Source organism: Thermobia domestica, chromosome 2 (assembly GCF_964235325.1).
Source record: "Thermobia domestica chromosome 2, izTheDome1.hap1.1, whole genome shotgun sequence".
NCBI classification, from domain to species: domain Eukaryota; kingdom Metazoa; phylum Arthropoda; class Insecta; order Zygentoma; family Lepismatidae; genus Thermobia; species Thermobia domestica.
Genome location: NC_137455.1, coordinates 330,955,357 through 331,243,714, shown reverse-complemented (window position 1 = coordinate 331,243,714; position 288,358 = coordinate 330,955,357). Strand labels below are relative to the sequence as shown.

General features: G+C 35.9%; 4 protein-coding genes across 10 annotated transcripts in view; 3 read left to right on the top strand and 1 right to left on the bottom strand.

The window, feature by feature from the left end:
* The first annotated feature begins 126,190 nt into the window (after positions 1-126,190).
* LOC145679526 (uncharacterized) lies at positions 126,191-131,404 on the top strand. The gene has a single exon (XM_081750104.1). The coding sequence runs from the start codon at positions 126,191-126,193 to the stop codon at positions 131,402-131,404; it is 5,214 nt and encodes a 1,737-aa protein (XP_081606230.1).
* A 6,538-nt stretch (positions 131,405-137,942) lies between these two features.
* On the top strand, positions 137,943-239,828 carry LOC145678698 (PHD finger protein 14). Of its 5 annotated transcripts, none has more exons than XM_081749111.1 (17): positions 137,943-138,055; positions 149,210-149,368; positions 162,826-162,974; positions 185,362-185,476; positions 186,774-186,902; positions 194,774-195,011; positions 196,650-196,754; positions 199,743-199,912; positions 206,314-206,485; positions 208,570-208,702; positions 211,070-211,310; positions 213,076-213,232; positions 214,642-214,798; positions 223,719-223,898; positions 225,710-225,891; positions 232,151-232,259; positions 238,585-239,828. In XM_081749111.1, exons 1-17 carry the CDS (start codon positions 138,004-138,006, stop codon positions 238,606-238,608), a joined length of 2,472 nt encoding a protein of 823 aa, XP_081605237.1. In that variant the 5' UTR covers positions 137,943-138,003; the 3' UTR covers positions 238,609-239,828. The 5 variants fall into 5 exon arrangements, with proteins under 5 accessions (XP_081605237.1, XP_081605238.1, XP_081605236.1 ...); XM_081749112.1 differs by having other exon boundaries at positions 213,073-213,232; positions 214,642-214,765; XM_081749110.1 differs by having other exon boundaries at positions 213,073-213,232.
* LOC145678929 (uncharacterized) lies at positions 167,872-183,766 on the bottom strand. Its single transcript, XM_081749536.1, has 5 exons — positions 183,448-183,766; positions 179,336-179,508; positions 176,910-177,322; positions 172,462-172,636; positions 167,872-169,177 (listed from the first exon to the last, which is right to left on the bottom strand). The coding sequence occupies exons 1-5, from the start codon at positions 183,691-183,693 to the stop codon at positions 167,872-167,874; spliced, it is 2,313 nt and encodes a 770-aa protein (XP_081605662.1). The 5' UTR covers positions 183,694-183,766.
* Positions 239,829-274,019: 34,191 nt separating the features above from the next.
* Gpdh1 (Glycerol-3-phosphate dehydrogenase 1) overlaps positions 274,020-288,358 on the top strand; it is a 168,748-nt gene continuing 154,409 nt past the window's right edge. For 2 of the 3 annotated variants that reach the window (XM_081749107.1, XM_081749108.1), the window contains exon 1: positions 274,020-274,278. In XM_081749107.1, the coding sequence (XP_081605233.1) occupies positions 274,235-274,278 (44 nt within the window). In that variant the 5' untranslated portion in view covers positions 274,020-274,234. The remainder of the gene's footprint in view (positions 274,279-288,358) is intronic. The other variant, XM_081749109.1, reaches the window with a different exon arrangement.

Genomic DNA, 288,358 nt, shown 5'->3' with positions numbered 1-288,358 from the left:
GTGATTTTAATGAAAACTAAAGCCTTTATGAAATGTTCTGTAAGAAGAAGAAGAAAAGTAGTAGATACAGATGTGCTAAAAAAAAAAAAAAAAGAAGATTGATGTATTAAGTTCCTGTCAGGAAAATTGTTATGAGTATTCGTCAAGAACACAATAGAGCGTCATGCTCTTCAATTATTTCAATTTAATTTTTAACAACAATTTCAATTTTGGACATAATTTAGTGTATTACAATTTTTATAGTGTTATACATAATTTTTTGTATGTTCTACGCTTCTGTCTTCCTTTTTAATTCACAAACTAGTGTGGAAACAGAACTATTTGAAACAGGCCAATTCGTCCATTTTGGAACGGGCCATCTTCTACAATTATATTAACAACAAAAAGATTTAAAACAATTCTAGTGAAGCAGTCAACTTGGCCTTAGTGCTGTGACTTTTTAATTATAAAATCTCCCGCGAGGGAGATGAATAGAATAGAAATAGAATAGAAAATTGTTATTGACGCTTTATAATTGAAACAAGGTGAAAATAATACTTTGCCAAATACATAAGATTATTACAGAAATAGCGTTAATTAATTTGGTGCATCTGTACTGTGAAATTTTATATAATAATATTTATATTTTACTGAAGGTGATATAAATATGATAAACATGTATGAGTAAATAGTTAGGATCCCTGACAATATTTCATCACCTGAATACGTCGGACTTCTTTCGTTTATTTACGTATTTCCAGATGAGTAATAAGCAGATGAAAATAGTTGTTCTTGGCAGATAATATATAGTGATGAAGCGTACTGATGATGGATGTGGCCGGGTACCATAGTAATACAACATTAGTCGCTAATGCATGTTCGTCAGGAAACTGTAATGATCACGGTGAAGCTAAATACTTGTGGCAATGCTGCAATATATAAATGCATGGTGCCAATAGAGCCCTGTCTAGTTTGCATGTAGTGTATTGCCCTCTTTGAAGACTTCACGTCTGTGGTATTTAAATATGTTTACAGACTGATTGAGACATGTAACATTAAGCGGCGTTATAGTGAAATGTACGTACTTCCTTCCCATACCATCATCTGGTGTTTTCCTTCCTACAAGTTACACTGATAAATCTGTTAACTGCCAATCCAGCTATATTTAATAATTATCATTATGCCACGAAGACCATCTGGAGATTCCCAATCCCGACCACATTGCTACGCACCACGACCAGGGGACTTGGCAGCGTACCTATCGATATCCAGGCCAACATAAATTCTAAATCTATTTGGAACCGTCTCGTGTTGCCTTGGTGATGTTAATAGTCGTGACCCGGCAATGTGAAGGGGCGGCTACAGTAGAAAATGGCGACCCAGCCAGGATGTCGCTAGAGGGCGTTAGTGTCTCGGTTTGGCATCCTAGTTGTGATTGCGAGAGCCTGTGGAGGTGTTTTGTGGAGAGAAGTTATCTAATATCAATCGACGAAGGTGTAGAAATTGTTGGGGATCCAGTATATGAAGAAATGACGAAATCGAAGTGCAAAAGAAATGTTACGGGAAATAAAGACTCCCAAGTGAAATATGGATGTGGTTGTGAGCCAAAGGAGGGTGAAAGTGAACCCACAGTGCAATGCGAAGAGTGTGAGACCGTGTTCCACGTTGAGTGTTTGGACCTTGAACCGGAACAATATGAAGCGATTTGTAGTCCTGAAAATAAGTGGAAATGTAAGAAATGTTTAGAAAAAGAGACTGAAGTAGAAATGAATGGTTTTGGAACATCATCGACTCTGGACTGTGCCGGAAGTGTCGACAGTCGAAATGAAGTGCCTCAAATGTCTCCGGAAATGCAATTTATGCTGAGAGAGTTTCGTGAGCTCAGTAGTAGATTGGAGGAAAAGTTCACTTCAGCGTTGCAACAGGGAGAGGAAAAGTTCACTTCAGCGTTGCAACAGGACAAAGAGGATAGGAAGAAGGAAATAACAGATCTCAAGGCGACCATGATTCTTTTAAATAGCGAGTTGAGAAAGGAGGTGTATGACGACCTAACTCAAATGAAGACGGCAATAGCGGAAATCCAAGTGACGGAGACCAAACAGAAGGATGAAATTCTGCAAATGCAAGAGAAAATCGTATCAGAGGAGGAAAACTTGAAAACTCTGAAAGCTACAGTGGACTGTCATAGTAAATTACTTTCGGAGTTGAGTACTCAGGTAGAAAGACAAAAGAATAATTATGAATTATTGTCTCATCGAATCACAGGTAAAACTAACCATAACAATTCTGATATTTCAAGTGTTAAAGTTGATAATCCTGTTACAATTCATGATTCTGTTTCAGGTATGAATGTATCTTCCGAAATACCCGTGATTGCGACATCTGTTTCTTTAAGTACCGCCACGGTAACAACAGTTACTAGTCAATTGGGATATGAATGCTGTAAATGTATTAGACATGTAAATTCGGGAACATCACAGACGAACACGAACCCTACCATGTTGAATGTAGGACGTCCAATACCATCACATCGCGAGGATAATTCGAGTGAGGAGTGGAAAAAATATTTACTTCCATATCGATATTCTACAGATAGAAAGTGTTCCGACTATTCTGATCGTGAAAACGCTATATCCTTAGCAGAGTTGCGGAAAGGTTTACCTATTGATGATGAATATCGAGATAGTACTTGTTGTATGAAACCTTATCGAGATAATACTTGTTGTATGAAACCTGGTGATTTAAGAGATATTCCTAAATATGGGGGTCAAGTTACACCAGGGGCGGCTCGGATGTTCCTTGATGAGTTCGAACAATATGCTGCGATGTTCAAAATAACTGGGAATGACAAATTGTTATTATTAACGCGCTGTTTAGTCAAGTCTGCGGGCGCCTGGTTACGAAACGTATCTAGTTCCATTTATAGCTATGATGATTTCTTGTATATGTTCAGAAAACATTATTTGTCTCCTAATATGGAGAGATCTCAGAAGCGTCAACTACTGCAGGAACGGTATGACAAGTCTCGTCACGCGTCGCTGGTGGAGTTTGCGTGGGGATTGGTGGACAAATACAGAATGATTGTTGAAGAGTATGATGAGGATGAAGCCATTGATATTGTTCTATCTTGTCTTCCTCCAGATGATTCAAGATTGTTACGCGCTGCTCCCTGTCGTTCAGTAGAGGATCTATTATTCCGTCTGGCGGATATACAGAGATGTCCTAATTATCCCCCGAGACAAATGCCTGTCGTAAGAACTGTTTTTAACAGAACTTCGCAGAACAAACAAATGGCAAATTCAGCGGTACAAACAAGTTCTATGGAATTTAATACAGGACAAGGTCGATTTCAACGTTATCGGAACTATAATAGTAGTCGCTTCCGTAGAAGAAATTGTAACTATGCAAATGACCATAACGAAAGGCAGAGATGTTGTTGTCACACCAGTTGTCCTGTCCATAATAATGTAGTTAATAATCCAGAAATGGAAGATAATTGCGTGGGATCTAACTTTAACGAAACAAACACTACCATTAATGCAATTACGAGTCAGGAAAACTAAGTGTGCACTCTGTGTTAACAGAAAAAGAACAATCCTTATTGTTTTATTAATTATTTGTGTTTAGTTATTGTAGTTGTTATTTTAAACATTTTTGTAATGTTAACCCTTTGATGCTATGTTAACCCTTTGTTGCCCAACGTTGATGGAGGTTACGATATTTTGTGAAAAATTTTAAAACTAGCATTTTAAAATTTTTCTTTGATGGGCCGGCAAAACTGTAACGGACCATTTTGGTACATAGTCCTTACAGTATATTTATGCTTTAATGTAAATACAGTTTGTCAACTCTTGCATTAGCTGTTTATCTGAAAATTTGAAATAGTTTGTTTATTTAATCGATTTTTATCATTGAGCCAAAGATTATTTATGTCTAGATGTTTAATATGTTAGTAAGCTTTTAGATTCGGAATAATGAACTATGTAATAAAATTTAAATTTTCTGTTTAAATATTGATCGAAATTATATAACAAAATAATTATCTATTTTAATATTTTATCTATGGTCAATGCAATATACAAAACATGTGATTTTAATGAAAACTAAAGCCTTTATGAAATGTTCTGTAAGAAGAAGAAGAAAAGTAGTAGATACAGATGTGCTAAAAAAAAAAAAAAAAAGAAGATTGATGTATTAAGTTCCTGTCAGGAAAATTGTTATTGACGCTTTATAATTGAAACAAGGTGAAAATAATACTTTGCCAAATACATAAGATTATTACAGAAATAGCGTTAATTAATTTGGTGCATCTGTACTGTGAAATTTTATATAATAATATTTATATTTTACTGAAGGTGATATAAATATGATAAACATGTATGAGTAAATAGTTAGGATCCCTGACAATATTTCATCACCTGAATACGTCGGACTTCTTTCGTTTATTTACGTATTTCCAGATGAGTAATAAGCAGATGAAAATAGTTGTTCTTGGCAGATAATATATAGTGATGAAGCGTACTGATGATGGATGTGGCCGGGTACCATAGTAATACAACATTAGTCGCTAATGCATGTTCGTCAGGAAACTGTAATGATCACGGTGAAGCTAAATACTTGTGGCAATGCTGCAATATATAAATGCATGGTGCCAATAGAGCCCTGTCTAGTTTGCATGTAGTGTATTGCCCTCTTTGAAGACTTCACGTCTGTGGTATTTAAATATGTTTACAGACTGATTGAGACATGTAACATTAAGCGGCGTTATAGTGAAATGTACGTACTTCCTTCCCATACCATCATCTGGTGTTTTCCTTCCTACAAGTTACACTGATAAATCTGTTAACTGCCAATCCAGCTATATTTAATAATTATCATTATGCCACGAAGACCATCTGGAGATTCCCAATCCCGACCACATTGCTACGCACCACGACCAGGGGACTTGGCAGCGTACCTATCGATATCCAGGCCAACATAAATTCTAAATCTATTTGGAACCGTCTCGTGTTGCCTTGGTGATGTTAATAGTCGTGACCCGGCAATGTGAAGGGGCGGCTACAAGTTTTCATGAAATACCTGCAAAATTGTGAGATGGATTAACGGTGTTAATCGCCTGCACCACTTTTTTTTCACTGATTTATATTATTACTATTTTTTTTTCTCGAAATGAACTGGAATTTTAATACTTTAATTATACTCAATTCTTCAAATCAACTTAACTAAGTCAATGTCCTTATTTTGTGACAATTAAATTTTGTTACATTTAATTGTAACATTTAATAATCAAATTTAAGAAATGTTAAATTTATACGAAGAAGTCAGTAAAATTAAACCAGTAACATACCTGTTCATTTCATAGCAAACAAAAAAATAAGTCTCCATATTGTGATTCTAGTTTTTCACTCATCAATATAGTAAAGTTTACAGTTATTTTGTTGATTCTTTCACTTGTCTGTCTCCAGATCTGGTGCGATATAGCAGATGATGATTTGCAAGTTTGAGTTGTGGTGCAGTCTGGTGTGTACAAAGGAAAATGTAAAACTATAAAATCGTGCAGTAATGTTTGTGACTGTGAAGAGAACCGAAAGGCCATACAAAGACATATAGAAGATGTCATTATTTTATTTTTGGTCTGGTGTGTGCAAATGAAAATGAAAAAATGTAAAATAGTGTAGTAATGTTTGTGACTGTGAAGAGAACCGAAAGGCCATACAAAGACATATAGAAGGTTCAAAATTTGAAATACATAAAATAAAGAAATAAAATACTGTTATCTATAATTGATCAATCTATAATTTTGTATTTCACTATATGATAATTTTAAAACATATTACATGTTAATTTATATAGTTTACCAAACATTGTTAGTCATCAAATCTAGGGGGCTCAGGTAGGCCGTCCATGTAGTCAGGATGGAAGAAAGTAGAAACGCTTTCCAAGTCTTAACTGGACGAGTAATCGGAAAACGACCATTAGGAAGATCTACGCGCAGATGGGAAGACAATATTAAGATGAATCTCGTAGAAATAAGAATACAAAGTATAAACTGGATCCAGTTAGCTAAAGATAGGAGTCAGTGGAGAGCTTTTGTGAACGCGGCATTGAACCTCCGGATTCCATGTGCCATAGAGTTATTTATTTATTTATTTTGAAGTACTCAAAACAAATATGTGAGAAGGACTCGGGAAATTTTTCTTCGCAACGAGCTACGAGCAATTGAATAAGAATACGTCACTCTAGATTGTGCAAGAGAGAGTAGTTGACATGTCAGAACGTTTGTTTACCATGTTTCAACATCTAAGAGTTCTTTTAAGTGAACTATGAAGTATTAAAGAAAAATAATTACTACTGCCAGTTTCTAGTGATATAAAAATATTTTTTATTAATTAGATAATATTAGGCTTTCACATAAACTATCTGTGTTCCGTCGTTCTCACGCGTCGCTTATAAATAGTGGTCAAAGACTAAACTTGAAAATAATATTTAAAAATAATGTAAAAGTGTTCTATGTCTCTATAGAGTAAATATACAATTTAATTAAATGATTTGTATAATATGCTTCTAGTAAGTACTTAGTAATAAGGCATATTGAGGTAAGATTGTGCAATATTAGACCCCTACATTGCTCAATCGTGTCTAGGATTACATAGTGGTAACATGTGGAGCATTAAAAGTTTTATATATATATATATATATATATATATATATATATATATATATATATATATATATATATATATATATATATATATATATATATATATATATAGAGAGAGAGAGAGAGAGAGAGAGAGAGAGAGAGAGAGAGTTTATGCTGTGCACTTCAGTACATGTAAAAGTCGACACTACTTTTTATAACAGTTACTCACAATGTCTGGACATGGTTCTTTTTAAGCTCTGAAAGGAGCTTCAGATAGAGATCTTAAACATGAAATATGTCAAAAATGACCAAAGATGGGCTTGATTCCATTGTGCACTGAACATACCATATTTGGGACAATTACCCGCTGCATGTGCCAAATTAATCCATCCTCATATTTTTCCATCTAACACTCCATAGTAATAAAAGCCCACAATTGGATACTCTCTTCTGCAAACTCATTTCCCTTAGAATTTCACATATTAGTATTTTCCCATCTCGTTTCTAGGCCTGCCCAAAAGCCTTTTATCAATCGGATTTACAAATTAATTAATAGCTATTAAAATAAACTTTTAAATTAGATTTTAAATTCCCCCCCCCCCAAAAAAAAGCGAGGAGTTTAGAATGATATATAAGATTTTCCTTCTTTTTTATTCTCGTAAACCGGAGAAATAAAAAGAAGGATAAACGGAAAAGTGTGAGAGAGAGAAGAAGGATTTTGTCGTGTCATGGTTGACTCCGGAATTCGTTCCGGGTGGCAGAGAAGGAGCTCTTTTCATATATTAATTTGCAGTCTGTCGTCATTGGATTTCTGCCAAGAAACGGGACGGGTTTCAGAAATCTCTTTTACTTTTCCAACTTTTTGTTCATTTCCGTTTCTTTCCCCCCCTTTACTCTTCTTTTTAACATAAAAATGCACCATTATTTATCTTTAAGAATTATTATGCTTTCCTTCCTATTTCTTTGGCTTCTTCATCATTTGTTTTTCAGTGTATTTTGAACTGGTATTTACCTTACACTTACTACGACATTCTAAAATTAAGTTCATAGTAATTTCATAGTAGATCTATACATTTCAGTAGAGATGCCAGATTTTGTAAACGAAAAACTGGGACACAAATCTCAGGTTATACATAAGGTCAGAGTTCCTACTAATTTGGTCAGAATCAATTAATTACCTGTCTTTTCGAGGTTACTACTCACAATTTTTCAGTTCATTCTATACAGAATTAGCACAAATGAAGCCCCACAAGGGATGTAAGAACCGCGGACAAAATATTACGAAGTGTGGTCATTCTAGGGACCTTCAATAAAGTAGTTTGGCATAGCAATATGCTTGTAGATACTGCAAATGTGAGTATTGTATGCGGTGACAGTTGCGGCTGATAAGACGTGGATGTTGTTGCGGTATCAATTCATTATAGATTGAATCATGGGGTGAAGAAGGAATGTGACCGAGTGACAAAAGGGAACTATTATTTTTGAGCGTGAACATGGGTATACTCTGCGCGAGGTGGCAAAGTTTGATGGCATGTCCGAATCCACAGTCAATACTGTCCATGCAGAGTGGACAACGGCTGTCAGAAATCAATCTTCTCGGAGTAACAGTGGCAAGAAACCTATCATGTCCGAGCACGACCGTGGATGTCTGGAAAGATTAGCGACCTCTAAACGGCTCTAAATCCAGTAGGACCTGCTGTAGAAGCATAATACAGGACCCAGTCGTCAAATCTCTAAGCGAACTTTGGGATAAGAACTGCATGGTGTAGGCACATGCGGTCGCATTCCAGGGTATGCTCAAGGTTGAATGTCATACAGAAGAAAAATCACCTGTCGTGAGCGAGGAATCACCGCCACTGGACTAGAGACTAGTGGCGACGAATCTTCTGATCAGACGAATCCTGCCTCTATTCCAATGACGACCGCTCTAGGGCAATGAGGTGAGCCGAAGAAGCCTACAGAGCTGTGTGTGTGCAAAGGGCTGTACAGAAATGGGGTGGTAGTGTAATGCTGTGGAGTGTATTTCGAATGCTGGCCCATTTTGGATAATGAGATGTCATTTGTCCAGTTTCTGCTAGATGGTCACATTCAGAGTCCCAGTATCAAGACGACAACTGCACCGTTCACAGAGCCAGGATTGTGTGCGAATGGTTTATTGAACATGAGGTGGATATCCCAAATCTCACCTGGCCCGCGACTTTGCCTGATCTCAACGTCATCGAGAAAATTTGGGACATGTTGGAAAGAGCCATGAAGAGGAGACATCAACATCCCGTCACATTGGTCGTCTGTGGGACCAGTTGTTCAAGAAATAAGCCAAATTGGACTTGAACATCATCCTCAGTGGCATATTTACGATTTTGTTCCGGGGGATTGCTACCTTTATTCTTGGAAATGTGAAAATTCTGCAAGATATTTCATTTACTTTAAAATAGTAATAATAATAATAATAATAATAATAATAATAATAATAATAATAATAATAATAATAATAATAATAATGAAATCTTTGAGTTTAATATTCACGATTATGCACTTTTGGCTAAGGGAGACGAATTAAAACAAGGGAAGATGATGGAAGAATTGGTGGAATGAAAAAGTGGGAGGAAAGCGATGATGACCACTACAAACTTGCTTGGTAGGGGATCGAACCACGGACCCTACGCACCAGAGGTAAGCGCTCTACCACTAAGCCACCGTGCTCCCTATTATTATTATTATTATTATTATTATTATTAGTAGTAGTAGTAGTAGTAGTAGTAGTAGTAGTAGTAGTAGTAGTAGTAGTAGTAGTAGTAGTAGTAGTAGTAGTTATTATTATTATTATTATTATTATTATTATTATTATTATTATTATTATTATTATTATTATTATTATTATTATTATTGTAATAGTACTTAAGAAGTAATAATTGAGAAATCATATTAAAACAATCTTAATAACTGGGATACTGAAAAATAAATTTTATTGTGCTAAATAAATCAAATAGATTCTTTTTGCAGTATTTATTTCTGATCTTGGCTATTGAGTTAGGTATAATCGCAATTGATAAGTATGAAGAACCAAAAAAAAAAAAAAAAAAAAAAAAGAACAGTGCTGAAATAGGTGACCAGAAAGTCAATGAACGTTGCACAGACTTTAGGGACTCAGGATTTACTGCTCAAGACAAAGCGGTCAATTAAAGAAAATCAATGAAATTCTATTAGAAAGAGTCTTTCAACGAAGAATTCCAAGCAACCGAAAGAGTAAAAGAAAGTTGTTGGAAAACACAATTGGATAAATGGAAAAGAGAAAAAGAAGAACAGTAGTGAGTAAGTCTAAAAATTACATTTTCAGATTTGAAATACTGATTTTAGTTTTTATGTGCTGATGCTTTTAAAATTAGTGATCTCTTGTTTAAATATTCAAACAAATTATATTTGAATATCGTTTGAACAGTTTATTAGAATAAAAATAATATTATTCGAACAATTTATTGAAAAGAAGGTACAGTTATCCGAATAATTTTAATAGTTTATTTTTTTAACCTTGCTTGAGGGGGAAATTCTGATTACATTTTTAAATTCAGAATGAAAAAGACACTTAGATTTCATAACTTGAGTTCTTGTGAAAAAACAATAACATTTTTTTTTTTTTTTGACGTGTTATTGATTTGGAAAGGCCTACGACTCTGTTAGGTGGGTAACATTGTATAAGATTCTTACCGAAATGGGAATACCGAATTCGAAAGTAATGTCCGAATAGAAAAATACTTGTCCACAAGCTTTCACATCGAGAATGGTCTGAAGTGTTATCTCCATTATTATTTAATTTGGAACTAGAATACGCTATAAGGAACATCAAAGATAGGAACCAAGTTCTACAACTGAATGGCATTCACCATGTTCTGGCTGGTGATGATATAAATCTGATAGAGTGACAATAGAAAGAAATGTAAAGGTTTTATTAAATACTTGTAGAGACATGGGCTTAGAAATAAATGCAGAGAACATCAAGTTTAGGGATGCGCACGAGTCGAGTCGAGTCGAGATTTAAGCCTGTCTCGACTCGTCTCGAGAAAATGTTGTCTCGACTCGACGGAGTCTGTCTCGACTCGACTCGAATTCGAGTCGAGACGTCTCGAAATTCGAGTCGAGACAAAATACACGAGTTAAAATATACGCACACATGAGCCAGAACATTATGACTACCTACCTAATTGTCAGTATGTCTACCTTTGGCACGGATAACAACGGTGAATGCTCTTGGCATGGACGCAATGATCCTTTGTAAGTCGCTGGAGAGAGTTGGCACCACATATGCACACACAGGTCACCTAATTCCTGTAAATTTCGGGGAAGAAGGCGATGCGCTCTGACGTCACGTTCAATCATATCCCAATATGTTCGATTGGGTTCAAATCCGGCGAGTTGGGGGGGCCAACACATTACTTGAAACTCGCCTCTGTGTTCCTCGAACCACTCCATCACACTCCTGGCCTTGTGACATGGTGCATTATCTTGTCGAAAAATGCCACTACCGTTGGGAAACATGGTCGTCATGAAGGAGTGTACGTAGTCTGCAAGCAGTGTGCGATACGCCTCGGCCGTCATGGTGCTTTACTCGAGCTCCACTAGACACATGGATGCATAAGCGTAACCTTGGCCCATATGGTCGGGGGGCAAAACATTCGTGCGCATACACACACACACACACACACACACACACATACACACACACACACACACACACACACACACATATATATATATATATATATATATATATATATATATATATATATATATATATAATTCTCAACCTTTGTTGACCCACTGCTGGATGAAGGTCTCTCCAATTCTTTTTCACATGTATCTATATTCGGCAGTTCGTTTCCATGTTACTCCACACTGCTTCCTAATTTCGTCACACCGTATTGTATTACAACGTTTTCGTTCCCTTAGGATCCAGTCAAGGATTTCTTTTGTCCACCTATCGTCAGTTCTTCTTGCAATATGACCAGCTCTCTGATACTTGAGTCCTTTTATTTTCGCGATGATATCGGTCACTCCTTTCATCTTCCTTATCCATGTATTTCTTTTTCTACCTCCCCGGGCTATTGCAAGCATACATCTCTCCATGCTTTTTTGAGTTGTGTATGCTCTCTCCCTATGGAAGTTTAAGAAAGAGCATTATACATTAACAACTGATCACAGAAAGTTGCGAATTCAACCAGGGGTAGATTTTAATTCCACTTTAGATTGGAAGCAGCAACATATTTCAAATTATTGCCTTTGGTATAAAAATCGATTATAAAGTTTGAATTTGCGGTGGCAGCTACATGGCATGAGCGTGAACTGCGATTCTTCTTTTCTTTCATTACTAAGAGACAACAAGTTTTATTTATTGACTGTAAGATTCACAAGCTGTAATTAGAAGTATATAATATACATTGCTCACTTGTGCGCGTGTAAACTTTCTTTGTTTCGACAAAAATATATTCACAAATTTCCACTTGGTAGGTAGTCTTCGACCTTAAATTGTCAGTTTTTGAAACCAACCATACATTTGCTTCTAATGTTTTAACCAAATATTTAGCATCGTAGTTTCGAGAAACCCTCTCTGATTTTGGATCATCATTGTGTAGTTGGAGTGTGGGAATGATATAAATACTACTCTGGCAGATATCCAGCCTAACTTTACGTCAGTTTTTGCGGATGAGACCTAAAATTAAACCTTTGCCTTTGTGCTAAATTTTTTTTTAGTCAATAGCCGGAACGCTTTTCCCTAAAATTATTTCGCGGAACACAATGACGCAGAACGAAAAGCTCTAGATTAGTTCTTTATCGTGCTTTAATAGGATATTAATCTGCGTAAAATATGACAATAATAAACTGAAAAGATACAAATTTGGAGCGAGACAAGTACAGCACAGGAAATGAATTCGGACACCACACTGACTTACTGGAACGCAGAACTTGTGCGTTCCGGCCCATTTTAAGCCCCACTTAGTCAATGTTCCTCTGATCTTTGCCCAAACCGTCATATTGACCTGAGCCTTAAATGTTGTTAAGGAATTGCCTTTATTTTCACTTACGTTATTTTCCCTATGGCCTCTAAGAGGAACACATACAAATACTATCTAGAAGTGCTTCAAATACATTCTATTGCCGTTAACTAATTGTTTCGTCTAATTTACGAGCAACTGATCCCTGCAATAGTGCATTTCAGAATTCCGCAGGCTTAGAAATACAAGTCTTATGAGTGTTACTTGCCTCATGAGTACCGAATTTATCTACGACCTTCTTCCAGTTACGGAAACTCTCCTTAGTAAAGGTGTCTTCAGATTTCGGAATATTTTCGGAGAATGCGCGACAATAAAAGCGAAAAGCACTATCTCGAGAAATGCTATATTCTAACCAACTAAGTTGCCTATACCACTCAGATCGGAACCGGCGGCTATTTTTATTGGGGTATGTTTTCAATTGCGGTTGAAAGGGACCTAGACCGACTGCAAGAAATGTCTTAGCCTTTTCACAACCTTTGACTGGATCACGATCTTCTGAAATTTCATCTTGTGACACTGTTTCAACAGTAGTACCGGCATTTGAATTCTTATCTTCTGACATTGTTTTATACTAGCACTTGAATTTTTATCTTCTGAAACGCAAGAAGTAGATTGTTTAGTCAATATTTCATTATCTCCGCTGGCACTGTCAATATTGCTAAGTTTCGGCTTCTTACTAAAATATTCCGGTTTTTTTTTTTTTTTTTTTTTTTTTTTTTAGCACTGCATATTAGTCACAATTTCCTGTGAAACTTGAGAAATGTTCAGGTACCACAGATAAAATATAAAAAAATGTAACCACTGTACACCGATACACGTGAAGGATATATATATATATATATATATATATATATATATATATATTGGGGGGGAGCATTCAGATGTGGTTTTGTATATTTATAAAAAATACATATAATAATACAAAATACATATAAAACATACATATTCAGAAAAATACATAGGGGTCCCCCATATGAGCTTTGGGGGGCCCGGATCCCACCGGCCCCCCTGGATCGGCGACCTTGCTCACTGCAAACAAACTTCAGAATAAATCACGTGTATCATTTTTGGTTTGGGTGCCAGGGTGGCTATTAGTAAAAATAACTCGTTGTTTTAACCTTACAATTCTCCCTTTCCACTTTACAACAATACCAGATGTTGCTATTTTTGTGACTTAAAGGGAAAGCAATAAAATATCTTTTGTATTTAGGACCACAAGATTTCCGACAAAGATCCGAGTTCTGTATGTCCCTGCTTATCCTTATAAAACACACCTAGTATCCAAGACAACAGACCGACCTGTACTTCCTTTGACCATCAATGTACACTGCAACCCCTTTCTCCAGCACACTCCAAGTTCACTGACCTTTATTAAGATGAATGTAGCAAAACATTTATTGCAAGACATTACCAAATATGGTTAAAATCAGAGTTCCATTCGCGTTGTTATTATAGAACTTTTTTCAGACTTAAAGTCAGTTTACAGTCGAACATTTTTATAATAATATCAGCATAGATAAGAAATTTTTTAATAACTGTTCATTGCGTAAGAAACAGCCAGAATCAGTAAGGGAGAAGGTATATGAACATCTCTGAACATTAGCAATTTTTTTTAAAGATATAGTTCAATCACAATTTTACACTGCCTCTGTGATCCTCCCCCTTCCCAAAGAAAAACATGTTCAGAATAAGTCCTATCTTTATTCAAATAACAAGCATTTCTGATATAACAGAAAAATAAAGAAATCCTGAATTTGACGATATAGTTTATAAATTATTATTACCGTCGTAAAGCGTCAAAGTGTCTAAAAACGAAAAAAGCAATAAAGTGAGGTGTGAAGCAATTCAGATCACATGCATCGAAAGTGAGTTACAATTACCCAGCTAGTAGTAGAGAGGCAATGTCAGGGCTTAAAGTGAGCCGCAACGCGCCGGCGCTGCATTCCGACAAATCAGCCTGCTGTCAGAATTTAGTTCGAGTGCATTTTTCACTTTACAAACATAGTGCATTAATTTTTAATTAATATTTTGGTTCCGTCTATGAAACGACTATTAATGATTTATCAAACCACATCCGGAACATGGATCAGGGATTATTTACTTTAATTGTTGACTGTGTTCTCGCAAATCACTGTGGATAAGCATACTGGCGAGGTGGTTATTCAATGAAGCCACTTTAAGCCCTGGGCAGTGTGTATGCCTAACGAGCAGTATTTTAAAGGTGGAGCATCGAACCCTGTTCCGACCGGCCATCCTGACTGAAGTTTTACCTGATACGTTTTGTTAGACCAGGGTCGCTGTCTTTTCACTACCTTGTCCTGCCTTTCTCTTGGCCTGGTTAGCGCCTAAAGACCTTATTACTGTGAAACAAAATCATAAACTTAAGCAAAACGGTGTTGTACTCGCTTCAGCTCAGTTCATAGATAACACTGAATGACTATCCTAATAAACCTCAGAAATGTGTGTGTGTGTGGGAGGGGGGGGGAAGTTGCTCCCCGTAAGTTACGTCTATGCATGGATGCTCACTTGAATTGGTTTCAAGGCTGTTTCTGAGTAAATACTTTCTTCAAAATAATATTAAAAATTATAGAAAGATTTTCGAGACATTCGAGTCGAGTCGAGATTTTTACGAGCCGTCTCGACTCGACTCGTGTCTCGACTCGAATTTTCGAGTCGAGAAATATGTTGGTCTCGACTCGTCTCGAATTTTACAAGGTGCGTCTCGACTCGAATTCGAGTCGAGTCGAGTCGAGATTCGAGACTTGTCTCGACTCGAGCGCATCCCTAATCAAATTAATGGAAGTTCACCGTGACTGTTATACTGGAAATTATGAATACGTTAAAATATCAAATAATACTTTCGACAAAGTAGATACTTTCGAATATCTAGGATCAACATTAACAGATCAAAACTATATAGACGAAGAAATTAAGTGACTGAAAGCAGGGAATTCGCCCATAATCCCTATTCGCCCAGGGTCAATATTCAGTCCAAACTCTTTTGTCTTTGCAAATCCTGTCGAAGAACTTGAAGCTTAAAATATACAAAACGATAATTATGCCTCTTGTACTATACGATTGTGAAATATATAGTTGCTTACTTTAAAGGAAGAACGCAGACTGATTGTTTTTGGAAACAAAACCCTAAGGCGAATATTCGGTTCCAAGAGGAACGGAACTGAAAAATGGCGGAAATTTCATAACGAGGAACTGCGTAATTTATACGGTTTACCAAACATTGTTAAAGCCATTAAGCCTAGGAGGCTCAGGTGGACAAGTCATGACAATAGTCAAAATAAAAGAAAGTAGAAATGCTTTCAAAATTTTAACTGAAAAACTACTTGGAAAAAGACCATTAGGAAGATCAAGCCAGATGGAAAGACAATGTTAAGATGAATGTTGCAGAAATAGGAATACAAAGTAGAAAGTGGATCCAGTAGGCTTAGGACAGAATTCAGTGTAGAGCTTTAGTGAATGCGGCATTGAACCTCCATGTTCCATAGGCCACAGAGTTTGTCAATCAGTACTAGAGAATTATTTCTTTCCGTAAGTGCTGGATCTGGAGGTGGAGAGACAATTTTAACAACTGGTTTTAAGAACCTGGGAAATTTTAGCAACCGGTTCAAACGAGCCAGTGCAAACCGACTGAACGATACGGTTCGTATCTTAAAATAAATAGCCAGGTAAGTTGGTTTTGCTGAGTGTATCTGAAAGTTTGTTAAGTAAATAAATAAATAGAAATGGAATTGGGATCTTTCCGAGTTAAAAAAAAAAAATCTACCATGTTGAAGGAAAATAAGGAAGGTGTCCCTGAAGAATCAAAATTCGGAAGAAATGAACCAGATATCAAGTTATGTGACTGCGAAAAAGGTCCAGTTGGCCAGTGGCCATCGGTTACCATTTGATACCTAACTGTTCAACATCCTCTTAGGTATCCATCAACACCAATATCATCTCTCTATGACTTACGGTTCACGAGATATGTCTCCTTAAATCTTACGAAATCGGAGCTTTCTTTTGGCCAATATCTCGGGAACGGTAAGAGTGACACGAAATGTTCCATCACTTTCTCAGAAAGTTTTTGATGCTCGATCGAATGGAGGGCTCAAAATTGAAAAATTCGCAAATAACAGACAGACAGACACACAGATATAGAAAATTCAGTAACGTACTTTTTTTAAGTTCGTTGAAAAAAAAATGGAATTCTACAACTAAGAAATAAGAAAAAAGAAGCTTCTATTATAGAAGACAAGTTTTACAAATGACCCTCCTAGTTATAACATTATCTATTTATAGCAACTACAACTAAGAAACAAATAATCAGCTATCAACATTTGAAAATGTAGAAGAAAGCTTACAAATTGTAGTTAGAACCACCAATAATGTAAAATAATTTTTGAGTAATAATAATTGAACCATATGTTACCTATTGGACATTCTGTTATTTAATGATCAATGGATCAACAAGGATAATAGCTACTGCAATAAAAGAACAATACATAGTAAGACTATTCATGGCTTTGGATTGATTGTTTTAACAAAAGCGACACTGACCAAAGCTTAAAACCCACTTTATTTTAAATTATAATTTGTAACTGTTTCGGATATCTAGCATATCCTTCTTCAGACACTATCGATAAATAAATTTTCGATAGTGTCTGAAGAAGGATATGCTAGATATCCGAAACAGTTACAAATTATAATTTAAAATAAAGTGGGTTTTAAACTTTGGTCAGTCTCTCTTTTGTTAGGACAATACTGGTACAATGTAAATTGATTTAATTAAAACACTTTTGTAGTCAACATGAATTTATATCCGGGACTTTTAAATAGCATCTTTATAGGTGTTATACTGGAACTGGAACTTGAAAAATAGAACTTTTCAATTCAACTTTTATTGTATGATAGTCAATTTAGACTTCCCTTCAAGAAAAAATTAATTATGAATGAAGAAGTATAATCATTTCTAAAGGGCATAATATAAATAAAATAATTTGTAGCTATCTAAATTAATGATTGTTTGTTACATCATACGAAATATAATAGTTTCATTAGTTGAAAATGAAATGAAATCTTTCAATTTAACGTCCCACGATTATGTCCTTTAAGCTAAGAGACGCGGATGATTAAAGCAAGTGAATAAAGGAATAATTGATGGAATAAAATGTGGGAAGAAACGGAAGTACCCCGAGAAATCCCACGGAGATCATGGTGTTCACCACAAACTTACTTCGCCGGGGATCGAAACAGGGACGTCACGCACCAGAGATAAACGCTCTACTACTGAGCCACCGTGCTCCTCCCAGTTCCAGTTAGTTGTGACATGTGTGTAAATGTGATTCTTATGTAACTAGTACAATATTTGATCACATTATATTTAATTGTGAAATTTTCAGAAAGGCAGAGAATATTTACAAGGGAAGAGAGGAAGATTATATATCAAAGTGGAAGATGGTTTATGTACCGATCGAAAGCACTAATAACGCCTATTACGAAACTGTAATAAAAATTTTCCGAATGCATATATCGTTGGAGTTATATGAATATACAGGGTGTCCAGAAAATCCATTGCCACCCCTAGAAATCGCAAACGATTAGACAGATGCCAAAACAGGAAAACGTGTTTGATCATTTTAAAAGTACAACGTATCAAAGCAAAAAGTGTTGTCCCAGGGCCACTCGTAGGGTACCAAGCGGGGTCCAACTCAAAAATTGCAAAAGATAAGAGGGGTCAAGTAGCATATCGTTGGAAACCTGTTAGGAAATAAAAGAAGACGGAACAAGTCTCGACTCTCTAAAATTACCCTGTGCAAAATGGCCTCCGTTCAAAATGTCAGCAAAAACGTCATTGTAAAGTCTATGGCCACCCCCAAAAAACCTGAAACATTGAGACAGATGTCAAAACAGGAAAACATGTGTGTCATCTTTTAAAAATACAATGATTGAAAGTAAAAATATTTGTCCCAGGATCCTCCACAGTGATATATATATCAGTGATTCAAAAATATTTTTGCAGCAGTTAGCCCCTCTAAAAATTCACAAGCTGTGTGTCTCGAAAGCCAAGTAGTAGTATAAGTCCTATTGCTATTATTACAATTACAAATATCAATATCCAAAAGTGCCTGAAGTTCTTTTTTCACTTAAATATACTCATCTCAGGTAAGTAGACAGAAACAAATGGAAAAGGAAGGGATATCGATGCCTTGAAAGTAAAACGTAGACAAATTCACCAGTGTTAAGAAGATACTGTCTACACTGCAGTGAGCAGAGTGAGTTGGTAGGTCAGAGTAAGTCGGTGGGTCGCAGCGGGTCATGATAGGTGGTGGGTCGCAGTGGGTCATGGTGGGTGGTGGGTCGCAGTGGGTCACGGTGGGTGGTGGATCGCAGTTGGTCACATGATGTTGACCCACGATCCACTGACCCACTCAGAAAACTTGACCCACTGACCCATCTCTGATTATATTACAAAATATAACAGGACAAATAATAAAATGTTAAAGATTTAATCGGAAATAAAGGGTTTGCGAATATTTTTATTTTATATAGTTTAAATTTTAATCATCCAGCGCCAACATCAACATGTATTTTACATCAATTTTAATGATTTATGTTACTTACTCTGCTTCGGCCATGCCATTTTGGTTGCAGTGAATATCGCAACTAGTGACAACGTTTAATTATTTAAAATGGAAATTATATACAGAACAATTGTATTGATACAGTCGAGAAGGATTTATGTCTGCTACTTAGACCAAGGAAACACGACAAATGTATTGGAGAAGAAAGAAGATTTAACACGCAACAGTAGAAAAAGTAAATCACAAAACACTTTTCTGTTTTTCTAAACTTTCTCCGTGATACATTGGATTTGAAGTAGTGAAATTTGGAGCTGGAGCCGGAACAGGAACCGGAACAAAAATGGTAAGGTGTTTCAGCTACTTTAATGGAGTCATATGCCTTAATTTAGGTGCAGATGGACGATCTGTTGGCATGGAAATGGCAATTTTAGGGTAAGATCGGCACATGAAAGAGGAATATGTAAGTTAAATTGTATTGATGGAAGGGAGATACATTTTGTACTTACAATATTAAGGGTACAAGTGAATCCATTACTAGTGCCTTAGGAGGTATTACTCAGGAGATTTTTACAAAAAAAAAAAAAGTCATATAAAAGTAAATAAAAATGTAAAATAAAAATGTAAAAAAAATAAAAATGTAAATAAATAAAATAAAATAATGATGATGATACTGATATTGTGTTTCTGTATGACGTTCACTTTCCTTAAGACTATGATTGCGTGAATGTGTCACTGATTGCTGAACGCGAACCCACCGGGCCCAGACGGGCAAGCTGTCAACACTCACTGACCCATCCACTACACCAATCATCTCCGGAAAGTAGAACTCAAATCGTCCCAAAATGTGAAGATTTCTAAGCCTCCCTCATTCTCACTCGCAGTCCAGCATCCCGATCCGCAGGTCATAGCCTGCATCCCATCAAGAGATAAGATTACAAACCACAACCCGACAGAACAAGACACTGACCCAAGAGTGAAACTGACGGTGAATGCTTCGAAAATCTAAATGTTTGTGTTTACTAACCCAGATAAAAAAAAAATTCTCGAATCAAATCTAAATCGCGCAACGGGATGGAATTTCGGAAAAAAAAACTGAATGCCAAAGTGAATTTAGCTGATCTTATTAACGAAGTGAAATTTTCTGGCAGGTCTGTGATTCCAACCCCGGTCACACTAAGTGAAATCGATTCTGTGAGTTTTCAAGACGCTATATTTACTTTCGTTACGTACTGCTTTAAACACTTCACTTTCTGAGTACCAACAATACTATTGAAGTTACTATACTACATCGTTTTTTTAAAATAATTAGCTCTGCACTGGACAATGAAAGATTTTGTTTCGACTCGCACGCTTTATTTACACTAACTTTCTGTATGATAAGAGATAACAGGAGAATACATTTAAAAAAAAAAATGTCGTAAAGGTTGGAAATTGAGGAAAATTCTAGACATAGCTGAATGGGTAAGTCCATCATTGCATTACATACTCTCTGCACATATCATGAACAATTCTACATACGTTTAGTTTAGTCAAAAACAATTTGAAAATAAAGACATTTACTACTATAACCACATGAGCCTTGTACTACACAGGTATCACTTATTACGGCTGTGTGCTACATGCTTTACTTTCTTTTCTTAGTATTCTCTCTTCAGATACCGTTGTGGAGGTGGGGTCAGCGCGGAGGATTTATACCGACAAGGTGACCTCCCTTGTATGAGCTCAGACCTAATCCACTTTGATTCCCACAACAAAAACATTTTCCTTTGAGATAACACATACACTAGATACATCTACATGAAAAGAAAGTACACTTAACCTAGTCCCTAGCCTAACTATCTAACTAACTTAAACTAAAACATATAACATCACTTTATTCAACAGATTAATAATATAGCACACACCCTGCTTCTTACCGAGGACGTATGGGACGTCGACCATTCAGCTCTACTTTTGTATGTTGTTAAAACAAAAAAAAAAAAGTCTTAAACTATGTGCTTAAAAATTCGAATTTCTGGTTTCTGGTGAAAGGAATTTAAAATACATAACGAACGTGTTGTCACTGACGAGTATCTCCCATTACCAATAGCTACGCAAGCACCCTTATTATCAATGTGAGCCGAAACTTTGTATACATTTTGTCTCATCGTATTCAAACTACAGTGAAGGTAAGCACAAACCAGAGAATGGATTAATTTTGTAATATAGCAGTACGGAAAATAATAAATAACAGAAAAAAGAATATACGAAATTACATATCCAAAACATAATTTTGGGGTGAAATGTATATACTCGAAAGTATACACATTTCATGGACTGTTGGTAACAAACATCCACACTGAAACTCCAAAAGAACAATCCTCCCCCCCTCCATTGAACGAGTGATTTATGTTACATCGCAGAGTCTGTATATTGTACAACTTAGGGAAAACTACGCAGCGTTTAGCACATAATATAAAACATCACAACACTAAAAGAATAAGCCATGACGAAATCCGATAATATAGAAATTTTGCAGGTTAGTACGTCCGAAAACAACTACTTGGATTTTCTGCTTACACACTTATTGGTCAGTTCCCTCCATGGAAAATAGAATACTAGTTCCTCTCCTACCTGATTAGTCCGGTTTTGGTAATTTTGAAGAAATAAATTACACCACCGCTATAACTGAGCGGTTTCTCGGTGTTCAAAAAAGTATGGGAATCCTCCTTCGAATCCGGGCGACTGAGCTGCACCACCAAGATGGCTTACGTCAACCACTCACACCCTGACGTATGAATTTTGCTCTCACAACTGTAGCTTCATCGTCCATTGAGCACAGCAAAACACTCTCTGTATACACAGACTGCCCAAAGACATCAAAGGTATCAATTATTTTGTGTCGTAACCTTTAAATACTTCTGTTTTCACGTTTTTTTATGGACGGAGATTATCGTACGTCCATAACTTAACACTGCTTCCGGTAAAAGACAATGACAATGGGAAGAAGATCCCTAATTGGAGGTTCATTGTGACGTAACTATACGATGATAGGTGTATCTATCAAGATCAAAGAAGCCGAAAAATCTCAACCACACCTGTGATTGCGGAAGATCCAATCACAGATAATTTAGATTAAACAAAGGGATGCTCCAAGAAGCTACTATGGCTGACTTTACAAATATAAAATTTTAAAGAAGATTTTTGAAATAAAAATTTTGAATTCTTTCGAAGATCCCCAAAGCCAAAAATATGAAAGAAAATTGACTGGAAAGGATTAAAAACGACCAGAAATTACCTTATTTCCTAAAATAATATTATATTTTAGCTAAATATACAAATAATTATTCAATGTAAAGATATTACTATATATTTCCCTCTAAATATACTAAAATCATTAGTTCAAGGAACTTAACGCAAATTTTGCGGTCTACTTCAAATCAAGTCATTGGTTAATTATATATTAAAAATAAAATTGTAATAAATATTAAATTCATATATACACTGGTTGCCCAAAACTTCCGGGCCATGTTACATTATACGATGTATAAGGTAACATCCTCCGGGAGCTTCGGAAAAAAAAAAATCTAACTTAGAAGTCCTAAGTTAAGCTCCTTTTTTTTTTCTTCTCTCTAACCTAACATTTTATTCATAAAATACACTAATGCAATGCAATCAATATAGGAAATGTTTTGAAAATTTTTCAGAGACCTTAATCCTAACAAAGAATTTATAACTACATTAAGCGAACGAAAAGAAAATTGGACACAAAAATAGACTCAAAACAAACAAAAATTACCTTAATCAAAATTTAACCTACGATTCTCTTTCTTTTTTTTTCTCGACTATGTCTTGTTTCTGTTCAACCTCCCAACAGCTCTCTCCTCTTTTCTTCAGAGCATCGAAATAATTTGAGATTATCGAAACTCTGAGTACCAATATTCTCTCCTTTTAAACTTTGTAATCTCGCTGAATTTCTAGTTATAGCGGAAACAATGTATGGTCCCACATAGGTATCCATAAACTTGGCAAATATTTTCTTTGGTATCGATGACACGTGATGTGTTTTAACCATTACCAATGAGCCTTCAGTAATGGTATCCTGATGTTTCTGCTGTTTACGTTCTTTCTTGGGCACCGTCGCTGGACTAGATATGACGAGTTTCTTGTCTTCACTGACAGGAAGTGACTCTTTTGGCCAGATAAAATTCTCCTTGAAGCTCTTGGACGCAGAGTAGCATAGGAAACGCTCTGCCGGTGTGCATCCAAGTGCATCACACCAGGAATGGTTACACAAATCTTGGGCGGCTTTTAGAAAGGTACTCCATTTGGATTGATTCTCGCTACAATAGAGGCGGAGAATGCGGTGGAGGTCACGATGTCTGCGTTCGATAATGCCATGGGAGGAAGGATGGTATGGCGTGGTAAGTATGTGTTTGATTCGGTGTTTTTGACAAAACTCTCGCCAGACGCGCGACAAGAATTGCGGACCTTGGTCACTCACCAAATACTTAGGATAAGGTAGTTGATAGTAATATCTTTTCTCGAGGACAGCCACAATCTCCCTCGTGTGAGCCGTCCTAAGGGGGAAGAAACACACGAAGCGACTGTAGACGTCCAGGATAGACAAGATATACTTATAACCCTGACTCCTAGGAAGGGGCCCGACCAGGTCGAGGCATTGTTTCTCGAAGGAAGCAGAGGCCTCAACATGGCAGGGTTCCTTTCTGATCACCCTGTACGAGTACTTAGTTCGTGCACAAGGAAGGCATTCTTGAATATACTTCGTAAAAGTCGCACGCATACTTTTCCAGTGAAACATGGCCTTAGCGAACGACAAACATCGCTTCACACCAAAATGGCCTTTGTTGTGAATCGCCGAAACAATATTTTCCACCAAGCTGGCAGGAATGACCAGCAGCCAGACAGAATTTTGAGAATTTCTAATATAAACTAAATGTTTCTCCACACGTATCCTGTCATTGTCTCGAGAATCCTTCCAAATGGCGTGTAGCTTTCTACAATACGGATCTTTCCGCTGTTCTCGCCTCAGTTCCGTGACATCCAAGAGGTCAGCGTCCTCCGCGGTCAAGAAATTTATAAAATGATCCTCTTCTGCCTCAGGAATTTCTGGAGGATAACGGCTCAATAGGTCAGCGATTTCATTGTCAGAGCCTTTGATGTGAACAAATTGTAAATCGAAACGTTGCAGCTTGAGCAAAAGACGAGTAGTTCGAGCATCAAGATTTCTCAAACTGAAAGCATATGTGACTGCAGCATTGTCACAGTGGACCGTAGTCCGTCGACCCAAAATGAAGTAGGAGAACTTCTCGCAGAGGAAAAGAACAGCTGCCAACTCTAACTGGAAAACTGACAAGGAGGCCTCATGCGGTTTTATTCGCCGACTCGCGTACGCAATAACCTCCGGGTCATCCTGTCCCGGGGGAAATTGAGCCACGTAGCCAGCCAATGACTCCGCAGAGGCATCACTGAACAAATGAAAATCCAAATTGAAATCAGGTTGAGCAAGAGCAGGAGGACTACTTAGAAGTTCTTTTAGATGATCGAACTTTTCTAATAACTCCGAAGAGTATTCTATCTTCCGGTCCTTCTTAAGAAGATCGTAAAATGGAGCAGTTAAACCTGCGAAGTTTTGAAAATGTCGCTTTCGCCATCCCACGAGGCCAAGAAATCTCCGTAGAGCCTTCTTAGTTCGTGGAAGGGGAAAGTGACGGATGGCCTCATTACTTTTAGGATTTATTTTTACAGAAGATCCTGAAACAAGATGACCAAGAAAAGGAATTTCGAATTTGAAGAAGTTGCATTTCCGAAAATTGAGAGAAAGATTAGCCGAACGAAGAGTGTTGAAGACCTTTTCTAAATGCTGGAAATGTTCGTCTATGGAAGATGAAAAACAAAGTACGTCGTCCAGGTAAACTATAAGAAAATTTTTGAAGGTTTCTAATCCAAAAAAGGTGTGCATGACAGACTGGAAAACCGCTGGTGATGATTTCAAACCCATTGTTAAACGAGTCATTTGATACTGACGTCCTTTGTAAACAAAACTAACATATTTGTAAGAGTCTGGATGGATCGGGACACTATGATATGACTGCGTACAGTCCAACGAGGTGAAAATGGTTGCACCACTGACTCGCGCGATTAGATCGGAGATCGGCTCGACCTGAATCTTTGGTGCAATCACACGCTCATTGATACCACGCAAATCAATCACGGGCCTTAGCTCTCCAGACGCCTTACGCACAATATGTACAGGGCATCTGTATGGTGAAGGACCTTCAACGATAATCCCAAGTTTTACCCACTTATCTAAGACTTCCTCAAACTCTTTTTGAAGATGAATGGGTACAGGATACAACTTTCCTACCACCGGGAGGTCGTCGGAAAGCTGTATTCTATACGGCTCGACCTTTATGATACGGGGATTCTCTGTGAAGAGACACCTGAATCGAAATAATAAAGAAAATAACCTCTCCTGAGAATCCGAATCGAGATCGGTTCTCTGAGAAACAAAGTTCCGAAGTTCCTCCTTCGTGACCGATGGCTGAAACAAAGAGTCGTCCTCCTTATCTGAAGTTAATTCGGCGACAGTAACCTGGCAACAATGCTGCTGTTCCATGTCAATAGAGATGGTCTGTCCCGAGTCTGACTGAAGCAAAATTTCTTTAGACTTGCAATTTAGAGAAAGGTTATACCGAACGAAAAATGGGAATCCTAAAATACAGTGTGCTTTTAATTTCTGGACAACATAGACTGGGACTTCAAACACACAACCTTGGATAGTGAAGTTTAAGATCTGGAAACCTTTAACTTGGAATGATTCGTCTCCTGCAAAACCTTTTAAGGAGATATTAGTTTTCGGTCGAAGTTTGGCAGAAGGATAGATCTCTTTTATTCGCCTCCAAGCATCTCCCGAGAGCAAATTCGTATCCGCTCCAGAATCTAGGATACAAACCAAAGATAACTCTCCTACCGAACAAGTTAGAGTGGGTGAGGGATAGGATAAAAGAACACCTTTTTCCGCACTGGAGTCACACTCCCTCTCGTCTATCACGAAACGAACCGAGAACAGAGGCGTGCTCGATTTGTTTCCCCGAATTCCGGAAGTTACCAAAACATCTAATTTTGAATTTTGAGGTTCGAAATTAACTTCTGGACAGGTTGATGCCAAACAAAAATTTTGATGTTCCGTTATCGGACTTTCTACTTTTTGGGGAGTCGAGGAACTCATATCGCAGTCCACAGTCTCCCCTAATGAGGGCTGCGACATGCATTTCCCGAACTATTCCCATTCGCTTCAGATGACTGCGCCATCGGCGGCATGAACGACGTATACGGCGGAGGCCAACCAGTGGACATAGCCATGTTCACCGCTGGGGAAGGAGCGGATGTGGGAGTTGCCACTCCTCCTCCAGGAGGCAAATTCGGCATGTATCCCGGATAGGCTTGCGCTCCCGGTATGTGGTTCGAACTCGGCGCGCACTGTTGGGATGCACCTCGATGACATCCAAAGTTCATTGCTCCCGATTGGTAGTTAGGGTTGGAAACATATGGAGCATTCTGGTTTCCGTTCCCCCAGTTTTGCCTTCGGTTGTTGAACCAGGGTCTTCTGGCCTGAAAATTTCTTCTTCGACCTCGGTTCCCCAAGAATTGATTGCCATTTCCATTTCCCTTGGCATCACCATTCTTCTTTCCTTCGTCCTCCTCCGTCTGCGACGAAGTGTCTTTTGTCTGTTGAGACTTTCCGTTCTTTTCGGTGTTTTTTCCTATCTTCGCCTGCCGAATGTGCAGACGCTTTAATTTCTTATCTGTTACTGGTTCCATAGGTTCCGGATGACCTTCTATTTCGGCTATCTTAACAATCAGATGCTGAATATTCTTGGGCTCCACGGCTCGCAACAATTTTGCATCTCCAGCTGGCAGACAATCTAGGACTATTTCAATGAGTTCTGTCTCATCTGGATGTTGTGCCACAGCATAGTATTCGGCTATGACCTTCCAGGCAAAGTCAGTTAGCCGGTTATACTTGGACCGGTCAAATTTCATTCCTTGGATAAATTTCTTCTGCAGGCGTTCCATCCTGGCCGAGAAATAGTGCTCCTTAAATAGACGCACAAAGTCCGCATAACTGCTGATGTCTTTGCAGACCGTTTGGTACCAAGTCTTGGCCCCAGCCGACAAACAACACGGTACCAAAACCATGCGTTCGTATTCCGACGCAGAGATTATCTTAAACGCCTGTTCTAAACTTTCAAGAAAAGACCTGGCCAAACCATATTCTCCAGTGAAGTTTGGTAAGTGATTTAGTTCCGACAGCCTTAAATTTAACGCTCTATTTCCAGAACATCCCTCATATCTGCTGGGATTCGGGGGAGAGTTGCAGCCAATCACAGGGCTCTTTGCATTATTATGATTTTGTCCAAAATTCGAATAAGAGGTATAATTTGGGCCAAAAGGTAAGTTGCCTGGCATCGATACCACTGTGTGACTACATACTCCCTCCGGAATTCCAACAAACGAAGGAGTCCTGTCTGCGGCACTACTGGACACTACATGACTTAAGCTACATACATTGGAAGTCGAGACCGAAGCCTGAGACCACGTCAATAATGGGTTTAAAGTCCTAGAGGCAACCTGACCACTCATGATATCCCCACAGGTGGGACTGGAATTGTTCGTGACCAACGAATGCGAATTTAAGTCAAACGGCCAGACATTCTTAGTGTGAACTCTGGTCGGCTGACAGACAGAGACTGTCACCGTTGGGACCGTACGAGTCTCCCCAACCGAAGAGACTGGTACATCCACTCGGGTGTCAGAGTCTGTTCCGTCAGAGTCAACCCCCTCACAACCAACAAAGTCACGTGACCGCTTGCGACCGACACGACCTGGTTTACTTTGCTCCTGATCCTTCACCAAAGTTTGGATCTTAGCCTCGAGTACGTCATAAGATTTCTGGGTGCTCGACTCGAGATGCGATAGTTCTTTTGCGAGCTGATCACATCTGCGATTTTGCTTTTCTACTGACAACCGGAGATTCTCCTCAACGGTGTCTACCCGCGTTGTTATCGTATCCTGAAATTCCCCCACCGAAGTGTATAAATCGCGAACTTCGTTACGGAGGTCCGATACGTCCTTGTTTACATTATCGACTTTTTCGTTTACAATTTGCATCATTTCCGACTTTAACAAATCAAATTTTTGATTCATCGCGTACAAATTATTATCTACCTTTTCAAATCTTTGGTTCATAATACTGTCAACCTTTTCAAATTTTTGGTCCATAATACTGTCAACCTTTTCAAATTTTTGGTCCAAAGTTAAAGTTAAAGTTTGACTAAAACGTTCTAACATTTTTGCAAGGTCTGTCACGGATGCAGGGGAACCTGCAGTTCCGACACTCTCTCCACCGTTGTGTAAGAGTTTCTCTCCCGTGTCGTGCGTCGCGGTGTTCCGTTCACTTCCACTTTCCTGTGACTTGGAAAGCGATTGCACAGTCAGCTGTTTGGCCACACATGTTTTACAAAACCAGGGCTCACTACACTTATTCAATTCTTCTACCTGCTCGTCGGTTATACCATAGCACTGTGCATGCACCCATCCAGAGCAACCGTCACAATAAACACTAAAGCCCTGTATTTCTTCACTACAACATACATATTCATCCGGACTACGGGATTCAGTACTCGACCTGCTACCAGCAGACATCTCCATTTCATATAAATTGTTTTCCCCAAGTTACACATATACAAACTCAAGAGTGACTACACATCGTTCAAGGAGTCGTTTGTCACAACAGTCCCCATTACATTACACTGGTCTTTCAATACGATTCACTTAGCACTCGCGAAAGATTGAAATAACAGATCCTGGCTGTGGAACGCCAATTTTACAAAAAAAAAAAAAGTCATATAAAAGTAAATAAAAATGTAAAATAAAAATGTAAAAAAAATAAAAATGTAAATAAATAAAATAAAATAATGATGATGATACTGATATTGTGTTTCTGTATGACGTTCACTTTCCTTAAGACTATGATTGCGTGAATGTGTCACTGATTGCTGAACGCGAACCCACCGGGCCCAGACGGGCAAGCTGTCAACACTCACTGACCCATCCACTACACCAATCATCTCCGGAAAGTAGAACTCAAATCGTCCCAAAATGTGAAGATTTCTAAGCCTCCCTCATTCTCACTCGCAGTCCAGCATCCCGATCCGCAGGTCATAGCCTGCATCCCATCAAGAGATAAGATTACAAACCACAACCCGACAGAACAAGACACTGACCCAAGAGTGAAACTGACGGTGAATGCTTCGAAAATCTAAATGTTTGTGTTTACTAACCCAGATAAAAAAAAAATTCTCGAATCAAATCTAAATCGCGCAACGGGATGGAATTTCGGAAAAAAAAACTGAATGCCAAAGTGAATTTAGCTGATCTTATTAACGAAGTGAAATTTTCTGGCAGGTCTGTGATTCCAACCCCGGTCACACTAAGTGAAATCGATTCTGTGAGTTTTCAAGACGCTATATTTACTTTCGTTACGTACTGCTTTAAACACTTCACTTTCTGAGTACCAACAATACTATTGAAGTTACTATACTACATCGTTTTTTTAAAATAATTAGCTCTGCACTGGACAATGAAAGATTTTGTTTCGACTCGCACGCTTTATTTACACTAACTTTCTGTATGATAAGAGATAACAGGAGAATACATTTAAAAAAAAAAATGTCGTAAAGGTTGGAAATTGAGGAAAATTCTAGACATAGCTGAATGGGTAAGTCCATCATTGCATTACATACTCTCTGCACATATCATGAACAATTCTACATACGTTTAGTTTAGTCAAAAACAATTTGAAAATAAAGACATTTACTACTATAACCACATGAGCCTTGTACTACACAGGTATCACTTATTACGGCTGTGTGCTACATGCTTTACTTTCTTTTCTTAGTATTCTCTCTTCAGATACCGTTGTGGAGGTGGGGTCAGCGCGGAGGATTTATACCGACAAGGTGACCTCCCTTGTATGAGCTCAGACCTAATCCACTTTGATTCCCACAACAAAAACATTTTCCTTTGAGATAACACATACACTAGATACATCTACATGAAAAGAAAGTACACTTAACCTAGTCCCTAGCCTAACTATCTAACTAACTTAAACTAAAACATATAACATCACTTTATTCAACAGATTAATAATATAGCACACACCCTGCTTCTTACCGAGGACGTATGGGACGTCGACCATTCAGCTCTACTTTTGTATGTTGTTAAAACAAAAAAAAAAAAGTCTTAAACTATGTGCTTAAAAATTCGAATTTCTGGTTTCTGGTGAAAGGAATTTAAAATACATAACGAACGTGTTGTCACTGACGAGTATCTCCCATTACCAATAGCTACGCAAGCACCCTTATTATCAATGTGAGCCGAAACTTTGTATACATTTTGTCTCATCGTATTCAAACTACAGTGAAGGTAAGCACAAACCAGAGAATGGATTAATTTTGTAATATAGCAGTACGGAAAATAATAAATAACAGAAAAAAGAATATACGAAATTACATATCCAAAACATAATTTTGGGGTGAAATGTATATACTCGAAAGTATACACATTTCATGGACTGTTGGTAACAAACATCCACACTGAAACTCCAAAAGAACAATCCTCCCCCCCTCCATTGAACGAGTGATTTATGTTACATCGCAGAGTCTGTATATTGTACAACTTAGGGAAAACTACGCAGCGTTTAGCACATAATATAAAACATCACAACACTAAAAGAATAAGCCATGACGAAATCCGATAATATAGAAATTTTGCAGGTTAGTACGTCCGAAAACAACTACTTGGATTTTCTGCTTACACACTTATTGGTCAGTTCCCTCCATGGAAAATAGAATACTAGTTCCTCTCCTACCTGATTAGTCCGGTTTTGGTAATTTTGAAGAAATAAATTACACCACCGCTATAACTGAGCGGTTTCTCGGTGTTCAAAAAAGTATGGGAATCCTCCTTCGAATCCGGGCGACTGAGCTGCACCACCAAGATGGCTTACGTCAACCACTCACACCCTGACGTATGAATTTTGCTCTCACAACTGTAGCTTCATCGTCCATTGAGCACAGCAAAACACTCTCTGTATACACAGACTGCCCAAAGACATCAAAGGTATCAATTATTTTGTGTCGTAACCTTTAAATACTTCTGTTTTCACGTTTTTTTATGGACGGAGATTATCGTACGTCCATAACTTAACACTGCTTCCGGTAAAAGACAATGACAATGGGAAGAAGATCCCTAATTGGAGGTTCATTGTGACGTAACTATACGATGATAGGTGTATCTATCAAGATCAAAGAAGCCGAAAAATCTCAACCACACCTGTGATTGCGGAAGATCCAATCACAGATAATTTAGATTAAACAAAGGGATGCTCCAAGAAGCTACTATGGCTGACTTTACAAATATAAAATTTTAAAGAAGATTTTTGAAATAAAAATTTTGAATTCTTTCGAAGATCCCCAAAGCCAAAAATATGAAAGAAAATTGACTGGAAAGGATTAAAAACGACCAGAAATTACCTTATTTCCTAAAATAATATTATATTTTAGCTAAATATACAAATAATTATTCAATGTAAAGATATTACTATATATTTCCCTCTAAATATACTAAAATCATTAGTTCAAGGAACTTAACGCAAATTTTGCGGTCTACTTCAAATCAAGTCATTGGTTAATTATATATTAAAAATAAAATTGTAATAAATATTAAATTCATATATACACTGGTTGCCCAAAACTTCCGGGCCATGTTACATTATACGATGTATAAGGTAACAAGATGCAAGAGTACTTACCTTGTATTGTGCTACAGAAACTTTTTTTCTTCTTTGTTTTTTCGTGAGGATGAACGCGTCAGGAAAGTGGTTTTGTATCTTTGATAAACAAACAGAGAAAAAATAATTAATACAACGTTAAACCACTATCTAACTTAAAGGCAAGATAGTGCGATTAGAAACAGGCTATCAACTGTGAGGATTGATCTCCGATTGTGGTATATGCACTCCCCAACTATAACAGACTCAAGCTCACCTCAAGTTCTTTCGTGATTCAGAGCCCACATGTTAGTATATCCTGTTCATAAGCCAAGTGTTGCACAAGGACGGAAAATACAAAACATCAAACAAAGTGGGCGTATAACGATAGGCCTACAGTTTAAGAATATGGGGACACTTTTTGGGAAATTTACAGGTAAAATGTGTTGATTCACAAAGGTAGAATTATATTTATGGAACTTATTTATGTAGGCGACCAATCTGTAACTCATATACTAACCATGTATTTTATGTTTACAAGTATAGCGTTATTAGTGTGAAACCATTAGGGTATACAAGTTCTATACGAACTCGTATCACTGCCAACTTACAGTATATTAAGATACTTGTCAATACAACATACAAAAACAGATCTGACCGAACCACCCTACTGTCTTAACCGAACTTAACCTTACCTACTCTACTTCTCTAACTTAATTTACTCTACTCTACTAACCTGCCGTACTCTTCTGTATTTTATCTTAAACTAGCTTTAACATTCTATATTAATTGTAATATTTTATTCTTCCTGATGTTTCTTCCACTATAGTCTCTACTCTCTACTTCATAATCACAATACAATATATATATGACATTTCTAATTATATAAGCTCCTCCTTTTTCATCAACATACAAATTTCTTAGAACTAATATTTTTCGTCGCCATTTTGTAATATAGACGTTTCTGGACCTTATAATACAATACTCAACATTCATGAAGGTGTTTTCTCCCTTTTTCTAAATTCTTCATTTAGTAACCTACGTAATATTTTTCCTTCTCACATAATATTTTTATTATTTAAAAATTGATAAAGATGTGATTTTTTAAATCACCATCTCTTCCTTCTTAAATGTTTTCATCGTGCTTTCATTTTCCAACCATCGTCCATTGCATTCGTCGTCTTAGTATTCATTTTAATCTCATATTCTTTTCACAGCTTTTCGTCGTATTTTCTGACATTATGCTAATTTTTTATTCAGACTCTGTAATAACAGCCATGTCATTTGTAAAGAGAATACATTAACTTTAGTACCTTGTAACGAAACAATTTCCTTCCTTACTATACTCCAGTGGTAGCCGATGGATTGTGGTTTCGGGTGTTGCAGTACGAACGATCGGAGATAGAAGACAGAAACTGGACTCATGTGATTTTTTAAAAAATTTGTTCACGATTCTTTACCACCAAACAATAGACACAGAAAGCAAAATGGCGTATTCCAGTGTTCGAATTGGAAAAAAAAAAAAAGTAGAGACGGTAGGTTTTATTATGATTTTGACTCGACATACCGGCTATCTAAATGTTGAACTACAGTGGAGGTATGTTGAGCTACAGTGGAGGTATGTTGCCTAAAAGATTATATTTCTATTTACATAATGATTGAAAACCATAGGAGAGCTTCTCTGTAGTTTCGAGGGAGAGGGAACAGGGGAGACTTTGATTTCCCACAAACAATTTTTTTGAAAAATAAAATAAAAGTATACGCCCTTATGGTGTATTACAGAGAATTATACACGAAAATGCTCAAAACCCGAGTTTTATATTAACAATTTCCTGTGGGAAACTTCCGGATCCCTCATTCGACTGAGGGGTAATTAAACTCCCGGAAACACGACTCCCACAGCAGACCACCTCTAAATCCGCCCATACTCAAAACACGATATTTATATGCATTAAGGCAAGACGACACATATACATAAGAAAGGAAATTAAATATGGCACATCAAAATATAAACTTCACCTCATTTTAAAAACAAAGGTAGGAAAATAATAACTAAAGTGTCTGGGATGTCAATACGCCACTGCCTGTATCATTATATTATTTATTTGGTATTTCTGCTTAACAATGGAGATGTCTAGGTCTTATGTTTCTCTTGCTTTGACTGAACCACATTTTCTATTAATAGTAAGTTGTCATAGTGAAAATTGATTTATTATCTTCTTCTCTCCGTTTCTCCATCCTAAATCATATTTATCTATTTATACTAGCCAGTGGCGGATCCAGGGGAACGATAGGGGCGATTGCCCCCCAGAAGAGGAAACTTTCTTATTTTATATATATATAAATAAAACCCATCCCAGAGTTTGGAGCTCTTAAAAGTAGCTCTAAGTAGCAGTATTACAACCCACCGCCTCCCCCCCAAGAAGTACGTCCTGGATCCGCCCCTGATACTAGCAAGTCACCACGTGTTACTGATGGCATATTTTGCATTCCTTCTTCTTCTGCTTCTTTCATTATAATTCCTCTGAACTTGAAGTCTCACAGGAAATTCGAGCATCTCGTATTGTATATGCAGTGATCCACCCCATCCTTTTTCTTTCCTTCTGAGTCAAATGCCAAAAAACCGCAGAAATACTTATTTTATTATTTTAAAAGAGAAATCCAACTACCAAATTTTAACTCTCAATCCTTAAGAGATTCCGAAATGTGGACATCTTATTACAATAATCGCAAGTCCACTTTTTATCTTCCTTTGTAGATTAAATATTTAAAAAAAAAAAAATGCTGAACTGCATGTTTAATTGTTTTAAACGAAAAGTCTAAATACCAAATAGCATTCCTTTAATCTTAAGGGATTCCGATGACATTATAATAATTGCTATCCCTAATTTCCTCTCCCACCCTTTCTCGTTGAATTTCCAAAATTCAATTGTTAGTAGTACCTACGTATTGGTCAAATTTCAAGTTTCTTGCTTAAGTAATTTGGCCTACTGGTTGCTTAGTCTGTCAGTCAATCAGAACTTTTTATATATGGAAAGATTAGCTCTCTGCCATCAAAATAATTCACATAATCTTGTACGACTCTTTTTCTATCTACAGTTTGTACGCTTCTATTTTCTCATAATTTTCTTCCCCCACCGACTAAATTATTTCTTAGTTCCAGGATGTTAGAAATTAAATAGATCAAGTTTGAAAGTGCTTTATAACGACTCTATAGAAAAGCGTCGTCAACCTGGTCCGTCTTGTAATATATAAGTTACGAAGCGATAATTACTTTTCTTTATGCAAGAATCAACTCAGATATTCAAAGTTCATTAGTCTCACCTTTATTGCTTGATATGTCTTAAATATTCCTTTTTAAAACCGTGAAATACATAAATTCACTTGACTAGGTCAACACATAACATGTACATAGCCACAACTATCCCATAATAATCTCTTACATATATTAAAAACATTCTTCTTTTCTGTTAATTTAAAATGAACATTCTACTAAGTATATTACATATTTATGAGCACTTTTTGCCCACGGTACAGGTAAATATTATACAAACTAAAGTATTTCGTTATAGAAAATGTCGCCCGACAAAGGGACTGAATATAAAAGTCATGAGTAGGCTTGGCTTTTATATTCAAGAACCACTGGTCTGATTAGATTAATGTTCGTACATTACATATGTTCTTTATATTTTGATCACACCTCGTATATATCTTCATTACTTTTTGGTTAACCCTCATATATATAAAATATTTATTATCATTCACATAAATACATTTACAATAAATCTTTGATTTCATTAATATTTCTCTTTTATTACATTATTATTTATTCTTTATCATTAAAAACATCGTCGCTTAGAAATATAATTAACGAGGGTGAAACACAAATTATCAAGATTACTAGTTTCGATCATTATTACAAACGATGATGTGACAAATAATATTTGTTCTTTTCGGGCGCATTGTATAACAAATAAGTTAGATGTTGCAATTGTAATGTATACATAGTAGCACTAAGATGTCCAAAATAAAGAAGAATTTCACTCAAGGTAGTCATTGAATAATTGATTTTATAGAATGGATCTTATTCTTAACATAATCTTTGATAATTAAACACAAATCAATCTGATATAAAATAATTTTTGCCTTTAACTAATTATAAATTGAATTATGATTCTTCACATTAATAAGAAAGAATAAAAATTAAACATAACCTACGTTTGAATAATCAAATGGAAGTAAATAAATTTATTTTACAGAAACAAAAGACACCTTTTTGTTATTAAATAAACACATTTTTCATTATTATTGTTATTTTTCATTCTTATTTATTTGATCAAGAATGTTGGGTGCTACTAACTCTTTAACTAGATGCATTTCAAATATTTATAACCATCGTTTTCATTATTAATATTAACACAAACTTTAAAACGAAAATTCACAAGAATCTATAACCAACATGGGTTTAACCTAATTTCGTTAACGGTAATCATGTTACATTCGCACTGGCATATGAATCTAATAAAGTGCATTGTACCGCACAATCGTGGTTAGGTTCTACATTAGGTTGTACATGTCTTTCATCGTGATTTGAATTTGGATACGAAGTACCATCTCGTGAACAATGATTATGTCTATACATAGGATTGGTAGCATCTCTAGGATTTCGACATGTATTTCTATTATTTTTGTGTCTACTTCGGTTGATTAGGTTAGGCGGATTCCCTACATAACCTTGTCTATTTTGTTCATTTTGATTGCTAGAGTATACTCGTCTTAGGTTCGGTTCATTATTATTCACACTTCGGATATTCAAATTCCGAACAGGGACCAAATGATCTGAATTATTCTTATTCTTACCCATTCCTGATTGTGTTAGATTCATAGCATGGTATTGAGTTTCGTAGCATTGTACAAGCATTAATAAATGACTGAAACTCATACACTGTGTGGAAAATAAGATCTGCTGTAATTTAAATGGAAGCAAATTGCGAATCGATGCAATTATTCTTGATTCCGATTGCAAGGGATTAACAACCTTTAATTCATTATAGACATTTACAACAAACTCTACAATAGATTTGTGCAATCGAGGATTGAAATGTTGATTTCTAAGAGTGGCATCTCTGTTTGCCAGCAAAAAGTCATTTTCGTAATTCGCGATCAATGCCGCTTTAAATTCCTCATATGTACTAATGTGATCACGTATTGCCTTAAACCATAAGGAACAAGGTGGGAGTAATACATGGGGTATTAATTTCATGTATTGTGATCGGTCGATAGACATTATATTGCATTCATCTTGGAATTTCTCTAAGAAAGAACTAGCATTTTCATTGCACTTACCACTAAATTTACTCATGGCTTTGATTTCGCTCATCTTGACACTTAACTTTACCTTTCTTTTCTCACTCCTTGTTCTTGTGGTGTGATTGTTCCGGTCCGTAGCGTGCTGTGTCATGATACCATTTATATTTCGTTCATCAGTGATCTTCGGACAATTTTCCTCTAATATAATATCCTCCTCAGATTCCGGCGAAGGCGTATTTATATCCGGTGATTGGGGAAACTCGAAGCGATCACTGCCCAGATTATTGCGATAAATGGTGTCTCTAGCCTGTAACGTTTTAATTTCTTCCTGCATAGTAGCCAACTGGATCTTTTGATGTTTAACGGAAGATTCTATTAACGTTAAATCCTTTTTTACAGCACAGATTTCATGATTTTGATGATCGTGCTTTTCTTGACACTCATCGGCTATCCTTTTTAACTTCTCTTCAAACTGCGAGGATATGTCGTTCATCACCTGGACGATTGTTTGTTTCGTATCGTCTGATTTCAGTTCTATCCGTTCTATTCGTTTACTTAATTCTTCATACTGCTTGCTAGCTTCGTTGAATTTCAATTCTATCTTCTGTTCCATGGTCTGGTTAGCTTCATAGAACTTCTGTTCCATGGTCTTGTTAGCTTCGTTGAATTTCAATTCTATCTTCTGTTCCATGGTCTGGTTAGCTTCATAGAACTTCTGTTCCATGTTTGTGTTAGATTCATTGAGCTTCTGTTCCATGGTTTGTTTTATCTCAGTCGTCATTTGCATAATTTGTCGCTGCACAGCTAACAAAAGTCGATCCTCAGATGACAAACTTGGTGTTGCACTAATTTCACCTGGATTACTGGTATTAGATTCCTGTTGCCCTATTTCACTATCCATTTTTCTTTTGATGACCTTACCGCTTCGTAATACGGTTAAGTCCGTATTCATAAATGGTAATATCCAAGTAAATTCAGCCCTACTTTCCTTCTTCGGGAACTGAATTTTCAAAAGTCCCGGGTTTGGTAAACCAAATTTTTATAACGACTCTATAGAAAAGCGTCGTCAACCTGGTCCGTCTTGTAATATATAAGTTACGAAGCGATAATTACTTTTCTTTATGCAAGAATCAACTCAGATATTCAAAGTTCATTAGTCTCACCTTTATTGCTTGATATGTCTTAAATATTCCTTTTTAAAACCGTGAAATACATAAATTCACTTGACTAGGTCAACACATAACATGTACATAGCCACAACTATCCCATAATAATCTCTTACATATATTAAAAACATTCTTCTTTTCTGTTAATTTAAAATGAACATTCTACTAAGTATATTACATATTTATGAGCACTTTTTGCCCACGGTACAGGTAAATATTATACAAACTAAAGTATTTCGTTATAGCTTCCATAGGCAGTGGTGGATTGAGGTTTGATGTGGCCCTAAGCTATTGAAAGGGGCCCTGTATGCTTTCTCTTTCAGCGACAAAATGTCGCCGTATTTTAAGTTTGAATATATGCTATATGCTAATTTATGGACCTAATGGATATCTAAATAAAAACAAGGGCCCATTACAAGCAGGGCTGGGTGTACTACAATCCTCCGCGCAACGTTGACATTTCATTTTCTTCCAGTTTACCTGTCCATAGCGTGGACTTAAGGTGAAACTAATCTAATTTGGCCCAGTGTTCTTAGTCGCCACCGCAGCAATCGCTACGGAAAATTAAAAATATGTTGTCCGGGAACGTAGTCGCGAAGATAAATGCCGACAGTGAACATATTTGGATTACTTTATACAGATAAACTTATCATCTGTTATTTATTAGCTAATTAATTCAAAAGTAAACAGAAACATACAATTACTATTAAAATAATATATGACTGTGAATTTTATGAAATTTTATATTGCTTTCGATTATTCATGAACATACTAAAACATGAAACACACAAGATTAATATCATATCTAACGAAGTAAGTATTGCAGTAAGTAGCAGGTAATTGACAACAGTAATTTATATATATAAATATGGCTAAATAGGACAGATTGTGGGCTTATTGCACGCAGTAGCATTTTTCTTTATTTAATGTGCTTAGATTTAGGTATAGTATGTTAACGCATATTTGCACAGTAGCGTAGGATATTAAGTATATAGTAATGCTAGATGCTTCACGTAGTTTATGTACAATTAGTAGTAAATATAGTATCTTCTGTCGAATATTATATATTTGTAACCACATTTGTTATGTCTCATCTTCGTTTCAGGTATCCCATCCTCAACATCCTATGCTGTTTAACCACGACTTGTAAGTATTCTTTTTATTTATTTACCATTTATATCCTTTCTTTTATTTATATTCTATTTTACTTTTATCAACTCATTTATTATTATCAATTGTATTTTATATATCTTCGCCGTACTTAATTACATATATGTATATATTCCTTTATTTATTTATTTATTTATATCTCGCCGTATCCTTTTATTAATTGAATTTCTTAATGTCGTGTTACAGGTTAACGCAGCTAACTCAGGTGATATGCTGAAGTAAGAATGATGTAACTACAGAAGACAGAAGTAAGAAGTCGACAGAAATGTACATAAGAAGCAGATATATTGATTATTATCGCTCTAATGCGTATTTAGATTGCAATTGCTATGTGCATATTATAGTAATCAAACAACAGAAATTAGCTAAATTTGTATGCCACAATCTTTGTCAGTGCCATCATTTTTTAACTGCAGATTATACTAAACAGTAAGAATCAAATAAATGTGAATAAGTAACAGGATTGAACGAGGTATTCAGTCACAGCAAATTTAGTTGATCTGTTGATCGAGATAAGTATATAATTTACCTCATTTTACGAGTGGATAGCAGATAAGAGGAGGGAATGAAGATTCCACTCCCCGAACCGGTGACTTCTTCAATGATACATAATTTTTGTTATCATCATCTCAGTAAATATATGAATAACAATGAGTAACATTGAATATACCTTGAAGTTGATTTTACTTTCAACAGCTGTCTAAACATTATATAAATAAAGGAATATATACATATATGTAATTAAGTACGGCGAAGATATATAAAATACAATTGATAATAATAAATGAGTTGATAAAAGTAAAATAATAGAATATAAATAAAAGAAAGGATATAAATGGTAAATAAATAAAAAGAATACTTACAAGTCGTGGTTAAACAGCATAGGATGTTGAGGATGGGATACCTGAAACGAAGATGAGACATAACAAATGTGGTTACAAATATATAATATTCGACAGAAGATACTATATTTACTACTAATTGTACATAAACTACGTGAAGCATCTAGCATTACTATATACTTAATATCCTACGCTACTGTGCAAATATGCGTTAACATACTATACCTAAATCTAAGCACATTAAATAAAGAAAAATGCTACTGCGTGCAATAAGCCCACAATCTGTCCTATTTAGCCATATTTATATATATAAATTACTGTTGTCAATTACCTGCTACTTACTGCAATACTTACTTCGTTAGATATGATATTAATCTTGTGTGTTTCATGTTTTAGTATGTTCATGAATAATCGAAAGCAATATAAAATTTCATAAAATTCACAGTCATATATTATTTTAATAGTAATTGTATGTTTCTGTTTACTTTTGAATTAATTAGCTAATAAATAACAGATGATAAGTTTATCTGTATAAAGTAATCCAAATATGTTCACTGTCGGCATTTATCTTCGCGACTACGTTCCCGGACAACATATTTTTAATTTTCCGTAGCGATTGCTGCGGTGGCGACTAAGAACACTGGGCCAAATTAGATTAGTTTCACCTTAAGTCCACGCTATGGACAGGTAAACTGGAAGACAATGAAATGTCAACGTTGCGCGGAGGATTGTAGTACAAAATGGCGACGACCAGCCAGGATACAGGTTGAAGCCAATTGGGAAATAATACTTCGAAATTATTATAGGGTGTCAAGTTTAAGTTCCGCTATTTTGTTTAGAAGAAAACCGAATGGTAAAATCAAGAGAAAATAGGAATAAAGAAACCAAATAAGGAAAACACGACGACGCGATTTCCGAAATTCTAAATTTTCATAGAAATTGTATTTATGAGAATACGGGTTCACACGTTCCTGACCGCACCGGATTAAACTTAAAAGATAGAAATCGCAATTTCTGTATATCTTTTAGCTGTTTAGAGTTACGAAAGAGATAAAGTACATGAACAAGAATAGAATGACACTCTGTAAGTAAGAAATTTCGAAGAAACACCATGGCTGCCGAAGATTATATGTGGATTGTGAATGTAGGATAACATATTATGTTATTGTGTTGGGAGCGAATAAAATAATAGTAAATTTAACTTGTGTTAATAAACTAAATATCAACCTTTGTTTTATTTATATTATTGTGTACGTCGAGTGGTAGGCATTGAGGACGAAGGAAGATGAAACTCCCCGGATCAATTTAATGAAAATATAATGTCCAGAACTGAAGTACATACATTTAAGTGTAAGTGCTGTAATGAAAGTGTTGTGCTGACTGAGAAAGCGGCCAAACGAAAGACTGAAATAAGTGAGAAAATAATTGCTTGTGACGTGTGCAACGGATGGTTCCATTTCAGGTGTATGGGACTAGAAGACGAACAGTACGCGTACTTGAGTGGGAAGAATGTAAGATGGCTGTGTCCGAAATGTGAAGAGAAAGATTTTCCAAGCCCAAGTGACACTCAAAACGTGACAGAGGATGAAGAAGGAGAAGTGTATGTCGACATTGAAGATGGAGACGAAAGTAAATTGAACAAAGTGCCTGAAACTCCGGCACAGGTGACGGAAACAGAACCTAAGCAGATGATGGAAGTAGAACCTCATGGTAATGGAAAGCAAGTGGAAGAAGCATTGGAAACTGAAAATGAGACGGATCGACGGAATCCTGAAGAGGATATTAGTATATTAATGGAGAGTGTGACCAATGAAGGGACCCAGAGTGAAATAGGTGGACATATCGGTAATATTGGAAATAATAAGAATGCCGAATTAACAAACGCAAGTGAAAATACTGAGACGGCAACTAACAGTAAAAATGGCTCCTAAAAAGAAATGGCTGGTAACAATGGAGGAATATCAAATGATATGATCCAGATGCTAGTAAAGCAAATAGCTCAACTAGAGTTAAACATGAATAAAAACATGGATAACATGAATCAAGACCTGAAAAGAATTTCCAGTGATATGGCGACGTTATCAAATAATATGACTCGAGAAATGGAAACGCTAAAACAAGAAGTGAAGAAAGACGTAAAATCGGTTACAGATAGATTGGACAAAGAGATTGAAGAACTGAAGTCGAAGGAAGCTCAAACTGAGAGAAGACTGGAAACTATGGGAGATGCCGTGGAATACTTAATGAAAACTCAGAATGAAACCCAGATTAGTATAGGAATAATTAAAAGTGAACAAGAGGAAAGTAGGAATGAGATAAAGAAGGATCGGAACCGAGTGGAGAAACTAGAAGAAAATTTTAGCCGACGCATAGAAAAATTGGAGAAACAAGTAGTTGATATTCAAACGAATAATCGGACCGTGGATTCAGTAACATCACAAGAAAGATTGACACCTGAAATACCAGTCGTACCAACCGTTTTAAGTTCGTCGACGATATGTAGTACTACGATAACGACAATTAATAGTAATCCGAGGAATGCGACTACGGTCACGACTACAGGATTCCCCATGTTGAAGGAACCAACATTGGAAATGGAAAGTAGACCTCGTTCATCTAATGTGTATGATAATTATGAGCGATTGGGTCCAAGTAGAGAAAATATTAGTCTTGGAGATGTCACCCCACGGGAACCATTGTGTATGAGGGATACCCAGCGATGTGAGTTTTCACCAACTGTAGGACTTATCACTCAACATACAAATCCGAGATACGATAATGAAGGAAGTAACATCAAACCACGAGATCTGAAGGATTTTCCAAAATTCAGTGGAAAACTTAACGGATCGGCAAAAGCATTTTTGGATGAATTAACTCAAACTACAGAACTTTTTAATTTAAGTGAAAAGGGTAAACTTGTCATCGCGCAACGATGTCTGCTCAAGGGAGCTGGAGCATGGTTTAGGAATATCCAGTCCGAACTTAAAACATATGACGATTTTGTGCGCGGTTTTAAACGACAGTACCTCTCACCGAGGTTAGAGAGGGCGCAAAAGCGTCAACTTCAGTATGTGAAGTATGACAAGTTCAAACACGGAAATCTATCTGATTTTGCTTGGGATTTAGTGGACATGTACCAAGAAATTGCAAGTAATTTTGACCAGGATGAACTGATTGATTTAATTCTTAATAGTATACCTCCTGAAGATACTAAAATCTTACGCGCTACACCGAGCAAGAACGTAGATGATCTTCTGCTGCGTTTGGCTGATATTCAGGACTACAGTCAAAATTCGGTTTTAAACAGTGTTGACGCGAAAAATAATCGGAGAGTTTTTTTTACAGAGCTCCCCGTGTGAACTATGTAAAGAGAATGAAAACAGACTCAGCTGCTCAGACAGATGTCGAAGTGAACCAACAAGTTACAACGCCTTCAGCGTCAACGAATATGAGCACGGCACCGAAAAATAATAGTTTTTCTGGACCAAACTATCACCCAGGATTCCAGGAAAGACGATGGGGATTCCGAAACAAACGAAGGTTGCCGCCGTGGTCTCGCAATCGAGGATATTATTACCAACGAGAAGGGAATCTAACTGCAGTACCTACCAATACAGCGGTAGAACCTCCAAACAACAGAGAGAGTGCTGGGACCGAACCGCCGCCTGGTAAGCAGACTCCGGTTCCAGATCAACGACCTCAATCGGGAAACTGAGGCCGCAGCCTACGGACGCAGGGGTAGGAGGCTGCGAAACCATGAATTCCCCTGTCCCAGTTGTGGAGACGTTAGAAAATAGTACACATGATGCGTTTCATTACTTTGGTAATTTTATTTTTAAAGAAGACCCCAATTTATTTAATTTTGAAGAACTAAAAAAAGCACAAGAAAGTGACGCATATTGTCAGAGTTTGAAGAATAAATTGATAAAGAATTTACCTAATTCGCGATATATAAAGAGACATAATTCGGTAATATTTGTTCAGAATGTAAAACGAGTAAGCTGGCTGTTAGTTGTTCCCCAAGTAATGGCAAATGAATTAGTTCAAAGAATTCATCGAAAGGGACACCTTGGCCAGAAGAAATGTTTAGCATTCTGTAGATCTGTATTTTATTGGAGAACTATGAAAAGGGACATGATACGTTGTATCCGAAACTGTTTGGATTGCGCAATGAACAAATTTCCAAATAGACAAATTCACCGAGAAACTTATCATTTAACAGCTAACTTCCCACATGATAAATTTTGTATGGATATTGAGGGAAAACTGCCTCAAAGTAATGGTTTCTATTACATTCTTTCTATTGTTGATGTATATTCCAGATTTGTGTGTTTCTTTCCCTTGCGTAAGGCTACGGCTGGAGAAATAATCAGGACTTAAGAAAAATTTTACTTTTACTTATTTCCTTATCCAAATACCATTGTTACTGATCAGGGATCACAATTTCTTTCTAATGACTGGAAAAAGTACTGTCACAGCCGGAAGATCAAACATTGCCTTACCACACCCTATAATCCCCGAGGAAATGGAATCATAGAGCGAAAACATAGAGAGCTGAATAGAATTATACGAACATATTGCGCCGAGAATCAGAACAAGTGGAGTCGTATGCTAAAAATGGTTCAGGATATCCTAAACCATTCAGTCAACACTACAACACAGTCAACCCCAGCCGAACTATTCTTGTCACAGTCAGTTGTGGACAATTTCAAACGCGCCTATTGCTGGCCGGAAGAACTGTTCCCTGTAGATATTCACGACAGAATTTTAGCTCTACAAAATCCTGTCTTACCGAGATCGAAATCCAATGGATTAGATACTAAGAAAACCGATGTGGACCTAAAGCCAGGTGACTTAGTGATGAGAAAGACACATCATTTATCATCGACTATTAAAAGTGAAACAGCCAAATACTTGCCGTGTTATGTTGGACCGTATCTAGTTGAGAAAATATTACGAAACTGTGCTGTTTTAACCACCTTGGATAATCGACCAATTGGTACACAGAATTTTCGGAATCTCAAACTTTTCAACTGCTCACCTGAGGAAAAGCTGAGGCTTCTGAACAAGTATCAACCAGAGAAGCAGACAACGGAATGCAGCACAGGTGAGGCTGTCGATTGCATATTTAAAAGTATCACCACTCCAGAAAACTTTGGTATACGAAGGGATTCTACGTCAACATTGAACGATTTACAATACCAAGTATCTTTTGTCATATAGGAAGACAATGATAAGGGAAGTAATGAGTTATCAGTGGAATCTTATTGTTACCCGCCCCCTACGATTCAAGGTAGTATTGGTGGTATTTCCCTGACTTGTGTATTAGACACCGGAGCGGAAGTAAACGTATTGAGTGAAAGAATTTGGCGTAAAAATACTAGCAAAATTTCCAACTGCTAAATTACGACCGTACTCACATATGACTTTAGGAACATTTGCAGGTGCTGAACATTTTCATGTAAAAGGCCTACAAGTCGTAAACTTAAGAATACAAGAGAATTTGTTCGAAACTCCCTTGTTTGTGGTAAAGAACGCTAAACCTGACTTATTATTGGGGAGCCCGTTCCTCAATAAATTCCAATGCGTTATTAATAGTGAAAAACGAGAACTCAGCTTGAAGAACAATAATGAAGAACGTATCACCATCGATATATCTAAGCCAAATTTTTTACAGGTTTCATTGCCAAATATTGACCTTGCTGAGGTGGAAACATATTTTATCTGCTCCCTGAAAGAAGACAAACCGCCTAAAGAAGTGAAGGATCCAGAGCCTAATGTTACTGAAACGGAAATTGAGACGATTATAAATAATCGAGATCTAGATGAAACGACAAAAGGACGAGTGATATCTCTTTTAAAACGACACCGGCTAATGTTTACTGAATACCCTCGAAGAATTAGGACCAAACCTTATCGTATCCAACTTACGGATGAAGAACCTATCGTTGGAAAACTTTATAGCGTACCTCATGCAATGAGATCTGAGTTCGAAGCTGAATTGGCAAAATGGGTACAACATGGAATAGCGGAAGAAATCTCCTCACCATACCGTAGTCCCATGCATTGCGTAAGAAAGTCTTCGGGTGGAGTTAGGCCGGTATTGGATTTACGTGACCTGAACAAGAAAGTAATAGCACCAAAAGTACAAGTAGAACCCATATTTGAAATTCTAGCGAGACTTAGTGGAGCGAAATATTTTTCATCATTCGACTGTACTGCTGGATATTATGAGCTCGCATTACATCCGGATTCCTATAAATATAGCAGTTTTGTCTACCTGGGAAGACAATACTGTCTTAAAGTATTGCCCATGGGTCTACGATCTTCTCCCGCTGTTTTCCAAAATATGATGAACAAATTCTTCAATATGTCAACTAGAGCATTTGTTACAGTATATCTAGACGATGTTGTATGTTTCTCACCGGATCTAGAAACACACCTACGCCATCTTGAGGAAGTATTACATATTTTTGATTCTACTCACTTCTCTTTAAATTTCAAGAAATGTGAATTCCTTTTAACAGAAATTAAGTTTCTAGGTCATATTGTCAGTGGAACTCAAGTGAAAGTTGATCCCAAAATGACCGACGCTATACGTTGCTTCCCAATTCCTAAAAGTAGGAAACAATTGAAGTCGTTCTTAGGCATACTAGGATGGATTCACCGTCACATCCCTAATTGTGCTGAATTAACCGTACCTTTCTACAAATTACTTAAGAAGGATGCACCGTTCAAATTCACAGATGAATTATTAAATCAATTCGATTTATTAAGAAAGCTAGCTACTACTCCTCCGGCATTGGGACAACCAAATTTTTCTTTGCCTTTCCATATATTCAGTGACGCCTGCAAGGAGAATCTCGCTGGTTATCTATGTCAATATCCTGAAGGAGAAGATGAAATATCAGTACTGGCATATGCCAGCAGGCGATTAAAGCTGCACGAATTTTCAATGTCTATATTCCAGCTTGAACTACTGTCGATATTATTCCTGTGCGAACGATTTTCGCCTTATATTTTGGGAAGAACTACTATTATTCATTGTGATAATCATGCTGTGACTGACGCGTTCTTGTTAAAGAATCTTGATTCCCGAACCACAAGAATGGTACTTAAGTTACAGAGGTATGATTTAAAATTTGAACATGTGTCGGGAAAGGAAAAGTTTGTCGCTGATACACTTAGTCGTTATCCTCCTAAATCTGAGGATATATCTTCGCAGCATCTTATTATTAATGAAGTGAACAATCTTTTTAATGAAGTACCAAATACTGAGACTGATGATGATATGGACTTATAAATACTTACCGTTATATATTCAGTGATAAAATTTTATTGCAAATAAAATTTTATTTGCGACGGCGGGCAAAGTTGTAGTGATCCGTCATTGCCTACACTACAACTAAAATTTTCTACAATATAATGTATCTTACTAAAATGTTAATTCTTTATTTTTATTCAATTTATTCAATGTTTATATGTTATTATTTCAATATTCTTTTCATTATTTATTAAGATTTCATGAACTAAAAGCGAATGGCGCTATGGAAATAAATTGCGACACAAGAAGAAGAAGAAAAATAATATAGCATCGAAAATACAAACCATCTTGATATTGAATTTTAAATTCAATATCAAGATGGTTTATATTTTCGATGCTATATTATTTTTCTTCTTCTTCTTGTGTCGCAATTTATTTCCATAGCGCCATTCGCTTTTAGTTCATGAAATCTTAATAAATAATGAAAAGAATATTGAAATAATAACATATAAACATTGAATAAATTGAATAAAAATAAAGAATTAACATTTTAGTAAGATACATTATATTGTAGAAAATTTTAGTTGTAGTGTAGGCAATGACGGATCACTACATGGGAAACGGGGGCTCCATTATAATCGGGGCTGGATAACAGCGGCTTCATTACAAATGGGGCTGAGAAATAGAGCCCTATTACAAGCTTCATAAAAGCCTAATACATAACAACACAAAACGCCATTGTTGTATTGCGTTTTATCTTATTTGCTTTTTCTTGTTATTTGAAAATTACATTAAAATCAGTTTTTGCTTTAAATTTTTTAAGCCCCCAAGCGAGCGGGGCCCTAAGCTTATAACTTGTTTAGCTTATACGTGAATCTGGCATTGTCCATAGGATAAGTGAGTATGTAGGTTGGAAGAATACAAGTATTAGGGAAGACCTTTATTATATCACTTTATTAAGTAATATATATGTTGCGTTATACATTTCAGTTACATATTTCAAAGATATTAAGGATAAAATAATAATGTCATCTCTCTAAAGAATAAAGAAAACGGAATAGAGTTCTGAATTTATTTAAACCATATAAACTTTCATGTAGCTACGTTGCTCAATTCAACAATTGCTGCTTAACAATATATGCTACATTCATTTATTCTTTCTATTTCTCTACTTTTATATAAATAGTATCCACTTAATCTATTTCATCTCCTGTACGAGATTTGGGAAGGATACGTCTCCCGTGCCCATCCACCAGGGACGCCCTTGTAGAAAAGATAACATCTAAAGAAAAAAATGAAATCTTTGAGTTTTACGTCCCACAATTATACCGGCTAGGCTATAGGAGACGGTGATGAAATGATGAATTAAGTTTTGTTGGTTGAGAGTATTTTGCTTACTTTCTTGCGCCAGAAAACAGTATATTCATCCCATTTTAACGAAAATCGTTAGGAGATCGTTTCCAAATGTACAGTACTTGCATTATTATGCAAGTAGTGTTCTCCACGAGTCGCTAGTCGGGATGAAAACGCTTTTTGTAAATTGGAGACGAAACAAGAAACATGACAATCTTCGTGTCGTTTTCGAGACGAGTCGAAATGTATTATGAAACACTCTCGTCTCGATTCCCAAAAATATTTAAGCTCATTTTTTAAAATAAAAAACTGCTCTGTAGACTAGATATAACCAGTGGTGCTATTCAGCCGGTTCGCGAGAACTGGTTGTTAAAATATTACGAGTTCGCAGAACCGTTTGTTATACAGACAATTTTACCCAGTTATACCCAAGAACAAGTAAATTTTAGTTTGACTATCTTTGTTTATAGAAATTCTCTTTGTTTACAGCCACAGGGTTAAACTCTCAGAACAAGACACAAGCGTTTAGTTCTTAATCTGAAATGCTCAGATATCAAGAATGAGAACTGAGATCACATGAGTGTAGTGGTGAGGGTTGTTTATATATAAAACGTATACATACCATTATCAACAATTGTCGATCCATTGCTGGATTAAGGTCTTTCCAATACTTTTTGACAAGAATCAATCTTGGATAATTCGTTTCCAAGATATTCGCAGTGCTACTTAATTTCGTCTCTCCACCTTGTATTTGTGATGACTGCATTTGTGCATACTGTGTAGATCCCTACTTGTCACTTCACGTGTGGTATCCAGTAAATAATTTACTTTTGTCTACTTTGTAAGTTTTTTTTCTAAGAGAGTTATATCTATCTACCTATCCGTATACTACCCCCTCTCTCTCCATATATATATATATATATATATATATATATATATATATATATATATATATATATATATATATATATATATATATATATATATATATATATATATAAAATACAGAATAGCCCACTGGATATAACGCGCAAATGTTACTTTGTATTTCGAAGCTCATCGAATATCCAAGGAATAGAAGAAAAAATAGGTAATTGTTTTGTTTATTTCTGAGTTTCTTTCTACCACTTAGTATGATGGAATATTCTACTTAATCTGCAGCTTACTGATAATCTGCAATTTATTTAGTTCATATCTTTATGAAATTTAATTATTGAATTTTATGTTGTTACATACAGTAATATGTGTTTTCAACAATATATCTAGCAAAACATGGTAGACCCAACAAAGGAAGCGGCAGGATAGGCAACTGCCATTATAACCCTTACAAATAGAATCAAAATTGCGATTGGAAATTTAAGGTAATACTGTTGGATAAATGAGGGCACATTGATTGTTGGCCAATTTACGCTCTTTAAATTACACTGGGCCAACATATTTTTGATCTTTTTTTTAATTACCAATTCGTAACTTCTGGTCTTTAATCTATGTAGTGGGTACTAAACAGTGGCGGCGATTGGACGTTAAAAGTGGGGGGGGGCAAGACATGATCTGAATATTTGTATTAATGTTAATATACAAATTTCCCTGGTTGAAACTATATACATTAATAGGCCATTTCAGAAAAGTGGGGGGGGCAACTGCCCCCCTTTGCCCCTCCTGATCGCCGCCCATGGTACTAAACGTGCTGCTAGAGAAACAAAATAATTGAAAAGTGCATGCATTATCTTCAGTATTAAGAGGCGAATCAAGAAGGTAAAAACTGGCGGGGCAGCCAGCCCGTAGGGTATGATAGGTTCAAAAATATATAAATAATAGCTTAAATTATTTTTGTCACTCAAAAAACTGGGGGGGATAGGCCACCCCGGCTCCAGGCTAGATCTATCACTGTCAGTAATTTTCTCTTTCGGTAAAACTTGATCGTTGTTGGATTTTACTGAGTGACACTGAACTTACTAGCAATTCGTGTGAATTGAAGAAACGTGCTGCCGTTTTATTATTCAATGACCTTTCTTTACACTCACGTAATGTATTTCGCTAGAAATCACATCTGATATCATAAAAATTAAACATACTGTATATGAGTTACTTGATCACTGAGGAGGAGCATGGAATTGCTGATTTTACGAAGTGAGGGTCCATACAAAAAAAGAAAAAAATGGAATCTGTGCTTTTAAAGGAGTGTTTTTATCAATTTTGAAGAAGGAGTGTTAAATGAATGAATATTAGTAAAATAATAATAATAATAATAATAATAATAATAATAATAATAATAATAATAATAATAATAATAATAATAAACACTTCCGTGAAATCCAACATAATCACTTAATTTTCACTTAAAAACCGGAATTTGGTGGAATGGAACTAAATGTAGATACCATTACATTTAGAAATATAGTACGTTCTAAATGATCGGAACCGTCCTAAGAATCACGATTCCGTTGGTCTCAATTATCGCTTTTTGGATGCTCTTTTTCCTTGAGAATGAATACGGAAGAAAATCCATTCCAGACAAAGAAAATAAGGGCTGAGTTATTGTTTCTAAGATCAGCATCATTGCGGAGTCAGATGGTTTTAAAAGTGGAATTATTTAAAATGAGGTGATATTCAACTGAGATTACGAAGTTGACTTCTTTTTATTAAGAAAGAAAAGAAAGAATAAAAAGGACTGTGAGAGCTATGCTAGACGAAGATACGATAAATCAATAAAGAAGTCGCCGGGAGTAGACCAACAAACTAACGCACACTGAGCCACAAGCGGAACTTAATGAATGGAGCGGGAACAATGTAGGTCAAATATTGGGGTTAGCTTTGAACTTTGTGGATTAGTTTCAAAGTAAAGAAACTGTTTGCTTGTCCTCAATGCACTTTAGATATGGAATAAATCTCCACAATAAGGCATGGCTTAATTTTAGCGCTCTTTTGTGTAAAATTGAGGATTTAAATTAAGCTATCTCACGCTCGATAGAATACGGTATGTTATTTCTTATATCGCCTGTTTAAAAGTTCTCATACAACTCCCTACCCAGCAGAAACTAAAGAATAAGATATATTTAAAAACAATCTACGTAATTTCCTAACAAGCACAAAATATATAGCTACTATTCAATTATTATTGATTATTGATTTGAAGACGTATTGTTGAACAATGGTGAACATAGATATCAATAACTCAAACTATTTCTATTATTTTCTAAATAGAAAGTAGTACATATGTATTTGATGAGTTACTGTTTCTTTCTTTTTTTTATGTAGATTCGTTCTTCTTGTGTTTAGAGGAACTAATGAAGTTATGCCACTCGTAGATTTAACCAAGATTCTTATGTCAAAATACCAGGTCGTAGATGTGTGTAAGTTATGCTAGATTTAGCACCAAAATCGTAGATAAGACGTGACGGACTCCCCATGTATAATGCGCTCAGCATAGAGCGAGATATCTCAACCTGGAAGACGCGACCCCTAGAGGTTCCTTGTACTTTGAGGTCGCGAAGGGAAGGAAACAGATAAGTGTAATTAGATGAGGGCGTAACGTCATGTCCTTAAAAAAAATAGATATGAGGCTTATAAAATGCCCAAAAAACATGGAAAAATAGCTTAAAAATTATGAAAAATGTGGACTAAATTTGTGATTGTAAGGAAACACACCAAATAATGGGGATCGGGTCCGTTATACCATTTCATTGACTTCTGTCCTTACTTATAAAATATTAATGTAACAAATAAATGCAATTCACGTTGACTATTAAGAAAATTACAGCTACAAATTATTATCAATGACAACATAGGAACAAAGACTAATATCTGTAGTTCATATTCACTTTCTCGAGTAAAGTATCACTATGAGATAAGGTGTTTACTTCTTTATAAAGTCTTGAGGATATATAATTGAATGAATGAAAAAATATACGGTAATGAAAAGTTATCGAACCTTGCAAAAAATGGCGAAAACAATCATTCGAGTATTGATGGGCATTGCGTCCGTCATACCAGAAAAAAATATGACATTTCATCAACTTCTACCCTAATAATTACAAAGGTAACCAAGAAAGCTCTGTCGCTTTTTGCGGACGTCTGTATTAATTATGCCCTCACACCCTGAGTTGAATATGAATGGAGATAAGGCGAAGGTCAGTTGTTGGTGTGCGTGTATCCAACGTACTACCTGGTTGTGGAAGTTCAATTACACCGTGAACTTGCGTAAGGACAGAGTGAACATGGGACCTCCACAGAGCGTCATAAGGGCGTGTGTGCTATATCAGTTCAAACTGGGGTCAAACGCCGCTGCAACGGGGTGGAAGATATGCAGGCATTTGATGAGGGTGTCGTGATTACGCGGACAGTGCAGTGGTGGTTTAACAAGTTTAAGGACGGTGACGAAACACTTGAAGTCGCACCACGTGACGGAAGACCAACACATACACAATGAAGATCTTCAGGTACACAGGTGAACGGTGGGCAGACATGTGAGAAACTGGGACTACAATTCAGTGTGAGTGGAGAAACTATTCGGCAGAACATCCATCAACTTGGGAAGCAATCGATGGGGCCCACATGATTCGACTCCGGGTCAGAAGGCAACGCGAACAGATACCTGTGTTTCTTTGCTGTCTCGTCTGAGGAAGGAGCCATTTCTGAACAGGATGTTGACATGTGATGAGAAATGGGTCCTGTACGAAGCTCCACAGCGCCGTCATCATTAGCATCCCATGCATCAATGCAACTGTGTACTATCAGCAGTTGAGCTGTGTCCAAGAAAAACTCAAAACTGGAGCCAGTACTTCTGAATCGCAAAGGAGTCCCCCCTGTTACAAGACAACGCGAAGCCTCATGTGGCTAGGATGACCAGGACATCATTCTACGCCTTGGATCGGAAACACTAATGCATCTGCCATACTCCCCGAACATTGCATCGTCCGATTATCGCCTGTTCCATTCCTTGGACAATCACCTTAGAGGACGCCAGTTCAAATCCTTAATAGAGGTTCAAAATACACTTGATACCTTCTTCGCTTCACGACTCACCAAGATCTTCCTCGATTGAATCTATGGCCTTCCAGAAAGTTGGCAGAAGGTCGTCGATGCTGATGGGGACTTTTTGATCTTTCAGGTACGTCTTAGGTGACATTTCGATGTTCGATGGTGGTATGTGAAAAAGCGACAGAACTTTCTTGATTACTTTTATAGTATTTAATAGCGAAATAATATATAATTTGAAGATTATTTTGAATTTCTTACTCTGAACGAGGGTCAGGTCTACCATATGTGCAACACGTGCATTTGTACGGGGCGGCAAAATCTGTCGTATTTAAAATAAATATTTCTTGTAGGAAACAGACTTCAGGTTGATGATAGTTAAATTTACTAAGCTGACCTTCTATTTGAATAGTACATTCATAAATCATATTCAGATCACATTAGTTTAAGATCACGGTGCTAAAGCAAATGATCGAACAAATCCCAGCATGAATTTCTTGATTGTTGTCAAGTATAAGAACTCAATTTTCGAACAGCAGTGAACACTTGTTTCATTTAGTTAGTTATCATAGTTTTGATATGAAAACTAGTCGCCTTTGTTCCTTATCATTGAAGGTGTTAACAAGTTTCTTTTTTTTTTAATTAAGAGATGTAGAAAAAAGTACGGAAATTAAGATAAAAGAAGTAATTAAACTGGAATTTCCAATTCATGTATTGAAATTGAAGCTCGATATTGAATTCTATAAAAAGGATTATCATGTTTCCCCTGCAAGTGTGTTTGCTTTATATTTCATTAACAATTTAACATAATAGATTATTAATTAAAGAAAAAATGACACAACGAGAGTGTGTTTAGGCCTTTCTGAGTGCGAGTGTGTTTTCCCTCCCCTTCGTTGTTCCTGGCATAGGCGGAACTAGAGGGGGGCCAGGGGGCCGGTCACCCCCAGAAGCAAAGCTGGCCCTCCTCAGAATTTTTCTGCTGGACAAAAATAATGTTATTAATTTACCTCAATTTACGCATAACAATTTTAGTGACGCTTCCATTCGACATATTTAATAGTGATTATACTTGTCCTTTAATCGATTTTTTTTTTAAATATGGTCTGGTGTTTAGATGTAATAAAATTCCTGGACCAAGGTAATAGCAGGTAGTATAGGGGGGTCTGACTTCATCGAGGGAGCCGAGGGACTCGAGGGAATCGAGGCATTAAAAGTAATGACTCGAAGGAGTCGATGGTCTAAAAATAAATCACTCGTGGGAGTCGAGGGAGTAAAAATAATCACTCGAGGGAGTCCACGGAGTAAACATAATAACTAGAGGGAGTTGAGGGAGTAAAAATATTCACTCGAGGGACTCGAGGGACTAAAATATTCACCAGAGGGAGTCAAAATATTCACTCGAGGGAGTCGAGGGACTAAAATATTCACCAGAGGGAGTAAAAATAATGGCTCGAGGGAGTCGAGGGAGTAAAAATATTCACATTTTCTCAAAATTTACTCTAATAAATTTATTCAAATTTACTGAAAAGTATACAAATTTTGAATATTTTTACTCCCACGACTTCCTCGAGTGAATATTTTTACTCCCTCAACTCCCTCGGGTGATTACTTTTACTCCCTCGGCTCCCTCCAGTGAATATTTTACTTCGTCGACTCCCTGGAGTGAATATTTTTGCTTTCTCGACTCCCTCGAGTGAATATTTTTGCTTTCTCGACTCCCTCGAGTGGAAATTTTTAGTCCCTCGACTCCCTGGAGTAAATATTTTTACTCCCTGGACTCCCTCGAATGAATATTTTTACTCCCTCGACTGAATATTTTTAGTCCCTCGACTCCCTCGAGTGAATATTGTTAGTCCATCGACTCCCTCCAGTGAATATTTTTACTCCCTGGACTCCCTCGAGTCATTATTTTTACTTCCTCGAATCCATCGAGTGGTTATTTTTAGTCCCTCGACTCCCTCGAGTAAATATTTTTTACTCTCTCGACTCCCTTGAGTGGATATTTTTACTCCATCTATTGAATAATTTTACTTCCTCGACTTCCTCGAATTATTATTTTTACTTCAAGTCCCTTGCGTCCATAGACTCCCTCGAGTCATTTTTTTACTCCCTTGACTCCCTCGAGTCATTATTTTTACTCAATTGAGTAAATATTTTTACTACCTCGACTTCCTCGAGTGAATATTTTTACTCTCTCCAGTGAATATTTTTACTCCCTTGAGTTATTATTTTTGCTCCCTCTAGTCCTTCTAGTCCCTCGAGTCATTATTTTTACTCAATTGAGTAAATATTTTTACTACCTTGACTCCCTCGAGTGAATATTTTTACTCTCTCGAGTCATTACTTTTACTCCCTCGACTCCCTCGATGAAGTCATACCGAGTATAGGGACCTCTTAACTTGCGCTATTGAAGTCTTTTTTTAAATCTATTTGATATCTTCATTAATATAAATTATTTTTGCATTGTTTCAAGTAATTAATATTATTGACGTAGTAAGTTTTTCCTCTTCATGTATGTATGCTAAACCAGTCTTATTGTTATTATTTTATTTATAGCATAGCAATGTTTGAATATTTGATTCTCAGAAAAAATTATAAAGGTATACTAAACAACAGACAGGGAAGAAAGACGCCGAATTCTTGAACTGCTAAGTTTAAACCCTTAAGTACTCGCGCGGGGTGTTCACAGACCCTCAACCAGGTAACTTTTGTGTTTCTAGCCAGAAGTCCTGATAAAAAAAATGTTTAAAAAAATGTCTCAAAACGAGTTCAAAAAATCTGATTGCAGCAAATACTTTTAAAAACATGTCTAGAGTTACGCTACATTATCTTAATTATTAAAAAATATATTTTTATTGCAATAAAACAAATATCAATTTGGGGTCTACTGGACCCCTGCGCGAGTACTAGTGTCACAAAAAGGGCGCGAGTACTTACGGATAAGGGATTGTTGATTTCTACACACATGCATGTAATACCCATTCAAAAGACATTATTCAATATCGTTTGTTGCTTTTCCTTATTATTATTATTATTATTATTATTATTATTATTATTATTATTATTATTATTATTATTATTATTATTATTATTATTATTATTATTATTATTTATGAACTGAAGTTTGTGGTTAGAGTCTTAAGGTATAAACTGTAACCAGGTGCGCACCCAAAAATATTTGTGCAGGGTATCGAAAGTTGGGAGGGGTACAATATTGCAAGACACAGACACGACGTTATTCTGCACCCGAGTAAACGATAACTAATTTCCAATAGCGGAAGTCGTGCACCCCAGGAGCACTTTTTATATTTTGCTTTTGAAAAGTGAGTATATTTTGTGCTGTGCTAAAGAAAGAAAAACATATTCCTGATAACTTGATATTTTAGTTTCATACTGTATAAGTTACATGGGTATCGCAGCAATAACAAGAGCCAGAGCAATTTTACCCAGCAAGTCATGTTGTCTCTTGGTACGGGGGGGGGGAGCATGGAGTATGTACCAAGGGACTTAAATTATTGTACCTAGGAACAACCATAACTCTGATGGTAATTGATTATCGCCAACTAATTTGTTAAATAATAAGTACAATATAGAAACCATAGCTTGCTTCCTTATTTTCAATACAATGGGAATTTTTGCGTTGTAATTTTGTAAATACAAGATATATAATGTTATATAAAACAAATAATATTTATATAAAACAAATAATATTGCAGTTTTATCACATTATTTGCTGAAATAACATGCAATGAGTATGGAACTAGGCATATTGGTTAAAAAAAATACAAATTCATAAGGTTATTAGGGCTTCATAAAATAGCCATCGTTATATGCAAAGTATTGTCCCTTGATACTTGGATCGCCTTATTTATAAATAAAAGTAAATTTAACGAAAGAAGTGCATAATAAATTAAAGTCATCAGAATGTAGAAGCAATAGATAGGTATCTTAAATATGCTGGAGCATTTACTTGCTACTTCCACTTATGCGCAGCAAGAAATACTCTCCAAATGTCAGGGGGGGGGGGGAAATACTTTGGTATACGAAAAACATATATTGCCTTCCAGTTCACTTGTTTCTCTCTATATGCAATTACTTTATGTTGCCCAAATGAAGTATAGAAAACTGAATTCAGTGATTGGAATGCAAATTAGTACGAAATTCAGGAAGGCCGGAGGTGCCATGTCCCCTGGTACATTGTTCCCTGGAATACACGACTTCACGAATATTCACAGGAAAAAAATAAAGAACTAGATTGTTTTTATAAGGAAGGAAAGAATACAGATATAGTGTAAGATGAAATCTTTAAGCCACATTAATAATTTCTCTGTTAAAGTAAGTATAGTTTTATTAAGAAAATGCACAAATGTCTGTCAAGTTACTAAGATTGATTGCGGTCCAAATCGAATGGACTTTCCATAAGTGCTCTCTGGTACAGACAAAACACATTTATTAAAATAATAATAATAATAATAATAATAATAATAATAATAATAATAATAATAATAATAATTTTTGAGATTCCGGATTCGGTGGACCCTTCCATGGGTGTCCCTGGCTGTAACTATATTTCCCGACGGTTGATACTAACGAATCAACCACAACAGTACGCTAAGAAGCTCATATGTAAATCAGAAATATTACAAGAGTTGACTTATACATGCTGCAAAACGGTGAATATATTGCTGATAAAATCTGATTTAATGATTTAAAATAAATGTCCTTTTATAACATTTAATTCGTTTTTTTTTCTCTGTTAAAATATTGCGATCAACATTATTATCAATCAATTTTACTGGTTAAATCTTTGTTTCATTAAATCAATTTTACAATCACTTCTGCTTGTTCATCAGGGTCATTTATCATAGGTTCTCCCGAAAATTTTAAATAGTAAGGTGTGTAATTTAATATTTCATTGAAAAGATGATGGAAAACTAACATCTTTTATAGGAAAACGAGTCAGTCAAGTCCGTATACAAGTCTTATCCACCCGTATTCTCTTCTAATTGCATTTTTTTTTTTTTTTTTAGTATTTAAGTTACACGGGTAGTTAACCAACTTTTCCCGATTCGGTAGTTTTACAACGACCCGCTCGGGAGAGTAATACTCAAGTACGTTTTTTCGCGCGCTACTCTAGCCAGCTGTTTTACGCGCTATCCTAGTCAGTTGTTTTAAGTTGGTCACAAAATCTATATCATTTAGTACAAGGGGAACAAAACGAGCCTTATATCATGGAGCACAAGGGCAACAAAACGAGCCCTGCGGGGCTTCTAACCCGTTCCTACTACTACTACTACTACTTATCTGCACAAAAGTAAGTAAATCACATTTTTGAGTATTATTTTCGTATTAGTTTAATTTAAAAAGTGTTATAAAAATGTAAAAAAAAGTGTAAAAAGAACTTTCCTCAGGCCGGGTTTGAACTCACGCCAAAAGGGTTTTTTGTTACTAGTATACAGCGCTAGCTCACTCGGCCACGAGGACCGACAACAGCAATTGTCTGAATTCTGCTATTTGAATGCAACCTGGCAAGACATAGATAACGCCAACCAATCAGAACTGTGTTTTTCGTTCCTACTTCCGGGAGCATTACTCTCCTGAGCTAGTCCTGTTTTACATACAATTAGTTTTTTATTATTATTAAAAATGTTTTGTGTATAGAAAATGATTGTGGCTTTTTGTTCGCAAGGGTTTGTGTAATTAAACTGCAACACTAGTAAACGACAACGATTTATTGTAAAACTTAAAATGAAAAGATTTTACACTTTAAATACAGAAATGAATCAATATTAGCCCATTCCTGATTTATAAAAAGTTATAATTTTAAATGAATTAATGTAATAGATTTCCACTGAACTGTTACATGACAGTGTCATGTTAGGAGAACTAAATAACTTGAAGAGATGATAATGAGTGCGGGGCAAGGGGAACACAAAAAATAATATATATATATATATATATATATATATATATATATATATATATATATATATATATATATATATATATATATATATATAAGAAACGTTATATGGTCTTCTAAAAGATTCTTCCAATTTTCAGAACTAAGGGGCCATGCGCCCCAGGAAAATATCCTAGTTACCCCAAGGGTTCATGCTAGGGTAGCATACTAAAAATCGTGGCTCAAAAAAAAAAAAAAAATCTCAGCTTATTGAGATTATACTCAACTTTATGCATACAAAAAGTTAGAAATCACAGTTTGATTCGTAAGTTCCGAGTATTTACTCAGGTACCTGAGATTTAACTCAAATGACGTCACGTTGTCTTGCTTTTTATGCATAAAACTTTGGGATTGATCTCAAAATCGTGAGCAAAGAGGAAGATCTCACTTTTATTCATTTCACCCATTGACATAGGTTGAGAAAGCCTGGAATAAAGAATTCACGCTGTGCATTCACTATTAAGAGTCTTCATCCCGGCGAAATTAAAATACCGCTAATTTTACAGTAACTATGTGATATCTTCAAATAGATAAAAGATAATCGAAATGTGGAATAAGAGCGCCCTAGACAATATTATTTTACATGAGAAGCCGCTATCACGACTCACTTATCTGCTTTCGATTTCGAGCCATTTTGAAATCGGCATTTATTTTCGTGTTTCTAAACAGCTGAAAACGGAAAGCCGCTAGGTGACTTGTGATAACGGTACCTCACGCAAAATAATATTGTCTAGGGCGCTCTTGTTCTATATTTCAATTATCTTTTATCTATTTGAAGATATGATATACCGGTAATTACTGTAAAATTAGCGGTATTTTAATTTCGCCGGGGTGAAGACTCTTAACAAAGAACTGTGCTACCACTACAGAGATATCTCTCGACGAAAGTAAATATAAACTCAGTTTGATTTTGCAACTGAGCGCTAAGCGAAAGAATTGATTGATTTATACAACTCATTAAAAGAAAAGTCAATAGTTTTGGTCTGTAGTTTCAACAGAAAACAAATTTAATAATGGTACCACACAATGCATATATAATTCAGAAAAGTAAATAAGTAGATATATCCAGATAATTAAAGAGTTTAACCTCCTCCTTTCGTACTTCCTTGTTTATTCTTCCTTTTAAAACATATGAATGAAATCCGTGATGTATTTACTAACAGAGAAATGTGTATGAATTCATAATATTTATTTACTTTTCCCCAACTTTGTCTATGATTTTGTGGTTTAATGTAAACTTTCACAATCCAAATAAAAGAAAATGCAAACAGTTAAAAAAAAAAGAAAGAGAGAATTGTTAAACAAATAGAAATAACGAGTATTTTTTCATTCATGAAAAAAAAGAAAGGAAATTACGCGTCAGTATGTAAAACTTAAATGTCCTATCCCATTTTAACAGTTTAAATCTAACATTAACCTTGGTGAAAAAAGAAGGGAATTGTTAAATGATTACATTTGCGCGTTTTGATTTTGTTAAAGTAAAATACAGTGTGTTACAAAACAAAACCGGCAACGTTTGGGAGATGATTCCTGACACCAAGATAAGACAAAGTGTATAGACAACCTGGGTGCACTAATGCTTCCTTTCGGAGTTAAAAGATGCCGAAAACATGAAAAAACGAACTTTAAAGGTCCATCGCTAAGAAACTATGTTACCTACTGTAGTCGGGTCAAGACTTCACTTAGGAACTAATAATGTGCGCAATCCAAAAATACATGTTTTAGAATCCTAAGGTCTTTACGCAACAATTTTTTTATAGAGAGAGTTTGGCTACGGGCATATAATTTGAAGTACTCATTAACTACCTCTATAAAAATTGTTGTGGAAGTACCGCAGGATTCTGAAGCTTGGATATTTGGATAGGACACATACTACAGTTCCTAAGTGAAGTCTTGACCTGACAACGGTAGGTCCCATAGTTTTGGAGCTATAGACCTTTAAAGTTAATTTTTCATGTTTTCGTCACCCTATAACTCCGAAAAAAAAAAATGTGCACCTAGATGTCTTGTCTTCCTCCCAAATGTTGTTGATGTTGGTTTGAAACATCTTGTGTATATTTTATAAATAAATAATAATACATACAAATATTTAAAGGAATAATATTTAGAATGGCAACAAGCGAAAGCAAATAGAAAATGCCCATTTCCTTGAATGTTTCCTGTGTATCTTCCTATATAATTAGGGATATCGTATTTTCCGCCTTTTCTTTATGAATAAAAATGAACGTGTGTAAGTGTGTGTATACGTATGTATGTTTCAGCATAACTCTGGAACACCTGGAGCAATTTTAACCAAGATTGGTACACATATTACTTATAATCTGTAAAAGAGTACTCTCGGAGTAAGATCCCCTTAGCACACCTAGAGGGAGTGGGAGTGGGAGAATTAAAAATGATCGAAAATGACTTATATTAGTGTCGAATCCGTAGTTTTCGAAGTCCATGAGCGCCCTTTAAGTCCAAGTTCAGCTAATCTAGTGAGAGCAAGACCCCCTATCTGACCTAGGGGGAGTACGAAGGGTGGGATATAAAAATGATCGAAAACACCCAATATTAGTCTCGAATCCGTAGTTAGTAGAGTCACAGAGATGAACAGTGACACTTCCAATACAGTTTAAATACAGGTTCAGCCCCCATTAGTATTTCTAAGAGGGAAAATTGTAAGGTAAAAATAATTGAATATTACCGTTATCATAGTCGAATCCACAATTTTTGGGGTTCTTAAATTTGTTGGTGCAACGCCGTAACTTTTAGATTTTTTTTTTTTTTTTTTTTTTTTTGCAGGGCAAACATTAATATGCGTATTTAGGCCCCCTAGAAGAGTTGTTTTCCTAATTCTTGGGCCCCCTCTTTCCACCTTTCTCTTACTCTTTATGAGACCCCCGGAGCCTGTGGGCCCCCCCGGTATGTGGGGCCATTAGTTACGCTCCTGGGCCCGTTCCATACATGACAAATTAAATTGGCAAATCTCAAAACCATACGAATAAATATTATTTCTAGGGCCCCTAATATTAGACTTTTTTTACTGAGATGGGCCCACGACGACGCCGGTAGCCAGCCCAAAAATGAAGGGGGCGACTGAAGTTAGGGGGTCCATCCAACCATATTATAGTTCATCGCCATATTATAGTTCATTTGTAAGCCTGCCGTGAAAATTTTAGGGGCCAGCAAAAATTTAGGGGGGCTGACCCCTCTAGACCCCCTCTGGATACGGGCCTGTCCACGACTCATGTTTGTTTTATTTACTTTTTGTGTGCTGTTTTATTTATGTAATGTAGTGAGTGCTGCTTCATTTATAATTTCATTTCTAATCGTCTATGGAGTAAGAATATTTTGTTTTAAAATGGGCCCCCTTAAACAGCGGGGAGCTTCTCTTGGGGGTAGTTGCCCCTGCTGCCCCTCATAAGTTACGGCCCTGGGTTAGTGACAGTTTTGATGCCCTTTAAATCCTAGGTCAGCTCAGAGTTGGGGAGAGACGGGAGACACATATGAAATGATCGAAAACGATTATATTAGTGTCAAATCCATAGTTTTCGGGGTAGCTTAGATAAATACTAACACTCTCGATGGCTTTTAAGTTCGGTTTAAGCTCTCATTAGCACCGGAGATTTGCAACATTGAGCACTTCACGCAGAGATTTGAAACATACATTTTTCAAACCAGCAGGTATGATTTCGATTGTCATGTTCTAAACCGCACTCTCTACGTTGTGTTGTTTTTGAATTACAGAACTTTTTTGCTGGTTTCAGTGTCGGGAATCAGCTCCCGAAGTTTGTTAAAATAGTTTCTTACCACCCTGTATATATCACTGTAAGTTTGGCTGATCCTGCTTACCCTCTTTTGTGTGTAAAAAAATCGTCAAATATTAGAATTGCTACGTGTTCGGTTATTAACCTAATTTATCCTCTATTATACTTTGTTACATAATATGATTATATGGGTGCATTTAGGGACAGGATATATGTATGGTAGACTCTTCTTAAACTTCGAGAGGGGAACAGGACCACCCTTAAAAATGCGTATTATAAAAATAAAAATTGGTAAAGGTTCTTAAGGACATAGATTAAAATTAGTCATCTGTAAGATTAGTTAGTTTAATTTGTTTGCTTTCATTGGTTAAAAAAACTCCAAAACATATACGTAGACAATACATGATATTATTATGCAGGAAAGTTTGAATTAATCACGTTTCCTGTTAAGTGAGAATTTTAAATGTATCTTAAGATTCATGACCAGGGTCATGCTTTATTAAAACTCATTATCTAAAATTGGTAATATTCAAATTTGCATAAAATTGTGGTGACATAATGCACACCTCTTAATGTTTAGGAAGGCTCATCTTTAAATCTGATGAACGTTCTATATTTGTATGGTTACTCACATAGTTTTAATATCGATATTATACTTGTGAATTGAAGTTAAATAAAAACATATAGATAAACATAAATTATTTTATTCATTTTTATTTCTTATTATGTTTTGGTACACTTCGCGGCATAGAAATCATTACAATAATTCTAAGTCCAAATTAATAACAAACTCTTGCCCCGTTTACTTATGCATTCAGAAACACACGTTTCGATCGACTACTTCCTTCCGGTATTCAATACAACTCAACACCTGCTCCTCCTGTCCTTCCGTAAAGCAGTGTGTGAATTAATATACTCTTTCCATTCAGAAAAGAAAAAAACAGGAACCAGATTTACAAGATTTATAGCTCTGAATCCGTCTCTTCCGTTAATTTATTCTGAAATGCCTTATTAGAACCTGATTTTTTTTAAATGTCACAAAATGTTTCCATAGGTTCATAAACGCCTTTAATTGCATTCTTCCCCTTCTTCAAGGATTGCAAGCTAGGAAGATGCTAATTGTGAAATCTATGGAAATTGTCAATCACGGCAGTAGGTTTTGTGCTTCCCAAAGTCTGCAATGCGGCTGCAGAGCTCTTAAAAATTGCTGAAATAAATTAGTGCTATTCAATGATTAATTTCATTTCTTTTCAGTAATTGCGCGCAAATATTCCAAGGGCGTCAAATGACCAGGACAGAAGGTTATAATTCCCCTCTCCCTTGAGTTTCATATACACATATTGTTTGATCAATTGTATAATAATACAATATAAAAAGTGAAACTCTTATGTCGGCGGAGAATCCCCCGGGGAAAATATAAACTGAGACTGCTTTCAGAAACAAACTTATAGAGTTAGGATAGCACATTACCAGAGCATTTGCATTTGGTTTCAAGGGTCGAAGGTTTGATCTCAAGCCATGCGCTTTCATAGTGAACGACATTGAGAAAGAGATTCAAATATGGAGAGAGAGGGGGATAATTTACATGTGCAAGTATAGAATTGAAAAAAAAATTATCGGACAGCATCCATATTATGACGAAAATTGTGATTTTCTGAAACAGAAGAAGAAAAGTTTCCGAATTACGAGCTTCACATCAGACAGTTGAATTAAGGTGGAGAACGTTTTTTAGAGCCTCAGATGATTACAAAGGGAGAGAAAGATCTTAAAATCCGGGAAATTAAGATTTTTAAAATCTTCAGGTTCTGAGATGGTTTTCGAACCACGAACCTTCTAGCTAGCGAACCACGACTTTATCCATTTAACCACAGAGAACTCTACGCAACTATTCGTATACCGGTACTCTATCTTTAGCTACGTTGAGAAACTAATAGAATGGAATTTTCCGAAAGTTGACTCGATGAATGCGCATTTACGCATAGCATAGTTTCAGGATGCATAATGAATTTCCCCTTCTTTAGGAACACTTTTTAAGGCAGTAAAAGTTTGTTACTACTATGTGTTTATTGAGTTATATTTGATAGAACCATCTATTAAAGTAGTGCCATAATCGGACTAAGCCTAAATCTCCTTTTGCGAAGCTCCAGTGTAAAATGAAACAAATAATTGTAAACATCTTAGACTTTTGAAAAGAAAATTTTAAAAGAAAGCAATAGAAATGCATAAGAGTTTCATTTGGATTCGAACTTATTAACTTTAAAAAAATAGCACGTTTTGGTAATTATATCGTATGTGAATGGTTAGTATAAATGAATTGTACGTGGATGGCCGTAGGTTCGGATCTCGACCGTTTTTATTGTTTATTCTTTTACCTACGCTCATTCCAAAAGTTCGAGGTGCAGCTAGTTTATGCCGAAATTATTTTCAGATATGAGATTTGTTATTACATGCTTTTCTTTAACTTGTGACGTTTTTGTAACGATTTCTATGCCGCGAACTGTACACTAAGATGTTGACATAGTTTCATAGTTATTGTAGATGTCGTTTATTCACACACATTTTGTTTTTAAAGTTTATATTGCATCAATGATACATGTTTCTTGTTTAGATTTCTATTTCTTGATTGTGAAGATTTGTTCTATGTGATATAGCATGATAGTGGTTTTGGAAAGCTTCATATAGTGAGTTCTATAAAGAGAACGAAAAACCGATTTTGTTATAGAAATTGTATATGATTGATGTTGACGATAACAAAACAAAAATTTTGTGGAAATAAATATTATAAATTTATGTGGAAGGTATATAGTAGAAAAAATGAAATGAAATCTTTGAGGTTTATGCCGGTTAGGCTAAAGAAGACGGTGATGATGAGTATTGAATGAAATGGTGGAATGAAGAAAGTGGGAGGAAACGGAAGAACCCCGAGGAAACCCACGCACACGGTGTTTATCCACCACAAAGTTCACTTGGTGGGTGCTGGGATTGAACCCGGGACCCCAAGCACCAGAGGTGAACGCTCTACCACTGAGCCACCGCGGCCCCAAGGTATACTGTAGAACCCTACAATGATAGAGAGAGAGAGAGAGAGAGAGTACCGTCATGAACATGTACTGAAATTCACGGAGGAATTTTCCTTGAGTTTTGCAGCATAGATAATAGTCAGCACAATAGTGACATACTAATTATCCTAGACTCTGCATTGATTTGAATATTGTTATATTTATAATAAATGCAATAAAGATTTAAGAATGCAACATTTGTAGTACGTGAAGTGGAAGACTGTAGCTGTCAAAATATTGCAAAATTACCATGATAAGGTAGTAGGTAGAGCAGTTTAGGAGACGAGATTCGGTTTTGTTCAACAACCTTTTATTATAAAATTCCTGTTATATACAACACAAAGTCACTACAAGTGTGGTCCTAAGATCAATGCAAGGTTCAACAAGTAGTTTGGATAAAATAGGTGTTCCTACGCCCAGACAGTAAAGAAAAGGATTCCAATAATGCCCCAGGAAAACTGAGTGGAGGAATTCTTAATCTTCCAGGCAAGCAAAGAGAGGTTAGAGTCCCGCAAAGCTACAGACAAGCTAGAGGTTCCGGTTTAGGATTCTCTCAGAGCTCCAAATAAGCTAAGAGAGTGATTGAGTTCCCACAAAGCTCCATTCAAGCTAGGTGGGCAGGAAGTCTCAGAGCTCCATGCAAGCTAGGGGCTGGGTTAGGTTAGATCTTTCAGAACTCCAAGTAAGCTAAGAGGGAGAAATTGATCAGCCGAAACTGATATCGATGGAGACCTTACATAGAGTATTATACCTTGTTCTGGGTAGCGATGGCACTGGTGTTCCTTTTCTGTCACATGACCAGATTATTCCTGTCGTGTGCTTATGTAGTAATTGTAGTAGAAGAACACGTGGTTTTGTTTATAAATATGAAGTATGTGTTGATGCTTATAAATATGAAGCACGTGTAGGATATAACAATGTTCTCCACAACTTGGGTTATCAATTAAAATGGCAATCCAATTTCATCCTAATTTTGTTGATGGATCTGTATTCACAATGATTCCCATAGGGAGAAAAATGCGTAGGAGCAATTCATTGGTGACAAACACTCCTGTAAAATGATTTCTGAATATTGAACTTCCGTTTAATGCACTAGTTAGTTGTAGTGTGTTTAACATCATGCATTAAAGTAATAAATAACATATACGTACCTTGATTTTTAAAAATCCAGAATAGCGTTGCGCTGGTGGTTGATTTCTAGGAGTGATGAAAATTTCTCTCACACATAATACAGTTTTCTGATGCTGCTAACTTCTCTTGGAAATATACTTTTAAACGTATGGTTCTTTGTCGTTGTAAATCCCAAAAATGACAATCTCCAGCAGAAGAATCCGGAGTTAGGTCGAACACAAGCAATTCATATCCATTCTTTTAATCTTTCTTTGAAATTGAATCGTTGAGTTAGAAAATCGGCCATCTCCATCGAAGCTAATTTGAGAGGAATGACAAACAAAAATTAATTAATCAATATATATGTGACATTTCATTTTTGGAAAGTATACAAATGTCAGTTCTACGGTGCAAAAATGAAAACAGCCCTATATGTCAGATGCATATTTACTAATTTAGTTTTGTTTGTCTCTACTCTCAAATTAGCTTCGATGGAGATGACCGGTTTTCGAACTCAACGATTCAATTGTATTTTTAGGGTTGGTAAAATGTATTCCTGACCCTGAGAAAAAAGTGAAGTATGATGAAATGTACAGATTCTCTTGAAAACTGGATTGCAATGGTTTTGAAGGTTAACTTTTCCATCCACGTACAATATCAAGAAATTAATGTTCACATATTGAAATTCAAACAGATTGCTTGCAATGGTTCCACTAAATACGTCATTCTATGTAAGTCCTACAATAATACGATTTGTCAATGTTCCTATTAACAGGTTTCAATAATTTTGTATTGTATATCTTTCGGCATGTTAAAAGATTTCACTTCAACTCTTGTCAGAGGATACTTTGCAGGTATAGATTGTAAAGTTTTATTGTGTACCAACTTGATACTAGGACTAATGCTGACTTTTTTTTTTTACTTGTAACGGTGGATTTGGGATATTTGTTTCGGCACTGACACCACTTTCAGTGGCCATGATACAAAAATTTGGTTTTACAGGGATAAGTTTCGCTCGTAATTCCACTCCGTGAATTAAAAACTTATCCTGGTTAAAAATATCACAATAAAGATGTCCAATCATATCGAATTTCATACTCTGTTTTCTCAGTTCATAACGTTGTTGAAATCTTTTGTTCTTGCTGGTGGATGAGTTCATATGATTGACAGTGTCTTGAAACCATATTGCTGTTTATAAATGTGTATTTTAGCTCCTTCAACCATAATTTCATAGTTCTCCCAGAACTAACGATGCAGATGATTGTGATGGAAATGAAATCAGTTGGTTGTTCAGGTACATTTGCACTTCATTAAATCAGCGTTAATTTCAATACATGTTTACAACGGTGCCCTCTGTCAACATGAGCGCCCGAATGGGGTGCAGGGGACCCGCCCTCCTCCCTGGCTAATAAATGTATACGTAATATAGCAAACCATGTATATTAAATACCAGAAATACCAGACGAAATATAGCAACCATGGAGATGCCCTCCCTCCCCCAGAAAATTTTCTTCAGGTGTCGCTGTCTATCAATGATCGTAGACTGCTGCAATACACCTTCCAGGTAATTTTATATTTATCAATAAATGGGAGAGCATTTTTACATGTTTTTTTTTTTATCATCATCACTTATATACAATTTCTATAATATTTTTTTCTCATTCTCTTTACAGAACTCACAATACGAAGCTTGCTATGCTACATGACATGAAAACAAATTACCACAAACAAGAAGAGAAGATCTAAGCAAGAAACATGCACTTTAAAACGACATCTGCAATAACTACAAACATTGTCAATACCTTAGTGTAACAAGCAGAAGGAACAAGAAAAATTAATAAAATACAATTTATGTTTATCTATGTGTTTTTATTTTCATTTCAATTCAAAGGAATCAATATAGTACACGAGACAAGATCGTAATATAAATTCTCAGAATTAAGGTATTGTCTTTCTTAAGAAGTGTGCAATATGAGACGAGACCCTGATGATCAATCTTAAGGTACAACGTTCAAAATTTCCACCTGACAAATAACAAATGTCCTAGAGAACATTGACCAACTATTGTTTTTCGACAATTACTAATTTTTTACAGGGGTGGTTCTAGGCACTCCTCCTAAAGATGCGTATCAATGTACCCATGACTTGGTTCCAATCCTCAAATTTATAATAAGATCAATATCCTACCACGTAATATAACATATTGGGTACGTTTTAGTAATTTTTATCCATAGAAATAAAATAAACAAGATCAATCAAAATTTACAATGGGTCCTAGAGAACATTTACCAATTATTAATTTATGATCATTCCCAAATTGAAGGGGTGATCCGAGATACCCCTCCCAAAATTTACAATTACATAAGGTACGCAGGTCGTATAAAAGGGAATGGACACCATACTCGTCCGTATAATCATAGAAGGAAATAAAGACTCATCGAAGAAAATAAGTTAGAACTATCACCGATCAGGTGACCGTATTAATATTTGACAATTTCATGTCCCTAAAACACAAGATGGACCTCCAAAATTTACAATGAGTCCTATAGAGAATATTTACCAAGTCTTGTTTTTCGACTATTCCCAAATTGAAAGAGTGGTCTTAGGTACCCCTCTCAAATTATAAGAGGTGATCAATGTACCTATGCCTTATGAAAGGAAATGTACCCCTGTGTACAACTATATAACCATATAAAATAATAAAACCTCATCAAAGATCATAAATTAGGTCAAAACCTATGAAATTTTAATTTTTGCAATTTTTTACCCATGAAAGAGAACGAGATGGACGATCCAAACTTACAGAGGTATATACCCTGGTCATATAGTACTATACCAAATTTTAAAATTTGGAAATTTTCAAAATTTAATGTGGTGGTCCTAGGTGCCCCTCCCAAAATTTAGTGTTGAGGTAAGATACCCATATCTTATGAAAGTGAATGGACCCATGCAGGGCCGGATCCAGGATTCTCTGGGGGGGGGGAGTGCACCAATAACTACCAATACATTTGAATTAAGTTTGAGGTTTTGAAATGCTTTTAGGCATCTGTGATGTGAATGAGGATTTCCTTTAGAAATGCTGTGTGTCTGCTCTCGGTGAATTCTTTCCCTTTCAGAAAATTGACTTAAACTATTGATTTTGCAAAACTCACTGCTAGCTTCACTTTAGGTAGTGTATATTTACTAAATCCGGCCCTGGACCCATGTATTCATTCATATAACCATATAAGGTATAGTCGGCATCAGAGAAGAAAACAAGTGAGAGGTGAGGTACAGAGGGTGTAGTTGTTGCCATTTCAAAACCGTCAGGATAGTTTATGGGTCTCAAAAGACACACATTTTTTCAGAGTTGCCAGGTATATGGTGAATGCCATGTTTGTGTGGAAATCCAAAGAATCCCCCTTCCGATCATTTGGGGGAGTGAAACCTGACACATGGATGGCTACCTAGTAGTTAAACGAAAAAAAAAAGCGTTTGAAAAACTCATCAATGAATTTATTGTATTTGAGAGTAAATATGTTACACATTTCGCTCTATTTTAATTACTAGACTAGACGGAGAATCTGAAGAGATTGTTTTAAAAAATAATTAAAAATTATTTGACATTTCTTCCAGTCTCGATACTTTAATATCTAGCCAGAAAATAAAATTTTAAATCAATTTACCTCGCATCACCATACTGAAAGTATACTTCTCACATCCAGCATTCATTATCGACTCAAACAACTTTTATTATTATTATTATTATTATTATTATTATTATTATTATTATTATTATTATTATTATTATTATTATTATTATTATTATTATTATTTTGGCTTTAACTAAATCAGGTGAATACTGAAATTAGCGCCTTGACATAAAGACCTAACATACTTCCTTCTAAAACAACTTTTCTTGTTTTATTACAGTGTAAATAACTTCACAGCTATATTTGAAGCTTTATTAATGAATAGTAAGTAAATATGCCAATGTATCTGCAAAGGATTAAAAAATATTTATTCTTGAAAATTATCATCATCGGTGAATTAGTCATTTAGTAGTTTAATCTTGTACTGAATCGTACCTGAGCGAGAAGTTAGAATTCATATTGTTTGTGTTTTGACAGATTATGTAGCACCGATGAAACTTCTTAATAGCATTTTGTTTGTTTATTTGGTTTTAGTGTTCCTTTTCAGTAGTGGAAGGGTGGCACATTGGCTCAGTGGCAGAGCCTCTGGTGCATGGGGTCCCTGGTTCGATCCCCGAATAAGTAAGCTTATGGTGGACAAATCATGTCCATGGGTTTTTCATGGGATACTCCCGTTTCTCCCACATTATCATTCCACCAATTATTCAATCATTCATTTGCCTTAATCATCCGTCTCCCTTAGCATAATGGGCATAACGTAGGACGTTAAACTGAAATATTTTCCTTTTACTACCGGGACCATAAAAGCATAGACCAACAGTTTAAACTGGAATCCAAACAAGCGAAGTGCGTTTAAATTTCAATGCTCTCCTTCAGGAAATCGAACTCAGGACCACGCACACCACAGGCCATTGCTAGCTATTAGACCAGAGGGAAAGGCTAAAAGATGTTTCTTATTACTAGGTTGTTCCCCGAAGCCTTCGGTTCACTGTACACTACATGTTAAAATTGCTTAACTGTATGTTCTAATTGTTTTGACTTTCATTACGATATACGTAGTCAACGCGTCTACTAGTCGACTGGCAAGTCGTGAGGTAGCAAATGGTAATTGATCTGTGTATCGATCACTGTCAATGTTTTGTGAATTCTTCTAGCGGTCTACTAGTTGACTGATACATCGTGAGTGGTAACCCTCAGTAGTCTGTATAGTACTGTCTGTATCGATCATTGTATGTCATTGGCTCATGATTCCCTCAAGCGAGCTATTGAACAGATAAGTAGATTGCTAATGATTTCTGAAATGAAAAGTAGTTCTTAAGTCTAAAAAGATTGGCCAACCTCCCAATACAATATGTCTGGGGAGGAGGGAAATTGCGGAGGACGAAGTCACCGGGAATCCCGCACACCTTCTAGCGTTGTCACTGTGTGATACCATTCAATCATACAGATATTTGGAGGTCTTCAGAGCATAGAACGAATAGTATAAATACTGTATATGTATAGACTAGATTCTAGTTAATTATTAGAGCAACCCACATTATGCTTTATTTTGTTTAATTATGCTTTATATTTTTCTAAATTATGCTTTATTATGCTTTATTGTTAATTTCAATCATTGTTTTTACATTAATCGTGTATAATGTATAATATTTAATATATATTAAATATTCTAAATATCTTGATATATTTATTAATATTTTATGCAACCAGTTTCCTTCATATTTCATGAACTTTCTACTTAATGCACTGTAAAGAGATACTGTAAGCTTTTAAAGAGTTACTCGAGTCATTTTTTTTTTATCACCTGTGTGCGCCTTAGAGGTTCATATATACAGAAAGGGAAAGTAAAATATGCCACCATAAAAATACAGAAAGTGCTCAAGCTCAAGAGGTACACTTAACAATATAATGTGAAGTTCTTGTTAAGCACTTTTTGTACATTTCGAATCATCATTCATACCTGCGCATACTTAGAAGAAAACTATTGTTTATTCATTATTGGCGGGAAGTTTTCTTCTTTTCATTTTTTTCTTTTCTCCATTTCAAAGGATTACACCGAAAAGTTTACAGAAATAAAAATAAGCTTTTCATTGTTGCATTATTCTTATGTTCTCAATGATTTTGCATTGTAAATATTGGTTTTAAAAAATATTAATAGAATATTTTAAACTTTGCAATTAAACAGAATTTTCCAAGAACTGTGCTATATGCTTTATTTTCTAAGATTATGCTTTTAAAATTAGTATCTTCTGGACCCTTAGACAACCACAACCACGTTCAAGGTACCAACCATACGTATGTGTAAAAGGCCATTAAGCTTTTTATGCTTTTGGGTTGCCCTATTAATTATTTTGTACAGTGCGATATAAGAATATGAAATAAGACAAATAAGGTTCCCTGACATTGAAAGTATGTTTACGTACAACACTACCTGTATATTTCTACGAGAGGGGAGCAGGATAAATTTATTTTTCCTCAATCCCTTTATTAATTTGAACTTTCTATGGAACCCAAAGATTCCAACCAAAACGTGTTATTCTATTGATTTTTAGTTGGAGGAAGAAAAGGTGACCATACTCCCTGATTAATCAGGATTGACCCGTTTTAAGAATACAAAATAGGCCTATAGCCTCCATTAAAGAGAATAACCTGATACATACACCCTGTTTCAAAAAGAATATACGTATTTCGAATGCATATATTTATTAAACTTTAAGACATACGAATATGAAATTTTACACACATATTTACGAACCTCTCAAGTTCAAATTCCAGTTCAAAGTTCAAATTACAGATGTTCAATATGTCCTCCATCAGCGACATGAACAATATCACATCGATACTCAAATTCCTCCCACAGCTTCTTCGTGGCTAAGCGGTTAGTGTACGCGCCTTTAGCGTGGGAGACCCGGGTTCGATTCCCGGCGGGAGCTCATGTGGTTCAGATTCCACGTTAATCAGTAGGTCCACGTCTCAAATAGCCTCGCTGCTGAACGGGACGTTAAACTCAAAATCAACTCAACTCAAATTCCTCCCATACTCGGGCAAGCATGTCTTGCGTCACTGATGTTATTTATGGCAGTACGGATCCGGTTCTTCATCTCTTCCAGGTTCTGTGGGAGTGGTGGTACATAAACGTTGTCTTTAACGAAACCCCACAGGAAGAAGTCACAGGATGGCAAATCCGGTGACCGTAGAGGCCAGCTGAGATGCTAAGTCGCCAGCTCCTTGACGACCAATCCAACGGTTCGGTAGAGTTTCATTCAGATATTCACGCACTTGGCGACTACAGTGAGGGGGTGCCCCGTCTTGTTGAAAAATGAAATTGTCCTCGTGCAGCCTCGGAAACAACCAGTTTTGTAACATATCGAGATACTGCTGTCCGTTAACCGTGTTTCCATTAAAGAAGAATGGGCCGTAAACAGATGATCGGGATATTGCACAAAACACATTGACTTTGGGCGAATCTCGTACATGTTCAGTGACTGCATGTGGGTTCTGTAGACCCCAAATTCGAACATTTTGTTTGTTTACCTGACCACTAACACGGAAAGTCGCTTCATCACTGAACACGATGCGTTGTGCAAAAGTGTTATCATTGTCAATAGCATCCAGAATCTCGTTACAAAATGCCACACGTTTGAGTTTGTCGTCAGGACGTAGAGCTTGTAACAGCTGTAACTTGTACGGCTTCATAACCAACCGACGTCTCAAAACACGCCAAATTGTTGTTGTCGGCACTTATAACTCCTGACTGGCACGACGAGTTGATTTTGAAGGACTACGTTGGAAAGAAGTTCGAATGCGTGCAACATTTTCTTCAGGAACACGAGGGCAGCCAGGACTCTTTCCTTTACATACACATCCTGTATCTACAAACTGTCGACACCATCTGCGAATGTTCTACCCATTCGGAGGATCGATTTGGGTAGAAACGCCTTTGCACTGTAATCACGGAATAGCACTTCGCAAACTCGAGAGCACAAAATGATTTCTGCTGCCGAGTAGCCATTTTAAACATATGATGATAACCAAGCAAAACAGAAGACAACTGACATCTAGCGGCTATTAATATAAACTAGACTATGTATTCGTTTCTCCAATAGCCGAGCCGAGGCGCAGAGATCGATAGCCTGGACAAAATAATTCTTCGTAATATGTATATTCTTTTTGAAACAGGGTGTATTTTATGTCACTACAAAATATCATTTTTTTTTATTATAATACAAGTTGAAATACCCGTTCTTCGTACGGGGAAATAGTAAAACATCATATATTTGAACCCTTTTCTCCTTTTAGGATACACATGTGGGACAAATTTGAATTTAAACGGCATCGGTGGTGTCACTATTCATCTCATGGATTGGACACAAATATCGAATACTTTCTATTATTTTTACATGTCATCCTTTTCCCGCCCCAAACACATCGATGAGACTGAACTTAAACTTCAGAGACGTCTAGACTGTTACTATTAATCTCAGCAATCTATCAAACTATGGATTGGATCGATATCGATCGATCGATTTAAATTATTTTTACATGTCGCCCTCTCATGCCTTCTCTCCTTGCCGAATATGTATTAAATCTAAGTTAAGCCAGGGCCTACTCATGTACAGTCAGCGACAGTAGAAACTGGAGGTTGGATACATAAGAAATGATAGCTTTTTCCAGTAGCAGAATAGTTTCACTCGATGTCTGAGAGTTGGACAACCAACACGACAGCAAATACGTGCCCGAAAACATAACATGCCAGGATATTCCTCCATTTGGAGGAAAAAGTACTACTATCTCAGAGCATCACTTAGAGAAACAACCACGAGATAAATCTGCAGAAAATCCATTCACTTTAAGATCAAAGAGATAGGAATTAATGCAAAGGAAACGAAAACAATAATACGCATCATGCAGAGACCGAAAAAGTATGGAAAGCTAAACAAAATGAGAAAAGAAGGAAAGAGGGAAAGGAAAGAGCAAAAGACATGGGAATAAATTAAATTTTAACACTTAAGGATAAACAGTGTCCGTCTTTCCCCCTGACCCCATCGTGGGTTTTCTCCCTTCATAGGATAAATCTCTTTCAGTATCAAACGCGAACATCATTTATAGTGTTGAAAAAAAAATTAACTCAGTCTAGGCCGAGACTCGAACCCCACACCCTTAGAATGACAGTCTCACGCGGTATCCACTTACCTACACAGGCTCTATCTATAAACCAGCTATTACCCGCGCTGTTATCAAACGTGTTAAATCAGCCATTGTCGGTGAGCCACCCCAGTTCCATTTGAAGTTTAAAATTTATTTACCTCACTTAGCCATCTATGGGTGGCAGTCCCCTTGCTTTCATAAAAAACATTTGTTCTGTAGATTAAAATCAAGAATGAATTAATCTGTACTCTTGGGAGCTTACTGGTGCACCAACATATCTATCTATCTATATGTTTATCTATCTATCTATCTATCTATCTATCTATCTATCTATATATATATATATATATATATATATATATATATATATATATATATATATATATATATATATATATATATATATATATATATGTGTGTGTGTGTGTGTGTGTGTGTCGAATTGATTTTGGATTAAAAGAGCGACTTCGTAAATTTACGAAACGCGTGTTAACACGACAGTAAGGACATCTCGTAACGTTGTTAGGTAACACACGCAGTGTAAATAAAGTTTAAAAACCACAAGTCGGAAGATATGCCGTGGGTAAGTCGGTAAGACGTCTGCTTGCTGAGTGGAGAAATCCGGGTTCAAATCTTGGTTATTACGTTTTTTTTTTGTTCCGTTGAAAATACATTTCTATATTTTTGCGTTTGAAATTGCTTTCTTTCATTTTTTTGTAGATTATCTTAAATTAGTGAAGGCCAAGTAAGGTCAGATTACATATATGTCTGCTTTATCTGTGTGTACAGTCCAGAGATGGAGTGAGTCAATTGGGTCAAGATTTGTGAGTAGGTCAGTGGATCGTGGGTCAACAGGACGTGACTAACTGTGACACACCAACCCCCGTGACCTCTCTGACTCACACTGACCCTACGTTGTAAATTTTAAGGTCTCCTTCTTTATTCGGCCTCCCTCCTTATTATTAAATTCAATGTATAGATAATTATTGAGTTGAGTTGATTTTGAGTTTAGCGGCCTTTTCAGCAGCGAGGCTATATGAGACGGGACCTACTGATTAACATAGAAACCGAAAAACGTGAGCCCCCGTTGGGAATCAAACCAGGGTCTTCCACGCCACAGGTATATAATAGTGAGTAGTATTGATTTAGTGTGGTATCCATAAAAGAGATGCGACAGTTGATAAGAGATAGTTTATCGCTTGTTTAATTAAGGATAAGGGGAGTATCGAAGGAGGTGATGAAATAGGGTCAGTTTTTTTTTTCCTGGAGATAGATGACGAAAGGAAAGGTTGAATGACCACTACGAAGGTCACATTGGATGGTCCCTGGAAATGGTCCCTGTGCAGGACCACAATGGATGACCCCTGAAGACTGCCCCCAGGACCCATAGCCCCTATGCAGGACCCATGGCCCCTACGCTTCAATAGAAGCTACCTATTAAAAAAGATGTGAGAATGTTTTGGATAGCAAGCCATACTCATTGCTAAAAAGGTGGGAGCAGATAAAAGGAAATGGTTCCTTTCCCTGCCTTGCAGGGCCCCTGGAAATGACTCCCAGGACCCATTGCCCCTATGCAGGACCTATACGAACAGTATGTGAGCATATATAATTGATTAGAAGCTACCTATTAAAAAAGATGTGAGAATGTTTTGGATAGCAAGCCATACTCATTGCTAAAAAGGTGGGAGCAGATAAAAGGAAATGGTTCCCTTCCCTGCCTTGCAGGGCCCCTGGAAATGACTCCCAGGACCCATTGCCCCTATGCAGGACCTATACGAACAGTATGTGAGCATATATAATTGATTAGAAGCTACCTATTAAAAAAGATGTGAGAATGTTTTGGATAGCAAGCCATACTCATTGCTAAAAAGGTGGGAGCAGATAAAAGGAAATGGTTCCCTTCCCTGCCTTGCAGGGCCCCTGGAAATGACTCCCAGGACCCATTGCCCCTATGCAGGACCTATACGAACAGTATGTGAGCATATATAATTGATTAGAAGCTACCTGTTAAAAAGATGTGAGCATCCCTCGACTTGAACAAAGTGAAAAGTTAAAAATAAGCCCCTCCCCCTCCTACAAGTATACTATGAAAAGGGTAATATTTATTAAAATTATTTTTTTTTCTTACTTGTGAGCTGAAGAGTAACATGCATGGACATCCTTCCTTGAGAGCCGTTGAAATTGAAATGAACGAGTGAAAAGCCGTTTGGCTTGGCTTTAGTGACGTCAAGATTAACTTTGTACCGTATCAGAATGATAAAAGTGATTATAGACTTTACTTATTTACACGAATCACAGATTACTGGCAATCATCTACAAACATTTGTATGATTTGAACTTAATGAGAACTCTGAATAACAATCACGTGTAAGGTTAAAAACCTTTATTATTGACAACCATGAGTGATATCTAACAGAGTTAATCACAGATGGATCACGAGTTTATGTGTACAAGTTTAATTGATACTGATGATAGAAAAAAATAAACCGATAATCACGAGAACTGATGGGTTATTGAACGCTTGCTTGCAATCATCTACAAACATTTGTATGATTTGAACTTAATCAGAACTTTGAATAACAATCACGTGCAAGGTTAAAAACCTTTATTATCGACAAGCATGAGTGATATCTAACAGAGTTAATCACAGATGGATCACGAGTTTATGTGTCTAAGTTTAAATGATATTGACGATAGAAAAAAATAAACCGATAATCACGAGAACTGATGGGTTATTGAACGCTTGCCCTATTACAACTGACGTATATAGTTTGAATCATGAGAAACTCATTTGATTATATGCAATTTAATTGGAAATTGAGGAAAGAAAAAAAAGCCAGTATTTAGCTGAAATATACATGTACTTTTCCTCCATTTTTACCCTAAGGTTAACGAAATTTTGTATTTTATATGTGGATTAATTGCTTGATTGTACCGTTAGCAGCAAAGCTATTTGAAATGAAATGAAATCTTTGAGTCCCACGGTTATGCCGGTTAGGCTAAAGGATATGGTGATTATTTTATTCGATCGTTTGTTTTTACAAACTCTGAACAATCTAAGATGTTTGAACTAAATATGGGAGCTAAAATAAGCTCTTAAAAGTATATAGAAAGTAGGAGAAAACCCACGCACACTGTGCTTGTTCACCACAATTTATAAAAAAATAAATTCAAAGTGAATGTTTGTCATGAAAATGTTAAAATAATTGGTGCGAACCAAGGACTCCATGCACCAGAGGTGAACACTGTATTATAATGGGATTGAACCCGGGACCCTTAACACAATAGGTGAACACTGTATTATATTGAGAATGAGCCTGGGATTCCCAAGCACCAGAGGTGAACGTAGGTCTACCACTGAGCCACCGCGCCCCCACCCCAAAGCTATTTGAAACGTGGACCTACGTGAAATTAAACCCGGACCTTTTATGCCAAAAGGTGTGTGCGCTATTCACTTAAGCACAGAGGAGCTCTTATATGTAAAACTATGAGAAATTATGCGCTTAACAAAATATTTCCTAAGCACCTTAACTGTAATAAACTAGTTAAAAAATTTGGATTATTTTATACATATCTACATATTTTACTGTATAATAAACGTTTTATTATTTTTAGTACCATTATACTGTTTTGCAAGACTTGCAACTTGAAAAAAAACGATAGTTATCGAACTAAATGCATGACATATTCACTAATTTTTAAATTGGACTGTTTTTTATTGTATATGATTTTAATACATTAGTCGGAGCAAGTTATTTTACGGATTGATTGCTAAGGAAGCTCAGAACACTAACTGTGTTAACCTACAAATATTTAAAAAAAAATTCCATAGACTTGTTGCAGAATTGTAATGATAAAAGAGGAACCTCCTGTGGTATAGTTTCTATGCAAGATCCGAATATTTCTTATAGTAAAGCCCGTTTGCATGACCCATACGCTTCATTAGAAGCTACCTGTTAAAAAGATGTGATGATATATAATTGATTACAAGCTAACTGTTAAAAAGATGTGACCATATATATAATTCAATAGAAGCTACCTGTTAAAAAGATGTGAGCATATATTTATTGTTTCGTATGGCAATCCATACTCCATGTTAAAAAAGGTAGGAGCAGATAAAAGGAAATGGTTCCCTTCCCTGCCTTGCACGGCCCCTGGAAATGACTCCCAGGACCCATTGCCCCTATGCAGGACCTATACGAACAGTATGTGAGCATATATAATTGATTAGAAGCTACCTGTTAAAAAGATGTGAGCATATTTTAATACCTCAACTCGAACAAGGTGTGAGAAGTTAAAAAGCTTTTTTTTGTTAAAATATAACCCTTATGCAGAACCCCTAGCCTTACGAATAAAATATTTATGATTATATTAAAATTTTGCTTGAATGAAATTATATCTATATGAAGCCTTTAATAGGAAACAACTTTATTTTAAAGCTGGAACGTTGTTTGGAGCACTGGCTGTAGTGATCTTTTCTTGACATGCTTTGAAACGAGACTGACTTTTGCGATAGAGATGCTGACTGGCGATATTATGACGTCATATGAACATTGTTTTGCCCGATTGCCATGACAGAGTTAATCATAGAATGATCACGAGGTGTACGTACATGAACCAAAGTTGAAATTAAGTTTAGAGATTATTTAGACAGATAAGCTAATGTTTCATAGTGAACGAACTCATGTGTTGTTACCCTCCTACCCTGTGATATTAGCTTAACTTATGATGACCTTGTTTAGCAACAAGAATTTTAATTGCCGTATATAGCTTGACTTATGAGAAACTCATCTGATTCAATGCAACTTAACTGGGAAATGAAGAAAGAAAAAATTCAATATTTACCCGCAATATACATGGACTTTTCCGGCTTCCCCCCCCCCCATGTTTGAGAAAATATGTGCTTAATGACTTTATTTGTAATAAACTATTGTACAAACTAGCCAAAGTTAAAATTTGAACACACTATCTGTATTTAAATGCTCCCCATACGTCATTGATTTAATGTGATATTTTCTAACCAATTGAAGCTCAATAAACTTTTAAACTTAACCCAAAGTTATAATTGTCCTATAATGTATGTATAAAGTAACTCCACCCCCTCCATTAATCAAATGCTTATATATAATTCTTTGTACAACAATTGCTCTATTATTTTTACTTTTAGTTGCATTATATTGATTTATGTGCTACATCCATTGATTGCTGATTGACCTGGTTCTTGGAAAAAAGCGTAAGTTTTCCAACTAATTGCATAGTTAACTTAACGGATTTTACACAATAAAAATGTATAATAATATATTTACTGTGTTTTGAACAGTAAGGCTATGTGAACCTACAGCTGAATCTAAATTTTACACCACTGCACAAGAAAGATTTGTATAATAATACCATATTTACAGCGTCTTTTAACAGTAAGGCTATGTGAAACGTAAACTTATAGTTGGTGGTTGGGATTTAATTCACACGAGTTTATTAGGGGAACGGGAACTATAATAAAATTTATGAGGAACGTTAACATAGGTTGAACATTTTATACTTTTATAATAAATTAGACGGAACAACTTACGCGGAAATAATTTTTTGTTTTGTTTTGCAAAAGACCCATGTACCCTTAGTTACTGACGCGCCCAGTTAACATAGGTTTGTTTACGGTTGAACATTTTATACCCTTATAATAAATTATTCGGAGCAACTTACGCGGAAATATTTTTTGTTTTGCAAAAGACCGGTGTACCCTTAGTTACTGACGCGCCCAGTTAACATAGGTTGTTTATAATTAAACATTTTATACTTTTTAATAAATTAGTGGGAGCAACTTATTTTACGGATTGATTGTTAAGCAAGCACAAAACACATACAGTGTGAACCTACATGAGTTTTACGCTTAGAATTGAGCCCTAACGTTAAAGCTGTGTACGTTATTTGCTTAGCCATAAATGAGCTGTAGTTATTTTTTGATTAACATGGATTTACATTGATTTTTTAGTATTATGAGTGTTATATCTTTGAAAAGGTTTTTTTTGTAATATAGAAATGGATATTCCAATTATATGAATTGTCGTTAAAAGAAAATTATTTTAAGAAAGAAACATGTTAGTTACCCCTAGATTTGCATTAGTCCCTAGATAATTTACGCAAAGCGAACGGTTTCACTAACATAGGAAATTATTATTATTATTAGTATTCTTAGGTAGTACACGTATACTTTTTCCATTAATGAAGATTATTTTAATTCAAAGCAGTTATTTAACCCATACTCGTTTTACTTAGAACATACGAGCCTATTAAAATGTTTTAATATTATAGGAACAACAGAGAAAATTTGACATGTGTACCCCTTTAATTATTAACTAATGGTTAAAGGAAATATAACATTTATTGAAATAAATAATAGTATACATTACCTTAAAATTAAAGAGAGATTGCTTATTATTATTGTAGAACAGTTTGTTGTGTACTAAATCCTATTTCAGAATTTTTACCTAAAGGTTTCACGACTAGCACCAATTTATTATAGTAATACTATTAAAATAATAAGTATTTCTTGAAAGAAATAGATGTATGTATTATTGCATTATATATATATATATATATATATATATATATATATATATATATATATTGTGTTTGTTCAGTTGAGGGTGGAATTAAAATTGAAGTATAGAGCGTAAACATATGAAGCGAATGCGTTTTTTTAATAATTGATTTTGTGTAAATAGTGTTAGGAAAATAATTTGAGTTGTTTGACTTTTGGAATAGTATTGAAAATTGTTTAACGGATTATTTTTGAGGGGTGAGAAGGAAGCGGTTGTATCCTATAGTATTTTATAAGAAAAAACAATTATACTGTGAATTTTAGTTTATTTACACGGACGTTAGATAGTAAAACACGTAATGTGACATTATAGTCTTACCCGGAGTGTTTATTTATGCTAAGCTTTAGCTATTATTAAAAGCGATGTGAGCGCTAGTTTATGTATTGCAAATTGAATTTGCGCGTGCTTGCACAGGCTTTAATGAATACGTTATGTGTAAGCAATTGGGAATTGAAGTATAATACCGTTTACAGCAAATGAAAAAAAAACATGACATACGAGTTGTGGGCAATAAATAATTGTTGTTGTATTACACTATAAACTACCATTGGATGAAAAATAAAATAATGTTTTACTTATTAGGAATTAAATTAATACTTTTAATGTACTTTTTGATCGTAAATGCAAGCGTTACGAATTAGACTCGCGTTTGCTGCTACCGCGCACGGCTGCGCTGGGAATTAAACCCTCGGATGTTAGGAATTAGATTTGCGTTTGCTGCTACCGCGCACGGCTGCGCTGGGAATTAAACCCGCGGACGTTAGGAATTAGATTTGCGTTTGCTGCTACCGCGCACGGCTGCGCTGGGAATTAAACCCGCGGACGTTAGAAATTACATTCGCGTTTGCTGCTACCGCGCACGGCTGCGCTGGGAATTAAACCCGCGGGCGTTTGATTGTATTAGTTTGCGTTTGGAAATTAAAAGCGTGAATTAACATACCATTTATTAGCGTGGTTATTATTTTAAAATAGTTAATGATGCATAATTGATATAAATAAATAAATACAGTGTGTGTTCAAAAGAATTTGAGATAAAAGAAAGAAAAAAACTACATAAAAAATTTAGAATTTTCCGCTAAATAGGAACGTTTGGAGGTTATTTTATCCTACTTTTTTTTGGAGGTAGTAAAGTTTAACATAGTCCTCATACTGATTTTACTAGTTATAATCCATTTTTATTGACCATAAGAAGATATATGCCTATATAGATTTTTTCTGGTTAAGGATTTCCAAAGACGGATTTACTTTTGAGGTTTAGAAGTGTTTTAAAATCTTGAAATTGAGCTTAAGCAAGTTTTTTAGTGTTAATTATTCGTATTTCCTTAAGTTTGTTTTGTTGGAGTTTGTTTATTAAAATATTTCTAAAATCAACTTGGAACCGTTGCACTAAAGGCGTGTATGTTAGGTAAAAGCATTAGAAATTGAGCCCAAGATGAAGGGTACGTTAGGAGAATTTTCTAGGAATATAACAATAGTTGAGAGCCTTAATGACTATTTTAGGGGAACAAATTCACTAGAGGGTTTGCTTGCATTAATTATGGAAATATGATTGATTGACTTTTATACGTGAGAATAAATATTACAGATTTTTTTATTTAAAAGCATGGAAGCTTAATTTAAGCATGCGTTTAGAATATTTATTTATTTTTGTGAGAAATTACATGTATGCTTATCGGCAAGTAATTTCCGAAGTGTTTCACGAAAAAAAAAACAAAAAAATTTTTGTACAATGTTAGCTTCGTTCAGCACCGTGGGTATACGTAACTATTAGTTTACCATAACCGAAACTTGAACATTGGGGAATGCTAGCACCAAACATTAAAATATTAGCGCCTGAATCTTTTTACGTGGTAGATGTTAGTTACAAACATATTACTGACAGCTTAATTTTAGTTAACCAACCGTTTAGTAGCAATCCTATATGAGACATGAACCGGCACAAAGTTTAACTTTATGAGAGTTTAGATAGACATATGAAAAATTTTAGGTACAATAAATTAACTTAGATTTGATAGTACAAGGTAGAAATATATACATATTTCGTATATTAAGAAAAAATAATTATAATTGATACTAATTACAGTTTTTATTTTTTATTTTAGAAAAATGGAACCTCAACCAAGCACTTCGACATCCCTTACCATATCCCAACTGGAGTGCTTTGACAAAATTGATAATTTATTAAATGCGGCAGAAGAGAAGAGGGGTAGAGAAGAAGATGTGGAAAATAAGTTAAGAAAAAATAAACGAAAATGCTACTTTCCAGTAGTAAAAGTAAAAGCAAAACCATCGGTGAAAAAAGAAGTAATCCCAGTGCTAGCGGTGGTGGAAAAACAAATAAATCCAGTGTTGCCAGTGGTGAACAATATACAACTCATGCCAATACATGCACCAGTGGTGGAAGGTGATGCCAGTGGGGGTAATACTAATAATGATGACATATCTTTGTTATATGATGGGGAGGACTATGTTTTAACAGAAGCATACGAAAAATATGAAAGACTTGAAAAAATTAAAAAAAATTAAAGAAAAACTGCGGGAAAACATCTCAAAATATTTGAAATAAAAATGTAAATATTGTGAAATAAATGTCTATTTTGGGTAAAATGGGAAAATTTGAGTTTTCTTTCCTTTGAATTTTTTAAACCTACCTAACAAAGGTTATAAATGACTAATTTTTTTGTTTCCTGGTTATATTGAACTTATATTGCAATATATTGTCTAATGATCCATATAAATATCTTATTAAGAGCAACGTTTTAAAAAAACGCTTTTCAATGTTTATGGTTTTCAGCACGATACACTATTTAGTTAACCCCCAGCAATAAAATTTTTTTTTTAAAATTTTAATGCAATGTCTACCACAACTAATATGGTTTCCCTCTAGTTTTTTAAATTACACTTGAGTTTTGATGATATTTACGTTGTTTTCTTCTTATTTTGGACCAATATACATAGTTGTAGGGTAAAAGAAACTCATTGAAATAATTGCTTGTTCGCATACATAAAAATTAGAACAAGGTTGTCGTTTACTATTTAGTCTGTTCTTAAAAAAAATGACCGAACCTAAGAATTTCAAGAAATTTTATGCAGCAAAGTTAAAAGAATTTCAAAACTTTTTTTTCTGTTAATAGTAAAATTTACTTGTAGCAGGGAACACGCATTGAATGTCTTGAATAATTAACTAGGTATTTCTTTTGGGCCAAGCTATTTCATATGAAAACACGAAATTATCCAGCTATTTAAGGTAAAAATGACAAAGTATAACCTGTATATTAATTCAGATACCATTTACCCACTTTGAATTCAAGAAAAATGATATGGAGATTCACTACAGTTAGGATACAATAAATTAGTATATAGCTTTTATAAAAAACTCTTTAAAATTTATAGAAAGCAGCCCTGAAAAACACAGCCACCACAAAATCCATAACTTAATGATTGTCATAAAATGTTCAAATAATTAGAGTAGAGGTGCCCAGACACAATTGCCAAAAAAACTTCAGTTCACTTGAAATACTTATTGCTGCCGTAGCAGTTTTAAACTCTTAATATTTGTGAAGATTAAATAAAATAATATTTTAGCATTAATGCTACGCGTTTGTTAAAAATGCTATTCATGTTGTGCGCTTACACAAAGATTAATTTTTTAATTATAGCAAGCATTTACGGAAATAATTTTAAAATGCAATTTCCCCCTAACATATGTTGGTTACGCCTTTGTTATAATTACACTTACGCGAAAGCGAAATAAAAATCAGTGTGTTCACCTAACACATGTTGGTTGTACTTTTTAAAATTGCACTAACGCGAAAGTAAAATAAAAATTACTGTGTTCACCTAACACATATTGGTTGTACTTTTTAAAATTGCACGTACGCAAACATAAAATAAAAATTACTGTGTGCACCTAGCACATATTGGTTGCACTTTTTACAATTGCACGTACGCGAAAGCGAAATAAAAATTAATGTGTTCACCTAGCACATATTGGTTGTACTTTTTAAAATTGTATGTACGGCCACCAACTTACATTTAAGAACGCATTATAAAATAGTTTGTGTTATATAACTTTCGCGGACAAATTAGTTGCCTGGCACAAAAATTAAATTGCCTATTCATTATTAAACTAAGCTAAAATGTCTATACTTGCTAATGTGCATTAGTGGAAAACCACATGGTTTTTACTAAGGTAACCTAAGATGTTTATATTTGCTAATGCGCCTTTACTTAAAAAACACATGTTTTTTTTACTAAGCTATTGTAACGTAACCGTCGCTAACGCGCCTTTACCGTATAACCTAACTTAACGCAGCATTATTCACCTTTGATAATAATGTATAAAATAATTATTATTTTGTTTTAACTTGTTGCTACGCGTTTGCTAATACTGAATAATTGCTTGGAAATGCACACCGACTTTGCCCTACCCTGAACCACTTGTTTGCGCGTATGTTTTGCCCTGCCCCGCCCTGCACACTTGTTGCCGCGGATGTTTTTTTTTGTTATATAAAAGGACATTGACTGCCACGGCTTTAAAAAACTAATTAATGTAATTATTGTACGCATGCTTCCGTATAAATGCAGGCACGTTTTTTCACGAATGGACACCGACTGCTACGGCTTGAACTATTTATTGTACGCATGCTTCCGTATAAATGCACGCACGTTTTTTTTTACGAATGGACTTTTACTGCTACACGTTTAAAACTAATAAATGTAATTAATGCATGCATGCTTCCGTATAAATGCAGGAACGTTTTTTACATGGAGATTGACTGCTACGGCGAGAAATGAATAAATATAAACATGCTTCCGTATAAATGCACGCACGCATGGGAACCAATTGCCACGCTTTTAAAATTAATCACTGCTATATTTTTATGCACCTACATTAATAAATACTAAATATAATTGATTTTAAAACACGGAAAACAAGAAAATTAACCTGCATTTGGCTAACATTCACATGTGGGAAATAAATTTAAATAGTGTAGGCCAGCATCATTTGCTTAATGAACATAGCAATGATTATATTTTAATAATAATAAATTAAGCAATAATAAAACATAAACATATGTACAAAAAAAGGTTACCTTTTACTAAATAATTTAATCTTTTTACGATGTGGAACCATCTCCCATGTGACAGCATCATTCAAACAAGATAGTGGATGTTTATAATTACACCCACTAGGAGGCACCACTAATGACGCGTTGCGATACCGTATCTATCTTTTTGCGATTTGCAAGTGTCCTTAGTATTTGAAATAACTTATTAATAATTGAAATAACTTATTAATAATTGTGTTTTTACTAAGAAATGGTAATTTTTATATTATAATTTTAGTATATGTAGGAAAAAAGTATATGTCTTGCCTAGTTTTTAAAATAAAAATAACTGAAAATATTGCGTTAACGCAAACCAAAATGGAAAGTGCAATACTGCATTGTGAATAATTATTGCGTTTAAAATTGCGAATGGACCCTTTCAGTTAACTTTATAGATTATTACAATACTTATTTTATACACAAAATAGAAGACCACGGCTGTTATTATGCACCATTTGCCTTCGTGTCTACCATTTTATGGCCCCTTATGATTTTATGTACAATGTATTGCAATTCTTATAATATTTATTCAAACAGTATGTAAGACACATTGTGTTAGTAACAGACAACTTACTAAGACACATTGTATTAGTCAAAGACTATGTAGTAAGACACAATGTGTTAGTAACAGAAAAAAGGGGGCAAACTAAGAATAGTTAAGGTCTATTTAGGTGGTAATCAGGGGTTAGTTACGGAATACTAAAGATAGGCAGGGAATAATTAGAGTATACTAAAGATAGTCAAGGGGGTAGTTACGGAATACTAAAGATAATCAATGGGTAGCTACGGAATACTAAAGATAGGCAGGGGCTAAGTAGGGTATACTAAAGATAATCAAGGGGTAGTTACGGAATACTAAATATGGTCAGCGACTATTTAGGGGATAATCAAAGGCTAGTTAGCCCATAGTAAGGTTAATCAAGGAATAATCAGGGGATATTAAGAATGCTTAAAGGGTAGGTAGCCCATAGTAAGAATATTAAAGGAATAATCAGGGGATATCAAGAATAATTAAAGGGTAGTTAGCCCTTACTAAAAATATTCAAGGACTATTAGGGGATACTTAAAGGGTAGCTAGCCCATACTAAGGATATTTAAGGACTATTAGGGGATACTAAAGGTAGTCAAGGGGGTATATTAAGGATATTTAAGGACTATTAGGGAATCATTAAAGGGTAGTTATTCCAAACTAAGGATATTTAAGGACTATTAGGGTATATTTAAAGGGTAGTTATCCCATAGTAAGGATAATTAATCAGTATTTAGGGGATATTAAAAATGCTTAAAGGGTAGCTAGCCCATACTAAGAATATTCACGGACTATTTAGGGGGAAGCTTAATTATAAAGTGCAGAATGAGGGTCATTTGTTTTGCGATACTTAGTTTCAGAATAAATTTTGCGGTGGTTCGTTGTACAGAATGAGGGCCTTTTCTTTTGCTATACTTAGTTTAAGTATAAATTTTACGGTGGGCCGCAGTACAGAATGAGGGCCTTTTTTTGGTATATTTAGTTTAAAAATGAATATTGCGGTGGACAAAATATGCGTTCAGCTATTTTACAATTGCAATAAGGACACATACATGTGTACTGTTAACGTAAATGCCTATAAAATGGGTTTTAGGGTATTTTACAATTGGAATAAGGGTACATAGATGTATACTGTTAATGGAAACGTGTATAGAATGTACCTTATGATATTTGAAAATTGGAATAAGGCTACATAAATGTATACTGTAAACGCAAATACGTATAGCATGGACTTTAGGATATTTCAGAATTGGAATAAGGCTACATAGATATGTACTGTTAATGCAAACGTATATAGAATGGGTCTTAGGATATTTTGCAATTGGAACAATACCACATAGATATGTACTGTTAATGCAAACGTATATAGAATGGGTCTTAGGATATTTTGCAATTGGAATAAGGTTACATACATGTGTACTGTTATTGGAAATACGTATAGCATGGGTCTTAGGATATTTCAGAATTTTGGAATAAGGCTACATAGATATGTACTGTTAATGCAAACGTATATAGAATGGGTCTTAGGATATTTTGCAATTGGAACAATACCACATAGATATGTACTGTTAATGCAAACGTATATAGAATGGGTTTTAGGATATTTTGCAATTGGAATAAGGTTACATACATGTGTACTGTTATTGGAAATACGTATAGCATGGGTCTTAGGATATTTCAGAATTTTGGAATAAGGCTACATAGATATGTACTGTTAATGCAAACGTATATAGAATGGGGTTTAGGATATTTTGCAATTGGAACAATACCACATAGATATGTACTGTTAATGCAAATGCATATAGAATGGGAATTGGAAAAAAAATGCACAGAGACGTGTTGTTTTATGAACCCGTTTGCAGACGACTTAATACTATACTGAATGCTTTTGAATAAGGCCGCTAAGTGGCATTACTTACCACATAATTGCGTCAAAACATTCGTAAACTTGTTTAATGTAATGACATATATAATAATATAATATTTCGTTTTAATATCATTTTATTGTACTCGTCCTTGACGTAATTTAAAATAAATATTACTAGTGCTAATAGTAGTACTGAATTGAAAATATAACATTTAGTGAAAAATATTATTACTGTTTTACAGTGTGCAGTTGCAAAATAAACATTAGCGAGGGCATTTTTAACAAAAACAAATAAGAATTAGAAGGTGAGTGTATTTCATAATTATTATTAATATATTTAATGAACATTTCTTTAGCTGAGCTTGTTTTTTTAACCAATAATTAATAAACAAGTTTTTTTTATAGTTTTCAAAGCAGGTTATTGATTATTGCCTGTTTTGATAGATTTTTTTTATTACATAGAACTCAAAATTTTTCTTTTTCTTTTGTTTTAGATGAATTTCCTGTGTTCAACTGGTGAGTTCAATATGATTGATGAACTTTTCTTGCACGAAGTTTTGTGCGGTTTTCAGTACGTGGAAGGCAATATTAAAGTTACAAAGAATAGGACATTGAGCCAGTTAGTAATAGTGTAAACTACATAGAATAAAGTTTTTGTAAACTAATACTGCAGAAAGCATAAACAAGAATGAAAATGATTGGTTGCTTAAATTTAAGTGGGCGTTTCCACTAAGATTGCTCAATGACATTACAGCAATATATATAAATACAGCGTTAAAATGAAGAAATCTACTCAATACCTTAGTTTTGGGTATATATGTAAAAGACTTATTTGAAAATTTTGTTTCTAAGTACTGCTAAATCATGGCGGATACCATGTGCCAATGCATAAATAATGAAATTAACATTCAATGTTTAATAAAAACCTTTCAATTGTGGGAGCCCAAGAAAAGAAGTTTGCTAGTGTGTGTTCTGTGTTCAGACAAATATAAGCAAAGTATTAACCGTGAATGTCTGGTCATACACAAGGATATTTTAAAAACAAGTGTCTTATGTTTAATTACTAATATGGACATCCAAGATGAGATTTTACTACAGTTTCAGAAATCCCATGGAAAAACATTTACAACATTACAACAATTTTTTAATATATATGAAAATGCAATTGAAAATGAAGAATTTATTAATGAACTAATAAAAATATTCCTAGAAAAGGACTTTAAAAGGCATATACTTGAAAATGTTGTATGTATGTAATTAAAACTTGAAATAATGTGAAACTGTTATCAATGAATCACAAAAAATGTAATGTGCACTGCTGTGAACTATTATTAAACAATTTTTTTCAGTATGCATACGTTTCAAAAAAGTGACTTTTTTATAGTGCTAATAATAACAAGTAATTCTCTGCAAATGTTAACAGTTTTCTTAAAATACAAAATAATTGGAAAAGTATATTCTTCCAACTATTTTACATGACATTAACTTTGTATAAGAAATATATAAAAATAGTATTCATTGTCATGTGTTACTTAAACTATGTATTAATAAATAGTATAATTATAGTAAACAGTAAGCGTTAATAAATATACTTGTTTATAATAATTATTATTATTATTTTTAACATCCCAAAAATAGTGTTCCACGGTGTTGTTTACCCAGTTTTAGTACTACATCAATTGTACAGTCAATACTAATAATATAATTTCGTGACAAATACCTTTAAGTTTAATTCTTAAATAAAAAATGAATCTTTAAATATTGCTGTGTTTATGCTTTTAATAGTTGTAGTAGTAGTAGTAGTCACCATGTACATATTTAAACTTGTACATGATATTTATGCACTAGTGTCTTACAAAAACATACTTATATAAATTTTATAATTTAACTAATACTTTCGCTAAAACTTTTATCATATACTTCAATTGTTTTGTTATACTTTTTTACAACTATATGTCTTTATTCTTTTACTTAAAAATTTTTTTTCTTTTGTTTCACTCCTTTGCATGTACTAAAATATAAAAAAATGTTCAAAATTAATTTTCCCCTGATTTTGTATACATAATTTAGTTTTCACCCTTCCAAAACTTTATTGCTTAGCTCTCCCAGGTAGGAACCCAACGTAAGCTTAGGTTATTCATTGCGCCGCTAAACATAATACTATCGGTGTCACAGTTGTCAACAAATCGTAAAGCTTTACCCGCGCCCATAATGTAATGAACGCAGCAAGTACAACGTTTGAAAACTTTAACGGCTTATTTTCATTTTCAACATTTTTATATGTAATAACAGCATGTTTTTCACCAATGAATAGTACGCTTTGTACTTTGTACTGCGGTGCCCATAGGTAGCCGTAAAGCTTTTCTAACGTGCTAACAACCACTAATTGCAACAAAACCATTCTTTGTCCCCATTTGCCTTAAAACAAATTGATGAATAGCTTGGTTATGTACCTTAAGCCAGGGTTTAATCCAATATTTTTCTCATCTAACTGTATGCCTTCGTGGACATAACATTCTGCAATATATTTATTTTTATCTAATTTGCTTGCACATAAAATAAAAATGTTTCATTTAAAGAAATCTGCAATAAACTATATAATCCTTTTACACTTCTTTTATTTTAATTATATTTAATGTATAGCCTTATGCACTGCAAAACGCTCAATATTAGTTTTAACCTTTAAATGTATGAACATATTCCTATACATTGTATCCTTTACCTTGTCTTTAAACGTTTAGTAATATTTGGTTTAATGTTTTTTAAGTACAATAATTATATATCATGTAATTTATTATAAAATGTCTATTTTCACATATAAAACAAAATCCATTGTATGTAAAAATTAAATATGTTAATGCGCAATCTTCTGCGCAGGTTTGTGATTATAAATGAGGTCATGGTTCATACTGATATAAAGCGGATTCTACCGTGATAAGATGTACAATCAAAGGCCGTCTGTTTCCGCTAGTGCAAAACGAAAAAGAAATACATCACTACATATAAAACCATTTTCAACTTCTCATAATAAAAAACAAAAAGGTGAAATTCAAACTAATCTTTTATCCAAAAGTAATACTGTAGACTCTAAGTATATTTCACCACGTGAAAAACAGTTTCAACTTGAAAAACAAAAGAAAATTATACTTGTTAATCCAAATGATTCTGAAATTCCTGAAGAAGATGATACATGTCGCATAATATTTCCAACACAGGAGCCAATACCCGAACAAGTGTATAGAAGAAGTTTTAGAGAATCAAGTGAAATACCATTTCAAGAGAAAGTAACAAGTCAAGATATAATTTCTAATGATAATCTTATATTCAATGAAGTAAAGTGTAATTGTACTCCTAATAACGTAAGTGAAATTTGTGTAAAACAATTACTAGAAAATTATAAACTTTCTGAACCTTTACTTTGTGAAGGTTGTGCAAATCGTAGTGAAAATAAAACTGTGCATAAATGTTTAACGGAAACCGATGAGGAATTAAATACTGTTGTGTGGAATTTCCTAATTAAAAAATCAACACGTGATCAAATATTAAAACAATATTTGAAAATTCATGTAAAATATATAAATACCAACAATATTCTAAATCTTATAAACAAATTTAACTATTCATATCAAGAAATTACATTAAATGATTATCATATTTTTGATTTAAGAGAAGCATATCTGGAAAAGGACAAAAATGTGTTTCAAAAATCGTTATTGTAAACATCGTTGTATTTTCCTAAATAGATACGAGGAATGCGAATATCATTGTTCTTCTTTTTCTATAAAAGAACACTGTGTGTTAATGTGTATTGCCCGTTGGAAACCACATCGAGAACTTTTATGTTACGGATGTTTTCAAAACAGAAGCAAAATAGAAGAACACGATTGTATTACTTCGGACTATAATATGTTATGCTATAATGCATGGCGTACAATGGTAAGCGCACAAACTTTTGATGAGTTATATGAACAATTTGCAACAGTGCATTCTGATACTGAAATTGATGATTGGGAATTTACATGGACATTATATAACATTTTATTAAACAAAGAGAACATTGAATTAATTACCAAATTATTTTTACAAAAAGATTTACTATATAATCCGCATTTTAAAAAGTTGTAATGGAAACTCTTCTGTTAATCAATTACAAATAATAAAACAATGTGTATAAATTAGTGAAAACTGACCAATATGTAAATGTGCATATACTAATATAAATCTTAAATGTATTAAACACTATATCAAAGAATGTTAACATTATTAAAAATACAAATGTATCTGTGTGTATATCTTATTGTGAATAAAATTTTATCAGTGTATATTACTTGTTTTCATTTTTTTATTATTATTTCCTTAAATGTGTTTTTGTTTTGTGTAAATGCGTTTTACAATATTATTATACTTAAAGTATTCTGTGAAAATTAATTCATGCAAGTAAAAAAAACTTTAACATGTGCATATAACAAGACAAAATTCACATGTCATAAAATTTACTTGTGCATTTTATAATGCATGCAAGTAAAAAACTTTTTTCGTTTGCGTTTTTTTTTGCATTTAGTTTTTTTAAACTTGTATTTTTATTTTCATTTTGTTTTAAACTTGTTTTGAAATTTTTATACCATATGTATATGAACAAGTTTTTAGTTTTCATATTGCATTTCTAATTAACGTATAACTTTTTATAATTTACAAGTTGTGTATTTGAAAAATAAGTTTCTTCGGATTAAAGCTCATTGTAAATACCAATTCTTATATCCAATAATAGTATATTACCTATTTTTATTATTATTCAGGAAAAGTTTTTAATAATAAATAAAAATCAAAAATAAAATTTTGGTTAAATATTTATTTCACTAACAGAAAAATATATACAAGCAAAATAATAATAATAATACAAAGAAATAATATATGTACAAAACAAAATATGAATACAAAAATCATGCTTTAAATGTTACATTTCTATCTTTTTCCAATAGTATATTGGGTAATTCCTCAATATATTTCGGATTTTGTAATAATTCATTATATTGTTTGTTAAACAATTGTTCATTAACATACCTATTAGCATGTGAAATCAAATAAATAATATAAACGTCGTTTCTTACATTTTCCCTTGACATAATAAGCCATGCTTCCGCCTCTAATGACAGTTGGTTAGCCAGCAAACAATGATATCCAAGCTGATTGTAATAATTAAAGTTGCAGCCTTGACACAATAACACATTTTCAGGTTTCCAATTTAAAATACTTTTATGTACACAGTTTTTGTCCACAATATCAAAACCGCACTCACACTTTTCTTTTCGTCGCACTGATAAATCCATTGGTTCTTTTTGTGGTGATGGTGTATCAGGTTTACATTCGTCCAATTCCTCAAATAAACGAAGAATTTCCTCTTCTTCCACCTCACTAAATAAGTCTGGCGATGGGGACCTTTCTTCTTCTTCCTCCTCTTCAATGAATAAACTTGTCAATGGTGGTCTTGCTTCCTCCGCATCCACATATAATGATGGAACCCTTGCTTCTTCATCCTCTTCAATAAATAAATCTGGCGATGGGGGTCTTGCTTCCTCATCCTCCACATATATCAATGGTGGTTGTGCTGGTGTTGCTTCTTCCTCATTCACAAATATCAATGGTAGTTGTGCTGGTGTTCTTCCTTCTTCCTCCTCCTCCTCCACATATATCAATGGTGGTTGTGCTGGTGTTCTTCCTTCTTCCTCCTCCTCCTCCACATATATCAATGGTGGTTGTGCTGCTGTTCTTCCTTCTTCCTCCTCCTCCTCCACATATATCAATGGTGGTTGTGCTGCTGTTCTTCCTTCTTCCTCCTCCTCCTCCACATATATCAATGGTGGTTGTGCTGCTGTTCTTCCTTCTTCCTCCTCTTCAATAAATAAATCCGGCGATGGGGGTCTTGCTTCCTCATCCTCCACATATATCGCTGATGGTGGTGATTGTCTTGCTTCTTCTTCTTTCTCAACATCCAGCGTCCATTTCATTGCTGGTACTTTTAATGTTGTACCAAACAATGATCCAGTATATGATGCTCTCAATAATGAAGGTGATCCCACTGGTGATGTTGGAATTAAAACCGGTTCATGTCTAAGATGAATAATCTCATCCTCAATAATTATTTCTGGAGATTCCGGAGCGTCTAAAGACTTAAACTTCTTCATTGCCGGTTCAATATTAGAATCCATCTCAAATCTGCCTCTCTACTTAACTTTTAATCGACTCTACAGCGTTGATGCCTCTATGAACAACTTCTCTTCAAACCCCCAGTATATAAGGAAACATTTTATCACCAACGTCATATCACATGATCATTATATTTTTTCAAATATAATTTCAAAAACAACCCGTCATCATAAGCACATGATATACAAAAACACGTAAACAATATGCTATCATGTTGTAGTCAAACCACATGATATTTTAAACCGACCTATTAAAACAAATATTATTTCGAAAACAACAAGTTTTCAAAGTTCAAAACATCTATAATGTTAAATTCAGTTTTATTTATCATTGGTAATCTCTCGCTTGTGTATTCAACGCTCTGGCAATCAATTAGTAACAAGAATCTTTAATCATATAAGTTCAATACCCTATCTATCTTATTTCGTAGTACGTCAACAGTTTCTTTTATAATATCTTATCATAGCGTTCCCATCACATGTTCACAATACGTAAAATCAACATTACTTGTGGCAGTGTCATATATTGTTTATTCATCTGTTGGTGAACATCCCATCACGTGTTCACCTTATGCATAATCAAACGTGGTTAGTTATCAATCACATGTTACTTAATCATACGGTTGTAGCCCCAAATTACTTATCACATAATGTTTAGTCATACGTCAATGACCCCAATTACTTATCACATGATGTTTAATCATGTATCAAGGGTCAAAATTACTCATAGTCACATGATGTTTAGTCATGTATCAACGGTCAAAATTACTCATCATCACATGATGTTTCGTCGTTCAACAAGTTTATCTAATCGTACAAAGGTCAATTCATCCGGTTTTTCAAAGCGCGCAAAACCTCAGTTCATGTCTTAAGTTCTTCGGTGATGGATGTGCAAGAACAAGACTCCGTCTTTAGTACTGTAATCAAATATGGCTGAATAATGCAATAAAATAAAATAAAGTTATTTCCTATTTTCCCAAGTTCAATTCCTGTGTGCACATAAATATAATTTCATATTTTTAAAAAAAATCATTAAACAGGGGGAGGGTGTCCCTAAAAACCGTGGTCCCTATACAGGGGTCAATCTTGGGTCCTGGGGGCCATTTCCAGGGGTCATCCACTGTGACCTTCGTAGTGGTCATTCAACCTTTCCTTTCGTCATCTATCATTGTGAAACACATCACGTGTTCTTTATCAATCAATTGACCTTTCCCCCTTTCCTAATCCTATTGCATCACATCCTTCGATACTCCCCCTTATCCTTAATTAAACAAGCGATAAACTATCTCTTATCAACTGTCGCATCTCTTTTATGGATACCACACTAAATCAATACTACTATAGTGTCTTATATAGCAGTTAATATTCTTGCTATAAAGTATCAAATAACTAAACATTTGATGTAAATAAATGAGAAACCTAAAATATTGCAGATTACTGCAATTGCGATTTAATTCAATTTTAAGCATTATACATCCATATGATTGTTAAAGTTGCTTTATAAAGATGCAGATTATGAATTATAGTAATTTTTTCAATGAAATGAAATTAAATTAAGTTTGACGTCCCATGCTTATGTCGGCTAGGTAAAGGAGACGGTGATGATGAGAAGTGAACGAAAATTGTGCAACGATGTAGGTAGGTGGAAACAGGAGAATCCTGAAGAAACGAACGCACACGGTGTTTCTTCACCACAAATCTGACTTTGTGCAAGCTGGGATCGAACCAAGGACCCCATGCACCAGAGGTGAACGCTCTACCACTAAGCCACTTTGGCCCTATGAAAAAATACAACCATATTTATTCTCTCTCTCTCTCTCTCTCCATTTTTATATAGGTATCAGAAGCATGAATAATTTTCATTTTGGGGGGTGCGGTGGCTCAGTGGTACAGCGTTCACCTCCGGTGCTTCGGGTCCCTAATTCGATCCCAGCTCGCGCCGTTTGGACTTTGTGGTGGACAAACGCCGTGCTGGTGGGTTTTCTCGGGGTTCTCCCGTTTCCTCCCACTTTCTTCATTCCACCATTTCACTCCTTTCTCATTATCACCGTCTCCTTTAGCCTAACCGGCATAACAATGGGACGTTAAACATAAAGATTTCATTTTATTTCAATTTTTGTTTTGAACGTATGGTTTCAAGTTGGTATTAAACTCAGAACTCTGGTCTTAATGAGTTGAGTTGATTTGGAGTTTAACGTCTCTTTCAACAGCAAGACCATATATGACGTGGACATATTGATTAACGTAAAACCCGAACCATGTAAACTCCCGCCGTGTGGTGGTGATTGTGATTTTGAGTTTAACTGCCCGGTCAGCAGCGTGGCTATAGGAGACGTGGACCTACTGATTAACATGGAATACGAAACACATGAGCTCCCACCGGGAATCGAACCCGGGTCTCCCACGATAAAGTCGTGCGTACGCTAACTCCCACCGGGAATTGAAATCTGTTCTCATTGTAAGAATGTTAACGTTCCTTATTTTACCGGTTTTTGTATAACTTCATGGACCAAATTTCACAGAAGTAAATCCCCACGGTAAGCAGGTTTGCATATCCAGACTCCTAAGTATGAAAACATTTACGCTCACTTCAACCTCAAAGAATTCATGAATTGAAGAATAAAGGATAATATTCCCGATAAAGTATATGGTTTGAAAAATACCATATAGGAGAGGGACATATCAGTCCTTTCTGCTCATGGAGTTATTAAAACAGGATCATCGGGCAGTGGTCTTTACCATTGAAAGATATTGCTTCTAAAATATTTCCAAGTAACTTCCAATTTTCCATCTATGGGTAGCAGTCCCCTTGCTTTCATAACAAACATTTGTTCTGTAGATTAAAATCAAGAATGAATTAATCTGTACTCTTGGGTGCTCACTGGTGCACCAACATATCTATCTATCTATCTATCTATATCTATATATCTATATCTATATCTATATCTATATCTATCTATCTATCTATATATATATATATATATATATATATATATATATATATATATATATATATATATATATATATGTGTGTGTGTGTGTGTGTGTGTGTGTGTATGTGTGTGTGTGTCGAATTGATTTTGGATTAAAAGAGTGACTTCGTAAATTTACGGAACGCGTGTTAACACGACAGTAAGGACATCTCGTAACGTTGTTAGGTAACACACGCAGTGTAAATAAAGTTTCAAAACCAGAAGTCGGAAGATATGCCGTGGGTAAGTCGGTAAGACGTCTGTTTGTTGAGTGGAGAAATCCGGGTTCAAATCTTGGTTGTTACGTTTTTTTTTTCTTTTTTTTTGTTCCGTTGAAAATACATTTCTATATTTTTGCGTTTGAAATTGCTTTCTTTCATTTTTTGTAGATTATCTTAAATTAGTGAAGGCCAAGTAAGGTCAGATTACATATATGTCTGCTTTATCTGTGTGTACAGTCCAGAGATGGAGTGAGTCAATTGGGTCAAGATTTGTGAGTAGGTCAGTGGATCGTGGGTCAACAGGACGTGACTCACTGTGACACACCACCCCCCCTGTCCTCTCTGACTCACGCTGACCCTACGTTTTAAATTTTTAGGTCTCCCTCTGTATTCGGCCTCCCTCCTTCAAGGTCTCCCTCCTTATTATTAAATTCAATGTATAGATAATTATTAAGTTGAGTTGATTTTGAGTTTAGCGCCCTTTTCAGCAGCGAGGCTATATGAGACGGGACCTACTGATTAACATGTAATCCGAAACACATGAGCTCCCGTTGGAATCAAACCAGGGTCTCCCACGCCACAGGTATATAATTGTGTTTTATATAGCAGTTAATATTCTTGCTATAAAGTATAAAGAAAACTTGTAGCTTCAGGAAAGGCATTTGTTGGTCCTTCAAGGTCAACACAAGAACAAAAATGAAAAACTAATACTAGGTGTGCCTTTACAAGTGACTACTATGATAACAACAGAATGCTGCCTACGTTTAACATATTATGCCTCCGGGGGTTAGTAAAACGCTTAACTGTGTGAAAATCGCTGCACACAACAGGTCTTAGGAACACTCACAAATACGTAAAATTGAAAGAACAGAAAATAGTGCATTTTTGAAATGAGCATACAATTCACACTTCACGCAAAGTTCCAATATGGGAAATCAGTCAATATCTTCAGTTGGAATTACTGAAAAAGACAGAAACTGGCTATTTAAAATTCCAAGTGTAAACCTGCGCTTGGAGCGATTCTATTAGCTATATCACAACGCATTTTCGTGAGTTGCCTCTGTGGTCAAGCGTGCTTAATAGCGCTGTTAAAGTTCTAAAACCGGAGGGCGGCGGTTCGAACCTGAGTACAGTATTTTTTTTTTTCAAAATAGGGATGGCTTTTTAAAAGTATATATAAAGTTGTGTTTTGAAGTGATTGTAAAACAAATTCAGATGAACTTTCACATTTCCAAGCTCACTCGTATTTATTCGCCATGTCCCAAATTTCACAGAAATAAATCCCTACGTTAAGCGGGTTTACATATCCAGACTCCTAACTTGTAAGTATGAAAACATTTACGCTCACTCCAACCTCAATCATTTCATGAATTCAACCTGATTTACATACGTTATTAGGACGTAAAATTGAATGTGATTTATTCTACAAACACTTTTATACATTGCAAGAGCTGTGACGTCTAAATATTCACTGAGAACTCATAGTCGTATCGCAATAAACAAAAGCGAGTATGGAACAGTAAACTGCTTTCACAAAGGTTAAAAGAAAGCCTGCAAAAGCATGCAAAATGGTCGAGTGGTTTAGGTCGATACTCTATCAATCATATGTTTGTGTGTTAAAACCCGATAATAAGTTTTTCTAAGTGTCTTCCTATTTTCATTTGGAGGCGGAAAACATTTCTTTGAATAACTCATTGGAAACTTCTTTTGTTTCAAATTCGGCTAAGACGGAACAATATATCAATTGCAAATCTAAAATCCATAGCTGAAAACAAAATATAAAGTATGTTTTCCCATTATTATCCTCCGATTTGTAACGAGATCCGGGTTCGATTCCCGGAGGGAGTTCATGTGGTTCGGATTCCACCTTAATCAGTAGGTCCACGTCTCATATAGCCTCGCTGCTGAACGGGACGTAAAACTCAAAAACAATCAATCAATCTCCAAGAGAGAGAAATAAAAAAAGTTTTTTTTGGTAAATTCTAGTTCAAAGTTCGAAGCACTTGCTTTTGCACGTGATTTTTTGTTTCTTTTTTCAGAGAACAGAAAAGTTCTGGCGCCTAAGAAATTATACCATATAATATTGCAAATTTGCAAGTGGATGTATTTACATTGCAATTTATGGTAATAAAGATATTATGATTAGAAAACAATATTGTAATAAGTAAGTTTAATTTCTTCATCCATCGCCAGTCTTAGGGGCCCCTTATACCTCGCCGCCCCCCGAATATCGATATCGAAAATTTCGAATGATATATTTATGTCCATATATTCGCGATATCGAATGTTGATATATGATTATATATATATATATATATATATATATATATATATATATATATCGACGATAGCGATTTATCGACATATCACAGGCCCAGGTCCGAGAAGTGATGCTTGAAATATACTGAAATCAACAATCAAATTCTAAATAAGTTCTCCATTTCCGTATTCAATGTTGAGGGGGAAGAGTGTGAACCCGAATAGAAATTTTAAGAAAAACAAATGTTAAGATAAAAGTAGGTTTTCCGTCTCCCCTTGAATATAAAAATTAACAGAAAACTATTACTGCAATTTACCTTTTACTTCTGTTTCTGATTGTTATCACAAATCAGCGACAGTACACATACTTTACATAGTATACCAATACCAATACACTCTATAACTTTTCACAACCAAGCAAGCCGGAAGATGAATTTCCTGTAATATTAAAGTGGAATATTCTACAAAATAGTCATAATTCATTGGCCATATTTCTATTAGTACTTTGGTACGGACTAAGAGCTACAAGACTAACAGAACTAGAAATTAAAGATTTCATTCCTTTTTTCTCTCAGACTAAAAGACTTCTGCATTTTCCTAAGATTTTCATTTTCTTAATATAAGTCCCCTATCCTGGGCTAATTCTGGCTACCGCGGTTTCGAGGTAATCGGTAAACGAAAGAGCAAAGTTTGTCGACTCTCAACTCTCGACAGTTTGTAAGAAGATATTTCACAGTTCATGTTGTTATTTCTTCGTTACAAAAACACTTCTAGTTGACTCTATTCATGGTGAATTACTGAACTTATAAACATTGACAATTATTGAAAAATGAATAATTATTTTTAAACATAAAAGGCATTACAGTTCACTAGAATGCAGTAGTAGAATGCAGAAGTGAAAGAAAATATTGTTTATTTGTTGAGATGCGCAAACTGAATGTGAATAATAAGTGTTTCCCATTCCCTTGTCCAGAGGTGGATCTACGATGGACTTCTGGGGGCTCGGTGGTTGGTAATACTCCTATTTAGAGCTACTTTTAAGAGCTCCAAACTCTGGAATGTTTTTTATTTCTATATAAAAACACAAATATTCCCTTTCTGGGAGGCTATCGCCATGATCGCCCACTGGATCCGTCCCCGCTCTTGTGTAGCAGACTTTGAAGATATTTAGCTCCTGCGATGGTGATTAAGGATTGTAACATCTGGATAATTTTTATACTGATATCGGATAGAAACTTATCCGGATTTGCAATATCCGGTTGACGGACAACAAAACGGATGACGGATAACGGATAATATCAGGATAATGGATGACTGATAATATCCGGATAGCGAATGACGGATAATATAGAGGTAACGGATACTATCCGCATGATGGATAACGGATGACGGATAAGATCCGGATAACGGATGTTATCCGGATGTCGGATAATATCCGGATAATTTATAAAATTAAGATAACGGATAATATCTGAATAATAGAACATTCGGATAACTGATTACATCCGGATGACGAATAAAGGATAATATCCGGATAAAGTATGTGGTTTGAAAAAGACAATATAGGAGAGAGACTTATCAATGCTTTCTCCTCATGGAGTTATTAAAAGACGATCATCGGGCAGTGGTCTTTACCATTGAAAGATATTGCTTCTTAAAATGTTTCCTAGTAACTTCCAATTTTCTTGTTCTTGTTGGGCGATGTGGCTAATGGTAGACCGCTTACTTTGGCGCGTGGGGTCCTTATTGTTTCGATCCCCGGCCAAATAAGTTTGCAGTGGATAAGATCGTATCCGTAGCTTCTGTCAGGGTACTCCCGCTTCTTGCCACTTTTCACTCCATCAATTCTACTATTATCATTGACTTGCTTTAATCATTCGGCACGGCAGCTCAGTGGTAGAGCGCTTCCTCTTTTGCGTGGGGTCCTATTGTTTTGATCACCACCCAAGGAAATTTGTAGTGGACAATATCATATCCGTGGTTTTTCTCAGGGTACTCCTACTTCTTCACACTTTCCATTCCACCAACTTCTCTATTAGCATTGACGCTTTAATCGTTGGGCGCGATAGCGCAGTGGTAGAGCTCTATCTCTGGTGCATGGGGTCCTTATTGTTTCGATTCCCGGCGTAGTAAGTTTGTGGTGGACAAGGTCGTATTCGTGGGTCTTCCCAGGTACTCTCGCTTCCTCCCACATTTGATTCAACCAATTCTTCTATCATCATTGACTTGCTTTAATCATTGGAGATGCCTTGGTCCCTTGAGCATTGCGGTGATGTAAGAAATCAGATTCGGTCCCAAGCATTTGGGTTGTGATGTAAACCTTTGCTGTGGTTCAGTCTCAGTATTTTATTACGCGAGATAAAGCCATCCATACAGCTATAAATGTTGTTCTATCTTGCGCAAGCAGGTATTGATTTTGAGTCAATTCGGAACCACATTTTTGGCGCTTTGAGGCCAGAAACCGATTTCGAACATTACGCTGTCCTCAAACTACTAGGATCTTTTCAATGTTAACATCCGCGTCCAACAACCCCATGTTTAAAAGGGAAATAGAAAGGACTCGTGTCTAAAACTTCCGGACCCAGTTTCTTGAGGTTCAAGAGTAGGGATCGATTTCTGATATCACCATTGTGCTCAACGGATCAAAACCTTTGAAATGTCGCCAACGCCGTCCAATAACTTCATCTTTAACAGGTGAATAGAAGGGACCTGAGCCCATAACGTCAGGACCCCATTCCTTGAGCTTCGTGGTCTGAGCCTGATTTCTGACATTACTACTGCACTCAGGGGCAGTGGTTAGGGATGGGCACGAGCGAGTTCGAGTGTTTTTTTTTAAACTTGATTCGACTCGAAACAGACATCTTTTAGCTCGACTCGGGAACTCGACTCGAAAAATTTCTTCTGACTCGACTCGAAACTCGACTCGAATTTGGATCGAGTTTCGAGTCGAGTCGAGCCAAATCGAGCCAAATCTTGTGTGTAGTTTCAAGTTCCTTTTTCACTTATTCTGCATAAACAATATAATTATTATCAATGTTGCTACTTCCACTACAGCTTATTATTATTATTATATTATTATTATTATTATTATTATTATTATTATTATTATTATTATTATTATTATTATTATTATTATTATTATTATTATTATTATTATTATTATTAATTCTGTAATTAAGCTTGAAAGATAGGCGGTTTCCATCTGAATACTAAAAACTAGTTAACTGCCGATTTCGTGAAATCGTGAAATCTAGGACACAAAGACATCGTTCACGAGGTTCTGGATTTGAGTTCCGGAGGATCAAGTATTCGTGCTTGGGCCAAAATTTGTTAAAAGTTATAGCGTGCCAGGAAAACATGTTTAAAACTGTTCTGCCTGGGTCTACGGTTGTCAACGACTTGTGCGGCTTGGCTCACAGCTTATTCAATATCGAACCGAACCGAGAACCGAACCGGATGTGCACGAGTCGAGACACAATTTGTAAAATTCGAGTCGAATCGAGACTGCTCGTAAAAATCTTGATTCGACTCGAATGTCTCAAAACTCTTCACATATTTTTAAAAATAGTTTTGAAGAAACTAATCACTCAGAAACAGTTATATATATATCTATCTATCTATCTATATATATATATATATATATATATATATATATATATATATTATACAGGTGCGGATCCAAGGGGAGCTACAGCCCTCTTGACACTCAGGTATACACTGGATAAAATAGGCTTCAATCCTGCTTTACACTGGATAAAGCGGCAAACAGTGATTTAGTCGCTCCCTTGATCATATCCTGAATCCGGGGCTTTAAGGGTTCATAGCTGTAAAACTATGGGACCTATCGTTAGGGATGCGCACGAGACGAGTCGAGACACAGCTCTTGCAATAAAAAAGAATACATTTTTCGAGTCGAGACATCACTTTTACAGCACATTTTCGAGACGAGAAAGCCTCAAATCTTGTCTCGTGCGCATCCCTACCTATCGTAGTCGGGTTAAGACTTCACTTAGAAACTAATATGTGCGCTATCCAAAAATACAATGTTTCAGAATCTAGAGTACACATGCGACAATTTTTAGAGAGGAACTTTGGTTATGTGCATATAATTTGAAGTACTCACCAAATACCTGTATAAAAATTGTTGCAGAAGTATGTTAGAATTCTGAAACATGGATATTTGGACAGCGCACGTACTAGCTCCTAAATAAGGTCTTGACCGTACTACGGTAGGTCGTCTAGTTTTGGAGCTATGGACCTTTAAAGTTCATTTCTTCATGTTTTTGGCAGCCTATAACTCCGAAATTAAGCATTTGTGCGCCCAGGTTTGTTATTACCTTTTGTCTTATCTTGGTGTCAGGAACAGTATTTCTTCCAGATATGTTTTTGGGGCACTGCCCCCCTCCCGGAGCTCTGAGAGTGCCCCCCGGAGGAGACCAAAATATTACGTCTATAATACAATAATAAATAGAATAGTACCAGCAGTGCTCCCCTCACCCTGAACATTTTTTCTGAAAGAACAACTGGTCAGGAATCTCCTTGCATTTTTTTTAAATGGAGTATCGCATCGCAGTTTGCAGTGCAAATGGGAATGCAATGCAGCGCAAACATGGAAATGCAACATTGCATTTACATGTTTGCACTGCAAATTGAAAAATGTATTGCAAATTGCGATACATCTTTGTGTCTTAAATTACTACATAAGCTAAAATAAGGAGCAAGTTAAAAATATATTACTATTATTTCAAGAAACTTCCCCCGACTTGAAGGGTCGGTTATTGCAAGAAAAAATGCCTCGACTTTGGATTACAATAGTTTTCCACTTTTGTATTTCCTTCCCTTTGTCAGTTTATTGTTACTAGGTCATTCTCCAGATCTTCTCAGGTTTCGGGTGATTATATCCTTGTTTCTGAGCGTGTAATAATAAAAAAAATGTTCCTTGAAGAAAAGGCGCATTGGCAGCAGATTGGACCTAGCCGATATATGGTATATATAGCATGATTGTGGGTTGGTTAGTAAAACGCAGAAGTGCGTACAGTAGATCAATAAAACAGTAACGGTATTCTTCAATGCCAAAAATACAGTATAGGAAATTACACATCTTTATCTCTCTTTTCTTTTTGCTTTCCATTTGAAGTACTGATATACCTGATACCCATTTACGTTCCTTGTTAAAAACAACATATGTTTTAGCAAGATTTCTTCTTGGGAGACGCCGCGAACCTCAAAAAACATCCCAAACAAATGGACTCTCTCTTTCTGTGTGTGTTTGAACCAATGAGTTGTTTTTCCTAAACCTAATTGTTGAATTTGCCGCTGTGGTAAAATTATTTCGCTAAATTTGACAAATAATATAATAAAATATAATACTTATCCAGCAATGAGCGTGGATTGCAAGGAAAAGCAGTGAACTCTAAATACCCCTGTAGCAGGGGCGGATCCAGAACGGACTTCTGGGGGGGGCGTGGATTGTAATACTGCTACTTAGCGAGTTTTAAGAGCTCCAAATTTTGGGATGGGTTTTATTTATATATAAAATAAGAAAGCTTCCTCTTCCGTGGGAGGGGGGCGATTGCCCCGATCGCTCCCTGGATCCGTGTCTGCCCTATAGCCTCTCCTCGAAATTAAATGCATTGATCTATTATTTCCAATTCGAAGTCATTTTCGCTTCCATGTTAATGGTGACGGAGTTCTTGTTCTTTGTATCTCTGTACTCAAGAAAATAATAATAATAATAATAATAATAATAATAATAATAATAATAATAATAATAATAATAATAATAATAATAATAATAATAATAATAATAATAATAATAATAAAGCATCTGAATAATAACGATATTTTTAACCCCCCTTCTTTAAACTTTCTGTGTATTTCTCTGAATCTGGATATGTTGTTTTATAGTGTATAATACAAAAAGGCTTCAAACAGCAATCAGGCAAAAATTATTTGTGTAAAAGACACAAACGCCTTATCAGTGGCTCTGCAAAGAAGTACTAAACAACTGACGTTGTTTCTGCTTGCCTTTAAACATAATGTTACGATTTACAAGGCACAGACAAAAGTAGAGAGCAACGTGAAATTTCGCCTAAGGGCACCTTCGTTGCTAAACTGAAGACTAGCACTCTGTCAACATATTGCATAGCTATCAATAAGTCACACTCAAAGGTTCTTTCCAAACGTTTTGGTATAACAGGTTAATCAAACTACGCTGTTGTAGGTAAGGGATGAGACTCTGAATGACCGATAAGTGTTGGAGTTCAGAGCCGTAGCTAGAAATTTCGTTGCCCGGGGCGAAGTAGAATTCGGCGTCCCCCGACACTCACCTTACCAAACTTTGACTTTTTCTTTCTGTGCTTTTATTTTTAACATATAAGAGAAACACCTTTTTGTTGTTATGCTACGCTGTTTTTTCTTTTTTATCAAGCCGCTTAGACAGACCATTGCAACAACCAAAAGCGATCGTTATGTATTCTTTAACAAATAAGAGCCACTCTCAAGAGGCTTATTTTAGACCTGCTGCTAAACTTGCCAAACTACCTTGTATACAAATCCATTTGGAGAATAATTATGAAAAAAGCATGGAGTCGATTCTCCTACGTCAGGACGACCATGTTAGACATGGAGTTGCTGGACGCGAGTGGTAGCGTTGGAAAGGTCCGGGTCCCCTGAGTGCAGTAGTAATGTCAGAAGTCTGGCCTAGGCCACGCAACTCAAGGAATGGGGTCCTGACGTTATGGATTCGGGTCCCTTCTATTCACCTATTAAAGATGAAGTTGTTGGACGGCGTTGGCGGCATTTGAAAGGTTTTGATCCGTTGAGCACAATTGTGATGTCAGAAGTCGATCCCTAAACTTGAACGTCAAGAAACTGGGTCCAGAAGTTTTAGACACGGGCTCTTTCTATTCCCCTTTTAAACATGGGGTTGTTGGACGCGGATGGTAACATTGGAAAGATCCTAGTCGTTTGAAAACAGCGTAATGTCCGAAGTCAGTTCCTGGCCTCAAAGCGTCAAAAATGAGGTTCCGCATTGGCTCAATATCAATACCTGGTTGCGTAAGATAGAACAACATTTATAGCTGTATGGATGGTTTTACCTCGCGTAATAAAATACTGAGACTGAACCACAGCAAAGGTTTACATCACAACCCAAATGCTTGGGACCGAATCTGATTTCTTACATCACCGCAATGCTCAAGGGACCAAGACCTCTCCATGTTTAAAGCAAGTCAATGATGATAGAAGAATTGGTTGAATGAAAAGTGGCAAAAAGCGGGAGTACCCTGAGAAAACCTACGGATACGATCTTGTCCAACGCAAACTTACTTGGCCAGGGATCGAAACAATAAAGACCACACGCACCAGAGTAAGCGGTTTACCATTGAGCCCCACAACAAGAACAAGAAAATTGGAAGTTACTTGGAAATATTTTAGAAGCAATATCTTTCAATGGTAAAGACCACTGCCCGATGATCCTGTTTTAATAACTCCATGAGCAGAAAGGACTGATATGTCCCTCTCCTATATGGTATTTTTCAAACCATATACTTTATCGGGAATATTATCCTTTATTCTTCAATTCATGAATTCTTTGAGGTTGAAGTGAGCGTAAATGTTTTCATACTTAGGAGTCTGGATATGCAAACCTGCTTACCGTGGGGATTTACTTCTGTGAAATTTGGTCCATGAAGTTATACAAAAACCGGTAAAATAAGGAACGTTAACATTCTTACAATGAGAACAGATTTCAATTCCCGGTGGGAGTTAGCGTACGCACGACTTTATCGTGGGAGACCCGGGTTCGATTCTCGGTGGGAGCTCATGTGTTTCGTATTCCATGTTAATCAGTAGGTCCACGTCTCCTATAGCCACGCTGCTGACCGGGCAGTTAAACTCAAAATCACAATCACCACCACACGGCGGGAGTTTACATGGTTCGGGTTTTACGTTAATCAATATGTCCACGTCATATATGGTCTTGCTGTTGAAAGAGACGTTAAACTCCAAATCAACTCAACTCATTAAGATCAGAGTTCTGAGTTTAATACCAACTTGAAACCATACGTTCAAAACAAAAATTGAAATAAAATGAAATCTTTATGTTTAACTTCCCATGGTTATGCCGGTTAGGCTAAAGGAGACGGTGATAATGAGAAAGGAGTGAAATGGTGGAATGAAGAAAGTGGGAGGAAACGGGAGAACCCGAGAAAACCCACCAGCACGGCGTTTGTCCACCACAAAGTCCAAACGGCGCGAGCTGGGATTGAATTAGGGATCCGAAGCACCGGAGGTGAACGCTCTACCACTAAGCAACCGCACCCCCCAAAATGAAAATTATTCATGCTTCTGATACCTATATAAAAATGGAGAGAGAGAGAGAGAGAGAATAAATATGGTTGTATTTTTCATAGGGCCAAAGTGGCTTAGTAGTAGAGCGTTCACCTCTGGTGCATGGGGTCCTTGGTTCGATCCCAGCTTGCACAAAGTCAGATTTGTGGTGAAGAAACACCGTGTGCGTTCGTTTCTTCAGGATTCTCCTGTTTCCTCCTACCTACATCGTTGCACAATTTTCGTTCACTTCTCATCATCACCGTCTCCTTTACCTAGCCGACATAAGCATGGGACGTCAAACTTAATTTAATTTCATTTCATTGAAAAAATTACTATAATTCATAATCTGCATCTTTATAAAGCAACTTTAACAATCATATGGATGTATAATGCTTAAAATTGAATTAAATCGCAATTGCAGTAATCTGCAATATTTTAGGTTTCTCATTTATTTACATCAAATGTTTAGTTATTTGATACTTTATAGCAAGAATATTAACTGCTATATAAGACACTATTATATACCTGTGGCGTGGAAGACCCTGGTTTGATTCCCAACGGGAGCTCACGTTTTTCGGTTTCTATGTTAATCAGTAGGTCCCGTCTCATATAGCCTCGCTGCTGAAAAGGCCGCTAAACTCAAAATCAACTCAACTCAATAATTATCTATACATTGAATTTAATAATAAGGAGGGAGGCCGAATAAAGAGGGAGACCTTAAAATTTAAAACGTAGGGTCAGCGTGAGTCAGAGAGGTCACGGGGGGTGGTGTGTCACAGTGAGTCACGTCCTGTTGACCCACGATCCACTGACCTACTCACAAATCTTGACCCAATTGACTCACTCCATTTCTGGACTGTACACACAGATAAAGCAGACATATGTAATCTGACCTTACTTGGCCTTCACTAATTTAATCTACAAAAAATGAAAGAAAGCAATTTCAAACGCAAAAATATAGAAATGTATTTTCAACGGAACAAAAAAAAACGTAACAGCCAAGATTTGAACCCGAATTTCTCCACTCAGCAAGCAGACGTCTTACCGACTTACCCACGGCATATCTTCCGACTTCTGGTCTTGAAACTTTATTGACACTGCGTGTGTTACCTAACAACGTTACGAGATGTCCTTACTGTCGTGTTAACACGCGTTCCGTAAATTTACGAAGTCGCTCTTTTAATCCAAAATCAATTCGACACACACACACATTATATATATATATATATATATATATATATATATATATATATATATATATATATATAGATATAGATATAGATATATATATAGATATAGATATAGATATATATAGATATAGATATAGATAGATAGATATAGATAGATACATATGTTGGTGCACCAGTAAGCTCCCAAGAGTACAGATTAATTCATTCTTGATTTTAATCTACAGAACAAATGTTTTTTATGAAAGCAAGGGGACTGCTACCCATAGATGGCTAAGTGAGGTAAATAAATTTTAAACTTCAAATGGAACTGGGGTGGCTCACCGACAATGGCTGATTTAACACGTTAACAGCGCGGGTAATAGCTGGTTTATAGATAGAGCCTGTGTAGGTAAGTGGATACCGCGTGAGACTATCATTCTAAGGGTGTGGGGTTCGAGTCTCGGCCTAGACTGAGTTATTTTTTTTTCAACACTATAAATGATGTTCGCGTTTGATACTGAAAGAGATTTATCCTATGAAGGGAGAAAACCCACGATTGGGTCAGGGGGAAAGACGGACACTGTTTATCCTTAAGTGTTAAAATTTAATTTATTCCCATGTCTTTTGCTCTTTCCTTTCCCTCTTTCCTTCTTTTCTCATTTTGTTTAGCTTTCCATACTTTTTCGTTCTCTGCATGATGCGTATTATTGTTTTCGTTTCCTTTGCATTAATTCCTATCTCTTTGATCTTAAAGTAAATAGAATTTCTGTAGATTTATCTCGTGGTTGTTTCTCTAAGTGATGCTCTCAGACAGTAATACTTTTTCCTCCAAATGGAGGAATATCCTGGCATGTTATGTTTTCGGGCATGTATTTGCTGTCATGTTGGTTGTCCAACTATCAGACATCGAGTGAAACTATTCTGCTACTGGAAAAAGCTATCATTTCTTATGTATCCAACCTCCATTTTCTACTGTCGCTGACTGTACCAAAAATAATCACAATCGACAGCTAGGAGTGGCTCGCGGACAAACTTCGTTACATTAATTTTATACACGTAGAAGATCTCTCTCCTTAAAAGAAAAATTTTCAAAAAAATATTGGAACACGGGCTTTATTATTTTAAATGAAAAATGTGTGTACTAACAAGGGAAGGTCCCACAAGTTGTCGCTCAAATATGATATCTACATAGCACATCTGATAGAGTATTATGAAAAATGAAAAGGGGCAAAATTTAAGTGCTATGGACCAGAAGATTAGGACCACTTGTATATCAAAAAAATTATATCATGTGAAAATCATTAAAGCAATCCAAACAAAAGGTACATGATATAATGAGAACAAAATGCCGTATCGAAAACCACAAACAGTGTTTCCACAGATGAAGCAGTGTTGATAACTCAGTATAAAAGTACTTTGTTTGAAATAGTATCATATACAAATGTGCACAGATTTAAAATGCACTATTATCACTAAACATAAAAGTGAGTGCAGTAGTACAGTATTGCACACTGTTGAAGCTACGTGTGCTGAAAATATACAATAGAGAAGTTTGATATGTAGCAACAGAGGGTAATAAAGAAATCTGAGTCTTATATTATGAATTAAGTTCAAATGTAGAATAACATCAATAGTAAAACATAGCAAAATGCCAGCAGTTTCATAAATGATTGATGCATTTGAAAAACGAAATTGAGTGATGCCATTTTTACGTTCTGTGTCAGCACCGAATCTATGTAGGATGGGACCTACAGCATAAAGTGGGATCAGAACCACTATGAAAGACGAAAAATGACAATGAAATGCAAGGTGAAAAGTACAACAAAAACCTCCATGTCCGAGGCGGAGGACCTGCTATTCCTAATAAGTCGGAGACTTAGCCTTCTAGGCCACACGGCTATCCGGGTCGACTAAAAATGAAATGAAGTAGTAACAAAATAATTATATTTTGAATGTGAATATGGTGAGGTTACAGTGTACAGTACCATAATCATATATGATGTGTAAGAGAGGAAATCAAAGAATATGTCACTTAACACGAAAGACATAAACCACGAAAGTATTCTACCAAATCTGGTTAACGAGGGAACCTATCTAAGTGTAACTGACTTCGAGTCGAGACTATGGCCGTTGGATACCTTGTCCCAAAAGAATAACACGAAAAGGGATACATCCTCGATCGCAACCGTTGCGGAGATATAAGCGTGAAAAGTTAGAAATTGAGCTCCATACTATACATTACAAAGTCAGATTCCGGGTCAGATTTTTCAGAAACGGTCAGGTAAGGAAACTCAGCGAATACATATCAAATTAGTATGGGGAGCACAGCACCTTTCGAATGAAAAATTTGTGTCCCTGGGGCACTCGCAGGGTCCCAGGCGGGGTCCAACTCAAAATTTGCAAATGGAACCGGGGGTCAAGTAGCATATTGCATGAAAGATAGTTAAATAAAAAAAGATACAACAAATCTCAACTCTCTACGATAACCCTGTGTAAACGGGCAACTGGTCAAACTGTCAATACAACCTTCATCAGAAAATCTATGGCACGCTTCTAAATCCGTTAAGTTGCGACAATAACAAAACAGAAAAACACGTTTGAAAGTGCAAAGTATTGAAGTAAAGCAAATTGCTGCAAAGTCTCTCACAGAGTCGCACAACGGATTATCCAAGCATAAATGTGACTTCGAATGACCAATGGACCATAGAATAACCATGATTTCGTGTCATAGAAGAGAAAGGATACATTGTCAATCGCAATCGTCGTAGAGGGTGAGAAGGTCAAAAGGCAACCGTATATGCTTCGCGCATCGGGACCACAAATTCAAAGAATGCACTGTGAAATTTCTATTGGAGGATTTGCTGAACGAGAAACATGATGGTAAAGACTAAAAGGAGTAACCTTGAAACTATGAGGCAACTTGGAGAGGAGTGGGATTGGAGAAAACTGGAATAATGGTGCAGAAATAAAATATATTGGAGGGTGCTTTTGAGAGAGAGACTGCAGCAATTTACTTTACTTCAATATCTTGCACTTTCAAACGTGTTTTTCTGTTTTGTTGTTGTCGCAACTTAACGGATTTAGATGCGTGACCATAAATTTTCTGATGTAGGTTGCAGAGATGGAGTGGGTCAGTGGGTCAAGTGGGTCAAGTTTTCTGAGTGGATCAGTGGGTCGTGGGTCAACAGCATGTGACCACTGTGACCCACCACCCACCGTAACCCACTATGACCCACCACCCACCATGACCCACTGTTACCCACCGTGACCCACTGCGACCCACCACCCACCATGACCCACTGCGACCCACCGACTCAGTATGATATACCGACCCTCTCTGCTCACTGCATTGTAGACAGTATCTTCTGAAGACTGGTAAATTTGTCTCTGTTTTACTTTCAAGACCTTCATTTCCCTTCCTTTTCCACTTGTTTCTGTCTACTTACCTGAGGTGAGTATATCTAACCAAGTGAAAAAGGAACTTCAGGCACTTTTGGACATTGATATTTTTAATTGTAATAATAGCAATAGGACTTACACTACAACTTGGCTTTCGAGACCTGTGGGTTTTTAGAGCTAACTACTGGAAAAAATACATTTTTGAATCACTGTAATATATAAATTATTTATAAAAAATTGAATGTAACTATGTGTACCTGATCATCATAGTCAAATTACAAAGTCAAATGAAATTATTTTTGGTATATAGTTAGGCCTTAATCCAAATTGAGATGTTATATTGCTTTTATTATAATGCATAATAGGTGAGGATCCGAATTTTTGCGAAAAAAAAAATGAGTATCTCGCAAGCCGTTAAACTTACGGAGCTGAAATTCAGTGTATTAACTCTTTATTGAAAATAAACAGAATGTGTCCTAGCATTTTTAAAAATTCTCCTTTATGTGGGGGGAGGGGCACTTTCTGTATATGGAAAATTGGTAGTGAGTTGGTTTGTAAAAATGATCGAAAACGATCGATGGTATTTAAGAAAAAAATCAGAAACAAAAAATACAGTGCTTGGCTCCATATATCCATTGCTTTCTGCTATAATAATCGCTGAAGCTTATGTTTATTATATGGAGCGCTCACAGCACAGGGCAATCAACCCATAAAGTTGTGAGAAAAATAGGCATAAACTTTGTACTGTAAGCTTAATTACACGGAAATTTGAAGTTTGGATTGTACGCATAATTGTATGGAAAATTTTAAACTTTTTTCCCTTTCCGTTGGTCTACTTACTTTGATTTGGAACTTTGAAATTTCATCCTTTTTTCCACTGAAAAGTATTGACAATTCAACAAGGAAATAATTATACTATGATAATTTAATTGAAATTCATCGTAATTTGGCACATGGCAAACAGCAGTGTGGTAATTGAAGTTGAAGAAGGAGGGAAATTCCCATTCACCTCTGAATACTTTCCAGAAAGCTCGTTCGCTTTCGCTTTCTAGACGGGGGAGGGAACTTGGTAATGGTATCAAACCTTCGTGTGTAATTACAAAAATTAAATTTATAAACAAATAAGAAATCATCAGTTTATCAGGCTTTAATTGATAATTTATTCACAAGATTCCCTATCAAAGGCGTGGTAGATGAAGTTTCTGTTCTATATGGGTCGACATTGCCAAATGGTCGATATGGAAAAGATGTTGTATGGTGATAGAGAGATGATCCTTCTTGCTGAGTATTTCAAAACTGACCAAGAAAAATCGTTATCAGACTTAAGTCTAACAAGTAGATTGTCGATTAGAAGTTGCAGAAATCGGGTAGAAATATTATCAATTTCCACGACAGAGTACGAACGGGGATTTCCTCTAATGAATTTACAGATGACTGATATTAAAAATAGACTAAGTGCTCAAACATTGTCTGATTTGTTGTTCATCAATGTTAATGGCCCAACGCTAGACAAGCTAAAAGTAGACGAGCTAGTTAGTTCTTGGCTGGAGGATGGACATCATTCCACTGCGGATGGTTTACCGCCAAAAAGTTACCAACAGGAAATAAATCCGATTTCAGATTTGTTTTAAGGTGGAAAATTACGAGTTACGGAAAGTGTATACTTGTATTACTAATGGCTTATTTGTGTTATTCAACTTTGTACCTACTTTTTAGTAAGTCTCTTCTTTGCTTTAGGTAAACTACTTTTGAATAAATATTCATAATAATTGCAATTATGCATATTTGTAACTTAAATTTAACGTGCTGTTTTAGTGATTACACAAATTACAATTATGAGCATACTTTATGGAGATGCTCTCACATAGAGTACCCGAGCACCTTTATACCCTATGAACAACTGATTTTTCAAGTCTTTTGTGAGAAAAATACTGTGAACTGAAAAACCATAACCTTTTCCATATTGTACAGGGGTATTTTCCTGCGAATAGAAGTTTATTGTGGAATGCGTTTAGAAATTAACACTTGCAAGAATACTCTCTAAGTACAAGTATATTTTAGACACACACTAATTTCCCCCCCCACCTCGAACTGTTTCAATTTCCTCACTGACAAACACTTTACCATTTTATATCGTAAAGGTCAGATCCACCGTTATTGTAACAGAGTGGTGCTTGAGCGATTGACTAGAAATTCAAACTCCGATTAGTGACAATTTCACAGTCTTGTTTTATTACAAGTGTAAACTCTTTAGTCAGTTCAGAAGAGGCCGTGGATCGTGTTCAGAGTTGATGATGATGGATTTTGGTGAGTCAGAGTAGGTCAAAGTGGATGAGAGTGGTTCATGGTGGGTGGTGGGTCACGGTGGGTGGTGGGTCAGAGTAGGTCAAAGTGGATGAGAGTGGTTCATGGTGGGTGGTGGGTCATGGTGGGTGGTGGGTCAGAGTGGGTCGCCGTGGGTTGTGGGTCAGAGTGGGTCACCGTGGATGGTGGGTCATGGTGAATCACAGTGGGTCATGGTGGGTGGTGGATCAGTGGGTCGTGGGTCAAGTTTTCATTGACCCACGCCAACTCTGGAGGTTGTATTGAAATTTTGACCAGTTGCCCGTTTACACAGGGTTATCGTAGAGAGTTGAGATTTGTACTATCTTCTTTTATTTAACAATAGCTTTCATACAATATGCTACTTCATCCCTGGTTCCATTTGCAAATTTTGAGTTGGACCCCGCCTGGGACCCTGCGAGTGCTCCGAGGACACAAATTTTTCATTCGAAAGGTGCTGTGCTCCCCATACTAATTTGATATGTATTCGCTGAGTTTTCTTACCTGACCGTTTCCGAAAAATCTGACCCGGAAGCTGACTTTGTAAGGTATAGTATGGACAGGGGTGTAGCCAGCAGGTTTGTGTAGGGGGGGGCGTCGTTTTTGAGGGGGGGCAAGCTACAATGTACAAAGCCAAAAAAAATGTGTTGCTGCTAGTCTGCAAAACTAAAAACACTATTTTAGCATCTTCTTCTTCTTCTTCTTCTTCTTATTATTATTATTATTATTATTATTATTATTATTATTATTATTATTATTATTATTATTATTATTATTATTATTATTATTATACATAAATTATATTCAAGATAGTTTTTATTATGTTTAATCAAGAACTACTGCCCGGGACCAAACGCTATACTTTTGTGCATAACTATAAAGGTAACCAAGAAAGTTCTGTCCCTTTTTGTGGAGGTCTGTGTTCAATTGGACCTCACATCGTGAGTTGAATGCGAGTGGAGATAAGGCGAACATCAGTTGTTGTTGTGGGTATATCCAACATACTACCTGGTTGTGGCAATTCAGACACACCGTGAACTTGCGTAAAGACAGAGGGAACATGGGACTTCCACAGAGCGTCATAGGAACATGTATGCTGAACGAGTTCAAATGGAGGTCAAACGCTGCTTTAGCGGGAGAGAAGATATGCCAGGCCTTTGGTGAGGGTGTCGTGATGACGCGGACATTGCAGCGATGGTTTAACAAGTTTAAGGACGATGACGAAACACCCGAAAACACCACATGCCAGAAGACCAACACATGTACAAAGAGGAACTGGGACTACAATTCAGTGTGTGGAGAAACCATTCGGCAGCACATCCATCAACTTGTGAAGCACTACAAGTTGGGTCGATGGGTCTCTCATATTTTGACTCCGGGCCAGAAGGCAACGCGGCAGTCGCCTATGTTTATTTACTGTTTCGGAGCCATTTCTGGACAGGGCGTTGACATGTGATAAAAAATGTGTCCTATACGAAGCTCCACGGCGTCGTCATCATTGGTTAGTATCCCATGAACCGATTTCAAAACAGCCGAAACCAGCACTGTACCAGAAGAAGGTCCTTCTGTGTGTTTGGTGCATCGTGCATCGGGAACTGCTACCAGCTGGTCAGAGTATCAATGCAACTGTGTAATGTCAGCAGTTGAGCTGTGCTCAACAAAAACTCAAAACTCTGGAGCTATCACTTCTGAATTGCAAATGGATCCTCGTTTACGGGACAACGCTAAGTCCCACGTGGCTAGGATGACTCAGGACACCATTTTTCGCCTTGGATGGTAAACAATATTGCAACCACTATATTCCCCGGGTATTGCACCGTCCGATTATCATCTGTTCCATTCTTTGGACAATCACATTAGAGGACGCCAGTTCAAATCCCTAGTAAAAGTCCAAAATGCACCTGATACTTTCTTCGTTTCACGGCCCACCACGTTCTACCGCGATGGATTCCATGGCCTTCCAGAACGTTTTCAGAAGGTCGTCGATGCTGATGGGGACTATTTTTGATCTTCCAGGTTAGGTGACATATCGATGTTCGAAGGTGGTGGGTGAAAAAGCAACAAAACCTTTCTTGGTTACCTTTATATTTAAATTTAAGACCTTGTATACAGAACCTATCTACACAAGATTGATTTTCTTTGAAATTTCACTTAATTGCTTTACGGTTTCCTGACAAATATATTTATTTATTATTCGTGACTAAAAAAACATAATTATTTTATTACACTGGGTAGAAATAAGAGAGAGAGCGAATGAAATCCAAATTGAATAAAAGCATTATTTCTCACCAAATTTTCCATCCTCTATGTCTTTAAAACACTTGTTAAAGTATATAAAAATATACTGTAGTTTACAAATCAGTTTAGTACTTTGTTTTATGGCTGTATTTGTAGTACCTTGTTAAAACGTTTGTTTTCAAACTGTCAAATATAAATCGCAGTAAATTGTGTAATCTGCTGTCACAAAAAGTATCATATTTTTCGATCGGTATAAAGAGATACTATACTATTTTTCGATCGGTATGGAAAAACAATATTTCTCTATACTAGTTTACCATAAATTATTAATTGTCAATAAACTTTGTTACTTTTAAATGAATGAAGCGAGATAATTTTACTATAAAGTTTTAAAAGTTGGTTATTTGGGGGGGCCAGGAACCCATTTGGGGGGTCCGGCCCCGATGCCCCCCCCCTTGGCTACACCCCTGAGTATGGAGCTCAATTTCTAACTTTTCACGCTTATATCTCCGCAACGGTTGCGATCGAGGATGTATTCCTTTTCGTGTTATGTTCTTTTGGGACAAGGTATTCAAAACGGCCGTAGTCTCGACTCGAAGTCAGAGTTACACTTGGATAGGTTCCCTCGTAAGATAATCTGGAAAAACAGTTTACGGAATTAGAAAACATGGGTTTCTTTCCTCGCGTACAACATTTTGTTTTCGCGAGTTGTCTGCTTATTCAGCGGGGTTACGAAAGTGTAATGCATATCCCTCGCTTTTTTCTAATGCATTCTTTTATTACCCTCTGTTGCCACGTATCAGGTTTCTCCATTTTACATTTTCAGCACACGTAGTTCCAACAGTGTGCAACACTGTACTACTACACTTCACTGTTATGTTTAGTAATAATAGTGCATTTTAAATCTTGTACATTTGTATATGATGCTATTTCAAGCAAAATACTTTTATGCTGAGTTATCAACACTGCTTCATCTATGGAAACGCTGTTTGTGGTTTTCGATACGTGATTTTGTTCTAATTATATTGTGCTCCTTTTTTTTATTATTGCTTTAACAGTTTTCAAGATATTTACTTTAAACATACATAATTCCATAATATAATTTTTGTATATTCAAATGGTCCTATCCTTCTGGTCCATAGCACCTTAAATGTTCTCATTTTCATTTATCACGATGCTCCATCAGATGTGCTATGTGGAAATCATATTTGAGCGACAACTTGTGTGACCGTCCCTCGTAAGTTTCTTTTTCCTAAGTTGAGAGTCTTGTGAGATAGGCTACTCCATTTTTGGGATAAATGTTAAACCTTCCGTGCCCCCTTAGAATATATACTTTAATCAAAATAATATGATAAAAACACAAGTTAACCCGTACCAAAAATTATTAAAGTTGGTGCAGCGGTCTAGGAGAAGTTCGCGTACAAACATCGTTGAATTAATTTTACATGCATAGATGTTCGCTTTTCCCCTTCAAACAGGAATTCTCGAATATACTGGGACATTGGTCTTATTATTTTAACCCTTAAACACATGACATGAATTGTACCTTAGTTTCCATAACATGGGTCTTTATGATGGGTCCATGGGTCCATAACATGGTCCATAAGATTAGTCTGTTCAGAGTATATATTTCTAAAAAAAATCCAATTCAAAGTACAAGACTAGTAGTAATAATACTACTACAAATATAATAACATTTTAGTAAAACAAATACTAATTTGTTATAGTAAAGAACTAATCTAATACTACTATAAAGATTAGTATTAGTATTATATACTAATACTAATATATAATAGTAATCAAATACTAAAATATACCGCGGGTCAGAAATGACCCATGTTATGTATACTACGTATAGAAATATATAGCTATAATAAAATGTAAAAAATAAATACAAAACCAAAAACTTAAATACATTATTTTATGTAGTAAACAAACCAATAGAAGATGTCACGGAGAAAAACTACTGTGCAACAAATATTGCAGACAAAAATCTATACATAAATTACTGCTGGGTCATTTTTGACCCATGTTCTGCGTTCTAGGGTTAAATGAATAATTTATATACCAAGTTTCATCTTCCTAAGTTAAGAGGATCATAATATAGGCATGCTCACCTAAAATTTTCTGGGGGGGGGGGGACAGTACCCTTCACGCAACATTGTGGGCCAAATTTAAAGAAAGGCTGATGTCATTGCACCCCCCCCCCCCTTAATTTTCAAAATGTCACATAACATGAATTAAAGTGCTGCAATTTAGGATAGATAAATCCTATCAATGGCGATAACAGGTTCTATTCCAGCGACACAAACAATCCTATTTATGGTACTGTTGACAATATTTATTAAAATTAATGGGATTTCCAGGGCGATTATGTTAATTTGTAGGTTTCATAACAGTACAATGAGCTTATGATCAGTGACTAAGTATATTATTCAAGTTTATGTTTTCATTTATGATTTTGTATTGTTTCCCATTTTGACACTGAAATTGGGTCTTTAAGTGTCCTGTTAAAAAGCTTCAACCTCTGATAATATCCCTAGCCATATGAGCCCAAGAAACGTAGATCCTTCTTCAAAAGCCGCAAAAGCCCAGCAGCTGATCCTGAAGATGTGTTGACAATTCCGTCAGTCTTCATCTTTTCCAATGTAGAGAGAATTCCTTCATAATGTTAAACAACTCCAATTATTTGACTAAGTCTACAAATTCACCTAATGGGACACAAGGATTTAAAGTTTACAATGTTTAAGACAAGACCACCGACATTAGCCTCGATTAGAGCAGAAAATCGTTACCTCACTGAAAGTGCCTGCGAAAACAGGACTCATAGTTCGTGTACCCACTGCAAAGAGTTTCTCACTACTTGTGATGCACTACAGACACCCTTAATCACAAGATTAGTACTGTGAGCTCCACAATGTACGTACAAAGCAAGAAGTTGATGTTTACATATAATAGGTGGGACACTAATTCCAGAGCCATCACTCGTATTTTCAGAACCATCATAAACTTGTCCACTGAGTTGAGCAATTGAAAGCTGGAGTCTCACCATCTCATCCAGAATAACTGAAGCTATAAACTCACCAGTAGTTTTTTGATATACAATAGAACACAAGAAAACTTTCATGAGAACAGATATCTTCATCAACTTACCTGTTACAAACACTTAATTGTTCTTCGCCATCCACATCACAGGAACCATCAGACACGATAGAGAACAGAGGAGGGTTTTGAGATTTGATTTTGTTACATATATGAAAAGCAATTTCTTGGCTTATGGTTTCGAGATTTCATTCTGGATTTTAACATCCATGAAATTACATCTCTTCATGGTTCCCTTTATCCGGCTCTTCAATTGTGGAAAATCTTCAGAGCAAAGGCCCATCAACTGAAATAAATTCCTGAACCGGGAGTCATGTTCTCTAAATGCGAGACCTTGTCTTGCAAGATAACGTATACTTGAGATTATATTTTTTCCAGGAATTTCCTGGCTTTCAGTTGTTCATCTAAAATTTGTCTGTTTAATTGGTTTTCTATTGGATTTTTTTTCTCTGCGTGTAGCGTAGTACAGCCAGTTTATGGCATTCTAAAATGTTGTGTATACTTAATTTCTCTTTAGCCTTCTTCCAATTGCAAAATCCTACAGTAGAGAAATCGCCTTCCATGGTTTTAGCAAGAACTTTTTTTTTTTTTTTTTAATATTTTTCAAGATGTCCGTACAGTAAACACAGAAAATGACGTTAATTTTGTTTGGATAGGCATGCAGCCACGGAAGTAACCAAGTTGGCACAAATTTCAATGTTCGACCTTTCAGAAACTGTTGTGGAAAATTTGTAGGTAACACTAAAGTCTAATTGGGCTTTGAAAAGTTCGAAGGGTGGGGAAAATCTGAACCACTTGCTAGACGTGGAGATTGAGAGTTTTTTTCTATAGACACTAATGGTGATGGTGACCAATACACGATTTGAATTTCCATTGTCAGTTTCAGGTTGTTATCCATCAGCTGAACTATCATTTGAATGAATTTTTATCTTCTTTTCTTCAACAATGCCACTGCTTTGGCCCAGTGTTGGTAAGTTACTTGTAAGAATGTAACGCGTTACAAGTTACTTTACTTTCTCTTAAGATGTAACGCGTTACTTGCAACAAAAAAGTAACTGTTACTTTATTTCGAAAGTAACGCGTTACTTTTAGGTCCGAAACTTTAAAATTGTTGACGAGCCAAAAAATTATGACTTTAATTTTTCGTACTACTATTTCTACCGCTAAAACTAACTAACTCTATGGCCTATGGAACCCGGAGGTTCAATGCCGCGTTCACAAAAGCTCTCCACTGACTTCTATCCTTAGCTAACTGCACCCAGTTTCTACTTTGTATTCCAATCTCTGCGAGATCCATCTTAATATTGTCCTCCCATCTACGCCTAGGTCTTCCTAATGGTCATTTTCCGATTGGTCTTCCAGTCAAGATTTTGAAAGCGTTTCTACTTTCTTCCATTCTAGCTACATGACCCGCCCACGTACGCCTCCTAGACTTGACGACCCTAACAATGTTGGGTAAACCATATAAGGTATGTAGTTCCTCGTTATGAAGTTTCCGCCATTCCCCATTCCCGTTCCTCTTGGATCCGAATATTCGTCTCAGGATCTTGTTTTCAAATACTTTCAGTCTATGTTTTTCCCTCAGAGTAAGTGACTATGTTTCGCAGCCATACAGAACGACAGGCATGATTATCGTTTTGTATATTTTAAGCTTCAAATTCCTAGACAGAATTCGCGACGACAAGAGATTTTGAACCGAATAGTAACACGAATTCCCTGCTTTTAGTCGACATTTAATTTCTCCGTGAATATGATTTTCCTCTGTTAATATTGATCCTAGATATTTGAAATTATCCACTTTATCAAAAGTATTATTTAATATTTTAACGCATTCATAATTTGCTGCATTACGGTCCCGACGCACTTCCATGTATTTAGTTTTCTCTGCATTTATCCATGTCCCTGCAAGCGTTTAATAAGATCTCTGCATTTCTTTCTATTGTTCTCCTATCATTCCCTATTAAATTTACATCATCAGCATATGCCATAACTTGGGGAATACCGTTCAACTCTAGGCCCTGGTTGCTATCTTTGATTTTCCTTATAGCGTATTCCAGAACGAAGTTAAATAATAATGGCGACAACGCATCTCCTTGTTTCAGACCATTTTCGACGTGAAAGCTCGTGGACAAAAATTTTCCTACCCGGACTTTGCTTTGGGATTCATTTAAACATATCTTAATTAATCTAATTAGCTTTCTCGGTATTTCAAGTTATGTAAGAACGTTGTATAACGTTTCTCTCCTAACCGAGTCGTACGCCTTTCTAAAGTCAATAAATAGTTGATGTACCGGGGTATTGTATTCCCACTTTTTTTTTTTTTTCGAATTTGGCGAATGGTAAATATTTGGTCGATAGTTGATCGATTTCGTCTAAATCCGCACTGATAATCTCCAATAATTTCATCTGCGTATGGGGTCAGTCTTGCTAATACAATATTTGAAAGGATTTTATAGGATGTTAACAGAAGAGAAATACCTCGATAATTATTACAGTCAGTTTTGTCGCCTTTCTTGTGAATTGGAACAATGATTGATTCTTTCCACTTGTTCAGAACTAGCGTTCTTCTCAATAAAAACTAACGCCAGTAAGTAAACGAAGAGGCAGCAACATAAAAACTAATACTTTTTCTCCCCAGCAGGGGTGAGAGTGTGTGTGTAAAAACGTGACACCAAGAAAGCAACGGTAGCTACGTGTATTGTGTTAATATCGCATTAATCTACATATAATAATGTTCATCTAGCAACTTTGTTTGTATTTTTTGAATTCATATAATCTTGTGTGTTATGAAATACAGATATATTGAACAGTCTCAAAGCAACGTCGAAGAATTATTAAGAAACCAGCGCCTACACAAGGATTACATCAACCAAATGGTCCTCCGGGCCGGATCAGGATTCTACAGTGCAGTTAACAAGGTAGGTAGTGAGTGCATATTTCAATATAATATTATCCTTGTATCACTTATACAAAATAAGCCTGTAATAGCAAAGCCTCATTTAGAACGTAAGTGTTAAAAGTGTATTTAATTTGAGTGAAGCATGACGGACAGAATGAAAGAATTAGTTTTCAAGAGAGGTCAAATTAAGGCCAAACTCACTCGTTTTAAACCTTTTGTAGATAGTTTTACAGAAGATCAGAATATTACGCAGTTAGTGTTACGTTACGAGAAAATAAAACAGTGCTATGATGAATTTGATGCAATACAATCCGAAATAGAAATGTTACAGGGTTCATCAGAAATTGATCAGGAAACGCAAGAAAGAGAGCAATTCGAGAGTACTTATTTTGATTTAGCAGCTAAGGCGGAAGTGTTCATAAATCAACACAGCTCCAGTGCAAAGAAAAATGAAAACAATGAATCAAGCAATTCTAATCCATCAGTTAGGTTGCCGGTGATAAACCTTCCGACCTTTTCTGGAAGCTACGATGAGTGGTTGTCGTTCTATGACACGTTTCAGGCATTAATACATAACAATAGCACATTGCAGCCAGTCCAAAGGTTTCATTATTTGCGTTCTCCTCTACGTGGGGAGGCTCTTGAAGTAATACAAGCCTTGGAAATTTCTTCTGAAAACTATGACGTAGCATGGACTTTACTCAAAGAACGTTTTGAAAACAAAAAGTATATTCTTAACAAACACGTCAAAGCTTTATTTGAAATGCCAATGGTGGAACGTGAGTCGGCTGTTTCGCTTAAATCTCTTTTAGACAGCACAGTAAAACATTTGAGGGCTTTAAAATCATTAGGTCAACCGACAGAAAGCTGGGATGCATTACTTATTTATTTGATTGCGACCAAACTAGACAATACAACACATAAGGAGTGGGAGAAAACACAATCAACGAATGAATTACCGAGCATGTCACAGCTGACACAATTTTTACAACAGCGTTGCCAAGTTTTAGACGCAGTTGACAATAAGCGTAGACCTAAAGATACACCCTCAGTTCCAAGTAACAAATATCAACAAACAAATAAGGCAGGCAAAAAGAGTTCTTACTCAACGACAGCACACGTAACGTATTCCGACAACAATGTATGTCCCAGCTGTAAAGGCTCACACAAATTATTTCAATGCCAATCATTGTTGAAAAAATCTATAGGAGATAGAATTAAAGAAGTTAAACGTCTTTCTTTGTGTATACATTGTCTCAAACGAGCGCATAAGGCAAGTGAGTGCTTATCAGGTAATTGTAAAATATGCAATAAAAAGCATAACACATTACTGCACTACTCGCGTTGTCCATCGCCCACTAGAGCGAATGAACCACAAGATGAAAGGGAAATAGGTCAAGGTCAAAACACGCTCGCTGCGACCACATCACTCGGGCAGGAATGTGAAGATAAGAATATTCGTTCTACAAACAGTGTACCGCAGAATCTTAGGAGACCACCAAGCGTTATGCTATCCACAGCTGTAGTATATGTTAAAGATAAACAGGGTAATTTTCAAATGTGTCGAACACTTCTCGATTGTGCTTCTCAGTCCAATTTTCTAACGAACAGAATGGTTCAATTATTGGGACTAACAAAGAGTAATAGCGTTGTACACATAAATGGTATAGGTAATGCTAATACAAGGTCATGCCATACCGTTCAGGCTACAATTAAGTCAAGATATAACAATTATTCAGCCACATTAGACTTCATCATATTGCCGCAAATATCACAAGACTTGCCTATGGTTCGTGTAGACACGTCATCGTGGGAAATACCTTCCAACATTGAATTAGCAGATCCTAGCTTCAACATACCACAGCGTATTGACATGTTATTGGGGGCGGAAGTATTCTTTGATCTACTTTGTGAAGGACAAATAAAACTCAAGGCAGGGTATCCAACCTTGTACAAAACATTGTTTGGCTGGATTGTAGCTGGAAAAATAGACAATCAACCACACATTTCGACAAATGTGTGTCACCTCTCCACAACAGAAAAAATACACGAGCAATTACAAAAATTCTGGACGATAGAAGAATGTTCAACAAAACATCCATTAAGTCAAGAGCAGACAGAATGTGAAAGACACTTCAAAGAAACACACCGGAGAGACGAGACTGGGAGATTCATCGTTAGACTTCCCTTTAAAGAAAATGTGGGGAATCTTGGTAAATCCAAGGAGATTGCAACGAGAAGACTTTATTCAATGGAAAAAAGGCTTATGAAGGATCCTGAGAAGAAAAGGGCATACATAGCGTTCATGAAAGAGTACGAAGATTTGGGCCATATGGAAGAAATAACTAGAGCAGAGAGCGATACAATGATGCCAGACTACTATCTTCCCCATCATTGCGTAATGAAGGAGAACAGTACTACTACCAAACTCAGGGTTGTATTTGATGCATCGTACAAAACAACTTCTGGACTTTCATTAAATGACACGATGAGAGTCGGGCCTACAATCCAAGAAGAATTATTTTCCATAACAGCAAGATTCAGGCAACATCAATACGTCATGACAGCTGATATAGAGAAGATGTATCGCAACATTAGGGTATATGATTCAGATGCAAACTACCAGAAAATACTGTGGAGAGAAAACCCTCAAGAAGCAATAAAGATATATCGACTCAAAACTGTAACATATGGTACTGCAGCAGCTCCTTTCCTAGCCACTAGATGTCTTCAGCAACTAGCCATAGAAGAGAAGAAGAATTTCCCTAAGGCAGCAGAAGTTGTAATGAGGGATTTCTATATTGATGATCTTCAAACAGGGACAAACACGAAGAAGGAACTACATGAATTACAGGGTCAACTCACAACTCTTCTGCAAAGGGGTGGTTTTTGTTTGAGAAAATGGTGTAGCAACGACACTTCACTGCTTTCAAAAATACCCAGTGAACTTCAAGAATCAAATTTCACCATTCAACCAAATGATGATTGCATCACAAGAAGTTTAGGATTGTTGTGGAATCCCATTAAAGACACATTTTCTTTCTCTGTCAAACCAAGAAACAACCCTCAACAAATCACGAAGAGGACTATTCTTGCTACAGTAGCGAGCATATTTGATCCCTTAGGATTAATAGGACCAGTTATTCTTAAGGCAAAAATATTTCTGCAACGTTTGTGGGAATTAAAATTGAATTGGGATGAAAAGGTTCCAGCCCCATTGCATTCAGAGTGGGAAACTTTTGAGCAGCAACTTCAAGAGTTGGAATCACTATATGTTCAGCGGAAGGTTATTCAAGAAACACAATCGCAGGTAGAAATTCACGGATTTTGCGACGGATCTCAGAATGGATATGGAGCTTGTATATATGTAACATCTAGTACAAAAAATGGAAAATTCACAGCAAACTTACTATGTTCAAAATCTCGAGTAGCACCTTTGAAGAAGACAACTATTCCTCGCCTAGAACTTTGTGCAGCTTTGTTACTTGCACAGCTAACTCAGAAAGTAATACAAGCATTACATTGCAAGATCGATAAGGTTGTTTTATGGTCAGATTCCACCATTGTATTAGCATGGATAAGAGGACCTTGTTCTCAATGGAAGACGTATGTTGCAAATCGTGTAGCGGAAATTCAACAATTAACTTGTAACTATGAATGGAGACACATCAGAACAGAGGAGAATCCAGCAGATCATATATCGAGAGGATTAACACCGTCAGAGATTCTTGATAATGAATTATGGTGGCATGGGCCTTCCTGGCTATCTGAGAAATTAGACTCACAGACGAGGGAAGATGTTTGTGACCTAAGCGATGTTCCCGAGCGACGACAAAATACAGCAGTAATGGTTTCTGCAACACCGTGTCAACTCCTAGACAGATATTCATCATTAAGAAGATTGCAACGTGTAATTGCTTATTGCCTACGATTTGCGCACAACATGAGAAGATCTAATTCTGACAGACAGCATGGACATCTTACAGTAAGTGAATTACATGAAGCACTCAAATGTCTTATTAAACTATCACAACAACAAGCATTTCACAAGGAATTAAATGCATTGAGATCAGGAAAAGAAGTCGACAACCAAGGTCAACTGAGAAATTTGAACCCATACTTGGATGAGAGGCAAATCATCAGAGTCGGAGGAAGATTAAATGCAGCAGATCTTACTGAAGGACAGAAACATCCTATTGTACTTCCAGCTAACTGCAACTTGACAAAGTTAATCGCTCAAGAAGAACATAAGAAGCTATTGCATGCCGGGCCTCAATTATTGTTATCATCCTTGCGACAATCATATTGGCCAATACGTGGACGAAACTTGGTTCGTCAAGTTGTGCATCAGTGTGTCACATGTTTCAGAAACAATCCTAAAGATGGTAAACAGATGATGGGAGATCTACCAGCTGACAGAGTTCAACCAACAAGACCATTTCTTCACAGCGGCGTTGACTACTGTGGGCCCATTTACCTTAAATCGAGTAACCGAAGGGGAGCCAAACTCCATAAGGCATATATAGCACTTTTCGTGTGTTTTGCGACTAAGGCGGTTCACATTGAACTTGTTAGTGATCTAACTACAGAGGCGTTTATTGGAGCATTAAAGCGATTCATGGCTCGTCGAGGAAAATGCGCTAAACTGTATTCTGACAATGCAAGTAACTTCGTTGGTGCAAAAAGGGAACTACAAGAATTGAAGACATTATTTGAATCAGAACACCATAAAGAAAAATTACATAATTTTCTAGCAGCTGATAACATCACGTGGGTTTTTATTCCAGCCAGATCACCAAACTTCGGAGGCTTATGGGAATCATCAATTAAATCTCTCAAATATCATTTAAAGAGAGTCGTGGGAAATGCTTCACTCACCTACGAAGAGATGAACACTATTTTGACACTGATTGAGGCTTGCTTAAACTCTAGACCCTTAACACCATTATCAAATGATCCAAACGACCTACATCCTTTAACACCTGGTCATTTCCTAATAGGCGACGCACTCACTACCATATCAGAACCTAACTTGAAAAATATTCCTGTCAACAGACTTTCGAGATGGCAATACATACAGCAACTTCATCAGAAATTTTGGACCAGATGGTCAAAGGAGTATCTATCAAGTCTTCTAGAACGATCCAAGTGGAGAAGAAAATTCCCCAACCTTCTGGAAGGTGATTTGGTGCTCATCAAAGAAGATAACATTCCACCTCTAAAATGGAAAACTGGACGTATTGTGCAATTGTTTCCTGGGAAGGACGGAATAGTACGAGTGGCGACAGTGAAAACTACCAGAGGTACAACAACAAGATCTATTCGTCAATTGTGCCCGCTTCCTAAGGAGAGTTAATGTGTTGGTGTTATTCATAGTGTGTACATTGTGTGATTCATAGTGTTGTGTTGTGTGTGCATTATTCTGTTTATGTTTATATCATTCATTCATAACTTGTGTTATCTATTGTTGTGTATATTAAGTTCATGAACCAAATTAATCATTCATAGATTTGTTGAAGGAATTCCTTCAAGGCGGGCGGTATGTTCAGAACTAGCGTTCTTCTCAATAAAAACTAACGCCAGTAAGTAAACGAAGAGGCAGCAACATAAAAACTAATACTTTTTCTCCCCAGCAGGGGTGAGAGTGTGTGTGTAAAAACGTGACACCAAGAAAGCAACGGTAGCTACGTGTATTGTGTTAATATCGCATTAATCTACATATAATAATGTTCATCTAGCAACTTTGTTTGTATTTTTTGAATTCATATAATCTTGTGTGTTATGAAATACAGATATATTGAACAGTCTCAAAGCAACGTCGAAGAATTATTAAGAAACCAGCGCCTACACAAGGATTACATCAACCACCACTCTTGTGGCAATTTTTCCTTGTTCCAGATAAGGAGAATGAGTTTGTGTATCTTGTTCCACAATTTTTCGCCTCCAGCTAAAATTAACTCAGCCAGAATTTCATCTACACCCAGAGATTTGTGTTTCTTTAATTTCTTTATAGCGGTTTCTACTTCTATTCGGTTGGGTTCTGGAATATACGGTTCTGCGGTGTGTATCTCCTTTTCTCCAAGCACACTAGTTTTTGGTTGCGTGTTAAGCAAATCGTCAAAGAAATCTTTCCATCTATTTAAGGTGCTATCCGTGTCAGTGAGAACTGTACCGTCAGATTTCTTTAATATATAAGCACGAGGTTGATAGCCTTTCTTAAATTCGTTGATTCCCTTATACATCTCCCGGATGTTTTTATTTTTACTATTATCTTCAAGTTCCTTAATTTTAGCTTTCAGAAAATCGCGTTTCTTTGTTCTAAAAGTTTTGGAAGTTTCCCGCCTGATATCTGCGAAATTTTGTGTAGTTATTTCATTCGGATTTTGTAGCCAGCGTAATTTTGCCTGTTTTCTCTTCTCTGCTAGTTTAATGCATTCCTGGTCGAACCATGGTTTGTTCCTACGTATTTCCGCGTGTCCCAATTTTTCTTTTGCTGAAATTTTAATGCTATCTCTAATTTCAATCCAGGTATCCTCAACACTAGTGCACGCCGAATCTTCTAAAGTCGAGAATCTATTCGAAACTTCAATCTGGTATTTCTCTCTTACCTGACTCTCTTCTAATTTCTTTAAATTGAAACTCTTCGTTTTCGGACAATGAATATTACCTTTGGTAATAATTTCTACCGCTATTATTATTATTATTATTATTATTATTATTATTATTATTATTATTATTATTATTATTATTATTATTATTATTATTATTATTATTATTATTGCACGTTCTGAATCACCTTATGTAAATGCAAGGACAAATTTTTACTTGATATATGAACATTTTCATATAATGTAACATTGATAAAATGCCATACCGTACTGCGTTACTCGTAGAGATGGACACGAGCGAGTTCGAGCGAGTTTTCTTTGAAACTCGATTCGACTAAGAACAGACATCTTTGAGCTCGAACCGGGAACTACGCTCGAAAAATTTCCTCCAACTCGACTCGAGTTGGGGCCGGGTTTCGAGTCGAGTCGAGCCAAATCCGGTGTGTAGTTTCGAGTACATTCTTCAAGTATATTACATAGACAGTATAATTATTATCAATGACACTACTACTACTACAACTTTTATTATTATTATTAATATTATTATTATTATTATTATTATTATTATTATTATTATTATTATTATTATTATTATTATTATTATTATTATTATTATTAATTATAACAACACTGTATATAAGCATGAAAGATAGGCGGTTTGTATTCGAATACTAAAAAACTAGTTGATTGCCAACCTCGGTAGTTGTGAAGTCTAGGAGTCAAGGATATTGTTCACTAGCTTCTGAATTTGGGTTGAGGGTCTAGGTTGAGTATTCGGGCTCGAGCCAAACACTATTAAAAGTTATAGGGCACTGGCCAAATATCTTCAAAACTGCTCGGCCCGGGTTTAGAATTGTCAACGACTCGAGCAGCTCGGCTCACAGCTCATCCACTATCGATCCGAACCGAGAAGTGAGCCGAGCCAACAGGTCACCCAACCTACTCGGCTAGAGCCCTCGGCTCAGTTGAGCCGAACCGAGCAGATGGCTCATCCCTACCAACCCAACTCGAGCTGATGGTTCACTCCAAGTGAGCCGGCTCGAGCCATCTTCTCAGTTGAGCCGAGCCAAGCTGAGCTTTTATAAAAAATCTCTTGTGGTCTTGCTATCAAGACGAGACGAGATGCGAGCAGTGTCCCCTCTCGTAAGCAACACTAAAAGTATTCCATATTACTATTTAGCTTACATTTCTCATGGCTTTCGTTTTCTAGTGTAATCAGGCCATGATTTCAAGACGAGTTAAAACGAACGAGCCATTTATCAAACTCGACTGGACTCGAAACTCGACTTGAATTCGAGTCGAGTCGAGTTTTAGCTTGACTCGTGCACATCCCTATGCGTTATCAAAAATGGTTGCTTATTATTATTCTGCTAAACTAATTATATAATAACAACAATTTTGTTATGTAAAATTAAAAATACAGAATATAGAGAAACATTACACTTCAACTAATAAAATGAGAACACATGAACTGGGAGTGAATCAAAACTTGCCAGTAACTCTGAAATCGATACATGCTTTTTAAGCTAGTTTCAAACTCTATAATCAACGGGGCTCTAGGATAAGCAAACTGATCTGAAAGAACTCCAATATTACATGCCATCAGCTAACTATTTTCTAGTAATAAAGTAGGCCTGCTCATCAGAACACAGTTTATTCATATTAGCCCCTTACTGTAAATCGTTAATTATGGCACCCTAGTTTTTGATAAATATTTTCCGCCGGGGCACTTCAGGCACTTTACTTTTAAATTCTGTCCACCATCATCCTCAGTTCTTAAGAAAAAAGTATTCTTTCAAATGTTCGAAAAGTAAAATATTTTCGTTCTCCATCTTTATAAAAAACACCAACCAAAGGAAACTAGACTACCATTGCACTCTTAGTTCACTCACTGAATGTATTGATTGGAGCTGTCAAAATCTACGACAAAATCTTCCAGGTGTTTGCAATCAGTACACGTGATTTCCTTAAGACTGTCCTCATATTCCAAAAACGGCACTACGAGCAAGTGGCATTACGAACTTATCTGTTTCTCTGTGTGTCTGTGATTGTCGGTCACTGACATACGTAGTTCATGCTCGATTGTTTCCTTCTGAGAAATTCACTTACAGAAAAGAAACATTTGTTTCCGAAAAGACTATATACATATATTGTAGTTACTCATCCGAAATGTAACGCGAAAAAAGTAACGCAAACTAGGTACGTTACTTAAAAATTTGTAACGCGTTACCGTTACAGTTACTTTGGAAAAAATGTAACGCGTTACTAAAAAACGTTACTTAAAAGGTAGCGCGTTACAAGTAACGCGTTACTTGCGTTACGCTACTTCCCAAGACTGCTTTGGCCCACGTGCTGTCTTCTTTGCTTTTTTCTTATGACAAATTGATCCATTTCAAATAATAAAACAACACTAAACATAAACAAGAGATGAAAAACTTCATATCAACATTATATTCACAGTAACACATCAAAACAGCTGTCTAAATAACGTTACTGTTGGAGAAAACACGCTGCAAAACATGTCCTTTCAAAAACAGTGGTGCACTTGCGCACAGCCCAGTTGACCAAGTTCAACAATACATTAGAAAGAACACGCAAAGAGACCTACCTTACCCGCACACGAAGAAAAATATCTTTTTAGGCAGGTTTTGAGTTATATTTCCGAAGCTAAACAGTGTTGTAAGTCTTCCATCGATTGTCGAGGTTGGCACAATAATGGTGGTATTTTTACACGAAGCCGATACAGCAAGAGTCGGTATATTAAATAAAAAAAGATCATTCCACATTTTCTCTTTCCTCTTTGTAATGCTGTAAGTGTAGAGGAAAAGGAATCTTTTTAGATACTTAGAAAGCAACATTTTTTTTCTTGCCGCTACCGCTTTCTTGGAAGACTAAAGATGAAATCTCAAGGCAGAAATATTTGAAACTGAGCATGAAACTTTTAATAAGTACTAAGTCAAATTCGAAATATTTTTGCCTTGGAACCAAGTTGTAAATATTTCACAAAGCTGTAGCTGTTCAAAATGAAAAGACACACTAAGAATTGCGTACTTTCAATTAGAACCTACTATTTTCATAAAGATATTAGCTCACACACACAATTAATTATAATGTCAGTGATAGGCTATATGGTGTTCATTGGGCCAAACACTCCAAACAATAAAGATTCATCTTACACTGGAGAAATAGTTATGCTTCGTTTTTCATTATCATTTGACCATAAAACAAATGCCGGAGAGATATACTAACCGCGTATACAAATGTGCGGTGTTTAGATGTATAATTCGTTGAGATATGATGCTTTACTTTTTAAATTTTCAATATTTCGGCGTACTCCTAAAAAATGTAATAAAGAAATAACGTCCATTTTAAAAAAATCAAATATAACTCAACAATCTTCACAAAATTTGCAATCGATCAGTGAAAACGGCATCTTTCCAGAGCTTGTAGTTTCCGAGATATTGTTAAAAGAATTTGCCACAAACATATAAACGTTTCTTGACTACAGACATATAAACGTAGAATTTTAATATATAGATTTTTCAAAATTTTACTTTTGCCGCAAATGAATGTGTGCACGCGTTGTGGTAGTTTTCGATACAGTAATAGTGTCGCTAATAATCGAGCTGACACAGTGTCGCTACTTTCTATACTTCATTTATATTCCCTGGTAATTGTTACAGAGTTTTCTTCAATGAAACTGTAATTCCTTTCAATTCAAGAAATTATTCATTGACAATCGACGTTTCTATTCCAGTATTTCATAATTTTTGCCGAGTTATTTGGGAAATAATTCCTGCTATACAATTTTCTGGCGGGGACAAGCCCCTCCTGGAAAATTTCTGGGAGGACGCGTCCCTCTCATCCCCCCGGCTGGCACGCCCATGATCATAAGATATTCAATGTTCGCATACATTTTGACCTCCCTCTCAGTTATCCCTTAGGACACATTTATTCCTTAGGACAGTGGTTCTCAAACTAATTCCTTTCACGACCCACATTTTATCACACCCTCTTGCCAGCAACTTCATTATAATTTCTAGTTTGTAATAAGCGTGTGTGGGGATTTTAATATACCTATTGCTGAGATCTCACGATATACATCTATTTCCATAATAATAGAATCCATTTCTTAGTGGGTACAGTAACTTCCCCAAAAGCGACCGAATGGATTAAAGCAAAATTTGGTCAGTTCATTCATCTTCCGCCTATGATCGCGAACTCCAGGTTGAGAAACCCTGCCTTAGGATATGTATTTTAATCAAAGTTACAGGGTAAAAACCTAAGTTTCGCCATAATTCTATCATGCACCAAAATAATCAAAATCTAGTAGGAGTTCGCGAACAAACATAGTTTCATTCATTTTTATATATAGAAGCTGCCCCCTTATTCCCTTAAAACGGAAATTTTTAAAAACGCTGGGTTCACTTATTTTAAATGAAGAATTGATATACCAAGTCTCATATTTATAAGTGGTGAAGATCCTGAGATACTTCCTTTTTCGCATGAATTTTGAATCTCCCGCTCTCCCCTTAGGAAAATACTCATTTCAATCAAACTAGCATGATGGAAAACCTAAACTAGACAATGGTTAAGTCAGATGCCAAAAATCATCGAAATCGATACAGTGATCTAAGAGGAGTTGAGGAACAAACATCGTTACACTCATTTATATAAATAAGCATATAGCTAATTATATGTTCGTAGATATGCCATACTGCTTTATTATGTTTCAAGCTTCATAATAAACACTATCTTGTTTCACATTTTCATTTTGTACACTGTTTTACTATAGATTAAGGAACTATCTTAATTTATGGTAATTAGTTCCTTAATCTATAGTTTTACTACGGATTTAATTTATTCTACAATAAGGTTTTGTTGGATTTTCTCATTCTTTGGTGTCACCACGGTGTCACTACTTGGAGACTCGTAATCTCAACTGAAGTTCGTATTTGCTTTTCTAAACCCTCTTTAATATCTTAGGGCGATTCTTTAAAAGAAAAATCTTAAAATGCTAGCAAAGGACCAACATTTTGAAGAAAATGTCTTTTGTGGCTTACCCATCATTTGTAAAGAGGCGTACTTGGAGAGCTTGGGTTCATTATTATTTTTTTTTAATGCTGTGGGTTTCATAGACATGGTATAATAACATATAATTTTGTATGCATTTTTATGGAAGTCAATACTAACTTTTGCGTACATGTATATTTGTTTATTTATTTTTGTTTTCATACGATTTTCATGATTTTTGTAATTTAAGATTTTTGAGATAAAAATACTAATATAACATCTCTCGTTGATCAGAGTAGTCGTTTTCGCCCTAGGCTATAGGAGAGCTGCGAAAATGACGGACGAGAAGCATATTGATAATGTGGGATTTCTCTATAAAACTATGGGTTTGTTAGCTTTATTTCTTCATGTAGTATAACTTATTTTTATAGTGTAATAACGAAAATATAAAAAATATTGTTTTCGTAATTTTATTTTGTAATTATTTGTGTAAGTGTGTAGCTATATGATTCAATCGTATCGCGTCGGTGTATGTTTGGGAGAACAAATGACTAACGAGCAGCGATATATTTTTTTTTTCAAGCTCATCACACCTAAGTGCAATTAAGTGCTACTGATTCTGAGACGAAGCAAATTGTGTAGAAAAGAAGAAACAGTTCACAATGCTATGATAGTTTAAATTCTGTGACTGTTTATGTGTTCAGAATGTCGTCGTGTAAGTCACTGTGAATTGTCCTGCAGATTTTCAGAAATATTAGCAGTGTTGCTCATTATAGTTACCGGTTTCCTTGAGCAAATGAAGTGTGTTTGTATAGTAATCTCATGAATGGTCCATATGCAATTACACAAAACATCTGGGTTGATATGAATTTTTGATTATCATGGTATTACATATGATCTCTTGATGTTTAGTAAGATACATGCGATCCAAAAGAGGTAATATAGGTAGAACAGTATTTAATACATTCCTTATTAAGTTCTCAGCATTCAGTATCAAAATTTCGGTGCAGATTTATTGTACGGATCCATACATAAATTCATTGTATATATAGGCCTAGTTCTTTTCCAGTAAAGCTATTCTCTGTAGCTACCTTAATCATTATTAGGGCGTGCCTTCAGTGTACGTATGTCATAAAAAAATTATTGTGCAAAACGCACTAACCAACGTTTGTTAGGTTACGGCAGGGTTTTAGAACACTGGTCCCTATCTCCACTGAGTTGTAATGAAGATAACAAAACAACGTGCCCTGCAGGGCTTCTAACCCACCTACACTCGCTGTTGCTCGCTTGTCAATACTGTGTGAATTAAGTATTGAGCTATGGTGCAGAAAGGTACCAACCTGGTTACTAACCTATATGGAAGACCTGTATTCTAGTACCTACCCTTAGGTTGCCACTAAGAAAAACACGAAGGCTATCTAATCGAATCCTAGCAGGAGCGTCAGCGACGGTGGGTATACAGATAACTAGGATACCCAAAAACATTTTATATGATGTAAAGATACGTACTTTACGTGTTGTACGTTATTATGGTCGTTAGATGTAACATCACGATATGTTTTCATTAGTGGCCCTTAGTGTTAAAAAAAATAACATGACATAACACTTAACACAAATATCTTTCAAATAATTCTATCTTCACGCATTATGAGTTTGCACACTGCATTCAGATACTTTGGTATACTGTGGTTAATGGCTAGCTTATGGACGAATTCCTAGTTAGCAGTTTACACTTTGATTAATGCACGCATTCCCCAGGTTAAAACATAACATAGCTATTTCGATTATTTAGATAGTGGTGTACTAAAATAATATTATAGATTTAGGCTGATATTTAGTATCTCCCCCAATCTTGTACATATATAAGATTTACAGTGTGTTACTTACTTTACAAAGTTTAGCTGAGCTAGGGACAGCTAGCGAAGGGAGTTAGAAGCCCCCAGGGCCCTTGTACTTCTACTTTTATCATAGTTTAGACAGAAACTAGGTACTCGATTCTGGAACCATGAAACGAGTTGGGGGAGATACTAAATGCCATCCCAGATTTATTCTGTAAATTTTACAATATGTGGATCCGGGATAAATTTCGCAATGCCAGCTCCAGCTGGTATCCTTGCGTAGATCCAAGAAATTACACTCGATTGATTTTTAACAAAATGGTCCAAACTTACCTAACCTCAAGCTAACTACCTATTCCTACCCTACTCTACTATACTTTTTTAAAGCGGTCCTATTTATCGATATGCAACTGCCAGCTGGAGCATGTATTATAAAGTTTACTTCAGATTAATTATAGGAGTATGCCTAGCGTTGCCATGTTTTTCTACTGTAAATACAGGTCACGCCTTGACATAAAGACAGATTTATAAATATATAGGTATATGCAATGCACAGATTATTAAAGCATTTAAAACGTATGAACTTCCTTATTTTAATTATTTATCATTTTGATTATTAGGTAATTCATGAACTTCATAAGGCTCTTTCTAATACCAGTTGATATTTAACACCGGTCTTCCACAAAAGTAGCGTAACAACAACAAAAATAATATATATATATATATATATATATATATATATATATATAATAGTATAGCCATCTAATATTAAAACAGTGTCTAAGTAGAGACTTATATAACGCATGAAATTATGGCTTCTCCAGTGTTGCCACAATCCTCGCTCTGGAGTGGGCTGAAAAATAGTACCAAATTGAGACAAAAAGGGCTGAATTCATTATTTTGTATCAGTGTAATAGATGGTTCTATAACACGAAACTAAAAGAGGTAAAGTTCTAGAACACACACCCCATCTGCAAAGTCCAAATCAAGAAAGTGATCTTTTTAAAAATTATTTTTTAAAAACATCCAAATAGCAGGACCCTAAGCAAAATACCTAGTGGCGCCCCCTCACCCATTTAATAGACCAATGTATGACCATCTGTAACTTGGGATGTGTACGCACTCCACACAAAAACGATTTAGAATCTGACTCTACTTCATCACAACGGCCCTTTACTTTATCGTTGCAAGTAGTTATAAAGCGTTTAGCTTTCCAAGCCCCGCCCAAGAAAATCCAATCGAAACAGCCAAAGAAAAAGAAATCACGCGACTACAGATTAGAAAGTTAATCCGAAGAGTCAGTGAGTGCCTTGAACGAAGACAGTAACAGTTTAAGTGATCCTACTGATGATGACGATCAGGAATGTGGACTTTGTGGTAAATTGTGGTCGCTTAATGCAGGGGAGGGGGATTGGTTAAAATTTCGAGTTTGTAAAAGATGGTCCCACGAAAGGTGGAGAAAAATATATTTGTGTTGTGAGCATTGTTTTGCAAAATAAAACTGGAATCAAAATTTGGACGACTTAAGGCACTGCCAATCCAGTATATTTGAACTTTTTCTTTTATATAGGGTATTTTTTACTTTATTTGTCGCACGTAGTTTGATTCCCCGAATATTTCGTTTTATCATTTTTATAATTGCTTGTATCTAGTAAACTTGTTTATTCCATGGTAAAAGATATTATTGCTACTCCAAAAGTTAAAATAAGTAGCTAGTACAGCCTATTACAGCAATTTACAAACAGGCTGTACTAATAATGAATAAGTTCAGTCATGTTCGATAATTATCTTTGTACGACGTGTAAAATTGTGGTATTTCTGTTGTTTTATGTTTCAATTAGCCTAAAAATGTTATGTATTTTTTGTTTACTTGTCTTATAGACCTACCATATATGACATATAGGCCACAATTCCTACAACGCGAAATTTGGATAATTCGAGCATGGGCATGATCCCTGCTCAGACCGCCCATCCTGAATGATGTTTTCCGTGGTTTTCCTCAGTCCTATCAGGCGTGTGCCGGGATGATATTTGCACTTCTAATAGGCTTATCTTATAAATTACTTCTTGTGGGAGTAATTGTATTCCTGGATGCAGATTCACTTTAGGAGTGCTTGACTGTGATAGTTATAAATATTAGCGTCCGACATATGCCATAAAAACTACAGTGCAAAAAACAAACCAACCGTTGCAAGGTTTCTACTAAAAAGCACGAATGCTACCGAACTGACGCAGCGCAAAGGGCGGAGCAGGAGGGGCCCGCTTGGGGTGCGTCCGTAGGGAGCAGGCGCATCAGCGACGGTGGAATACATGTAAACGAAGATGTGACAAAAAATGTTTACATATTCGGTATTTTCTAAAAGCCTACTGTCTCACATAAGAAAAAATTAAGAAGTTAATTTGCGCTGGAACATTGCCTTTACATAACACAAGTTTATCATGGTTTCCTTATGAAGAATTACGTGATTACATTTTGAATTATTCTATGGAACGTTATTACGCATATCATAGGTTAAGATTCCCATATATTTTGATTACTTATACATTGGTCTTGGGAAAATACATCACATATGTCTTCCGTAAATCTTACAAATTTGTGTATATCTAACTAGGATAGAACCAACACGAAATTGTAGGGTGCCATCCTAGTTTACACAACCATAGATTTGTAGTTTACGGAATCAAAGTATATGGGGATCTTATTTCTGATATCTCAAATAATGTTGAAAAAGGTTATCCAAATTGTAGGCTTGTAAGCACGCAATAGTCTATAAGGAATCCATTATAAACTAAATTCATATGTCAGATCAGTGTGCAAGTAGTGTTCCATAACGATAAAGTTCTCCGATACGTAAGGCTTCTAGTAATATGTGGAACACAGTGTTTCCGCTATTCTTGCTGATGCGCCTGGTCCTTTCGGACACATCTCGTACGGGCCTACCAGCTTCACTCTACCGTTAGACCCGGAAAGAGAAATTTTTTTGCAGGTAAAAGCACCTGTGCCAGTCGCCGTGCGCTTCCTGGAAGGCGACGATGCCAATCCCATTCGCGCACATCGTCACGGCTTTTTGACGGTGAAGCCCCATTTTATTCTTGGGAACAATAAGAAGTCCGGTGTTGCCAAATCGGGACTGTAGGGTGGCTGGAGCAGCGTTACTACCTTCTGCTTGGCCAGGTACTGGGTCACGATGGAGGCATTGTGGGATGGCGCGGTGTCGTAATTCGGTCCCTATTATCTTCTTTCTGACGCGACTTGTACTCTTTTCCGAGGACTTCCACGTAAAACGTACTGTTCACTGTCTGTCCGTGCGGCACAAACTCTTTATAGATAACCCTTTTTGAGTCGAGAAAGATTGTGAGCATCAATTTCACGCGAAACTTGCTCATTCTTGCGTATTTCGGGCGCAGGGAACCCTTCGTGTGCCACGTTGCACTTCGTCTTTTTGACTCGGATACGCGAGGTCATGTCCCGTTACCAGTAACCACGTAATCTAAGAAAAGCGGGCCACTTTCACAGCGATCCCAGCAGTTCACGCGAGATTGTCTCAGAGTAATCTTCAGATGTTCCGACACTATCTTGAGGACATCTTGTCACACATCTTTCTCATGGCTAAATCTGTAAGAATGCAATGTAAGAATACACTTTTCTGCTAACAGTCTGACACTCAATTGGTTGATTTCGGAATTGATTTTGTTTCTCACTTTTTCCACATTTTGTTCGCACTGTGTCGTTAACGAACGTCCAGGGCGTTCGGCGTCGTTAACCTGCTCTCTGCCCTCCTAGCACATCTTGTCCCAACGAAAAACCATTCTTTGAGGCATTGCTTCATCCCCGTCAGCATTTTTAAAGAAGCAGTTCGAGTTAAAAACAAGTTTGGTGCAATGAAAAAGCAACAAAAAATAAGAGACCCGTATATTTTTATATCTTGATAGGCCGTCTCGTTCAGCTTCTACAGGTATTTATTTTTGATGAATCGTAAATGGGTGGGATACGCGAGAAACTCAATGTGAGTCAGCAACCACTCCCTTGTACGCAGCTGATAGACCTTTAATAGTGCATTGGATATAATAGATTGTGTTTTGGATTTGTTAGCAGTCTTGCTCTGTGTTGAATTCTTGAGGGACGTTTTTGTTAGTTGTTTTTCCTACAGCATTAGTATAAAAAAGAGTAGAGAGAGAGAGCAGTAATTACGTTTGTTGTGCGAAACAGTGTTTCTTCTAGACATGTTTTTAGGGTGGCACTGTCTCCCGGAGCTCTGAGAGATTCCCCCGGAGGAGACCAAAATAATACGTCTATAATGTAATAAATATAATAGTACTGTGTAAAAATAATGTGCCTCTTCGAATACTAAGTGTCCCCCCCCCCCCCGATTTTTTCTGAAAGAAACACTAGTGTGAAGTAGAAAACACGTGTTAGTACAGCGCGTGCTGTTCTGTGAAGTGAAGTAGAAATGCCTAACACCTGCTGTGTTTTCGGTTGTAATTCGTGTGCAATTGAAGCTGAGGACGTAAAGTATATTTTCTTACGTTTCTAAGTCGTGAGAAATCACCAGATCGATATAAATTATGGCCCAAGAAAATCAATGGGAAAAAATGTACCAAATAAAATCACTCGTGTTCCAAACATCTTGAAGAGCCTACCTTCGAGAAGTCAAGTTTACTGAAAGAAAAGTTAATGCCAGTGGCGGATCTAGGCTGGGGCCGGGGGCCTAGGCCCCCCAGTTTTTGAGAGACAAAATTGATTTAAGCTATTATTTAGATATTTTTGAAAGTTTTTAGTAAACATGATATACATATAGTCTGGGTTCTGACTCCCCCCCCCCCCTGAGTTTTTACCGTCTAGATCTACTTCTGGCTAATGCCAGGAGAATTATTTACACTCAAACTGAGAAAGAATGCTGTTCCAAGTATATTATTGAAAGGTTTAAAATCCGAGCATTGAACAAGCACCGATCTATGTCCAGTTACCAACGTACAAATATCGTATAAGACGCAATTGACGGTTGTAGTCAAGACGAGGCATTATAGGGTAATAGACACGATGTCACTCATGATTCTGAAGATACTGCTTTAGAAATAAGCTATACAATGTGAATTAGGGAGTGAAATATACCGGCTTGTAGAAGGAATCAGTGACGATGACTGTTCCTCAAGACATTGATCCATCGTTTAATTTCTCTGTATCATGTGACAGTGATGATGAAACGGATGATGAGAGTTGTTCCGTGGACAGCTATGAGAATAAAAGAAATTTAACCGGTGAAGTGTTTTTCGTATTCTGGCAAACTTTACAGATGTTATTTCATTTTTGCCTCATATGTTGCGCTCCTGTACATATCTTGAAGCACAAAATTATAGGGTCAGCGTTAAAAATTGCAACAAATCGTGAAAATGAACATACTTATGTTTGGGAATCGGAAGAATGATTAAAGAAAAGGTACTTAGGTGTTGCAGCAATCTCGTCCGCCATCTATTTACATATTGGTTTCGATTTTTTTTTTTTTTTTTTTTTTTTTTGAAACGCTGAACTCATGCTTTATATGATACGTTTTATAATATTATAAAAACGTTTGTACAGCCCACCATCAGATATCATTTTCTACATGCAGATGATATTTGTAAGCCTTTGCAATCAGTTCTGGAAAAGGAAACCGCACTTAGAACATGCCACCGCACCTCTCACAAACGAAATGCTTGGCATTGTGTAGTATGTAAGCCTGCTCTCGCTCCTTGACCAGCTATGACGTCATCACAAAATCTTTCTTCCTCTGTTACTCGCTAAGGACTGAACGTATCGCGATCAAACAAACACCATTCATTTTAGAATTTTCAACTCTACAAATGGAAATAAATTGTAAAAAATGCATTTCTAAGTCGAACTGCTCCTTTAATCATGGTCAAGGTCTCCGAACTAGATTTTCCGAGCCTAACATAATTTGATCCCATATCATTTCTCCATTGAACGTGGGATCACGAAGTCTAACAGGGGTTTAGTCTAGGAACGATCCGCACATTATAATGGCGCGCAGACAACTGACATGGCTCGCATTGATTTCCCAAGACCCGCCACAAATCGTCCCACTCGTGCCGTCCGCGTCGGCGGGACATATTCTACTTGTTTTGTGGACAGACTCTGTATGTTAAAATAGTGATTGAAATGACTACTGACAGCTAATAAACTCAGAAATGCGTGTAAATATTTAGTAATGCCGAAATTTTCAATGGAAACGCGTACCTTCGACAGCAGTTTATTAGGCATAGTTACATAACCGCACACTGCTGATTCAGTTACGTCTGATGGTTTCCATAATCTCATTTTAGATACTATAAGCCTTACCTCAAAGATTCTAAAAACAAAATAAATAGACCATACCATGACGGATAATTTACAGCAAATATAATAGCTTCAATTATACTTTCTTACATGATCAATGTACCACTGTCATTGGTAACTTAAAGTAACAGGTGTGACTTTTGATAGAATGTTCACTTATGACTCGTGGGGTCCTGGTTCGATCTCAGCTCTCACCAAATAGGCTTAGTAATAGACATTGCACGTACAGTCAACCTGGTAAGCACTTAATACTGTTAGTCGATCGACGAAATAATTCTTGTAGCCTTACAACATTTTTTTCTATAGTTCTTGGTGATTTGACAGAGACATTGAAAATAGATAGTGTGGCTACTTTTTGAAAGTGTGATACCTTGCGAAAGTGGTAAAAATAAATAAATTAAAATTTAAAGAATCCGTTGATTAGACGTGGTGTTTCTGGATTGATTGCATGAAATGTTTTGTTTCTTGGTAAGATATTCCCATCGTAACCATTTGTCTTATCTAGGTTGATAATTATTGTAGATTGTTTTTCCAGTTACTGTTCTGAAGGTGCAAAGAAAGAAGTTCTAACGTATCATTCGTCGTAAATTTCGACATTTTGAAGTATTTAGATGCGTTCAGTTTGTGAGTTCATTGTAGTAATGGTTGAAATATGCTTGTTTGTTTTATTTCTTAGGATCTTTCGTACTACGGGTATTTCATTCATGTTTGTAGGGGCACGTTAGAAATTTTGTTTTAAATGATAGCACTATCCTCAACTAAAAATAGTTGTATATTATTGGCCTTGTTGATCAGTTCATTAATCACTTTTTTGTAGTTTCTCTCGTACTACTGTCCGATACCTAGTTTAAATCACAATTTTGCACCTTTTCTAAACAATAACTGCTTGCCCGAGCGTTTAGTTTCAAATAACTTATAATATGCTTTTATAAATTCTGTCTCCCGTTTGTTTCAATTTGTTTCAAATACGTATGCTGCCTGTTCATACTTACATTCCATACTATTTGGGGTTAACCTTTAAATTTTCCAAATTGTAGTGTTAAACTACTCCAGGTTTATGTGGCTTTTGTAGTAATGTAATATATACACAACGCTATTAACAATTGTGTAAGTGGCGTATATTCCATTGCCCTTGTCCGGGCTAGTTCAAAAAATTAACACCGCACACAGTGATGACAAAACAGGCCCTACCCACTCTCCCGAAAACTGACAATCAAGCTCTAATCAAATGGATTTTCATAACGTGGGGAGGCGTCTAAAGCTGGGACCTCTCCTCCGCTATTGCCGCCACTGTCCACATCTCTCAGAAAATATATCTGTAATCCTAAATATAATGCAGCAAACATCTGTGTAGATTCAATTGTTTGGAGCCATAGTATGTATCAAAATGTGAATATGAAAACTGTTTCTAAAAGGGAGTGTGTATTAGTTTTAAGAGATTTGTTGGTAACAGTATGGCTTTATTGTGTAAAGATGGTTACAAACTGATCATCTAAAATATTGTTCATCGATAATATTTCCCCGTAATACGTGGATTCCACGTCGAAAGAACGACACATCTCTAGATGCTATCCACGAATCAACCCTTTTTTTTTTTTTTTTTTTTTTTATTTATTATCCTTATAAGGAATGAAGCGCTGCTCGGAGGAGTCATAAGTCTTCGATCAAAGTAGGTGGTGATCAGGAGCAATATCTGGCAAATACAGTGGGGTTGGTAGGACATCCCAGTTAAGCGATTTTGAAGTTTCCTTGACTGGTTGTTGTGCTGGATGACCACTTTGTCTTGTCTTTTCACGTGATCTGATTGTTTTTACTTTTATGGTAGGCTCAGTTACATCAATTGTTGTTGATAGCGTTCTCCAGTGACAGTTCCATTGAGATAGAGCAGCTCATAATATACAGCACCCAGCTGATCCCACCAAATACAGACCATTACCTTGGTGCCATGAGCCGTGGATGTTGATGGTTCGCCTGGCCTGCATCATAATATTTGCGCTTCAGATTATGGTGTATCCATTTTTCATCATCCGTTACGATATGATGCAAAGAAACTCTTACTTTCGTGTCTTTGAAGCAGCACTTCACAGGACGTTTTGCGCCTTTCAAAGTTCTTCAGCTTCAACTCGTATGGCACCCAATTTCCGTATTTGGATCATTCCAATGGCCTTTAAACTTCTGGAAATCTTTTGTTAATGATGCTACAAGTTATTCTTGCATATGAGTCGAATTTTCATCAAGAAAAGCTTCCAGTTTCTTATCCTTAAACTCTTTCGGCTGATCTAGACTTTCCTTATCTTCCTTGTAAAAATAACTTTTTTTTTTTTCATTTTTTTCTTTCCATTTTTCTTCAAATGGAAGGAAAAAGCAAAGTTTCCTGCAAATTGCGTTTTGTAGGCACAAAAGTTGGCACCTTGAACGCTCAAGAAAATTATGTCCTTTATACATTCGCAAACTAATACATCTGACAACCAACTCCTCGTGTTGATGTTTCGGCATGAAGTTAGCAACATTATGGTCCGATGTGATGTAGGACTAATTATGCCATCTCTAGGAAATCCCTTAAAATTAAGGCGCACACCCAATATAATGTGGTTATATAGTAAGATCAATGAATAACCTTATGTGATTTTGTTTTCTTGGTATCTTTTATTAGAATGTTCCAAGTATTTACGAACAGAACGTAAGGAACATTTATTTAAATTAATTACTCACTTTCAGTGCGTTACTTTTCAGTGAAAAACTTGTCATGATCGATGTATTTAATAAACAGGTATTCTCTGTGGACCGACAACAAAAATTAATAAGTTAAGCCGGAGTATATTATAGGTACACCTATTTAGCTTTTGTGTGTTAGATTATCGTTTTCTTCGTTTTAATTAGTGTTTACGTGTACGACATCGAAAAAACGTACACATTAAAATCTTTTATTATTAGTACTTAATTGATGACGCAACTCTACCTGAAGTTGAAACAACAGAAATGTAACTTATTTCGTTTACATTATGAAATAAAATAGCATTGTTTTACTGAGGAAGAATTACCCAGAAGCCACCCGAAATATGTAGAGGAAATAAGCTGCTTAGCTGTTGCAGGGTACATGAAGGTGAACAAGTTAATTTAATATTAGAAGTGTTCATGTAGCCGAATGATTAGTATGTATAGTTCCCATGTGGTACATCGAGTTTTCGGGGAGCAATTTGAATTCAAAAGCAGTTTTGAAAGCAGGAAGCGAACATTTTCTCGTAACCAAAGATGTACAAGTTGGACTTGATCTTTAAAATGAGTACAGTAAATTTAGCACATCACAATCACTAAGTGTATTATTTTAAAATATTAATATTTTATATTATCCTTTCCTTTATTTCTAGTTGAGAGGGATCCGAAAAAGAGAAGGGTGAAGCCTGTTCAACAGTCTCTGTTGGATTTTGATTTGGGAGAGAGTTCAGACGACAGTGATTTCCGAATTGAAGACCATGAGGAAACAGATGATGATTCTTTAGATTCTGATGAAGATGGATATGCTCAGGGTATGTTTCATTATTATGTGTGGGATTAATATAATTAGCTTTAAGATTGAATTTTGTCTTCATATTGCCATTTTACCTTCAGTTTCATGGGACTCATCAGGTAAGGTTTTTCACTGTAATTATAAATGCGCCATCGGCAGTTCTTCCTATCGACGAGAACTTGTATTGGTAGTGACGTTGTTTCCCAATGCTTACCTTCCGTTGAAACAGAAGCATTTGTTTCAAAGAACGGACTATAGTTTTGATTTGAGAGTTGCTAGTTAAGACACGCCCTCTTGTTACATTTTTTTTTATCTCATTCTCCTTCGTTTATTCAAACAATTTTTCTACCACCTCTAAAAATTTAGTGCGGTATAACCCCTATTTAATGATTTTTTTTTTTTTTTTTTTTTTTTTTAAAGAATTATTACTAAATAGAGGTTCGGTATGAAATAAGTGCACATCATAACAAAGTAGCGCCTTCGATTCACATGATCCCGGGTTCGATTTCCGGTAGGATAGCACCAGTGGCAGCGATTGGACGTTAAAAGTGGGGGGGGGGGAGACATGATCTTAATATTTGTATATCAATGTTAGTTTCCCTGGTTGTTTCTAACACTTTGACGAAAGGGTGTATAATTAATAGGATACTGTTTTTTTCAGTTAAAATAGCGTACATCGTATTTCATATTTTATTAAGTAAATTGACAAGAGCAACGCAAGTAGGTACTAGCCCTACGAGAGTGTAAGGAGAGATTTGATTCCTTGCTCAAGAACATCTTAAAATTCTGCGTGGAAAATTGTATGATCAGATTATTTAATAACAAATTTGTAAAATAGATAAATAGAAAGGATAATATTCATCATAGTAATGCATAATGAGACTTGTTTTGCAAAAGTTATATTGAAACTGGAGATTAATGAACAACTTACATTTTTATTTCCACACATGTCATTAAATGTACGTTGTTACTCTTAGAAGGACAGTAAATACTACAAGCATATGCTACGACATTTAAAGAAATATTTACTTTTGCAGCTTCCCGAAACATGTTCGTTGTTATTAGGCACAGTTTTCACTTTCTTGGAACACATCAAAACACAGCAATACTTAGAATCACTCCACACTCCAGTTATACAAAATAATCCTAAAACCTAGAATTATGTTGAATTCACTAAATTTAATTGTATACACACTCGTACACCCATAAATATACAACTTACTCGTATATTACACTGCAAAACAATGGAAAAGGTAGTTGTCTTTTATTACTCTCTTTTTAATCAATATTCCTTATTATTAGAAAGAAGAAAAGACATTTTAGCAACCGTCGACTTCTGTACAATTAAAGAATAACTTGTTAAAGGTTATTTTTTTTTCCTTCTAAATGTTCTCTCAGTAGTTTTAAAGCGGTTGACTAATATATCGAGCCGCCCTTGTAAGAAGAAATGAAAGTACGCTGAAAATGTTGCACTCCAATTGGTTAATTTTGGGGCAATTTTGCGTGGCATTTAAAACCCAATTCTTGTAGCTTTCTTAACTTCACAAGAAGACAACCAATAGGGAAATATTATACAGCACCATTTTTTCTATGAACCAGTTATAAGATACAAAAACTACGTTTCTAAATGAAACTATATACATTAATTGGTCACTTCGAAAAAGTGGAGGGCAACTGCCCCCTTCCCCCCCGAATCGCCGTTCATGGATAGCACTAAAATAGTACTTTCACAACCATTCACTTTCAATAATCACCTGTCTTCTTGAGTCTAAAGGGCATAACTATGGGGCGTTAAACTCCTTTTTAAGAGTTATCCCATTTAAAATAGTGCAAAATCAGCATATTTAAATAAAAATATAGAAATTCTTGAATATTGTTGAATGAATGAGAAACTACTGAATTTAACATTTTTTAAAAATCTGTGCACTATCAGTGTTTCGCCTTCCTAATATTGAAAAATACCGTTCTAAGTTCTAGAGCAAAAAATGATTAAACATATCAAAGTAAAAATTAACAAAGAACTTGAGAAAGAGAGTTGCTAACATTAACATTTTTGAACACAGAAGAATGATACAAATATGAATCAACTCACCTACGGGAATCTTAGGAACATGTTCAATTAGTATAACATTTAGACATTGGTATTAAAAGAAACACAAGCACAAAGAAGACAATTTTTCCATAAACAAAACACTCAACACCTGTCTTCAAACTTCTTCTTATTTTTTTTTTTAATTTTATTTTTTTAGGCTTACTGATTCTACTAAATTTAGCGTCCCGTGATCGTTACCTAGTCACCTCAAAAGCTCCGTCACGAGTTGATTTTCACCAATCAGTGACCAAACAAACTTCGCGTATGTGATCAAGTACCACTGATAAATTAAAGAGGGGGAAACATCTAAATGAAGAAGAAGAAAAAATGTCAGTATACTGTGAGGTGACGTCATGAAACAGTCCACAAACATTAATGGAGTCATTGCGCTACATAAATGCTGTCACTCAGCAAGCACAATATTCATGCTGCTGAAAGCACTTAAATATCATCTTGAGGTTTACTTGTCGAATCATTTAGCGGTATTGCGAACTTTATACTGTTGATGACAAAGAAAAATCTGGTCGACCTCATACAGTTCATACCGCGCAGTGATCAAAAGACTGCGAGAATGAAGTCGCAGAAATGGTGCCCGGAAACAAAAAGGTTCTGGCATATCAGATGAAAATCTCCAAAAGAAGTGTGTCTAAGTTTCTTAATGCAGGCCACAAGGACCTTGGGCCTATCATCGGAGAACTGGAGGGGTGAAGACAATTATGCTGGAAAGAGCGGAGAACCTCCTCCGTTGGCACAATCATAATGGACACAAGTACATTCTCTTCACAGATGAAAAAGCTTTTACGATTGGAGAGAAACTAAAAAGATGATGATAGGATGTGCGCAATTGTTCGTCGTGTTCAGAGAGGACATCATTCCTCATCTGTCATGGTGCTATGGTTGAGTGTATCGTTCCGTGATGCAAGAGAAGCACACTTTTGTAGTAATGATGAAATGTACAAAAATACAGTCTTAACAATAGATTGTAAAGCCCCTTAACCAGACCATGTTCCGAAATGAACATAGAGTTTTTCAGTAAAACTCTGCACCTACACATCAGGCAAAGTGATTTAAGGAATATCGTTCCCGAGTTCATTGAATACAAAGACTGTCAGTCCTAAAGTTCTGATTTGAATCCACTTTATTACAAACTGAGATATTTTGGAAACCTGCTCTTCGATAACCGAAACTTGGACATCTTAAAACATGCAGTGAACAACAGCATGCAGTCATACGTGCTGCAATTGATGAATGGTCACGCCATTTGAAGATACGTATAAAACCCAGAGATCACTTTGAATTACTATTAGTGTAGTGTGTTCTTAAAATCTTAGGCAATTAATAGGTTTTTTTTTTGTTTGTTTTGTTTGTTTGTTTGTAAAAATGTATTCCTGTTTTTCTTTCTGCTATACTCATCTAATGTTGTACTGACTTACGAGTTGACTAGGTATGTCAATACTAGTTATAGTACTAATGATGTTTGTTCATTTTTTTCGTAAAATGTGTAAAATGGTTGTCGTTAGATGCGAAAACGTTAAATTGATCTTACACTGTATTATGATGTAGAACGATGTTGTAAATCAAATTGCAAGCTTCTTGTGCAAGTCGCAACATTTGTTTATCACGGGTTTGAGTTCCACTTAGGGCATAGGTGTTACGCGTTGTCCTTTCTCTGTTCAATTCTTTCTCTGTTCAATAATTTTACATTACCTCCTTTAGCCTAAAGGGCAGAGCTGTGGGACGTAAACCTAACAAATACAATTCAGCACAATTCTTATTGCAGTCAGTGGTAGATGGTAAGGCAACACCGTTTATACAAGCATGGCAACATCGCATTACTTAAATTTATTTGCTACAGAATAGAAGTAACAAGTTATAAAATATTAACTTTTATTGGTTCTTTTTTCTCTAGTGCGAGCACGTGAGATTTAAAACCTCAGATTATACTATAAATCGCATATATAGCTTCGGTAGTGAAATGAAGTTAATATTCTCATGACTGTCGAATTTTCGATGTTAATTTACATTCCATATTGTTTCCGATTGTCAACTATTCTGTTCATTATCTCCTGTAGTCCTCCTTCGGCTCTAGCTGTAATAAGTGTGTTGTTCGCCTTAATGATCTGTCCCCGAATTTTGAAATCTCCAATTTCCGTTAACGCTTCCTTCATTATGCATAGTAAACTCATTCTCCTCAAGAACTTAAAAAAAAAAAGTAGTATGTTAGACTGGAAACTCCGTTAAGAAACATATCGGCGTTAACGGGGGGGGGGGGGGGGGGGTAACAAAAAATTCCCTGTTTTCGCGATTTTCCCGCCTCAGATATACGATGGAAACATGTGAATGGTACCGTTTGAAAGGCTGTTCTATTCTAAAGAGAACGAGGTACAAAACATGAGATCAGGGTCTTTTACGGTAATCTGGAGCATTGTGAGGATCATTTTAACCACATTTCCCGAGGTATGAACCATGATCATACGATAAATAGGGATGATGCTGTAGCCGCTTGACTGAAAGTCTATAATTTACCTAAAAAAAGGCTAGGACCTAAAAGGGATAATTCTACTTTTGAACCATGTGTAATGAAGAAAACTTCTGTGTGATATTTTTTGAAGATGTTTGACCGTTTTCTGTGTTTCTGATAACAGTCGTGTAGCAATGAATCATACGTTGTTAGAATGTTTATTGAAAATATTTTCCCAAGGAATAACATGTTAATAATACGATTTTGCTTATGTGATGCGAGCATCAGAATTCACGAGAAACAAAGGGAATCTGGTGACACTACTAACTTTAATTTCGCATGTATATATGTAATTTCTGGTGTAATAAAATAAAATTTAAAAAAAAAAAAAAAAAAAACCCAGTGTAACAGTAAAATACTATGATTTGATATATATATATATATATATATATATATCCCTCGGGGTCAAATGTGTTTCAACAGTAACCACATACATCGAAAAATTTTCCATGACAGAAAGCAGTAACTGATAATGTTTGATTATTTGAAGTTTTATATATACCTTTTCACACGGAATTTTACTAAAATTCCATCGGTATGATAATTTAGGACTTCTTAAAGTCGTTAAATAAATGGCAAAAATTTTGTAATATATTCGTAATAATTAAAACTGTCTCGTCTGTGTGTCGAAATATAGGTCCTAATAATAATATTTCAGAAATACTTGACATATTTTTTAATTGTAATTGAAAATACTAACAGGTTGAATATCGTGCATGTTTTTGGTGGAAACCTAGATGTGTGGATTCCACATCGAACAATAGGTCTAAGTCTCGTGTGGCTGAGTTCTTTAGTTTTACGTCCCACAGTTGCACCTGATAGGCAAAATAAGACTGACGACTAATGAAAGATTGTCCATCAAAAACTTACATGGCAAGGATCGAACCAGTGAAACCTCGCAATAGAGTAGACACTGAGCTACATTGCCTTCTCGGTACGGAAAATGAACAACCATGAGTGATATCAAATTCTACTCTGACTATCCAGATTGAGGGTTTTGCATCACGCGAGTGTCTGGAAGTTCGATAAATGTACTTATACTACGCGACAAAACATAACCAATTTTTTCCTCGAAGGTCAAGATCTAACGGTTTACTTGTCCCTACCATAAATTCTTCATTGTAACTAGATTCCGGCATTGCCGCTTCAACTCAGATAGAACTGTATAAAGCTCTCAGTATGGCTAACCCTATTACGGTTATCATAGTTGCATCGTACAGCGTTTGTTCCGTCTAGCATCTGTAGCTTTTACAGCGCGACTGAAGAACGTATATTTCGGTAGCTTGGCTTTGCAATCAGCCCACATCATGTGACAATATATGAAAGCTGTTTTATTCTACTTTGTTCAGCTTAAAGCACAAATTACTTTGATGTTAATTATGTCGGGAAGTATGTAAATGTTATCGAATAGAGCAAATCTTCTCTACTCCCGATCCAAGCCTTTGCATTATGTTATTTCCATAAATGACGTAAAGACAATGCTCTATGTTTTTGATGGAGTATGCAGGGTATACTGCCTTAGATCTTCCACTTCGAGCACTGCGTAAAGGAATAGTAACACAGTTTAAAAACCATGATCTTCCTATCTCGAATATTTTCAGTGCGTAGCTGATGCTTGTTGTATTGCGACATTCGGCAGGCACAGCCCCTTATGGACTGTAGCTCCAAGGAGTCAGTTTAGTACTTATCTATATTTCCTAGCGAATTTCCTCACTATTTCAATATGCATGTATTATTTTATTACCAACATCATATAACTCTCCATGAGATCAGCGAAGTCAAGCAGTCCTGAGTCTGGTGAAAGGAAAGATAGGTGTGACTATTCGTACTCAACAGACGGTGTTGGCGCTACAGCGTCCACCCAGGGTCGTGAGGACAATTGGAAGCTACTTGAAAGAAAAAAGTAGCGAACTGCAGTCCACGAAACCAGCATTAACGGCGAGGGTAGCCGATCTGCTGACAACACTTTTAGAGGCCTGCACGGGCCGGAATTTTTCGCCCGACCCGGCCCGTGAATTTATAATGTGAGGCCCGACTCGAGTCCAAAATATGTTTTAACATGTAGGCCCAAGCTCATGCCATAATCAAATAAGCCCGAATTACAGACACTTAATAATGAACACAAAATTGCATTTTATTTACAGCAGTTGGAGGTTTACTTTTGAAGTTGTGCTTTAAAAGTTCTCCAGAAGCAACGGTTGAAAAAATATCGTTGTATAGTATATTTACAAAATTAGGCCCGAAAAGGCCCGAGAAATATGGTTGTATATTTTAAAACTTACGGCCCAAGTCCGGCCCGCCGAGTCGAGCTTGAGCCCGTGCAGACCTCTAAACACATCACCCCACATGAATGAGTGCCATAAGTCCAGGCCTTCTAAGAGTTGTTGCGCCAGGAATTTAGTTATTATTATTGCTAATAATAATAATATTAATAATAGTCTTAAAAATTCTGCCTGTTTGTCTTCTCTGCTCGTAAGTATATTATTTCTAACTTTATAATATAGTTAGACAGGTCAATAACTGATCAGTTTCTTTCTATGTGATTCGTCACGTGTATAAAAACTGGACAAACTATAAATTAGGATACTACACACAGGAAATTAATAATGGTAGCTTTATTACTCAGATATTAACCTGCATACATCTATAAATATGAGGATCTAGGCACTTAATTGAATACTTTTTAATCATTTCTTTTTTAAAGAAAAAAGTTTTAAATTGTCATTATAGACAGATGGCCTGTCGAATAATAATAATAATAATAATAATAATAATAATAATAATGTTTTCCCAGGACATTGAACAAAGTTATTGTGTCTTGCAAAATGTTTTTGATGGAGACAAGGATCATGTTGTCATCGAGATTGATCAATCGTCCTCAGAAAGTGAGGAAAACGAAAACGAGGACATGTTTTAAACTCTTGAAGTGTGAAGTTCCAGTTGTTGATTTTATATATTTATGTGAGAATTTTCAAAATAATGTTCAATCAAGTCTGATATAGTGCTTTATGTGAGATTGATTCTAAGTTGCATGAAGGGCATAATAATAATAATAATAATAATAATAATAATAATGCTATTTATAAAAGACTAACATTAGTGCATCACGCTGACTCCTAATAGTAAATCACGTTCATGCTCATTGCAATAATATAATGCAATAATTTAGATTTGAGCATTTATATTTATGTATCCGCAAGTTCGTTGGTCGGCTAACTTAAAAAAAAAAAAAAAAAAAAAAAAAAAAAAAAAAAAAAAAAAAAAAGTGAATGCAAACATTTAGCGCTCTTAAGTATGATTTTAACCTATAATTAGTGCTTGAACTTTTCGGGTAAACAGTACCCTCTCAATTCTCATTGCGTTTGGTTTACTCGATCCTTAGACCTGATAAACCCGCGTTTGGACCGTTTGACCAGATAGACTCGTTATGAGTTCGTACATGATAATTAGAACAATTTGTGTTACGATAATAAAGTGAAAAACTCATAATTTACAATAATGATAGACTTAAGCTTGTTTTCATAAAAACGGGGTTATCAGGTCAACCCTATTGAATGACCTGTACGTGTTTTATTCCTATTTTAAATGTTTATTCTTGTTTTATGTATCTGTTTATTGGTTTGCAACACTCAAAAAGGAGATTAGTTCGAGACTTCATTGTTTACCTTGGCGACGGAGATTGGCTAAGCTTTTGTAATACCGGCAACATCCAACTGGTTGACAAACCGCACGTGGCCGCTAACAACCGAATGACAGTTTTACTGCTTATAAGAAAAGTTGATTTAGTTTTGAAAAGCACTATAATTCTTGTTTCGTAAGAGTATTTGTTTCATCTTTCAAAAGAAACTTATCATCAGCTACACATATAAATATAAATGCAATGTAGGAAAAAAGTATGGTTGAAGCGCTAGCTCTTAATTCAGGTGGTTCAGGGTTCGATTTTCGTTTAAATAACGTAAATAAAACAAAAAAAAAAAAAAAAAAAAAAAAATGTGCGTACAGTTGTGAAATACTTTCAAATTATGATGTTGCTGTTGAAAACCAAGAAAATATGGGTATAAAATAAAATTTCCTGTTCCTGAAATGTAATATAGTTGGTAGTGCTTTGCATGTAGCAATTCACTAATGAGTTATTGATTGATTAACTGCAAAGAACTAGGTGTTTTTTGTGAGCAATAGATGGCGACTTCACTATATATATATATATATATATATATATATATATATATATATATATATATATATATATATATATATATATATATATATATATATATATATATAACTACATGCATGTTAAAATGATTATTGTGCTTCATTTGTCAACAAGATTCATATAGTTCGTTGTATTAATAAAGAATATGTTTAGTTGTCTTTCAAGTTCGATCCATAAAACAGGCGACGAGGCAAACGGTGTCTGGTGTGTGATATTACGTTAAAAATCAATGTGACTGCTTGCTTTCTGCCAGTATCGGTTGCCCAACAGGTGGTGATAGGCAGCTGTTCTTTCTCTAATAGTGGTTATTTGAACAATCTGAGTGACGCGTAGGTGCTGTGAATAGTGTTGATAGAGATTACTTTGTTAAATTTATGAAGTTGAAAATATAAAATGAAATCCTTTTCATTAATGTAGAGAATTTATATGAATAGTAGTTACTTTCAAAAATAATATAATTTTATTTTTAAGAGCAATAGTGAGTAATGAAATGAAAACTGGAAATGTTTTTTTCACAGATCGCCTATTTAGCATTCACATGAGAGACGCAAGTTCATTGGTAAAATTCTCACTTCTGGTGCTAAAATTTCATGTTCAGTCTCATTCTAGATGAGTTTGTGGTAAGTGGCCCCGCGTAGCGTAGTCGCAAACGCTCTCACCTGCGGTGCGAGTGGTCCCGGGTTCGATTCCCGATGGGGTCACGGTCGAAAAAGTGTAATACGTTTTTTCAGGCCAGCCACCTTGAATGAGGTTTTCCTGGGTTTTCCTCATTCACACCAGGCAAATGCCGGGGTGGTACCTAACTTATAGGTCCTAGGCCGCTTCGTTCCTTCCCCAATTCTTTCTTCCTTTCCTTTTCCCGGATTGTGTGCTCGCCGAGGGACGTCATCCCTCAAAACGGGAAGGGCTAAATGGCCTAGATGCCGAAAACCCAGAAATATTAATCCTTAATGAGTTTGTGATTTTTTTTTCTTTTTAAAGTTTTCACGTTTTCTTCTACTTTCTCGTTTCTCCAGTTCTTCATATCGTTTACTTGTAATTATTAGCCGTCTCCTGTTACTTCCGGAATAAAACTGTAGGAGATTCAAGTAAAGATTTTTGTCTTTTTCTTCTAATGTGAATGTACTTGAAACACTTGTTTGTTGCTTTCTTTTTTGGTAAAATCATAGTATTTATATTTGAAGTTAAATTTATTCCCAAATAGGGTAGTGTATTCTTGAGCCAGTAAAATAAATTTGTGCTCTAAATCTAGTGAATATGGCAAAATATTTCTCAAATTAAATGCAATCTCTAGTTTTATAGCCTTCCGTTCACGGTGATGCCCTTTAGGTTGAAGAAGACGGATGAGTAATGAAAGTGCACAATTATGAAATAATTGATCTAATAAGAATGTGGAAGGAAATGGGAAAATCCCGATAAAATCCACGGACATAATGTGTGTTCACCACAAACTCGCGCCCAGAGACTCTACCACGGAGCCCCTTTCCCAAGCATGCGTGTAGACATATTGATGACATGTAAACACAACAAATTGATTTGCTTTAGAATTATCAACACCCGTCTCCTATTAAAAAAGTGTTCAAAGTGCTCAATATAGTGTTCGTTTCTTTGTACTTCTTGTGTGGCTGTTACGAGGGTTATTACATGAGTTCTAAACCTACTTATGAACGGAGCAGCAGAGAGTTTATGCATGGTGTTACTTTTCAGCATAGTCCCTTGAAGCCCATTGATGCTTCAAGTACGTTAATGTCGCTGGTTTAAAAAAAAAATGAAGGCGTGTAAAATTTCATCTACGTCTTGTATAACGTCGTCATCAGTGTCAAAATAAGTACATTCCAATTTCTTTTTCAGCTTTGGAAAGTTACTAAAGTCAGGTGCCAAATCAAACGAATAAGGTGGATGGAGAACCAATCCATAGTCGCAGTCGTGAATTGCTGCCATTATGATGACTTGACTTCTGACTAGGTCTTGATGGAGAAGCACAATGATGTCAGTTTCCCACGACGCTTCTGTCGAATATTATGACGCAGCTATCGTGAAAGACCTTCATAGTGCTCCCTAGTCACTGCTCGCCCCTTTGGAAGATAATCCATCATCACTGTCCCTTCCGAATCCCAGAAAACTAGCCATCACTTTCCCAGCTGATGGCACTGACTTGGCCTTGGCCGTGTAACTTTTCCAAAATAATAATAATAATCCTTGCAGTTTTCTGACGTCTTCTTCCTTTCACTGGCCTTCGGAGGGAAATGAGGTGATGAGAGGTGTTTCCACTGCTTGAAACTTTATTTGGACTCTGGTTGGTTATGGTGGACCCAGGTCTTATCTACTAGTATGAATCGAGTGCGAAAGGCATCTGAATTTGTCCGGAAGAGATAAAGATTGCCCCTTGAAATATTGCGTCTGGTGAGCTTTTCATCGTGTCAAACGTTCTGGCACCCATCTCACGGAAACCTTGCTCATTCCCAGATGCTGGGTAATAATTCGGCTAACGCTTGCAGTAGATAAGTCTACTTTCTCAGGAATCTGCCTAATGGTCATTCGTCGATCATCGATGATAATTTCATGCACTTTGTCAATGTTCCCCTGATATAGTGCTTCCACGGGCATTGCTGATCGAGTGTCATCTTCAATGGATAAATTCGGCTGCCCATTTCTTCACTATGGCATATAAAGAAGCACCATCACCTAAATTAGCAGCCTTGTCGGCGTGGAATACTTTCTTGCAGAGATATCAGTAACAGCGCTCGCCTTCAGTTTCTCCATTTCATCACCCTTTGCTCACTCTTGTGTCTTTTTGGACGTGTTAAAAGTAGATATTAATACCAAATTTGGCATGACTTAATGGATTTCCAAACTTCGTTAAAATAATAGTAATAATCAGGTTTGGCTGGTTTAAACCAGATGTTTAAAAAAAAATGTTCGTATAAGTGTTAGTGTTCGTAAAATGTTGATGAACACATATTTGTGGATTATCACGTTTCACTCCCGTATATTATTCGTATTATATTCAGACCTAAATATCCCATTCAATACTCAGAGATTATACTACAAAAGCAACTTTTTTTTTTTTTTTAAATAAGTTTATGAATGTTTCTTGTGTGATATTTTATATAGTTTGTTATTATGGTTATGCAATTGCAATCAAAGAAAAATTCTAAATATTGTTTCGTTTTATTAATGTTTACTATTCGAAATGCCGTAAGGTTTTTTTTTTTGGGGGGGGGGGAATACAAACCCCACGAGAGGCATTTATTGAAATCAGAAGTATCTGGTATTTATTTATATATAAATGGGTCAGAGCCGAAGTGAACTCAAATAATTCGTATCTTTATTCACTTTTCTTAGTGATATGCAAATTAAGTCGTCGTATTCCTTTAACTTGGACTAATAAATGTCGTAGTGAACTAACTTGGACTAAATTAGTTCTTCTGTACTCTGCAACATTTTGAAACTGCCCTATGTAATTCTATATGGACTGTCCATATGTAATCGTTTCATTTGTGCAGCTGTTTATCTTTTTGTCGTTCTGAAATGACTCGACAATTATATTAACAAGTATGTAAAGATCAGTACAACGTATTTTTATCAGGAGTCCTTTGTGAGTGAGTCGGCAGACTTATCGCATTTGTGGCCAATTAGTCCCGGTTTCGAGTTCAAATGGAGGTCAATTCCTCTCGGATATAAGCCGAGAAGCGGTTTGGATTCCGCTTCAAGCTTATGTGACCCCTTCCAGCATAACCCAGTTGTTGCATAATAACACCAAGGCGAAACAAACTTATTTCTGTCCATATGTGATATAAATACAAGAGCAAATTATTTAAACAAAAAAAAAAAAAAAAAAAAAAAAAAAAAAAAAAAAAACTGGTTTAAACAAACAAACAAAAAGGTTTATACCAAAAACGTTTTTTTTTTTTTTTTCTCTCAATAAAAACCATGGTTTTTTCAGCCCTGGTAGTTTGCTGACGTTTTGTTTCTGTCATTGGCAAAGGGGCTTTCATTATTGGGACCATGTTTCTGAAAATTAAACTTAAATGCCCTCAACAATAAATAAACAGCCTAATTAAAAATTGCATGAATTGTACTCTGTACATATTCATGAGTTTCATGGTATTCTTTCATGAATATTCATGTCTAGAATTTGATGGAATTACTGTGATTATTATCGCTCCTTACAAAGTACATTAGTAAGGTAGGGGAAGTGTGCTGCATCTGTTGGCGATAGTCGAGTCTTTATACTTATTTTAATGTAATGTACTAAGGCTTTTCCATAAACTCACTTCTTGCATGTTCTATTTGGTGCAGGATTTAAGCGGCAGTTATTTTTAACGCTGTAATATGTATAATCAATTGACTGCATAGCTCAATAATATTCAGGAGCTCCTTCGTGGCTAAGCAGTTAGCGTATGCATTTGGCGTGGGAGCTCATGTGGTTCGGAATCCACTTTAATCAGTAGGTCCATGTCTCATATAGCCTTGCTGCTAAACGAAACGTTAATCTCAAAATCAGCTCAACTCAATAATATTCAGTGATACGTGTAATTTTATGTTTTAATAACATAGTAATCATTCCATTCAGATTCTTTTATTGTTTAAAGCTTCAGATATTAAAAGATGTTTCTTAATAATGTATTTTTATTTACTTTTAAGGTGACGATGATGAGGATGAGGATGGAGAGGATGAGGAAGAGGATGAAGATGATGATTCTGACACCAAATTAATGCTTCCATCGTCTGTCAGAACTATTGGTGATGTAATTGAGCAGGCCAAGCAAAGACAAGTTGAATCAAAGAAACAAGTGAGTTTTGTAATGACCATAGTTTTAAACTTTAAATCTTGCCAATCAAATATCCGTAAGTGTAACTTAGTCTGGTATTTCAGCAATCTGATGCTTTATTCTTGCGAGATCCTTTGTACAAATAGATAAGTTCAAAGTTTTTCTAGTCATTGATTCTTTTCATATCGTAGGCAGTTTGAAGCGAGAACAAGGCGGCAAATTTTGATTATCAGTCTTTGTTTTGTTTTGGATACTTGTTTCTGTCTTAAGATTAATCGGTAAATCAGATCCATTACTTAAGTTGTAGTAAAATAAGTAAGTATAATTCATAATGAATATAAGATCGAATTATGTACCTGATGAACTATAATACACTCAGTCTACTATAGAAAGAATATAGTTCTATCGTAGACAAACTTCAGATAACAGACTTTTCACTTTTTGAAGTGAAAGCACAGTGAACACAATAAAACTGCAGCAGTTGCTGCGGTGTAGACAATGAAACTAACAGAAGCTAATGGAAGCGACGCTGCTCAGTGCTCATCCAATTTTTAGTTTCAAACCAAAGACGTGTGCACAAAATATAGATCTCTAAAAATTGCAAGTTTGAAATTATTTGTGTGCTTATAAAAAGAAATAATAATAATACATATATAATGATAGTATATCTTTGCTCAAATCGTGTTGCTATTTTCGAGTGTTCATATTTGCTTTGTCATTTTTTAACGTTCGTGAATAGGTACATTTGTACTCAGATTTCTACAGCCAATGAATTCATTCCTGGAATACACACATCTCATTATACTGTAGTTATAACTTCTTAGGGGTATATAATTTCTAGGATTATTAACCTTTTTAGTGCCGACATATTTGGAGATTCTCAAACCCTCCTTGCTGTGATAATGCATTGTGTTTCTTTCTAATCCTTGTAGATGGCAAAACTTAAAGATTTGAAACCATTTTCAAAACTCTGTAAACGTGGCATTTAGTCGCTCATCGTCAGCGCGACGGCGGCCGCTGTCATGACACTGAATTCTGCTGCTGTCACTGTGATGATTCAGTGGTAGAACATTTATCTCTGCTGCGAGAGTCCCTGGTTCGAAACCCGGCCATGTGAGTTTGTATTGGACTATATCGTGTCCGTGGGTTTTCTCAAGGTTCTTCTTTTCCTTTACATTCTCGTTCAATTAGTTTCTTTCATAATCATTTACTTTCATTAATTACCCGTGTCCGTTAGCTATAGGGCATAATTGTGGAACGCAAAACTGGAAGCTTTTTTTCTTCATTAAGCTTAAATCATTGGAAAACAAATAACACTATAATTGAATAAAATGCACTTATTCTCCAATGGCACTTGTACACGAACTGTTCTCTGAAGTCAAAGAACATAATATTGCAGGTCACTGAATTTTTTTTATCATCAAATTACAAAATACTTCAACTATCTCGAAAAATGCTTAAGTGTCGTGGCGTAGCGGTACTTTTTATCATCGGCCATTATTGAAGTGGTTGCTGGGCGACACATCTCGATTCGACCGAATGTCGGCAAATTAAGTTGGAAGCGTAATTTCGAACTCTATATCAAAACTTTTCAGTTCGTAATGTAATAACTTGATATTCGGTATGATCTTTCAACTTCAATTTAATAGTGGAGGAGAGGTATTCGGTTTTTATTCTACTGGTCACCTATTTATGGTAAATAGCAATCAGAAAGCAATTCTTGTGATATCGCTTAACCAATTGAAATTGCGTGTAGAGTATTACCTTCATCACTGATACCAATTGAAGCAGGGTAACGCAGAGGTACTTCCATTGTTTCACCGACTGCAAACAATTGAAGAGAGCGGAATAGTTCACCAGTAGCCAGCTACCAATTAAAATGGATTATTAATACTTTACTAATAGGCACCAATTTGTAGGAAGCGGCGGTAAAGCAATAGTTATGATCTTGCCGATGCCCACCAAATGAAGTGATGTAATACAGCGGCAGTAATTAAGTTTCTTCAGGATACCAATTGTAGTCAGTGGTTTGATAATACAGCCATGGTTTATTACTGGCGAGGTTATTGACTCTTTGTAATGGGACGGCACAGCGATACTTAGTACTTCAGTAATACACAATTTATACTGTACAGGAAAATTATTATTATTTTAATGCACAATTTGCAACAATTTAATTTAGAGATTTATTATTACTTTTAGATCATTCGCTTGAGGAAGATTATATATATATATATATATATATATATATATATATATATATAATGTGTGTGTGTGAAAAAGATTCATTTTAGCTATGGTAAGAACACAAAATAAAACTTTTGGTCTGAACAATAATTTAAACAATTCACCAGAATAGAAACACTAACAAACTCCAACGGTGGATGGGAAGTCCTGCTACCTGGACGTACCTATCTAAGTGACGTGGTTTCCTTTGGACGAAATTAAATCTATTGATGGTAACGAGAAGAAAGATGAGTCGGTTGACAGACGATGATCAGGCATCATTGGAAGAAACGAAGAAACTTAAATTCTGGAGTGACGAAGTAAGAAATCCGAGCGGTGACATCTTCAACTTAGCGTCAGTCCACTTCCTTCTAACGGTGACTTTCTCGGAGCATGGCTGGACGGGCAAGCTTATTACATGGCAGGAATTATGGGCGATGCCTTTTAGCAATACCAGAGCACATCGTTATAAGACGGCGAGAGAGAGCCTGAGCATAACACCCTTGTTCACTTGGAAAGTTAACAGTTCTTCCAGACAAGGAAACGAGAGACTCCTAGCCATAAGGTGTATTGACTGAAAGGATAGGCGGTCTTCTTAAGAATTCAAAATGTGGAAATCACAACCGATTTTGGAGGGTGTTTTTTTAGAACAGAAACTACAAGAGATTTCGGGAAATTACTATTTTGTTTTGTTTTGTTTAGAACAGAGCAGCAAGAGCGTGATGAGGTGAGGTGATGAAGATGTTTGAAATTCAGGGAAAACACTAATTTACTGATAGAAGTTAAGCATTTTATTGCGATCAAACATAAGTTACATAAGTTAGGCAATGTTGCATGAGATTATCGTCTCAAAATAGACTTGGTCTAAGAAAATTGTCAGATTAAAGTATAGAATACAAACAATAATAAGATTTAGGGGAAGCACGCTTGGAAACTTAGACATGTGTTGAGTGTTAGCTAATGAAAGAGCTTACTTCGAGACACTCATAGAATTGAATGAAATTTACTTTAGACTAGTGTGAAAGAATTCATTTGTGAAGCGCTTGTCAGAGAATTTTTCAGTAAGAAGAAGTTTTCAATTTAAATCCTGAGTTAAAAACGAAGACGGTTGACGGCCTGTCAATGCCTAAAGACAACAATTTTCTTATTAGTTGGTCATAGTTCGTGACGGACATTTCAGTTAATAGAAGTGTATAATGTAGTTCAGAACACAATCACTGCAACACAGTTCGAGATCTTGAACTTAGTATTCAGGAACTTCTAAGCACTAGGAATGCCTTGCCATGACGTTCGAAGTATGTTAGCATTCTGCTCAAATAAGTAAAATATGTTTTTAGACAAAGTCCAAAAAGAGCAGAAGGAAGGACTTGTATTATTAGCCTTCTGTGTAGACGCACAACCACTGATTACCAAAAGTTAACATTCCCTACTACTGGAAGATAATGAATTCGGTGCTCGAAAGCCTTAAAGTGCGCTTCGGTGCTTGCGCTCGCGAACGGATCGTATGTTTTCACCTTTCTACTAGAAGATAGAAGTGTCGAGAGTGACGATATACGCGTCGAAAGACGACTTGAGTTTCCCCTTTTACTGTAAAGTAGAGATGTGAATGACGATAATGTATACTCGCGGTCTGATCGTTTTTTCAAAAACGACCTGGTGACCAAAGTTTTATTAGCGTAAGGTCTTTGCACACGACTCTCTTTAGGGTGTGGTAAATGATCAATAAAATCTATCCGTACAATTGTGCACACAGGATATTCGGAACAAGGAAGTATTCTTTTGGTTTGGCTGCTTGAAAACAAGATTCAGTAGTGCTTTAATTAGAGAACGGCAGCATTGATTTCAATGTGGAAAAGAAATTATAGAAAATGCTTCCCTCGTATCCTTAAAACGGAAATTTTCAAAAATTGCGACGAACATGTTCCTTTATTTTTAATGAGGAGTGTATATACAGAGTTCGGTCTTCTTAACTTGACAAACTCATGATATACTGTGTTTTTAGTTGAATTTTTGAGTCCCCTCTTTCCCATTAGGGTGCTTCCTTTAATCAAAGTAGCACATTTCAAACTGTTCAACCATTTTCCCGTGATGCGATTATAAGCAATAGGCAACATCACTTCGAATGTGGAAGAAAAATTACATAGAAAATCCCCCTCTCCTTCTCCCCATTAAAACGTGAACTCTCAAAAACTTTGGTACACGTGTCCACGTATTTTTAATGAAAAGTTTATATACTAGGTTTCATCTTCCTAATTGGTACTTGAGATAGTGAATTTTTCACAGAAATGTTTACCCCACTCGCGCCTTAGGAGACGCATTTTAATCAGCGTAACATGAGAAAAACTCATCTCGAGGTACGTGATAACTATATCCAACAATTCAGTTCAAAAGGTTTAGCAATCACAAACAAGAACGTTTTCATTTTTACATAATAGGTGATATAAATATTTTTGAGGAAGGCTCGTCTCATATATATATATATATTACTTTGTAAGAAAATATCAGGAAAAGATAGAACATAAAGCGAGATATGGTCGATTACAGGGTGAGGACGAGACCGACTTAAAAAAATCAGGGAAATTGAAACTAAGAATCTGTAGAAACTCTGATATAAGGAATGTTCTTGTACTAGTTATCATCACTTTTCGAATGTTAACTAAGGTAACCACCAAATGTTAGGTATTTATCCCTATTATGAAATGAAAGTCGAACATTTAAAATATTTATTTTGATCTAATTTTTGCCAGTGTATTGGTATTCCAAATTCTAAATCCACGTTTAAGAGTTCACTTGGGGAAGGAAGAAAGCCTCCTTTACACACTGATTCTATTGTTGTACAATTAAGGAGATATTCGAATTTTAGAAGAGCTTTCCAGCAGTGATCAGGAACCATTCCTCGCACATAAACAAGTTGTTTTTCAGAAAGGTGCTTTAAATTTATTTTCAGGGTAACGGAATAAAATCCCCCAAACACTAGAAACTGCTCATATATTCTTGAGACGAACATCAAATCACTGTTATATAAAATGTAACCTTGAGATGGTTCCAGATCTTTAAAATCCGACCATATATCATGAATAACTCCTTCAGCTAAACCTTCGACAAAGATAATAGTTGTTGTATCGTTTTCTATAACAAATCCTACAGCTGTTCGATGTTTGTATTCGTTTCTGATATCATTTTGAAGTTGCTTTTGTTCTTGTTTGTAATACTTTAGTAAACTAACTGGAAGAGTTATATTTCCCATAACACTTCTATTGATCGCAAATATCTTGCGCATCAGGCTTTGAGCAATTGCCTTATCAGAAAGAATGAACATTATTTTGTTATATATTGATTTGATTAACATTGCTCGTATAGGAGTTATGTCTGGAGGCTTTTGTAACTTAACACATATTTCGAGAGTTGTTTGAAGTTGAATAAAAATGTGTGTGTCCAGAAGATAATTTTTTGACTTTACTATAAAATTATCAGTTTCTTCTTGAAATATGCTTGGAGGTCGCACTGGCTCAATCATTTGTGAACACCTTTGTCTTCGGAGAAGGTCATGCAGGTAAAATTTTGCTTGGCCTAAGAACACATGGCTAACGTTCTTTTCTCCTGGCACTTTTGAAACAGCCCGTGATTGTTTCTTGGCATTTACGGAACTTTTCTTTCGGTCCTTAGTAGTAGAAGCTTTTGATTTCTTCGTTGAGGCTCTTGATTTCTTCGCTGAGGCTCTTGATTTTCGCGCTGAAGCTTTTCCCTTGCCTTTTGCAGTACTTTTCTTCGTCCGTTTCTCTGAAGTGAACAGTAAATCAGTTGATGCTTTTTTGACCCCAAACATGTTCACTTCGAGACAACCTGTTTGCAGGAATTCCAATAGACTAATATAATTATATCTGTACGTTAGCATTACATGTGTATCATTCAAAATGACTTCTGTAGCACATTCTTTTTGTTCTGTTGTTATCTTTCTCATATTTAGAATATTATAAGTTGCATAAATGTGAGATATCCTGTAAAACAAAGAAAGTTACTTGGTGAGTTTTTAAATCAGAACAGTTAATAGCTTCTTTCCGTAGACTGAAGTTTCGACTCTGTAACATTATCGACTTTAGAGTGTTAATTAGAATTTGTATAGTATAAAATCAACTTGAGGAAGAGTATAACATATTTAATCAAAATTATTTAAGAAGACTTCTAATGGACTAATGTACATAAGATTGATCGGGATATATATGCAAACGATATTGAAACAATCTCAAGAAATGTCATTATTCCGCTATTATCAGTTGCCTTATGTTGGGTCTTTGACATGGTTTCAGTATCTTAGAGCTGAGACGGAAGTACTTACTTTTAATCCTGTCTATAAGCTTTCAAAAGCTACGTTCAGTTTGTACACGGTGATACTTGCGACTTCATTTGAGGAGCCTAAAACCACAAATATCCATGGGACTGGGACTGGCATTTGAGATCTTCATTGTATGCTTATAAACAGCAAATGTGATACCTGTTTCCAGCACCATTTTGTGATACAAAGTCTGAAGGATGATCTTGCTGTTTGACTAGAAGGCTAATTTGTTGATGGGGTCGTGTCCGTATGGGCGTAGTATATCTCTTTGAAAATGGAGTCATAATGTTTGTCATTAAGTATGCGGAATTCATTTCGGCATTTGTGGCAACCCTGCGAATAATCAGCTTCCCATGCAACGATAACGTTTCTATAATGTTCGTGTATAACCAGCTTTAGAGCAAAAGTGCTTTTAAATACCGCACTAACTAGAAGAAGAAGAAGAAAAAGAAAGTTTAAAAGGTACTGATTAATATTGATTTGTTGGTTGATTCTTTCAAGTTTGTGAGCTCCTCCGTGGCTAAGCAATTAGCATACGCGCTTTTGGCGTGGGAGACCTGGACTCGATACACGGTGGGAGCTCATGTGGTTCGGATTCCACGTTAATCAGTAAGCCCACGTCTCATATAGCCTCGTTGCTAAAAGGAACGTTAAAATCGACTCAACTCAATCATTCAAGTTCTTAATGTTGATTTATGTTGTTTACTAGTTGTTATGACAACAAATGCTATCTAGGTACGTGTTTATTTTATATAGAGACTATATAACTAGATATATCATCGAACTATAAGGACATCTCTAAGTTTGCTGAAGTGTATAATACAAATATCCATAATAAATCGGATTTTTAAGCTACTAAAGCTAATGTGTAATTATTTATACATTGAATAACGAATATTAATGAGTTCAAGAGTGAAAATAACGAACTGTGTGGTAAATATATCGTTATGTCCAGCATAACTGAATATAACAACAATCATGAATTCTTTCGGAATAACTTTCCTTGCATTCTCGGGCAAAGTTGCTAATGTCATTTCATATATGCGTCTATGACTACTCCTTTCCGTACATTTATGTCGAAGTACGATTCATGTGCACAATGTGCCATTTAAGAAACGAAACTGAATCTGGAAAACAAAGAAAAAAACTTCGTTTTATTCAAAGTAGGAACCTCCTTTGTCCACACACTGCTTTGCATGATCCAGTAGTCATGAAATTACTTCTAGTATTCCTGGACGGTTATAGTTTTCGAAATACTGTCACGTCTCTGGATTATGGAAACATCGGAACAAAAGCAGTTATTCAGTGGTGTTTTCAGTTTGGGGAAAATAAAGTAGTTACAGGCGGACGAGGAATGGCGAGTATGCGGAGTGTGGTAACAAACACATTTTTGGACCAAAAACCCACACATGCTCCTGCGTGATTATTTGGCGAACAGTCTCCTTGTTTTTCCCTGCGAAATGTGGTGTCTGAAGGTTTGCATTTCGGTCATTCAAGATATTCCGAACTTCGTCAATCGTTTCGGTTGTTATGATACCTGCTTAGATCTGGGCGCTCATCTTCCACAAACTCTGACAGCACGGAATCTCTTACGACATTCAGAAACACAACAGCGAGAAAGACACTTGTCCTCAGAAACCTTTTTCACCGTCTCAAGTGGTTCCATTGAAGTTTTCCCGTGGTAGTATGCTATTTTCCAGTAGACGATAACTTGATCGCCAAAGGGTCTTTCATGAGTGATTTTATTCTGTCTCTTTCACTCTGAATTTCATGAGGTCATGTACCACTTTGTCACACTTCATTGGTGTGTGAACGTTATGTCTTTTATTTATTAACAATAATTTGTTCTTAAGACAGTATTACATATTTAATTTGTTCATAACAGCATCTTCCTTAACGTGTATGACGTTAAGGAAGATGCCGTAGTTTCTCCCTCGTAAAGCAAGGAACTACAGAACATCGAAACATCGTGGTCAGGTATGTGCCACGTTTTGCACTTAAAAATAAACAAATATAGACACCGTAGAGCAGTGGTCGCCAAACTTGCGAAGCTTCTGAGCTGCCCAACAGTTTTTAAATCATATTGTGAGCTTAAAAAAAAATCTTTTTTAAAAAAGTCTTACATTTGTTTATTGCCTATAAACCTACATTTCTTTTAAATATGAACCGGAACGTTAACGCTATCTACCGAATATATTCCCGTGAGCTGTTAGTAGCTCGCGATTGACGATTTGGCGATGCCTTTAAAAAAAAAAAAAAAAAAAAAAAAAAAAAAAAAAAAAAAAAAAACTACTGTCTCACAGGCAGGTAATAAGCAACGGAAAAATGAGTGCAGTGAAATAATTCTGTTAAAGTTTTGTTTGAAATTGAATCAATTAACTGCTTGTATGAGAGGAAGACGAAAACTGATGTTCACTGTTAGTAAATTGTTATATAATCGCATTTATGACCTAATTTATCGAGCACTTATTGAACTACCTTACCGTTTTTACGATAGCAATTTATTTCCAGTTTTAATAGCCTTAGACAGGCCTATATTTAAGTATTTTACTCCCCTGGTCCCAAGAAAATTTATGTGCCTTCCCCTCTCTTCTTATTTGTTCGTATTCAGTTATGTGTACGCAAAAACAAAACTGACAAAAGGAAAAATATTATGTAGTGTGTGTCTAGGATACAAAATAAAAGCAAACATCACTAAAACTACTAAATACTAGTCTACAGAAAATACAACACAATATTGTCGACAAGTTTTCAACTGAAGTTAATCAGTTTAGTTTTCTGTTTTCAATATAGATCTCCCAGAAATTTCTGTCCCGTGGGCATCCTCTTTTTCCGCTTTTCATACTTCAGTCTTGAATTTTCTTTTATAAATTTGCCGCCCTGGGTCCAATTATAAATACGGGCCTGGTGTTAGACTCGATATAATATTTCTTAGGAGTCGAAACTCACCAATTCTTATGAAGAATTTCTTCTGGAAAATTCCGCAGTGTTTGTAGGTTAATTACCAGAGGACAAAGGAAGTTTTCTTGTGTTTCATTCATTAAGTGATAAACAGATATAAAAGCTCCAAAATAAGTGAAACCTGTGCATGGATCCTTTTGCTCCACCTTAATTGCATCACCACCTATAGTAGCGTAGAAAAAAGTGATTAATAGAAATCGGTTAAAAATGCAGTTGTATTGTGTATTTGGAAAACAGATTCTGGCAACTTAATTTTATTTGTAATGACTTCTCTTAGGTCTGATATGCCAAGAGAAATTTAAAGTATTTTTATTTGTATTTTTTGAAATTTAAAGTAGGTTTTTAGTTCAGGAAAATACACTATTTAAACAAATCATTTGATAGGTAGCAGAAACTAGGCCTAAGGATTAGCATGTAAATAAACCATTTTCCCATGAGAACACTCATTTATTTCTCAGCAGTACTCCTGAACCAGACTTCAGTTTATTATGCTATTTTATATGCACACCTCTGAACTTATAATGATAGTGGACCTCGATTTCGTCCAATTATTTGTTATCCATTTATGTTAAGGTGGTCTGGTACCCCTAGCAAGCGTGAAAGTTATCACATTTAAAACGCATAGAAAAGTTTTGCACAATTTTCTTTTTAATTATTAATGTTATAAACGCCAAAATTTGAACAAACCTAGAAGAGATACGTATCTATGTAATTCATGTCTTAGTTAAATATACAGGATGTTTCAAAACAACACTAAGATAAGACAAAAAGAATAGACCAACCTGGGTGCACAAATGCTTCCTTTCGGAGTTATAGGCTGCCGAAGACATGAAAAAATGAAAGTAAATAGTCCGTTACTCTAAAACTATGGGACCTACCGTAGTCGGGTCAAGACCACTCAGGAACTAATATGTGCGCTATCCAAAAACAAACGTTTCAGAATCCTAAAGTACTCACGCAACAATTTTTATAGAGGAAGTTTGGCTACGGGCATATAATTTAAGGTACTCACCAACTACCTGTATAAAAATCACAGCGGAACTTGATTGTAAAACTTGGATAATTACATTTATGTATACAGAAGATCAATTCACGTAAGAAGGTCAAAGTTTGTGCGCTTACCTGCTCACGACAATCCCTTCCTCCACCAACGGTTGTGCTCGATGTGGTGGCCACGAGTCTGGACTATCGCTTTGCAACGCAATTTTCACTGAAGCAGTACGCGTCTGAGGGAATTTGTAGACACGCCGATTGACAACAGAGCCCCGCTATGGTGGTGGGACGCCTTCGCGCGAGGGTTTGTTTCAGAAGGCCAAAGGCGCACAAATCCATCGGCGACGCAACTGGTGACTTCACAGGTATGGACGAGAAGGATATAACAGACACACCAGTCTTCGTGGCTATACGCCGATAATATGCGACAGAACTGCGAACAGTGTAACTGGATGCTTTGCCCATATGGATCCACACTTTCCAGGTGTCCCTGCCATGCAGCTGTGGGATGTACACCCATGGCCAAAATTATTGTCGCATGTCTATAAATATGTTGTTGTGGGAATAAAATTTAATAACGAATTCGCCTGGTATTTCTTATAATGTTAGTATGTATATAATTGGCAAAGACATGTATGTGGCAAATTTCATGTCAAAAGAGCAGTAAATAAGAACAATAAAACTTTCTTGTCCAGTTAGCAACATTTTCTTTTACTCATTCTAATTTTCGTATTTATAATTCTTTTACTGTGAAACTTACCACAAATATACATTTCCCGATTATACACACAGTACCAGTATTAAAAGTACCCTGCAAAATCATTATCAAATTATATTCTTACAAGAAGACAGTTATAGATATGCGACAATCATTTTGGACATGAGTGTACATTGTGTATAAGGGTTCCATGATGTTCGTTTGACAGTAGGCTGCATTTACCTTGGCCTTCGAATCCACACAATGCATTGGCAACTTCCTTCGGGCGCAGAAACCTGCTACCACCATCAAGCCTTTCGAATACTTCTCGCGACATTCACGAACGAACTCACCACGGCCCTTCGCATGATGTGGTGAATAAACGATGTCCCTGGGCTTATTGGTGTCATCAAGGTAGATCCAGACTTCATCTAGAGTGACAACCCGCTGCAATTTGTCATCTGAGAGGTAATGTTCATACAACTTTCTTGCGCTCGTGAATCTCTCTTGAATGTGCCTTGGTGATAACTTATGCCCCATCGCCTTATGACGTTTTTTCAGTCCCAAATTGTCCTTTATGATACGGCATACTGTGCTCTGTGATATCTTGCATTTTGAGGTGGCAAGTTGCTTTGGGTGGGTGGATTCTCCTTCACAACTGATACCCTGATGTTTCTCACAACGCATGATGTCATGGCTGGACATGCCCGTTTTCTTTTCACTCTCATGACTTGATATTTAGGGCCGATGCTTTTACAGCGCTGGCTCACCCTTGCTACTGTACACCTGCTGATATTGTTGCCCCTTGCCGCACACATTTTCACAATCACTGACGCACTGAATTGTGCATTGGAAAATGCACATATGTACCTTTCCCAATAAGGTGTCACTTTAACAGACATAATACTTGTTCACCACAACAACTTCCACACAGCGTTGTACGTGACTCACTACTGGATTTACAGGTTATTGACTTCTGGTTCCTTCTTCTACGAATGTACCATGACTGTAGCACGAGAACGTGCAGAATAGCGCTCGTAAATCTGCCCACCATGGAGACAAGATCTACAGAGGTGGTCAGGAATATAACTCATGCGCAGAATAATTGAGGAGAAGTTTGTTGAAGGCTCTTTCCGGGATTCCGAAATTCTCATTTTTTATTCTCGCTCCCATAGGTATTGTCTCAATACATTTCAACGGTTGGTAGCTGTGTTCTACCCAATTCCTTGGGTGTCCCAATAATGCTATTCCTAACGTCAGACCGTAACAAACTTGTCGATGCCATAACGTCAGCGTATCTGTCACTCTCTTCCTAATAAAAAGTACTTAACACAGCTGAAACACTGTTCTCACTTCTACATACTGCACTTCACACGAAAACAAATTATTTATTTAAAATTTCCTACAGCACTAATAAATAACTCAAGCAGCGACAATCACGTTCGATACAGCTGGTTGACTACTGGCGACTGATAAGACCGATCCTTTCAGCTGGGCAAGTACAAGAGAAGAGGCGTTCGGGGAGAGGTGGGCGGCAAGTGATCTAGTGTGATAAGCAGATGCAATACGGCATTGGGAGCAAATTATTTATACTATTACTGCTCTTAGAATGTAGCACTAAAGTGTTTTCTTCGTTATTCAAGAGACTTCAATAATTTTATATTAAAATTTAATTGTACGATACGCCAGAAAATCAGTGCATTTTTACAAATAATTAACTAGGTTTTTATGCTTATGGTGTACAGAAATAACCGTAATAAATTTGTTTTATGTATTTATTTCTCCTTTCCAATGCTATTTCAATAATTTAAAAGACCGAAAAATATAGGAAATATTTAAAAAATATTTTTTGGAAAATCAGTTGAAAAATGAATCTTTTGTTGATTTTTCTAATATTTGGGCTCTACTCGGCAGCAGAAGGAGTTGTCTGATCGAGTTGAGATTTTTTATACGTTTTATTGATGCCATTTGGCCAAAAATCTCCACTAGCCGTAACCGGATTTCGAAAAAAAAAAAAAAGTTTTTTTTCGATACACCCTAATAACTACCCTACGTGCGGCGGGATAGGACACGAAGAAGATTCAGAGCGCGGAGATAAGAGTACTTAAGAGAACGAATGTGCGCTGCACAAATTAATTAACAGTGAGTGTTCAGGTCCAGAAAAATGGGCAATATCAATGAACGACAAACGAGTGTCATCCATATACTCGTACCAGTCCGGTTCAATAAAGCAAGTGCGTTTGCGGTAGAAGTGGACACATTGAGATTTCTCAGTGGAAAAGTGAAACCCTGGCTCGTTCGACCAGCAAACAAGACAATGTAGAGCCAGTTGGGGACACTAAACTAAACTAAAAGCTGTACATCGTTCATTCATCGAAAATTTTGGTGTGAATATTTGAGTCCATGGATTTGGTTAGTGCGGTGGTTCCCAACCTAGTTCCCAATAATTTCCGAATGAAGGACTGATTTCACTGTTGTTATCAGTTAGTGAAGTTGATATTCCAGTTGGCTAATTCATTAAAAAAAAAAAAAAAAAAAAAAAAAAACTTAAAATCACTAAAATATAGTTGCAATTTGATAGCTTGACAGTTTTATCGGTTTTATTAAGTTACCACAGCAGAATTTGAATAATAATAATAATAATAATAAATTATGGTAATAGTCATTAGATGATGATGGTGAAGAAGATGATGATGATAAAACGCAATAATGCTGTTCTGAACGTTGTTTCGTTAATATTACATACCTATGAAAAGTGTTTCCCCATCTACCATAAGATGAAATCCACCGCCTTTCTTTTTCTTGCCTTTGTTTTTCACATTTTTGCCTTTGTCAGCTGCGTTTTCATCACTTGGTGCTCGGATGTGAGACACTGATATGGAATCACTTTTTAATGCACTAATCTGTCTTTTTTCTTGTGTTATATTGCGTATAACTTCCAAGATGTTGGAGCAGTGACATTTGTAAGGAATTCCATGCAGCGTAGTGATACTTTCTTTTGATCTGAGAACTGAGAATATTTTGTGTACTATTTTATCCCATGAATTTTGCTTTTTAGAATGGGGTTCTTCTTTATTTTCATTGTACAGTTCAGTAAAATATTTATTTTTTCGATCCGAAGGTATGCGATATTTACGCCTGCCAATATCACTCTGTGCTCTGAAATGATAAATGTAGTTTATGTTGTTACCAAATGAATAAAGAAATAAAAAATTCAAAACAAAAGTTAATGTAAATAACGTATTGGTTTCAGATATTCTGGACTATAATGTGGCTCCATTTTTCTGTAAATCATATGTTATAGGGTGTTTAAAAATGACTCGAACAATTTCATCATCTTGTATTTTTTTAATTAATAACGTAAAATTTGACACATAATTACTATAATTCGAATTTTATTGATAACAATTGTAACACAGTAACTCACAAATATTCAATATGTGAGCCCCCTTTGTTATCCTATTGTATATCAAATCGGTAATCCGAATCCTCCAGTCCGTTTCAGCATGTTTTCATCAAAAACATTTTCCACTGCACCTGTAATGCGTTCTTGTTGTCTATGGTACAATGAAGTTCTTTACGAAATTTCGAACGAAACTCACGCTAAACTCACAACAAATTGACTAACGTGAAATTGTAGCACACAGGATGCTTTATCTGCATCACAGGCAGCCATCTTGCAACTTGTCACTCTACTATCTGGCTGAAGAAGTTCTAATTGCTACCGTGCCAACAAAAATCGAGGATGTAGTCGAAGTATTTGAATACAATTTTAATCATCGATATAGAATTTTAACGCCCATGGAACGATTTCTTACCTTTCGGATAATTTGAAACACGCTGTATATTTCCTCCAGTGAGGACTTTCGAGCTCATCTTCATCTATATGGTTAGCACACACTCCTTCTGAGCAGGAGATACGGGTTCGGTTTCGGGTGGGAACTCATGTAATGTAGATTCCTCTTTCCACATCTGTGGTGGACAAACGCCGTGCTCATGGGTTTTCTCGGGGTTCTCCCGTTTCCTCCCACTTTCTTCGTTCCACCATTTCACTCCTCTCTCATCATCACCGTCTCCTTTAACCTAACCGGCATAACTGTGGAACGTAAAACTTAAAGATTTCATGTAGGTCCACATCTCATATAACCTTAATATTGAAAAGGTACGATGGACTCCAAATCAACCATTGGAGTGCATATATAAGGATGCTTTTACTGACAGAGAGACTTTGGATTACTTAGTTAATTACATGATGTGATTACATGTGAAATAATTGAGACTTTTCATCTTTACAAGACTCATTATATTTTAACAAGTAGAATTTTGACCTCGTAAAAAAAAAAAAAAAAAAGAAAAAAAAAGAAAAACCTAGAAGTGCAACTAATCGCAGGAACCTGTTCCGTACATACCCAAAAGAAGGTTATCCATAGTGCATCTGAAATTATAGACGAGTAACGACTATTTAAAAAATAAATAAATAAATAAATAACTGAACAGATAGTTAACTTGAATTAAGAATTTAGTTTCTCGAAAACCTATGCTCTCTGTGCTGAGCTTCACAGAGATTAGAGAAAATGTCTGAATTTTAAATTCAAAGACTCGTAGAAGTATAGTGAGAAATAAAGGAAATAACTGATATGTCTTAAAAACACCATTGATGTTAATTTATAGATGTTAATTCAGTAAAATTCAATGGGCGAGTAAGCGCATCTGGACAAAAAAATTGAGCTCCGGCCTAGTGTGCTAACCATTTCTTCCCAAACCAATTGTTGTGATACAGTCTGTGATCTAAATTATGAACAGAATTTAAAGAATAATAGATGTGTAACTAGTCTGGTGAAGGATTGGGCGAAGCCACGTAATGGATGGGTAGGCCGGAAACAAGTTTTCGATTTCCGTCCCAGTTCTTTTTTACTCCAGAATTTGATTGAATATAGAAAATTGGGCGTTTATAGATACTTGTTGTTTTCTCATGTATACCTAAATCAATCGTCATAGATTCATTATTTACACATACAATGGCTTAGCTTAATAGTACATAGTCCTGTACACGAACCTAAAGAGTGGAAAATGAATATCTGATTTTGGGTAAACTGGGTAGTTTAATGTTAAAATTGGACAATGTTAATTAAAGCTTATATCTAGAACTAACACCTATTTGATGGCACCTACCTGGAACATACTGCTTTAGGACCACTGGCACCGTCGAATATAACCTTACTAGAGAACAAATGTATAAGATCTGGTGTGGAAAGACCTACCACATGTGTTACCGTGAAAGTAACCCAAGTAACACTGTCAACTTTCAACGTTTTGACGACCACATCTTTGTTGTCACAGTAAATCTAAGAACAAGAAACATCAGTGTAAAAAAATTATTCCTTCGTGTTTTATTTCTGTTTGAATCTAATTGTTAGAAAATACAGTCTAATATATAATCCAGAGTTACTCTAGTACAGTTGCTATTACATATAACCAGAATGTATGTAGAGGAATTAAAATACAGCCCCTCTTCAGATTACCCACACATTCTTGTTGATGGTCTGGAGAAAGAGACTAGGTGGATAAGGGTTAACGCATCGACACGATGTTGTTCGGCGACTGCGCGCAATCAGTAAGGAGAGAAACTTGGACTTATGGGTGTCGAATGAGTTGACAGGCCAAAAAAATCACCGTCTGGAGGTGTTTTGTTCTCTAGAATGTAAGGAATAACCGGGAAAGTTTCCTGCATCGGATTATTACTTTAAATGAAAAATAGATCTGCTGTGACAATCGTATACAGATAGGACAATGCTTGGATCGGATCATCATCCAGGACGGTTTCCTAAACCACCTCTGCACTCACAGGAGATGTTGCTGATATGGCGCTCTATAATGGAAGTGATATATTACATCTTTGTCATGCGAGGCGAAACCATCAGTGCATATTGTTATAGTGCTGAACTCCATGAAATGCACCGCAAACTTGGCCACAAATATCCAACAGTGGTTAACAGACATGATTTCTTCGTCAGACAACATTGTTCATCCACGTATCGCGCAAGGGACATCATTGTAATATGAAACCCTTCTTCACTCACCGTATTCCCTCGTTATTTGTCCAGCGGATTACAATTTCTTTCGGCATCTAGATCACTTCTCGGGGAAAGAAAAGACCTTTCCTGATCATCGGGCGGTGCAACATGTGGTTGAAAACTTTTGTACGTCACAGATTCCAGACTTCTTTTGCCAGAGAAACCAGTCATTGGCTTAGCGATGGAACAAGTGTGTGTCGTTGGAAATTACGCACGTGGCCGGACATTTCATTTGCACCAACCTAATAATTACACTAGCAAGCAAGTTTCATTCTGGTGAACACTACAAATTAATTAATTTTACTGATACAGAACTTTAATTATACCATGGAATCTAACTAAAAAATGCATTCATATTGCAGATAAGATAATACAGAATGTAGTAAACTAATGTTGCTTTCACCAAATTAGTCTTTGACTAATCTGGTGAATATGAATATGACTGAATAAATATCTATTTTTTACACTTATTTAAACTTGCTTTGAGATACGAAATGAAATTAAAATGTTTTAAATTACAATTTCGATCGATATTTCAATTTTCATTTAGTACACTAATTGTATTTTTGAAAGTTATGAAAATCTCAGAATTAATGTTCTTATAATATTTGTAAACACTAACCAAAATGCGATATACGCAGCTAATATACAAACTATTGTAAAAATAACAAATATATTGAGAACTTACAGTTCTTTCTTTTGTATTGTGTGTCACTTTCTTAATTAAAAACCAGCAGTAATCGCTCATTCTACCATCCTATTTTCCTTGATATCTCTGTTCGATTTTGTGAATATCACGGTGGAACTTTTCTTTACGCTCGTCGCTCATACTTCCTAAGTTCTCGGGAAAAGTCTAGGTGAGAATGTAGGAAGTGAATTTTCGGCTGAGCTGTCCATGGCTCTAATGAAGTTTTTTCATTAGGTCTAATTTTATATGTAGAGTATCATACTGTGCTTTATGTGGATTTACTAAAATATACTTAACATCGTGCTGTCCTGATACATACTTTTTTTTTTTTTCGGAGTCCATCTTTTACAGTGTAGCTTTACTCAATTGTCTTACTGTACCATAAGCTAAGAAAACATTATTTCCTAAATTATCCCCGCAAACTTAGTAATATGACAAAACCTTCAAATGTCCACAAATATGCCATAAGTACTTGTGAAAATCTATTATATAAAAGAGAACGCACAAATCCTTTGTTAGCTCATCACGCTAATACGGCTGAACCAATTTCTTTCATTTTTGGGGGTTATTAGGATTTGGACCCTAGATGGTTTTTATCATATCACTTTAATTTTTAATTACCAGTGTCTTGAGATAATTGACCATTCAAGTGTCCATAACGTACAAATCCTTTGTTAGTTCATCATAGGTATAAAAATAAACGTATTTATATGCAACCCGCATGACCGTGTCACTCGGCGGGTTAACATAAATGACAGGCGATATAATGTTAACATTAATGCAATCTTCTATGGTTTTTATCATATCAATTGAAAGCGAAAAAGTAAAAATTATCTAAGTAACAAAGTTTATTGCGTTCCGGGGTGACCGCAGCGAAGCGGGGCGGGTTAACATAAATGACAGGCGATATAATGTTAACATTTACTGCAATCTTCTATGGTTTTTATCATATCACTTGAAAGCGAAAAAGTAAAAATTATCTAAGTAACAAAGTTTATTGCGTTCCGGGGTGACCGCAGCGAAGCGGGGTGAACGCTGCTAGTTATTCATATATAAAGATAGACATACTATCAAATGTTATTTTTCTGTCTACAGAATATGCCACGAGTATTGATGGTTTAATGTTCCCATAGGATAGTAACAATGCTTTGAGGCTAGTTTAGAAGAGTGGATAAAAATCTCCGATCATCAGAGGTGTGTTGGAAACCTAGTGTTTAGATGCAGATCATTTGTATTTATTCAAGTACAGACGAATTTTTCCATAACATAGTAATTCGAAAATTGTTGAGTTTTTCGTGTATATTTTTAACAAAATGAAATTCTGGTGTTCGAATCCCGTAACTTCCATTCCTGTAATATATACTCAAGAACCTCTGCTTGATGCTTATAGAAAGTACAGCTCTGGTATAGAAAAAATGATTAGGAAAAAAATCAGATAAGGGCTATAATTTGGGTCAATAGACATGGATGTTCGAAGTAATTAATTTAATTCCTCTAGCTGTGACAGGTCACTAAGGATTGAAGCTCAGGTCCTTGAGCTATTAGTTTTATACCGGACGGAACATAAGTCTTCTCAAAATTAGATTTTTTTTTTTTCCTTTTCAAATGTATCCCAATATCTGTTAGGCGGAAATATCAGCCTTTGTTGCAGAGAAAAATCTTGATACTCAGGCACTTGGAACTATTTGCCAGAGGAGAAACCGTACCAAGTTTGCACAATAAAACACCCTCTTAGCCAATTTCCGTTGGTCAGGTTCCTAGAACAATAAAACGAAACAGTTGAACACACTTAGAGGTTGGCGTTGAACTACTGTGCATTCTAAAAATTTTAAATTTTAAGGAACGTTTTAGAAGTTATTTTATGTTTGGTTTGTCTCTCTGAAATCAATTACGCTTTCATATCGTGCAGACATTAATAATACTTGTGAAGTATACAAAGTGAAATGAAATTCCCAGTTGTACGTCCTACGGGTGTGCCTTTTAAGCTAAAGGAACTGATTATTAATGAAAGTGAATGATTGAGAAATAATTAGTAGCTTGGTAATGTGCGAGGGAACGGGAGAGCCTCCGAGAAAACCCACAAATGCGTTGTCGTCTTCCACAAACTCACATAGCTTGGGATCGAACCAGGAACCATCTGATGAGAGGTGAGCGCTCTACCACTAAACCATCGTATCCTGTTGTGATTCATGATAAGCTTCCTGTATTATTATTTCGGAATTCTGTTACCTTTTGTTTGACTGATAGTGAAAAACTACTGTACATTATAATATAAACATTATCATAACTTTTCTGTGTAAAGGGGCCATTGAAAAAATGCGTATTTGATCGTATTTATTTCATTCACTTCAGTATTGAGACTATTTATGTAAAAAGATATGTATGTTACCAACTGTAATTAAAGCTTAATGAAGTTTTTATCTGCGTGTGACATAACTTAACAAAAATAAAACAAACAAAAAAGAAACAGTAAACACTTCTTACTCTTTAACAGTAGATAAGACAAGTAAAAGATATTTTACCTTAGCTGCAGGGTCCCAGCATTGAATATCTAGTGCATTACTTGGCCGGTCAGGAATTATTAAGTAATTGAGATGTAGACTTCCTAGGGCTGGTCCCGCTACTACAAAGACAGATGTGTCTTTTTCTTGGATAGGCTCTTCCTCAGGTTGACCTTTCTTAATTTTAGCCTTTTTAGGCGGTTTGGCTTTTTGTTTTGGAGGCTTCAGTAGGAATCCTATGAGAAAAGAGATGGTGATAGTAGTCATTGCTTTTTTTTTTTTTTTAATTTTTTAATCTTTAACAGAAGCTAAAATTTGAATTTCAAGAACAAATAAATTATTACCATAACAACATACTTGTATATTCATTGTCGTTTTTCCGTGGTAATTTAAACAAATAATACGCATATACATATTCAGTTCTGTTTATATTTTTCTACTATTTTGTTTGGCTTTTATCACACGTTACAAAACTCACAGTCTGGTTATTAAAAATGTAATAAAATTGGCTAATTATGAAAATTCACTCTGGATATATAGAGCTTTTTTAAATTTATCTGAATTACCAAACAAAATATAACAATATACGTATGTAATTATTTAACTTTCATGTATTTATTGTTTTTTCCTCCAATATAACATTCCTGTTTACAAATACTTCAGAAAATAAAAAAAAAAAATGATAGTTACAACTGTTCTTGTTCTAATTTTATCTTCATATTTAAACGTCCTTTGCCTTTTTCTGTACTTCACTGGGCGGGAAGCCTTTGCAAACATCAAACTTTATATATATACATAAATATATTGGAAACATTTATATTTGCTGTGATCCCTCATTGCACTCATTGCTTGAAAATTTCTTAATAGAAGAAACGTTCTACCTGAAACTTAATTAAAATGCAATAATCAGTTTTTTAGATTGAATTTTTTTCCACTTACCTTTTTAGTCACAATGTGGCATATATGTTGGAATTAGTTCTATTGAATTGGAGACGAGTTAAGATGTAGAACGCGAACTTCATTTTCGAGCTTACGATAAGTTGTGCCTTGCTCTGGCCTAGAGAGCATTTTGTCTCGGCTAACGTTATATAGCTGTTGACTACGATAAATTGTTTACTAAAGAGAGGTTTCGATTTTAATTGAATTTACCGTATTCGTAATGTTGGTTTTCCTGCTTGGATTTCGCTGACCCTTAACTCCCAATTATTTGGACGCCCTGCAAACCAGATGGACGGACATTAACCCATTGGAAGGGTCATCGATGAGGAGACATCGAGGTCCACAAATAAGTGCGAGTAGATTGACCAATCCTAAAAGTCATTCCTTTCTCACCCACTTACACCCCTTTGACATCACAATCTGTTTCTTTTGTATATGCTTGATTTTATTTGTATGCAACCCAGGTCAGATCCTGTACTTTATGCTCTACCAAATTCAATGTTTACAAAATCCTGGTCTTAACTTGTCAGTTCTGACATCCCCAATTACACAATTAATTAGCACGTTGTCTGAGCTTTCAGACTGACAAGGGGCGACTGCACAGTATGTATGCTTTCCTCTGGACGCATATGCACAATAGATATTGCCACATGCGTGTGCTTTAACATTTATTTAAGCATTCGTAATTCCACATATGTTTCTTGATAAAATATCACGCTATGTTTACGAAAAGATTATAATACGCAATGAAAATTTAATACAGAAAGTGGAGAGTGTATTATATGTCTATACTTTTGCTTTTTAGATAATGCTTACATTACATATTGGAAACAATACATCTTACTTGACGAAACGAGCTTTTGTTTTCCTTATTCTGTTGTTCACCAACTACGAAACCATCCATTTCTGTTTTTCATAGTTTGCAGTAGTCTAAGACAGGAAACGAAAAGAATGGTTTGTATATTTATTTATTCGGAACATTTTCTTTGTATTTAGATTGATATGAAGGAAGCTGTAAAAGTTCTTATATGCTGTGGATGTCTTGGAGACCGAAGTGATGATACAAATGAAATAGTGGAATGTGACGGATGTGGAGTTACTGTTCATGAAGGTATCGTTAATAATTTATTTCTTAGCTGAAGTACCAGTTCATCGCACAAGGAAGTTAAGGTGTATGTAATAAATTATGTTTGAAAGTAAAGAAATGAGTGAAATAAATAAAGAAGAGCAACATCTTTGGCGTTGCCCTTGTCGATATCAGTGAAATATATAAATAACAAAAAACATGAAATATAAATTATAAATAATAAGAGTAACGCCTACTCTGTCACTATCAATAAAATAAATATTTAACGAAGAATAACGCCTTTGGTGTTGCTCTTGTCAATATAAGGGTAATGAATTTTTTTTTTTTTTTTTACCATCCCTACCCCTAAATCTCCATGGCAATGGCGGCTAAAGTTGGACTTCAGCGGCGTCGGGAGTCCTACTGTTCGACTCAGCGACCCCGAAAACTGTGAATTTGACACTAATATCAACCATTTTGAACATATTATTTTTCACACTCAAACAAACCTCCGATGGGGCCTAAAATTAGACTTCAGTGACGTCGGGAGTAATACTGTTCATCTCAGAGACCCCGAAGAACTATCAGTTTGATACTAAAATCATCTATTTTTTATGTACATTTTAACCTTCCGTAATTCCTCCCCTCGAGTCGAAATTCTGAAGAAGAGCTTCGTACGAGATTAGATCTGATGAAGATTTATCTGTATGCCAAACTTGGTGGATCTAGACCATTCCTTTCTATGCGGAAAGCTGATAACAGACACACATACATTATTATTATTATTATTATTATTATTATTATTATTATTATTATTATTAAAAAAGATGAGAAAATGTAATCTGGTATAGCAGTAGCAAAAAGAAGTTCCATGATAATTTTTTATAATAAGTATACTTTCATTCGAAAGTTTTTTTAATGAATCTTGCACACCATGGAAAATAACTTACGTCGCAGAATTCGTATTAGCACTGCTGTGTATTTGTAAAAATACCAGAATACTAAATAACATAACATACGTTTTCGTTGCCTTGTACTTCGTATAATTAAAATTTTGGCTATCAGTGTATTTGAACAACATATGGTAAAGAAAACTTATAATTATGGAAGAACATACTTTTATATAACGTTATAGGTTATCTCATTGTTTGAGTGAACCCTGTAGTTTATTTCTTCACCCTTGAATCTTTAGTCATAATGTTTCTTGTTACTATTTAAATCTCTACTTAACAAATCAAGTAATACTTATTTGTTATTATAAACGTTGAATAAAATTTCAATACCTGTAGTGACACATTTATTTCGTTAATATTCTTATTTTTATTATTACTTTCCATAATAGGGTGTTATGGTGTGTCTGATGCAGCAAGTGTTTCGAGTACTGTGTCTTCATGTTCCACTGAGCCCTGGTTTTGTGAAGCGTGCAAAGCTGGAGTTACCAATCCGTCATGTGAGCTTTGTCCTAATTCAGGTAGTAGAAGAATTAGAATATTCTAGGAATAAAAAATTAGTATTTCTAAATTAAATGTAATTAATATAGGAAAAAATAACTAAAAATACTCCTGCATGCTTTTTTACTTTAAAAAAAAAAATATAAATTTTTTTATAATAAATGTAATTGAATTGTGTTTTTGTATGATGTACCCTTTCCTTGAGATTACATGCTATGTTGAATGTATCACTGACTAGTGACACCGAACCTACCGGGCCCGTATGGGCTCGTCATCAACAGCCACTGATACACTCACCAAGCCAATCATCTACGGAAAATAGAACTCAAATTTGGCCCGAAATATAAAGCTTCCAAACTCTCTTCCATCTCGACTCACAGTCCGATATCCAGGCCTGCAGTTCATCATCCACATCCCATCCGGAAATAGGTTGTGAACCACGACTACAGACACAGGACACCGACCTCCGAGTGGAGCTGGCGCTGAGCACAAAGAAGATCTTGGTGTTGTCTGTGAAAGCCCTATCTGAATTTAAAAAAAAAAAATCTTGAAACAGAATTTTGTAAATTAAAAAAAAAAAAAAAGTCTAAACTGAGATTTTGATCGAAACTGATAAGATGAGAAATTTTCTACAGATTCGGTTGTTTTCAACTCGGTCACACTAAGGAAAGTCTCTTCCCTGAATTTCACAGCTATTTCATTTCCCCAGTAAACTTATTCTGTCCATACTGCTCTCTGTTTTGATCGTGCTTCGCATGCATACCAAAAACATCGACTACATATTTCTATGACTTCTTAAAATTACAAGCTAATTAGATTTAGTATTCGAAAAGAAAGATGCGTTCACGGCTAGTAAGTTTTATTCTTCAAAATATTCATGAATGTATTATTGGACAAAATATTCGATAATAAGAAAATATTTACATTGAACTGACATACCCATCAAAATAAAATTTAATAAAATCGATTTCTATACTTTTCAGAGCCGAAACATTCTTCACTTTTGCTCATATTCTCAAAATATTCATATTCCTTAATATTAATTTAATATTCTTGCCTTCTAGAGCATTGACATTGTATCGACACGCAAAACAAACAAAAGGACACAATAGAAAATACGAAACACTACTGAAAATAATAACTTCACTGCTTACATGTTGTAGTTAGCTTATTTCACTCCTGTATATATTCTTTGGTGCTTACACTCCTCTGTGCGTCGAGATTGTGGCCGGCGTAGAGGATTTACGCTCTTCGCGACCTCTCTTCAGCTCGGACCCACATGACAATCTAGCACAGGCAAAACATTCATGTACATATTGACATCACACTTAAACCTAAAGCCCTAATCTAACTATACTAACTTAACCTAAACAAGCATATATATATTAAAAAAAAAAAAAATCACACATATATTTCATAAAACACCATACTTATTTCGCATTTATATTTTGTTTTGTGTCCGCTACCACATTCCTGCCGAAGACGCAGTGGTTATTTTTGCATCAGTGTCGCTCTGAATATATATTGAATTTCTTAAAAAAAAGAAGGAAAAGATATTTACTAGTAATTAACAAAGATTTGCAATTTCTAACTTGATGGGTATCAGATTTTTTAAAATATTACGTGGGTTTAACCTATTGATGAAAGTTTTCAGTTATCGGTACGCAAAATGCATGTACCCTTGCACTTGACAGTAGCCGTGAATCTGACACTTGTTTACATCTTCAACATTCATAATCATTCTATTTCAAAAACCAAAGAAAACATGCCAAAATAAATAAAAATTGAATTTTTGGAGCAGAGTTACCGAAAATGAATAATTTCTAGATTTTGGGGAATCTAAAACATCTTTTCATCACTGGGGAAAATGTGTGTGTGGTACACACATTTTCTTGAGATTACAACAATCGCTCTGTGCTGAGATTCTAGCTTTCTTTCCCCCCCCCCCCCCATCGAATGAAAACACGATGTCACATTGCCTGAATCTACATGTGTGCGGCGTTGAGGGAAACTTTACGAACTTAATACTTCATATTACGAATATTACACGTACACCAGAAAATATATTCACACATGTTTGTCAGAACAAGGAAATTTTGCAGCCAAATACCTGGATTGAGTTTCACTTTCACTATTCCTTACTTACTTGAATCCTCTTCTTACACAGCGACTGAACGGATATATTAATAACAAAAAAAAAAAAGGTTCCTGACGACTTTTCCACCCGAGATTCCTGGGAAACTCGTAAAACGTGGTCTCAAAACAGTTTTAGGATACTAACTCCTACAGCACCTATCCAGACAAAACCATCGAGCGTGGCTTGACTTCTTCTTCCTCAATGTCTGCACCACTACTCAATGTTCTCTCTCCTTCACCGTCTCCTCTGGCGTCTCTTAGGTTCTCTGGCTGACCGAGAACGCAAAATTTGCTAAGGAGCTCATTCCATAACACTAGACATCTACAGGCTAGTATCCATTATGTTATACGAAATCACTTCACAATTGGACTATTTCTGGATTAATAATCTGTTGAAACACCAAACACCGTACGTTTATCTCTGATGACAATTTTCAATATTCGCCAAAACGAAGAATTTAACACAATTTAACGTGATCACAAATTATTCCACTTTTCTGCAGACGCTAAACACTGCACGTCTGACTCTTGAAATGGCTGACGCCGTAAGACAAAGAGTTACAAGAAGATGATCCCTAATTGGAAGATAATCATGACGTAATGATCGGATGATAGGCTTCTGTGCGAAGATCAAAGAAAACCGAAATCTCAGCCGCAGCTGTGATTGTGGATTATCCAATCAGATAATTTTACTTCGAAACAAAGAGATGCACCAAGAAGAAATTATGGCTGACTTTATTAATTTGGAATTTTGAAGAAGATTTTACGAAATAAAATTTCTAGCTTTCTTGTGAAGATTCCCTATGCCGAAATATGAATAGAAATGAATTGAAAACCATTGAAAAAGCTGAAATATACACTTATTTGTCTAAAATAATAATATATTCATGAATAAATGCGTAAAATATATAAAATATAATTAATAATCATGTAATCTTCATATAACATCTATTGAAACGCTCTGTTTTACTAAAATTACGCAAAATTCTCGATCTACGGTTTTCTACTATAAAATAAAAGTTTCTCTTAACATTCTAAATAAATTTTTTTAAAATTTTCCTGCCAATATACAAGGTGTTCAAAAGCATCGGGCCATGTTACGTTATGCTGGGCATAAGGTAACAGCTTTTTTTACAAGTTAGAATTTCTCAGTTGAGCTATTATTATAATATGAGAATAAGTGTAACATAGTTAACGTGATATCTAGTATCTTGACAGTTAACGCATGTGTGTATGTTATGTATTAATAATCATCTCTAAAGTGTGCCAAAGAATCCCAATTATTTTTTTTTTTTTAATTTAAAGAGGGATGATTATCATAGGGAGAGATAATGAGTAAGGAGGAGTGGATCATACTTCTTGATGGGGAGTACCACTATCATACAATCTCATAGCATACAAGCTGTTATGTAATTTTGTTCTGACACAATATGAAAGAGAAAATTTAATTTAGTCTTCAGTTATTATGCGATTCTTATTAATCCTTTAAAATTAATCATAGTTTGTTCTTGATTTAGACCATTTTTGAATTATGACTTTTGAACTAGAACGTTCACATTGAATGACGGAAACTATTTGAAAGAGCAATATTTGTTTGTTTAAATTATTAAAGAAGTAATTTGGAGAAAAACATAGATACTGTTTTCAGATCTAGCATAAAAGAACGCGTCATTTGGATTTTATTTATGGCTAATAGACATTTTTCCGTGAATGTTTCCACTTCTCTTCCAATCTTACTGATCTGCCAATTATTTAATTATTATTTATGTATATTTTTTGAAGTTTATTATAAAATATAATCGTCTTCAGCATAATCTTTGAACGTTAAACTTGAAACACAATGGCCTTTAATTTTGCACCTGCTCGGAGAGTTTAGTCTATCACTTTGAACTATTTGATCACTCCTTGAGGATCTCCTAATATTAAGGAGTCGAACATTAAATATCTAATAATATTAAAGATGCAAAAACGCCGGCTTGTTTGAGACTTTTTTTTTTCATATAAAAAGTCAGCTTTTTTGGGAAAAGAACGGAAATTTTAACTAATGGTACCATTAGTGGATTCTACGATTAAGAAAGTACATTTACACATCCAGTACTTGTAAGTCCAATGTTAGGATTTGGCTATCTTGGGTGTTTTCAAACTGGCATTGCAATTTTTCCAACAAGTGTACGTTATGCAATGACCCTATCTCCAATGTCGTTATGGTTGCTTAACCATCTTATCAAGTTCCTGGAAGCTATACATCTCGGTATATTTTGTACTGTTTGCCTAAATGTAATCTGGCAGGTTAAAAAAAAAAAGTACCTAAAACCAAGAAACAGATACATTTTTTTTTTTTTTTTTTTTTTCAAATCTCATTTTCCTTACATATCGTTTTCTGTTCGGAAAACATTTTATCCTGAACTTCAAAGTTCAGTTTACAAAATTAAATCTATAAATGGCTATTTTGAGTATGATGTTGGTTTAATATCATTATTCATAGAATTCCTTCTTTCTTTACTATTATAATGTTATCAAAATTTTTGAAACGAGAAATTTATGGATAGTTTTTTAAACGTTCTCTCTCTCTCTCTCTCTAATTTCAGCTGCATCAATAAATGTTATGTGTAGTTATAGTGAATTTTAGTTTAATTATAAATTTTAAATAATTTTGTTCCTCGAAATCTACTACTTTTCAGATCAGTTACTGCCAATATTATTAATGTTTTTAATAAAACATGTCTATCGTTGAACGTTAACCTAATAGCTCTATAAACAATTCGTTGAAATTAGAGTGCTGTACCGATTTGCACTTTCCGTTCTATCGATTGACCGATTTTCTTTGATTCTTAATTTTTTTTAAAGGATTGTTTCTTCAGAACGTAGTAATCGAATGAATTTTTCGTGTTATAATGAGAAAACGAAGGTGCTATTCTCCCTCCTTTAAACTTGAAGTATTTAAAAAAATCCCATAATTTCCTAGAAAAAAAAAAAGAAGTTTTTCAAAGAAATTGTTTTCTTTTTTCTCCGAGCCCTTGCATTTCTAAATAATATGATAGGTTAATTTTCTGTGGTAATATTATTGAACCTTACCACTGTTGCTGTGACAATGCAGCTAGCATGTAATATAGCTAGCATATGAAACGGCAATGTCACCGTAAGTGCATATTACGATTGTCTTATATACTATACTATATGCTAGCATATTATATAAGACAATCGTAATACGCTTTCTAGTTAATAAATTCATAAGTCAGAATTATAAAACTTACGGTGACATCACCGTTTCATATAACACCAAGAGTTGAATAAAAATATAGGGTACGCACAAAATAGCTTACCCCAAAACTTTATATGTTTTAGTATATGTTTTGTTCAGGAGTTGTTTACTTAGTGAAGTTGCACCGAATAGTACAGGTGTTGAGATGAATCTCAAATTAACAAGGGAACAACGACGTTTTCTTGCTATAAGCTTGATGGAAACAATAAAGACACCAATATGGTGATAGCAGATCTCAGATGAAGATCTTCAGGTGTGCATCCACCATCACGTCAAGCCATGATAAATAACCAACGATTCGAGGCTACAGGTTCTGTGTTGGACGACCACGAAGTGTACGAAATGAAGGAAACATTCAACTTGTTGCTCAGAGTTATGTGTCTAGTCAAAGAAGTCTCACTAGAACGCAAATGACCTGACAATGATACTTACCTTTTTAAGGAACATCTTGAAGAATTTGAAGATTTAAGCCGTATCGGCCAAAGCTTCTGCGTACGGTGCACTAATGTGATCCGGACCGGTGTATTGAGTTACGTAAGTGGCGGAATAAAACCGACAGAGACTTCTGGAAAAGCATTTTGTGGAGAAATGAAACCTCATTTAAGATGAATGGTCGCGTAGACAATTTTGTGTTCATTAGAGTGATACCAATCCCCACGAAATTATGACAGAAGAGTGAAACGTCCCTGATGTCACTGTTTGGAGTTGTATTTGGAGTGATGATATCATAATCATAGGATCATTCTTTTTTGAAGAAACTGTTGCCAGTGACATATGCCTTCAGATGTTACAGGAATTTGTAATTTCAGAACTTGAAAATAACTCTCGATACGAAAACGTTCAGTTCACTTGGCAACACGATGGAGCATTGCCTTAGTTTGAAGATGTGAGAGATTTCTTGAATCAGTGTTTCGTTGAATAGATAGGTTCTCGCGGTACGACAGATCTACCGCGCACTCCGGACTGTGCGCACTCTTTTTGTACCAGCACTGTAAATACATATTTTTTTTAATGCAAATTTCGTCTGTATATTTCGTAAGCAACTTGTTGCGTGGGATTTTGGGCGTTATAATCTTTTGTATTAACCTTATTGTTGTATCATTTGGGAAATACAATCCGTTTGTAGCATGTCGACGTCTGTAATGGGACACACACGGATGAAAGGGGTTAATATGGATCAATCTCACCATGATGGGGAAGCTTATTTCTTGGTGGATGCATCCTTCTTTTATTCCTGGGTGACGCAGTTGATCCAGGTCTTGTATTTCGTAGGGCATTCTGAACAACAAAATCATTATTGCCTTTTTTTAAATAACGTTTGCATACTTCTATGGGTTCACCAGTTCATCTCATAAGAAGTATCAATATGTGTTTTTCTTTCGTTTGTCAGGGGTAAGTGTTCTCTTCACAGGTAATTTGTCCACACCTTGCAGTGTGAAAGCACATCGTCCGTCTCGTTTCAGATCCCAAAAAAATATTATTAAGTTATACTCGTTGCTCCCAAGCAGTGAAGATAATTTTGAAACGGAAAATTGTGTCCGTTTCGTAAAAACATACTGCCCTTATTCCTACATCGTTGTTTAGCCGTAAAATTTATTTGTAATAAATATTGTCTGAAGAAAGTTTTATGAAGTGAAAGTCTAACGAGTCTTCATTTCTGCAAAAATGTTTCAAAAACTTCAATGTATTCGTCCCTCAAAATTCATCTTTGATCTCACAAAATTATATTTCGTCAGTTTAATACGCATAAGACGAAATTTCCTCATAGCTTTAAACACAATTAAATCAAAGCATTTCTTCTTATTGTCTGTTACAAAAATAATCTTCATAAGGGACTCTTTGTAGTTATTTCAGTACATAGGCAGGCCTATATGTGAAGAAATAGTGGAATTTTGTCTGTTTTGCAAAATTCACAAAAGTTTCTTTTCGCTTTCTTGTTACATTTTAAACAATGGGATAGGATATTTGTACTCTACGAACTGGATTTATGTTCCGTGCGCTTTATATATATATACTCACTCACACTCTCTGTCTCTCTCTCTTTCTTTCTTTCTCTCTCACTCACTCACACAGACAGACAGATAAGCTTTAACCTCCTTGGACAAGACTCCAGGGGAGAGTCGAAAGCTTGAAACTAAAAATTCAGGAATTACAGACATCTGTAAGTAGAATGATAGTTAGAATTCTTAAGCATGGTTTTGCAGCTTTTTAAATTATTTTTTTTAACGTAGTTGGCACTTGGAAATACGAGGAGTTAAAATTTTTCACAAAGAATAATGCCATAAATGTATTCTTGACGTGCGATGAACAGAATAAAGGCTGAAATATGAGGTGTGAGGCCGTAGACCGAGCAAACGCGGGGGTCTACGGGCAAAGACCTCTAGTTAGCCAATGGTTACTATGTATGTATAGTATCATGTTACATTGAGTACAAACACACTTAACAAAAATATTTTCGTATTAATATTTATGTATTTATACTTTGTTTTTCAGGAGGAATCTATAAAGAAACTGATGTTGGAAAGTGGGTCCACTTGATTTGTGCTTTATACGTACCAGGAGTGGCATTTGGAGAAGTTGATCGTCTGTCGAATGTCACTCTGTTTGAAATGCCATATAACAAATGGGGAGCGAAGACTTGTAGTCTTTGCGAGGACGAAAGATTTAGTAGAACTGGTGTCTGTATTGGCTGTGATGCTGGCATGTGTCGAACGTATTTTCATGTTACCTGGTAAGATATCATTTTAATGTATGTATATATGAATTTGCAGATTGTGAAGTATCTACACATGTGGGTTTCAAAATGAAATAACATTCAGTAAAGGGCATAATGGAACATTAAGCTTTCACTTCTTCCACGTACGTTCATTAGGTCTAGCACAATTTTCTTATTTTTTCTTGTTTCATATTACAAAAATCAAAGATTATATTTTGTTTGAGTAATTTTCTAGAATTTCTGAAACCCTACTTAGTAAAACGATATTTTCGAGGTAGTACAAATTTTTAAGTAGTTCGTAGTTAAGTAGTAGTAGTTAAGTAAAATGTTGGTAAAAGTGTAAATGTTCGTAAAATTTTGATAAACACATATTTGTGGGTTATCACGTTTCACTACCGTATATTAGTAGTATTATATTCAGACCTCAATTCCCCATTCGTAACTCAGAGATTATACTACAAAAGCAACTTTTTTTTTTGTTTTTTATAAGTTTATGAATGTTTCGTTTGTGATTTTTTTATAGTTTGTTATTATTGTTATGCAATTGCACTCAAAGAAAAATTCTAAATATTGTTTCGTTTTAATAATATTTACTATTGACAAAATACATCGAAACTCCGTAATTAGGGGTGGGGAGGTGATACAAACCCCACGAGAGGCATTTATTGAAATCAGAAGTATCTTTGATATCTATGTATAAATAGGTCAGAGCCAAAGTGGACTCAAATAATTCGTATCTTTATTCACTTTTCTTATTGATATGCAAATTAAGTCGTCGTATTTCTTTAACTTGGACTAATAAAAGTCGTAGTGAACTAACTTGGACTAAATTAGTTCTTCTGTACTCTGCAGTATTTTAAAATTGTCCATATGTAATTCTGTATAATGGTTTCACTTGTGCAACTGTTTATCTTTTTGTCCTTCTGAAATGACTCTTGACAATTATGTTAACAAGTACATATATGTAAAGATCAGTACAACGTATTTTTTATCAGGAGTCCTTCATGAGTGAGTCGGGAGACGTATCGCATTTGTGGCTAATCAATCCCGGTTTCGAGTTCAAATAGAGGACAATTTCTCTCGGATGTAAGCCGAGAAGCGGTTTAAGCTTATGTGACCCCTTCCAGCATAACCTGGTTGTTGAAGGCAAAACAAACTTATTTCTGTCCATATGTGATATAAATACATAGAGCAAATTATTTAAACAAACAAAAAAAAAAAGTTTAAACCAAAAAAACTTTTTTTTTCAATAAAAAACGTGGTTTTTGCCAACCCTGCTAAATAGCTAATCAGCAATTTGAAATAGTGATTTGAATCGGCAATTTGATTTAGTTTTCGCGTGATACTGATATGAAAAATCTATGTGAAAATGTGTTGAATGCATCAGAAAATAATCCTTAAAGCAAAAACTAAATGTTTGCGTTATGGGAATTTTTGATGTCAGTTATTTTGTAAATAAATATTCAATCTGCATCATTGATTATATTCAGAATAGTGTTCAAAGCTTGTATTTCAAATAATAGGTCAATTTTGACTGGCTAAACCGTTAACGAAGATGAAAATGATAGCTATGAACAAAAACACTAACTGTAGTAGTATATTTTGATATTTTTCATTTATTTATTTATTTTATTTATTTATTATTTTTTGTAGTGCACAGCGGGAAGGACTCTTGTCAGAAGCACATTCTGAGGAAGTGGACCAGGCTGATCCATTTTATGCACATTGCAAGTTGCATACAGACAAAGCTCACATGAGGTAAGGAGTGTATTATGAGTCTTATTACTACAAAGATACTACTAGCTTCATTTAAAGAACCTAATTAAATCTAAATCTTATGAATAACAGTTTTAAAACAAACTGGCATGTCAAAATTTTAGACTACGTGCATAGTGTATTTCTAGCTTCTCGGTTACTGGAAAATGAATGTAGCTGGATTATTCATGATTACTCATATGTCGTTGGATGATAATATAATTGTAGTTAACATGGGATATGGACAGACTTTATCACTTATCACAAAACAAATTGTAGGTAGCAGAAGGTTGTGTCATTCCATCTTGCAGGTAGCTAGTGCTTAGTTTTTCCGAATAAAAATAGCAAGGGGATATGCGAATTTTAGATAGACATCAACGCTCATTGATAATGTGGGTATCATTAATGTAGGCTCCAACGACTTTCTAATCATTCATAGTTCCAGTATTCTGAGTGCCTTTGTGCAGAACAAAGCAGAATAAACCCTTGAAGAAAATTATAGGTCATGTATAATTTTCGTGAAGTTCATTAGTCTAAATCTCCATGTCGACATTGATAATTTAACATATCTATTTTTTGTAGAAAGCACTTAATTGTGCAAATTGGAGTAATTTATGTTGTATAAAAATGACATACATACAGAACAGACAACTTAAAGTCACTAAGATAAAAGCAAAATTATTTATGAAGTAATTGAACTCGCAAAACACTCAAAATAATAAATAAAATAAAATAAATTGTTTATTCATATTCTATGAACTGTTTGAAAATAGTTTTGTTGGTGAATTTCGCTTTTGGCTATTGAATAAGTAATTTTTGTCTTTATGACTAAGTATTTGTTTTGTATGCACCTCATTTCTATATAACATAAATTTCTATGTCACAATATGTGAGTGCTTTCTGCAAAAATACACAAGTGAAAGAACCCCGCTCAGAGCTTATGGAAATCCGGTTTCCGTTAAATTGGTTAGCATTGTAGTATGTTGTGTATTTTGGTCCTCTGATGAAAAGTCTCAATGGGCACGAAGCCTCAAAACCCCATGTTTTTGAGATCGTCACTTACAGGCATACGCTCCCTCGTAAAGTGAAAATAATAATTAAGTCGGCATTTTATCTATGAAGTATGAACCATTCTCACTAGGGCTTTTGAGTCGCTGATTGCGAAATCGAGGTCGGTTGACTTCCATCATATTATTTGAAGGTCAAATCCAGAGGAACGTTGCAAAAGTATGAACAAAAAGTACGTAAATGTTTTTTGAGTCGCTGGATCTGATTATATCACTTTCTTGATCCTAAAAGTTCATTTCAAGGTCATTCCATGATCATTTTAAGGTCAAAGTTGAAAAACAGTCGGAAAAATCTGAAAAAAAAAATCCCTCGTAGATATGGTTTTAGTGTAGCTGAAAAAGAAATGTTTAGACAATGAAAATACAGATATTTTTCAATTAGAAAGAAATAGGTTTGAGCCAGGATTGTTACGTTTTAGAATATTTTCAAGATTTAGAAACGCTACTCAATATCAGCTTTGGATACTCTTTGCAGTGAATGGTAGTAGATAGAAGTAGATGATGCGATATTACGGTATTATTACACTTGTAAGTCCGGTGCTATTACATTAGGTTGTTGTGCATATGTCGCCAGTGTCCTACAGTTTTTAGGATGGGCTCGACATCAACAACAAATCAAATACCAGCATCTTGTGTGTATTCGAGCTCTACTGGAATACATACAAGATACTGGTAATCGTAATGTGAACAATGATGGAAATGAAAGTGAAATCCGTTCAAGTTCAGGAATGACGAGATGTGAGATGCAGGGCAAATCTTTATTAGAGAAAACGACCCTGCAAATGACTAACTGGAAAACTAAATGGACAATATTATTACTGGTAAACTCGATTAACACTGACCTCGGATTCGGAATCAGCTACCCGAATTGTTTCAAATTTTTCCGGCTGTTTTTCAAGTTTGACCTTAAAATGATCCGGGAATGACCCTGAAATGAACTTGTAGGGTCAAGAAAATGACCTATTCGGATCCCCCGACTATTTTTTTTTTTTTTTTTTTTTTTTTATAAGTACTTTTCGTTCATATTTTTGCAACGTTCCCCCTTGATTTGAACTTCAAGTGACCTTAAATATTACGTGATGGAGATTAACCGACCTCGAATTCGCAATCAGCGACTCCAAAAACCCTAGTATACCCTAGTGAGAATCGTTCATTTTTCATAGATAAAATATCGACCTAATTATTATTTTCAGTTTACGAGGGAGAGTGTACCTTTAAATGACGATAATAATCAGCGGATATCTCAAAAGCGTGGGGTTTTGGGCTTCGTGCCTATTGAGACTTTTCATCAGGGGACCAAAATGCACAACATACTGCAATATCAGCCAATTTAACACAAACCGGATTTCCATAAGCTCTGAGCGGGGTCCTCTATCTATTTCGAAATGGAATTTTGAATGAACATAGCATTGCAAATGTGATTTCATGTAAAGCTTACGTGATTTTCAATTTGTCTAAAGCATTCAGTCTGTTTTGCTTTACAAGGAGAAATTTTGTGTATTAAGACTGAAATAATCAGCAAGTTATCGGAGTCCTATTGTTAACTCGCTCAGTTGATTGATAGATAAGCGTCGAAAATATAGGCAACTTTTCTTATAATTGTCTGGAGAGGAGTACTTTAAGCAGGTAAATATTTCATAAAAGATGTCTTAAATTACGTTTACTGTATTGAGAGAAAGACTTAAGAAAATTATAGGTAATGGTTGTAAATAAACTAATAGTTGACATACTTATCCTTGTTGTATGTAATTCCGGTTTCGATTTCCGATTGGGATACCTTCTCGATTAGTTTGTAAGACAAAACCGTTGAATGCAAAATTAAATAAGTAATAATTATTTGAGTATAGTATTATTTCTTTTAATATATCTGGTACTTCTTTCTGTTGTGTAATTAATAATAAATACATAATATTGTTGGTTTCAGGAGACGACGACGTAACTACATGGCTTTACAACTTCGTATACACCAGCGACAAGTGGAGTATCAACAAGCAGGACACAGCGATACTTTTGAGCAAGTAAGAATCAGACGTAAATTGGCAAAACATCGACAAAAATATTTAAATCACAAGACCACAAGAACTCCACCGTGGGGTAAGTATGCATTGATAATCATTATTATATGTAATGAGTAGGTAACGTATCGTTATTCGTGGGAATTATATTCTGATTATGGGCAGATTGTATGCGTGCATTGAGACAGACGCTAACAGTTTATTTATTGTTCGAAAAGATATATACAATCAGAATTACAGTAAAAGATTTTTTTTTTTTTTTTTTTTTTAAGGGACGATAATTACATATATTAGTTTAGTTTTTGTTGGGTATTTGTGGTGTTATATTTTATTTTTGTGGTGTTATATCAGAATAATAAATAAATAATTCACTTCTTTATAATATACCGTACTACATTAACGTTATACTCTATGTCTTTTTGTTGCTTCTTTTAATCAGAATAGCAGGAGCTAATATTTTCTGTTATAATTTTGAAGTACAATGAATATCCTTCGTATATAAGATGAAGTAGGTTCAAGTCCCATGAATTTCTTGAAAGCATGCTTAATAGTAATTTCATTGTTAACGTTGAATCAATTCATTAAGCTTTCAAGGTTCAGTTTCAAAAAAGGAAATTTATTATTCTTATATTATTAAATTTTACCCCCGGAAGTCTGTTGTATACTAAAGTCATTACATTTTACCCCCGAAAGTCTTTACATTCATTCAGTTCAAAGGATTCATAAAATTTAAATTGTTAAATTGTTTTCTTCACCATAAGAGTAACATAAAGTACTTTATTAAAATTAATTTGAATTTTGGAAATACATATTGATGTTTTGTAAATTTTGTAATGCAGAATATAGAAACGTGTTTTGTATTTTTCCATTTGTTTGCATTAAGTGTATTTGTTTTAAATAATGTACCTGAGTGTACTAACTATATCCAAGGGATATTCGTACTAGTCGTAATCTTCAAAGAGCTAAGAGCGACGAAGCGTATGTACAGTTTAGACATAATATTCTTGTGTTTAACTTCTCTGTGGGTCAGCTGTTGAGCTTGGGAATTAGGTTGAGTATACTTGAAAATGCTTTCGTTTTTGGTTCAAGTGAAGCGTAGTATGTCATAAATTGTCTGCGATTGTTACTGAAGAACTGTTTGATTGCATTGAGGATTCAACTTTTAGGTGAGGTTCGGACTTGAGAAAGTTAACTAATTTTTAACGGAAGATATACCAGGCCTTACGTGAGGGTGTCGTCACTACGCGGACAGTGCAGCGGTAATTTAACAATCTTAAAGGCGATGACGAAACACTCGAAGACGCGCCACGTGCCGGAAGACCAACACATGTACAAAATGAAGATCTTCAGGCAGCAATTGAGGCGAACAGGGGCCAGACATGTGAGGAACTGGGACTATAATTCAGTGGGAGTGGAGAAACCATTCGACAGAACCTCCATCAACGTGGGAAGCACTGCAAGTTGGTTCGATGGGTCCCACATGATTTGACTCTGGCCAGAAGGCAACGCGAGTAACACCTGTGTTTCTTTGCTGTCTCGTCTGAGGAAGGAGCCATTTCTGGAGAGGATGTTGACATGTGATGAGAAGTGGGTCATGTACGAAGCTCCACGCGGCGCCGTCATCATTGGTTAGCATCCCATAAATCGGTTCCAAAACAGCCGAAACCAGCATTGCACCAGAAGGTTCTCGTGTGTGGACTGCTCGCGGCATCGTGCATCGGAAACTGCTACCGGCTGGTCAGAGCATCAACGCAACTGTGTACTGCCAGCAGTTAATCCGTGTTCAAGAAAAACTCAAAACTCTGGAGCCAACACTTCTGAATCGCAAAGAGGTTCTCCTGTTACAGGGCAATGCTAAACCCCACGTGGCTAGGATGACCCGGGACACCATTCTAGTCCTCGGATGTGAAACATTATTGCATCCGCCATACTCCCCGGACATTGCACCGTCGGATTATTACCTGTTTCATTCCTCTTGGACAATCACTTTAGAGGACGTCAGTTCAGATCCCTGGTAGAGGTGCAAAATGCACTTGATACCTTCTTCGCTTTACGACCCACCAAGTTCAATCGCGATGGAATCCATGGCCTTCCTGAACGTTGGCAGAAGGTCGTTGATGCTGATGGGAACCATTGTTGAGCTTCCAGGTGCGTCTTCGGTGATATATCGATGTTTGAAGATGGTGGGTGTAAAACCGACAGAACTTTCTTGGTTACCTTTATATTAATACCAGTTTGCCTTTCCAAATTACATTACAAAGACCATTCCAATAATTGCATTTCTTCAGACCTAATTTATATCTCCCACTGTATCCATTGTCCATTCCCTTATTTTCGAAAACTCAAATTCCTCTTTCGATTTGCTTTAACAATCACCAGTGCTCTTGCAACGCACAAATTCCTTACCTACCTGTCCCAAAAGATACAGCAGTACATTTGAACACGTCGTGCGTGTAATTATCCTCAAAATCCTTCCCCCCAGCTTAAACTTACATTGCCGTTCTGCCCATTAACTGTATACTAACACTCAATTTCCATACACTTTTATCTTTTCCAGTTTCGTGTATATCAAGTATTATCTCCCATTTTTGTCTATAATATTTTCATTTTTCTTATTTTTATAATTAATAATAATTTCTTCAATAAGGGGGCGCGGTGGCTCAGTGGTAGAGCATTCACCTCCGGTGCTTGGGGTTCCTGGTTCGATCCCAGCTCGCGCCGTGTGGACTTCGTGGTGGACAAACACCGTGTTCGTGGGTTTCCTCGGGGTCCCCCCGTTTCCTCCACTTTCGTCATTCCACCATTTCACTCATCTCTCATCATCACCGTCTCCTTTAGCCTAATCGGCATAACAGTGGGACGTAAAACTTAAAGATTTCATTTCATTTTTTCAATTTCTTCATAATTTTTACTTTTCAATTCTTTGTATATTAGATATTCTTTTCTCTTTTCATATGACGGTAGACCATGAACTGCTTGGCACGCACGGTAAATGTTTTCATGTACAGACCTTTGGTTTCTGACTCCTTAACGATTGAAGTTGAGGTTTGGACAGCCAGATTTTTTTTTTTTTATTATTTATTTAACTGCTACTTAGAACACAAATAAGGAAAAATTGATAGGACAAACCTGTTGAACGTTAAGTTGAGGATAAACGTTAACCTGTTCAACTTTAAGTAAATACAATGTGTACTGACAATACAAGTAAAAGTTATAATGAATGAACTTTTTTAGAATATTTCTTTGTTCTATCTCACTCTTATCGACTTATCCGTCTTTCAACGTGAATTTTATTTTCAACTAAATCCCATCTACTTTCAGTCTGGTGACACTATGTCGTGAGTACGTGACCCAGCATTCCAATTTGTCGTCCACCTTGATGCTGGACAGCGTTTTCTTTCTTTTAATTTTTCTTTTTATCTACTACTTCTCCATATCTGATAAAGTAGTTTAGCGAAAGAGCTTGTAGTGTGATTATATTTTACTATTTTGTGATATATAATTTAGTATATATATATATACTAGTACAGTCAACAAATTCGTGGGCTGGTATCCAGAATGAACTGAAAAAGTGTGACGTCGCATTCTTCTCGTAGTCATAGTGATCACAATTTTATTTTCTAAACAACATGGCCTAAGAGCCTAGGTACAAAGCGAAAACAGTGACGTATTGACTTCTGGATTGCAAGCATTAAAGTAAAAGAAACATTTCTATATGTAGAAAAAATATAATGTATGAAACAACGAAAAGATGTGCAATTATGTAAGTAATATGTTAAAATATGACAAACGTTGAAGGTGAAATGTTTCCCCTGATATCGCAGATTTTGTGTATTTATACATGTGAAAGTTACATTAAGTGTAAAAATATACTTAACTTGTTTATTATCGGATGTTGAATTTTAATAATTCTGGAAAAAATGTATTTAGTACCATCAGTATCACGCATTACAGGTCTACAGAATTAGTGTTTAAAACTTATGCCGAACCATTCATAATTGGATGTTTGCTTCTTATATTGTCAGTGTATATTTTTAAAGTAAATAGGAAATATAAGGAAAGATTCGGTGCATGTTAACCGATCAAAAATTGGTCGAGATTGAAAATTCTCAACACGCATATTGTTACAAGCGTAGTGTCTTCTTTAAAGATTGATTGTTTATTTTGTAGCCACTGTAACTGTGCATTCATGTTTTAAAGGTAGGCGTAAGAGATCTAAATGCGCCAATATAATTAAATTATTCTCAAAGTAGACAATGATTTTTTCTTGTAGATAAATCGTATATTTGTTCTATTTTTGTTGTGGAGACAGCTCGTCACTCTGTACCGTAGAGATTTTATACTGCACATAGTTGCTTTTGTTCATTATGTATTACTTGGTAATGGCGTTGGCATTACATAGACAAGTTCTATCTTATCAGTTTACCTAGAGGTGTGACCCCGGTAGAAAAAGATTCCTTAGATGTTACTTCGTGAATTACTAGATTCCCTCGTAAACTTTGTAAATAGTGACTCCATATTGTTAATCTGTATCCTTTCCCGTCACTTTACTTTGTCTTCAAAATATTCTACAATTGTTTTATTAACAGTATGCTTGACAGTATTCCTACCGCCCCGCGCATGTGTTATATATATATATATATATATATATATATATATATATATATATATATATATATATATATATATATATAAATTGCGATCACTATGGTAACGAAGAGGAAATGACGACATCACTACTATTTCAGTCTATATAGGCAACCAGTAGAACCCATTTTTGTTGTGCTTGATGTGAACGTCCACACACACAGGCAATTACACAGATTCACACTGAAATTGCGTTTTCTCTTTTGATCTGTCTTATCTCGGGTTTTTACGTTTTGGAGATAATGGCTGCTTGTATCGTTAGTTATGGATCGTAGAGGAGACATCATGTTTCATCTCCTGTTATTATCCGGTTCAGGAGCGTTCCATCAGCGTCCGCACTTCTGATTGTTGGTCTTGTGTCAGAATACATGGGACATGGTGTTGGGTGACATGCGACATGTTCAAGTCATCCGTCAGAATGTTGTGATACGTATCATGGCTGATCCGTACTGCTGCTGCGATGTCATCTACCGATTGGAAATGGTTAGCGCGCACAACCATTGCAACCTCTTCGATCTTGCGTTTTGTTCGGATTGTTGTTGACCGACCTACTGGTTCATAATCCTCTAAACTGTCTTTCCTCCGTAAACCGTTGGTGCCACTTAAACACTGCACTGCGGTCCAGGGCGTTATCACTACACTTGCCTGATCATCTGCAACGTTCTTGCAGCGGATTTGCCTAGTTTTGGAAAAACTTGATGTTTGTTTATTGTTCAAACTGCGACAGTTTCCAAGTCCACTGCGACGTAATCAACTCCTTTCACAAGAGTATAGTAAAATCGCTCAAACCGTCCCCAAGCGGCCAGAAAGGAAGCGGAACACCTTTGAAGGAAACCGCGTGTTTCTTTGTTACATGGAAGGGATAATTCAACATGTCCTTCCAGTTGAGGGTGGCCTGCCAGTTGACCTGCTAAAAAAGAAAGCGATGTTGCAATTTTCAACCTCTTGCTTACTGATTTTCAGTAGTCTTCGCAGAAAGACAGATTTATCTAGTTTTTTCGTTACTTTTGTTTTCATTGTATACTCCTCCTTCCATCTCCTTTAGCTTGAAGGACAATTGTGGGACGTTAAACTGAAATATTTCATTTAATTTGAATTCAGTTTGGATATGTTGTAATGAAGAGAAAAAAGAAATCAATAATTAATTTCATAATATGTGATTATATTACTCTTAAATATAGCATATTGTTAATATTATGTAACTTCCATAACAATAACGCTTGTACGAACCAAACATGTTAAGTGGTTCGCCCCTGTCCTTCTCCCCCCCCCCCTTCCCGCAAGGCAGTGCCGTAAAAGCCCGATGAGAAAAAAAATACAATCTTTCTTTGCCACTCCCAGAAATCCGTCCTTGATCGCCCCTGTCCATACTTTTATACTGGATTCCTTTAATGATTGTTGTGTTTTATTGTTATTATTATTATTATTATATAATGTATCCACCGATAATAAAAGTTTAGCGATGGCAACAACGTATTACTTCGACACCGAACACGTGCCGTTTATGGCTTATTTGGAGTGTTATTTATGAGGGCGGTTAGGGTAAATTTTTCTGCTTGAGTACAAAGGAAGCCGGTTGGGGACCAGTAGAACGTCTCGACTATAACAATACGTCTGTTTGCACTCCTTGCACAGACCTGTCTCTTGCTGGGTCGAGAAATGAACTTCTACTGCTTCCTCCAGAATATCACTTACCAGCTCTAGTATATCACCATCACTACACTGCGTCCAGTCCACGAACTTATTGACTGTAGTGTATATATATTGCTTTACAAGAATGTTGTTTTGACCATTATTTTACAATATGTATATGTTTGCATTATTTTAAAATAGTTCCAACCCAGAAGATGCCTCGTCTTCTAACTACAAGTGCCTCTGCATGTCGAAAACTGTTACACAAGGCTGAACTGATGGGCATAGACACACAAGCTTTAGAAGTTCAAGAAGCACAAGTGGCTGCGTTGGTTGATGTAAGAAAGAAGTGGCATATTCCACCAGCTTTTAGGTAAAATACTTATGTTCTCCTGTATTCTAGGTTAATAGAAGAGGCTAATTGTATAATAGTTCGCTGATTATTCTTAAATATTACAGATTTTTCACATGGTAATTAAGGTGTAAAGGCTGTGTGTGTTAAGAGATGCTTAGTTGATATACGGGCACAGGAAATAGATACACAGATAAAGGATATGTTGTGTTCGTAGAGGACACTGTGTTATTACAGTGAGAGTGAAGGGGAGAGAGTACACAAGTGGTTTTGCCCTCAATAATAGCTACTTCATGTAACACATGTATGTGTAAATGTAGCACAGCATATTAGTTGAGATGGTATTATACTTTATTATTGTGATAAGCACTAAGCATAATACTTTTTTCTTTTTCTTTCTTTCTTCAATTTGTAAAGTCCTGTAACTTGACTTGAAGATAAATCTCAAACTTTATATTTGTGTAGCAGTATAAGACGCATTAGAGGATTTGAGCTCCTCCGTGGCTAAGCGGTTAGCGCACGCGCCTTTGGCGTAGGAAGCCCGGGTTCGATTCCCGGCAGGAGCTCATGTGGTTCGGATTCCACGTTAATCAGTAGGTCCACGTCTCATAGCCTCGCTGCTGAACGGAACGTTAAACTCAAAATCAAGTCAAGTCAAGCATTAGAGGATTTATCTGTCAAAGTCTAAGATTTTAAAACTTTTCACAACGAATATATTTTGTCCTTTTTTATTTTTCATTTTTGAAACATTGTAATTTGTAAAGAAAGCAAGTTTGAAAAATCTGAATATGATGGACCTGCGATGGAGCTTTTAAAGTAATTTTCTTCGTGTTGGATATCATGAATTCACGTCTGGAAATAAGCTATGAATTTGTTCTGCAATTCGATGAAGCGCATGAGCAGTGCACGTGATATTAACCATACGAGGAAACTGGACTTGAAAGACCTTCGCAGCTTTTCTCATGTATGGTGCTGCGTCTGTCAATAAAAGAATAATGTTCTAATGTTTGACTACATCTGGCCATAGTAAATTTAAGGCATTAGTAAACTTGAGCAATTCTTGTACTATTATTATATTTTCTAATTGTTCAGTTGCAAACAACTATATTTTTGATGGTTCATTAACATTCATGGTCTCAACTACAATATTAACAAGGTACTTTCTCAAAGCAGCAGTCATCTGATCAGTAGAAACCCGAGGTTTCTTCCCTAATTTTTTGAATGACATTTGTGTAACATACATTAACGTAATTGTTCCTCAGTGTTGACTCATTTGGCACTTTTGTGTAGTTGGGCAAGAAATTTCTCAAAGACGGATTTTCAAATTTTCAAAAATAATACCAGCATCCATAAATGTTTTACATAAATCCATCGAGAACTGGATTGCCGAACAAAGTTTACACACGAAGAAATGAGAGATGATCATGAATCACCTGTTTTATGCATAGCAGATTTGTTTGGCTGCTAGCAAATACTGCAAAATGTGACACTTTTTCACGGAATTCACTTAATGTATCACAAACCTCTCAAAATAATATTAACCAATCAGTTGAAAACATATCCAAAGGAAATGCTTTTACGAAATTGTTCAATATATTCCTCAACGATACCGGTTCTTTAGGCATTGTTGGAATAATACACCATTTCTAGCACAGAACACAAAAGAAAACCATTCGACGAACTAAGAACAAAGAACTGGAGCCGGAGATCTTGGTTCGGGGGCGGGGGAAAGGGGGGGAGTTCGTTGATGCGTGACGCCTGGACCTGACCTTGACATCATGTGATGCTGAAATTTATCAACATGATTTACAGCAACTAGCATCCACTTTGTTCCTAGGAATCATAAAAAAACTTGTACAACCATTTTTCGCACAGAAAGTACAAGAGTTAGAAAAATGAAGTGTGAATTTTACAAGAAAACGCAACAAAGGCCCTTATAGATATTAAAGCATAAAGACAGGCTCTATATACTGAAATAGCCAAAAATAAAGTTTGCTATATATAAAGAACTAAGAACCAAAATTATACCTTTAAATATATATTTTTTAAATATCTCTAATATTAAAACATTTTTCATTATATCGTGTATTTTTAAAAACCCGTAGTGTGGAGTTCATTGGCTACTACCTCGATCGAAATGCTCGCTTAACATCAATGAAGCGACGACTAGAAGAGCTGCTGGACAACAATACACAGTTACTGGATGAACAACAAATGTTACGACAAAAATATGATCAGGTAAATTTCTTTTGCAGTTGAAATACCAGTTGTAAAATGTTTTGTTAATTCAATTTCTTATTGCATTATGGAAAAATGTTTTGATTTTGATCGTGAATTTGATTTTCTTATTTAAAAAATACAGTATAACGTCAGTTTTACGTTCCAGCATTTAACGAAAGATTAAATTTGGGCCCCAAAAATGACATTATGTATGTAATGCATATAAGGACAACTACAGTATATTAGTACATTTCCTGTATTTAGAAAATAATAAATAGAAAGTATATTTACTAGAATCAACTAGCCTAAGATCAATATTTCCGTAGATAATCACAATACTTGATTTCATGACAGTCCATGTGCATTTCGTGAGGATCCAAATGATGATTCTTCGGAGTACGTTCTTGTGAAAGCTGTTTTTATTATTAAAATGTTCCTGTTATCAATCATTTTCTTCAACTTTTTTGTTAGTTGTTACTTTGATATGTCTGATCATTTTTGCAGTTGGTTTTAATACGATACTTTTCAGTGTTGGGTAGTTGAAAACAGTGGTAGTGTATATATTATAAAAACAGTAGTTTAGACACGATGAGTTAAAATATTAAGATCTCAGTATACATTTTAGTGAAACTTGTAGATGCCTATGTTGTTAAGTTCTGTATTATATTACTCAGTCATTCCAATTGAATTGTTGTTACATATCGAGATACCTCTGCGAAAGTTGCAGAAACTATCTGATTGTTAAGGTGAGAGAAGAAAACCAAAACATTAAAAAATGTGTCATTGGTAGTTTCAGTGATAAAAGATCTGCTAGGCAGCAGGAGATCGGAACTCAAGTCCACATTAGACCAGCGATTGGATTTTTCTGTTTTACCAACATTGTTTATACACGTTATCATAATGTGAAAATGAAATAATTGGAAAATTCTTAGTTGTTCTTTCTCTTTTTTTATAGTAAGAGAATTCTTTCTTAGAGTAATATTTAATACAATCATGTAAAAATTAAAATCTTTATCGTAACATTCCATGGTTATGCTTTTCGGAAGCTGTCGCGAAAAAGGCTGAGCCTGTTTTGAAAAAGACACCAAAGGAAGATATTCAATACGTGTTCAAGGAATGGCAGACATGTTAGTATATTCCATGAGGAAAAAAAAAAATTGACTAGCTTTCGTATTAAGTATCAGTAGGCACAGAACAACAGTGGAATAACAAGAGAACAGTCTTGTTGCTGAATTGGCGGGAATACTAGCTTACGCCGGCGGGAGCTCATGTGGTTCGGATTCCTCGTTAATCAGTAGGTCCACGTCTCATATAGCCTCGCTGCTGAAAGGGACGCTAAACTAAAATCAACTCAATACTAGCTTACGCCGTATTTGTACTTACAGGCTCTTTCACAGTCAAAATAATAAATAATGATAAATAAAACTCACTTCACAAGATATCAGTTTGCACCTTGTTTTGATACACGACTTGCAAAAGAGATAGCAAAGTGATGAGGGATATGATTAATTATACAAACATGTATGTAATGCAGAATGATATTGTTTCCATATTTTATTAAATAAGTATTTTTCTCGAATACTCGTCCTCAGGATGCGAAAACAGCTTAAACTATCCTAGGCAATAAGTACGTTACAAGCTTAATGTATGAACATGAATGGAATTTTGAAATTATTCAAGAAAACAATTGGGAATCCTGAAACAATATTAGCTTATAAAGGAACATAAAAAGGCCAGTACCATTTTGCATTATGTACCATGGTTCCGTACATTCCATTAAGAATTATTTTTTACGTAGTAGTTGTTGATTTACTTCTTTTATAAATAAGACTACAGGACTTTTTAAACAGAAATGGGTGACCAGGATTTTTTCCTGATCAGATTGATATATAACACCTATCGCTCTTACAGAATCGTGTAGCCACATCCTTAACATACATAGTTAAATAAATGAAATACCTAACTATGTAACACAGAAATTCATATCTTATAAAGATTTGTTGGGGACACGGTGGTTTAGTGGTAGAGTACTTACCTCTGGTGTGTGGGATCCCTGTCTCGATCCCGGCCAAGTAGGTTTGTGGTGGACAACATTGTGTCCGTGGGTTTTCTCGGGGTATTTCTGTTTCCTTCTACATTCTCATTCCACCAATTCTTCTCATTGCACTTGCCTTAATCACCCGTCTCCCGTAGCCTAAAGGGCATAATAGTAGGACGTTAAACTGAAAGATTTCATTTTATTTTCTTATGAATATTTAAAATATATGACTTTTATTTTTTCATTTGTATTTATTTATTTATTTATTTATTTATTTATTTATTTATTTATTTATTTATTGCAACAATACTATGCAAACTAATTACTGTCTTTTATTCATTGTAAAGCTTTTGAAAGAACACGAGCAAGTTAACAAGATGAATGGAGTCCTTCGAGATACAGTCCAGAAGTTTCATGATTTCATTACGTCCGTTGTTCCCAATAAAAGTCTTCCTTCTCTGGATATGGCCAAATCATCTCGGCATTCGAAATCTCAGTCTCAGGGTGCGAAACCTAGCAGTAGAAGAAGCAGCACTTCAGGATCATCAAAACAACTTTCTCACGATATAACAAGTGATCACAAACCAGGTGAGAAGATTAGTGTGTTTTATACCCGTTCGTAGTAACTGTATGGAGACTGTGTTGTTGCTCTTTAGTTTAAGGAGGCGATTCAAGCAAACTATAATTTATATACATCCATATATTTATTTTTATGTAGTAATTTATATCGTTACTATACATATGTCTTGGTATGTCTTGGAGTATTGTTATTCTTTTACATTGAAATACCAGTACCTCACTGTTTGCTAGTCCTAATCTTGAACCCCTTCTTAATTTATGTCTTTTCCCTTACGTTCGAGAAGAAGGATAACTTTAGCACTTTAAGATCGAAATTTAGTAGATTTGTGTGTGTGTGTGGCTTTTTTTTTTTTTTTTCTCCACCACGCAGGTAATAATATTTGCTCTCTTTTACATGAATTATAATTTCTTTTCCTTTCGTGTCTTAATTAGTTGATATCGCCGCGCATGTTTTGACTCGTTCAGATCCTGTTCTGAACGTTAAAACTTTCAGCCGTAACGATTTAAATTTCTCCATTATTTTGAATGTGAATTATTACAGATATAATATTGAATTACAAGAAAGCACCATGAATTCATAGTTCTTACTTTACTAGCTTTTCATTTAAAAACTTTCAAATTTCGTAATTTTTGGAACCGTTCTGGTACTATCTGCAGAGTAAAACTGACTAAAAAGACAAGAAAGCTTATTGAAGATGCTAAGAGTGGTTGCTCTATTGGACCCAAACAAAATAATGACGATAAAAGTTGTAACGCTTCCAGCAAGTTGAACATTTCATTCAACTATCATATGTACGCCTATCACATATTTTGAAAGGCGTAATATCGGCAGTTACTTGAACGTTGAATTGTCTAATATGGTTCTTTATTTTAGTACAGTGTTCTTTCTTTGTTGTTCTCATGTACAACTCCTTCGATTCACAAATTGCCTTACAACAAGTTACGAGATTGTAGATTTCATGAAACAACTTCATAAATTGTAAGACTTGTGTATACCTTTATAGAGACTGTAAATTGATCTCTTTAAAACATTTTTTTCAAGTCTGATGATGACATGGACACAACAAAATGCTAAGCTACTTCTGCTTTATCTGCTTTATTTCTATTCAAGGAACTAATAACTTACATTTGCCATTTTTGTAAAGAGTATGGGGTGATATCCATTTTATTTATTTATTCTGTTAAAAAATGTTCTTTTTTCAAGATGTATTTTATTTGAACGAAGTGTGTAGGCACTCCGAAAAAACGTTTTCCCATGTAATTGCCAAATTACCTATGCTATGTGCCGAGCTTGGTTGCATCTTAGATTTCCTGCTGCTTCTGTCCTCTTAAACTTTTGTATTAAATTTGTTGTGTTAGTAAAGTGTCAAAATATGGCTTCAATTGACTTCTGTTCCTGGGTAGAAAAAGAAGAAAAGAATTAGTATAGATAACGGACGGTAGCATGTAGCAATTACACGAGATTGTAAATAAAGTATACTAACTGCTAGGAGCTTGTAAGGTAAATACTAGATATAATTTCTACACTTCAAAAATGTTTTAGAAATACAAAGATGTTCGTTGCGATCGGATGTGATTTCAGAATGTCCATTTTTTCTTTGTTTCTTTTTTGCTCTTGTCTAATAAAGATATTGAATTCAAACTTGTCTTTCAAGTTTCTATGTATTTATGAGTTGATCTTTTGGATACACTTATTTATCGTGTTCTCTGAATATAATAGTTACCTTCCATGTTCTGAAATTCGTTTATTTAAATACGTGCTTGTCTTTAGTAGGTTCTCTTCCAATGCCTTTGAATGATTGTGGTATCTGTCATTTAACCAAGGATCAACATCTTCTTGCAAAATGTGATACGTGTCATAGATATTACCATCTGGGATGCCTGAATCCTCCTCTAACAAGAATGCCCAAGAAGACAAAACTTATGGGATGGTAAATTAATTCTGTTTCTTTTTACAATTTTCCTTAGTCATAAAGGTCCATAATACTATGAATCCATTAAAACAGATCATTACAAAAAAATCAAAATTCGTTTCTAAAATTGGCTATATCTTTATAGTTTGTTATACGTATCATGTATGTTCATCAGATTTTATTATAAAATAGTTTCGGTTTAGTTAACTTCATCTTTAGAAGAAGTGTTTGTTATTTACGTATTAAAATTTTGATTTTAGCCATTACATATATATATTATTGAATTACTAGAAATAAAATCGTGATTGTCACAAAGTTAATTTCAATGATTCATTCATTTGATAATTCGGGAGGTTGTGAGGCAAACCAATCATATGAACCTTTGTTTCAGATTTCAAAGATATTTCTATACGGTTGAGCAATCGAATTTATAGAGTAATCGTAAAAAATACAGAATAAAGTTAGCATGTGTAAACATTACATGTAATGTTGTGTTTAATTAGTTTATGGCAATTGTGAAAAAAGTTTAATAAGAAAATGTATGTTTATTAGACGCTTTTTGTTTGTTTGTTTTGTTTTCTAATCATTTGAAGATTAGCAGGAATCGTATTGATGGTTGATACTACTCATACAGATTATATTTGCTTTTAGATTGCATATTAAGGTGAAATCTATTATATAAAAGAGAACGCACAAATCCTTTGTTAGCTCATCACGCTAATACGGCTGAACCAATTTCTTTCATTTTTGGGGGGTTATTAGGATTTGGACCCTAGATGGTTTTTATCATATCACTTTAATTTTTAATTACCAGTGTCTTGAGATAATTGACCATTCAAGTGTCCATAACGTACAAATCCTTTGTTAGTTCATCATAGGTATAAAAATAAACGTATTTATATGCAACCCGCATGACCGTGTCACTCGGCGGGTTAACATAAATGACAGGCGCTATAATGTTAACATTTACTGCAATTTGAAAGCGAAAAAGTAAAAATTATCTAAGTAACAAAGTTTATTGCGTTCCGGGGTGACCGCAGCGAAGCGGGGTGAACGCTGCTAGTTATCATATAAATACAGACAGTACTTTTTTTGATTCCAACTTCGTCATCATTTATATCACCATATTATCTCACGACCTCCGACTACGAGATAACAGGCTAATATTCATTTAAATTTACAGTTGAAAGAAGTTACTTACCTCACCAATATAGATTAATAAAATGAAAAAAAAATACGTAGTAAGTGTGTAAGAAATATGATGTAAAGTAGGGTATTTTTAAAATTTCCTTCCGTTTTCTTGAAAGATAGATCATCGTCCTGTTAGGGCGTTGAAATGATACTGTAAATGGAATATAATGAAAGATTGCAGTTCGTTGATGGTGTAAAGTAATTAATAATTAGTTTTGGCGTGTATTGTTTTGCAGGCAGTGCTCTGAATGCGACAAAGAATCTTCTGGGTCAGAAATTGAATGCTTAGATCCAGAAGCTCCTCGTAAACTTCGCCATAAAGATGGGGAGAAGTCTACAGTGATAGAGACTAGCGCTAAGGTAGTACTACCATCAGAACCGCCGCAGAGTAGTGTACGTACTCTCACCATGCAGTGATTTTTAAGTTTATATAAAATTCACCAGAAATGAGATAGAAACACTATGACATAGACACAAATACAGTAAACTATAAATATCGGTAATCGCCTATTGCACCCTAGCTTTCTCGTATATTCATTCTTTTTTCACTGTTATTTTAGATTGATTGTTACTATCATTTTCTTTAAAATTTCATTAATTTTATTATACTAATCTTATTATACACATCTTGTTATACAAATCATTATATATAACAAAATACCAATGTGACGCCCAGTTTAACGATTCACAGTTTCTACTTTTTCGTCATACCTTCCCCCTCCTCTTTGATATAACATTTACTAAAAGCTGTGTGTTATGTTGTATTTATTTCTGATAAGTGATTTCTTTTGTATGGATATATACGAGTAAGAAGTACACAGTGAAAGCTTTCGCTAAATACTCCATCAGATAAAAAGACGACGAAGCAGAATTGGTTGATTTGGAGTTTAACGTGTGATTCGAACCACATGAGCTCCCGCTGGGGAAAAGAAGAAGCAAAAAATGAAAAAAATTAACACTTTCATTGCCACTATTTAAAATAGAGAAATCATCCTATGTGCTGGAAAGCTATTTTTGGCAGAAGTGTTTCTTTTGATACGCCGTCTATTGTTTACAAAAGCTAAACTCACGTGCTGTGAACGGGAGAGTAATCTGCAATTATATTTGCTTAGGACGCCAGAGGGCGTTATTGGCACATAAAATGGTGCCCGTTGACACTTATTGGCATCAGGTGCCAGCGAACGCGTTGAAAAGAGTAGAAAATTACGTTTGAAACTCTCTACCCAGTTTTCAGTCTTCTATAATGGCGTAACTTCTCATAGCTTTCAAATTTTCTATCTACCTGTAGCAAAATACCACCATACCGCCCATAACAACATTACATTTGACCACGCCTTCGTAAGCACACTCAAAACCCGGACTCAGAAAGAAATAGAACACATTACCATTATATCTGTGACCTCCTGATCTTAGTCTATTATGTACCATTTTCCTAGTTTGGCACGCTAAAAGGAGTAAATAAATAGCATTCCAATTTATATCTTAAAATAAAAACAAACTTACAATTATAATAAGGCTAAGTACCATTGAGTCACAAGAAGCAAAGAGAAATACAGATTTGACTTTTTGTGTAAAGCTGCAGTCGGTGGAAAAGGTGTAACTGTTTTCCTCATTCACACCAGGCAAATGCCTAGACTGTACCTAATTTATAGGTCTCAGGCTACTTCCTTCCTCCACTTCCCCGGATAGTGTGCTCACCGAGGGACGTCATCCTTCGCGGGACATCATCCGACATCATCGTAATACTTCATATACCAGTAATGCCTAGAAATAAGTATGAATAAATAAATTAATTGTGCCACGCTGCAGTGAATTATTTGAGCATCCTAAAAAATGGGGCAATGAAAGGTAATTGTTGGTCATCTATAATGTTCTACCTCACTGTACTCTGCTTCCCATACACTTTTTACCTTAGCCAATTCCATTATTATTATTCCTATACACTTCTACAGTATATTATCTACTACTTTTTATTTTCATATTTTTTCATTATTTTTTAAAGTTATTGGTTCTTACTTCCTGCTTTGCTCTCCTTCCGTCTTATCGAGTTGCTCATTCCGTTAGTTTTATCTTCGTGAGCTGAACTCTGTCTACTTTTAGTCTTTTAATGCTATCGTGTGACCTTGGATTCTAACATAGCACCTACTTGGATGCTTCACAGCTTTAATTCATTTATCATTTATGATCTAAAGGCAGAGCCTTGTCGTTGTAGACACAAACTCCTTTTCTCAGCTGTCTGCTTCATCTTGATGTTACTAGAACACTGCACACTTAAATGTTTTAGTCGTTCCTTTGTTTTTTCTTCCTGTATTTTTCTCCCCTAAGTTGTTATGCATTCAGGTGTTATGTCTAATTAGATGTCCTATAAATTTAAATGTCCTTCTCGTTATCATGTTTAACAGTTCACTTTTATTTCCTTCAGCACATTTTGATTGTTGTTCATTTCTGTCCATCTGATCTTCGTAAATCTCCTCCATAACCAAATCTCCATCGTCTCGAATCTACTTTCCTCTTTTCGTCCTAACGTCTGTTTCAAATTCATACATTAACACTCCATATAAAGCTTCTAGGAACATCTTCCTTGTGTCAGTGCTAATGTGTTTCTTCAGAAGATTTCCCTTGCATTGAAAAGAATGTTCGGTTAGCTCTGTTCTTCTTTTGACTTCCTTCAAGTCAAAAGATTTGTTGATTTTTTCAACAATACTTTCAGATAACTAAACTCTTGTCCAATATCTATATTCTGTTTGCCTATACACATCTTGGTCATCTTATTAACTTTTGAAGCTTTTCTAAATTGTTTTTGTTTTCTGAATTCCTCTTTTTAGTTTAAATGTAAGTGGTATTTTATAGAAAGTTGCATGCATTTGCTTTAATTATTTCTCTGAATTAGCTGAAAACGAATCCAGTTAATTTGTCACCATTAATATTTAAGCCTCTTGCTTTTTATTTAATTAAGGACACTGACTCTTCTATAAATAAAATGAGTAAGAAGACTGGAATAATTTTCCTTTTTCTTTTAATTAAAAATTAATTTTACTTTTCATTTTCTCTCATCTGACGAATCACTTTAGTGAAGTGCTGATAGTGTTCTTTTTGAGTGTGTGAAATGTTTTTACTTTTTATTAATAAGAAATAAATAATTTGTTTTATGTTCCTGCATCATGATACTCTTGTTTTTGCTATTATATGAGAAAATAATATTCAAGAAATGGGGTACCTGAGATCTGTCACTGTTAGATTTTTTTTCCATTAAAACACCGGATATTTCGGGAGAAATGGACATTTTTGCTTTTTGTGACTTTCTTATTCCAGAACCACCTTTATTTTCCTGTTATGAGTTCTGTTAAAAAAATGTCCTCACAACATTCACTATTTGTGAGTCCTGTTTTCAGAAACATAGCTCTCCTGTAGAAACATAAGTGAGAGAGTTTGTAGTTTACTCTTATTCATTTCTGTGTAATAGTGTTTCTGTTTGATTTCTGACAAGTAGTTTGCTTCTTATACCCTTTGAAATGTCTTTGTTCTTATACACAGATACTTATCAATTTAACCTAAAGTTAAACACACGTTAGGTGTTTGGGTTGGCAAAGGTCAGACGGCGACCGCAGCACCGGGCTATTGGTAGTTGTGTGTCAGGACAAACTTCATATTACGTGAGAAGCAATAGTGCACAGTGAACTGAGTAGACGGTGATAGTGTAAAATGGGCGAACTTTCTGCTTCCCAAAGAGGCAAATTGTTGACATTCGGTTATGTGGTGCGAGTGTGACGAAAGGGGCAAGTGGGTTGGGTGTGTTGCGGAGGTAGTGTGTGAGGTGATTATGGTCTATGAATGCGCGACGAAACCACATCGACGAAGAAGAAGAATCATCGGAAGAAAATCCTTAGTAACAGGTCCCCCGAACATTAAACGGATTGTCACTCAGAACCCTCGTGTGACTGCGGTGTAAAGGACGGAGAAACTCAAGCAGCACGTCCCACAGCCTATGCCGACAATCACAGTCCGCTGCGAATTATACGACATAAACATACGTGGTCGGGTTGCTCAGCAGAACCGCTGATAAGGGAGCATAGCGTTTTAGCACGACGACAATGATGCCTCAAACAAGCAACATGGATCAGTGATATGATAATTTGAATCATCGTTCACCTTATTTCAAAACCGAGCCTTGTTAGTGTGTTTCTAACGCCGAAAGAAGCGTATGATTCGCACTGCCTCCATCGAATTGTGAAACACGGCGTTGGCTTTGTGATGATGTGATCCGCAATATCCTGGTGTTTAATGGGTCTTGTCTTGATGCTTACAGATCACTTCACTGCCCATATTATGTCCATTTTAGGAGACCATGTACATTCTATAATCCAAATGTTTTCGGGCAAGACTTCATATCCCACAATCATAATGCTCCGATTCACACAGTTGGAGCTGTTGCGACGTAATTTGTGGTACATTGGGATGAAGTTCCTCCGCTTGCCCGCTTAATCCTCAGAACTGAGCATAATTGAGCGTATGTGGTCCGTTTTGGAGCTAGGTTCTCCTCGATTCTCAAATTGTGTACTATTCTATTTGCTACCATTCACGACCTCGTATGACTTACTTTTACATCGCATCGAGCTGTTCTGGGGGCGAAAGGAGTCCACTATCATACTAGTCTGGTATGTTGCACTTATTTCAGGTGTTTCCATTAAATTGATACGTATCTGTATTCGAAGTAATATGTAGTAAGTTTTAGATAATAACCAATAACAGCTTCACCCAGTTAACCATGAATGTTTTCTGTGGTGAGAGTACTTTATTGGAATATTATTGCAATATTATGATTTATTATAATTTGATTGATAAAATTTCTCTTGTGTTCCTGAATAATCAGGTTAAGCGCAAGTAATAAAATTTTATAGAAGGCCAGTTGTGAAATTTCAGCATCCTTTATAAATCAGTAACTTCCGTTGTTAATGTTTTAAGTTGTATCTTTGTATCCTATATTTTCGAAACTACGTGGATGGGTATGCTCTTTTAATTAGAGGGACCAAAGTAGTGGTTACCTGATTTTATTAAGTCACTTGGATATTCACTAATACCAATTATTTGGTATAAAGTGGTAACAATGAGTAGTAGAGCTGCGATGATGTAGTCAGTAAGGTGTCTACGTACTAGGCCAGAGAGCCCAGGCTTCATCCTACGGAATTTATTTATCTGTCTGTCCTCTTTTCAAAGCAACTCAGGGTTAATCAGCCTCTGTAAAATAGATACTTGGGAAAACATAAGCAGTAATGATGATCGGAGCCTAGTACTGATTGTATCACATACTATACGTGCGGAATTCGAATGTTATCAGACTTTCATCCATATCACTCGTCCCAAATGAAGGACTACCTTTATCTTACAGTGACCAGCTGAACACCATTTTCCACTAAACTTTTTTCAGCAATAACTTTGAGTGAATTAACTAATTTAAATATGATTTTCGGCAACGTACAGACAAAGTTCTTTGCACAACTCGGAAACATATTTGAATTGATTGATGAGTTCAGTGCTATTAGCCAAACGAACATGAAATAGAGAGATAATGAGCTTTTGCTTCATACTGTTTTAATGCGTTACACGCTGTACTATAGAATGAGACAAAATACTAAGACTTTTTGATCATTAAGGTCACTGTTCTAAGTAGTTGTTTTCTTTTATTCATCAGTGAGCTAGGATACTTTGATTTTAAAGTATATTACAACAAATACTTAGGAGGCACAAAATAACACTGGTCGGCAAAATGAAACTTTTTTCGCTCCCACGAACGAAAATAGGTGATTCCTATAGGTTTCGAGCTCCCGAGTTCGAATCCGTAACCCGTTTTTCTCCAGGACGTACCAGTTTTCAGGGTGGAGGGGGGTGTTTCAATATCCGCCCAAAGATGCTATTCTCTACCCATAATAATTTGCAGGTTATAATTTAAATATCAATATAAATTACGCAGATAAAATTGCATAAAAGGTTAAAGTTTAACACTTAAGTATCACTTGGTTTTCCTACTCCTCTTGTAATTACTACAGGGTGTCTCGCGTGTCACATTCCAACAAAGTCTGCCAACCACTGTAGCGCCTCTCCATGGTAGCTATTTGCTGGTGAAACCTTTCCCCGTGTTCGTCAGAGACCTCCCCCAAGCTGTACATTTCAGGGAAGAAGTCCAGGTGGCAATGCAGGAAGTGTAACTTTAGGGACATATTACATCCCATGTTACGAAATGAAGTAATTAATTAACCTGCTCACAATGTCTTTGTAAGCAGGTGACTTATGATTCCCTAGAAAATTACTGCACACTTCTCGAAAGGCCTCCCAAGCCTCACTTTCCACTTCATTAAGCTTAGAAGAAAATGTAGTATCCTTAAAAACGTCTCTGATTTGAGGTCCCGTAAAAACACCTCCTTTCACCTTGACCTCGCTGAGTCTTGGAAGTAGTTTTCTGAGATGATTAAATGCTTCACCATCCCGGTTCAGTGCCGTGACGAAGACCTTCATAATGAGCCCTAATTTGATATGAAGGGGTGGTAAGAATATTTTCCCCGGATCCACAAGACGTTCATTAGCCACGTTCATCTCCCCTGGGACCAGTTGCTTCCTTGGCGGCCATTTTGTGATGGTGTACTGATCTTTGGCTCGACTATCCCAATGACAGAAGAAGCAGCAGTGCTTTGTGTAACCTCCTTGTAAACCGGTGATGATGGCAATAACCTTAAGGTTAGCGCATACAGACCACTGGAACTGTTCGTACTTTATTTTCTGCAATAGGATTCGCATGTTCTCGCATGTTTCTTTCATATGTACACCATGATCAATAGGGATGGCTGGCTTTTCATTGCCACTGTAGTAACACTGCCTTGAGACTTATCCTGGAGGAATCTACGAATAGCCTCCAATCTTCAGTGTTGTAGTTCAACTTCAGTTGTCCCATAAGCGATGGAATGTCACTGCAATACACCAAATTACCATCCTTTGTAAAATTAGGGACTAGGCTCACCTCTCTTTTCCTATACATCGATATATTCACATCTTGGTTTAGTAGATTCCATTGTTGAAGTCGTGATGCAAGCAACAGGGCCTTAGACTTGGGAAGGTTTAAGTTTCTGATCAGATCATTCAGCTCTTCCTGACTTATCACATGTGGTTCATTAGTGTCAGGCACTGGAGCGTAATTGGGATCTGACTGTGTACTCGAAGATTGTGCATCATCCTCACAAGCAGCAGGTTTTTATCGGATGAAACTGCACAGGGTGTATGAGTCTGGTGGTACTGGTACAGGCAGACAAACATCATGTTTCACAGGTCTCCTCGCGGAATCCAAGTTAGGATACTGTATTTTATGCTTCATGTTTTTTGAGAAACCTTTTATATTAGTCAGGCAGAAGTAACAGTTTGAAACATGATCACGGGGCTCGCGCCAAACCAGAGGTACGGCGAACGGCATCGATTTATGTGTACCGTTCAACCATCCTGTGAGAGTACGCGCACACAAGTTACAACTTTGTTTCGGAGTCCAAACGCGATCCTGGTCGCCGATTTTACACCCGAAGTACAGATGGTAGGCTGTCTTCAGGAACGGTGACAATGGCCTACTTTGTCCCTTGAAAATCACTTCCCCACATATGTATCAGAATGAATCTGTCGAATTGTTGCAAGTTCTCGGCATGTTCGTTTAACACAAACGTCAATATTTCACGCAGAAATATTTTTCACCTACGGTATACACAGACACAGCGTAACACCACCTTCTAACACGAAGATCAACTCGAAACTGAAATATTTGTTTCACGCGACAACGTGGTGTATGTCTTGGCGCCTTTTTTTCAACAGTCTGTCTGTTGTCTAGACAAAAGGGAGCCGACAAATGATCGCAAGTTGATTACGAAACCTTTCTCCGTCAATAACGCCTAGGTTTTAGTGTATGCAGTGTGGAACGACAATAAATCTTTGTAGCTAGAGAAAAGAATGTTCCTGGGATATAGCCTAGTAACAGTTCTTGGATTAAGATAAAAATTCAGAATTATGCACTCCAAACATGGAAAACACATACTAAATACGATTTTTCTGTCAATTATGGAAACAGCACTCCGCCAAAAAAACCTTACGTGCCGGAACTTTCTCAATAAGATATTCGTAATCAGCGTCTCGAAATCTATCCGGTACACCCTTTCACCCTCGTGGGAGGATTTTCTTGCCGACCAGTGTAATTAGTATTTTTAAACATTATTTACTGCTAGAAAGTAGAGCTACTGAAAATAACATAAGTAATCTGCTTTTGAAACTTCAGTGATTTAGGATAGATATTAGTGGCAAGGAAATTCACAGGGAAGTGTCAGAAAAAAGAAGATTTTTGTACAAACGTTTTGGATTAGTCTCGTACGGAATTATGGAGAATAAGGGATTGTGTTTTCAATCAAAACCAGAATTCCTTCTTTATTTTTGTTGTTTTAATAGACAAAATAATGAAGAAAAGCCGATATTTTGGGTGAACCTATAATTTAATATGTTCACTACAAGAGACACCTATTAGCGTGTGATGCTATGTTTTGCATATGCAGCGAGCGCTTATTGGTGTCTTGTGCTTCGTACAATCATTTTTCCTCCTATATCTTCATTACATGGCATCAAAAACTGATTACAAAATTTTTTACGACGTTCTTTCTCGATTAAGTCACACAACACATATTTGTTACAAAATCAATATATATTTTTAAAAGAATGTAAAAGTAATACAATAAAACCACAAAAAATAACACCTGGGGAGAGATCTATTGTTAACGTCAGCAGCGAACGTGTTAAAGTAAAATCTGAGCCACACTTCCTTACACCAAGGATCAAGCCGAGGACCACGCGCACATAAAGCCACCTGGGTACTTGGGAGACCCAAGTAGAAGGATATAACGGGTTTGTATGTTGTAGATCGGAAGTAACCATAAAATGGAATGAAGAGCTCTTGTAGTGGAATATAAGGTGCAATGATATGCTTAACACATTTATAACTTAAGGTTTTCCTAAGCTGTGGAACCCACTGGGGCATTTTTGGGCACAGTCTGTGGGAGGGTTAAGTTAGCTACCAGTATGTTACCAACCAAATTGATCTAAATTGGATTAGTCATTGCTATGAAGTTGGCCTGTTAGTGCTGATGGAGCATTTATGGTGATAATACTTATGCATAAGAGAGGAACGATTCTAATAAACTAATAAATAACATTTCATGTCTTGTAATCAGGATCTAAGTTTATCGCAGAATTCTTTATTAATTCATTAATATTAAATTTGAATATTTGTTTTGTGTGATAGGTATTGTTAAAGCGAATGGAACCATGGGAATTGATTGGGCAAGGAGTCGTAAAGAAAAAACACCGCGAGAAGCGAAGGCACAGCTCAGATGCAGATGGTGAACGAGAGAGAAAGAAACGAAAGAAGAGGAGAAGCATGGAGGGCTCAGACCAAGAGGAGAAACCTCCTATTAAGATTAAGGTGTGTCTTGTTTGGAGTTAAGAGAGTCTTGGTTGGAGATTCAGTTGCTTATTATAGCAAAAATATGGCAATCTTTAAGAGAGATAAACAAAACAAAATAGGTTCATATATGTCTTGGGTCGTAATGATTAAGTCTGTAACTAGAAGAAAATGAAAGATCTTCTGCAAGGTTTGACAATAAAGTTCCAGAACTAATGCTGTTACATTTTAACTGCTAATCGTTATTTGTTCATCATGTAAAATTAGTGCTTTGATAGTCGTTTTTTGCAGGGCACTGAAGATTTGATAAAGAGAACACCTGAAGCACTTTAAACATTGGTTATCGAAGACACTCTGATTTCCATTGTCATGGATTCTTAAATGGAACAGATGAGCAGCATTAAATTTTGCTGTAACTTAGAGAAATCAGCAATAGATACTTACGAAATGATGAGAACATTTACCCTGAGAATGCACTACCTCATAGTCACGTGTTTGAATAGTACGTCTGATTTCGTGATGCACATGAAAACTTCTCTGATTATGTCAGAAGTGGACGTCCGTTTATTAGTCGTTCAGAAGATAATGTATAATCTATTTGCTGCAAGTAGACCATCGCATGACTGTCCACGTGACGGAGGACATGCTGAACATCAACCGTGAAACAATCCAGCAAAATCTGAAAGAAGCAACCGTACAATTGAAACATACGACCACGACGTAGGGCATTCTCGCAGTAAACAATTCTGATCATGTAAGTTTTTGTTGCTGATTTGCCTAACTTACAGCAAAACTTACTGCTCGCCCTATATTCCACGTAATAATCCTTAAGAATTGGAACAAAGGTGTCTTCGTTGACCGATGTTAAATAAAAGGGCCGATGGTCTCTACTGAATCCTCACAAACAAAAAAGCATCGTAGATTAATTTCATATAATAAAACAATTTTCTGTCGTTAGCAGTTATAGAGTACCAGCATCAGCCCTGGAACTTTGTTCTCAAACCTTATACGTATGTGGGACTCGTAAACAAAATTTTGAGGAAAATATTTGGAGCACAATGCAAAGAACAAAGAGGTAAATGAAGGTTGTATATAAATCTCAATTTGCATTGCGTTTAATAAAATTAGGATTCTTAAGATAGGTATTGCACGTCGCCTGCACTATTTAACACGCACAGAATCCATATAAATTTTAAAACGCTATGAATAAAAGATTCTTGATTAGCTGAAGGAGGTGAGAGGGTAATTCAAAGTAAACTCTTGGGGAGATAGATAATAACAGTCTTGATATGATCAGATTTGCACAGGCAAATTCTGTTTCTGTAGCGATGACCCTTTGGGTTTTTTAAGCTTTGTAGGTAATTCCGCTTAACTTATTCAAATAATAAACCAAATAATGGGCTTCATGCAATTAGCAGTCGTTTCACATAATAACACAGTATGTTCGAGGAAAGTGTTCAAAACCAACAAAGACAATTCAAGTACTATCTAAACATGCCGTTTGGACATTTCTGTTCATGACTTGGGCATAACTATGGGAAGACTAATATAGTTTGTGGCTCAAGTTGTGGGAGATAGAATGTGAAAAATGCAAAAAATCACAAAGAAATGTAAATAATATTGGAACATATGCATTCCAAATTCTCCCTTTCACCATTAATGATTTAGCCTTTTAATATCTTATTTTTACTAGAGATACCGGTTTCTTCAATGTGACTGTTGAAGGGCCAGAACGTATCTGCTGGTACTGCAGTAAATTTATAGTTTTTGTAGATCATAATTCTAATGTAATTAAATGTTTATTGCTTAAGTAGAATCTGTGTGAATTTCAGATAAAGCCCATTCCAGTGCCGTCAACACTTACTCCCAACACAACTTCAGAAATGATCGTGTCTTCAACTCCTGAGCAGACGCCTGAGCCGAAACCAAAACCACCTAGGCGATCAAAGGATGTCGATATTATGACCAAGTGTGATGTGTGTGAAGGACCAGGATCTAACCAAAATCTTGTTAGGTAAATAAGTCATTCAATCAATATAAGATTTTTTTCTTTCTTATAAAGTTTTTGTTTTTAAAAATATATATGTATTTTAAAAAAAGAACAGTGTTTTAATAACTTGAGATTGGAGATAGAAGAATTTTAAAAGGGAATTCACTATGTTATATATCTACGGTAATAGTCCTGTTTCTGAGTGATAATAACACTGATTTATTTAGTTTTAATTTTTTTATTATTTATACATTTATTTATTTAACATCCAAGATAATTTAAAGCACCGAAAACAGTATACCTGATGTTTCAGATAAGACGATTAGTGCTATAAATCATCATATGAACATTAACTGTGAGTTCTATGTGTGGAAGAATTCACAGTTAAAATGTGGTCATTTCGTAAACGGGGCCTCCCACGAAAAACTTTGTCCTAAAGTTTTTTTGCTTTACCATGATCTTTTCAATGATGTATCAAATTACATACCTTACCACCCCACTTAAAATTTTCAAGCGTTCTTTGAAAATCCCGTGATAGGGGGGGTCTGTGAGGTAAACAGCGCTCCGTTCGATGCGCCCGCCTTCTGGCATTTTCCTGTACCACTTTTTGTTTCATCCTTTCATCTCCAACGATTTATGATTTACAAGCATTGGACATTTTATCTGAAACACACGGTATACGTAAATGACGCCTAGATGTTTTCAGTTTAGTTTCGAAGTAATAAAGAAGAAATATTACGTACATTATTGTGAAAGATGAATGTTGTATGATTTTTTGTTTCTATCGTATTGAAAGGAAAAAAGAATAGTGTTTCTTGGGTAGCTACACTGATTAAAATGAACTATTGGTAGGAAATTTTAAAAATGATTGCTGTTTTCTCCTTTTTCTATAACACAACACCGTTTTTCTTGGTTCTTGTTATCATAACAAGTTCTTGAAATTATTTTAAACACTGTTGCAGATTTTACCAGTGTTCATATCTCCTGAACGGTTTGAGATATCCAATTGCTGTAAATCCATTATGATTACTTCGTATATTGCTAGCCATGTAAATCCGTAGATGTGATACTTATCTCAGCACTTTTTCGAAATAAAACGTTATAAAGGTCCAATATTCAATCTCTTGCAACTTTTCTTCCTGTTTATTCGAAATACATCATATCATGATCATACCATCCGACAGTAATGTATTTTGGATGTGCATTTCCCCGCCCATCTCACGTGCATTATTACTGTTGTAGAAGCCTCCAAAATTTGTTCTGTAAATGAAAACATGTTTGAGACATTGAAGCGTTCATAGTGTGTAACACTGAAGGACAAGTGTAGTATTGTAAGCTTTTGTTTAATATGTAATAACCTGGCGTAGTGCCATTTGAAAAATACAGCTTCAAGATGGCAATACCATTAATCTGGTGTTATTGCAGAGTATTTCAAACAATGTCTCCCTGTCGGTATGTGAGTCATACGAAATTTTATCGTTTCTTTAAATGTATTAGTTTAAAAATTACATGGAAGTTTCAAGAAAAATGGCCCACTTTATAGCTTTTTGTGATGAACAAATTCAGTTTAAGGCAATTGTAAATAAACTTCGAAGAACGCGGTTTTGCATAGCGTGAACGTTTCTTAGAAGCAGCTGAATGCGTTTTGCAAGGTATTCCTTTATATCACATAATTTAATTTGAGAATTAATGAAGCAAAGATAGCAACAAAGGCCTATAGCTGAATGGTATTCATCAGGTTATGGCGTATGCTGGTGATGTAAATTTAATAGAGAATGATAGGAGAAAATAGAAAGAAATGCAGAGGTCTTATTAAACGCTTGCAGGGACATGGGTTTACTAGAAGTAAATACAGAGAAAACTAAATACATAGAAGTTCGTCGGGATCGTAATACAAATTATGGATGCATCAAAGTATTAAATAATACTTTTCATAAAGTGGATACTTTCAAATATCTAGGATCAGTATTAATAGAGCAAAACCATATTCAGCAATAAATTAAATGTCGATTAAAAGCAGGGAATTCGTGTTATTATTCAGTTCAAAATCTTTTGTCGTCGCGAATTCTGTCGGAGAATTTGAAGCTTAAAATATATAAAACGATAATCATACCTGTTATTCTACTGTATGGTTGCGAAACATGATCCCTTGCTCTGAGGAAAGAACGTAGATTGAAAGTATTTGAGAACAAGATCCTGAGACGAATATTCGGACCCAAAAGGAACGGGAATCGGGAATGACGGAAACTTCATAACGAGGAACTGCATAATTTATACCATTTACCAAACGTTGCTAGGGTCATCACATCTAGGAGGCTTATGTGGGTAGGTCATATAGCCAGAATTGAAGAAAGTAGAAACGCTTTCAAAATTTTAACTGGAAGTCTCATCGGAAAAGGACCATTAGGGAAATCTAGGCGCAGGTGGGAAGACAACATTAAGATAGATCTCGCAGAAATGGGAATACAAAATAGAAACTGGATCCTGTTGGCTAAGGATAAAAGTCAATGGAGAGCTTTTGTGAACGCGGCATTGAACCTCGGGGTTCTATAGGCCATAGGATTAATTAGTTATTAATAAAGCAAACAAACATTAAAACGAAAGTAATTTCGTCGAAGCAAATACATAATAGCAGGAGCTTCACGATACCTGAGTCATCAAATTTAGTCATGAGAATTTCATGCTTAGATATATTGTAAATGGAAATGTCGTGTTGGATTAACTTACAGTATTTCCAGGTAATCTCATGCAGTTGTTTTCGATCATAATTCTGTATCATCCACATTTTCTGTATCTGTATGTAATTCTCTATCTTTATTTTTAGTTAGCGCCTATTATTGCTCTCTTAACAGTTGTACAACCATAATATTCATGACAAACTAACATTATCATTTTTAAATATCTTATAACTGTTTAGTCTTTAACCGAAATCTTGAAAACAACTTGAAACTGTGGTAAACATCATCACAAAATATTAAATTGTCTTCCTTTCGTCAAACTATTTCCTTTCGTCAACACTTCCAACTTCTTTTCTTTCTTCTTTCTCTTCCTTTTCTTTTCAAACCACTATCACCATCTTCCTTAAGGTTCAAAGTCATTAGTACACCGAGTCCTTGCAGTATCTTATCTGAGTCCCAATTCTTATCTGCCCACTCTTTCAACTTAATATCTGTTCCAACTGTCTGGGTACTTTCCTACCTTCAACCTCATGCCCTGCATACCACTTGCCTTCAACCAGTCCTTATCTTGCTCTTGGTTGCACTAGCTTGTCGCTGAATTCCTCACTTAATTTGGCTTGCTTCGATTTCCCCTGTCTGTTTCTAACTTCCTCGTTTTTGTCCAGTTTCCTAAATTTTTTCTCTGAATTCCTCTTTTTGTCTTGGTTGTTTTCTCTAGCTTGTTTCTTCACTTTTGGCTTTCTACTTTCAAATCTGTTTTCAGCGTTTAATCTGTGCTTCATAAACTTAAAATTGTTTTTGGTCTCTGAATTTCTCCTCTTTTGGTTTTCTGTCAAAAATTGTGTTTCAGCATCGAGCTCAACACCATTAACCATATCTTGTCTTTAAAACAGTGATTCAGCCCAAGAATAATCCATTAAAACAGCGTTTCTCAAATTGTGGTCAGCAGACCACAAGTGGTCTTCGAGGTCTGTCCTTGTGATTTTCTTACACTGAGCATTAGTCAAAAAGGTGAAAAAACCTAGTGTACAGCTTATCACAAACTATAGTTGAGAATCTCAAACATGTACGTATGTACCATACAAATAATACATTATACAGTTTAATAACATAAATATTATACAAGTTCTGATAGCTTATATACAATACATTTATTACTATTAAATATTATTGGTAGTCTTCAATTATATTAAAAAAAGTAGTATTATCTTTTATTGATACCAGTATAAAGTTAACGGAATTTTAGTTAATTCTACTTAAAAAATATAAGTATATTGGTATAAGCTCAAAACATTCAAATAAATAAATAAAGAAATATATATATATATATATATATATATATATATATATATATATATATATATATATATATATATATATATATATATATATATATATATATAAATTTGCTTTCGAATGAGACAGGAATAGGATAGTCTGTAGAAATTCTGACTAACAAAAATAAACCTAATTTGAAGAGAGTTTGAGAAATGCTGCATTAAGGGATTGACAGGTTTATCATCTTCGAAATTTTTTCCAATGCGATTTAAGAACTTGATTAGTTTTGCGGATAAATTCTTCTAAAGCCAGTTAATTACAACATATCCAACTTCGATTGCTTCTTCATTGTTTTCAGCCACTTGGTTTTATCGGTTCTTATGTGTGATTAATTTTCCAGTCTAAACATAAATTCAATTTGTGTTCGTTCTTTAAATGGTCTCCATTAATTGTAAATTAAAATATCTCACTTATCTGCTTCGAGTATTTGCAGGCCTTACAATTGTTATTAACTTTAATTTCCTATCATCCATATTAAACGCTTCAGCTTCTTTCTAATTAAGCCTTTTATTAAATACTCTTTTAACAAACTCTACAAACATAATATTCATCACAAACTAACGCATCACTCTTAAATAACTTGTAACCATTTACTCTCAATTGAGAAATATTAAATTGTGACCCAAACTTTCGAATGCACTTACGGTATACGATCTGAGGCAAAGATATCTGGTAAGTTTGGAAAGAATTGTAAGTTAATAAACACTGAAAGTAACAATTTTGGAGATAAGTTGAAAATAACGTCGAATGTGTGTTTGTGATAAAAAAAGCTACCACAAAATTTTGCAGATGCTCCTTCCTATTAAAAAATTTGAACCTGGAGCCAATATGGCGAACGTCAACAATAATAGATGCAGTTCCATCTCCATTACTTGTAGCCGAGATATGGTGTCACTCTCTCTCTCTCTCTAGCCGTTCTACAACCTTCTCTCTTCATCTATCTTCACAGCAACGCAGTTACTGCTGGGTCAGGTCTAATTGCCCGCTTAAAACGTGCTGAGAAAATAGACATGCCATCTGAGTAATGCGTGTAACACGTGCTCCTCATCAAATCTTCCGTCAGATGCCACTGCACAGCGCCGCATCACACGCCTTATACTGCTTCTATCGGCGCACTGTTCGTAACCAGTCTTTTTTTTGCAAGTGTCCTCCCAAGGCAGGGGCAAATGCACCTTAAGATGAGTTACTGGTAAATTGCAATTACATGCCATACCAGGGGAGGACATTTTGATTTCTTCGCTAAAATTTTGTGGAAGAAAGTGTATTCATAACGCTATATGCGTGCATGATCGAGAACAACGAGCTTTTTGTGCTGGTTTTCCAAGGATGGTAGCATCTCGTGTGTTAGTAGCATGAACTATCCCTTTGTCAGTAGCATGAACTATAATTGTCAGCCCTCGTGAATCATTCTTTGCATAGTGTTTGAGGCTTCCATTCGTACATTGTCACTATTTGTAGATCTGACCATACTTTGTTTTCCCCTTTTTCTGACTACTTTTTGTTGGGGATTCTCTACCTGTTTGTAGAGATCCCGTGGCGCAGCAACCGCTTTCGTCACTGCGTTTGTCGGGTGCAACTTACTGTGAAGTCTTGTACCGACAGTGATATCTTGCCACGTTCGTGACATATTTAGCATTATATCAGCACCTTTGCCGTATTGAATGCCTCTCACGGTAAAATGGTGCCGCTTCCGACTCATATTCATTAGACATTTTTGTGTAATTTCATGTATATTATCCCTTCCTTCGGTTGTCGGTTCACTATCTTACCACCTTATTTATATTTATCAATATCCTATGTAATCAATTTCCATACATCTTATCTCCACTAAAACTTTTTTTTTGACAATGCTGACAGCCATCTGCGTTTTTTTTTTTTGGGGGGGGGGGACAGAATATAGAAGAACAAAGTGGGGCCGAGAAGGGTCATGGTAGAGCGCTCGCCTTTGGCGCGTGGGGTTCCTGGTTCAATCCCAACTTATGTCAAATGGGCATTGTGATAGACAAACACCGTGTGCGTTTTCTCGGATTCTTCCATTTCCTCCCGCTTCATTCCATCATGATTATCCATCTCAGCATTCCCGTCTCCCGTAGCCTTGGTGCGTAATCGTGAGACGTTAAATTCAAAAAGAGCAAGGCAATTACGATTTAAGTTTATTGATGCTTGTATCTGATCCTGATCGAAGAAGAAATAACTTATTTTAAATGTTATCAGAATCCTTGGTTTTTCTTGTAAATTAATATTTTTAATTTTCTGTTGTGATACAGGTGTGATGAATGTCAGAGATGCTTCCATTTTACTTGTCTTGACCCTCCTGTGAAGAAATCTCCGAAACGACGAGGATATTCTTGGCATTGCGCAGACTGTGATCCAACAGTAAGTTGATTGTATTGTAGAGGATGAGACAATGTAGTAGATGTGTGCATATGACTTGCGGGATTACCGTTAGATGTTATTTCTTACACAGACATTTTGTTTAATATGGCATCATCTGAATTTAAGAGGTACATGTGTCAGCTTCAAAACACACTATAAGTCATTCGATCGGGATATCAAAAATATGTTCTGTTTTATCTGTGAAAATGCCCACATTTGTTTCGGAAAACATCATTTATGGGAATTTTCACTTCACTACTTTTTGTAAAGAAAAGTTCACCTGAAGCCCATCGTATGCTTGTGGAAGCATACAACAAATATAATCCATCAGTCAGCATGTGTGAACGATTGTTTAAACATTTAAAGATGTCGATTTTGGCAATTTAAGTATTGAGGACAAAGAACATGGAAAACCTTCGGAGACGAATTGCGAGCCTTGCTGGGTGAAGATTCGTCTCAAAAGCAAAACAGCTTGCGGAAGCATTACAATTTAATGAAGCAGCTGTTTCCAGGCGTCTTCATGCCTTAGGAAACATACAAAAGTAAGGAAAATTGATTAAGAGAAAAACAACTTGCCAAATTTTGATTGCTAGGGAAAAATGCCGTTTGTTTATTAATTTGTTACTGACGATGAAAACTTGATTTATTTTGACGCAAAACGCAAAAAACTATAGATTGATCCAGTCCAGCTATGAACATCTCCAGCAAAACACAATATGCATGGGAAGAAAACTTTAGTCTGCATTTGAAGCTGTCAGTTTGTTATTGCAGACCACTGCCGACAACAGCTAGTGGTTTGGAACCGTGCTTCGAAGGAAAACATACAGAATGGGTCAATATAGGGGCAGAGGTGTGTTCCTTCATGACAATGCTCGACTACATCTGCAAACCCTGTCCCGAAAACGTTGGAACCACTGGGCTGGGATTTTTACCCCACTCCACGTATTCATCAGAAATACCCCCTTCGGACTACCATTTGTTTCGTTCGCTGGATTTCCGGAACAGCGCTTTAATTCTTATGAAGAAGTGAAAAAATTCCTTGATTGATGGATAGTCTCACAAAATAGATAGCCTTCCAGCGATGAATCTGTCATTTAACTGAATGATGGACGAAAGTTGTAGCTAACGACGAACAATACTTTGAATAAATATTTTTTTCGTTTAATAAATAAACCAATGTATTTCACTTGTCGAAATATCCAGCAAGTCATATGCATACATCTAATAAATGCATGTTAGTTACAAAACAAACAGTTTACCTACAACAGTAGCGTAGACTGGAATATACGTAACATTAATCTTTCTAACGGTATTCCATTTTCCAAATATGTATATCCTAAAAGAAAGTACGTTTCACTTAATCCGATTCGACCGATTGCTCCCAATCAGGTCCCCGCGCTAATGCCGTTTACTCTACTCTCCAGTGCAGTTTTAACAGCATATTAGACGCAGAGCAAACAAGTGTGTTGTGGTTCTTATGACTAAATTTTGCTTCTAATAATGTAATTAATAAATGTCATTCTGCCCGCGGAGCCCCCGGCCAAGTGGCTATGGTACCGTTAAGTATGGTACAAGTGGCTATGGTACTCTGCTATTCTCGGTTGTCAAGTACACACAACATCATGTTGCAAAACAGGTACATCATGGACTCCGCAATGGTGGGTATAACCTCTCCCTAACAAGAAAATGAATAGTTTGTATCAAGTTTTCGGGCATAAGCAAATATTTTCTGAATGTAATACTGCAGTAGTTTCTTTATTTCTTTACGTTTAGAACTTCTGTTGTAAAAATAGATATTATGTCCAGGGAGTATTCTGCACACCCCTTACACTCCCTCAAATTTCTTTACACATACGTAAGGTGTAAAAATACTGTTTTCTGAGAGTTTGTGTAAAAATGTATATTATTATTCTGGGTGTACACCCTCTTTTATTTTATTTTGAACATCCCACTAAGTAAAAGTTTCTGGCGTTCTTACTGATTGTCATGTGATACTACCGTGAATACCGAGATGATATCAAATAAATCAGCCTCAGTACGACTTTGCATATCCTTTCTCTTAGTAAGCCATATTAAAAATACAAAACCAGAGGACAAACTTTGCCCTTTCCTGCGAAAAAATCCCGTGGATGTATTTTTTGAAAATAAAAATCAAGTCAGAAAAATCGAATGTATACCAGTGCGTACTGAGTATGTGACTGCTTATGATGGTTTGTCCTTTAATTCGAATAATCCAATGGAAAATATGTAATCCATCTTTCATCATTTCCTTAAAGTTTTTGATCGTCTTATGACCATTTCATTTTGTCTGCATTCGTATGGGGGACTATTAGTTCCAATAGTAAACTTTTCGGAAAGTAATTTATTATGCTGTGATAAGTTTGAGATTCTTCCTACAATTCTACCTTGTGCAAGTGAACCAGCAAGAACTCTAGAAACATATACGCCACAGTAAGCAAAAGTGCAAAAATGGGTTGAACAAAACTACAGCATGAATACGGATTTTGGCACATAATATGACAATAAGCTACTGTTGCTTGTCTCCTGGTCGTCGTATAAAAATTCTATTGTTTCAGAATGAACTATACCTCATTCAAATGTGTGATGTTGAAATTCACACCATCTGGAGCCATTACACAAATTCAGTTTCTAAATGTCTTTTTTTCCGTGCCTATAAAACATATTATTACGCCATTTGCGGCTATCACATAAAATTCCAAAATAAATTGCACGGGTTATAAAACGTATTATTGCATCGTCTGCAGCTATACCAATGACAGCCAGTTTTAAAATAAATTACACAACAGACTAGTTCGTATTCAGTTGCATGTCATCGGCTTCCATCAGTACTCATTATTATGTTACACCTATAAGTTTGTTTATACATTTTTAAGAGTGAATACCTCCTGATCACCTTAAGCGATTATCTCATAAGGAGTACTCCTTTGATCTCGCTGGTGTGAACTTTTGTGATCACTTGGGCGTGTCACTGCATATAATGCAAGTTCAAGGTTTGTTTGAACATTTTGTGAAACGTCCATGATGTCTACTTTGTAAAGTATATCATATATATTCTGTAGAAGGCTGTTGTACTACCATGTATTCACTTTCCATCGTTCTCCTACGCACATGGTTGGCCATTAGCAGCTAATATTTTGTTGTTACCTTTGTTTGCGCTGATGCAGGTTTTAACTAGACAGTGTATGTGAAATCTTAAAATAAATAGGTTTCTTGTTAAATCACAGAAAATAAAACGAAACTGATCTTGTAGTGCTTAATGTTATTGTTTTATGAATTAATAATTTCAACAATTATCTCATTCTATTGTCTCTTTCGCAGCATTTAATAAGGACGTATTCTAATATTTTCGGTGCTACAAACTGGATACAACCATTACTAGATTGGATAATAAACTTCACGAATATACAATATATACAGAAAATCGACTATCTGTAGTTTCTATAGTTATTTAGATAATAATTATTTTTTCTGACCAGAGTATGCATTTCTTTATTAAAAATAAATTATTTCGTAACAGTTTCCATAACGTAACCTTATCTTCCTCAGATGTTAATATGTATGTTCATATTAATGTAGGTAATAGAGATATCATAATATTAAATTGTGGATATTCATGAGTGAGATAATATTATATCTCTATTGCCTACATTAATATGAACATACATATTAACGTCTGAGGAAGATAACGTTACGTTATGGAAACTGTTACGAAATAATATATTTTTAACATAGAAATGCATACTCTGGTCAGAAAAATAATAATTATTTAAATAATAATTCCAGAGTGAACGTGGAGAAAATTCTATAGTTACATATATCGGCACATCATTTTAAAGTGAAGTCATGTTGTTGGATTAATTTCTTCCGTAGAATTTACAAAATTGTATCACAGAAAAAGAATATAGATGGACAATTAAATTTCATTTATACACTTGGATCCGAAAGAGGCTATAGTAAATACATGTTACCCAACAACTTTATATAAATCGACACAGATTAAAAAAAAAAAAAAAAAAAAAAAAAAGTAAGTGATAAATGATCAAGGCTTTCATACTGAATATATAAAATCCCAGAAAAGTAAGGTTTTAAAGTAGCAATCAAATCACCAAAAAGTTTTCAATTATTTTTTCTTTTTACGGGAACGCAAAAGTTATTATGTGAATGAACAGGTGAACTAGGGTCAGATATGCAACTGTGACCGACCTACATGTGTATGACAAAATGAGACATTGACATTAGATCTAGACTTAAAAAAATTAAGGATTTTTAGTCTGAGGCTTTAACAGCTTAACCCAACATATGAACACATTACAAATTTAACACAATACTGATCTAATACCTAAGAGAATTGAAAACACACTATAAAACAAATTAATATTTTACACAAAACTTCCTCCTTAATAGAAATCCTATTTGAACCTATTTTATCAGAACCAAGGATTCTAAATTAGATCTAGATAAAAGCAACCTGGATAAACAACGAGACTAGGTATTATAAAATACAACAAACAGGAAAGTTCAGTATAACTTGTTGTACCAAAATTGAATGGGAAAAAAAATCCCACAATCATCATCTAATATAGTGTTTCTCGTTATGCCAACATCGGGAGTATGAAAATTAAAGATGGTAGCCACCTTATTGGTCGATGTTTAGTACTTTATAGTTCAGTTTACTCAACATTAGTGTCTTACAAGCTAACTATTTACTCTTACCTTCAAGAGTGAAGTTTCTCTTTTCCCAAATAACAGAATAAAAGGAGAAATAGTAGGGTCCTTGCTAGCTCACTGGCACGAGGTAGAATTGTAGGAAGCAGAGAATCTCAACTTACCGTAGCATAATAAATTACTTTCCAGACAGTTTGTTATCCGAACTAACAGACCCCAATAATTGAAAACAGATGCGTTATGATATTGCTGTTTGTTTCGCATACATTATCTTGCTACATCTGACTATCATAAACCCTTTTCCTATGTATTCCTTTTCAAATCCTGATTGTTCGGCAATGAAGATAAATTCCTTACTGAACTTTGGAGTAAGTTGGTCACTTGATCTAGAAATGCCTAGGCTGATTTTGCAGTTTGCTCTTCGTCTCTAAGTTGCCACTTTGTGTGAAATATCGGTGTTGGTATCATCTTCGAATTCTCTAGCATTGCCTTAAGTTTTACATCCGGTCACTGCTTGCCAGGAAATCACTGTAAGCAGTGTCACATGCAATTTGAACCATAACGTAGTATGTTCATAATTACGCACATTTTGCAAATTATCATAGGTGTTCTTGAAATTCGTGAATATTAGTCTTTGTAACAGTTGTCTTCTCTTGAATATCTGTAGTTTATCTAAAACATCAGACAATCCTAATTCTGCCGATTGTTCGTAATTGTTCATTATGAGTGTACCTTTTTATCGGATAACGATAGTCATTTACGCCATTTCTGACGGAATTGATTCCTTCGATGTGAACGATGAACTAGATGGCTGAACGTTTCTTTATCACTTTTACTTAATACACATTTTGTCGTGATCATTGCACTCCCCATGTTCAGTATTGTTTAAAAAAGTGACCACCCATCTCTTTTTGAAAAGTCATGTACTCTTAACCCACACTTGAAAGTAAATCAAACAAGAGTTGATTTTCTTAGGTCAATTGAGATCTTTATTAAAAGACAGCCTATTTGAATTTCCTAAGTACTGTTGTTAAAATATAGCATTTCAAAGAAATATGAATGGCTAAATTCTTTTAACAAGACTGCACATTGTGACCACAGATGAGAATATACAATACTGTACATTCCACCGACTCATCATGCAAGAATGCTGATATGTTCTCTGCCTCTTTCTTCAAACTCAGGGAAGCTTCTTGCATACCTTTATGACGGAATATCAGCTTTTGCAATCACAGTGTTTGCTTAACATTACTTTGTTTTGACGAGATACTACTATCACTATAACACTGTTGTGTTATACGCTTCACCTCGACCCTACCATTCGACTACGTCTGTAGCCGCACATTTTGTTTACATTCGTATACCTTTGTTCGACTCTTGTTGCCATTATCAGCTAATATCGAACTTGCGAGGTAAGTATTATGTGTGGCTGCGATGCTGTTACGACTATTGGGCATTTTTGTAAGTTTAAATTCGGTTAGTTTCAATTGTGTGTATATACTTCTTTGATATAACAAGTTATAATGTTTTAAAATAAATCAGAGAATTTATTAATGATTCTTTGAACTTACGTGTATATTTTACATAGTAATAAAGAATAATAATGAAATGTTTCTCACATTATGATCTTTCTTTGCAGGATACAGATTCAAAATCAGATTAGAAAAGAAGCTGAGGACGAATTGCAAGGATTTTTTTTTTTTTTTTCATTTTTCCTATATAGGTTTTGTTTATGTTGCATGGCATAAATAGATAAATACAGTATTTGAAACTATACTTGTATAAAGCCACAATGTCAAATACGAAAAGCTAGTTATTATAGAAATATCATATGACTTTGCGAAGTGTATTTGTGTATTAATATCTTGTCAGGGAAAATAAGTACCTTGGTATATACTAGCTTTTTATACAATGTTAGGTGTATATTTACACATATGTATATATGTGTGTGTGTAAATCTCGATTTCTGTCAGTGCTGTCATCTCCAGTATCTCCTGTACTGTGGTCACATGTCAAAGATAAATAAAAGTTTTTATGTGTTTATTGTTTTTAACAACTTATGCATCAGCGGCTTTTAAGTGGACTGAAAGTGTATTCAAAATGGATATTGAAGTTGATTTCAGTTTTAGCTTTTCTGTTTCACATTGCACTGTGATAACAATATACATAACTAGGAATAAGTGTTTAAAAAAATAATAGTAAACGATTTTAAACTAAATGATGAATAGACATACGAAACTATGAACTTAACTTAAAAAACAAAAACCTTCACTGATAGATAAACTTAGAGGGATGATTTGCAGATTTTTGTTGTGTTGGAGATGCTGGTGGAAAGTACAGTACTGTTCTCGTTCTTTTCATCAACCAATTTTAAATATGTCTGGAACATAATTGAAAAGGAATTCGTCCTAGTTTAAGTATCGTGTCCAAGATATACATGGCGTCCTCAAGAACAGTCTTATACTAGATACAGTGATATTAAATAAGAAGAAACTGGACTAATTAGAGAATAAACTGATATATATTCGATGTATAGTTCTACTTAAAATATATCCAGTGCAGAGAACGAATATATATAGGTTATTAAAGAGTGACGTCAGTATACCTATGTGCACGGGACAAAGATTGTAGAAAGTTCCTGAAGTAAAAATTATATATGCTGTCTAAGCAAAACTGTAATAGTAATTATTTCTTGTGAACTTAATTGAAATCTAGAAATCCAAGTTTCAATCTAGTTAAACAATGTTTATTCTTCTTGTGTCTACATTTTTTCCTACTTGTAAAAATATTGCTATGATAGAAAGAAAAGTTCTGTTTATATTTTTTCAAGGTTTTATTGTTCTAAGTCAAAACAAGAAAATATATATTATAACTGCATTCGAATCCTTGAATTATTTTCTTTTTTCTTGTTTTCAATAAACAATACTTGATTTTGGTTTTAAAAATGTTCATGATTTCGTAATATACTGAGTAGCTATACTAGGTGATTTCGATGCCATTAAAGAAGTAACTATACTAGATGATTTCGATGCCATCAAACTAGTTTTTATATACAAGGTGTTAATGGACTATACCGAAAACCAGAAGAGGTGATTCGGCACATCAAAGTAAAAACTCATATGCACCTGTGAGAAGATTGCATAGTTTTAGAGCTAAAGCTGCCCAAAATTGTAGAAAAGCTAAATTTCAGCACACGTTATTTTGAATTCGAAGAACTTTGGAGTGGGGGTCCATATCAGAGTAAAGTAAGTCATATGTACAAATTCAAAGATGCATATTTCATCAAGGTCCAAGATATATAGGAAATTCTGTACAGGGTATAATTTCCAGACATGCTTTCAACAGAACTCTCAGATATTCTCTGACTTCAAGGTGGGTACAAGCAGATAAGAGATAAGTCATGAGAGCAGTGAACACAGAATATCTCGGCGGCAGGGAACACCAGCACCACAGTCTCTCTCATGTTCGGAATATCGAGTGAAGAGATGTCTTGTTTCACGCTTATGGGTGGAAAAAACGTGAAATATTCTGAGACAAAATACATCGCAGCACGTTTTATTCAGAACACTTGGAACCGTGTCGCTGGTGGCGTCCTGCCGAAGCATTCTGTATCCACTGTTGTCAAGACTTACCATTTACCCACTTTGGATCCATCTTGTAATCAGAGCACATCTGAAAATTCTGTTGAGAGCATGTCCGGGAATTATACCCTGTACGGAATCCCTTGTATACCCATTGGAAATATACATTTTTGGATCGCTTATGTACGACTTCGTTTACGCTGGTACGTAATCCCACTCCCCCCTCACTCCAGGATTTTCGAATTCGAAACGGAGCGTGTTGAAATTTAGCTTTCCAATGATTTTCGACAGTCCTAGTTCAGAAACTATGCACTTTTTCTTCTCAGGTCCATATAAACTCTTCTCTTATTTTGATGAGAGGAATCACTTCTTACAGTTTGTCGGTACAGTCCATTCACACCCTGTATTTGTACTTGCTCGGATCAGTGGCGTACGCAAGGGGAAATATCGGGGTCTCCGTCGCGTGAGTAAGATATTATAGAAAAATAAACATTTGCTGTATTAAGATATACAAATATCACACGTGTCCTAAATGGATATGAGATTGAGTGCTTGAACCTCCCCGTCTTTCTTGATGAAATTCTGCGTACGCCACTGACTGATATTATAACAATACGAGAAATATACAGCTTTTTATACAAAGAAATTTATATTACGTATGTTGTTGTACACTACAATGGATGTCAAAGCTGCAAACATGATCATACTCTATGCTAATTGTAATTTTCGAGATTTATTACGTAACAGCGATTGACGTAAGTCGAAGGTTACTGTAAGCTATAAAGTAGTGTAGTGAATACAAACGTACTCTGAAATTTAACTCCATAGTGAAATACACCACTCTTCTGTACCTACATATACTCTATAAATTATAATGAAGATGTATTTATAGAGGGATTCGCAGTTGAAGTTTCTTGCGATCTCTTTCTGAATTAAACCGTTGTACAGAGATGCAAATTTACGTTTCTCATAATTTTGTTCATGGAATGAAGAATTTGAAAGTCAAAGTTACAGGAAATAGAAATGTTTCAATGAAAAAGGAAAGATAACCATTTCTTAAGGTGGTTAGTCATAATTCGCAGTATATTAAAAAATTAGTTCTTTCTAGAATTTTCTTTCCAAATAGTTCGAGTAGAAATTAACAAAAGATAAATACAGAGATTGATTCATTTATATTGAACAGAATTTGAATATGCCGTTTACTTAGGAAATACCGTGTTTCCACCACCGGTTGTGTCCGATCTGCAGGCTATCTCCATTGACTATTGCCCGGCATCGGAGTTTCCGTTGCAGGAGACTGCGTTGCAGCTGGATTATGGGTATTGCATCCCACTCCTCTTTACAGGATTTTCACAGGCCGTAGACGGTGTGGACTCGACGATGAGACAGGCACCACTCAAGAAGTCCGAAAGCATAATAGTCCATTGGGCTGACATCTGGACTCTTTGACAGGGATGTCACAGAAAGGAATTGCCACAATCCCAGTTTCCTGTTCCATACGGCGATAGAAATGCAGGGATCTTTTTGCCCTGTAACTGGATGCCTTGTCTCTGTGCAGTTTAACCTGGTTCATGTTTTGTCCGTACATTGCTGGGATTTCATTCTAGTACAGTTGTCAGAACATGAGTCCAGTAATGTGCAGCATTGATTTCGATAGTAAAATAAATGAAAAGTTGCAACCCGTAGGCTTTTCTTTGCTACAAGTAGCATTCATTATTTTTATGATTCTTAAAACTGGTTTTAACAGAAAATTGCATTTGCCACCCGTTAGTTCCTTGGAATCACCAGAAATGAAAGATGGCGGACAAGATGGCCGCCCAAAATGGAAATAAGTTCAAATAGGCCTATGGCATCAAACGTAGTGTCGATTTTCATGCTCTTGCGGCTGTTGAATTAAAAAATTATGTTGAAAATGTTATCAGGGATATACAATGTAAGGTATTTACATGTTTGGCAAGGATATCAAGGAAATTAACATATACCGTAAGACGGGGTTACTTTGCACAAAATATGAAAAGAGTTTCACAGTTCTCTGTCGCCAAAACCATGAGAGGAAGTTTCAACTGGCACCGTAAGATAGAACATCTAACTGTATTTTGGCTATAATGTTGGCGGTTAACATCAGTTGTAATTACCGGGAGGGTTCATTGTTGTAGAGGTATGGAAAGCAGTCACTGTAAAGGCCGTCAAAATTTGAAAGATATCACGTACAAGATTTTCCGTCAAAGTTAAGTCAGTTTCGTAGAATACTACTGTGTATAATGGGACTTCGATGCAATAGTTGAAATTGAAATGTGAAAGTAAAACTGGGAGAAGACAGTTTCAGTCTCTACTCGGGGTGTATGGAACGGGCCCAGATGCGTTACTAACGACCCCGCAGACCTTAGTGTGCGGGAGATTCCAAGAATTTCAGATATCCTCTGATCTTATTGGCCGATACAGATCGGTCATCAAGAGTCATGACCTACATATAGAGGAAATTAAGGCCAACTGCTGTCGGCCGTCGCGGCCGAGTGTTCTAGGACAACGCTCTGGTAATGAAAATAGTTTTTGGCGTGGGTTCAAACCTTGCCCAAGAATTTTTTAAATTTTCATAACACTTTTTTCATTAAAATAAGCTTGCAGTTTCACTATTTGGATCCATAGTAAAAGTAATAATAATAATAATAGTAGGAACGAGTTAGAAGCCCCGCGGGGGTTGGTTAGGTTCTGTTCTCTTGCTCAAATTTTTCTGTACATTTTACATGACCAACTTCAAACAGCTGGCTAGGGCAGCGCGCGAATATTTATTTATTTAGAAAACAACGCAACAGGCTTATTGCCTAATTATAGTGTCGTATAATACATACATAGACATATATACATTTACCCGTACAATTAATCAATTCACTTCGAGTGTCAGGTACTCGGTAATAATCCTGTTTCTAAATACATATTCTGACATACTGAATATATCTAATACATCAGTTTTATCACTTAATTCATTGTAGGAGTCACACATTCTCCACAGCGAAGATTTACTGAGAATATTTGTTCGTGCCCTTTCACAGAAAAATATACCAGTATTCCCTGGTCTTGTTCTGCCTGTTGGAACGCTCAGATATATTTTCGTGAGTAGCTCTGGACAGTCAATTTTATTATTTAATACTTTATATAAAAATAGTAAATCAAACATCTTTCGTCGATTCGTCAACGTTATGAAATTCAAACTCCTTACTAAGTCCACGTAGGGAATCTGTTTGGGATAGAAAGCTGTTTTCTTGTACGTAAGCATTTTTAGAAATTTAAATTGTATGTTTTCTATTGCTTGTAAGTATTTACATTCGGTGTCCAAATAACGCACGCATATTCTAATCGGGACCTTACGTACAAATTATAAAGTTTAATGAATGTTGACTCGTTTCTAAACTCTTTACCCATTCTATAGATAAAACCGAGGTTTCTGAATGCAGCGTTAGAGATTGCATCGATGTGATGAGAGACGGTCAATTTTGAATCAAAAATTACTCCTAAATCTTTAACTGAATTTGGTTTGCACAGAGATATCCATTAATTATATACAGATGATTGATGGGATTTTCTTTCCTTGAGAACGATAAAGACTTGCATTTAGAGATATTCAATGAAAGTTTGTTTTTGGCTCACCATTGCCCAACACCCTATAAATCCTGCTCGAGTTGTGTGCAGTCATCTATTGTGCTTATTTTAGAATATAATTTGAGATCATCGGCAAACAACAGAAAGTGAGAGTTTTTAACATAGGTTGAAATATCATTAATTACAAGAAGAAATAATAGCGGACCTAAATGGGATCCTTGAGGAACACCTGATAATGTGGTAAATTTCGTGGTAATATATCCCTTGTAAGAGACAGCTTGCTCTCGATTGCACAAGTACGAAGCGAAGTACTCTATTGCTCGTTTAGAAAAAGTGAAAGATACCAATTTCCGTAGTAGCACGTTATGGTCAACTTTGTCGAAAGCCTTACTGAAATCCGTATAAATGACGTCCACTTGACCGCCTTTGTCTAACTCTCTTGCTATGTAATCCGTTATTATTGCTAGATTGGTTGTTGTGGATTTATTCCTTAAAAATCCGTGTTGATGTTCAGATATGACAGGCTTTACATGGTTTAAAATTATGTTGTATAATATGGTTTCAAGAACTTTTGCAAAGGGGATAGGATGGCTACGGGTCTGAAGTTCTCTATCTCATTCCTGTTTCCAGATTTAGGAATAGGGCAAATGAGACCTTCTTTCCATTTATTCGGAAATATATTGGTTTTAATGGACATATTAAAGATAATGTGGAGTGGATGCTTGAATATATCTAAACAGCCCTTCACCACATACGGTGGAATGTCATCTATACTACAAGATGTTTTGGATTTCAGCGCTTTAATAGCCTGCTCAATTTCCTCTAATTCTATTTCCTTTATATGAAGGGTGTCTAATATACTACATCCCGAATTATTTGTTATTAGATAATCCGTGTCGTATTTAGCGGGTACACTACTATATACTGACTGAAAATAATGCGCGAATGCCTGAGAAATTTCTTTGTTATGTTTTAACTCGTTACCATTATATGTTAGAGAATCTGACGAAAGATGCTTAGTTCTACTTTTAATAAAATACCGGAACTGCCGTGGGACTTTTTCTACAGTAAATTCAGAATGTGAAATAAATGCCTTGTACCCTCTCGAAATTTCTAATTTAATTTCTTTTCGTAGTTCCAGGAACTGTTCACGATGGTATGCAATATCATTTAGCCCCTCTTTCCACTTTTTACGATGGTAAGATTCTCGTTTGATTTTTTTTATTATATCATAGGTAAACTAGCACGGATAACTGGCATTGACGTGATTTTTAGCAGGGACGCATCTGCTGAATACGTTATAAATCATTTCGTAGAATTTTGAAACAGTACAATTAACATCATCGTTTTGAGAAAGGCAATCCCAAGATAAGTTTGACAATTCTATATATAATTTTGTGAAATCAGCCCTTTTATAGTTGAAACCAGTTACTTTAGGAACTTGCTTTAATTTAGTAATATGATTAAGCGTTAAAGACACTAGAATTGCTGGGTGATTATCCTCTCGAACAAGTGGATACTCTTTAGAAACAACTACATCTTTGATATTAGAAAGTACTAGGTCTAATGTGCGGCCATTTGTGTTTTGTATGTCGTTGAATGATGATAAATTGTATAAGGACATAAAGTTATACACATCTTTACACTTGGTTGTTGAGGACATAAGATCAAAACAAGAATTTGTAATTTCTGCAATATTAAAATCTCCGATGCAGAGAATTGTGCTTCCTGGTGGACAGTTACTCTCGATAAATTGATAAAACTCTTCGTAAATTTTTAAATTTGAATCCGGTGGAATATAAATGGCACAGACAAATACATCTAAAGAATGTAATACTAATTTAACAAGAACACACTCCAGATTTGTATCGCAGGATCTTACATAGTACACATTATATTTTTTAAGAATAGCTATTATTACCCCACCCCCTTTACTCTTGTTAGCCAGCTCAAAATTTCTGTTCTGACGGAAAGCACAATATCGATCATCAAATATTTCAGTCTGAGTAACTAGCAGTTAGGGAACTTTCACTAATGACTACTATATCGTATGTATTCCATACAATACTTGTAAATAACTCTTGACTTTTTGAACCTCTGAGACCACAAACATTCTGGTAATACACTGAAAGCTTAATAGTGCGATGCTGGTTATATGGTACTGTTATATTACAATTTAAAACATCAGTTTTCGTAGTTGAGTCTGACCTTGAACTTTTCACGGCGCTTGTCAAGTTCACATTGTTTGACACGAGAAATCTACTTTTATTTTCATTAGCAGAAAACTGTGTTGTACTTACTAGTTGCAGTTCCTGGAAACCTGTTTCTCACCGATTGAAATTCGAGTTCCGCTTCAATGGGATCTGCTTGGTACGGCTACTCCCTGGGGTAGTGAAGGGGGGAGTACCTCTCTGTACACTGACATCTTCGTCCAGACCTGCCTCAGGCTCTTCGGCGGCAGAAGGATTGTTTGGCACGTTGGAAAGATTTTTATCGCTATTTGTCATTTCCTGTGGTGAAAACTTCTTCCCATCGATGCACGCATACCGGAATTGCAAATAAGCATAACACCCTCGTTGTCTAGCTTCGTTAACATACGTTTGAAGGGCTATGCGTTCTTGTCTAACTTTAAAAGAGAAATCCTCACTAATATAAATTTTGGTGCCCCTTAATTTATTCCTAGATTTAAGAATTGCTTCCTTCGTTTTATCTCGCAAGAACTTGTACACTATAGGACGACTTTGACCACTGACTTTTTTTCCTACACGGTGACTTCTTTGAATATCATCATCCGCCAAATCGATTTTTAATCTATCTTTAATCACATTCCGCACTTTGTTTTCTGTTTCGTCCCACGATTCACTTGCACTTTCCAGGACACCATAGAACACTAAGTTCACTCTTCGAGATCTATTTTCCAAATCTTCGATTCTTTCTTCCAAATGACTTGAGTAGGCCTGCAATTGATTTATTTCACTCGACAATTTGTCAATGTTTTTCTCGAACCTTTCAAGCCTTTCAATCACTTTAGAAACAGATTCTTTCACTTCACGTATTTCTTTCTCAAGCGATTTATGAGAATCATGCAAGCCACGCGAAAATTCTTTAATCTCCGCAATATCGTTTTTCTGAGACCTGGAGTCAGGACCTGGATTTTTTTCGACACCACCAATCACAAGCACTAGAAGAATCACAACACCAGACATAGTAAGTTTTGGTCGTTTTGATTTGATCTGTACGTTCTGCATAAGAAGGATCTTTTCCGCAGTATCTGTTATTGAACAGACCGATGGAGGCCCGCCAGAAACTTAGCGAGACACCCATTTCACGCTTCGGTGCACACTGGAGCTGCTTGCACGTGTCTTCACTCAACGACTCCTCATGAGAATACTGAAACTCCTAGGATCGGCGTAAATGCTGCCGGTGTCACAGGGATTTTTTACCCCTGGAAAGTTTTACCCCCTGGAAAATTTTACCCCCTGGAAATCTTTACCCCCTTGTCGGTTTCTGGTAACTTCAAAGGAAAAGTCAAAAGTCACATTAAAAATTCATATAATTGAATGTGATCTCTCAGTGTATGCACTCACTTTGGTCAAGATGGCTTTAAATCCGAAGATTTGGTAGGGGGGTAAAAATTTCCTAGGAAATTATTACCTCCCTGTCGGTTATTGGTTACTTCAAAGGCAAACTCAAATGTTACATTATAAATTGATACCACTCTGTAGTATCTCTTAACAGACACAGTCACTTTAGCCAAGATGGCATTATATCCGAAGATTTGGTAGGGGGGTAAAAAATTCCTAGGAAATTATTACCTCCCTGTCGGTTATTGGTTACTTCAAAGGCAAACTCAAACGTTACATTATAAATTGATACCACTCTGTAGTATCTCTTAACACACACAGTCACTTTGGCCAATATGGCCTTAAATCCGAAGTTTTGGTAGGGGGGTAAAAATTTCCTAGGAAATTATTACCTCCCTGTCGGTTATTGGTTACTTCAAAGGCAAACTCAAATGTTATATTATAAATTGATACCACTCTGTAGTATCTCTTAACAGACACAGTCACTTTGGCCTAGATGACTTTAAATCCGAAGATTTGGTAGGGGGGTAAAAATTTCCTAGGAAATTATTACCTCCCTGTCGGTTATTGGTTACTTCCAAGGCAAACTCAAATGTTACATTATAAATTGATACCACTCTGTAGTATCTCTTAACAGACACAGTCACTTTGGCCAAGATGGCCTTAAATCCGAAGTTTTGGTAGGGGGGTAAAAATTTCCTAGGAAATTATTACCTCCCTGTCGGTTATTGGTTACTTCAAAGACAAACTCAAATCTTATATTATAAATTGATACCACTCTGTAGTATCTCTTAACAGACACAGTCGCTTTGGCCAAGATGGCTTTAAATGCGAAGATTTGGTAGGGGGGTAAAAATTTCCTAGGAAATTATTACCTCCCTGTCGGCTATTGGTTACTTCAAAGACAAACTCAAATGTTATATTATAAATTGATAATACGCTGTAGTATCTCTTAATAGACACAGTCACTTTAGCCAAGATGGCTTTAAATGCGAAGAGTTGGTAGGGGGGTAAAAATTTCCTAGGAAATTATTACCTCCCTGTCGGCTATTGATTACTTCAAAGACAAACACAAATGTTATATTATAAATTGATACCACTCTGTAGTATCTCTTAACAGACACAGTCACTTTAGCCAAGATGGCTTTAAATCCGAAGATTTGGAAGGGGGGTAAAATTTCCTAGGAAATTATTACCTCTGTCGGCTAATGGTTACTTCAAAGACAAACACAAATGTTATATTATAAATTGATACTACGCTGTAGTATCTCTTAACAGACACAGTCACTTTAGCCAAGATGGCCTTAAATCCGAAGATTTGGTAGGGGGATAAAAATTTCCTAGGAAATTATTACCTCCCTGTCGGCTATTGGTTACTTCAAAGACTAACACAAATGTTATATTATAAATTGATACTACGCTGTAGTATCTCTTAACAGACACAGTCACTTTAGCCAAGATGGCTTTAAATGCGAAGATTCGGTAGGGGGTAAAAATTTCCTAGGAAATTATTACGTCCCTGTCGGCTATTGGTTACTTCAAAGACAAACTCAAATGTTACATTATAAATTGATACTACTCCGTAGAATCTATTAACATACATACTCACTTTGGGTAAGATGGCTTTAAATTCGAAGATCTGGTAGGTGGGATAAAAATATCCTAGGAAATTATACCCATTCGGTTTTTGAATACTTCAAAGTAGTGCTCTCAAACGCGTCTCGGGTCGGGTTACGGGTCTGGTCAGATCAGGTCAAATCAGGTCGGTTTGTCGTGTGGGGTCAATCGGGTCAGCAAGGGTCGCGTTGTCGGGTTAGTCTACTCGGGTCGGGTTGTAGGGTCGGGTCAATGGGGTCAGGTCGGATCGGGTTATCAGGTCGGGTCAGCGGGTGAGCTTGGGTCGGGTTGTCGGATCGGGTCAATCGGGTCAGTTCACTTTGGTCAACTGAGTTTAGGTTGAGCTTAAACTCGGCTGGAGTCGAAAATTGCTGTTTTTTACCAGCTGCCTAATTGAAAATAGCAATTTTCTATTGATTTTATAGAAACGATAAATCTATTTTGAGCACTTGAAGCTAGTACTTTTATGGTAAATGCTTATTTTTGTAAATGTGTGTACTTTAATTTTTAAATGTGGAAGATTGATTTTACCAATCTACTGTAATATTAATATCTAAGCCAATATGGAGTCTGGATTTAGAACAAAACTAGAAGTTGTTTAAGTAAGGCCAAAAGAAAGATTGGATATGGACGACCAAGCCCAAGCAGGGCTGCGGTGGCTCAGTGGTAGAGAATTCATCTCTGGTGCATAGTGTCCATGGTTCGATCCCAGCTTGTGCTAAGTAGACTTTGTGGTGGAGAAACGCCGTGTAGTGGGTTTTCTCGGGGTTTTCCTGTTTCCTCCCACTTTCTTCATTCCACCATTTCATTCATTTCTCATGGTCACCATATCCCTTAGCATCGGTGCAGAATCGAGGGACCTTAAACTGAATATTTCATTTTATTTCACCAAGCCCAAGGACATCGATACAAGAACAAGATAAAGATTGGATATGCAAGACGAATTGCATAGTAATCTTGCTCTTGGCCTTGGTTTGGTGATCACCAAGTAGCGATGAGCGTATTTTCTTGCTTTCCGTATAGTATGAAAGACCATAATCAAAATCACACTTGGTCTTTATTTGTACCGATGAGGCGAGCATTCTTGGCTCTTGTATAGCATGAAAGACCACCAAGACTACGAAATGCAGGACCAATACCTGACTGCAAGACAAAGAATAAGACGCAGTATTGATGACCAAGACCCAGGGAGCGAATCGTTTGAATTTTATTTGTTGGGCTGAAAGTGATGAAATAAAATTAGTACTTTATAATTAAATATCATATTGTATTTTTAAATTTTAAATTACAAAATTCATTTTATGTATCTTCTTACGTGCAACTATATATACTGTAAAATACGTTTTAATTACCGAGAAAGAAAAATCAAAGTGGCACGGGTCCCGGAATCATAAGAACCTATTTTGGAATGAAAGTTGAAGGGTTGGAAAAAATCACAGGTGTTCTCCTGTTTCCTCAACCCTTATCATTGTAGTTAAACGATTTCCTTTTGTCTCCGCCAAGAGACTCTTGCTACTGCATTCCGAGAAGACCCCCTGCCGTCCGAGCAGGTGAGAACACTGACCTTGAAGAAAAATTTCGTCACATAGAACTAAAGCAAGAAAAAAAATAAATTTTTCCCACGTCGGACGTTGTTAATAGTTATAAAAAGAAATAACCAAACCTCAAAAGTGCCAAATATTCATTAAGATGCATATACAAATCCCCCGTTCGATCTAGCTAGTGGTTAACGTGTAAGACTTCGGTACACGTGGTCCGGGTTTAATTCCCAATGTGAGTGCATTTTGGCGTTCACCCAGTGTCGTGACCATAGTGCTCTCAAACGGATCGGGTTGACCCGAACCGACCCGACTCGGATCGGGTGAGCTCGGGTCGGGTTACGGGTCTGGTCGGGTCGGGTTGTCGGGTCGGATCAGCTCGGGTCGGGTGGTCGGGTCAGGTCAATCAGGTCGGATCACGGTTCGGGTCAGTCGGGTCTGGTCAGTCAATTCGGGTCACGGTTCGGGTCGGGTCGGTCTTCAACCCGACCCGACCCGTTGAGAGCACTACTCTAAAGACATAAAATGTTACATTATAAATTATTACCATTCTGTGTTGTTCGTTAACGGAAGCATTCACTTTGGTCAATATGACTTTATGTCCGAAAATTTGATAGTGGGTAATATTTTCCTGAGATATTTATACCGCCTGTCGGTTATTTGTTTACTTCAAAGATAGTATCAAATGTTATATTATAAATTGATGCTACTCCGTGTTATTTCTTAACAGACGCAATCATTCTGGTCAAGATTGCTTTATGTCCGAAAATTTGGCTTCATGACCAAAAATTTGATAGTCGGTAATGTTTTCCTAGGAAATAATTGCTTTTCCAGTTTTGCACGTGATTTGCTGTCTGACGAGGGTGTCTGAAGAAAAAAATGAAATGAAATCTATTAATTTTACGTTCTACGGCTATGCCGGTTAGGATAAAGGAGACAGTGATTATGAGAAATGAATGAAATGGTGGAACGAAGAAAGTGGGAGGAAACGGTAGAACCCCGAGAATGCCCACAAGTACGGTGTTTGTCCACCACAAACTCCACACGGCGCGAGCTGGGATCGAACCAGTGATCCCAAGCACCAGAAGTGAACACTCTACCACTGAGCCACCGCGCCCCCCAGGTGTTTTAAGATGGTTGCAGTGTCAAAGTGCTAATTTCTATTAATTGTTTTCTTATTATATCAATAAAATTTGTATAAGCTGCTCTTCAAGAGGAACAATTCAAATCTTACATATTAGCGGCCTAGTATAAAAAGAGGAAGAAACTTTCCTCCGAAACACTGCACTGTTAAAAAATATTTCATAGTTTCGTTCGTGAAAGCAGCTCTTGACTTGTTCTACTAGTAGTTGAGATGTAAGGATTTAGTAGCGTCGAAAGGAAAATATTGATTTTGAAACTCGATTTTACTCTTTTGACAGTGTGGAACACGTAGGAAGAAAAATATATAGAGAATAAACAATCTTTTGAAACAAAGGTAAGTAAATCTAACTTTAAATTTTGTTATTCGCAACTGAGAAAGCAGACTTTGATTCCAAAATATTACCTAGTTTGCAGTGTAAAATATTAGATATTAGTTGCCTTATAATCTTGATAACTGCTATTACACAGTTTATAACATAAATGATTGTAAACATAAAACACATCTTTCAATTAAAAACAACGTTGTTGCAATTTATTCCTCTCTCTGTCCCTATATACACATGGTAGACAATTTATCGTGATCATCCGCTATAACGGGTTTAGACAGAAATTCACAAGTGTTGCCAACCAAATATAAGTTTATATTTTTTCAAATGGCACTACGTCAGTTTATTACACATTTCTAACGATGTTAAATGTAAACTTAAAATACTACTTTTATTAATCAGTGTTACAAGCTAAATATATTATGGTATCACAAACATCCGAAGTTTGGAAGCCTCTAACGCAGACACAGCACAACAGAGATGCACAGGATAATATAGTTCGAAAGAACTTTAGCGCTGAATATCATGGTCATGGTATGACGTTTTTCGAATGAATAGAAACGAAGTTACAGGGGTAGAAAATTTGAATTTTTTGAAAGTCTTTATTTACAAAAATCTTAGGTAAATATTATATCTAGTTACATGTGTGGTTTGCAAGGAACGTTCAAATTATTTTACCGTTTACAACACTTCGATTTCTCTAACCTTACCGGAGATATAATAAACATTGATAAAGTTGTCAACACTGTTGAAAATGGCGTAGCTAGCTAGTGCGAGCTAGCCACCAGAACAACGTACAAGGCTTGTAAAAAGAAAATTCTCAAGTCGTATGTACAACCGCTGAACTTAGAAACTTAAAGCTTGGTCAGTACATGGGATCTGAGACGTGATATATCACAGAGAATCGATTTTTGGAATTTCAAAGTGGGAGCGAACAATACGTATGAAAATTATCGTATAAAAACGTGTACATCTTCGGGCTCTATTAAACCCCAGTCATCAAATTTGGTATTTCAACATCTCCTTTAAAATAAAAATAAGTTTTAGCTTTCTTTATATATTACCTCCCTATGAACTTTCGAAAATAAAACCATCCTTCATCGTCCCCAAAGTGAGTGCGTCTGTTAAGACATAAATCGGCATAACATCAATTTATAATGTAAAAATTTGACCTTATCCTTGAAGTAGCACAGAACCAATACAAGAGGATTAGGGATGCATTCGAGTCAAGTCGAGTCGAGATTTAAGCCTGTCTCGTCTCGACTCGAGAAAATGTTGTCTCGACTCGAAAATATGTTTCTGTCTCGACTCGACTCGAATTCGAGTCGAGACGTCTCGAAATTCGAGTCGAGACAAAATGTACGAGTTAAAATATACGCACACATCAGCCAGACCATCATCACTACCTACCTAATTGTCAGTATGTCGACTTTTGGCATGGATAAAAACGGCGACACGTCTTGGCATACACGCAATGATCCTTGATAGGTCGCTGGAGAGAGCTGGCACCACATGTGCTCACTCAGCTCACCTAATTCTCGTAAATTCCGGGAAGGGGGGCGATGTGTTCTGACGTGACGTTCAATCACATCCCACAAGGGACATCACTCAAATGTCCGGCTCCAGTTTCAATGAAACTTTTTTTGCTGATAGAAGGCATGTATGCATCATTACTTGTGATGACAAATTTTTGCCATGGTGCATGTTTTCTATATTTTTTTTTAATAACTTTTAAGAGTTGTGATGTGGTTATTAGAGATTACTACAGAAGTCCCTTACTACTCTTTGTAAACGGAGCGTTAATGAAGAAAAGTGAAGAAAAACCATGTTGATACATATAAGTCCTGGGGGGAAGTCGTATGGTAGATATGACCTTGATGGCAGCCATCTTGAAATCCGAAATTTTGAATTAAGGTCAAGTTTTCAAAATGGGAATAGGGTAATATGATACATAATTTCGGGCTAGAATTTAATTAGAAAAATAATGGTGAGGTTAGTTTTAAGATACACCCATTTGGGGGAAAGTTACAGGCATATTAATTGTTTTTACTTACTGTGTGCGTAAGTCCCTTCTTACTTTCGTCTCAAGACCTGTAAATCGATCGCAACGGCAGAGCCCGGTTTCGCACTAGTGTTTAGAAATCTTTAAACTCACTTGAGGCAATATTTGAGGATTATTGTATTGTATTTTGCCTTTAATTAAATTTGAACCCACTTCATGATCTTGTGTAAAGTATCACTAAAAGAGAATTTCTGTTTTTATGGAGAACGTAAGCATAGCAATTATAAAAGGTGAGTAAGGTGCGTATGTATTTATAAGAAAGTTTATTTTACGAGTCTTTTGTGGTTCTGCCAACCTATTCTTTAGTTGTTTTTTTTTTTTTTTTTCAAAATACTCATATCTCATAAATAAAAGAGCTATTATAAAATCTCTTACCTCTATTCTTTAATACTTATAAAATTTTATTTATTGTAAAAGCACTGGCGAGATATTTCTTATCGCCCACTAAAATTATGGTGGAGCTCCTTCGTGGCTAACGGTTAGCATACTTGCCTTTGGCGTGGGAAACCTGGGCTTGATTCCCGGTGGGAGTTCATGTGGTTCGGATTCCACGTTAATCAGTAGGTCCACGTCTCACATAGCCTCGCTGCTGAACGGGACGTTAAACTCAGAATCAATTCAACTCAAAATTATTGTTTTGACTTTATTATGATGTCATTAGTTTAAACGCCCAACTGCCCAGTAATTATAAACATTGACTACATTATAAAATTGTAATTTGTGACGACTAAAATATCAGAAATTAAAGATTATTCTTTGGGTTTTGGAACATTTTGAAAAACGTGAAAAACTGGTACTGCACCGATACAACACACCTTTTGGATTTGTCATTGTGTAAAGTGATACAAACTAAAGAAGAATTACAACTTTATGAAGTTGTATTAGGACTTATTATTTAGAAATAAACACCAAATAAGTGTAATAGTTCATATCCGTATCAAATACCAAGTTTATGATGAATCAACTACACAAAGTAGGATCCAAAAACGCTCATTGCAATTTGTTCCATCCTTCAGTCGAACCAGGAACTGAAACATAAAGAGTGACATTTTCTTTTTAAAGATACTTTGTCCAGCTAAGTATTGTGAAGGTTTATGTCAGTAGAAGGAATTGCATTCCATTATACAAGCGCAATTTCACAACTTTATGTACGCATTACTAAATATCGAACACCCTTGTCCATATGATTAGCGTACGCGTCTTTGGTGCGGGAGACCTAGGTTCGATTTCCGATGGGAACTCCTGTGGTTCTGAACCCACGTTAATTTGTAAGTTCACGTCTCATATTGCCTTGATGCTGAAACGGACACTAAACTCTAATCTAATACTAAATACAAATATTTAAGGAAAAATGATGACGCACCAAGATGACGTGAATTTGGCTATTAAATCCATTTTGTGTTTTCAGTTATTTTCTAGTAGTATTTTTTCTAGGCATCCTTTCGAAAGACAGTGATGCAAATTTCGTAACTGCGAATTCCTGTTAGAAGCCATGAAATTATCCGATTAGATGCAAAAATTTCTCGTCCACTAAAATAGATACCGTAAATTTACAATATCTAACAATAAATAATTTTGAAACATATCGCTTTCGAGGGAAAAAATGAAGTGAAATCTTTGAGTTTTACGTCCCACGTTTATGCCGGTTAGGCTAAAGGAGAGGGGTGATGATGAGAAATTAGTGAAATCGTGGAATGAAGAAAGTGGGAGGAACGGAAGAACCCCGAGGAAACCCACGCACACGGTGTTTGTCCACCACAAAGTTCACTTGGTGCGAGCTAGGATCGAACCAGGGTCCCCAAGCACCAGAGGTGAACGATCTACCACTGAGCCACCGCGGCCCCGCTTTAGAGGGGCCATGACGTATAGTTGAACTCATTCTCGTAGTATGAAAGGCATTATTTATAATTATGCATGATAGGATCACAAACAAAATTTAAAAATATTATGTGCACTTTCTTTTAACAAACATTATATTGTCTTTTATGGTGTGGAAGGGAATGTTATGTTCGAAAAAAAAGTCCTTAACACGATTCTTGTTGCTACACACTGCATGTTCCTAGCCACAGAAAAGATGCAGCGATAGGTAGGCTATTTTTCAATTGCTTTACATTAGCTTGATGTTTCAAGTCTTTTGTGTGTTTCTGAAGTTCACTTTTACCACAAAAGTGCTCAATATTAACATGTCTTACATAGCTTTGGTTCGATTCTCAACACGGACTGCAACTACCCGTTAAATTGTGCATCCAAAAGGCACTCTTTGTTAAACCTAGCTTATCACCGCTCATCTTAATAATATATATAACTTCACCGCGAAGCAAATGTTCCATTTCTCTCTTTCATCCTAACACAAAACAAAACTAACCACAGCTGTGACACGAAGGAGCTATTTCGAAAAGAAACAAGCTGTGTTTCATAGAGATGTGTACCAAATGATAGAAGTATAAAGTATTGTTTTCTTTCCTGTTTATTGATATCAGTTGGTGTTCTTAATGAGTTTACTCATTAGTTTAAAAAGAGGATATATGGAATTTGGACATATGTTGTACGTATTCTCCTGAGAAATTGATGAGACCAGAAAAATTATAAGGACAGATGGAATAGGTTTAAGCGCATCTACGTGACTTTATCAAATATTTATTCTCCATAATGGTACCATGCGGAAAACTTGGTATAGGCCTACTTTTATCTTTGCCTCCCTCTGTTAGCTGTTTTGTATCATATATATCAGATGGTTTTGATATTTCTTCTGATCATTAAAACAACAATGGTACCTGTGTGCGTGCAGAAATGGAAAAGCACAAGGTAACTTCCTATTTGTTTTGGAAACAACAAACCCATTTCACGTGTGCGAGAGAAATTGAGCACAGCGAGATCGGGTGTTTACTCACGGTCAGTTCGCAGGAGGAGTCCATGGTAAAAGATTTGACTATCTCGAAAACACTCGCAAAACCTTACAAATACAAAAGACTGCGCTTCAAAGAAAGTTTAGACACAGATGTTTCAATTTTCTTTTAGCATCTTTCTTCAGCAAAAGAGTCGGTTCATTGTATTCGAAAAAGGGAAGGGAGAAAGGGTGAATTTATATTTTATGTGGGGGGTAACGTTGTAAGTAGTATAAACAATACATACCGCTTCCGACTCTGTACTGAAGCACTTCCTTTAGCTGTATATCATTAGATCTATCTTGACCCTCATCCCACCTCAAGTTGTAAAATAGAAAGGGACAGAAGTATTCAACATGACTGCGCACTTGAGTTTCAGTTCACAATACTAAAACCAGTGAGCAAGTAAACAGTCTTTTGTAGGATCATGTTTTACTTCTTGAATTTATTTTTGAACATTTCTGTGAATTCAACAACAGAACGCAGTAGAAATACGGACTAGTTTTTACTCCAACCATTACTTTCGCTCCAACCCAGGGATGCCACATTTATGATTTCCTACTAGATTTAGTGATTTTACTATTGAACTAGTGATCTAGTACGTACTTTGGGTAAATAGGCACATTCTAGTGATTTTTTTGCATTTTTTTCTGATGCAGACAAATGAGAAGGAAATGGTTCTTAAAATAAAAGGAAGAAGTATATTGCACTTCAAAACAAATGTAGAAACCTTAAATTATTTTTTCTTTTCCCTCTGACTGAATGAAACCCCTGCTGTGTAACGACCTTTGGTAAACAACGGCTATCTTTGGTCCGCTACCTCCTTTTGTTAGCCGACATGAGATGGGTTACTTTTTTTTCTGGAAGAAAGTGAAGAAATAATTATCCAGTACATTTACGTTTTGTCAGGCACACAGGCGCAGTCTGTACTTGTTTCCTAACGAATTTTTTTGCAACATAACATAAATGAAACATATGTACCAGAAAATAGAGGCAGTACAAACGGAAATTTTCATCTGTGACACATTTGATGACAAATATAGTTAGATGTCACGTGCAAGCACTCTAAACATGTCCTATCCTGTAATTCTATTCGTATGTTTATGTAGGTGAGACTGAGACATCAAGAAACAATAATAACTGGTTTTCTTCCAGGGGAAAAATCTAAATGTGAAGGGGTGTTACACTGGGACTTTAATTGTGTCCTTTGTACAAGATTAACAAGTAATAGCAATTTTTTAATTTATTTTAGTTCTTGGGGAGAGGAAGATGGAAGCGAACCCTCGTAAGGACCTCTGCAAGGAAACATGAATACTATCCGCCACTGTTTGTTACATTACACAAAATAGTTTTATATATATATATTGAGTTTTAGTCAGGGTTTTTATTCTGCAGGAGAGGGGGGATAGTAATACCTGACGAACATTTTCTATTCTCAGAGTGTTGCAATGATAGCATTTCCTCCATTATAACTTGGCCAAGCTAGTTGCATTATATGTAAGGATTAAGTTAGCCTAAAAAGCTTAAATTTCTATGGCTGCTTTACTCTGTAGCCATGTTTCTCATTTTCGGTCTACGGGACTCTGTGTCCGGAAATTTTCGATGGCTTCCAAGTCGGAAAATAAGTGTATCAAAGGCATATATATATCATATCTATGGTTATATGAGGCATGGATCTACAGTTTAACGTGGGATACCGGTAACAACTTCATGAGCTTCCACCGTAAATCGAACCAGAGTCTCCCGCGATCAAGGCGTATGTGTTAACCATACAGCCACGAGGAAATTCACATAAGCACACACACATATATATTGTTGAGTTGATTTTGACTTTACTGTCTCTTTCAGCAGCGAGGATATATGAAATGTAGACCTACTGATTAACGTGGAATCCGAACTACATGAGCTCGCGCCGGGAATTGAACCCCAGTCTTCCACGGCAAAGACGCGTACACTAGCCGCGGAGTTCACACACACACACAGAATCAGAGTCCTCACACACCAAGGATGAGAGCTGTACCACTGAGTCACAGCGGCCACGGGGCTAGGTCGAGTCCACTTTACGTTCATAGTTTCTTAGTACATAAATGTTACGATTATGAAATAGATTTTCCTTAATGAGCTGCATAAAAACAAAAGCTTTCGAAATGCATTAAACAATTAGCTCGATTTGAGTGTGAACTTAAAGTTATATCAGAGTGTAAATACGGATACGCACCAAAGCTCGAAAACTTAATACACTATTTCTCCTATATAGTCAGCATGTATCAAGCAATCGTTCAGCTTTCATTTGAGAGGATGGAAATCGAAGGCCCCTGAACAACTATGTTACTAATGTGCGGAATGTATTTATCTTACAGTGAACTGCTTTGATGCCAAGTGGCCTAACTCCAAAATTGAAATTTTCCAGGAGTGAAAGTTGAAGTTCAATATCTCATGAACAATTCATATTTCTTTTATGTTGGGAACCAAAACCATAACGACTGTATGTAGTTCATTGTTTTATAACTTAGTGTTTACAAAAATCCTTTTAAAAGATACCTATTCATAGAAGTGAATGGTACTTATCTGCACTAGTTCTTGGCATCCAAGCAGTCCATTTATTGTAATACTAGCTTAATATACCCATTCTTCGCATGGGGGCTGTATTTGGAAGTCAACACCTGTGGAAGTATCACCATTCATTTCAGTGACCGCGAAAACTATGGATTTGACACTAGTATAATCAATATGGGCTATTTATACATGTCTCGGTATTCCTCACCCGCTGACACCCGGCCCGCATATAGTAGTAGCTGAATTTGCAAGTCATCGCTGATGGAAGTGTCACCATTGATCTCAGCGACCGTGAAAACTATGGATTTGACACTAATGTCGATCAATTTGGATTACTTTTACTACGTCTCGCTAAACGCCACCCTGAGACCCCCTGGTTCCAATTTTGACAAAAACGCTTCGCCTTAGACTGGGATCTGGACCAAGGTATCCGTGACCAAAATTTGTTAACTCTCGGTCAACTTGTCTGGTCCCCATGTCGGTCCCAGTAAACGTCCACCCCGAGACCCTCTGGTTCGAAATTTAAAAAAAAAAAACGCTTCGTCTTGATCTGGGGCCTGGACTAAGGTACCCGTGACCAAATTTTGGGAACTCTCGGTCCACTCGTCTGGTCCCCACGTCGCACACAGACAGACAGACAAACACACAAACAAACTCTTTATTTTATTTATATTAGGTAAGATATACTATGTAAAATAGTCTCGTATCATAATATGTGATGTACAAGAAATGTTACATTATATATTATCCGTAGCTCGTGATATGCTGCAACATATTAAAGCCTCAGAATAGTTGGGCAAGCGAATAATCCAGAAGTTACGTAACCCTATTGCGTTCATGGGAACGAAAACACAACAATTATAACTATGCTAAATTACTATAGACTACCAACTGCTCATTCAGAGAATTTATGAAGTTCACTTTATCGCAATAGTTTTATACAAACTAGATTTAGACTACGGATAATAGTTTTATACAAACTAGATAATCAATTATTATTATTATTATCATTATATTTGCAGTACAACCAAATACAACGACATTAACTATTAGTTCTAATTAACTGAATTGAGCTGAAAATTAAATCTTGATCTTTAAAGATTAACTATTAATTTTATGCGTTCTGTACCTTTCTGAAGGAATAAATGCTGGAATTGGTTTCAAGGCTGTTTCTGAGTGAATACTTTCTTCAAAATAATATTAAAAATTATAGAAAGATTTTCGAGACATTCGAGTCGAGTCGAGATAAATAAGAGCCGTCTCGACTCGACTCGTGTCTCGACTCGAAAATTCGAGTCGAGAAATACGTTTGTCTCGACTCGTCTCGAATTTTACAAAGTGTGTCTCGACTCGAATCTTGACTCGAATTCGAGTCGAGTCGAGTCGAGATTCGAGACATGTCTCGACTCGAGCGCATCCCTAAAGAGGATAAAGACCCGTATAAAATTTCTGATATAAAGACATCTTACCGACAGTCAGTACGTCTGTTAAGAGATAACAGGGTATAATATCAATTCATAAGATCATATCTTGGCTAAAGTGACTGTGTCTGTTAAGAGATACTACAGAGTGGTATCAATTTATAATATAACATTTGAGTTTGTCTTTGAAGTAATCAATACCCGACAGGGAGGTAATAATTTCCTAGGAAATTTTTACCCCCTACCAAATCTTCGGATTTAAAGCCATCTTGGCTAAAGTGACTGTGTCTGTTAAGAGATACTACAGAGTGGTATCAATTTATAATATAACATTTGAGTTTGTCTTTGAAGTAACCAATAACCGACAGGGGGGTAATAATTTCCTAGGAAATTTTTACACCCCTATCAAATCTTCGGATTTAAAGCCATCTTGGCTAAAGTGACTGTGTCTGTTAAGAGATACTACAGAGTGGTATCAATTTATAATATAAGATTTGAGTTTGTCTTTGAAGTAACCAATAACCGACAGGGGGGTAATAATTTCCTAGGAAATTTTTACCCCCTACCAAATGTTCGGATTTAAAGCCATCTTGGCTAAAGTGACTGTGTCTGTGAAGAGATACTACAGAGTGGTATCAATTTATAATATAACATTTGAGTTTGTCTTTGAAGTAATCAATAGCCGACAGGGAGGTAATAATTTCCTAGGAAATTTTTACCCCCTACCAAATCTTCGGATTTAAAGCCATCTTCGCCAAAGTGACTGTGTCTGTTAAGATATACTACAGAGTGGTATCAATTTATAATATAACATTTGAGTTTGTCTTTGAAGTAATCAATAGCCGACAGGGAGGTAATAATTTCCTAGGAAATTTTTACCCCCTACCAAATCTTCGGATTTAAAGCCATCTTCGCCAAAGTGACTGTGTCTGTTAAGATATACTACAGAGTGCTATCAATTTATAATATAACATTTGAGTTTGTCTTTGAAGTAACCAATAACCGACAGGGAGGTAATAATTTCCTAGGAAATTTTTACCCCCCTACCAAAACTTCGGATTTAAGACCATCTTGGCCAAAGTGACTGTGTCTGTTAAGAGATACTACAGAGTGGTATCAATTTATAATATAACATTTGAGTTTGTCTTTGAAGTAACCAATAACCGACAGGGGGGTAATAATTTCCTTCGGATGTTCGGATTTAAAGCCATCTTGGCCAAAGTGACTGTCTGTTAAGAGATACTACAGCGTAGTATCAATTTATAATATAACATTTGTTTTTGTCTTTGAAGTAACCAATAACCGACAGGGGGGTAATAATTTCCTAGGAAATTTTTACCCCCTACCAAATCTTCGGATATAAAGCCACCTTGGCTAAAGTGACTGTGTCTGTTAAGAGATACTACAGAGTGGTATCAATTTATAATGTAACATTTGAGTTTGCCTTGGAAGTAACCAATAACCGACAGGGAGGTAATAATTTCCTAGGAAATTTTTACCCCCCTACCAATTCTTCGGATTTAAAGTCATCTTGACCAAAGTGAGTGCATACACTGAGAGATCACATTCAATTATATGAATTTTTAATGTGACTTTTGACTTTTCCTTTGAAGTTACCAGAAACCGACAAGGGGGTAAAGATTTCCAGGGGGTAAAATTTTCCAGGGGTAAAAAATCCCTGTGACACCTGCTCTTCTTCTTTGGAAATTAGAAGTTACGATGAGGAAGAATAGTAGTAATGTAAATCGGGAGCAGTTAAAACCGATGAGGTAGCCTCAATTTGAAGAACGTTTCGTGATATTTTCCTCATTGACGAAGGTCTATATAACTTGCTTTTGAGTTAAAGAAGGGAATCTCGAGTAAGTCATTGTGACACTCATAAGGAGTGTCTTCTCATACAAGTATTAATAGTTTGTATGCAACGATTTTAACTAGCTAAAAGTTTAGATAAAAGTTTGTGTCGCGGTAGGTAAGTGGTTAGCGTATTGAACTTCTGTTCGGCGGGCCCGGTTTCGAATCTCGCCCAGGTTGAATCTTTTTCAAATGTTTCAATTTTAATACATACTCAGTGTGACAAGAAAGATCTTATCTTCTCCAGAAAGAAAAAGATGTTGGAATGAGGAGAATTGGAGAAGGTCTCTCAATTAAGGCAATCATTTACTAACTTATTTCCAGCAGTTGTTCTAGATTTGATATTATCAGTTACTTTCAAGCATTTTCTGATTCATGCATGGTCAGTATTTTTTATTTCTCTAAACATACAGTATATAAAGAAATAATACATTACATACACAGCAATATTAATATAAATATATGGTGTTCTTTCGAAAACACGATCCGAACCATAGTGATTCATCTTAGAATGGAGAACTGTTTCGTTAGTCACCTACTTTACAATATTTTACCTGGATAAACATCTGGATCAGGGCTACCAACTGCTGGCAGTGCCGAGAAAAGTTACGTGTAAGTTGGATTGCATCTATGTAGGGGTTCTCACAACTGCAAATTACCTTGAGCCCAAGTAATGGAATTAGAGCACTTAGGGGGGAGATACTTTTGTGGCTGGGTGTACACTGAATTATTCGGGTTGAAAACACAACAACACAAACAAATATATGTATGCAGTTTATTGAAATTGATATTGTAGCACCCTGCGTTCAGATTGAAAACAAGAAAAGCAAAATTATAAATTGAACAATTTATATGTAGTTTATTGACTTGTTTTCAGTTATTACTGTTCTTTCTTGTTTTTGTTTGCTTTCTTTTCATTTTGGATAAAATCCAATGTCTGTTCAATTCTGTTGTACAGACGAAACGTATCATCTGCCAACTCATTCTAAACGTATTTCTTTTATCCTTTTTGCCTTATTAACGAGCTACAAGCGTTTCACTCGGAGCAAAAGATGTTTTGAGAAAATCTTAAGGGAATTTAGGCCTATATCCCAAAACCTCCAATACCTTTCGACAAGCCGTCATGTGCCAATAGTTGACATGGTTAGCTTTAACTTTGAGAATTTCAAGGAATTACTAAAGTTTTTCACTGACGAAAGGAGCCGATAAAGCTAATGGCTTTACCAAAACAGACAGGGTAAAAAAAATTATACGTACAACCATCTCCTGAATTCCTGTACGTGCTTTTTCTTATTCACATCTTCCTTCACCATCCCTTTATCGGGCTAGTGTTCTGGTCATTGACCTCCAAGAACAAATAGTGTGAATCCATGCTTCTCTTGTCTCCAGTCACAAATACAGAACATCTGCCTCTTATATGAGGATACGAAACAGTTAAGACAACTAACAAAACGGTATTTTGCGTGGCCAAGATACGCAGGTAAATTTATCATTATCATCATAGGTAAACATTGCTTCAATGCGGCCAACTTTCAAGATAGACAGGTGGCCAACTTAGTCTATGGTCACAGTGCATCCGATTTTTCACTCTGGCGATTACGGCCGACTGGTCGGCCGGCCTCGTTTGCCGACTGCTTGGTCACACTGCAACCGATCCGTCGTCAGCCTGTCTTCTTGTGGACTACAATATGGACGAGGAATTGCTGCTATTAGGATACCCTGTTAAAAATATTACTTTTAAAGGAAGATAGGACCGAATATGTAAATAGGCCTACTATTTTTGAAGAAAGAGAGAAATGTGGCGAGTTTCACACGCCATTTCCGAAGTTGGTGGAGCAGCCACAGAAGTTTTTTTTCAGTACTTCAGAATGGAACAGGATACATTTTGGCACATCTTAACAGAAGATCCGAGGACGCATAGAGAAGCAAAGTAATTTTCGAAAATGTATATTAGCAGAAGAACGGCTTGCTGTAACATGTAAATGGGAGTCTCAATACTCGCGATGAGTTGTAAACCACCCGCTAGTCTGACGTAGTTTGACGACAAAAGCAAAATAATTTGTTTCCGATCGGTGGTCGGTAGAAGTCGGCCGTAGTCGCCAGACCATGTCGGCGCCAGTCTGACCATGTACACTTCTCTCAATGCATTTGTTTATTTCACCGATTTCGTCAGAGTATGTCAGACTAAAAAATCGGTGAAAGTCGGATCCACTGTGACCATAGGCTTACAGAGTAATAAGTAACGAATGTCTTCTGGGAAAATGCAGATTCAAGAGGAACCAGGGCAAGATAAGCAGGTGGCCAACTTAGAGAGGTGGCCAAGTTGACAGGCTTTACTGTTTATTTTAAGTAATGACGATTTTTATTTGACTTCAGGCCAGCATCACCATTTAATTTTTTTTATTAGCATTCTGATCTGATTATTGGTAAGAATGACGAGAAATCATAATAGCACAACCCATCACGAATGTAGCATAACTAATAAAACGTAATTTCAAATTCGTTTGAAAATATTTTGATTGGTGGCAATTTTGACTGTCACTTTATTTCATTTATTATTTATTCCCGGTTGATAGCACAAACGATTGAGATTGAGATTATTTTAGATAGTAGGCTAATTGTGAGACTGACTAAAGTGCAGGCACGTAGCCAAGGGGTGGGTCCGGGGGGTCCGGACCCCCCCTTCGAGACCAGAAATAAAAAATTAAGGAAGAACGAAACAAAAAGAAACAAGAAATAGGAAGAATCAGCATTAAAAATAAAGATAAAAATAAAGCTAAAAATAAAAATAATGTTTCGTCATCGCATCCTTGCAGTATCAAACATGTTATTTCAGAAAAGGTTTTCTACTGCTCCTTTAACTTGTCATTTGGAACAGACAGTAATTGACAGAATAATAAAACAAAAAAGCTATGTGGAAAGCAAGTCCTGTTAACATTTGATTCAACAGAGAAAGGGACGCAGATATTATAAAATATTTTACAAGACATTATTGGATACGTACTTTTTTTAATAGTTGAGAGCATAATGAAAGGAAAATTGTTATATTTGGATGAACAGAAGAGGGAACGTAGATATTGTTAATTTTTTTAAATATTTTTTTAAATATTCTTTTTTTTTCGAGATTTCTTCATAGTTTGTTAGTAAAATACTTTGACATGCATGGGCGCCGATCCTGGGGGGCCGAGGGGTCCCGTCCCCCACAGGTCATGTGGGCCTCCTTGTTGTATTTATGAATATATAATGTATTGACATAATTTGAATACAATTTGTCTTAAAATATTCATATATGCCTTCTGCATCTGAATGCACCCCCCGAATTTACAGAGAAATCGGCGTCCTTACTAACATGTCATAATTTTAAAGTCTTAACATATGTTGCTAGTAAAATGTTTAAATTGATCAGGCCCCTGGTGTCATAACCACAATATTTCGTATCATACTCCCCCCCAGGCACGTAGCCAAGGGATGGGTCCGGGGGGTCCGGACCCCCCCCCTTCGAGACCAGAAATAAAAAATTGAGGAAGAACGAAACAAAAAGAAACAAGAAATAGGAAGAATCAGCGTTAAAAATAAATATAAAATATAAAGATAAAAATATAAAGATAAAAAACTAAAAATAAAAATAATTTTTCGTCATCGCATCCTTGCAGTATCAAACATGTTATTTCAGAAAAGGTTTTCTACTGCTCCTTTAAGTTGTCATTTGGAACAGATAGTAATTGACAGAATAATAAAAGAAAAAAGTTATGTGGAAAGCAAGTCCTGTTAATATTTGATTCAACAGAGAAAGGAACGCAGATATTATAAAATATTTTACAAGACATATTGGATACGTACTTTTTTTAATAGTTGAGATCATAATGAAAGGAAAATTGTTTTATTTGGATGAACAAAAGAAGGAACGTAGATATTGTAATTTTTAAAAAAATATTTTTTAAAATATTCTTTTTTTCGAGATTTCTTCATAGTTTGTTAGTAAAATACTTTGACATGCATGGGCACCGATCCTGGGGAGCCGAGGGGGCCCGTCCTCCCAAAGGTCATGTGGGCCTCCTTGTTGTATTTATGAATATATAATAGGCCTATATTGACATAATTTGAATGCAATTTGTCTTAAAATCCTCATATATGCCTTCTGCATCTGAATGGACCCCCCCAAATTTACAGAGAAATCGGCGCCCTTACTAACATGTCATAATTTTTTAAGTCTTAACATACCAATATATGTTGCTAGTAAAATATTTAAATTGATCAGGCCCCTGGTGTGATAACCACAATATTTCATATCATACTCCCCCCCCATCACGAAATCCTGACTAAACGAACCAATATATGTTACTAGTAAATTAGTTTAGAATAATCGAACTCTGGTGTGATAACCACAGTATTTCATGTCTCGGACCCCCCCTATTACGAAATCCTGGCTACGTGCCTGTAAAGTGTCTTGGACATTCATAGGTGCTCTTTGAAAAATGTTGCTGATTGTAAGGTATCAGTCCCAATATCAAAACGCAAAATTTTCGTCACTGTCTCATATTGTAAGATTAGCATATGCAGGGACGGCGCGAGGGGGGTCGACCCGTGCCGCCGCCCAGGGCGGCACGTCTAGTGGGTGGCAAAATTTGGAAAAGAAAAGAATAGTATAAAATTATAATGGTTCGTAATAGGCTCACATGTAAAAATAAAATTGTGTCCACCTGAGAATGTAATTAAACTTAATTCACTCACATTCAGGAAAATACTCACTCAGGAAATTCAGGGCATTCCCCCTCATTTTCAATGATCAAACTACTAGGCACAGGTATCTCGTTCAAGATTTCCCTTGCAGCGGCGTAGATAAGATTTTTAACTAGGGCGAATAAGATTATCAAGTGTCTTTTATATTTTTTTCTATTCAGCAATATTCTAACGCTCCACTCCAAGTACGCAAAAGGTACACTCCCACTTGAGACAGGCCGTTCTAGCCTACAGCACCTAGAGACATTTCGGTTCTAACAGCGAGTTTTTAACCAATTTACAAATTGTTCATATCTCATCAACAATATATATTTTAGAGAACGCGTTATATATAATTGTTGGATATAGTATACGTAAGACCGTCTGAGTTCCAGAAGAAGCTGGACGCTCATTCTTTTAGGGATTATTCATTGAGTATCTACGAACTTAGAAAGGGGGTAACAAACCCACTTTCATTTACTTATCCACTGATACGAAAATAAAAAAGAACGTACCTATTTGCCCTTGTACTTTATATGCTATAGCGCATTACATTATATGCAACAAGGATTTTGGTCTGCATCATGATATAAATTTAAAAATATTTAACATTTTTCGAATCGAAATCAACAAAATTTATTCTAGAAAGTAAAAATAGAATGTTAAGCACGTATAATGAAGACAACGCAGTGATTTAATTTGGTAACGTATAAATATATAATATGAAGTATCCTCGCGCACGGAAGACAGGGGGTTCTCATGTATACTATTACCAATTGTTTTTATATTTAAGCAATATAAGTTTGACAGCGTCATGGCCAAACACATTAAAAGAACCATGGGAGGACAAAATAAATACTACCATTACTAAGGAAAAGATGTCCAAAATGAAATTATTCCAATTCTTAGTGAGTAAATTGAAAGTAAAATGCTGTCTTTGTTGAGAGCTGCAACATATTATAATATAATACTAAACTGTACACCAAATATTTCTGGTACAGAGCAAATGACAATCGTTTTGTACAAATTACATACAGTAAGGCCAGTTTTAGACGAAAGCATTTATCGTAGCATTTCTCGTAGCAGATGTGCTGCCAAAAATCTCGTATAATATTCTATGGCATCAAAAGTATATTGTGCTTTTAGACGGTAGCATTTTGATAAGCATTTTGTCGTGACGTAGCAAACAAATCACTGGAGAAGAGCGCAATTATGGCTCCAAAACTAAAAACAGATATTTCAGTCACTATTTCTTCTAAAGCCATTTTTCGCATATGCTTATTATGATACAAAGGACTTTTAACGGTGCAGTTATACTATACAGATCCATAGATTTTAAATTTACAGAAGAAATTTCTATTATTAATAGAGTACTGTACAAGTAATGGAAATGTGGTGTGCACTTACATCTGAGATGCGTATTTACGTGGAAATATAGAAATTAAAGTCGAACCTGAAATGAACGTAATCTTCAATAAGCTGCCATAAAATTTTTGCAAGTCTGTAATTTCCCCATTTTGTATCGAGAACAGAACCCAACCAACCCCTTCGGGGCTTCTAACCCGTTCCCACTACTGCTACTACTACTACTACTACTACCACTACTACTCCTACTCCTATTCCAACTACTACTACTACCCGTTCCTACTCCTACTTTTATTCCTACTACTACTACTACTACTACTACTACTCTTACTATTACTACACCTACTGCTACTGTAACTATTACTAAGTACTCCTATTCTTACTACTACTTACTACTCCTACTCCTACTACTACTACTTACTTCTACTACTATTACTCTTACTACTACTACTACTTCTCCTACTACTAATACACCCTACTACTTACTCCTCCTCCTCCTCTTACTACTATTTATACTATGGATCCGTATAGTAAAACTACACGTTGACACCTGTTAAAGTGAACCTGTACCGGAGAATGCAAGAGCAAACCTCAGAAATGATTGCTGAAGGTACAATAATTCAAAGAGAAAGTTTTTTTTTTTTTAAATAAATTTCTTTGTGGATCCGTACAGTAAAACTGCACGCTTTCAACTTTGTACAAACAAGGATGTTCCTCATATTTTTTAATCAACATAATAATAGTATCCCTACTCCAACTCATTTTTCTTTACTACAATTCAATTTCCCACACAAAACAAAGAGCATGGATATTTCACACAAAATCTTTCGCTTCGGCGCTGCAATCGGACCAGAAATGCTGGGGAAAATGCTACGAAATAGAGCGGGTTCTATCGACAAGAAATGCCATAGGATATGCCATGGCATGGGAAATGCTATAGCATTTGCTATTTTACACGGTAGGATATCGATGATACGATTTTTGCTACGATAAATGCTTCCGTCTAAAACTAGCCTAAGGCCAGTTTTAGACGAAAGCATTTATCGTAGCATTTCTCGTAGCAGATGTGCTGCCAAAAATCTCGTATAATATTCTATGGCATCAAAAGTATATTGTGCTTTTAGACGGTAGCATTTTGATAAGCATTTTGTCGTGACGTAGCAAACAAATCACTGGAGAAGAGCGCAATTATGGCTCCAAAACTAAAAACAGATATTTCAGTCACTATTTCTTCTAAAGCCATTTTTCGCATATGCTTATTATGATACAAAGGACTTTTAACGGTGCAGTTATACTATACAGATCCATAGATTTTAAATTTACAGAAGAAATTTCTATTATTAATAGAGTACTGTACAAGTAATGGAAATGTGGTGTGCACTTACATCTGAGATGCGTATTTACGTGGAAATATAGAAATTAAAGTCGAACCTGAAATGAACGTAATCTTCAATAAGCTGCCATAAAATTTTTGCAAGTCTGTAATTTCCCCATTTTGTATCGAGAACAGAACCCAACCAACCCCTTCGGGGCTTCTAACCCGTTCCCACTACTGCTACTACTACTACTACTACTACCACTACTACTCCTACTCCTATTCCAACTACTACTACTACCCGTTCCTACTCCTACTTTTATTCCTACTACTACTACTACTACTACTACTCTTACTATTACTACACCTACTGCTACTGTAACTATTACTAAGTACTCCTATTCTTACTACTACTTACTACTCCTACTCCTACTACTACTACTTACTTCTACTACTATTACTCTTACTACTACTACTACTTCTCCTACTACTAATACACCCTACTACTTACTCCTCCTCCTCCTCTTACTACTATTTATACTATGGATCCGTATAGTAAAACTACACGTTGACACCTGTTAAAGTGAACCTGTACCGGAGAATGCAAGAGCAAACCTCAGAAATGATTGCTGAAGGTACAATAATTCAAAGAGAAAGTTTTTTTTTTTTTTTAAATAAATTTCTTTGTGGATCCGTACAGTAAAACTGCACGCTTTCAACTTTGTACAAACAAGGATGTTCCTCATATTTTTTAATCAACATAATAATAGTATCCCTACTCCAACTCATTTTTCTTTACTACAATTCAATTTCCCACACAAAACAAAGAGCATGGATATTTCACACAAAATCTTTCGCTTCGGCGCTGCAATCGGACCAGAAATGCTGGGGAAAATGCTACGAAATAGAGCGGGTTCTATCGACAAGAAATGCCATAGGATATGCCATGGCATGGGAAATGCTATAGCATTTGCTATTTTACACGGTAGGATATCGATGATACGATTTTTGCTACGATAAATGCTTCCGTCTAAAACTAGCCTAATGGAGAATGCCTTGTAAAAATTTGCGAACACTTTCTTGGTTTCGTACTAGTAACAGGCACCACTGGACTGACAGAAGTAATAATTAAACAGCTAAAGGAAATGAACTTCCTATCGAAGACAAGAATGGCCAAAGAAATAACAAAGGTTCCAATATGAAAAGCAAACATTCAGATATTCAGAAGAGAATATTAGAAGTAAATTCCCAAGCCTTTTATGTTCCTTTACTAAACTTCGTCGTTAACGATGCAACCAGAACACCTCAGTTCACCGTTTCATTTTTTTTGTATAGTTAAAAAAGTTTATGACTTCTTTTCTGCGTCAGTTCAGCGTTGAGCCATACTAAAGAAACATATTAGCAGCCTCACTTTAAAACTATTCAGCACCACACGGTGGGACAGCCGAATTGATGCTCTAACTCCACTTAGATATCAAGTAGGAGAGGTTTATGATGCCTTACTCCAAATAAGTAATGACAATAGAACAGACAGAGTGATCGTTTGCGATTCTCTATGTATAGCAAACCAGCTGCGTGGCTTTACTTTCTTTGCTCACTTATTATCTGGTATGACTTTTCACTCCACATAAACATACTAAGCAAAAGTCTCCAAAGCATTGATTCTTATCTTTCGGATGCAGTCGGGTTTCTTCAAAATATATCTAAATACTTTGAGAGGAGAAGAAATTATGCAAAGTTTCCATCTTACTTAGTTGATGCGATAGAGTTGGCATCAGCATTAGATATGGATGGTCCACGGATAGGTATTACAGTGCAAACTCGAAGTCGAAAGAAGAGACAGTTTCAGTACGAGGCAGAGGATGAAAATATTGAAGATCCACAAACAAGATACAAGATGGATTTTTATTACAAACTTCTAGGCATCATTGTGTTAGCTTCAAGAGAAAGGTTTGGGCAACTTAAACATCACAGCGAGTATTTCGATTTTATTTACGATGTAAGTAATCTGAAAGATATACCACCTGAACTATTGTCTGAAAAGTGCCTACATTTTAGTACGCGAAGAATCGAAAGATACAGTATTAACCCCAGTGATTTGAAAGACGAACTGAAACTATTATCGGCTATAATTAAGCCTAAAAGTTCAACAAAAGAGACTAAAATTAATTAAGGAATATGACTTTGTTCCCAATGTCAGTGTTGCACTTATGATTTTGTTTACCTTACCAGTAACGTGGCAAGTATAGAAAGAAGTTTTTCGAAACTATTACTCTAAGCTTATTAAAAACTGTCTACGTTCTTCCATATCTGAAACACGCTTAAGTGGTCTAGTGATTATATCAATGGAACACGAATTGGCTGAAACATTGGACTACGCGAATGTGATAAAGGAATTTGCTCATATCAAAGCAGTAAATTTTTTTTCAATTAAAGTATTTAAAATTTGTGTATTTCTATTGTGTTTTAGTATGCTATAAGGCTTAGGCTAATCACTTACTTTTGCCGTAATATCTGATTCACTATATTATCTTCATGCTCCACATTATTGGAAACACCTTTTGATATAAAATAAGCTTAAAAATTAAAATTTTTAGTCGGACTAAAGCATATATATTTTTTTAAATTTTCTGTATGCCCTGCTGTATATCACGTACAGTAAAATCGATCATACTGAATATTGTGTCATGTATAAGTATTCGAGAGAGTTAGTTCAATTTTTGTTTACTTTTCCTTTTCATACATGTTTTTAAGTATGGTATCTTATTTTTTTTAAATACCTGAACGTCCTCTGTCAAAATAAGGTTTGCGGATTAAAGAGGCAGCATTTGAAAGTGCAGCCCAGGGCGACAAAACTGCTAGGGCCGGCCCTGAGCATATGATACCAAATATCACAACCTAAAGCGCAGATTTGGCGTTGCATTGATACAAATGAGTACGGAATGAAGCCCCTGGTTACCCAAAGAATAGAAATGCTCAAAATCAACTTATTTCTTTTATTTTTCTTCTATTGCTTATCATACTGTTCCTCCATACTTTCATTGGAAAGTATGAAGATAGTGATTCCATTATTTGATTCGTTCCTTCGAACGAATCGATTCTCGTGGAAAGGAGGCGTTACCATTTGCTTAGTACTTGGGATCTATGTGATCTATGTTGTAGTGTGTATTGGAAGAGAACGAATGTGCAGAGTGATCGAATTAATTACTTTGGTCACAGGATATCTCTGCTGTCTTATTCTAATTAGAATTTTGTCTGGTCGAGATAACAGAAAATATTCTAAAATATTGAATTCTGTCTCATATACATACACAGAAAAAAAATAATATGCATATTCCCACTTTGTTTTGTTGTTTTGAAACAAAAGAAAACATTATTCTTAATTAGTTTATAGCATTTATTTGTATTTGGTAAGATTTTAATTTATGTTTACTTTTCTTTATATATTAATTATAAAATAAAGTTAATAAAATTTATTATGTAATTATGTTATTTATGTTGAATGGGTATTTTCGTTTTTCATTTGTTTGTGGGAGGGCAAAAGCGCAACTACACAGCGCTGTTGCGGGCTTTCGCTATAAGACTTTGGCCTTTGGTTTTGGCACTCTAAGACGTGGTGTAACAAGATCAGTGTATAAGAACTGTGGACGTTGGTTTTCATGTCATTTTTTCATCGGAAACTTGCAGTGTCATAGTGATTTGTATCGTTTTCTGTCGTCAGTCTCCGATATGGCCGAAACCAAAAGAATATGTATTGTTGGATCCGGCAACTGGTAAGTTATTCTCGGTATAGACGGGCATTGTTTTCCTGTTTTAATAATCCGCAGCACTCACCGTAGCTATTTAGCGCACTTACTAACTACAGCAGTGATATCGTTTTAGTAGATTTCGTCAATAACTGTTAGTTACTTTTAGGGTTAGTCAGTAGCTCGCTAACTTAGCCCTAGCTTAATGTTTTAAATCTAGCCACTTGTAGACGAGCGTAGCAGTTTTTTTTTTTTTAAAGTAAAAGTGTATTCGTTTCTCTTACGTAAAAACTGGCTATTTAGAAAGCTTTTAGTTCATTTTTAAAACTATTGCATATTTATATCTGGGTGGTCCAATCAGTTTGTATCTTGTTCAGACCTTATTCAAAAATTTGAAAGGATATTTATAAACCCTTTCTTATAGTTTGGTATGTGGTAGTCCACATACAAAAAGTTAGATTTCCAAGATACTTAATTTGGATGTTGCCATACAGAACTTGAACAAGCATTTAATCCGGCAGGGCTCTAGAGCACTAGTTCGCATCCCAGTCGAGTTGTAATAAAGAAAGCAATCAACCTGGTTACTAACCTGAGCTCACTCGCTATAGCATGCTCGGCATTACTGTGCGAATTGAGAATAGAGCGTTGGTAAAAGGAATCAACCTGGCTACTTACCCACTTTCATCTATGTGTGCGGATCAAAATTCTAGAATCTTCCCTCTAACCCACCTTCTCTCGCTAACAATCGCTCGGGAATACTCTGTGAATTAAAGTTCAAACTTTGGTACAGAAATGAACCAACCTTGTCACTAGCCTACATGGGGGGGGGGGGTTACCTGTGTTCTAGAACCTTCCCCAGAACGTGTGATTTTATTAATGCAGGGTGCAGATTTATAATGATGCTCCATCATAAATTCATTCCATGCATATACCCTTAAAACTGGTGGCTTGCATGTCCCGGGGTAATGTTAACTTTAGGAAGACTTATTCGTTCTATAAATAGAGGTTCATTAAATTCGACTAGAAATTCGTAAATAAATACCTTCTCAACGATACAACCCATGAATATTGTTTACGATATGTAGGCCAATGTGGTATATGTGTAAACGGATGTCATAAGAACTACAAGTACGAAGCACACCAATCTGTACTAGGTGGTTACCACAAGCATGATTTCAGTGTTTACTCCAAAGTTGGTCGTCCGCCTTGTTTTCCACCAAAAGCTCTCTCTCCCTAATTTTTAATTACAATTTCGGTAATTTTTGTTAATATTATGTTAGGTTATGTACAGATTCAGTTTAGGGGTCTTCAGTGTACGTACACGATAGGAGATATTGTGTAAAGCAGTGCTATTCAACCGGGGGTACGCGAAGATGTTTCTGGGCGTACGTAATTCTAAAATAAACATAATTCCAATATTTATTGAATTATTATACTTGAAAAAAAAAATGAAATTTCCTATGTTAATTTTTTGAGATGTGCAGTGTATCCCCCTGTAAAAAGTCTTTTAATTGTTACATTGATTATCCTTTTATTGAGTCTCTATTTGTTCCCCTTTTTAATCAACAAAACATGTGTATTAAGTTTAATAAGTTCATTTGAATTTAATTTCTTTTAAACAGCTTCAGGGGTACACAATTGGATGCCGAAGTGTGTCTAGGGGTCGCGAGAAAAAAATGTTGAATAGTACTGGTGTAATGGTCACTAACCAACTTGTGCTAGCTGGCCACTAAAAAGCACGAATGCTATCTAGCCGAGTCAGGGCAGGAGCGCAGCTGGGGAGCCGGAACGATAGCTTGGAGTGCGTCCGTAGGAAGCAAACGCGTCAACAAAGGTGGATATGTATACAAACAAGGAAAGCGTGAAACACTATATATGGCGTAAAATTACTTAACCTTACGTGTTGAATTATATATTTGTACGTTGCTAAAAACGTTATAGGTATTGTCTCGACATGTTTTCATTGCTTCCATGTTTGTTCCAAACTGACGTAAAATTTGCAATTATATGGATCCCTTAACTCTCGGTCATTTCTATAGTTTCGCGTTATGAGCTAGCACATTGACTTCTGATTCTTCACTTCATTTTGTATACTGTGGTTACTAGCTACTTTATGGGTGAATCCGTGACCAATATTTTCAATTTTCACTAATGTATTTACCATGCGGTAAACTTGCGCCAAGTAGTTCCCTTCGTTTGTGAAACAGTTTTATGTATATAGCTGCTTATAAAAAAAATATGAACACAGCTTTCGCTCTCCTTACATATTATCAAGTACAGAAACAAGGAAGTTATTCATTTCTTCCCGATAAATTTTCAAAATTTTGCAAGAAAGATGTGATCAACTTTGGAATGTGGTCCATGATTTCTATCCCTGTGTATGGCGGAGCGAAACTGATGGATCCGCACGGGAAGGAGGTGTCCGTAGGGATCAGGCGCCAAGTGACGGTAGGTGTGCGCATAAACGAACACAAGTACGAAAGATACACACCAACCGATGGTAAATTGTTGTTGCAAGCAGCTGCAAACTTGAGGTATTTGTACAAGAGGCCTGTTAATTCAACCTTTACTCACTCTTCGACTTCCCACACAATACAATGTTGAAACAGTTTACGCATATTTACATTTAACGCACTTTGGTGGTTGCAGGTTGCACATCATGGGTTAACATATAAGCTTTATCTTCACATATCGTACATAATAATTTCTGTGGATTCCGTAGCTGGTACCTTTTATTTTCCTTACTTATTGCTCCGTAACTGTGTCCCTTTTTGGTATGACTCTAACGTTACATCATTTACACGCTGATCTTGTTAGATTTATATTACTATTTCGCCTGTAAATTTTACAAATAATGGTACCCATTTTAATCATTACATGGTACCTGTTGTAATCATTACATAATACAGTATCTTTTAAGGTATCTGCCGCTTGCCCAACTTTAAACCTGTTGTTAAGAGGAGGGGTGGTCCCTAATAGTTTCTAGACTTCCAAACTATGCTATCCATAAGTGTCGGAAGTCTTATAAAAAGGCTATATTTGTCTAGCAACATTCAAGAATAGGTTCCATTTCACCCATTAACCCTTTATTCAAACAGAAATTGGTCGAGGTTAGCCATTTCCGGCTTCAACGCTTTTTGCTGTAGAACAAAAACGATAACATATCGAGAAGCGGTTTCTTACAACCGATTTAGCGCCTCAAGAATACATTCACACTGTCACCTTATACAGTAAGGATATGATCGAGAAATCGAAGTTGGCCTTTATTTGCTTGTATCAGAAATATGTGCGCTTATATAGAGTTCTGTTTGGGAAGCCTCTAGGAATGAGATTTATAGACAAGCCGAAGAGATCAGAGGACAGATGGAAACTTAGGAGATAATAGTAATCCCAAATGAATAAATTTCACTACTGATATAATCCAATGCATTTTTGTTCCTGCGGTACATTTTATAGAAATACTTTTCTAATTACAGACAGCATTACTTTGTACATTTGTACATCTATCACAGATTTTCCGAGTTGATTCTGCAAGAAGCATTAACATCCTACGAGGATACGCTTGCCCGTCAACACATATGGAATGCGAAAAAATGAAAACAGAGGAAGGTTGTTGGATATAGGTAGTTTTCCCAATCGCATCATCGGTTTGGGCTTCATGGTAAGGAGCCGTGTTAAATAAAAAAAACAACGTTAGCAGATCAGCAGGCTGTTCTCTTGAGCATTAATCTTATCAATAATACAGCACTGGGAAATGGATTCTAAGTGTTCTAGGTTCCATCACACGACATGTTTCCCGTGTCATTTTTGCCTGCCCTTATGTTCCGTTCAAGCAGTTTGGTGGACTGGAAATATTTCTTTTTTATTTAATGTAATGTTCCTTACCAGTGTGGAGCCCAAACGGCTGGTGCGATTGCAGAATTTCACCATTTCAGAATATAAATAATCTATTTCGAACAGTTTTCCTCTTTTTCACTCCGTTTATTTTCGAGCAACGAAAGGAGAGAAGAAAGTATGGTGATCATGAGTAAAAATCAAATTCAAGATTTCAGCGGATTTACACGTTTCATGGCTCATAGATACCGAAAAAATGATTTTTCGATCAGTCTGCCTGCTCGTCCGTTCGACCTGGTGCACTCTTGCTTAGAAATCATAGCGTTCAATGTATCGTAACCAAATTTTAAGGTCAAAATTTTCATATGGTTTCCCGGGGCAGAGGAGGTTTGAGTTTTCTTTCTAGCCCTAAAATTGAGTGTAATTTACTGAAGTGAAAAATCATAAGTTGCCATTTTTTCGAAAAGAGCTCGAACGATTTTGTTTACATTACATGATTCAATTTTTCAATAACAACTACATATTGTGGTGCAATTGTTGTACAAAAAATCTAAAACGTTTGCAAAAGTGTGAAAATCATACTTAGTATGGTGTGATGCCTCCTTTTGCGTCCAAAACAGCTTGGATCTGACGTGTAATGGACGTATACAGCTCCTGAATCGTGGTGTGTGGAATTTTGTACTATTGTTTCTCCAAAATATGCTCCAGTTCCTTAAGGGATGCTGGTGGAGGGTAATGAGACCGAACACGCCTTTCTAACTCAGATCACAATGGCTCAGTGATGTTCAGATATGGTAATTGCGGGACCCAAGGGAGGTGTGATAGCTCCTTTTTATGCTCCTCAAGCCATGATTTCACCATTTTTGCAGCGTGACAGGATGCCAAATCATCTTGGTAGATGCCATCACCATCAGGGAACAATATTTTGGCCATGGGTAGAACCTGGTCCCCCAAACTGGCCTCATACGCCTTAGCATTCATCATTTCATGCAGGGCTATGATGGGACCTGCGGAAAACTACGATATCACTGCCTATACTGTAACAGAACCACCCCCATGCTTTACAGTTGGGAGCAGACAGTCTGTATCGTAGGCCTGCAACGGTGTTCTCCATACGTGATCACGACCGGTTCTTGGAAAAAAGGCGACGCTCGATTCATCGGACCACATTACGTGTTTCCACTGCTCATGAGTCCACGCCTTGTGGTCCTTGCACCACTGGAACGCCTCTTCGCATTTACTGCTGTGACCAGAAGTTTGGCGATAGAGGCCCTGCAATGAATTTTCATTTTATGAAGTTCCCGTAACACTGTTTTCGATGAAACCGGGTTCTGTAGGCCGGAATTGAGTTCAGACGTAATTTTCATTGCAGTGGTCTTCTTTTTAGCTGCTACAATCCGTTTTAATGCCCTCCGGTCCCTGTCTGACAGGATTGTCTTTCTACCACTGTTGTGCTTTGCAGACGTCGTTTGTCCAAGAATTGTGTATGCCCTCGTGACATTGGATACAGTGCCTTTGGACACCCTCACAATGTTCGCCACTGTTACCACTGAAGCTCCAACCAGATGGGCACCAACGATCATACCTCTTTGGAAGTCTGTCAGGTCGCCCATTCTACCGCACCACTTTCACACCACGACATTCACAGGTGAACGGGTTACTGCTGACGGAAGAGGAAGGTCCACATGACACATTGAAAACAAAAAACGATCGGACGCTCAGCCAATGCTACGTCTGATCGATTTCCAGTGACATCTGTTAATTTTGAAAATATTTTTCCACCTTGCCACCCTTTATTACGCAGTGTAACTCTGTTCAAAATTGCTAAGCCTGTTATTTTGAGGGTAATATTGCAACAGTGGGAGTACTGAAAATTTCATGGCTTATTTCGTTAAACATTTCCTCTTCTACAGAGCTGCTTAGGTCATTTTGTAACAAACGGAGGTGCGTTCAACACATGGTTACCAATTTTCTAATATCTTGGAATCAAATGCAGCAGTTCAATAGTTGTTCATAGAATTGCTACCATCTTTGTCTTCTATGTTCTAATCCCTGGTTTGCTAAGGGAGACCTCTAGTATTAATCAGACATTCTCTTTTCTGTTTACTTTTACGTTTACATTAGTTTTAACTATCTCGGGTACTTGACTGTCAATCCTTGTGTAATCGAATGTCTTTTTTGCAGTACTTGGATGGAAATTGTTCCATGACTGTTTGTGACATCAATTATTTACATTTAAAAATGATCACTAAATTGAGACGTAGAAAATTCCTTTTTAGTAACAAAGTAACAAAATAAACATGTCTACTGTGGTAACTTATTCAATTGATTATTCACCTGTTAATTATTTCGTAGAATTATAATGACTACTTAGGAAATGCCTAGTGTAAGATTTTTTTTTTCTTTTTTCGTTCTAAATTCTGTAAAGTGAAGGGTAAGGCTGCCATTTAAAAAAGCCGTACATTATCATAAAATTCAATAATCCCAAAGGACATAATTTCACTTGATCACTGGTTCGTGATCATGGAACAGGTATCACTCAACAGTTTTCCGTTGTCGTCTCATTTGCACAGATTTAACTAGTAATGTGGAGATCTAACATTCCCGATTTGCATAGAAAAAAAGATATCACTTACAACGTTATGCAAATGGATGAATAAATTTCTTTGTTCTTAGCAAATGAAATTTACATGAACACATTGAACTGTGATGCGCTAAATTCCAGTATGCGCAGTGCATAGATAGGAACAGGTCAAACGCACGGCTTCCTCTGTTTCGTCGTCATGTTCGTGTCTGCTCTGCTTCATTCAGAAGAAAACATCCCTTTCACCACTGACAATAATTCAATGTTAAACTGAACGGCGTTGTACCCGTGGAGAGCGGATGACATGGCGCTTGCGTGCAGTAAGGCAGCGAATGGAAGATGCAAGTTTTAGAATAATTTAAACCTTATTAGAGAGGCACAAAAGGGAGGAAACAAGCTGTCGCGTTGCTTCTGCTATAGTAGAAGTCATTTCTCTGCAAACAATCGAGAAGGGTCAATTTAACTCTAGCTATGTTGATCATATTTCAGAAATACATATTTCGTAAGTAACCTGACATATAGCATAAGGGACATTCCATGTGAAATCAACCAATGAAATGACAAAATCTGACCTGACGATCTTAGATTTTTGTAAAAGTTGGTACACAGCTTTATTACAGTGGGAGGTGAAAGAATCTCAAATATTACCTCTCTCCTCCTGAAAGTGTCCCCATACAAGGTGTCCAAACACGTCAAAAAATTGCATTTTTTCAGTTACAATGATTATTAAAAATTATCAATGGTTAATATGGTAAAATGGTTAATATGTGCACTAGAGACATAAAGCAAACAACAATATTTGTATCAAATGTGTTATGAAACACAGTGACATTGTTCACAATCACTTCACACACTTTCAGTACAAACAATTAGTCAATAAATTATTTTTCCTATTTCAATTATGCACTTCCACATATCTGTGACAGCAATCCTAAACCAAAGGAATGAAAATAGCTTGTATCAATGTAGCCAATATAAATTTAGAAACATCCATACTAACAAGAATAATGACCTGTATTGAGTACTGTTCGAAAACGTAATACCTCTCTAAATAACTCGAAAGGTGGATAATTGTGTAAATTCAAATGAATACATCAAGAAACAAATGAAGTTGAACATAAATTACTTTGATGCTGCAGGTAAATAGCTACAGGCAAATGGTTATGGATCTGAACCCAGATATTCACATGGTCAATATCTTGCAATGTTTGGTTTATGTTGAATTTTGAATCGGATCCCATTGAGTACCCCAAATGCATCTTTGTAGTGTTTTACTACAATCTCGACAATTTTGAACAAATTCACAGGGACATTTCTGTGCGAAATTCAAATTCAAATTTGAATTTTTGAAGTGTTATTTTTTATTTACAGGTTTCTTCAATATAGTACAACTTGTAGGGCAATATTTAAGCTTTCCAATGGTGTTTGCTTTATGTCTCTAGTGCACATATTAACCATTTTATGACAATTTTTAATAATCACTGTAACTGAAAAAGTGCCCATTTTTGACATTTTTGAACATCCTGTATGGGACACTTTCAGCAGGAGAGAGGAAATATTTGGGATTTTTTTCATCTCCCATTGTAATAAAGCTGTGCACCAATTTTTACAAAAATCTGAGATAGTCAAGTCTGATGACTTGTTGATTTGACAATATATATATATATATATATATATATATATATATATATATATATAAAGTTCTGGGGTAAGTTATTTTGTGCCTACCCTATATTTTTATTCAACTCTTGGTGTTATATGAAACGGTGATGTCACCGTAAGTTTTATAATGACTGACTCATGAATTTATTAACTAGGAAGCGTATTACGATTGTCTTATGTAATATGCTAGCATATAGTATAGTATATAAGACAATCGTAATATGCACTTACGGTGACATCGCCGTTTCATATGCTAGCTATACTACATGCTAGCTGCATTGTCACAGCAACAGTGGTAAGGCTCAATAATATTACCAAAGAAAATTAAACTATCATATTATTTAGAAATGCAAGAGCTCGGAGAAAAAAGAAAACAATTTCTTTGAAAAAAAACTTTTTATTTTTCTAGGAAATTATGGGATTTTTTAAATACTTCAAGTTTAAAGGAGGGAGAATAGCACCTTCGTTTTCTCATTATAACACGAAAAATTAATTCGATTACTACGTTCTGAAGAAACAATCCTTTTAAAAAATTAAGAATCAAAGAAAATCGGTCATTCGAGAGAACGGAAAGTGCAAATCGGTAAACGCACTCTAATTTCAACGAATTGTTTATAGAGCTATTAGGTTAACGTTCAACGATAGACATGTTTTATTAAAAACATTAATAATATTGGCAGTAACTGATCTGAAAAGTAGTAAATTTCGAGGAACAAAATTATTTAAAATTTATAATTAAACTAAAATTCATTATAACTACACATAACATTTATTGATGCAGCTGAAATTCGAGAGAGAGAGAGAGAGAGAACGTTTAAAAAACTGCCCATAAATTTCTCGTTTGTTCCAAAAATTTTGATACCATATATATATATATATTTCGGACTATTTTCTCCAAAAAAATGGTTCTGGTGATTTTGTTCATATTTCATAAATGAATATTTCACTTGTAGCCTGACAATATGGCGTAACTCATTTGTCCTTAAAAAATCTACAAGGGTTAGTTTATTTTGTGGGGTTTTTCAAACGATCTTCTCAGAAACAGCACAGGCGATTTTGTTCATATATCATAACTAAATATTTCATTAACAACCAGACAATATGACACAACTCATTCGTCCTGAAACTATATACAAGGAATTTTTTTTTAAAACGATTTTCCCAAAGACAACGTAGGTGATTTTCTGCGTAAGTTACTCCGTATGAAAAAATTCAAAAGGCGTAGTGTACTTTTGGAGGTGAGTTTCTTTTCAGACTGTTGTTCATAGTTGATAAATATTTGATTAGTGTACCTTTAAATAGGATCACTTCCAATGAGAATATCCATAAAAGCTAGTTTACTCTTTTTCTTCTTCTTCTTCTTCTTCTTTTTTAAAGTTTCGTAAAATAAGGCTCATGAGATGTTGTAAACATATATTCCATTAATAAACATGTGACGTAAGCAATTTCAAATAGGAAAATCCACAAAGGCTAGTTTACGTTTGGGGGTGTTTTCTTAGAGCAATTTTTTTCCGAAAACACCTTATTACTTTATTCGTATTTTATAAGAAAATGTTTCGTTAATAACTGCAGCACAACATGATTTAATTTAAGGAATTAAAGCAAGAAAGTTTACTCGTACCTTTAATTCCTATCTTTACTCATAAGGAGGTTGGCCTATGACCTCAGACTTTTAATACACTCTGTATATAATAATACAGTGCGATGGCTCGTTTGCAATATATTGGTATACAGTTATTTCGGAAGTCTCCTTAACCTAAGATGTAAAGCTATATATTGCATTTTTCATGTCTTTCCCTCAGCACATCCCATTCCTTTCGAAATCATGCTTTATTTCAAGGAAAATGTATGCGGTACGAGAACAGATTCCTTTTTGGTTCTTTTTAGTATATTTTATTACCAAATCAGGATGTTTTTCTTGTTTCCATCTTTTGTCATATTCATAATTAAATACAGGTAACCTTATCTCGTTTCCTTTCCATTCCTCATATGTCTTGAGCGTTGTGACACTGTTTTACCAAAATCTACTTTTCAGTTGCTAGTTCATGTTCAGTACCTAGGTTATGCGATCTATTATTTCCATACAACCTTTTTAGTATGTTATCCACAGTCCTATAGTTCTGACATTGCCAATATATATAAACTGTTTTGTAAATATCTATGATTGACGTAAAAGACATATGACAATACAGAAGGCATTTTTTTTTTAAAGTTAACAATGTAAATATAATGGCCCCATTACTGTTTTATACCTAGGTAGTTTGAATGCATTTTATGCTATTTTCTTAATACTCTTCAGGTAAATCATTCCGTTAATAACAAATGGATGCAGGTACACAGAAGAAATCAAATCCCTGCGAGAAGGGACAGAGGAAATCACCCCGATATATCAGAAGAGATTAAGAAAATTGTAGTGAGGAGCTGGGTGGAAATACAACTATTACAGTTTAACAAAGATCCCGTGAACATAACTGCTGTTCTCACGTTGCTGCTATTGTGTATTATTTATGATATGCAAGATACTTATCGAAAATCATTCAACCAGCTGAAATACTCAGTAAAACGTTCACGAAAACCGAAATTGTTCCAGTAGTGGACGAAAACAGTGACGAGGATTAATTTCTTTTAATTCATTCTTTATTTGATCATATTAAACACACACATACAGTAATACCATCGAAACAAACTAAACACATAAATACCTATTAACAACAGGCATTGTTTCAAAACAAGAACAATTACTAAACAAAGATCTATATATATCACAGAACATTGATTATGTGCAAAATTAACACAAAATACGGGAATGTATAATTTCAGTTAATGTACAGCAGTGGCGTAGCCAAGGGAGGTGCGAACAGGGTCGAGAACCTCCTTCATCCTGAGAGACCAATTACGAGTAAGACAAAAAACACTTTTTATCATAAGATTCCAATGTTATAACAACTTCATTCCCCCATTCAAAGGTATTGGTTATCCTAGTGGTGTACAGTGTGTATCATACGTATACCACATAGATGCTGACCTATGTACATTTGCCTTTTATTCACTATGAGGTACACTTGCAAACAAAATGAAAACAATATATGTTGTTAGGGACCCTCTCAAGACAAAACTGGCAAAAAAATTGTGGGTGTCCCAGTTAGTCTTCCACAAAATTTGACTTCAATTTTTAACCCCCAAAATTAAAAAAAAAAAATATATATATTTTCCGACTTTTCTCTTGTTGAGAACACCTAACATCTTTTTTTCATACAAATCAATTCAGCCGTTCAGGAGAAAAAGAATCAATTTTCTTTGCCCCCTCCTAACACCCCTCCAAAAGCGCTTGGAGAGCTAAAACTTTTGGAAACTGAGTTTCTTATAAATGTTAATCGATACTGTAAATTTGGTGCAGATATGCTTGGAGGCAGTTTTCACATGCTTATTTCGCTAGGCCCTTTGTTCATTTTTACCACCTTGCATTCTGAAACTACAGGGGATATAGGACTAAAATTTAGTGCATGATCATCTCTCATAGGAACCTACATGTACACCAAATTTAATCGAAATCTGACACCATGAGGTTTTGGCCTTGGTTGATTTCACATGGTATGACCCTTATAAGTCAACGTCGCATGCTGCCTCGATGCCGAAAGAGGCATTGAGCTCTAATACTATCTGCCTCAACTCTTTAATGATTTCAAGAGTAGTGAGAGAAAGTGGATTTTTTTTCTTTTTGCATGATCGATGTACTTGAACAGCAGCTAAGCACAAAATGTAAATGGAAATGATATAGTCGCTTTATCATTGAAGTCATGACCCGATTAAATAAACAAGTAAACACATATATCCGAAACAAAAGTGTTGTACGCCTTGAAGCAGAAGGCTTACTCTGGTGACTTCAGAATAACCATAGGGGGTGTACAGCTTATCTGTATACCGTCGACACAGCCGTGTTGAAGCAATTTAACCAACTAAAATTGTCTCTTAGTTAATGCCGTTCTATTCTTACTTTCTATTGTTTCATTTATCGACAACTCACGTATATTTTCGAAGCGGAGAGCTTCAGGTAAATCTTATCTTATATCATTTGGTGGATAGACAGAAGACGTATTGTTTTTCTGCATTAGCTATTGACTCTTTTTCAATACGAAATATTTCATTACCAATAAGAATCGAGATCAAACTCTGGCCGATACTTCTAAAAATAAATGAATAAATAAATAAATGAGTAAGTTTTGTTTCTCTTTGTGAAATTATGATATTGTGGGGAATCAGATTGAAAAGTAGTAGGTCAGCGCGTACCCAGAATTTTTTGTTGGTATTAAATACTCTAAATAATTGTAAACTGAACCAATATTAAATAATCTAACACCCAAAATCAGAGAAAGCTGGTAAATCTATTAATTATGTTTTGTAATTAGAGAGTTTAGGCTTAGAGCGCCCATGCTACTTCTGAGCATAAATGCACTAATTCTTATTACGTTCTTTATTGTGCGATATTTCTGTATTCCAGAGTGAGTGCTTCAATTATCAAAAGAGATCTAACCAAACCACATTAGTCCACTTTAACATAATTAAAAATTCTACCAACAAGAGAACATTTATGAGAGTCCAAATGATAATATACGGTACCGGTATGTCTTGTTTGCACAGATTCATGACTACTAAAACATTCATATTAGAGTATGTGCAACCTTCTATGGCACTATGAGTCCAGTACAATTATTCTGAAGTATATTGTGCTAGTTCCAACTCCTAACAGTTGGGAAGGGTCCAATACTTAAAGACAGTACGTCTATGTGGTATTGTACATGTGCTATTTTATACTCGAAAAAATGATAAATATTTACTGTTAAATAGTACCGCCACGTACATTCTCAGAATTAGATTGTTTTTAAAAGAAAGAAAAAATTTCAGATAAAGTTCAGTTCAGATTAGATGTTTAGGCTACATTAATCATTTCTACCCTTGTATAGTTTTATTAACAAAGTATATATTGAGCTACAATTTTTGGGGGAGGAGGAAGGAGGAGGATGGAGAGTTGAGCCTGGTGAATCCCCACATTGGTGCCCTCCTGTAGTAGGTCAACCACGTCCGGCTTTAATGCAGAAATAAAGACGATGATAGAACCTATTCTTGGGGACGCTGGATCCATATCAAAATCGTTGACTACTATCTCATACCCGTTTCTGCTCTTTGGGGATCTTATAGGAAACAGGAAGTAGATCAACCACATCCGATTTCGATAGAGGTACGGGGAAAGGCCAGAAGGTTCTTATCCTCACCATGGTAGTGTGCTAGTAGTAATGTATAAAGTTACGCAGTGATAGGTTGACACCTCATTAATATGTCTGCTAATTTGTTTTTAACGTATTCTGTTGAGTTGATATTACAACCAGAAAATTAAATGGCTGCAGTATCTTGGACAACATCAAATAGGAAGCAGTGATTAGATTCCTTCATCTTAAAGTAAAATCGCCACAAACAGCACGGAAAGAGAAGACAGATAGAATGGTAGGGAGAGGAATGTTCGTCTTACGGCACTGTGAAACGCTGGAAGAAATAATTCAAATGGGGTGGCCCAGGTTTATAGGATGACCCGAAAGAAGCCTGTCCCTCAACGTCCACAGACCGAATCATGGTGAACAGTTAGTGTTTGCAGACAGATACACGACTTAATAGTTTACCTTTGGGTGAACAGTAGTAGAACATTCATATAATTTTACTTGACATTCTCCATATGAGCAAAGCGACATCAGGGTTAGGTGCACAAAGCATTTTGGGCCTATGCCACAAGGGCAAGGATGTTTTTGAAAATAGATTATTGATTATGGATGAATGCTGAGTGTATCTATTTGATTCTGAAACCAAAGAGATGCGTAAAAGATGGAAGCCACACTGCCCCCCACCCCAAAAAAGGCTAAAGCACATGAAGGTCATGTTGTCTGTTTTGGTATCATAAAGGTGTGCTCTTCACTGATTATTTACAAAAAAGTGGCTACAGTCACAGAAACACATTATATTACTGCCGAAACGAAGAGA

What these genes read in the sequence shown, in the direction of transcription:
- LOC145679526 (XM_081750104.1), top strand. Translation starts at nt 126,191, where the DNA reads ATGACGGACAGAATGAAAGAATTAGTTTTCAAGAGAGGTCAAATTAAG.
- LOC145678698 (XM_081749110.1), top strand. Translation starts at nt 138,004, where the DNA reads ATGACGGACGAGAAGCATATTGATAATGTGGGATTTCTCTATAAAACT. An exon ending in CACAAGAACTCCACCGTGGG is followed by an intron (nt 199,913 to 206,313) that starts GTAAGTATGCAT and finishes ATTTTAAAATAG; the next exon opens with TTCCAACCCAGAAGATGCCT. An exon ending in TACGACAAAAATATGATCAG is followed by an intron (nt 208,703 to 211,069) that starts GTAAATTTCTTT and finishes TTCATTGTAAAG; the next exon opens with CTTTTGAAAGAACACGAGCA.
- LOC145678929 (XM_081749536.1), bottom strand. Translation starts at nt 183,693, where the DNA reads ATGACTACTATCACCATCTCTTTTCTCATAGGATTCCTACTGAAGCCT. An exon ending in GCTGGGACCCTGCAGCTAAG is followed by an intron (nt 179,509 to 183,447) that starts GTAAAATATCTT and finishes TCTTGTTCTTAG; the next exon opens with ATTTACTGTGACAACAAAGA. An exon ending in CCTAAAGCAGTATGTTCCAG is followed by an intron (nt 177,323 to 179,335) that starts GTAGGTGCCATC and finishes TTATCATTTCAG; the next exon opens with AGCACAGAGTGATATTGGCA.